Below are 286,217 nucleotides of genomic sequence, written 5' to 3'. Positions count from 1 at the left end.
ACTGGAAATTACTGTGAAATGGTGCCTAGGAGTGGCTATGTCAGTTTATGAAAGAAGCTGATGTGGATACTTAAAACCATCTAGCGTGTCATTTTAGGTGCTTGTTACAACCTGCAGAGTTGTTATAGCCAGGATGTATTAAAAATATGCATGGGACAAGGTTGGTGCACCCTGACAGTATCATTTCTTACTAGAATAATTAATACAGCTGAGAAAAGCACTACTTACCAGAGACTTTACCTGTGTCTTGCTGTAAGCCCATATTTATCTAAAAAGATCCAGCTTCATCTGCCTGGAAACCTTGCTTGTTACATAACAGAACTGCTTAAAATGGTTTATTTGAGCAAAAGTGTGTATGTTGGATGTATGCAATGATTATGTGTAATACACTGAAAAAAGGGTAACTTTTAAGTAAATCTCTGTCTGCTGACATAGATTTCTCCTGGCATTAGGAATCTTTACAGTTGAAAATAAAAATAATCTTACTTTTCCAGAGCGAGTTTGCCTTTTGAGGAGTTCGTGGTTTTATGAATTGTGCAGAGTGATGCTGTCTGTGCAATCTTATAATTGGTGTCATTGGGCAACTGAAGAGAGAAACACGGTTTGCCCAAAGAGCAAGGCTCATATTTTTTACTACAACAGGGCAGAAATTCATTGGTTTTAGTTCTTTTACTGTCCTTAAGGACTTCAGCCTTGGAAAGACAGACCTTGCAGGACTGGTAGCAAAGCAAGCTGTACTGCAGAATGTGGTCAGGCAAAGGGAAACAATTCTCAAGTTCATGAGCACTGCACCAACTGGCCCCACTGGGTTTTCTTTTTGAGGGAAGAAGATCAGTAAACTGGAACTCAATCTCTCTTTGTAGGTGAAGTCTGTGATAAATCTGCTGTTTGCTGCCTACACAGGGGATGTGTCTGCACTCCGGAGGTAAAAATCACTGGGGGTTTGGGACAGGAATTTGGGAGTGGGAATGCTGCTTGTTTGGTTCCTGCTGTTGTTGTTTAGTTAGGAACATGCACGTACACTGTGTCTGGGCATTGAGCTGCATGAGCTAGAGATTGATTATATTCATCCAATTTAGGAGCATGCACGTACACTGTGTCTGGGTTGGGGGCATTGAGCTGCATGAGCTAGAGATTGATTATATTCATCCAAAACCCAACCAAAAGACCCAAATCTAACCATGCAAAAAATACCCTCACACTATCCTGAATCCCACTGTGTTCCATTTCTTTGGATCAAAACAATTTCTTTAACCATTTTTTTATAGCAATGGCAGAAAATCCTGTCTATACTCTCACCTGCTTTAATATTCAATTCTGAAAGTGCCACACAAATTCAGGTTGGAAAATGTACATTGTTATTGGACAGGTTAGGACATTAGCTTTGCTTTTGAAATCTGGAGGAGAATCTGACAAAATTTAAAGTAATAGTGGTAGTAGGCTAAATAAGCATTAATTTGGCTAGAATGTATCTAAATATAATTAGTGGGTGGAAAAATATGTGGTGTATAGTTTAACTCTGCCGTCCCAGGGAATCATAGAGTGAAGCAAGAACCTTCCCAATCCCTTAATGCTGCTCAGGATTTTCAGATTTGGGAGATTTCCTGGGATTTTCTCACCTGGTATAAATTTACTTTGCCTTATGTGGCTTAGCTTGTCCATGGATGATTTTAAATCAGGCGTGTTGACTGTTATGTTTTCTGCAAAGATGTTTTATTTTTATTTATGGCAACTAAAGAGCAGAAAGGAAGTTAAGGCACTGAGCTGGTTTTCAAAGCCAAAGCCCCTTTCATTATCAGCAAAGATGTGCTCGTGGTGCTGCTTACATCCTCTCATGGCAGGGCGGTGTCCTGTAATGTGCTTTAAATTACCTGAGACTTGGCTCTGCAATCTCTTTTGTTGTATTTTATTTCGGTTTTAAGGTTTGCTCTGTCAGGAATGGACATGGAGCAAAGGGACTACGACTCACGGACAGCCCTGCATGTGGCAGCTGCAGAAGGTACTGTCTCCTCACACAGCATTTGCTGTCTGTCTGTCTGTCTGCCTGTGTACTTTAGCACATCCTTGCTGTCTCTGTGCATACCAGCTTTTGTCTGTGCATAAATAGATATGTACAAGTACGTGTGCTCACAAAGCTGCTCTTCCTGCAGGACACGTGGATGTTGTTAAGTTTCTGCTGGAAGCGTGCAAAGTGAATCCTTTTCCCAAAGACAGGTGAGTGTTTTTATTGCTGGTTTGGAGGAAAGATGCTCCAGTAACACTTCCCTACTCCCTGTGAGGAGAGGTGCCTGTCAAATAAGAGTGGAATGTATTGAGCCAGGCTACTGAAGCGGGGGAATGGGATCCTACTGGTTCTCTGTAGGTTCTGCAGACTGAGCAGGAATGAAAAATGAACCACTAAACCCATTATTCCAAAGGTCGTGCTCAGCTTAATGAAGTTCCAGTGAAGTTCCACAGTTACTGAACTGAGTGGGGTCTGTGTGCTGAGCCATTAGTGCAGTACATAAAGAACTGGATTTGTGGTGCTTTTTGGCTCTGTGCTTAACGTGCTGGTCTTAAAAATCCTGTGCTGCTTTTTGTAGGTGGAATAACACTCCTATGGATGAAGCTTTACATTTTGGACACCATGATGTTTTTAAAATTCTTCAGGAATATCAGACCCAATACACGCCATCCGAGGATAACAACGATGGGAAGGAGAACCGAACGGTTCATAAAAATCTGGATGGCTTGCTATAATCATCTTCAGCTAGATCCTAAGAATCAAATCACTTACCTATTTAATTGTGGTATGCATAAGTAATGAAGAGCGTGTGTGTTTCTATCTGATAGTGGTATATATTTTACAGAAGTCTCTGTTACTTCAGTGTTACGTTACAGGAGTTTCTATACGCACAGGACAAATCCAATCTCTTCAAAAGAAACAAAACCAACTAAGAATCTCCCTCCATAATGTGAGCAATATTACCTCATGCTGCATATAATTGATGTATAAAAATATTTAGCTGTTGTTGGCTTTACTGTGCACTACTTAATTTATTTTTGCGTTCTGTGTGAACTCTAGTCCGTGGTCAGGAACTTTTTTGCTGAATTTTTGTTTCTTTAGCCCTCTGTTTCCAGTATGGCCAGGATGAGCCAGAGTACTGTCAGGTATGAGCGTCAGTGAGGTTTTTTGGAAGCTGAGGATGCTGATGTAGATTTAGGCTGGGTGTGTTAAGTAAGGATCTGCACTTATCTTTGGGAAAAAATAGAAAAAAAAGAATTCCACACAACCTTGTTTACATAATATAAATATCACAGAGTATATAGGTGACACTTGTCAGTGGTCTAGGCTTGTTCTTAGAGATAGTCTTGTCAGGGAATGTGTTTTGAGGTTTGTTTGACCAAATGGCGTAGGGGAGTGTGCCGTGTAGCTCCGGTGTGCAGCGGGATTTTTGTCTTGGGAGCGTTTCTCTCCGTTCCCTCTGTCTTGCCTCCCTCCTCTCTCTCCATGTTCAGCTGCTAAAGTACTTCCCTGTGGCCGGGGAACGCGGGTGCTTCCGCTCCGTGCAGGTGTTCCTTGCAGGTGTATTTGCACTACCCCTGGGGGGCCTGCCAGCTGCTGCTCCTTCCTGCTGGCTGCACCAGGAGCCAGCCAGGGCAATGGAAGTGCTTGAAAGGCAAAGAACCAAACCAAATGCAGTCTGAGCTCGTTTAGGCTGTGGTAAGGAACACGGATGGAGCGAAACAGCTTTAAGGAGCATAGAGCCAATCACAACAGGAGCAGAGCAGGAGATAAGCCAGGTTTTGGGCTATGTTCTCTTCTTGCACTGCCATCAACCAGGGAGCAGGATAATGCATCACTGGGATTCCCCTGGTGTAGGACAGGAGTTCAGCACCAGGAACACGAGTGAGGAAATGCCTTTTGTGGTGAATGGTGGCATTCATTGTCTTGCCGCTGAAGCCAGCATGGCACGTGCCCTGTCATGGAAAATGTAGATGCAGGTATTTGTAGTTCACAGAAGTCCCATATTGCCACAGCTCCCTGTCCCATGTACAATTGCTTGTGCCAGTAGTGTGGCACAAAACCTCAGAAGTGAGCAGTCACTTCAGATACTCACAACACACTACAGTTGTTGGATGTAGGCAAGGATTTTAGCACAAGAGTTTTAGGCAGGAATCATTTAGCACATGGAAAAGGAGATTGTGCTTGAGAATTGTGTATATGGTGGTTTTTATCCTAGCATGTAGTGTACAAGTCATTAGTAGATCTCAGAGTTCAAATTTTCTGTGTTTTGGCACCAAAATCTCCTGAAATAATGCCCAAATTCTTCCTAGAATGCCCAAGCACTTTATAAAGATGATCTGAACCACATTACCCTCCTTTAGCAATGAGTACGCTAAGGCTTGGAGAGGAGGAACTTCTCCAGAGCGACCCAGCAGGTCAGTATAGTTGAGAATAAATCCTTTCAAGATCCTGTACAGTCTCTTGTCAAAATGCCATACTGCCTCCCTGCAGGGAGGACAAGCCACATGGAAAAGTGCTTGGTACTCATCACAAGCAGTGACTGTCTTCATCATGAAAGAGTCTGAAAGTCTAAAGCCCTCCAATAGCATCTCGAAGCTGGCTGGCATGGTTATCAAACACTTTTTCTTATGAATCCTCCTGTTCTTAAGCTGGTTTGGTTTGGTTTTTGTTTTTTGTTTTGTTTTTTGTTCTTCTGAAGATCAGCTATTTTTCTGAAGGCTTTTAACCCATTCTCTTCACATCCTGTGTGATGGCCACCCCCGTTGTAAACAAGAACTAAATTAAATGGCCTCTGGCTCTTGAGCTGCATCAGTCACTGGGTAGCACAAGGCAACAGATTTATGAGCTTCAGTGTAAAGGAATGTTTTCAGATGGATCCTAGTTTAAAATGATGGATTTCAGTGCTAATCTTCCCTATTTTGCCCCTATTACAACACATTCTGTAGCTTCTCAGAAAAATACCTGATTCAGCTTTATTTAACTGACATTGCATTGTTCAAACTGGCATTTTTAAACACAGGTATATTATATAGTAGACATGATATAAGCAAACCAAAACCAAAAGGATTGTAACTGAGCTAACAGTGAAGATCATAGCTGTTCCTAAACTTAATGCTTTCATACCGAGTGCTTTTAGCCAGTCCTAGCTTCAGTGCATTTTTGCTGGTTAGTTTTAGTATTTTCTCATTGTGAGGAGAATGGATTATTTTGTAATGTCCAATTCAGCGATGCAGCTACTTAGACATGGCGTTATTTATAAATATAAATATAAATATATGCAGTACATTGGTTTGGCTGTTTATCATTCATGACACTGACATGTAGATTTTACAGTAAATGGCTTTTGGTTATCTTATCCAGCGCTGACTTCCTTCTGCTCCAAAGAAGATTCCCCCCACTCCTTTGTTTTTATGTCATATATGTTTCTTCTGTATCACAACCTAAATTCGTTCAGCTAACTTAATGCTTTGTACTCAGAAATATTGTGGTAGTCTTAGCATTAATTAGCCTTTGTGAACAAACTGTATTGTACCAGATTTTTTTTTTTGCTTCAGAGCTGGACTATCCGTGACTATACTTACTGGCAGTGTGCTTCTGGTCATTGTAACTGACTGGGCTGATCTTGACTTTTAGATTCTGTATTGTGGGGACTAGACAGTGATGAATGTATTTCTAGCAGTTTCCCATGAATGAATCTAAACTTGAGCTGTACTGGTTCTGAAAATGAAAGTTATTTATTTTAAGAAATAAAATCCAGATAGTGTTGCTTTTTACAGCATAATAAATGGAAATATCAAGATGCTGGTGGTGCTGGTGGCTTTTGTTGGTTATCTGTGGGGCTGCCATTGAAATAAGTCTTCAGTGGTGGGAAGGCTGTCCTGGAAAACCTGCTCTGGTCATTTCCATTGTGCAAAGCATACAGGAAATCAGAATGAATTTCTGTAGTGTTTTTCTGATTTTTTTGGTGTTTATTTTGAAACCTACACTTCCAGAGCTGTGCCCTTTCACCGGTGGTTGCTTTTTGTTAATGCTGGAATTCTGGCCAGGTACTCTGAACAGGTCTGGCTTTCTCTTGACTTACTCTGCTATCCTTCCTCACACCAACAGTTCCCTTTGTTATTGCTCTGGCTGTCCAGTTCCTACAAAAGCCTGACAAGTGTGAGCTGAGAGATTTTGTCACTTACTGGCCCCAGAGAAAAGCAGCAGTGGTCCAGCCTGGTAACTCATAAAGATGAGCCATGGATCAGTTATCCTATTGAGGACTCCAATTAGAAATTCAAGTTCAGTTTATTGAAGGTTGTGTGGGGATGGAAACAAATGAATGAAGTGATACAAGCAGTAATTAAAAAAAGGTAATAGCCACCTTCTAAGAACTCCAGTGCAGACAGACCTGCAACAATACAGAGAATTAAAAGCATCAATACTGCCTCAGGCTTCAGAGCTGTAACGCTTTAGTTACACAAACAAGTTTAAAATGAGATACAGAGTAGTAAAATACTGTCTGGCACATGCACTTTATAACAGAAGTAGCCAAAACACGAGAGAGAGAACAAACGTGGCAACTGACAGTTCCTTTTATTTAAAATGTATAAAAGAATATTCCATTGAAGAAAAGTCACTGCTTCTAGAACTATTGGCTGTGGAAAGACCAAGTTGTGAATAAGGCCACTGCTTTAAGTCCCACAAAACTGAAGAATAAAATGACTTGTAGAACATGAATACAAAGCATAGCTCAAAAAACAACTTGATTTTTGCATTAGCAACAGATACACAGTAAGATAAAAGCATTAAGTCATTTCCTGTAGCACTGTTAATCTCAGTAACCCAGGACACCAAAAATAAGTCAGTTTGCAATGCTTTCACTTAAATACATGTGTTACATGCTCTAGGTCCTTTAATTTTTCTGTGCAGCTCTTTCAGGGGGCAATCAGATGTCTTGGCACAACACACCAAACTGAAGCAGTCCTTTTTTCCCCAGACAGCAGCTGATGGGTCTGGAGGGGCCTCTGGAGGTCTCCTTGTCCCACCCCCTGCTCAGGCAGGGCCCCTGCAGTGTTCCTGTGCCTGGACAGATGGGGTGCAGCACGAGGGCTCTGCTCAGCTCCCTGCTAATTAGCAGCCTGCACTAATAGGTACCCTCAGAGGAGAGCAGCTGCCTGAACAGCCTTGCCTCTTAACAACTTCTTCACTTTCCTGTGCCTAATTACAAAACCACTTCATTATCAAAACCTGTAAAGTATTTTAGCTATTCAAATTAACAGTTAAATAAATGCCCTGGTTCATAATGCATGAGAAAAGTGGATTCCATTCCACCTGTTACAACCTACATTATTCTGTATTATTGCAAAAGATAGGGGTGACCAGATCCTCACCTTGGCAGATTAGGCACAGTAAATAAAAACAGACCAATCCCTTTTGCAGTCTTCTAAGAGGAGGTTCTGATTTTGTCTGATGACTGCAGTCTGCAGAGGCTTTAGTCTTGATTATACACCTTGGGTTCCAAGCTCAGCATGTGCCAGTGCAGCTTGAAAGTGGTGTCCTACGAAATGCTTTTTTTGAGAAAGATTGTGCTAAACATCCTACACAAGATTATGCCTTGTGAAAATTGTGAAAATGAAATGCAGGTCAAGGCTTGGGCTTCTGCTCTCTCCATGGGCCATGCCCAGAAGAGCTAAAAGCCCAACAACCTTCAGCAGCACGTGGATTTGGTGTGGCATGGTGTCTGTGGAGTGCTTCCCTTTTGTGATGCAGACAAAAATTCAAGGTGTAAGCTTTCTGAACAGAACCTCTGCAAAAGAACCAGCTTTTCTTTGAAGCCTTCTACGTACAGTTAACTGTTTTAAACATTTAACTAATTCCTTCAAACAATGAATGCATGTTTCTGCCATCACTGTCGTTGAGGAGCTCACATTCTCACCTTCCTCTTCCTCCACTCTGGCGCGGTATCTTGCTAATTAAACAAAGATGTGCAGGGTATCTTGCTAATTAAACAAAGATATGCAGGTAAGGAGGCTGCTCAGGCTGCTGCTGTTGATATTCCCATCAGCTAAAACTGCTGCAGGACGTTCAGGCTGAGAACCCAAAGAAGTGAAGCGCTGTCACCAAGGCACTGGCTGCAGCACAGGAGGCGTGAAGCGGATCGGCCGTGCTAACGGCGCAGGGAAAGCGCAGCCAAAGCTCAGAGCTGGATATGTGTACACATCTGCAAGGAGAAAAGGAAACCTCCATTACACAGGCCCAGCCCTGCTTCTCAAGGCCTTGCTAACCACAGAGCATGACCATGCTCTGCCCCAGTCACACCAGGATTCAGCTGCTCGGGGTGGGGAGGTGGGGATCACTTTAATTTGTTTCTTTTTCTGAAGCACACCGTGCAGGACAGCACTGCTCTGTTAATGGCAGTACCTCGCCAGCCCTGGCAGGGCAGCACTTCCAAAGTGCACTCCTGCTGGGGCCCTCCCCACACAGAGCCCACCAGAGGCACTACAGGGATACTCCTTCCTCCCCTGCCATCTTTCCTCCACCTGCAAGGCACATGCAGGAAGCTTTGCTCTCGTGTTCTTCACCCTTCTTCCTGCAGACACGTTTGAAAAACAACTGCTGGCAATTCCAGTCTAACTCTGGATCCCCAGCTTTTCCTATGCTTGTGAAGAGACATGTTCTCAAGTGTTTGCTTAAGTATCTGAGGTATGTCTCAGATAAGGGGGTAAAAAAAGGGAAAGGCAAGTTGTGGCTGAACCCTCGGGCTCCAGGCTGGCTCCTGGTACGTACCACAGTATCGATCTCAGCGGGGTCCACCATCCGAGACACCTCATCGAACTCCTCGGGAGACATGGGCAGCAGGTTTTCTGGGGACTGCAGCCTGGAAGGGTGGCTGATGGAGAAGAGCAGGGATTAACTGTCACCAAAGAAATGAGGCACAGCTGGGCTACCCTGTCCAGCTCCAAGGCCTGAAGGGCCACTCACCAGGCCTCTTGTGAGGAAGAGCAGGCTTTGCAAAGCCAGCCTGGCTTTAAATGAAAACTCAGACTACTCAGGGGTGCACATCCTAACCAAAGAAGTCCAGCAAGTCTTTGAGAACGTGCTTTTCAAGAAATTATTTGCCTGTACAACTCCCTGCAAGTTTCTAGGGTTTTTTTGCCTAAAAATGGTGTTCTGAACACAGCAGCGCATTAATGTGTTGTGATCAGATTCTCAAAGAGGAAAGACTTCACAGGGGCACCTACAGCTTAAACAGTATGAAGAGACATGAACTACAACTAAAATCTTATGATCAGTTCTTAAAAATCCAGAATTTTTGTGAGAACTTACACTTCAGATACAGAGATTAACTCAGTCTTGATGTAGCCGGTTCCCTTGGGACCATCCAAATCCATTGGCTCTGGTGCTTCAAGGAGAGAAGAAAAGCTTGTGTTTTTTCTTTTTTTTCAGCAGGTTTAAGTCATATTTTCACCTTTATTGTACCAAAAATACAGCCTATGACCCAGATAACGTGCAAGTCTCTCTGTCATGCATTTTACAGCACTATGGTTAATTTATTCCATTTTTAGTTACTTTTCCTGTTCTCCTATAGAAAATGGCAAAGAAACCCCTCCCATAACCAGTCACTGTCGGGGCTGTTAGTGGGAGCCTACATTTCTGGAACAGCTCATGTGACAGAAGAGCTAGAGGGCCAGTGACAATCAGGGGTTTCAGTTTTTGGTCTCATGTTGTGCCTGTTTAAAAACAAACCCTTTCTTAACCTATAAACACGGGACGGGCTGCCAAGGCATTCAGGCCAACTGCTCCCTTTCTTTCCATGCCACGGAAATTGTGCAGTGCCCCAGCAGCTGAGGAGCAAGCAGACAAGCTCCAAGGCACGAGCCCCACACAGCACTCACCCTCCTTAGGCCTGGAGTAGTATTTGCCAAAGGCATTGTCCTTGGGGATGTTGGGGTACAGGAATCGCAGTGGGTTCTCAGGGATGTTCTCGGCTGCCATCACTTTGTAATTGCGGATGATGTCGGGGAAGGTCACGGCAGAGAGCTCCTTCTTGGTGTAGGGCTCTACCGAGTGGAACTGTGGCTCTGCAGAGGAGAGAAGCAGCAGTTCTTAAAGCTGGCTATAAAGGTTTTTTTCTGAAAGTGTCCAGAAAATCTGCAGCCACTTCCAACAAATTCAGAGTTCACGTGAGCAAAAGCCTTGCCTGGAGGACACCGACAGTGCTGCAGGAAGTATTTAATGGCTGCAAAGGGAGCACAATTGTTCTGTGGGGCAGGGAGGCATGGAGGGGAGCACACAGTGATGGCTCTTGGAGTGGTTTGTATTCACAATGACCGGTGTGACTTGTCCATGGAAATTAACTGCACTATTTCATTAAGTAATTTAGGTTGCGCTGCCTTTTTAACCTTCTTCCAAATTATGTAATTCAAACTCTGCTGCCTATTAGGGAGTTTGATCCAAATACACCACTTGAGGCTTTTATGAATCATCCGGAGAGACATAAAATCCTTCCTGAATGCTGCAAATACTGTCAACCTTCTTTTAACTTTTGGATGTCTCAGGTATGAAGGCAGCCAAGAGAAAGAAGTCACCCAAGTACTCAGCAGTTTCTCTTCCACCTGCTGCTGGTTTTGGGCTCATCAAAGTGAAGTGTCAACAGCTGCCCCACGCTGGCAGCTGGGGCTGTGTATTGAGTGTGATAAGGGGAGAGCTCTGCTGGGTACAAGGGAGGTTTTAACTTCCTGTAGCTGAGATGCCTTCAGGATTCCTTAAGGGAGGAGGATGAGAAACTAGTGCAGCTCACTGAAGAGGTAAGCTCTTCCTTGATCCTGATCCATTTGGACAAGGGGAGGAAGGAGAACTACTTGGAAAATGAAGTGAATATGTAATTTATCTAGGGGGCATGTGGGAAGGAACAAACCAAAGCTGCCTTTGGGCTTGGAAGGAGATGCAATTGTGTGTGTACTAAAGGCTGGGAGAGAGCCTAAGGAGGCAGGGAAGGCAGTCTGGGCAGTTTTTACTTTCCAACTTCCAGGACAGAAGCAGGACCTGTGAAGTGCTACTTGTCCTAGCTGAAACCTTGATCAACTGATTGTGTGGTTTGAGTTACCCCAAGTATGGTGTGTCCCTGCTACTCCTTGTGCCCTGCTGCTGCCAGGGGTGTTGTGCTGCTCCTCAGGGTGGAGGAGAAGGGCCCAAAGACTTCTTGTTCTGATGCAAGCAGATCAGCAAAGGTTCTCTGCTGCTGACTTACCATTCTGAGATTCCTCTACCCAGGTAAAGGTGATTGCTCCCTCCCTGCTGCTTTCACTGAACCTCAATAAAAATGTTCCTGGGCTCTGGTCCTTCAGCAGAGCACGTTCCTTCTCTTTGCTGATGAAGCCCATAATGCAGCTGTAATGTTGAAAAGAAAGAGCTGAATTACTCCCCAACATAAAAACCAAGCTGTGCTGTGCTAGCTAGGAGAACTAAAAAGCTTTCCTTCACTAAAAGAGCTGCAGTACTGGTGAAAGCCTCACAGAAGGCTTTGTCCTGTGAACAGCTGGCAGCAGGACTGCCTGGCTGCAGTCAGGTGGTGATTCACGCCTCGTGGCAGCTGTGAATCACCACAGCTTCCCGCAGCACTCTCACTTCGGCCTGGGGGCTTACACAAACATCTTTCTGAACTTGGAACAAAAATGATTGTCCATTTTGCTGCCAAAGCTGCGCTGTGGGAGCAGAAGTGATGTCACAGGTGTGTAACAGGGTCAGGTCCCAGCTAGCAGCCAGTCTTGGGTTCAAAAGTATGCTAAAGGATAATTGTTTCTCCTTTTTGGCTGATGAAACAAGCTTTGCTGGCTACCAGATTACGCTCTCACAGGTGTGGGGTTTGCTTTGGGCCTTGAGCCTGTTTTCTACAGGAACTGTTAAACTTTTGTGACTTATTCACTGTGCTCAGCAAATGTTATTGCATGGACAAGGAGGCTGGGTGGTAACTGTAAGAGACTGATTGATTGATCTGGACAGGGACTGGGGAGGGATTGTTCAAGTCAGCACCAGGGTATGACCCTGGCCAAGCCCCAGCTATTTGGTTTTGGTTGGTTTATTGCTTGGTATTTTGCCTTTCTTGGCTGGTTTTTCCCCCCCCAAAGGTTTTCCCTGTTTCTTATTCATCAAAATACTCCATCAATAATGATCTTTTGAGTACTATAACTGTCCTCAAGTGCATTAAGTTAGGGAAAGTGAGTTTTGCACATAAAACCCCTAAACAACCATAATTTTGCTTAGAGTTTCAGATGCAGTAAGTTGCCCTGTTTTATGGGGTTTGGGGGTTTGATTGGTGAGCGTTGTGTTTTGTTTGGTTTAAATGCCATGATTTAGGTAACAAATGTGTTCAGTAGTCAATATCCTGTGTGTAAGGGAAGTATTTTGCCTTCCTACTTCTCAAGTATGAAGAGAGGCAAGTGTTCCTGAGGTTGTATTATTTACTCTTTTGTATCCAAGGGGAGTCTCTGCTATCAAGTCTGTACCAAATCCACATGTAATCCCAATCCCAGAACTACCACTCTTCTTCAGTAATGGTTACAAATATTCCCACTGCACTGCAGCAAAGAAGGGGGGGGAGATTTGGGGAAGGGAAACAACAAGGCTTGTACTGCACAGGGCTTTGACAGAACTCTTCTGGAGCTGGGGGGTAAAAATGTGAAGCCCACTGCTGAATGCAGCAAGGCAAAGCAATCCTGCTGCTGTAGATCCTGCAGAAGTGTGAGATACCAGGATGCTCCACTGTGAGTGTGCTGTTTGATGAGGTTTCATAATGTGGCTAAAGCTAAAACACAGGATTGTGACTTTGGATAAGCCTAGTTTGGGCTGAATTACATCCGAAATCGGAAATCCCAGAATGAAAAGTTTACTAAACCAGTATTAAAGGGCAAATGGAGCTGTGTTCCCATCTGGCAGAGTCCTTCTACTCGGTAATACTCTTAAAAAATCAGTGAAGGCTGCCGGGTTCTGGGCACACGGGGCAGGCACAGGCATTCCGAGTCTGGCTGCTGCCACCTCCAGGCAGCTCACAGTAACTCTCTTCGGGCAGGGAGTTCGGGTTTTGGGTTTTTAAAATGGATATATCACATACTTCCTTGTGCTTCAGTTTTTCTTGGCTATGTTCTAGGACGTGGAAAGAACCGACTTACAGTGGGAGCAGAGGCAAAAAAAAAAAAATCTAACTTGACATTCAAAGCCCTGCTCTGTGACTTAAATGGGACAACCTGGTGTTCTTGTTTTTAGCAGTTACCTCATCAGAGGATTCCTCACTACTAGAATTCATTTGCTTCAGATTTTTCTGAAGATTTTCAAGATCCACCCTCTGTACCCTGAGGGTGCAATTGCCAGCCTAAAAGTGAAGTCTGAGGCAACGACCACATCTTTAAATTCACTAAGGTCTTACCCATCATTCCAGAGACACAGGAGATGTTTCTTAATAAGCTCCAGGATTCCCTCAATCCACAGCCAAAAGGGGAAATTTTTATCATTTATATTTTCCTGAAATTCAGAATATGGAAAGGCAGGGATGGGAGAGGGGAGAGAACAAGGACAGTGAGACATGAGTAAAAATGCCTGTCTGAGCCTCCAGTACTGACAAATATGTGATCCATCACCTCTCACATGCAACAACACTGGTCTAAGAGCAGATAGATAAAAGGCTTTTGTGCCAATAGGAATAGCCTGGTGCTATCCCTATTGGAGTTGTAGGACATTCTAACCCATGCCACGGGGGTTTTTAACTGGGCTGGCTAGCAGAAGACCTTAGAGACACTTTCTGTTGAGACCTGGATCTCAATGTCTCATGAGGGTTCTGTATCAATGAATTAGAGTGCTTGTAGGGCACTTGTAGCCTTGCTCTTCCCCTGGAGTCTACTCCTGGCTGTGATCTCCTACTTCTCTATACCAGCTTAGGGTCTAAAGCTGAAAAAAATGTGAAGAGTCCTCCTGTCTTTCTTCAGCTAGGGCTGTGAAATTCCATGATGTGGCTTTCTGTCATCATACTGACCCTCTTGGCCACCCTGAGTTAATCTTCACCCTGATCCAGTTTCCCATGGTCTGGGGAATGTCCTTCACTAAGATAGAGAAGAATTGTTCATCTTGCTGTTTTTTGTTTACATTTTCTGTAATAGTCAAAAGGAGAGCTATTCTATTAATAGCAGCTGCATTAATAATAATGGAGGTGCTGAGTTTGAAAGATAGATTTATTTTTTTTTTCCCCTATGGAGTTTACATGGATCAAAACCAGCCTCAAAATCTACTCCTTGCCATTGCAAGCTCTTTTTCTTCCTGCTGCTACTTTAACCTCACCACCAAAGCCTCCCATGACCATGTAAGGTCTAGAATAATAAGGGGATGCTACTAGAAAAGTAGGCACCTTGGGGGGGGGGAACAAACAAAAAAAGCCCAAACAAAACCCACAATAAAGTAAGATGAGATCCCTCTTCCATCACAGTTTTTAAAACTGTGTGCATACCTTGCAGAATCTTGTCCAAGGAATAAGGCCCTCCTGAGATCCTCCATTTGTTGGCCCTGAACACAATAAATTTGACTTCAGTCATGTTGCACGAGTTGCTTAGTAAGGCTGAAAGTACTTAGAAAACCAAGTTCTGAGTGTTTATTTGGAAGGCAGCTGTTGGACTAAGAAAGAAAAGGAAGGGCAGGCTGCTGTGCTTCCACAGCTACTGCAGAGGAGGTTGCCAAGTCCCCCTCTGGGAGGTTTTACAGTACCCCAAACGTGTGTGAGCAGCCCTTGTGTAATGGGAACCAATCCATCCTGACGCTTTCTATGCTGTGCTGCACCTAACACTTGCCAGCTTCAAAATGCTTCCAGGAAGGAAACTGAATCCTTGCACAGTTCTTGCCAGCACAGCAAGAAGACTGCAGCCTACAAGCTCCTCTGCAGGCTCAGCAGACCCTGCAGCATCTCTCTAAGATTAAGCACTTTCCTACCTTGATTCTGGTGATTTTCAGGCTGGTGCCCCAGAAACTCTTGACTCCTAAGTCTACCCCCAGCACAGACTCATCTTATTCCTGTTGCAATTGTCTCCCTCAGCCTTGTTTGTATGTCTACAGTGTTTCATAACCATCTTCAAGCCACAAAGAAAAGTCCTATGCTGGGTCTACAGTAGCTGGGAGCTTTGCAGACAATGACTGTAGTCAGAGCCAGATTCTTCCAATTAAAGATCATGCTATGGCTTCCCATAAATATGCTCTTCTCTGTCATTTTTCTATAAATAAATTGGGTCAGGGAGCTTGTTGCTGGTACTGCTGGTGTTAAGAGATCAAGATTCTGTCAACTTTCCATTGCAAAAGCAGCAGCCAGGTTGTGCCCTGGCACCCTGCTGGTTCTGCCTCCTTGCACTGAGGAATCCTGAATATAGTGTTCAGCAACGAGGACTTTTTTCAGCTGGATAATATTTTTATCTATAGAAATAAGATTTAAGTAGCAACCCTACCAGAGCTCAACAGAACCCCTGCAGTTCTGAAATGCAAGTCTGCCATATAAATATATCACTGGTCTCTTTATGTTGGTTAATTAAACAAAAAAAAAAATTTCCTTGTAGAAATTTGAAAAAGAATCTAATGAATTAACAGCTTTTTGTCAGATCTTATGTCTTGGGGTAATTAGAGAGTGGAATGCTGTACTTGCCACCTAGACACATGAATCTCAAATGCCTTTAAATATAATTTTTTCCCTGAAACTTAAGGTTGGTGAAATATACTGACTCAACAGTATTTTTCAGCTAAAGCCTACTGTGCAAAATCAGTAGCAGTGTCAAGTGCCCTGCCTATTCAGGCAAACTGCAGGGAGTTTGGAAGCAAAACCCATGGCTGATGAGGCTTTTATTAAGGACACTCATGTGGGAGATAATTCAGTTTGATATTCTTTAGCAGTTTCATAGTGTTTGCATGCTGATACTGCAACTGTGTTTATGCAGGATGAATCCCCTCTGTAGCTGGGGGCATGCATGAAGTTAAAATGAATGGAGGTGGATTTAAAAAAAACAAACAAGATGCCAAGAAACATCCACTTCACAGACTGACTAAACATGAGTGTTACTTCAAAAGGCAGAATTAGGCCCAATCTGTTTTGCTGTAATGCATAAAACTCCCAAGTTAGAACTGCATATTTTTTCATGACATGATCTCATTTACAAACCCTGCCATACTGAAAAGTGGAAAATGCTTCCTTGCTACAAAGTTACATTGTAGGAGGGTGAAAGCTGTTGAGAGGAAAGGAAAACTTCAAATGGATTGCAGGAAAAGGTGCAGAACTAGCTTCAATTCAGACAGGCCATCTGTGATGAAAGCAGACCTTACCAAGAAGCTTCTCCCCCAGCATGCTCAGCTGATCTGCATTCAGTCCTCTCTTTGTTACAGAAGAAAACTGCCAACTCAGAACGTCAGAAAGCTTAGACCACTTTGCATAAGGTGGATTCAGAAAGAAGGACAGGTTCTAGAACGGAAGAGAAAAATACAAGCTATAGCTAATAAATATTTATTTTGGAATGCCACTTGAATGTTTGTATTGCCCAAGCTCCAGGTTTAAGAATGGATGTCAGCTTGAGTCAGCTCTGCAGAAGCAGGCAGCTATTCTTCCAGGCACTCTTTACCAGCAAAAGCAATCTCTGGGGCCCTGGATAGGTCTTCTCCCAGCAGGCAGAACTGGTGGATTACTCAAGTGCACCATAACTGAGTTCTTGAATGTTCATTTGGCTCATCCCTGTGTGCTGCATATCCTGAATACATGTACACTGCCCTTATGTGGGTTCCAAATATTGCTCTGTTTAGGTCAGGGATGTCACTGCCCCCTTTACACCTGTAACTCATTGAGTCATCTGCAGAGCTAAAATGCAGCAGCCACTTGCAAACATTGCTTGAAAATCAGACATAGTACCTGATAAAACATCTTTTTGTCTTGCAAATACCTTGGGATCAGTAGACAGCATGTTGAACCACAAGATAGAAGCCCATCCACTGGGAAGCTGGCTCACATTTGAGATCACAACAATGGGAAGGGATGTGGTCTGAAAGGGGCACAAAAGGAAACATGTCCGGTTACCCTGCACTGTTGCCACAATCCTCCTTGAGATTATCCACACACCCATTGCTGTTTTAATTCCCTGCTTGCATAATCTTGACTTCTTCTATAGTTGTTTGTATGTAGGGGAGAAAGTATGATGAAATACTGGAAAGACTTGGGTAATTTTTGTCTAAAAAAGACATTCATTTAGGGTCAGTTATCACAGCACTGATAGTGACAGTAGAGTTCACAGCAGACTGCTTCTGAAATAATGTAAAACGATAACCAACCCTGTGGCTTAAGCCTTCTAGGTATCAGACATTTTGTAAAGCACATCTATTTGTATTTACCCAGAGATCTGACAGAATTCTCTCTCTGTGCCTATGCAGAGTTGTTGTGAAGTGTCATTCCCATAATTTGAAATAACTGAAAGTATGTGATATCCCAGGACTTAAAAAAAACCCAAAAAAACAAGAAAGAGAACAAAAAAAGAGAGAAAAAAGTTAAGATTGTCAGCACAAGTGACACACAGGAACTGAAGTCCATCTCTTTGATCTAAGACTTACCTCTAGGTCTATTACCAAACCAGGCTGGCACAGCTGTGTCTCAAAACTCAGAGAGTGAAGCTCTTCTGTTACAATCAGAGGACCCTTCAAAAAAAAAAAAAAAAAGATAACTTTTTGGGGACTGAAAATTCCTAGGGTGAAGTAATGGGGCTTTATCGTGAGCAAAACCTTTTTCTGCTCATGGTCACATGCTCTAGACCTCAGTAAGAGCTTACATGTCAAAGTCACTGTGACAGTGCTGACTTCTTAAAACTGCCTCTCCAGGCATGCTTTTTGGGGTTTTTTTTTTGGCTACTGTAAGCCATAGAAAAATCTGTGCTTGCCTGCCAGGAAACCCTGTTAAAGGCAGATGCCAGTGTGGGAGAGTCCCTCACTGCCATTCTGGCAGTAGCTCTCCTTGCAGACTCTTCCTAAAAGGATCACTGTGTAGAAACACTGAACTCCTCTCCCATGATCTCTCATCTCACCGTGTGTCTTCATGGGCCTGAGCAGAGAGCATTGTCTTAAATGAATGCCTTGTTAGTATTATGCTAAAACTTGACAAAGGAAAGGTTAGGGCTGCTTACCTCATTTGTTCTGCTCCCGGTGTTTTTCTGTTCTTTCAGTTGCTGCAAATGAACAAAAAACCTGTCACTTGTTTATGGTAGCCACAAATGGAAGTGGTAGAGTTCCACTTGCTCAACTGTATGTAAACATGCTGCACTGGTGTCTGATTCTATTTGGTTCTAAGGTGTGGGAGCCTAAGGAATAAACTGCTAGGTAACTACTACCCTTTTATAAACTGTTCATCTGTGACACAAGATATTGCAATGCCTTTATGCAAAAGGCCTTTTAAGAACAGAAGCAGTATGAAATCAGGATCAGGTGGAATATTGGTTTATCAAAGTACCCCTCTGAATTGGATGACGATCTCTAGACAGCCTCAGCTCTGGACAATGAAGGCAGAGTTCCATGTTCCCTAGTTCTGGACTTGCATTTTTCCTCTCTTGCTGTAGAGATGGAACCAAAGTGTTCCCTCACAATCTGCAGATCACAAGTCCCCATAGCATGCCAAATGCACTGACTCTCTTGCAGCTGTGCACTCCTTGACAAATTTCATCTTCCAGACTCAAAGCTCTTCAAACTCTTCCAGACTTCCCACCTATGGACCTTCCTCTGAAAGGCCCAAACCAGCCTTTCTAGTCTTTTTTAACTCCCTTCCCCCAAAAACCCATTGCAGCATAAGCTATATGGCAGCAAATACTCTTGTTTGCATTTCTGTCTCTTTTTCAGTGACAAGCAATCACATTTTGATTGATTCTGATTTTGAAACAGGCAAAAAATATTTTAAAAAGGACAGAACAAATAAAAAGGAGAGTCACAGTTGCTCTTTACATAAAAAATGAATAATTACTTCAGTAACAAAAGCAATTTGTTTCCTTCCTACCATGCTCTACTGAAAATTAAGTGGCTGTATCAGTAATAGAAAAAAACAACCCCATACCAAGTGCCTGAATTCTGCTGCAAGACTTCCATTAGTAGATTCTTCCATGTTCATTACTTTTGTGTTTGTTCCCAAAATATTAAATTTCCTGAACCTATACAAAGAGAGAGAAAATGTAATTAAATCTCTCATTCATTGAAAGAACCTAATGTTAATATATCAAACTCTGATGCCACATACCCTTTGACCGAGTTCTTCTCAGTTACATCTCTGTCAAGAAAAAAAAAAAGACAAAATAATCTAATTTTAAAGATTCTGCCAAAGACACAGAAAATGTGCATTAGTAGCTGAGTGCTGACTGAGAACTGGTAAAATGCTTTTGTGAAATTCTTGTGCAAAAGATGAGGCAATTGGTTAAAGCAGTCAAAATAAATATTGTGCAACACAGCCTTTGTTTTACTCAGGTTTGATATTGCTACAGGGGGTTTATAATCAAGAAAGTACTTTCTTTTACTATAAAGATTTTAACTCTTGCTCTGAGGAAAAAAATATAGTTCTGCCACTATAAATCTGCTTTTAAACTCATTGAAAAAATTGCTGCATCACTTGAATTGGTTTTCCCAGCACTTGGAATTTTAATGAGTTGCATTTTATCTAGTGCACTTTTCAAAGATGCACCTCCCACAGCCACATAAGAATTCCTTTTTACTTTTTTACTATTCTATGCAAGTTTCTGGACCCTAGAGCCATTTCAAGTGAACAAAATTACTTGGTTGGGAAGACAAAAACCCACTTGCTTTCTTGAAAGCACGGTCCCTGTCATTATTTTGGACAGCCTGTCACATTTCTTTCCCTGCCCTTGAAGTAAGTGCAAAACTCACCTGAACTCCTTACAAAATACAAAAGGTTGGTATTAATCTGTTTCAATTGCTGGTTTTTTTCTCTCTGATTGAGAACATGTCATATGTTACAGGTAGGCATATTATACCCCTTATTCAAAGGCATCTTGAGGATAACCATATTCCTTACTACCCAAAAAGGAAGGGATTCTAGAGATGACTGAATTATGTGGCTAGAAATGGTGGAGTCCAATTCCACACTGTCACCTCATGCTAATCCAGGTGAAACACCCCAGCAGAATGGCTGCTGCCCAGGTGCTGCCCCATGTCTGATTTAGCAGTAGTGAGCTCTCCTCTGTGGAGCTGATGGTGAGAAGCTGAGGCCATCTGCACTTTGTGACATGTCTCTGGTGGTAGAGAGAGATTTAGAGCAAGGGAATGGGTAAGGAAAAAGGAAGGATGTACCTTCTGCCATGGAGAACCAGCCTGCTGCTGGCCTGCTCAGCACTTCTAATGTGACTGCTCTTGGGCTTCTGAGTGTGGGAACTGTTTACCATTACACAAGAGAAATGAAATAAATGCAACATACTTATCAAATAAAACTTTCACTTTCAAGTTGTAGTTCAGTTCCTGCAGTTTCACCAGCAATCTGGAAAGAGAAGTATTTTAACATCAGCAATTGAAAAATAGGGGTTTTCTTCTGTTGTGTTGCTTACCACAGATATTTCAGCACACTCAGGGGCCACATGCAGGCTCCAAGCTTGCTTCTTACCAGACAGCATTTAGAGATAAAATTAAATGGGCAAATGAGCTATTCTTTGGCATGACAAATTGCTCTGCATGCGTCTTCTTGCTGTTTGGTTGTGTTTGTTACACACTCAGTACACCCCACTTCTGGGAAAGTGTAAAAGCTGAACGTGAGTTAAGTTCTGCCAGAAGAAAGCCCCTGCCCCTGGCACTTCCCTCCTCCTGCCTCAGCCCCTGGGCTGCAGGGCAGGCTGTGCAATCCTCTTGGCTGCAGGAAGCCAGTGACAGGAAAGCCTTACCACAAAAAAGGAACAGGGAAAGGGGAAAGCATACCTCAGCTTCACAGTGAACTGCACTCCTGTCTTCAGGACTAGTGGCCTCTGAGGATGCGTTGGCATGCAAGGCTGCCTCTCTACCACAAAGGAGCTATGGGAAGAACAGGTTAAAGGCACTATGATTTATCCGTACTGCTCTTAAATAAGAAACCATATAAAAGAGAACTTTAAAAGAATGCTGATTTACCAGAAATACTATACACTTTATTCACTCAGTTTCAATCTGCATAGAGGTGTGTGACTCAGTTCCTTTCAATTGTTACAATGGGGCTAGAAATAGTGATTTTGTAAGTGTTGGTTTTTCTGCAGTACATTGATGACTTGAGGAGGGAGATTGCTACAGGACACTTCTCTGAAATCAAACAGCAAGGAAACACTGTGCTGTAATTAACATGGTGCAAGTGAGAAGTGTTGCTCTGTGTGCCATTCCCAGGGCTTCCTGAATTCTTACAGTGAGTGCAGTGTAACAACACATGCCCAAGCCATGGATACACTAGCAGGGGATTTGATGAGGGCCAGCTAACCCAATGAAACAAACTTTTGGGGCTAACCTGTTTTGATACACCCCAAATTTGTATCTACTGTGTGTTTACAGAATAAGTCTCTGATCTTATGTGAGGCAACTACCAGCTACAGTAATTTGCATCAAAAAGGTGGTACAGAGGCAGGGCTGGCATCCCTGTGCTGGAGGCAAAGATGATGTGTCCAGGGACAAAGGATTGGAGAATCTGGCATCTATCTATCTTGGGCACAGCTTGGTGCAGATTGTTTCTTGCCTCTCTTCACCTGAACTTTGCAGGGCTGAAGGTTGGAGAAGTGGACTAACAGACTAAGAGTTTGACTCTGTAATCAATGTGTACTGCAGCAAAGCTCCTGCTAACTTAAAATAATGACTCAGCACAAACCCCTTCCATAGGCCTGACCTGTGGAAATCCTAGATGGGGTAAATCTCAAAACCAGTAATTCAGTTTAATGTTTGACAAACTTAGGAAAACCTTGGAAAATGACAAGATACTATGTAGGAAATATTGAGGGGATGGTAGGGAAGGTGCTCTTCATCTATTTATTCATAGTAACACCAGAAGATCCTTATGGTCTATTACCTTTGGATGAGCTGTTGAAAAAGCTTGTGTGTTAGGTCCTGCAGAAATTGTTTATTTTTTGTGATGGGATCAGGGTCATAGGTAAACTTCTGTTCCAGTTCCTCAAGCTTCTTGAGCTGCTGACGAACTTGCTGTAAGCTTTCAGCAACAATGGTGAACCTACAATTGACATGATCTTATTACTTTTAGCAGGTTTTTATTATATTTTATTACATTATTGTACTAATGCAGAGGCACCAGCCAGGTGACTGTCCCTGAGGACGTGGCAGTGCCTGGAGTACACTTTGTGCTCAATGGAAACGTGGTGAGGTAATAAAATGAATGCAGTTGTGCTAAGACAGAATGAAAAGGGATCATACAAATAATCAGTACATTTCCTAGATGTGGTGTTCCTCCACAACATGGTTTAAATGTGGTCTTACAAAGACTTACCAGTTCTGCAGCTGGTCGAGGCAGGCGTTGGGTGGCCCACCAATGCACGCCGTCTGCTGCCTGTGCTTCCACTCCACCAGCTCGTCGTTAATAAGGGCAGCCTGTGTGTGCTCTGTGCTCTGCAGCAGCTGCACTATCTTATTCACCACCTCCTACACAGAATATGAGATTACCCTGTTTATTAGAAATACTTCATACAGGAGAATTAAGTACTGTTTTAGCTAGTGCTCATCTGTTTTGCAAAACTCTGCAAATATCTCAGTTCAACTGACACATTAAAAAAACTTTCCTACTGCTAATTTATGTCAATTCTATGAAAATGAACATGTGCTTAAGATGAAGAGCTGCTGACTTCTGAAAGAAAACTTGAATGCTACCTTTCTCTTGTGGTCCAGTGATAAGAACATGTGCTGGAGATTCAGCTGCTCTTTCTTGTATTCCTCCTGAGACATATTATTGGACTCATGCTCTGTAAAATAAGTCCAAATTGTGAATGTGAGGCTGAAGGAGTGCTGAAGGATGGGTGGGGAGAATGCTGAGGCGAGAAGGGAACAAATACAAAAAGCAAGATGCTGACTTAGAGCTTCCCTTAGTACCTTCTGAACATGTCCGTTTTCTAAGGGACAGTCAGCTCTGCCAAGCTGTGTTAGAAACTAAAGCCTTTTCCAGAAAAAGAAGTCAACAACAGAGACAGAGCTGTATAATGAAACTAGTGTGGACTCTGTGTGTTGCCCTTGGTACACAAGAGCCTAAAAAACCTAAAGCTGGTTTGGCATTTGTGAAACATCACAAATTAAATGTATGGTTGAATAGTCACAGAGCCTACAGGGTTTGCTACTTCTAGTGGCAAAGGGATGTAGAGGGCAAAGGAATGCTGTGTTAACAAGGAGACTCTTTTACTTGGAACAAAAGACAGACGCAGAAATTTAGGTTTCAGTGTGAAGCAGAGTTAATCAACAAGGGACATTACCAGTAAATTTGGCTGTGTTACCATTAGGCTCAGTGCCCTGACATAAAGAGCAGTTTACTCTGACAAACTATATACAATAGGGGATTGTCCTTGAAAAATGACTCACCTCTGTTCTGCAGGGTTTTACATTTGAAGTCATATTCATCTTGCATATCCTCTAATGTCTTGATGTCCTGCTCCACATCCTGTAATGCACAAGTGAGGGTGGCAACAATTATTTAATATTTTCAAGTAATGCAAGACTTGATCTGATTAGGAACTGCCTGGTACCAGCCCTGACAGACATGAAGTCCAGTTTTGTAGCAATGCCTGTTCCTGCACTAACAGGAAATATTTCTACATTTAATCACCTTCTATTCACCCTTCCTCCTTCAAAACTAACTGAAATCTGTTAATTATAAAGTATGGAAATGCCCTTGTGGTCAAGCCATGTAAGTTCACAGAGTTTAGGAGAACCTAGGCTACAGTGGTAAAACTTGGAACAGCACAAAGCATTTTAAACTTTCATATTCTTACATACTATTTGGAGAAAAACTTTCTCTTGTGGCTGTATTTATTAAGACAAACATCTATATGCTAAAAAAAAGTACATCTTCTAGTTAGCAACAAACTGGTCAGTTATGATTTAAGAGGTTTTTGTCCCCTGAGTTGCTAGTATGTCAGATGGGTAAAATGCTTTTGTTGCTAAAGTTTAGGCACAAGGTACTTCCCATGCTCAGGAAATCCCTGGTTTATAGATTTGAAAACTCCACCTTACTTTTATTCGCCATTTTATCAAGTCTAATTTTCAGCATCTGTGAATCAACAAACACTACTGAGAAAAGTTGTATTATACTTACTGTAACACTGGTTTTTATAGCCCTAACTTTGGCATCAAGCTCCTTCTGCTTGTCTGGCATCCCAGTTGCAGTGTTCTGTACACTCCCTACTTCCATCTGAGGGAAGGAGCAGAATAAGTCAAAACAGAGTGACCCATAACTTTTTTCATTACTGTAAATGAGTGGCATTTGTTGACAAACAACCTGAGGAAGCATGGCTTGTTCTGATGAATCATACTAAAATTTTGTAGTATAAAAAAAAAATCAAATTCAGGTGAATTTGAAAGAAACAAAGTATTTACTTTAGTGAACTGCCAAAGGTCCCCCATCATGGATTTAAGTCAAGCTGGATTGGGCTTTGAGCAACCCAGTCTAGAGGAAGGTAGGTGATCTCTAAAGCCCCTCCCAATCCAAACCGTTCTGTAATTCCCTTTCCCTTTTTGATAACCCACATTTATTGCACACTGGAAAGGAGCAGCAAGTGCTTTATGTCACTTGCCAGGACCAAGCAGCTGTGCTGCAGCTACAGGGGCTCCCTCAGAGTCACACTCTCAGAGCAGCTGCTTTGTTGCAAAGGGCCCCTTGTTGAAAGCTGTGCCCAAGTGCTCTTCCCACGCTGCACATTCAAAGCCTTGCTATAAACGGAGGTATTTCCCTATTGGAAATTAACATGCTTGGTCAGGCACCACTTTATTTCTACATAAGTGGATTACAGCTGTCTATATATTTTGCATGCCTTTCCCAAGTGCGGAATTTTTATTGCAAAACAGTTCTTGCAAAGGAAAAAAAAAGGGTGAGAAGCTGGAGAACAAATGATGGAGAAGATATGGCTTTACCTATAATTCAGAAGAAAGAAAAGGGCTTCAGTAAAAAAACACCCCAAAACACCACCAAAATTAGAAAGAAATACTTGGAGACAACTGGGAAGGAGAATGATGCATCATTCTTCCAGAGATAGTCCAAAGAAGCATGCTCAGCTGAGAGAGTAATAAGAGAGTAAACTGGGGAGTAAAATACAGAAAAACAAACCAAAAATCTTACTGGATATACGAGTTAAGCACTAATTATTAAAACAAAATCCAATTGGCACATCAGGCTACATCGTACTACAGAAGCACTAAAACAACCAGCACAGCTTTTATGTCACTCAAGGAATAACAATTATTTCCTGGCCATTTATCCTCCAAATGCTTCATTCAGCAGAAAAGAGCCATGCTGTCCAGCTGGTACATATCAGTGCTCACTCTTCTCTTTTTTTTAAGGAACCCCTTATTAGGCAGAGAGAGGATAGCCTGTTTCCCCTGCCAGTCCTCATCCACTTCCCTTGTCCCAAACAATAGGCAAGGGAAGATACAACTGCAGCAGATATTTCAAGACTGTTACCTCATTGCACTCCTGGGCACAGTTCAGTATTTTCCTCTCCTCTTTCAGACAGTTGTGGATGATCATTGCCATGTGTATTGGGTCTTCTTGGAAGTTATCCTAGCATTAGACACATAGTCTATTGTTAAAGTCCATACACATAATTTCTTGTCTTTCAGTAATTTTCAGACTGACAAAAAAAATCAGGGTATGACCCTAGCGTGTGCCTCAGGGAACACACTGGGCATAGCCTGCTCCAGGATTACAAGGGTCAGAGACATTCCTAGGAGTTGTGGGATAGTATCCTACAGTCCTAGAGAGCTCATCTTTCAAGGGCCACCCCTGCACACCTTGTTATGGCTTCTGGTTTAACACACAGTCCAGGTTGGATGCAAATTCCACCTTATTGTTTTACCTGCACACAAAGCTGAAATGTGCTGTGATTGAGTACTGCCCTGCTCTGCTCAGGATGGTGCTACCCTGGGGGCTTTCTTTTTCCTAGAGTTCTCAAACTCTAACTGTGCTGATAATTAAACTGTAACTTTCTAACTGTAGCAAATCAAAACAAAAATGGAGCAACACTTGAATTCTGGCTTTTAAATCAGGATTCTCACACCTCCTCTGTGAAAATCCCTCACAGCAGGGTAGCTTAGAGGCAGCACCCAATTGCACTGAAGCAAATCAAGCACATGTGTAGATATATAGATAACACACAGATGTATAGATTGTACAGATAACCCAGGCGTACCTGAAGATTACGTTTGCTTTTCCTTATGTTGTGCTGCAGCAAAAAGTTGTTTTCTATCAAGAATCTACTGAATTGATCATCAAGCTGTGACAGCAGGTCATGGAATAACAGTGTAGCAAATGATACATTGTTGGCTGCATGTTCCCTGGAATCGTTTAAAGGATGCTTGGGTTAAACACACTTCCAACACAAGAGCCAAAAAAATATATATACAGGTGTACTTGATTTTTAATCCCCAACTCCAGTTGTAGAAGTTGCAAGCACTGAGAATTGCCTTCAAATGTAAGCCAGTTTCATTCTCTTAACTGAATTTACTTTCCTTGATACAAAAATGTTGTTTCTCTATTATTTTTGCCACATTCTGTTCAAATTCATTTACTCATTCCATGCACATCAGGAACCTCAAAGTGACCCTGATGTGTTGCATGTTGTACCATCCCTCAAAGAGAAGACATTCCACAGAAAGTCTGGCAGAAGTTCAGAGCCTTTGAAGAGTGAGAAACTGATGCTAACAAGGTAGTAATTGGTCATAAAACAGCCACTTTTGTTCCAGACCACTGAGAACATTATGAGCAAGGACACTTACTCCAGGTATCAGGCCCCTCCAGAAAGCCCTGAAGAGGGGCAGGAACACAGGCTGGAGCACCCACACAGCTACTGAAGCATCCTGCCAGCAAAGGATCACCCAGCAGCTTGCTTCCCCAGCATTCTGCCTGCAACTGCACTTCGGAGGGCACTGCTTATCACACAAAGCCTGATTAATTTCTGGGCTTACCAATCCTGGTTTTCCAGCCACTGTGCCAGGTACTGCCTGATCTCCATAGGAAAGCTGTCATCATATAGCTGGTGAACTTGCTCCAAAAACTTGGAATCAAGTTGCTGTAGTTGATACCACTGAGACATTCTGAGGAAGGAGTGAAAAAAAAGTCAGCATAAATGTTTAAGTAGTATTTGGACTGAAGAGGTCAAAAATAACTAACTTGAAGTTTTCACGAACATTGACAAATTTGGAGGACGTGCTGATTTATTTTGTTCACAGTAGCTAGTTTTGGATTTGTGCAGGAAACAGCGCTGGTAAGACAGGGATGTTTTTGTTACAGCTGAGCAGGGCTTACACAGCACCAAGGCCCTTTGTGCTCCTCACCCCACCAGTGAGGAGGCTGGGGGTGCACAAGGAGCTGGGAGGGGACACAGCTGGGAGCTGAGCCCAGCTGACCAAAGGCACATTCCAGACCATGTGGCATCAAGCTCATAGAGCTTGGGGAAGGAGGAGGAGGAAAGGGAGATATTTTGCATGATGGTGTTTGTCTCCCCAAGCCACTGTTAGGTGTGATGGAGCCTGGCTTTCAGGCCTTGCTGACCTCCTGCCTTTTGCTTTCTTGTGTACGTGGCTTTTGCTTCACCTGATAAACTGTATTTATCTCAGCCCATAATGTACCTCACTTTTGCCTTTCTGATTCTCTCCCCATCCCACCTTGCAGGGAGGAGAGAAAGTGAGTGAGTGGCTGTGTGGTGCTTTCTTTTTTTTCTTTTCCTCCCAACCCATTTTCGTGGCATTTAGGGTACTGCTAGTGCTACTGCTCTCTTGCTTAGCAGATATGGGAATGAGGACCTGTGTGTTTGATACCTATACTCTGCATAATTGAGAATTTGAACGTGGAGTATCACCTCTTGCTTGTGCAGATGTATTCCCCAGCACCGAGAGCGAGAGTGAAAAATTAGAGACCCCTCCAAGTGCCCATTTTCAGTTGCTACTTGTGTCTACACTTGCCTGCTGTGAGAATGGACTGCATCTCAAGTCACTTTAAATGGAGAAGTACAGGAAAAATTGTTTTTTCTATATGTTTTAGTTCTCATGATCATATTTTCAGTCTACATTCAAGTAACCTGTGCAGCAGATACAGGGTGCTTAAATGAACTAAGAATGCAGAATGGCTTCTCTCAGTCCTCACACTTTTGTGAGAGTGGCTTCAGCTCTGATGGATGGTCTCTAGAAGCACCTCAGCCTTCTAAGCTGCAGGTTATCAGCTTGTAGTGGAAATGGCATGTAAAAATACATCCAAGGAACAGCCCTGGCTGAGAATATGAGTAGTGACATGCAAATCCACTCACATCATTGATTTTTAATGGCTGCCTACAAGACCCGTCCATAAGAAAAGGGCAGAATCAGGGTGAAGGGCTATCTTCTATGCCCCTTCCTACCAAATCCTTTAGTTTTTATATGCCAGTGCCCTCAGCTGCTGAGCAGCATGTGCTAGGTGTGAGAAGCAAAGGAGTTAAAAATGTGATGTTCCAAGTCAGGGCTTGGAGGCTTTTGATGTGTCTGCTTTTCAGCTTACAGCTAACACAGCATTTGAGTGTGCTATAGCAGTCCCAAAGGAGATTCCACAACCTCCCTGGGTAACCTGTTGCAGGGCTCTGCCACCCTCAGTGTAAAGTTCTTCCTCATGTTGAGGTGGAACTTGTTGTGGTTTAGTTTGTGGCCACTGCTCCTCATCCTGTAGCTGGGCACCACTGAAAAGAGTCTGGCACCATCCTCTTGGCACCTGCCTTTGAGTTATTTATATGTAACGATGGGATCCCCTCTCAGTCTTCTCTACTCCAGACTAAACAGGTCAAGCTCCCGCAGTCTCTCTTTGTAAGAAAGTGCTCCAGATCCCTCATCATCTTTGTGACCCCTGCTGGACCCTCTCCGGTAGCTCCTCGTGTTTGGTACCGAGGAGCCCAGACCTGGACACAGCACTCCAGCTGTGCCTCGCTAGGGCTGAGCAGGGGCGGCTGATCGCCCCTCTCGACCTGCCGGCCACCCGATGCACCCCAGGACTCATTCCTGGCCCTCCTCTACCTCCTTTCCTGTAATCCCCGGGGGATCGCGGCCGGCCCAGGCGGCGGGCTTCGGGAGCAAAGGGCGCGGGCAGCCGTGCCAGCGCCGGGCCGGCTCAGCGCCGCCGCGGGAGCAGCGCACCTGTTCGGCAGAGGCTGCCCGGCGATGCCGTGCTGGGGACAGGGTCCGCTTCGAGCGCTCCCGGCAGGGCAGGTCTGGAGAGGGTGAGCTGTGGAGAGCGGTAGGACTCGACAGCGGATGCGGCAGAGGAGCAGGGGTGTCCCTGCCAGGAATGAAGAGCTCTAGCAGACACCTGTTTTCCCCAGGTGCAAGGACACCGAAGCGCAAAGCTCGGCGGGTGTCCCGGAGGCAGTCTGAGGAAGCGACAGCTTTAGTTACACCGGGCATCCACCCCGCCAGCCCCCGAGGCGCGGGCAGCGCCAGCATCATCCCCCGGCCCCTCACGCCCGCTCCCCTCACCTCGGCTCCGGCGCGGCGCTGTCACGGTGCCTGCTGCGCCCGGGGAGCCGCGCGCCCGAGTGCGCCTGCGCGGGGGCGGGCCGGGGGCGTTCCAGGGCCGGGGGCGCGTCACGTGACTTCTGGGAAAGGCGGCGAAGGCGAAAGCGAAACCAGCGCGGGGCCCTGAGGGCGGCGGGGCAGGGCCTGAGGGCCGGGGGGGCTGCGGCTGCTGGCCCGGCCACTGCAGCCCGGCGCCCATAAACTGCAGGCGGCTGAGCCGTGTCTCCCTTCCCATTCCATTTCTTGTAAGCCCTGCTCGCAGGGACGCTGTCGCTGCCTCTTGGTCCCGCGTAGCCTTTTTGGGTTTTGTCTTGGTGCTTGAAGCCATTGAAGGCCAGCCTTCGCAGCGGGTTCTCCGGCCTGGTCTGTGCCCCCTCCCTCCACAGATGGAGGAGGCAGGTCTTCACAAAAAAAAAAAAAAAAAAAAGAAATAGGTCTGTTTGGTAAATGTCGTGGTGTGAAATACTAAGGAGCAGGAGATCTATAAACATGGCTATGAATGAAAGCTGTGGAAGAAGGTGACTGGCAGTTCTTATGGTTTTTAATTAGGATTGTTACAGTGACAAGACAAAGCACAAAACAATCACATTTTTTTACTTTGCTGTTGCAAAACACAGCGAAAGCACAAGCACAGTTAGTAGAACTACTTAAAAGCAGATTTTTTTTTTTTCCTGGTAGTATCTTGGCACCCCTTTTTTTGTGTTTTTCCTCCACACCATCGTTTCACTGTGTGGAGAGCTGCGTTCTTACTCCTCGTGGCATAAAGACAAAAATTCTCACTTTTTTAATGGAAGGGGGTTTGGGCTATATGTATTCATCCTGCAGATAAATTACTTTAAATCGGTGAAATGATCTCAAGGCAGGTCTTAAGTCTTCCCTATGCAGAAATCTGTTCAGAAGCAATAGCAGGAACTGTCATGCCAAAACCCGACCCATGGTGCTGTTCAGAAACTCCAGTTATATTGAAGTTAATACTTGAGAACCTTGAAAACTTGCCTTGCATGGAGAGCAGGGAAGAAGAAAAGAAAAAAGGAGACTGGTTCTCCTGCCGTGTCTGATCTTGTCTTACAGTACTTCTTTAGATGGTCAAAAATGAAAGGTGTCCCCCATTTTGTTTGCATTAAGACTGTGAGTAGGTTAGAATGAAAAGGCATGCAAATAGCTGATGTCAGGGAGGTTATGTTTCCTGCTTCAGAATTCTGTTTTACTGTCAGTAGCTCAGTTTAAGGTCAACCAAAAGGCAGCAAGAGTGTTTTTGTTGTGCCTTGGAAAGAATCCACAGAGGTCCAGGTATGCAACTTGAAGCCAAAATCTGATTTTATTCATGCTGGTTATATAAATTACAGGTATTACCAAGCTATATACAGAATTGCTCTTGTTGTTTTTTGTTTTACACCTCATGCTTGCTGAACTTATATGCAGCTTGTTTTGAATCATTCAGTGTAATGAACAGAGATGCGTTTGTTTCTTTGAAATTTACTTCCATGTATCACAAAAATACCTCATTACTTTGTTTCCGCTCACTCACTTTCAACTAACCTAAATAGCATGGATGAAAGGAGAAATGAAAGTAAAATCTTACTGCTTCAAGGAGGTTAGGTTTTCATCACAGAATTCTCATTTATACCTGCTTGAGAAAGCTGTGAGGTGCAAGTGTTCAAGGGTTTGTGTTTTATGAGCTTTGCATGCATTAACCATGTGTTCTGTGGGCAAGGCTTGCATTTTGGTTAAACCTGCATTTGTGAAATACAGTGGCCTTGGAGTTGCCTGTTTATTATTTTATTAACAGAGATTTTAGGGATAACACTGGGGGAAATAAAACCAAAACCAACAAAACCAAACAACCCAAACTCAGCAGTAAACATGTCTGAAAGAAAGAAAGAAAAAAAAAGAGTATTTAAAGAGGGCAGTTTACTGTTTTTACAAAAACTAATTGTCCTGGTTATTAAGTGAGCCTGTGACACGCATGTAATATCCTGTCACGCAGAACAAGTTTCCAGGTGGTCAGCAAATGCTGCAGCTCTTCAGTGACTGTTTTTCTAAAACTGCTTCCCTGTTGCCATTGAGCATCCAAACTGTGTCAGATTGGTTTTTTTATTTGCAGACTTTCTGACAGTACTTGCTGGGGCATCTGAGTGCCTCCTGCCCAAACAGATTTACTTCTGCAACTATTTTGTGAGAGGGGAAGTTTTACTGAATCTCTCTTCCAGTGGAGAAATGGAGACAGCCTTTTTAACACCACAAGTTTTATGTCTGCTTCCTTTCTGGAACTCCCTTCTCTCCCCAGCCTTGCCTACCTGCCTTTCACAACTTCTGCTGTGGTGTCAGATAAAAATCTGTGTTGAAGGCAACTCATCTTTGGAGAAAAGCAATCCCCAGATACCTCTACAACATTCAAAGTCAGAGGAACAAAAATCTTTGCTTTGAAATAGTATCTGACTCAGTGGTGTATAAGATTATGGATGAGCAGAAAGTATTTAACATCATAAATCCTAATTTCTCCAAACACATTAATGTCTTTCGTTATCTTTATATGCTGTCTTCAGAAACAAAACACTTTGTTCTTATGCTCTCATATTTACAGCAATTCTATGGAAATTAGTCAAATTAGCAAGTAAAATTTATCTCTGCTGGGACCCCACTGAAGTCAAATGACTCCCAAGCCTGAGAGGATTTGGTCTTTTTTCAGTGACAACAGCAAATCTGACTTGCAAAAGGCTGTTTGAATCCCTAGAGAGAAAATTCCTTGTTTATGTGTTGTTGAAAGAGCCCTAAGAATAATGTAATGGTTTCCAGAAAAGCTGACTTTCGAGGTGACAGGAAAAAAAAATTATGACTTCTTTAACCCATCCAATGTTCACACAATTACTGATTTTTCCAGTATGTGCACTTCAGTCAGTTGAGTAAGGAGAACTCAGCTAGAAGAAAAGAAGGAAAAGATTAGTCTCATGGCACTCACAGCTGTTCATTTAAAAGAAAATGCAGATGAAACCTTTTCTGGCTCAAGGTAACTGCGGAGTCACTTTGATAATGTTGTACAAACTGATAAGGAAAATAATGTTTCTAGTTGCTTATAAAATAGAGGAATGCTCTTTAGAAGACACTGTGTAGGAAACTGTTGCAATAAGAATAAGCATGGCATTTATTTTTGTATGAACTTCTGTGGTTCTTGAAGCCTGTGGAAATGTATAGCAGGGTTCTTTCTTGTTCTTTGGGTGGGTAAGGGAAGCTGGACTGGGGGGGAATAGAAGGGAATTCAGCAAGACTGCAGAGAGTATATCTTGCTAAGACTGAGTTACTCAGTTATAGGATACTTGGCCTGCTGCAGATTTCACTCTTGTTTTCTGTATCTCACATGATGCTTTTTTTTGGCATTTCATGGAGAAAAAGTACTGCTTTAATAGTGCAGTTTGTCTGCTTGCTATACTCAGCCAGCTCTTCGGCAGGGTAGATTGTTGTGTGAATTTGATAGAGAAAAAAACCTCCATATTTTCCTCATTTCTATTTAGCAAGGTAAATCGAATGGAAAAGGGAAGGAAGGAATTCCTTAAAAATCTTCTAAAACTATTTTTTCTCATGCAATTTCTAGCAGATCTTGAAAACATTTCCAGGAAGAGCCTACAGAAATATCACTTACCATCTAGCAGCACTGAACCGCTCATCTTGGTACCTTTAAAATTGTATGTAACGCTTGCAATTTGCTACCAGGCACATTCTTTTTATCAGGTTATGACCTTGAACAATGGCCACAGCTTACTTTGAAGCCCTGAATAGAGCTGGTTTGAGATTTACTGAGCATGCAAGAAGAAACCAAAAATGTTTGGAGGCTGATGTTAACCGAAAGTGAATCCAACTATTCTTTACTCTGACGAAAGTTCAGGAAAGCAAATGCGTGCATTGTTCATAAGTGCAGTTGAGGAGGTCAGAACCATTTCCACGTTATAAACCAAAATAGAAATCAGTGGGGACATGTCCTGGATTGGGTGGGATAGGTTTTAATGCAGAATTTGAATTCAGGCTGGTTATTTCGTTTTCAGCTAAAGAACTAGTTTGTCACAAGTGCTATCAGAGAAAAAAAGTGAAGAATAAAAAAAGATATCTTGCTCTTGAGTGGATTTTCAGGTTGATGTACTAAAGAACTCATCCATTTCTATGTAAAGTTTAACTGTACTTCTAATCACTGACAATCAGGGTTCTGGTTTAGTTTTGTTCTGTTTGTGGGTAAGAAGAAGTGTTTACAGAGAAGCATTTGAAGGGGAATTGGCAGGCTTTTAAATACATAACCATTTTAAGATCATAAATCATTGAACATACACAAAGTTAAGGGCTAGTAATAAAAAAGGAGACGTTCTTCTAAAGCTGATAGAGCCAAACCACTGCTATGTTTTCTGAGAAAAGTCTGCTGGACAAATTCCCACCTGGCTAAACATCATTGCTCTAAGGACTCTGAGCCATGATTATTTAGAACATCATTCCTAGTCAATAAGGAAAAGAGGAATTTTTAAAAAAAATATGATGTTCATAGACTATTTTCCTAACCTTTCTATATACTAAGCTAATATTACTTTTCTTTGCTGAAAGTATTTTAGTTGACTTTTAATTTCACACTTTGAAAGCCTGTGTAAAATCTTGCCACATGAAAACGTTGTGCAAGTTTGCTGAATTGGAAACAATCAAATTCCTTGGGCAGCTCCCCTGAGCAAGTCCAGGCTTCGTGCTGTCCAGAGAATTAGTATAGGTGGCATGTATTTGTCAGTGTAAAGCCTTCATTTGTGCAAGAACTCTGGGATCTTTGTGTTCTGACATTCATGATTCATTGGCCAGCATGTCAGGCAATTCCAGTGCTTTCAAGATGCTTGCAGTATCCTGCACCATTTAGAACAGGAAATATCTGCACCATTGTTTCAGAATGTAATGGAGCAAGTGATGAAAGAGCTCTGATTCACAGTTGTACAAGCAGCCTTTTATCAACCACCATCTGTGCTGTATCCTGTTTCCTTAATATTTACTTAGGAATGGGAAAGTTTACAACTTACAGCAGTTTCAATGGCTGTGGGACTCAGGTGTTCTCTCAGCACAGCATAAACACTTGGAGACATTGGAAGAAGATCTGATGGAGAATGTGGTTCTGCAGAGTCATTTAAACTAAAAAGAAAAAAAGAAGAAAGCAAACAAAAATATGCAAAAATAATCTAAGAAAAAACTTGAATCCCTCTATGCATATCAGTGGAGTATGATGAATGTTTTTTAAATTTATTAACCCTGTTCTCAGGCTTGCTGGTGGCCCTGTAAGCTCATGCAACAACGTGGTATACACTTAAAAATGTAGGAGATTGAGTCAGGTTTGTCATCTTTCCTTGCCCCTAACATCAGCTACTGCGGAAAAAAAAAAAGGAGTCAGTGAAAGAAAAGTAGATCAGAGTACCATAAAATCTACATTCAGTTTTTACAAATGGTTTGCCCCGTTAATGGAAAAAGCAGTCTACAGGTGAAGTCCTTTACTTCCCTTTCTTGTCTTTAGCAGTCCTTGCCAAACTATTTTCAAATAGTTTGGGGAAAGGAGGCAGGGGAAACTCTGAAATGGGATATAAATGAAATAACAAGTAAAGTGTAACACACCTGTGAGGATACTTACATTTTGGAGACTGGGATAAATACAGAAGGAACGTAACCTTTCCCTCCTCCATCTGAGGGCTTTGAGACTAGAATAAATAGTAAAGAAATTAAATATTGTCTAGTCATTTTATTATCTATTTGACATTGATTATTTGCTTGAAATGCTGAAGACAATAATCCCTGGATAAATAAGTAGCCATGAAAGTGAGGAGAATTTCTGAGATTAGTCCTTGAGCTCAGATCTAAGTCACAGAATTGCCTGTGCTGCCTTGATGTGAATCACAATATAATACTGCAACTGATGAAAGAGATTTTGTTAGGCCTTCAAAGCAAATATACAATTCTTTAAGTTTGGTACTCTGAACCTGCAGATTTCAGTTCTGCAAATGCTTGGGGCTCTGTCTCTACAGATACAGCTTCAGCCATGTATTCTGAATTCCAATTCTTTTGCATGAAATTAAGCATATATGTAAGATGTTAGATGATTGGAGCATTAGGCAAAGTCCACAGAGTTAAAATGAAGAGGGAGAAAAATACTGTAGCCTCCAAATATTTTTGAGTTGTGTAGGAATTTGAGTTCAAATGGAATTATAACCTTTGATACTGAAAGTCTAGAAGAATGTGTTTTATCTACTTAAAAAATAAGGCTTTGAGGGCTTTCTTTAAGCAAGAATGAATTTGATCTAAAAATGAGTGGACTTGGACTAAAAAGAACGTGGGCCTGAACATATTTGGAGCCATCCTTGTTTAGCCTTTTTGCATTTTCCAGTGCAGTTGCCAGGGATTTTCAGAAACATTGTCTGCCATAATAACTTTGTACTTGTGCAGTATATTGGGAAAAGGTGGTGCAGATAAACAGCCTTTGTTTTAGGGTTCCATTGCATGAAATGAAACAAAGTAGGGCTTCCAAGCTGTTTGGGAAATACTGTTTTCTTGAAATTAAAGATACAGCATGCTACAGTGTAACACAACTATGAATCCAATAAGCAGGATGACTTTTCAGTTTCCTCTCCATTGAACACCCAAGACCTGAATTTTGCGAAGCATCAGACAGGAAAGAAAAATCCATTTCTTAGCTTCTTTTGACTATTGTCATCACCTCTACTGTTACCTCTAAGACCAGGGATGTATTTGCAAAATGAAGCTGTCTGAATGACAGACACATGTTAAAACAGTTCTCTTGAAGATGACTATTACAGGAGGCATCTTAATCTCTTTTCTCCCTCCTCTCCCTACAGTCCTCAAATTGCCTCATGGCTTTGCAGCTGCTGTGCAAGAAGGGTAGATAGAGAAGTGGAGCCTAACCTTCGTTTGGCTGACAGCTGTAGTGTTTGCCAAAGGCTTTATCTTTGGGGATATCTGGGTACAGGTACTTCAGGGGGTTTTCAGGAACGTTGTCTGCCATGATAACTTTGTAGTCGCGCAGTATGTCGGCAAAGGGCAGGGCAGATAAGCGGCCTTTGTTGTAGGGTTCCACCGAATGAAATGTTACGTCTCCTGCAAAAACACAAAGGCACCATAACCTGTAGGTGACAGCTGCAGCTGGAACACATTTTTGCATTTCTTTTGAGGTTTACACTTGTACAGGTTTTACCTGTTCTTAGCTACGGTTGTATCTTTCAATATTTAATTTCTGCATATTTGGAAACAAATCTAAAGCCTGCAGTTAGCAGGTGTACCTCACAGACAGCTTTGTTAATATAAAGGGCTCAGAGGTAGAATGTCAGAGTTTTGGTTTGTGTTTGAGAAATTATGATACTTGTATCTTGTCCAAAACCATACTATAACATGATACATGTGAATTTTACTTTCAAACCAAACAAAACTTGACTCCTGTTTTGCAGGTATATTGCAGAGTTTGGGTTAGTTTTGATCTAGTTATTGGCTTGGTTTTTTAAAAATTTTAATTATACTTACCATTTTCTAGCTGATCCACCCAAGTAAAGGTAATTCCACCCAGATTGCTCTCACTAAACCTTAATAAGAATGTTCCTGGTGTCTTGTCTTTCAGCAGAATTCGTTCCTTTTCTTTGCTTACAAATCCCATTATGTACCTGAGGTATAACAGGAAATCATGGGTTTACTTCTGGAAAAAAATACAGACTTTGATCTGTGCAATGTATAGAGTCATAGAAGGGCCTGGTTTGGACAGGGCCTTAAAGTTCACCTGGTTCCAAACCCCCTGCTGTGGACAGGGACATCTTTCACCAGACCAGGTTGCTCAGAACTATCCAGCCTGGCCTTGATCTGGCCAGACTTTATACAGGTGTTCAAAACCTGGTTACAAAGCTCTACGAGGCTTGGGGACTAAGACCAAAGCTTTGTGTGGAATATGGCATTGAGCTCAAAGTACTGTGAAGCCTGGGGAAATTTATCCCAGTACTTGACTGCATAGACAGAACTGAAGAAAAGTTCTAAACCTGCATTTCTAAGAGATCCCATGTTTTTCCCCTTTGACAGCAATTTCCAAAAGTTATGAATGGGAGAAGGGAGACAGATGTGTTAAACTCATTGCAAATACTACTCCTCTGCATGGCTAAAACTGAGATGAGTAAAGGACAGAGAAAATGTGGAGAGACATCAATATACAGCAGTTCCCTTGTTGCTCACCCATCAATCCAAAGAGGAAGAATGTGTTTTTTAATCAAGTCCAGGATTGCTTCAAGCCAAACCCAAAAGGTAAAGGACTTCCCAGGCAAATGTTCCTAACAGTTAAAAAACAACCACAAAACACAAACAAAACCAACACACACGAGAGGAGAATCATGAGAGTGATGTTACCCAGCGTTCACATGGCAGTTTATTCTCAGTTTCTTAAGAATAAGCTACTTTTCTCAAGTGTGAATCACAATTTGAGCTGTGGTTTTGAGTAACATCTCTCTTTCAACCTGACATAAAACCCTCTGATTTTTAAGATATGCATTGGAAGCACCTCATTTTTCAAGGAGAATAAAAATCACATCTGTGATTTCTTCCTAGTTATACATTTATATTTTGAGTGAAAAGAAGATGAGAAAGTTGAACTCCCTTCCAAGGTTCTGCATGTCTTTAAATAATGTAGTTAATATGAATTAAAGGAGCTTACCTTCCTTTATCAATACATTCTCTCTTCCTCATCAAAGTTATTGCATGTATTGACTGTCTTGAAATAATTTCCGTCAAAACTAAACACATGAAAAATCTTATCCTTTATGAAAAACGTATTGCATGCTTTGGTAAGGCTTTCAATTGATCATATACACAAATATATAAGGCACACTATAATATAAGCTTTATGCTTCTGGAAGTGTTTTTTCCCAGTTACATTTTTACAAGGGATGTGATTGTGCTGAGCTGAAAGTCCCACATATGGCCAGTGGGAATCTTATCAGCAGCATCAGAGAAACAAAGATAGGCATGGCTGTGGGTGTTAGGAGAAATAAGAGTTTAGTGTTACTTTTGGAACAGTACCTTGCAGAACTTTGCCCAGGACAGTTGATAATCATTGTAACTCACTTGCTGTCCTGAAAGAAGAAAAAAAAAAAAGCCCAAATGGTACATGTATTATTCTGAAGTTATGAAATAAAAATTGCTTGATATCTGTGTAGTTGGGTGGGGGGTGAGGGGAGGGAGGGATAGGGTCATGCTAAGGGACTGTAGATCTGTTTTTCTCTATTCTTTTGAAGCAGATGATAATAGTTTTGGAAATACTGGCCTAAAGTAGCCTGTGACTTGGTTTTTGCAACACTACATGCTCAGTTTCAGTTTTTAGCCTAAATGTTACTTGTCAGCTTTCCCCAGGGTCTCTCCCTTCTGGGGCACGCTTGGGTCTCAGAGTACTCAGAGTTCATCTTGCTGAGGTTACAGGGCCTCTTTGCTGTGCTGACACCAGTGAAGCATCTCTGGTGAGGCCCCAGAGATGAATAGACCCACAAAGACAGGTACTTAAAATGAAAAAAACTCCAAATCACATAAGTAAGCAGAAATACTTCCTTTTGATTTCAGATGTATGAGATAATTGTTAAGGAGGCAAAATAACATCACAGTTCAGTGTGACTTTGATGCCCTCTTCCTTCACTTGAGCAGCCTTGAAGTTCGAAAGTTGAATTATTTTGTGATAAGAATAAGCTGATGCCTGCTTTTCTTTAAAGAAAAAAATGTCATGGTGACATTTTTGACATCAGGTGTGGGAGTGGAGGTCATGCCATGCTGGTTTTGGCTGGGGTGGAGTTCATTTTCTTCACAGTAGCCAGTGTGTTTTGGACTTGTGCTGGAAACAGTGTTGGTAATACAGGGATGGTTTAGTTCTTGCCAAGCAGGGCTTACACAAAGTGAAGGTGTTTTCTGCCTCTCAGCCCTTCCATGAGCAAAGGGGCTGGGAGTGCTGGAAGCTGGGAGAGGACACAGCTAGGACAGCTGATCCAACTGGCCAAAAGGATATTCTTCCATAGGGTGACATGCTCAGCATGTAAACTTAGTGGTAAGAAGGAAGAAGGAGGGGATGTTTGGGGTGATGGCATCTGTCTTCCCAAGTAACTCCTTTGTGTGATGAATCCAGCCCGGATTTCCAGGCTGAACACTTGCCTGCAGATGGGAGGTAGTGAATGAATTCCTTGTTTGCCTTGTGTGCACGTGTGGCTTTATGTGTTAAACTGTCTTTAGCTTGACCCATGAGTTTTCTCACTTTACCCTTCCAATTCTCTCCCCATCTCACTCTGGGGGAGTGGGTGGCTGTGTGGGGCTTTGTTGCCAGGTGGTGCTAAACCACAGCGTGTGCCTAAAGCCCCTACCTGTAGCTACCAAATGTAAGAACCCCAAAGCAAATAAAATCTGTATATTTCTACACACTTACCCATAAGTTTCTCTGCCAGCATGTTGAGCTGTTCAGAATTGAGTCCACGACCAACATATGATGAAAATTGCCAGCTCAGTACTTCTAAGAGCTGGCTTAAAGTGGCAGCAGGGGGGTTGTTGAAGAAAGACAAATTCTGCAACAGAATGAATGCTTTGTTTAGATAGCAACCATGAATACATATCAGGCTGTAAGAGGAGACTGCAAGTACTTGAGCAGAATGTGGAAGTGTTGAAAGTGAACTCTGTGTGTGGGGAAGCACTGGGCAAATGTGTAGGCACCAAGCTAGGTCTGGTGGGGAGCCTGAGCAGGGCTGCAGGGCAAGACTCCTAGAGAGAGCTAAAGTCCCTGTGTGCATCTTGGATGTTAAAATACCTTGCTATGCCTCTGGTAGTGTCCTGTGTAAAGACAGCAAAAATATGCTTAAATCCTGTCCAAAAAAATCTAGATATTATCACTATATTTTAATGTTTAGTGCCTGGAAAATTTTAAACCATTACATGCTGATATGGTGACATGCTGTTGAATCATTTGGCTTATCTTAGTTTTTTCAGTTGTGTTTTTTTTTTTTTTTTTCTTTTGATTGCACACACAATGGACATACTGAAGACTGTGCAAAAACTCTTTGGAGTATCACAGAGTGATAATGCAGTCCAGCCTGCTGGTCAGCTGGCCTGCCAGCATGGCAGACTGTCTGCCCCTTTCCCTGCTCTGAGCATCTGTGTGACTGCACTAATCCCCAGCTGAAAGCCTGAGAGCCATTGACAGCCCTGTTCCACAGTCTGCAAATACAGTAACAGTGACTGAATCTAAAGTATGTGCTGAGACAGCTGGAGCCTTTGAAAGAATGCTCAGGGTTAGAGCCACTGGAACTTGCTACTTAACATTTATAATCTTCTCCACAGAAAGCACAAGTTCCTACAAAATCCATGGGGGAAAGCAGCACTTAAGTACATTACAGATTCACCTATGTGCCTGCTTTCCTGGTCTGGAGTTGTACTGGTAGAATTATTTTCTAACAGGTCCAGTTTTAGTCAGCCGCACCCAAGAAAGATAAATTAAAACTAGTGAAGTCAGAGAAGTTGTGGAGAATGCCTGTCACCTCTCCTTAGTTTAAGAACTACTACTTTAGGCTACAAAAAGCAAAGCTAAGGGTGCATGTGGTTTTATATCTGGGCAGGGAAAGAAAGATAAAGAGAACAACAATAAAGTGTGATGTTGATAACTGTGTACGTGACAAAAATAAGGCCAGTTCAAGAAGGAAATACATATTTTTTTATACTTAATGTATTTAGTAACCAAATAATACAAAGGTGAAAATGCAGAAAGTCAGTATTTGCTTACTGAGGACCTACCTGAGGATCGTTGGTTGACAGGTTGTACCAGATAATAGAGGCCCATGCGTTGGGCAGTTGGCTGACATTGGAAATCATCACCACAGGCAAAGAGCTGGTCTGGTGGAGAGAATGAATGCCCTGGGTAAATGCTGCTGAGGAAAGTATTAGTGCTGTGCTGTGCTTTGGGTTTTTAGCCTGTCGTTCTTCCCAAAGCACAGACTTCTTTTCCAGAAGCTCTGGAAATCTTGTGTCAACTTGTGGTTACTACTGGAGGCCTCACTGAGGGCAGGCAGCCCTGTGCTGTGGCCCTGCACAGTTGTACTTCTATAAACTGCTGGAAAACGCCTTTTTTTCCTGCCCCAGATAATCTGCCCTGAATACTCACTTCCAAGTTTATGGTCAATCCATACAGGCAGACCTGTGTCTCAAAGCTGATGGAGTGCAGCTCCTCGGTCACCATGTGAGGGCCCTGAGGGAATATTGAGGTTATGAAGCTGGGAGTACAGAGCTGGCATTTAACACTGTTTTAGTGATCCAGCTGCTGAGGTTACACTTGGAAAGAAAACTCATATCAAATATATAAGCAGAACAGGAAAAGAAGGAAGTGAAGGAAGCAATTTGTTTGTTCAACCCTGATATCAAATTAGTCCAGGAGTCTGGTATTTTTTCTGACGAATCTAAAAGAGCCCCTTAATATTGCTAAAGCAGTACTTATAAACTTTTATCTTTTTCTAATATGGTACTTTCAAACACAGATTTGCACACAAGAAGGTAACAGATAATTTTGTGTGTCCGATAAAGGTTGTCTCCAACTTTCTTTTTCCTAAAGTTTCCTTACTGATTGAAAATTCGACTTTAAACAGGGATGTTCAACTTCAAGGAGAAACAAACCGGAAACAAAGCAAATAGCCACAGCTTTAATGACAAATGGGCCTTCATCCAGGTTTGCTGTGGGTACTAGTTGAGGGACTAGAGGCCTAAATCATTAATCTGAAGTAAATCTGGTATTAAAACCTCAAGCTTTTATTGGATGGAAAAAAACTAAAATCTGCTTGTCATTGTTGATTAAAGTTTGTAGTATTAGCATTTGTTTTGATTACAAAGCAGCATAGCTCTGCAAAGATCCAAATCTCTGGCCCTTAGGAAACAGATTTCTTGAACTACATTTCCATCCCCAGAACTCAAAGTATAAAAATATATTTGCTCTTTTCCAGTGTTCTTTGTTGTTGGCCTTTCCCTCCCCATCGTGCATTTTTGTCAGACTTTTCTTTAAAAAAAATAATTAAAATTGCAAATCAAAATGCTCTCCCTTAGTGAAATATCTGTTTTCAATCAATGTAAAATAAAAGTATTTCTTGGTAGAGGACCTTGTGGCTTTATCTTTGCCACGGAGCACCTCCTCCAGGACATGTACAGGCCACTGCAACGAATGGTACTGAAGAAATGAGGAACTGGGACCACAGGAGGTCCTTAGGCATCTGAATAATAAATCTGCTTTGCAAAGGGAAAATCCAGCTTAGACCTGAAGGGTTTTACATGAAACAGCCATCAAATTAGCTCAAATGTTTTAATATAGGTTGGATCAATCCAGCTCAACCTGTACTTCTGACACAAAGTTGAAAAGGGTTGGTGAAACAACCCTTCTTCCCCCATTAAGATTTTGCAGAAGCAAATTTTTCTCATGGAAAAATCATCTAGGCAAAAAGATACATCTGCATGAAAGGAGAAATCTAAAATAGAGAACTTTCACTTTTTTCTTAATGAGGCCAGTTATATTTAACTACACTTTTAGCATACTGAACATCCTATAACAAACCAAGTTTTGGAAGCATTATCATTGCTGTTAACAAAGAAAATCCCAACTCTTCTTCTGCTAATAACCACTTTCACAGACTGACTTGACCAAGGAGAGGCTCTGTTTGAGGAAATCAGCAGTGAACCAGGTCACAGTTCACCTGTCCTAATTGTGGCCCTGTGACAGCTTTATATAGTTTTAAAGGCACAATGTGTACAAGTGGGAGGAAAGTGCTGCCAAAACTGGAGTGACAACATTTCTTAACCTACATTTTTGTATTTGCTTGTTGTGGTGTCAGTGATTTTGTAAGCAGCAAAGTAACTGGGAGGTGAGCCTTGAGTTTCAGTCTTGCTAATCGGGTGGTGAGTTGTTCTGTTCAGAAATGTGTGTGAAACAGGCACATGTATCTTCTGCTTTAGGTTTTGGTCAAATTCCTCATGCTGATCCCACCTTTTGCTTTATATTTAAAGAATACTTCAAATATCTCTTGTGCTTGTACAAAAACAGCTATTTGGGCTGTGATGTGATTTTATTTTTATATTTTTAAAAATATTTTTTTCAACTTGCTGATACAACTTTACTCAGTTATGCTGGTTTTAGTGCTATCATGCCGTACACAGAGTCACCACGAGAGGGGAACCTACGACCAGGCTGGGACAAGTGCAAGTAGATTAAACACATTTTTGGTCTTGGCTGAGGCAGCAAACCCCTGACTTCAGCAGTGAACCTGACCAGCAGAACATATATTTAAAGGACCTTTCCTGTAGGAAACAATTATTTCAACCCCAAAAACATCTTTAAGAGCTTATTTAGTTTTGGGTGTTGTTTTTTTTTTTTGTTTTGAGTTTTTTTGTTTTTTTTTTTTTTAAATGTAAATGACCAAAAAGGTAACCTTTGAGTGGAATGCACACATTTGAATTATTATTCTCTACCTTCTATTGGAACTTTTTCAATATACAGACTTCAGGCATGCAATTACAATTTGAGTCATTCCAAACAGTTCTCATTATACTAACATAATAATTGGATCCTGTGCTTTGTATATATTTCGAAATATAACAACTCTTTGATTTACATAAAATCGAATATGAAATACTTGTGAAAGTATGCAAAAACAACATGTAAAATAAATGCACAAACCTCATTTCCTTTGCTTCCAGCACTTGTTTTCATTTCTTTGGGTTGCTGTGTAAAGCAAAGCAATATTTATATGTCAGAGAAACTATAGACAGAAGTACATATAAATAACATAATTTATAACCACGATATTCTTAGTTATAATAAGATTTTATTTGCAGTATATAAATGAAGTCTAATGAAGACTCTGATACTGCACATTAAAAATTCTATTCGGTGAGGAGTCTTTTGATATTTTTAAAGACTTTTTAGGAAACTAAGTTAATGTAACAAAGCATTAATTAGAGTGCTTGCCAAGTGTATCCCACAAAAAAAAAAAAAAAAAAAAAAAAAAAAGAAGCTAAAAACCATTAATGTCAGTCTCCTTTTGCAAAACTACACTGATGCACTGCATCTGTGGTTAAGGCCCAAAATTACCACAGGCAAGAGAGTGTTAGTCAGAAAGCAGGACTCACTGGGCTCTCAGAGAAGTTCCACAAGCACTGCTCTAGTCTCTCACGAGGCTTTATCACAGGCATTAATTTCCGATAGATTTCAAGCATTCAATTCTATCTCCCCTAGAAATTGTGGTGTGGTTTTTTGTTTGTTTGTTCTGTGTGTTGGGTTTTTCTGCTTGGTTGGGTTTTTTTTTTTTTTTTTCTGTTTGGTTTGGTGTTTGGGGTTTTTTTAACCAAACTCAGTTTCTGTGAAGCTTTTTAATTCAGCATGATTACACTTTTCTTTTCTGGTGGTAATTAGGATTTGCTTTGTCATTTCTGTGAAAATATATAGTCTTATTTTATTGAATGGATGAAGTATGGAATGGCATAAAGAGGTTCTAGGAGTAATGTTTTTGTACAAATAGACAGAAAATTATTGTGGCCTTGACAGTAATACAATTCTCCCTTCAGAGTTTCTAAAGAATTTTTTATTTCTCTACGCACAACAGTAAAAAAGTGTCAAACCTACCAAATGTCGAAATTCTACTGACAAGCTCCCATTTGCAGACTCATCCATGTTCATGGCTTTCACATGTGTTCCACACAGAACAAATCTACGGTTACTGCAGAGGACATGACTGTTATCTACTCAAATACCAGTGTATTGGAAAAATTTAATAAATATGATATTTTATTGTCCTACCTTACAGTTGAAACATTCCTAAAAGAGAAGAGGGGTGGGGGAGAGGAAACAGATTGTGAATCAGTAAATGTGTAAGACAGAACTTGTACTGAGAAACGTATCTGAGATGGTAGACTTTGCCTGCTCAAAGTTGGTTTGTATTGACCCTACAACTACAATTTTTAAGCTGAAGAACTGAAATTCATACTGTCCACTTAGACTTTTGCATCTGGCCATATGTAGGTAGTGTGCTTTATCTTGCTCTTTATTATCAGACAGGACACAACTTCTGAGAGAAACAGCCCTGGCTTCTCTCTTGCTCCCTCCTCACTGGGTGTTTTCCCTCTTTCTTGTGGGCCCACATCTATGTCCATGGAGCCAAGGTGGTTTTTAGGGGCTTGCAGAAGCACAAGAAGCAGAAGGAGGGAGGTAGCTGGTACCTGGGGCTGGGGAGGTTGCATTGTGAGACCTCAGTGCTATTTCAAAATTAACTATCCCATAAATGCAATTCAGTTTGATTTCAAACTTTTGTGTAATGCTGCTGCATCAGTCTGATGACTTTTTTTCTAAGTATTGAGACAAGTTTTAAATGGACTTCTTGCCTCTAATTTGAAACCATCAGTTAGACTTAGCAGCTTTGTTTTTAAAAAAGAAGACTTCCACATAAAAAAGAAGTGTTACTCTGATCTTTTAACTGGTGGGTTTTTAAAGTTTTTCTTTTCCTTTTGTTTTAAAAGCAGTTTAAAAATCAGATAGGATAGCCACTGAAAAAACCTGTGTTGTCTCTGTAGGGAGTAAGAGAATATCTTCACTTTTAAGTTTCTTACTTGTCAATAGTTGCTTTCACTCTGATCTGGTAGTTCAGCTCTGGCAATTTAATTAGCAACCTTCAAAACAGAAAATGAGAGAGTGGGTATTAAAAAACGTCTCACCAGAAAACACTAGACTGGTTATTATGTTATAATTATTATAATCTGACAACAGATTAGGCATCTAGGATTACAACACAATTTACAGGGTTGAATTCTCAGAAAGAGGAGCTGGGTTGTTCCAGTGGTAGGTGCCCTACCCTCCAAGTGTGTGGAAAACAGCATGTGTTTGAGGGAGTGGCTGGAGTGACACAAAGTAATTAGGAAATGGATTTGTATAATCTCTGCATCACAGAAGTGTATGTGCTTTCCTTCATGTCCCTCTTCTCACCGCCCAGCCCGCCGTGAACTTCGTGCTGCAAGGTGGAAATGAAATGAGAGTTCCTCTCTAACCTTTGCTCTTTCCCAAAGTCAGGGAAGGAGCTTCTAGGAAAGAAATAATATGTCTGTGATTCACCCAAGACCCCCCAAATGCAGCAGTTTCTCTTTCCTCTGTGCAGAAATGGCTCTCAGTATTCAGACTTTGGCTTGTATGATAAGGATCATTATTTATGCAGTTTGTAAAGTCATTGCAACAAGAATTCAATGCATACAGAACTCTGGAGGTGATGCCTTTAGCCACAATGTGCTTTTCTTCCTTGTGTTTTACTCTTTATTGCCACTTGTTCTGCATGACAGATTCTGTGATAACACCATTCCAGAAAATTTCCCTGCAATTGAATGGATCCCTAACTCAGGTTGGCCTGCTTTGCTTTCTAGATTCTCCTAGGATAAAATACTGTACATGAATGAAGGAGTTTATATCAGATTTTTTCCTTTACCTTAATTTAACAGTGAACTGTATTAAAGTTTTGAGAACCATTGGCCTCTGGGGGTGTGTTGGCATGCAGGGCTGCCTTTCAACCACAAAGGAGCTGTGTGAAAAGAAATGAAACAAACAGATTTTTAGGAATATGTATGAACAAACAGATGGGGTTTTTTGAGGGGGAGGGAGGAAGGGAAAAGGGCTGGTATCTCTTAAAGACTTATTTCTCTGTAGATGCTGAAGTGGGAGCTGTGCATTCCAACTCTCAGTTCTCAAACTGGTCCAGTGGTCTAACTTTCCCTGAAATTGCTCCCATAAAAAACAGATATTTGAAAGACACTGAAAATGATACCAAATTCTATAGTTCTAAAATACAATGATGATAAAAGTCTTGGTCTTCCAACATTTTATCAGAGCCATAAAACAGAGTATGAAAATACACTGAGCATGGCTCCAATGAAATTAAATTATAATAATTAAACTGTCATTTTAATTTTTATATATAGAGAGAGCAAACAATTGAGCCCACTTTCCTTTCAGAGACTCACTTGTGGTATATCTCTAGTATAGTCTGTACAAAAGGCAAGAGAAATTATGCTAATATTTTATCTACTAATAGAAAAGTGAGTTGAGAGGGCAGCAGGTAGCATAGCTTGGGGGAGACAGAGGAAAGAAAAGGAACATTTACTTTAAAAAAGAAAGGCAAAATCATAAACACAAAACCTCACAACTTTTCTCAGCAGAATGTACATAACTCCTCCTAGAATAAGGGGATTTCTGGCATTCATTTGAGAGTCAGAACTTGATGACAAACCCTTAAATGCTACCCATGAGAAGCTGCCTGGAACCTACAGCTTCTATGATGACAGCTCTACATACTTCTTGTGTTAGGAACCGGGTCCGTAAAATCCTCAGACATTCAAACTTTTTTCCCCCCTTGTTCTTAACAGTGAGCTCTCATTGTTGTACCCGTTGAGGTGAAGTTCTGCACTTTGGCAGTGGCTTACGCACTTCCGGAAAAGGTTGTAGAGCAGAAAGTTGACTTTTTCCAGCAGCTGAGGTCTTTGCACAGGAATAGGGTCCCCATCATAAGTCAGCCTGGTCAGGAGTTCATCCAGCTTTTCTAGTTGCCTTCTGACTTGAAAGAGACTTTCTGCCAACAGTGTAAAGCTACAGCAAGAGAAAGGAATCAGTTTGCAATCTTTCTTGTAAACCGTTTCTTGGAACACAAGAACTACTGAAGTTCTTGCTTGGGGAAAATCAGAATCTCTATTGAATGGTTCTTTCCAGCTTTGCCCAAACTCACATCCATTCATCTTTTGTTTACAGGAGTATATAAATACCTGGGCAATCACCTTCCTTTATCTTCAAAGATAAATATTTTCACAACAGTGCAACACCATCTGTGATAATTTGGAAGAAATATATGTATGGTCCTGATGTTGTACATGCAGGGCACTTGTGCCAACATTAATTATTTCCTACAGCTCAGGAGTTTTGCAAAACTTTTGTACTTTTTAAAAGGATAATATTTATATAGAATGAGCAAGCTAACAAGACTAAAGAAATGTAAAAGCGATAAGGAGAAAGAAATCCAAACACACCTGATAACAGTTCAGTAGGGTATGTGCATATAAAATTAGATTTTAAAGCTATTTTTAGCATGTTCGTTGGGAAAAAAAAAAATACTCCATTAAAAAAAATAAACCTACACAGAAAAAAAAAGCAAAAAAGCCACTTTTTTTTTAGTTTTAAAATTTTCTTGATAATTTTACCTTTCTTTTTAATTCTTTCCTTTTACTTCACCTTTTCCATATGAGAGTTTTGATAGGAGAGTAATGACCATGATGTTGTATTGACATTGTCTGGCTATGCTGTCTTTTAAATATAAAGCTATTTTCTTTTTATTTGCAATCACTTCAGAGTTGCCACCACAGAGACTACTGCCATTCAATCCCTACACTGTGTGAAGTTTGGAGGAGTGAGTCAAAGCATAAAGCCTCTACCCAGCTCCTGCCTAGACACAACTCCCACAGCCTTCAATGACAAACTCAGTCAGCACCATTCTTACTCAAGCAAAACTCCCAAGAGGGTATGTCTCATTTATCTGCAGGATACAACCCCAAAAATTAGTGATTACCACGAGTCAGGCTAGTGTTCATTCTGAATAACGAATGTTGCTTTTAGTTAGCACCTTTTAGTTATTTACTCTCCTAGCTGCTGGTGAATTTGCTGCTGTTGCAGCTGATCTAAAGGAATGATCATTTCAAGTGCAGCAGACTTCCTGTGGTTTTCAGTGGAAGCATGAGGTCAGGGCAGGTTTACCAGTTCTGGAGCTGATCGAGCCCCCCGTGGAGGGGCCCCCCGATGCAGGCGATCTGCTGCCGTCTCTTCCAGTCCAGCAGCTCCTCGGTCAGCATGTTGCTCATCAGCATATCGATCTCATGGATCACACGCCCTATTTTACTGAGCACTTCCTGGAAAGTAGGAAAGGTCTCACTAAGTGACCACAGGCAACAGCTGCAGAATTCACCAACTATCATGAAGCGCTTACTACGTTTATTTTCAATTATTCTGAAAGTAACCATGTTTAGTTCCTATTGCTTCAGTGACAGGATTCATCACTCATTGTATATTAATCCTGAATCCCTGTGAACTCTTCAGTAATTTATTTTTTTTGGGATGGTAGGAGGGAAGAGTGTTGCATTCTTTGTGGGTATAATGTCTCCAAGGTTTTGACACTTGCAAGCTCTGTCAAGTTCAAAAAGTTCTGCTTTTGTTTTGCATCATATAAAATGTATTGTGTTTTTGTTTGCTTGATTTAATCATAACCGTGCCCTCATGAACTCAAATTGCTTCACTCTTAAGATGTGCAGAACCATATCCTTGACTGAGCTGTTACTTAATTGCCAATTTCTTAACTTCTAGTTAAAATCACCCAGACCCATCCAAACAATTTTGCAAATTTTTAACTCCTGTGAAATGAGTCTGTTCTTCTCAGATGAGAATTTAGAAGGCACACATACGCATTTGAGTATTTGGTGTGAGAATAAGGGGAGAAAGCGGATTAACCACAAATGACAAAACATTGTCACTAACCTTTCTCTTGTAGTCTAAAGTATTGAGCATCGCCTGCAACGCCAACATTTCCTGTTTAATGAGGGCACTGTTTTTGTCATTCTGCTCTACATGGGATAAAAAAGATCAGTATAAATACATGTGTGGGTGTGTATGCCTGTTCATAAGGGGAGAAGAGGAAAAAAAAACCTGCTACCAGACTGCAGCAAGAACTAGTGAAAAAATAAACTATAAACATCAGTAGATTATGTAACAGCATATTTAATTTGGAAGGATTAGCTTTAGTGAGAGTTTAACATAAGATTTTATGGATCATATCTGTAGATATGTGTGTGGGGCAGGAAAAGGCAGAAAACATAGATGATACCCAGAGAGTTGTCTAAATTTCTCATCCCTGTGTATTATGTACATCTGGCTTGGATCAGTGATTGATCTGTACACACAAACAGCTCGTGGTGTCAGCAGTTAGACTAAAGCTCTTTGGACTTGATGTGAATTAAAATGCCTGGCTGGGAGGCATTTGAAACAGAGATGAAGTGCTCATCACCAGGGGAATTTCAGCAGCCAGGAGCACTGATCACTGGGCATTTCCCCCCTCTGTCTAACGTTTGTCCTTCTCTGGATCAGGCACTACTTTCAGGAGTCCCCAGGCTCACCCATGCTCTTTCACATGCAGCTCTTTCCCACCCTCACTTTCCCCAACCTTTTGCATCTTTCATGCTACATCCCAAAAAGAAATTGGTGCCAACTGTGTGCCTGCTAAGCTCTGGATGGATGCCTTCCTATTGAGTTAGGGTAGAAGTTTCAGTAGAGGCAGATGAGTAACCAGCACCACCTCAGCCACAGCAATTGCTCCCACACACTCTAAGCTGGTTGTGCTGGAGCAGAGCAGTGAAATTTTAAGCCCTGAAAGTAATTTATTGTCAGCATGTTTTCTTTTGGAAGTGAGGGAGCTTTCAGGTATCTGTGTGGTCAGTAATCATTATTGACTTGATGATTAGAAACTTATTAAACTACGGCAACTCTTCTGATTGCTGGGTCATATCCAGCCTTCAACATTTAGGATTGATGTGCTTAAGGACTTGGATGTTTCAAGCCCAGTATCTTTGCATGTTCAAAGGAAGGTAATATAAAGATATCTGAGCAGACACAAGCAGACCCCAGTTTCTTTTCTGAAAGAGACCATGCAAGGACTGTTGCACATGCAGATCTCAGCCATCACAGGCTGGTCAAACATGCATTCAGAGTGCTTACCAGCTGGTTATCACCACTGTGGTCAAAAAAGAACAGAAAGCCAAGTTAAAGACGAGAAAAATCAGTTCTGCACGACTCTGGGAAATAAGAGTCTCTCCCAAATCCTCCCAAAGTAGGGCCATGTAAAAGGTGGGGATATTGAAAAATAGGTTCTTTAAATTAAGAAATGTACTACTTTATGTGCCATTGGGCAGCTTATCCATAGGAAATAACTATACTTTCTTAACATGATCCTCTTTACTCTCTTAACCCCAAAAGAGTCATTATGTTCCAGGACTAAAATTTTGTATAAACCAAAGATCCATTTTTATGTTTACATATATTAATCAAGTAATGCACAAAACCCCCTGATGCTGGAGTCTAGCTGCAGAATCAGCCATTTCCTAGGAAATCTAAAAATTAGTATAAAAACTCTTACCTAAGCTCTGTATTGTTTTATACCTGAAGTCAAATTCCTCTTGCAAGTCTTCCAAGTATTTCACATCTTGGTCAGTCATCTTTCCCAGGAAAGAAATTAACAAATGCATAATGTAGTATTTTCCTTTCTTACCATTTGAAAACCCCTGAACAGTTCTGGGAACCCTTGTTTACTGTCTTGTAAACTTTATAATGTATGATTGAATAATAAATTTATAGCTACAGACTTATTTTACTTGTTCAGAAGGTCAATTATCCTCTATCCTGCATTTGATAGTGGTTGATTCAGCTTTATCCCTTCTTGTTTACTAGTGCAATGACATAAAAGAAACTAGGAACAATTGTCTTAGCCTGAGCTAAACTGAAATTGTTATGCCAATAATGCTACATTCTTCTTGAAACTTTAAAGCAGGGCAAAGGGATAATTTTACATTTACTTAAATGGAAATTTAATTGGGGTGTGCAGAGCCAAAAAAGGTGGAATCAGACACAGGAGTAGAGCTCACAGAATTTATTTACAAAATGTCTTATGAATTTAGATAAAGAAATGAAACCTTTTTGCTGCTTTGGCATTTTGCAGCTTTCTTTTCATAAGTGCTATAAAAATATTAAAGATATTTTCTAGTAACCAATCAATGATAATTCAAAACACCCCATCAAAAGAAGGAAAATAAAACTGTAGGAAATTATCTGCTGTACTTTGAAGGTCTATTTCTGTGCTGTTTATAGGAAGCCTTGATTTTGCCAACAACTCATAAACAAGCTTTTTTGGTTTCCTAAGATGTGCACATTAAGAGTCTGTGAAAATACAGAAACTTGTTTGCTAAATGAGCCCACACACAATTAGCCGTTTTAGCTTACTCTTTATTTTGGAGACTAAAGTTTTAAATTATATGTGTAAAGTATGAAATTACATGCACGAGGAGCTGGCTAATTTCTGCGTTCAACTTAATTACCTGCTAAAAATCCCAACCCTGCTATCTAGAAAATGTTCTCATTTTCACTGGTCCTTCAGGGGTGGCTGTGCTTCTCCACACAGGCAGGAGGAGCAGATTGACAGGCTGCTGCTTTGCTCTGCAACTCTTATCTTACAACTTTATGTCTAGATAGAGACCTGGTATGACATTCTTCTGAAACTACTTTATCCTTCTAAGGGTTTGATCTCTCTAACCCTTCTTCTGTGTGAAAGGATACACTGATGAGAGAATGCTGCTAGGATCTCTTTCCAGTATACCAGAAGTGCTACTCTTGAACAACATATGGACAGGTATTTCAAATATAGTTTCTACCTTGAGACTGCTGCAAATCTGAAAGTGGGGCTGGGATAGCAAAAAAGCCATGGGTATTCTGATCCTTATCCTGCCTTGAACTGAATGGGCAGCTGTTCTCTGAGCTTTCAAGGTCTCTGGGACATAGCTACAGGTTTGGTTCAGCCCAGCTCTGGCCTGCAATGGCATGAGAAGCTCCTGGAGAGTGGTTACCATCAGCTGCCAGTGTTCTTGTCCCCTCATGACTCCAAACCATGTAATTAAGTCACGTAGCCTTCGGCTCGACAAAGGTCTCGGTACATGACTCAGAGGTTGTGAAGGTTTAGCTACTGCTGACCCAGCTGGAGGAGGTGAAATTGCAAAAATACATTTTCTGAGCCTCGCATCTTTTTAGAGACTGTAGCTATACTCTTACTGCACTCAGTGGTCTGCCTGCAACTTCCCTAGGGATGAGTGTGACAGCTTTAAAAGAGGGAGCTCTGACACTGAACCCTGACAGCTGCTAACACCTGAGAATCCAGGTGTGTCCTGAGCTGTCAGTCTGGGCAGATGTCCTTGGAATAATGGAAAATGGATAGTTGTGTCTGTTGGCAGAAGTCATTGTGCTACCCAGCTTAAAGATAGTTTAGGTGTGTCTGTATGAAAATCACATGGGCAGACAAAAAGGGTACCTGAGCGCTGTTCTTGATTGCTGATACTTTGTGTTCTACATTTCTTTGGCGTTCTGAAACCACAGAGCTCTGTAGAGACTTTTCCAGTGGCCCCTGGAACACATTGAACAGATAAATCGTGGGTGAGTGATATTAATAATAATAGGTGATAGAAAATGTACTGCAAGTTCCAGCACAGAGAGGGAATTCCAAAGCCAGTGTTCAACCATCTGGAGACTGCTGTAAACACACAGGCAAGTTTAGCTCTACACATTTGAAAAACATGCAGCTTTAACTTTGAGATCCAAGAGATTAAAAGGTGTGGGTGTACTACAGGCATTAAACATCTAGGAAATGAAATATAGATTATTAGATTTTTTTAAAAAGATCCATGGCATAAGTCTGATATAGGAATACATATTACATCCATAAGTGATTAAGAAGGACACATTTGTCTTAAAAATTCTCTCTGGGTTTTAATCATGTAACAATTTTCCCAAAATAAGTTTCATGTGTAATTTGAATTTTTTTTCTCCAAACACAAAAATCATCAATAACTCTATAAATCATCCAGCTCTATTGGATGGAATGTCTTCTGCATTCCATAGTTAATATGAATTAATGCATTGCATAATTTAAAATACACACATCTGTTTTGTAAAGAATAATCTCTTTAAAACCTTTCCTACAGATTAAAGTCTTTGAAGATTAGCTGTGACATGGAAGTCCCTCATAGCAATGTTTTCAGCAGAAGAGCCACTAATGAAGTTCAAATGTGAGTTTAAAGGGCAACATTTGGCAACCCTAGTGCACACAAATCACTTCACTGGAATGAGGGGCCAGGATTTGGTCTGAAAAGCACGTGAGCAGATTAACATGGAGCAGATTAATGAAATGTAATTCATTACCTGTACAGGCATGCTGGCTGCAGCCAATATTCTTCTTTCTTCTCTTAAGCAGTTTGAGATGATCACTGCTATATGCATGGGATTACCATGATATTTACCCTGCAAGCACAAGTAAATACAACTCAAAAAAATTCCAGAATTCAGGATGTCCCTCTGGAAATCACAAGCAACATGATGTATGAGTGTCTATAAGGTACAGATTAGTGTGGGTGGAAAAGGCTCCCCTTTTCATGTGCTGGTTCAGCCTTTCAGGGCAGCATCAGTTAGTGCCACCGTCATAAAATATTCTGAACAGTGTTCCACGGAGATTATAAAGATACAATTCCGAGATGTACATGATTTGTAGATCAAATTGCTCCCCTGCTAACACAGCTGTTTTGAAAGGGCTTTCCTGTCAGCCTATTCTGGGCACGATTTTATCACGTCTTCGATTTTCAATAGGATGTTGCTGCTTAGCATGTAGCACTTCTGCCAACAAAAAAGTTTGTAAGCATATCAATATGGTAATGATGCAAGCAGGAAAGCTTCCTCAGCATAAAGCAGAAGGCTTAAATTTTAATGTCTATGAACAATTTTTCTCTTTCAAAAAATAATGTGCCTGAGAAAAAGGAATAAGTAATTTTTGTCCCAAGGTAAAGAATGAAAAAAAAAATCTATATTTTTATACCACCATAAATAAAGTGCTGAATTGCTGATGTGTGACTGAGGACTGGGCACAATTTGAACTAATATTGGTTTATGCTGTATTTATAAAATTGAAATGATCCAGGACTCTCAAGCAGCTTCTTTATGGTGATATATTCATTCAGTGTTTCTCAGTATCCTTCAGCCTTTCATTCAGTATCATTCATTCAGATACCCTTCATTCAGTGCTTGTAGTGTTAGTCCATTCATCAGGGTTAATCTATTTAATTTCTTTTCCTGTACAGTTTTCAGTTCTGGACTTACTGTATTTTCTCCTCTTTATCATAGTCTTTATTTTCATCATATCTCCCTGCCACTCAGAACCTCTTTTATTCTAGCTGTCTCTGAATTTGGCACAATAAGTTCATACAAACTTTAATTAATGCCATATTTTCCTTTGATATCTCATACCAATTGTTATGTTAGACACAAGGGTGTGAATGCATCTGACAGAAATGTGAACACATTGCTTCTGTATGCAACAAGTACTGTGGCATTAAACATACCTTTCTAATGCTTTTCACTAAACATTTCCTGTGAGCTCATGCATGAAATGTGTAATTTGAAATATGTTTTGACTTCAATTGCAAAGTGAACAAATACCATATTAAAAATGTTAATTTTGATCATGGCAACTTGGTTTGAGTTGCTTGGTATTAAATACCATGTGTACTGTGGTTCCAGGTATGGACTAAGGTGAAAGATACAGGACTCTTAAAACTAAAAAAACAAGGTACCAAATGTTCCCTTCCAAGAAAGCTTTGACTGCCCTCTCATTGTTAGCAATGAAATGAAACTTTGTTTCTATGGTTTCTGAAATCTTTTCAGGACAGGAAAGGTACATGCCCCACAGTGCAACCACTACACACCCAGAGCAGCCCGAGTGCTGTGCCTCCTTTGATCTCCTTAAAAGCAGTTCAGGATGGTACTTTGCTCCAGCAACCATCTGTATCTGAGGAGCAGGAGTTATGAACCTGACTGGTTTTAGGAGCTTCTCTATAAACAAGAAATTATGAGTAATACTACCCAGGACACACTATGTCTCAGATGAAACACCAAGCACTCCCTCCCTGCTTGCTCCTTCCTGGGCAGTGGGAGGAGACTTGATTAAGGACACACTGCTGATTTCCTTGTCAAATAACAGTGCCAAAGATCTGTCACTACATATTTCTCTCTGGCAGCTCCATTACTGTAAGGACATTTCCTTCAACACCACTGCACTTCAGGTCCAGTAATATATTCACAGTCCCCTTTATTGGGCATATTTCCAAGCTCTCTCTCTCTGTAGTGTCAGGATGTAGCTTTGGGAAGGGAATAGAGCATGTGGGAAATGGCTGTGATCCTCCTGCAGAGGGTTGAGTGGGGTGTCATGTGGATCTGAGGTCCAACAGCAGCAGCCAGGGCAAATTAACTGCAGCAAAGAGGGGCTGTGCTCCTGGCTGTGCTCCAGCCCAGTGTCTGACACCTTAAGGATCCAATCCAGGCTGCTAACTGGGGTGGAAATGATTCCTGCTTTTTTTACTGACTGGGTTTTCTGCTCCTTGGTGGACTGAAACTGCTCAGCAAAGGATCAGTTTATTATTATGAAGGATGAGCACAGGTGAAGTTGGGAGAGGGGGGAACAGTCCTGCCTTGCTTCAGCTGTTATGGCTAAGCCTGCTCATCCATCTGTACCTTGATTAGAGAGGGAAAAGTCCTGTTACTAATAAGGTTTAGGATGAAAGCTGTGGGGAGAAATCTGCCACTGCTGTAAGTCCACTGATGGGCATATTAATTCCTCTGTTAATGTCTGCTTCTGGCTGTTACTTTTTGGTAGTAAAACAGGGTTTCGCCTTCCCTCTAGATGGCCAGTAAGTGTTCATGCCATGCATTGGTACCTGAAGCTACAGAGCCTGAGGCTTTGTAGCTTACCTTTGAGGCTGACCTTAGTCCTGGCTTACCACTGCCCAACAGAATTCCAGAACTGCAAGGGTGTAAAGGGGTCCAAAAAAAGCTATTTAACCAAGTCAAGAAGAAATAAATATCCTCTCTTGGAGCTGGAAAAATGCATTTATGTAGAAAAGTCTCTTAAAAAAAAAATTTGACAGTGGGATGTGTTAAAATTCCCCACAGAGGATGCCGGTTATTAGGGACTTCCCTAGCGTTTCTAGACACGATTCATATGCAAAACTTTCAAAAACACTTTCTTCCTCTCCTTTTCTTTGTTTCATTAAGAAAAAAACAGCTGAACCAAGAGATGCAGTGGAAATTCACTTTCCTCCCTCTCTTTCTTTCTTCTCTAATTCATAAATCTGTAGAAACAAGCTGGGTCCATAGTGATTCCCATATTTATGTCAGGCTGGTGCTTCTTCAACTTGATTCAGTTTGAGTAGATGCCAAGAAGGTCAACAGAGAGCTGCCACCTGTGCTCCTGGAGCAGCCCCTTTTGCAGTAAGAGAGCAGATGGATTGCAACTCATCAGTGATAAATGAATTGTAACACTAAATATCTCAATAATTGCAACTTATTGAATAACGATAGCTACTAAAAGTCACAATAACTGTGTTTTTGACTCTGGAAAAATAATAACATTAAAAAAATTCTGCCTGTGTTTTATACTTCTCAGCTGTAATTACACTTTGGAATGCACTATTGGTATTCCCTTATGATTCATCTACTTCCAGCTCTTGTTGCTCTGCACTTCCACTTTGTCTTTGGCTGAGGGCAGAAATTGCCCAACATGACCTTGATTTCTGAATGACTAATTGAAAACTATCTCCTATAAGCAAAGAGTAGTATAAATTGGAAAATTAAGGAACTTTAACCAAAAATGGCTTGAGATGGGAAAATCCTAACTCAGTGACATGAACACTAGCAGCCAGAAGAGGAAGAAGAGTGTGGATTCTTTAGATATGCAAAATTGTATTAATAAGTTTAAACATGTAAGGAGAAAATTTATATTTGTATTTTGACAAATACCAACACAGAGAAATTGAAGATTCACTTTTCTTCTTTCAAATCAAAATATCTGCTAATATTACTGTAATTTTGTTGTTCTTAGAAGTTTTCTTTCTCCTCTCTTCTGTTCCAGTGAGGTCTTTCCATGCCATGAGTTACAACAAACAACAAATTATCTTATTTGGACTGGACTCTTCTCAAGAACTACCAGCATGATGCTAAATTTAAGCAAACAGGGGGAACTTGAACTTTCATTCTGAACAGGTGACAATTTTCTGAGAATGCTGATGACATTTTCTTGGAGAAAACCTTCCTACTGCCACCCGGCATGCACTCTTTCCACTCCAGGGACATCTGTTGTGACAGTATCTTACTAGATCATGGAGAAAAACAGAGAGGTATTTCTGCAAAAACAGTTTGTACATTATAGCATGCAGAGTTTATGCCCTTTAGCCAAATTTTAAAACAGCTTGAACTCTTTGGAGTATGTTAAAGGTGCAGGAAACAGTGGCTGGGGAAATGCAAGGTTAGATTCTGTAAGCTGCAAGGTCATGGATAAACTTTAAAATACATATTATGGCATTTTAAAATACATGTACTTTCAAAAAGAACATCAAACAAATGTAAGTTTTAGTCTCTGCTTGCTCTAACAGAAAGGAAGAAATCTAGACCAGAGTCATTCTCTTACTCTTCTTTTCTTCCCATTTTTAAAATGTCAATATTTTAGCTGATTTTCCTGTGGGCAGCTCCATCATAAAGTGGATCCCCAGCCACACTAACACTGACTGCTGTCCTTCTGTCAATGGGCTCTGTACACTGTACACACCTATCAGTGAATACTGGATGTGCACTGCGTGAGCAACTGGCTCTGTTTTCAGTGGTGAAAGCAGGGGATTAGGTGTTAGTTGGTCTCAACTTGTAATGTAGAAGGATGGGCTATGAAACCCTTAGAAAGTCAGTCAGGGGTTTGCCTGATTATCTCTGTATTTTCAAGGTGACCTAAAAATGGACTCGAGTAGGTTTTGGTGCTTTCCAGTTCTGAAAATTGCTTCAGAATTTGGTCAGGTTTTTTCTTCTTTTCCCCTTTTTCTTTTCTTTATTTTTCTATTTTTTTTTTTTAACTCTGAAACCATCAGCTGTTTTTATTCTCATTTCTGCTAGTAAAAGCCCTTCTTGAGCTTCTTAATTGTATACAATAGGAGCTTTACTTGGAGGGGTGGAAGGGTTATTTAGTATGACCATTGAAGTGTTTGTTCATACTGAATGAATATTTAAAGAAGCTGATGGAAGGGAGGAGAAATAGGAAACAGCAAGACAAAGTCAAGCACAAATACATTTCCTTCCCTATTGCTTACTTCTGATATGATTATTTTACAAAGTTGGGTACTCAGCATCTTTCTGGATAAGCAAATATCTCATCTTTCATAAAATCAAAAACAGGGAGAAAAACCCCTTTTGTCTATCATTTTATTTTTTAAAAGAAAAAAAGATTTGGTTTAGCTGTGTATCTCGATTGTGTGGGTAGGAAGGCATAGCTGTACATACATATTTCCCATTTTCACCTTCAAATATGACAAATAACACTTCACCTTGGTTTGTTTTCTACCTCTGTTTATGCATCCAGGCAGAAAGTCTAATGAAGACAACAGCAGAATACAAAGAAAGAGTTGGTCCTTGTGTTAGCCTGATAAAGGTTAAGTGCTTGGGAGTTTTTTGAAAGCTTGTACTTAAACAGGCAGTATTCTCACTAAAAATATTCTACTAGAAAGATGCATCTGTTTTATCTAGGTCTTTCAGAGGAAGTACCTGTGACACTATTTAGACTGCTCTTGTACTTTTATTTTTAGATTTCTCCTTCCCCCTCTCAAAATATGTAAGAGAAAGGCAACCTCATTGTTTTAAAAAACTCCTATGAGATGTGTGGGAAATGTTAATACACAGCTTTGTAGTCTTGTAGTTTTCTCATAGCGTGTGATGCATAACTTCCAGATGATCATAATGTTTTCTGGGGGCATGTGCAACTAAATTGCAATAGGCAAATCTGTAAAAGCACAGTGAATGAGCTGTGAAGGGAGAGGTTTTTTTCTCCACCCCTCAAGTTCCGCTGCTGAGTCCCTCACAGCAGACACTAAAACCACTCCAGGAATAACCTACAGAAACAGCAGATTTCTGTGCAGGTAAGGTGAGATAAAGCTACAGAAAATACATTTCTGTGGAAATCATCATCAGACAGCAGAACTGTATAGACAGAGATGGGTGAAAAATGTAGTAATGCCTCTTATTTGATATTTATTTAAGAATAAATAACTTGTTTAAATGAGATTTATTTGAAAGTAAATAAAAATACGATGAAAAAGGGTAAAATAAATACCCCATGAAAAAGGGTAAAACATCAGAGGACAGAGAGGACTGATCTCCACATCCCCTTCTTCCTCTGGGCACAAAGACCTCAGTATTATTAACTAATCTCTCAGGCAGATGTTCAACTGCAACTGGGCTCTTAATACTTCAGAATGAACAAAACCCACAAAAGGTTATTTAGTTTGCTTGTATTTTTACTTCTGTATGCAAGTTAACTCTTTTTCATTCTACAAAACCAAACTGAAAGGTTTATAAACTTTTTTTGCTTTCTGTAAATAATGACTAGAAACCCCAACGTATTTTACATGTAACAAGTAACCTTTTTCAGCCTTGTACCAATAATTTTTAAAAACCTTTATTTGCGGCAGTCACCAGGCTGCAGTTGCTAGGAGCAGACACCTAGCTGCTTCAGCAAACAGACTTCTGTGCGGGGTTTCCCATTTGCACGCCAAAATCTTCTGTAAACAGCTTTAATGGTTGTACTGAAAAACTCACTGGGAGCAGTCTAATATAATCTGAATTGTGTTAGACAGCAGGACACGCTGGTTCAAAACATGTCCTCCTTTACTGTGTTGAGTTGTTGATCTGGCAGGCTACACGAGTGCTAAATACGTGTAAATAACATTTTGAAATGGATCTTCTGTGGTTTATTAGGAACTTTCCCTATTTTGTTCCATTCTCAGCCTTTTGTAAGCTTTAACAGGAAACTGCAACTAAAACATCAATGGCTGTTTCCACTCTTTGCAACTGTTTCTCAGCACAGGACTCATTAGAATTGTTTGTTGAGCACCGACTGGAATGTTCTGTTTCGGATCTAACGCTATTTTGTCCACTTTCTTTGATGTACTGAAATGAATAATCTTAGGATTGTTCCTTGCAACCCTCATGCATGTTCCTTTCTGGTACAGAGGCTTTTGTAAACTGTCACTTGAACAAAACAACCTTTATTTGTTCACTTAGTTCTCTCTGAAGAAGCACAGGGGTGCTCATCGAAGATGGAAACAAACTGGGCAGTATAACCAGGAACATGACACGGAATCAGGAATGCACTGCTGGGTTACTGTTTTAAGCAGCATCATGTAAAGATGTATTTGTAGAAAAACAAATGCCTTAATATATGTTGCTTCAGATGACAGAAGATACTTTCAGAACGATTCCAGACCTTTCCATAAAAACAGCCAGAGCTGTGTAGGATAAAGTAATGTAACTAAAGAACTATTTCCCAGCTACTTACTATAACTTCCAAAAGCTTGTTTTTATATAACTGGTTGGTGTGAATCAGCAGATCTGGTGCTTCTGCCTGACCTCTCCCTTTGTAAACAGACCCTAAGGTGTTAATGGTGTGTGTGCCCACAGATCTGCTCATTCAGGCATAATCCCATTACCCTCCCTCCCCTCATCTCAGGCTCTAGCAGGGCTGGGGAGTTGGTAAAGTTCACAAATACTGGAGAATCTGCTGTGAGAATTAAATGAATTTCATGAATATACATAATTTACAGCAAATTGTTCCCCAGAGCACACAGTATACTCATTAACTCGGGCTTCAATGGTAAATGAGCAGAGCAGCCCTTCTTATTCTAGAAATCTGTTATTTCACTTCTATAAAGGAAAATTTATGTAATCAGATTTCACCCTGAATACCATAAATAGAGAAGTGACACAGATGCATGTTGCCATTAATGAGAAGGGATTGCTTTCAGAAGTAATCTTGAGACTAGAGTATAAATAAGGGTTTCAGTTATGAGTAGGATGATTCTGGGAATTTCTGCTTTTTTCCTGATGGGGTTGTCCTGCACCTGTCACAGAGCACAGCACAGACACAGGCTCCTCCTGATTGCTTATCTGAACCCATATTTGGGCCAGGCTGCATTCCACGAAGCTACTTCTTGTCCAGCAAGAGGAGTGCTCCAGCTTGGAGTGTGTGTGGGAAAGGACATCCCAGAGCTGAACAGGCAGTTGCCACCAGCATCATTCCTAAATGGAGCGGTGGGACATGAGGGCACTGTGCACATCTCTGATTCCTGGGCTCCTCTGAGCCTCCCCTGCCCTTGGCTCCCTGGCTGCACTGCAGCCTGGCTGCTCTCTCCCAACCCAGGATTTTGGCATGTGAGTCAGGAATGTGGACAGTGCCTGTCTTCCATGAGGGTCTCTGAGCACTGGTGTGTGGAACAGGGGCTCACATCAGGGACAGGTGTCGCATATATGTGATGCTGTCACTTAGAAACGTTCCTTCTGAAAACTGGGATGTAATCATCCACAGGCCAAGGTCATGCAGACTCCTACATCTGCAATTTGGTTCCTAGAAGTGCTAGGCAGCTCTTCCAAGCTTAACATCTGCCCTTTACATTTTGTTGTCATAACAACAGCACAAATCATCTCCTTGTGACTAATCTGCTTTGCTTTCCTCCATCTAGATTTTAAGAAAGAGAAAGAACTATAAGCATAGTTTCCCCCACTGCCTCTGAACATTTTCTCCCTCTTCCCTTTCCAAGACTGCTGCTGGGGGGAGCAGGAGCTCTCTAGGAAGAGGGACAGAGAATTTAACCTTAGAAAGTGACTGTGCTGTTCTGCCTCCCACTGAAGAGCACAGAAACAAAAGGCTGCTCTGCTATAAAAATGAATCCAATTTACTGACTTGAGAAGTAATAATAATGTAGGAAGCAAATATGAAGGATTTTAACCTAAAATGCTGACCCTGATTTTAATAAAGTATGTGCATTCATACCAGATTAATGTCAGGAAGAAGGTATGTTTCAATGAGAGCAAGAAATAGAGAAGTGAATTACAGAGAGCTAGCAGTGACAACAACTGCTTAGCTAAGTTTCTTAACACTATTGTCAAGTGCTTATAACTTTTTCAAATTACATATTTCCTGAAGCACTATTCAGTGTTTCTTTTTGCCTGCAGATAATTTTGGAAATGTAAGCAGTCTAAGCAGGAATGCCACACTCCATAGTTATTTCTCTAATGGTGAGAGAATAGGGATGGTCCCTGTGTTCTAAAAGCAGGGGTGCCAGGCAGACCCATCTTCCTGCTTGGACTTCTGCTCTTTGCCCTTCACAACTGCCAAGGTTGCCCAAAACTCTGCATTGCAACTGAGGCAGGTAAATTCTTTTTTCCTTCACTATTTTCATTCTTATTTTCACAGAACAGCTAACATATTTATGTAGAGATGTTTCAGTAAACAGTCTGAATAGAAGATTTTCTCAATTTTATAACAAAAATCCCAGGGAAATTTTTTAGGTGAGGTGTGCTTGGCTGTGGTGCTGGAGACTCCTAGAAATAACACCCTCCAGACTCAGGAACAGCATTGGGAATCTTGATCCTAAGGAGTCCTTGTCTGTCTAGAAAACAGCTGCACAGGCCACTTAGGAAGTGTGCATTGCTTCCTCTTCTAAGGCTGCCTTTCACTAACCATCCACTTGTATTTCTGATTAAATGTTAGTCTCTCCATTTGTGTTTTGTCAAGAACTGCAGGTTGCTTTTGAATAGCTTTTGTGTGTTCTCTAATTGAATTTTTCTTTATTATTGCTATTGTCATTGCGTTGAGGAGCCTTTACCACAGCTCAACACACTATGCTGTGTATCTAGTGATAAGTGCTGGTTTCCAGCATCATCTATTTTGTCAAGTATTACTCAACAGGGTAACAAAATTTGGCTCAAAATAATGAACAAACATTGTACTCAGATCTTGTATTGTGGTTGGACAGCTTTGTGTGTGTGCACGATGCACACAGGTCTGTGCATCTGTGTGTGGTTCAGAGGGGAAGGAAGAGGAGGGAACTGTGAAATTTCAAAGAAGTGCTTGCACTAGAGAGCCAAGCAGAGATGAAGGTGGGCTCATGGTAACTAACCTTCAGAGAAAGTCAAACCAACACTGTTCAGAGAGTCATCAGATAGGAAAAGATGTTTACAAAAGCAGCTTCCTCCCCTGTTTGGGAACCCAGTCTTTCTTTCATCAGTCACTGAAAAACCTCATTAGTTTCACAGTGTAGCATTCCAGCCTCCCATTCCCTAGGTGGTGTGTTGGGACAAAAAGGACCATGGCATCCTGCTCTGTACATCAGTCACGTTTTTCTGGTGCTGTCTCACAAACCTGTCACAAACTAGCTCAAACTGCAGGAGTTAGGTATCTGCAAGGGCTTCCAGCTGTGGCTGGGAAGCCAAATGCCCCTTTCCAATCTTCTCACATATTCAGCAATAAAATGCAACCAGTGATGCATTAACAAAAGATTAGACCCATAATTAGATAATTTGTATACTCAAAGTTAGGAACATTACAGAACATACTGTCCATGCTATGTGTCACATTCAGTCCATTAATCACACTTGACAGTTGATGACAAGGATAGCTGTCAGCTGGTTTCAGCTACTATAGCATTTCTTTACTGATGTACTCACCTAATCAGTGAAAGAAATAATTTTAACAGCTGCAGCAGGAGACTACCTGTGCCGCTCTACAGAACATGCAGCCCATACTTTGGCTGAAAATGCATTTATCCTCCATGTCCTATACCTTATAAGTTGTAACATGGTGTTTTACACAAAAATCAAAATTCTGGTGTCACAGATTTCTTAAGACAGTATAAATTATTTTTCTTGTCCAATAATAGGTTGTTATCAAGCATTGCAAGAACCTAGAGCTACTCCAGCCTATTCTAATTATTTTGGAGATCAAAATATAGACTGTGGGTAGTAGTGTTCAAAATCAGGAAAAGCTCCAACAGTGAAAGTGCCATCCAGTTTTTGGTGGTTTACATGTGTATTTTGATAGCTTTTTGTGTAAATTAAGGTTAAGTGCTGTCTTGATGCAATGAAGAAAGGTCAACATTACTAGTGATAGGGAGAGTTGCTGTTTTGGTTTTTTTTCTCACCAAGAAACATTCTACTGCAATGCTCAAGATTCTGATCCTGTTTTATGAGCAGTATAAGTAATTCCAATATCACACATGTGCTCTGAAGGAGTTCATAACACTGCTCAGCTGTAATGGGGATGCCTGAGCATTTTGACTTGCTCTGGAATCATGACCCAGACCCTAGCACCTGAGAAACCATTTAATCACAAATCACTTGAAACTCCCCTCCTCTTGTCTTTCTGGAATAAGCCTCCTTTGCTTTGTGCTCTTCCTGAAGCACATAATGATATAATTTCCAAACATGACAGGAATTGAAAGAAAGGGTTTTCATTCAGGCCATTTTCACACTGATTATTACATGAAGTCAAATGAGTTCACCCAAGGCCTGATGGCTTGGCTCGGTGTGCCCAGTTTGGCAGAGCACACAGAGCTGATGCTTCAAATTTTGGTGAAAAATTTAGAATAAAATAAATGGGCAAAGAGCAGAAGGAACAACAATGAGAGACTTTAATTTTGTAGATCTTGTATGTAAATGTGTTCTAGTCCTTCTGCCTGTGCAGGTACAATCATAAATGCATTGTCTTTTAAGGCAGGAATACACCAGTGTAACTGCTTGGCCTGAAATGCTCTTTCCACACATCTTCTCCTGTGGAAGAATCTTTTACTGAGGTGATACAGCTTTGTGGTAAAATGTGCCAAGATCATTACATAGCAAAAAGGATTTCTGCAGCTGAGTAAATTTGGTGTTTGAAGAGTATTGAAATTATGAAAAGTGCTGCTCCAAAACCAGAAAATTACAGGAGGTTGCTTGCATAGCATAGGATGAAAAAGTGGCAGTGATGGAAACAATGTCATATTTTTAAGAGGCCACCATTAGGGATAAAGAGTAGAAAGATACAGCTATGAAGAGAACAAAGTAATTGATGAAGTCATGAAGATTTTCCAGGCCAGTGTGTGTGTATGTACATATGTCTCAAATAAAGAAAATGTTTGGCAAGCAATGTAATTATCATTTAAGTACTTATGGAAAACACCATCAAAGAAGAGAAAAACCCCCAAACTCCATGGCATATCTGCTTTATGCAGAAGACAGATAGATGTCAGGAAGTAGGTGACTAATGAAGTGGAACTCTGAGAATCCTTGCCTTAGATAAACAATTATTAGAGAAACATTCAGCCAATCAAAATAAATATCATTTTGCAGAAGCCTAACGGTAAATCCTTTAAGCAATTCATAACAAATAATCCCAGAAAAGCATAAAACAGCAAGCATGCTAATGATTTACAGAGGTTCCTTTTTCATGGTGCTGCCTTAAGCCCCAAGCATGTGTTTTATTCCATAGTTAAATATCTGTAGGTGTCTGAGAGGTGGTAATTACATTTGTAATAAACATGAGCATCTATAAGCACTGTACAGTCTTATTTGTAAGAGCTCAGTGAAACACAGATACGCACAGAGCTAAGAAGTCACAGCATTTGTATCCAAGCTGCGTGCATTGAAACAGGAATTACTGTTCCACAGAAAGACAGTGGAATTGTTATTTTGAATAATCTTGCTGGAGGCTCAGTTTTCCCAGAGCTGCTCAGAGTCTATGGCAATTGGGGCAGCTCTGAGCTGGGCATTGGAACAAACTGCACTCCACAGAGCTCGAGCACTGCCTCCAGAGACCAGTGAGAGTGTGCAGTGCACTTTGCCATTTGAAGTAATGACCCACCTGCAGCAGCTTCCTGACTCTTTTCAGGTTGTGGATCAAGAGCAGATTCTTCTCCTGTGACACCCGGTCCAGCTGTTCGTCCACCTGTATTATCAAATTCTGTAAGAGGATCATTGCCATTGCTTCATTGTTGGCTGCAGCCTCCCTAAAGAGTCAATGAACAACAACAACAATGCACATTTAAAATGCTGTATGATGTGTCAATCTAGCAGCACAGAAAATTATAATCTATTCAGAAATCTAGGCAGCAAAAAAAGACTTTAAGTATATGGTGACTTGCATATAGTTAGAGCTTGTGAATAATGATTTTTATGATTTTGTGGGGTTTATAAAAATAATTCCTACAGATATGCATAAAAGGAGGGTGAGGTATTTGCACAGACAGTAGAGTCAGCCAGAGGAGACAACCACAGTTTTCTAGTCTCTGGTCCAGTGAATATTTAAATACTTCCAGCTCACTTGTCAGAGGAAATGGGGCTTATGCAAACTGTCCGTCTCACTCAGTCACACAGATATAATTTCTGAATTTGCTGCCCAGTTTCAGACAAAGTTGGCAACAGGCTTGAAGTCCAAAAGATAAAATTCTTACAAATTTCATGGCAATCTGGCAGGTTGGTAGAAGAAAGGACTCCAAATTAGCACCTCCACTGAGGGAAACAGCAGCAATAACTTGCTCCAGGAGGCAACAGCCAGATGGTCAGGCAGAAGATACATCAGTTCACACCAGGAACCAGCTGAGCCTTCCCCCAGCCAAACTATTTGGGGATACAGGAGGACTCTGAGGCTACTGGTCAAGGGTATGTAGGGGACACAGGACACAGACACAGCCAGGCTTTACTGGTTCTGCTGTTCGTGGTACAGCTTGGTAAGCGCAGTGCAATGGCATTAGTGAGCAAAACTGAGGAGGAAAGTTTGGACAGCATGGCATCCTTGCCCTTGGGATAGCCTCTCTCCTTTCCTCACAAATAGCAGGTGCCTGTTTGTGATATGCCTGCTAACTCCACGACTGGCAAAAAGGAGATTTTAATGTTACCCATGTTGCCAGAACCCCATAAAGATGGAGCCATAAACCACAAAGAAAGATACTATTCCTTAGCAGTTTTTCCCCTGCACAATAGTCCTCCAATAGTCCTGTGGAGTTAGCTTGGAAAATTGAGATGTCTCTTTCTGGTATGACTAATAACTTTTTTTTCCTTTGCATTTAGTTTGGAATCTTCTTAAGGTTACTCTCAAGAGAATTGAAACAAAATTTGTGCATAAATGGACCTCCTAGAGAACACTTCCTGTAAACAGCTGGCTTGTTACCCAGAATTATCCAGCTTTAAGTGCAGTTTTGGACAAGAGAATAATTTTATGCTGCAAGAGGTAAATGTGTAACATTTCCATTAAAAATTAACTTGTATTTTTTTTTTAATCAATTTTTATTGGATTTTGTTTAGGAGTAAGTTCAAATGTGAAACTTCACCTCCCAATATTCCCAAAGTTTAAATAGCTAAATCCATAACTAGTGAAATAGTACTACTGGAGTGTAGATACCTGCACAGTTTGTAAATGAGCATCCTAAAGCCTGCCAGCAAACAAAAGAATTGTTGGTGATTGAAACAACAGGAGACAGAATGAATGAAATCCTACCAGTCCTGGCTTTCTATCCATTGTGCTAGCAGGTGCCGGATTTCCATGGGGAAGTTATCATCGTAGAACTGGTCCACCTGCTCCAAAAACTTTATTTCCAGTTGTTGAACTTGACTCCATTGGGACATACTACAAAAGAAAGGAATTAAACATGTTTGCAGCTGAAAAATGCATATGAATTACTAACCCAAACTGCATAAATCAGTTGTTTTCATTGCAGCTCTTATATACGTTGACATTTTATTCTGTCTTTCAGAACAGTTGGTACTTGAGTAAATTTAGTTAGTTAAAGGGAAGAGGGAAAAAAGTGAGCAAGGCCATTAAAGAAGTTTTGGGTCTTACACTTGAATGGGCATCTCTGTCAATTCCCTTCCTTTAGGTACATTTTTGGAGATACTTTATGATGCTTATAAAGTGGCAAAAGTGCATTTACACACCATCTCTCATCAAGGGAAGAAGTTTAGGATTGTACTCTTCAAACCCAGGTAGAACTATTCTTATTGAAGGGTAGTGGAAAGCAATGATTTTGCTCTCCTCTGGGTGAATTCATACCACTCAAATTTTTCCTAAAGTCATCATGGTTGTGTGTTACTGTGCTGTTCCTAAAGCCCCTAATTTTCTGTTAGGACAGTACTGCTTTACAACCTAAATCTAGTACATCTCTACTTTAAATTACCATAGAATTATATTTGATGTGCCCTGGGATCTCAGTCCTAGGGCTAAGATCAGTGGGCTCTGCCAACACCCTGATCCCACAGTAATCTTCCATTTCTTCTTAACAAAAGACACAAAATACATTCAGGGCTAAAGACTGAAGTGGGCCAACAAAATATGGATCTGTTGGAACATTTTTGATAGACACTTTTCCTGAAGAAAAAGACAAAATTTCATCAAAATGGACATTTTTGTAGAAAGCTGACCTTTTCATATGCAGCTTTTCTATTTCCAGTTCTGAACTGTAGTTTCAGAATGTCAACTGTTTCAAATAAAGATATCATATTTTAATGCTGTAGTCTTTCATGTTGCATTTTTAAAGTCAGAAGAAAGACTTTTGACTTTTAAAGTAAAAAAAAAAAAAAAAAAGTATCTGAAGGTTTAATGGAGTCCTGAGCACTTACTCATTCAAAAGTAAAAGTGACAGGTTTTAGTTTCTCAAGGAAAGCTGATAGGATGATTCTGTGTGTGGTATGAAGAAACTGTATATAACGTCAGTGGAAATGTGCCCAGTGACTTTTCCCTCCTCTCTGTTACTTCCATTCTGAAAGGAAAAAAGTATTGCCTGAATATTTACTTTGTTTCTTTAAATTGCTGAGGAGGAGTTAGGTACAGGAGTGTTTTGCTGTGTTGCTGTATTGACAGTTACAAAGAATCCCAAACCTTATTTCTAGTGATACATACAAGGAATGAAATCATAACGCATTAATAATTTATAGAATAAAATCAGAGAATTGTTAAAGTTTGGAAGGGACCTCCAGGATCACTGAATCTTAAACTTTTTTTTTTTTTTTCCTGAACTCACACTCAAAGAAAAAAAAAAACAAAAAAACAAAAAAACAAACAAACAAAAAAAAAAAAAAAACACCCAAAAAAACCCCTACCCAACCAAAAATGCTAGTGAGTCTGTTCACTTTCAGTGGGAGTTTTTATTGTAAATAAATGCTAGTGAATTCTGGTGATTTTGATATCCTAACAAGATTAGTGAGGAAATTTAATATTTTAATCCAAAGTTTAAAATTTAAAAAAAAGAAAATAAAGGCAAGATTTTGTCCAGTCTGCAGCCTCCTTAGGCCTGCCGTTAAGTTGAAGGGATGCTCACATGCATAAACTGTTGCAAAGCACACGGGTAGCGTTTGTCCCTAGGATTTTTGTGACGTGCTCGTACAACCCATGTTCCCTTTGCACAAAAGGTTTTGCGGGGACAGCTGAGAAGGTCGGGCACTTGTAGCTCATCGTGAATGCCCCTGAAGGGAACTGAAAGTTTTCAGGAGAGATGGGGCAACACTGTCTACAAGAGAGGACAGGGGGAATAGTCTCAAAATGAAAGAGAGTAGGTTGAGATTAGACATTTAAAAAATCCTTTACTGTGAGGGTGGGAGCAGGCTGCCCACAGATGTGGGCTCCCCATCCCTGGAGGTGCTCGTGGCCAGGCTGGATGGAGCTCTGAGCATCCTGGTCTCTAGTGCAAGCTGTCCTGTCCTAACCACTCTGTAAGGCGGCTGGCAAGGAGCGGGGATGGAGCCGTGTCCAGCCGCACTCCGGGCAGCGCAGACCAGCCCCGGGTTTGCCCTGGAGCCCGCTCGAGGATCGGTGCGCGCCCCGTCCATCCCGTCCCTTCCCATCCCGTCCCGTCCCTTCCCGTGCCGTCCCGTCCCGCTCGGAGCGCTGTCCCCGCGTCCCCGCCGCCTTGCCTGTGCCGGGTCGGGCCGATCTCCGCCGCCGCCGCCCCGCCGCCCTTCCCGCGGGCTTTAAGCGGCCGTGCCCGCCCCCGGCCCCGGCAGCAGCGCCTTCCTGTGCGTCAGCCCCGCGGCACGGCCCTGCCCGCTGCCTGTCGCAGGAGCCCCAGTCGCGACAGGCACCTGGGCAAAGCTCAGAGCCTGGAGGAAGTTGCTTGTCTTCAGGAAGCTGAAAAATACCGAAATCTTTCGCCTTCGTGCTGTCAGGGCACAGGGCTGGGTTCCGCCGCGCTGGGGGACCAATGGCATCCCTGGGGACTCAGGGTTGCGCTGCTCCCCCAAAAGCCGCGGTGGCATCGGTGTCCCCAGTGCCCGAGCTGTGCTCAGTGAAAAGGCAAAGGGCAGTTCTTGGACGAGTTGGGCCACGGAGAAACTCCCCAAACTCTTGTGACTTAGAATCACAGAGGTTGGACCACACCTCCAAGAACATCGAGTCTAAATTTGGCTAAACATCGCCATATCAACGTAAGACCCGCAGTCAATTGTTTTATTCAACACCTCCAGGAGCTCCACCACTTCCTCGGGCAGTTCATTCCAATGCTTAGCCACCCTTTCCATGAAAAAATTCTTCCTGATGTTCAAGCTGAACATCCCCTGGTGCAGTTTAAGACTAAGTCTCTGCTCAGACCTGCCCTCTGTCGTTTAGGGTTCAGCAAGCATAGGAGGCTGGTTAGCTTATGCGGACCACATCAGGGCAGCGAATTAGTAATTTGAGGACCACCCAGGAAATAACATTGATTAGTAATGTGATTTTGTGCTGTCGGTAGGGGGAACTATTGCACTGTATTTCTTTTAAATAAATATTGGTAACTATTTCATTTTACATTAAGCACTCATTTTCTAAGCATCCTTAAGCAACTGCTGTCTGTGATGATGAGAAGACAGGTAGTTCATACCATTGCAACAAAACAAGATAGTAACAGGTTTTCAATCCCCTTTTTGCTTGCTGTTTCTCTGCTTAACCTAGAAAATTATCTGAATGTTGGAGTGGTTGATATTAAGACAACACAACGTTTCCTGTTATCTGATGGAAGTATCTGTTCAGGCTTGCTTCAGGAGGCGATAACCCAGAAGTTCAGCTTGGTGATCTCAAAATCCAGGGTAATGAGAGGTCATTCTTCATCTGAGGTTTGGAGATCAGTTTCTAGGAAGAGAGTTGCTGTTCCCTTCTTCCCTCCTTTCTCCCCCCACTTCCTGGCAGGTAGGGCAGTGAAGGCAGGTCAGTGGCTGGGATGGAGGCCAGCTGTGGAGCCAGCTGTTGGGGGTGCAGGATGCTGGATGTGAGCCACAGCTGTGGAGGCAAGAGAACAGGGGCATGATCCTCACAGCAAGGACTGCAGGAAAATGGATGAAGTGATGTTACAGTGAGTCAGGGACCTCTGGGGCTTTGCAGAAGCTTGCTGGAGAAAGAGGAAGGGAAGGGCACTTTGTTTGGGGCAGAGGAATAAAGAGGATTGTGGTCCAAGGGCATTAGAGTTGGATTGTCAAAGGCATTGAGGTGTGGCTGGGTGTGAAAAGGCCTGAGGCTTGCAGAGACAGCCTGATGGGGGCTGTTTGAAGACCATGGGTGGGAGAAGAGGGTGTAGAGCAGCAGAGCTGTCAGGGTGGGGAGGGCTAAGGGTTCCCTTCTGAGCCTGAAGCATAGCTCAGCTCTGTGCTCTTGGACAAGGGTCAGGGGCATGTTAGCACACTGTGAAGGATGTGGTGGTGCTTGAAGGTGTGAGGGAAACTGCTGTGGAGCAGGAGAGAGGTAGGAAAGAGATGGTCTAGGTCAGTTCAGGTAAGCTCTGGAGGAGATCTGTGTGGATAGGATCCTGAAAGAGATGGCTCGAGGCATGTGGTGGATTCTGCTGGTCTAGCACTGGAGGAGACTGTGAAGGAGGCAATGCCTGGGCTGAAAGGAGAAGTTCAGGGGCAAGGAGTTGTGGCTCACAGTCATTGGAGGAGCTCAGTGAGTACAGATAGGTCAGGCCAGGAAAGGTTAAAACCACTGTTGGGTTTGATGGGTTGAAGTTAATCTTCACTGTGTAATGTTTCATTCCACTTCATCGATGCTTCAGCACTGGTCAGAGCAGAGAACAAGAAGAAAGTGTCTATATTGTATGGGCTGTTTAAGGGAAGAAAAGGTCTCAAGCGATGGAGAAGGAATTCAGGACATAGTAATCTTCTCATCAAAAGTTCATAAAGTTTTTTCTAGGAACACTGAGCCAATTTATTACTTTGATCTGTCTGACCAACCTGTAATCAAGATTACCATCTCTCATGTTTGGCCTCTAGTCATTATACTCCTTGACTAACCTTTAATTAGAGTATGTGTCATCTGTCTTTTACATAAAGGAGACATTCAGCTTGTACATGCTCTACATGTGTTATGTCTTGTATTTGAACTGTCCATAGATTTTTTTCCTGCATTCAGAACATGGACTTCTGGTCTCAGTGAGGCAAGTAAACACTGTAATTGTGAGAAGTTGTCCTGCTGACAGTGTAGCTCCTTCTAGTCAGCACAGCATAAATCAGTAGTTTTGTGTGCAGGTCACATCCCTTACTGTCCTCTGTTTGGAGAAAAAAAAAAAGGCAGGAACTGTTGTAGGCACACAGTTTGTGGTAATTGGGAGTGAGGCTGCAGCTGAGCCTCATCCCCAGTTCCACACCACCAGGGTACAGCTGTGCAGGACAGCTGAATGATATTGAAGGTAATGAGCCATGGAGTGCCCAGGGGCACTGAGCAACCACCAAAGGGAGCAGAGGCATGTAGGGGCAGTGCATCAACATGAGGGGATAAAAGGCTGGGCTAAAGAACAAGAAGGGCAGATGCTTGAAATCTTCTGGAGTAGTATGGTGTTGTTCTGTATGGGCAGATGTTTGATATTGGTCATACCTCTATTGTCATTCTAACAAGGAACAGCAGCATTGGCCTAAAGTTAAGTGTTATAATAATCTTTTTATGAATGCTGGAAAGAACTCTTATTTCTGTGTTTGTATGTGGCTAAACTAATGGACGTTATGCCTAGAAAAATATGGTTTTGGCTGTTTGGTTGTTCCTAATTGCTGAAATACTTACTGCTTTCCCCCTTCCAGTAATGAGTGAACTATGTGTGCAGATCTATATAAAGATACCTATCTTGCCCAAATTCAATGTGACATCAACTAGAAAAAAGTTGACTTGCTACATGGAGACTAATGAGAAATAAGGAATTACAGAAGCTTAAGTTTTCTCCTGCTAACTTGGGCTAAGGTTTCTGCTTTCAGGGCAATTTGACCTTTTGATACTGCAGTCTCTGTCCTTTTTTTTTTTTTTTTTGGTAGGTGCAGATAGAGTGACCACTTGGCAGTGCGTGAGCAGGGAAGAATGAGGTGACTATGAAAAAATTGAATGACTTGAAGGTAGAGGATTTCTGCCCTTTTTCTGTCCAGGCCCTAATGGAGGGTCCATGCCCATCCCTACCACTGGGAAGAGGATCTTCTACACCAGATCACAGCAGGTGAGAGATTCTATTGAGCTGGGACAGTAGGACTTTTCATCTTTTATTGTCTTTGAATAACAGGTCTGTTGTTTTGATGCCTTCCTTTATCACTTTACCTCTTGATGTCACATTTGCAATTTTGTACTGGGTGCTTCAATGTGTATCCTGGGAAGACTTGACGGTGTTTATTCTCAAAAGAAAAGGTTTGTATAGTTCTGGTGAGATTTTTTTTCTTCAAGAGAAAGAAGCCTGAGCATCCTGTGGAAGTTTAGGCCAATGCCACTTGGGGTCCTACAGTCACCATACAAACTTCTACACTGACAAAATTAAGGTAGGAAGAAATTGCATGAAAGGCCTCAATTCCACCAGAGTGGTAATCTGCCATTGTTTATGGAAAGGATGGGTGCAGAGAAATGAAGGAAGCATAGAAAAATGTGAGGGTAAAGACAGCAATTTAGAGGCAGGAGAAAGAGAGAACCTCTGGGGGGCCTTGTATTAATTACCTTGTAGTATAAATGAAATATTGCATATGCAGAATGTAAAATTTGCCTTGTATGTCTGCTCCAGTCATCATTTTTTCAGCAGTTTTCTTTCTTGAAATGTGTGATTGATTTAACCTGTCCACTTCCTGAATGATATAATGCAAATTTGAATTTTACTGTTCCTGAACTACTCTAGAGTCAGGTTTCCTTTTTTTGGTTGTGATTATGTAAATTGTTAGAAATGCTGGTAGTGTTACCTTAACAGGCTTTTTTTACTCAGTGTAGTCTGTGGGAGCTCAGGAAGCTTTTCTCTTATATAACAGCTTCCCTGACAATTGGTAATGATTACTTTTTGTTTGTGCAGATCTTGAAGACTTTAAGATGAGTGGTTTCCAAATTAGTGTGTGAGAAAGGAATACAAAATCAGTGTTAGCTGGTGAATGCTGTGAGGTTTTACATATGTACCTGTGAGGTAGAGCTTGCAGGGTAAAGTGAAGACCTTTGCTGCTAACTTGGTTAGTAAATAGGTCAGTGTTGGCTGGGCAAGAGAAGAGAATTTTTTCACAGTAAGATCACTTGGGATTTGTGCTGTCAATAGTTGCTGGAGTTCTTACTGCCTTCCTTGCCTGGGGTCAAGATGACCATGCATGATGGTGATTTCTGAGCATACTTAGGAATTTTTTTTTCATTTTGTAGTCCTCTTAGAGGAGACCTTGAGTTTTATTAAGCCTGCTAGTGTATGCTAATTGCAAAAACCAGTTTAATGCCAAACAATGACTTCCAAATGCAAAGATCAACAATTTCAGAATTAGTAGTGTATTGTGGACTGAGAAGACAACTTGGTTAATTAATTTAATAATGTATTTTCACAAAGGGAGCAATTAAACTGAAATCTGATCATCTCTGCTTGATAATACTTAAAATATTATGTACCCAAGTTACGGATTTTAACCCTGATGGTATCAAGAGGACTTATTGATTTATATTTTTCTCTGAAACTCCTTATTTTGGTGTTCTTTGTATAACAAAGCAAACATCTTCAGAAGTAATGTCAGCTTTTTCTTGGCTAGGCGATAAGACCAACAAATCTGAAACAGTTGTGCAGTTGGTCATAACTGTGTTGTCGGATATCACCAGCAGGGTGGCAATGCCACGCCTGTTATGGACTCAGTGTGTTCCTTCTGGGCTGCACAAGAAGTGGTATTTGATTGGATTCTTCTCTTCTTGTCCAGCCTCCTCTAAAAAACCCAGGTCAGATAAGATTTTATTTTATTTCTGTAAACCTGCTTCTTTTTCCCTGCATCTCAGCCTCTCAGCATGTCATAGATAAGGACCCTTGTGGTGGGAAATTTAGCTGCAAGCTGGCATATTCCCTGTTCAGTGCAATTCCTGTGGCAGCAGGGAAAGAGCAGCATTATGGATTATTGTAGCCATCCTTTATTTATTTTGAAAATGTCTGAATTTCCTAGTGGCTTTTTATAGGGTGTGTCAAAATTTTCAGGTGAAGCAATTTTTAGTCCAGTCAGTTCATACCAGAAACAAAAATGGGTTTGTTTTCACTGGGAGACAATTGGGATGACAAAAATAACTGAGACTGTATGTAGAAATTTAATGTTGCAAGTTGTTCTGTTGATGCAAGCAATACTCATATTGTTCCCTTGCCTTCACAAGGAGAAAGAAGAGTGATTTCTAGGGTTGGCTAACACGAGGTGAAATGCCAGTACATAAGAAAGCAGCTTGTGGCCACAAAAGCACATGAGTAAAACAGAAGCTCAATTATTTCATCAGTTTGTGGTTATCAAGTTCTTGACTTGCACTGTCCCTGAAACTGCTCTGGTCATGAGGCTCCTGTAGAGTGGAATGGGTGTTCTTCTATTTCTCCTGGAGAAACAGATTTGAGATTCAAGGAGACCATGTGCTTATTCACTGCTGCCTGGCCACTCAGACAGTCCAGCATCAGAATCCAAGGATTTTGTGCTTAACAGGAAGAAGTTATGATGTCTGATACAAGCAGAAGGAATGAAAGCCCAGTTATCTTCCTAGTAAAAGCTGAGGGCCTTTGTCTTTGGGCATAATGATGCTTTCATTCCTGGTCTGAGTGAAGTGGCAGAGCTTCAGCTGTGGGAGAAAGTGCATCCTCCCTCTGCAGTTTCAGGATTGCAGGAGTCTGCTGGGAGAGGAAAAGACAGAATATGTCTGGGTTCCTTCAGTCTGGCTGGGAAATGGAGTCCTGCTGAGTGCTTTAAATACTGACTTAATGATTTATTTGCAATGCAGTGTATGAATTTGAAGGGAAAGGTGACGTTTGCAGCAGGAAATCCTCCCTGAGACTGGAGTGTGTTGTGTTTGAGATGTGCTCTGGGTTAGAGCATGCTGAGACTCCCAAATTGGTGAGTCCCAAATCAGAACAGGGGTGGGATTGAAGTGGGCAGCAGGCTCTGAAAAAAGCTGGGTGTGGGTAGCACAACTTGAGTGGCATCACTTGGACACCCACAAGTTCTGGGTGTGTGAAATACTGCACAGAAATTCTGGGGATGTGCTCCTCAGCTCGGCTCCTAAATGCTACCCAGATTCCATTTTAAGTGCATTTAGGATCTTGTCTTGAATTAAAAATGAGGTTTGTGTTGCTGTGCTGCCTTGTGGTAGACAACCAGCTCCTGCCTTGCTGCTGCTCTGTGCCTGTGGCCGTGTTGGGTGGATGGGTCACAGGAAGGAACTGCAGGAGTGTTTCTGCATCTCTCTTTGTCAGGCCTTTGTGTGCAGGGGAGCATCCCAGCCAGCAGTCTGCTGTTGGATTCCCACTGGTAACAGGAATTAAACCAGGGCTTTTCCTCTTCCACCCTGTGTCTAGTAATGTAAATACAGCCAAAATATGAAAATGCTGGTACTGTGTTAAAATATAAACCATAAATCCCTTATTTCCTGATGTCCTTTGACTCTTGTATAATTTCTAATACTTAATGACATGTATTTATTACAACTCTCAATGCTTTAAACACAGACAAAATAATTCCTTTCTGTATCATTTTTATAATTGGTTCTAAAACCAACATGAGTAGAAATCTGTGATCTCAATTTTCCTCCTCTCTTCTAGTTCAGGGTCCCCAGCATCAACCTGGTGAGAATCTGCAAGTGACATTTTCAGACAGCCTTGGTGGTGAGGCCATCTAGACCAAGAGGTTTTTTTATGGCCTTCTAAACTTCTTGGAAAAAAATCTGAGAATTGCCTAACCTCTTTGGGGGAAAAATGAATCACAAATGCATTGTGGAGTGCTGCCACAGTAGTTACCATTTGCAATCAAAATAATGAGGCAAAGCTTTTGAATTATCATTTTCCCAGTCCTCCTTCTGTTTAGCTCTTTCCATACCATGGAAGGTACAGTTATCTTCTGAAAACATCTTACTCTGAGTAGATTTGCAAACTGCTGAGTGAAGGTTTATGACCTATTTGTGACCTGAGAAGTGCTGCACCAACAGTACAGGAGTGCTGCACCAACAGTACAGGAGTGCAGATAACTTGCACCACTAGAACTATCTTTTGTCAAAAAAGAAACCACTGGGTTCTCTGAACTCCTGAGAACTGAGCAAGAGGTTCTCAGTTAAACTCTTGTGGTATTTTTTTTTTTTTTAACTTTGTTTTACAAACCTTCTGCTGCTATTTTTTAAGGTGCTTTTTACTGAGAAGGAAATAACCTAATGCTGTATTTGCATGCGTGGTGCAGTCACAGTGCTGGGAGGTGCAGGGCACTGAGTGAGGCAAAAAGAAGAGATATTATTAAAGGTTGAAGTGTTTTCTAGTATTTTGCCCTAGAAATAAAACGGGCAGCTGAGGGGTTTTGCCCAGCCTGCTAGCCATTGCTGGGAGAGGTGGCTGCCCAGTGGCTCCGTGGCTGGCACAACTGTGGGGGCTGTGCCCTGGGGTGCCTTAGAAGGGAACTGCACAAACCCTCGAGGGAGGGAGGCACAGCTGGAGTCTGTGTGCTGCACGCTTTGAAGGCTACATCTTATAAAGTGCTGTTTCTTTTGTGTGCAGATGTTTTTTCTTTAAGTTGAGGTTGTTGAAGCCAGGAGTAAGTGCACTCCTGTGACAAGGGGACTGCCCTGCCTTGAGGAAGCCAGTGATCTCTGCCCCTTGGTGGCTTTGGTGTCACCAACCACAAGGACAAGCTGTACATATGAAAATAAAAATTACATTTCTTTGTATTTAATTACTGTTGCTAAATATTCTTTAATTATTCATGCAGACCTAAATGGCCATCCTCAGCTGTTGAGAAGGACAATCTTGATGCATACTGTTAAGTTTTGCATGCTTCTGCAGTTAGATTTGAATCTTCTGTCTCAAGCTCACTGCCAGTGTTGTGTAAATCGTACCATATGTTAGGCGTCTTCAAAAGGAAACTGAACAAACCACACAGTAATTAAAGTGGGTTTTTTGAAAAATCAGGCTTTTTTTGCTTATTTGAAGATCTGTTGTTTTGCAGTTCTGCTGAGAACAAGTATCTTTACATTGCTATATGGTCTGCATGCTTTTTTCTCAATAGGAGAATAATTCTTCTGAATAAATGCAGAATCTATGGTCTTTGTGCCATGCCCATTAGCATTAAGAGGGGAAACAACTCTGAAGGGAATTCCCAAATTCAGGATATTATAGCTAGGGGACAGCAAAGCCTGCTGCTGTCTCAAAACTTTTCCTGTTTCATCAGTCTGAAAAGATGTGTGTTGATAAGTTTAATGAGGCCCTCAAGTTACAGGAGGTTGTGTGCTGATGTGGGACTTGTGTGGTAACTCAGAGGGGGCAGCATTTTCATGAATGCATTGGTTTTCAAGCAGTGTGGTTATGTTGCTGAGTTCACCAAGATAAACAATGTGTTTTCCATGTGGCTTTCTTTACCAAAACCTAGTGTTGTGCAAGGTAACAAGTAATTAGCAAGGAGGGGGCTATAAAGAGTTATCCTGATATAATTACCAAAATTAAAAGAACTGTGTTGCCATTCAAAAAGATCCTGTTGAGAAAGACAGAGCCTAATTTTAGGTACTATCTCATAGTATGGAAAGGAAATAGTCAGATACTTAATCACAGAAGGATTTGGTTTGCAAGGGACATTAAAAAGCATCTAGCTCCAATACCCTGCCATAGGCAGGGGCAGCTTGCATGAGACCAGGTTACTCAAAGCTCCAGTCTTGAACAATGCCAGGGATGGGGCATCCACAGCTTCTCTGGGCAGCCTGATCCAGCATCTCACTGCCCTCTCAGTGAATAATTTCTTTTCACTGTCATCTATATCTGCCCTCTTTCAGTTTAAGACTATCCTATCACCACAGTCCCCAATAAAGAGTCCCTCCCCATCTCTTCTATGGGCCCCCATAAGTGCTAGCAGGCTGCTATAGGCTCTGCCTGGAGTCTTTTCTTCTCTAGGCTAAACAACCCCAACCCTCTCTGCCTGTCCTGATAGAAAAAATGCTCCAGCCCCCTGATCATCTTTGTGGCACTCCTCTGGACCTTTGTGACATAGCTTTTTTCCAAACCAGATTTTCCTTCCATACCTACTTTGACTTGCCTAAACATTGGCTTGGCTTGGCTTCATCCTCTGCCAGCTGGGTAGGACATGGAGCATCTCTTGAAATGAAGCCAAAGTAACGGGTGTTATGGGGTGTGTTTAATTCCAGCATTTTGTGATGCAAGTTGTCTTGCCCTGAGATTCAGACTATCCAAGGAGTTGTTGTCCATGAAAATATGAGCTCAGTATTCCTTCATCAGTTGCAAATAGCCTTTCTGAATATGGAAAATTGGTTAAAGAGAGTGCTGCTTGGAAAAGATGCTTCAAGCAGCCCAGGAGCAAAGGCAGGATTCAAATTGTAGAAGCCCATTTCTTTCATCAGCATTCAGGTTTCTCTATGTCACGGTATCTGCCAGATCACAGCAGTAAGCACTTCTCCACTGTTATGAAATATTTCAGTTTTTCTAGTGCTTGCTTTACTGTTTTGGTATTGTCTGAAGAGGGATTTTTCTAATTATGGTTCCTTTTGTGTGCTTTTTTAGCTTTTATATCTTGATCTCTAGTAGATACTCTTGTTTGACCTGGAGAAAAAAAGCATGTTCATAACAAAGGTGCTACAGAGTGGTGAGGTTGTGCATAAGTTTTGCAAAACAGAAGTATTAGATTAATATATATAATGAGCTTTATTTCAGTAAAATTTCCCTCTGGTACTCATTCTTTCCCATCCATGCTATAGCCAGCCTTGGGACTTGTTGCCACTCTGATCATGTGTGTGTAGTTATGATGCTTAGAGGCCCTGGCTGTATTTTGCTGAACACTGCATGCATGTTTCAACCCAAGGGTGCGCTGTTCAGAGGGTGTGCAGTTGAATAAACACTACAAATGCAGAAAGGGAGTGTAGAAGGTGGAAGCAGAGCAATGATCAGCATTTGAAGCAGTAGCCAAGTTGCTCAGCTGAATCTCTAACACAAACTTTGAGGCAAAGCCTCTACCCCCTTAGGGTAGAGCTCTTGGCTTTCAGTGACTCTATTTCCCTGTCTGTAAATTGCACGTAGCTATATCCATCTGGAAAGTGTTTCCTTGCAAAGTTCCTGGTGTTGCATAAGAATGCTATTATTTTTGTGAATAGGAGCTTATAGTATGATTAGAACTGTCTTACCCAACTTTTTTGTTTTTGAGGAGACTGTGTTATTAAAATCATCATAATATAAATAAATAAGGATATTTGGAGACAGCATAAATAATTTTAAGTGTCACCTCTGCCTTTATTGTTAACTTGTGTTTCCTTCTTTATTTTATTTGTATCCTTGTTACTCTTTTTGTTTTTTTTGGGGAGGTGTGCTGTGGCCCTGACGCATGGATCCCAAACAGCCCAGGATTTTATTGAAATTCACATTCTGGGACATGATATGTAACAAACAAAGGGAGTACTGGTGAGATGAAACCAACAAGTGACTATTGGTGTAATTTGGCAGGTTTAGTACTAGAAATGTTTACAGGCATCTTCTAAACTAGGTTATTTATTTTTGTGTGTGTTCACACTGTAGTTTCCACTTGCTGATTATTTCTCATGGATTCCAAGATTTTAAGCCTTAATGAACTAAGACATTCAAACAAGTTATGGATTTGAATCCTGCTAAAATTAGCATTGAAACAAACTATTTGTGCAGAGTTTTCTTAATCCTTCTGTGCCATTTTAACAATTCAGTTTTTCCTGCTTCCTCCCTATTGACCTTGACTATTTATAAAGCATCTTTGAAATATATGTTTAAAACAGGATTTAGAGTCAGGAGCAGACACCCACATATGCTATCATCTGGAATTCAGTGCTTTCATGACAAAACAGGGTGTAGCGTAAATCTGTTAGATATAGTACTTTAATTGAGCAAGAGCTGCTTGTAGGAACACTGGTCAGGTTTTGTTGGGCTTTTTTTAATAAGGGAAAAGATGATGCAAGTGCAAATTGTTGTAATGCTGAAATAGTGTAGGTGTAGTTTCAGTGGAGGAATAATACAGTCAGGGCTAATGTCTCTGATATCTCATCCTGCTGGTTATTTCAAGGTAGTGAAATACCATTTCATTGCACACGTTAAAACTTGCCACTATATTGTTTAACTACTATCAGATGAATATTTAATTTAAAGGAAATATTAAAAAACCCCAAAGGCTTATTTCTCAGAGCTTTGTCAAATTATGCTCACCTAGAAATTGTGCCTGAGTTCCCTTTAAATTGTCTTGGTGCTCAGTGAGAGACAGCTTGTCAGGATTTTGAGGCTTGCTGTGTATTTACACAGCTCAGCTCACAACTCTGGCTTGGAGGCATCCTGAAGTTCATTACCTATCTTTGTGCTGCTCCTCAGCAAGAAATGATCTAGCCTGGTACCCTGGCACAACTATGTTTTTCAGTACCGCACTCTAAGGCAGTAAAAAGGCTGTGCAAGCCTTTTTATGAGCAGGTAGTCTTATTTGCAGTAAAATGACTTTTTACAAAGCCGTGTAGTGAAATAACGATGAAGTGACAAATCTGCAGGTATGTCAAAATGAGAGCAGTGGATAGGACTGGACTGCTATAGAAGTGTTTGCAGTACAATATTGAGCTTCTCAGCAGGGACTCCTAAACTGGGAAAACCAACACATACAGTATGGTGTTTATAAATCCAGGCAATGTCAAAGTTCCTGTTGTGGAACGGAGAGTGTGGGATTTGCTAAATCACGTTATTGCTGTGAAGCCTGGTAATGGCTTTTTCTTGTTTCTTTTCTTTCATCACTACTCTAAATGCCCTGAGCTATCTGTATAATTATTTCAGGCAGCAATCCACATTGTTAGCTTATTTCCCCTGGGGTATGTTTGGTGCATTTTTGAAAGTAGATTTAAAAATTGCATGGATCCATTTGGAAGGAATACAGCAGTTTCCATTCAGTTTTGCCTTATGGGTGTCTCTAGCAGTCTGAATTACCAGAGGCACACAGCTTCTTGGAAGCCTACTGTGGAGTGGTAGAGCACAGCCCCACAGGAAAGGTGGTGTTAACACATCATGGCTCTGGTATTTGATGCTCCAGGTGAAGAATTGCAATACCGGGAAAAGGAAGTCATGTACAAGTAATACCTGCACTTAGTCACTGGGTCTGTATAGGCAGATACCACTGCTTCCACTTCATGCATCTTCAGGTGATTGAGCAAGGCAATGAGCACAGCCAGCCTTTGTCACATTTTCAGCTGTTAAGTTCACTGAAATTTTAGTTGACACTGAACCTTGGATTTTTCTTGCCATTGAATAAAAGTAACCAGAGTTTAGAAAGCTGGGTAAAAGCAAATTTACTAATTTGGTATTTTCCAATCCAGAGCCAGTTGAAGTGATCACCTCAAATCTGCAAAGGTCAAGGCTGCACAGTGTGCTGAGCTCTGTAAATGGCAACTCAATGGCAGTGGAAACTGGTGAGCACCCTCCTGGACCTCGCTGTTCCCTCAAGGTAGCTACCACTGGCTTGTGTCACAGCAGCACAGCTCCTTGGCCACATCTCACCCAAAGGCTTGGAGAGCAATTCACTAAATCCTGGGAGCACTTGTGTTCTGCCTTCCTGACTCTTACTACTGCTGAGCTGCTTCCCTCGCACCTACATTTCCTCCTTTCCCAGCTACAAGCTCTGAATCCAAAAATGTGGCATCATTAGAGGTGTTCCTATCAGAGCTACTGTCCCTTGAAGCTTTGCCATCTGTAAGGAAAAGTCCTGTGCTATTCTGGGTTCAGAGAAAGAAGTTCTCTGAACAGCTGCTGGCATCTTGCCAATCCTCAAACACTTCTCCCAGCATTAACTGCTTAGCCAAAAACCTTCCCCCATTGCTGTTGTGTGCATTTCCATTTCAGATTGCAGCTCCCTGGTGCTTGGTGCTTATGTCTCATGTCACACCTTGCTAGGGAACAGAACTGGTTTCTTTTTTTCCTCTCAATTACTCAGGTGCTTGTGTCTAAAGGCCGCCATGGTGACACCATTCAGATGCTCTCCTCTCCCTTAAATGTTGCTACAGCTGGTGGATGCATTGATCTGCATTTTCATATCAGGAATTCTAATGGATTTTTCATATCTCTTTCACCATGGCCTCAGCATTTAGCTTGGGTTTTACCCCTTACTAAAATCAGAAGAACTTTTTTTCATCTTCAACCAGGGAAAAGTGATTTAACATCAGGTTTTTAATTTGTTAAAGTTCTTCTTGTGATAGCTGTGGAAATACTGTTATGACTGAGCAGAAAACGTAGGTAAATAAGTTTGCAGTCCAGACATCTGTGCTCTGTTGTTCTACTCTTATTCTAGAAAACTTGTTCTGATTTTAATTAAACTCCTTGTTTAATTTTAGAAGAAAATGTTTTCCTGTGATCTAATTGTTTTAATACAAAATTGCCTCAATCAATAAGTAAGAGGAGGAATTCAGTGGCTCAGCCTACCATGTGTACTACGAAGTGCTAAATGCAAGAAATTGTCCTCTTTACTGGGTTTGCATTTCTTGCAGACACTTGAAGTGCAGACCACCACAACAGTTTATCCAGGGTAAAGCTGGAGTATTACTGCCTAGCCTGAGGAAAGCGATAACAAGACTGCGCTTTAAAAATATGTGATGATTACTTAATCTTACAAAAGAATATAAGCAAGCCTCCTGCTGGCCAAGAGTGAGGATCTCCCTAGAAATATTTGATTTGATTGTGTGTGTGGTGTAGATGTAATTGGCGTCCAGCTTTCTGCTGAGTTCCTACAAAAGTCTGATAAAAGCTGTGCAGGAATACACAGAGTGAGGGCTAGCAGACTGTACAATTGAGCACTTCTGCTGATTTATAGGATTCTAACTCTTGATCAAGATGCACAGCATCTCAGATAATGCCAGATGTCTTGCTGATTGGCTGTCAGATAAACACGGACTTCATGAGGATTATTTCTTTGTTTTTCATAGTACCTTGTGTGTTTGACAAACATCCAATCTGTGGACCTTGGGATGCTCTCGGAATTTGCCTCTCTAGTGGCTTGGGTTGACTTTGAACTTCAGAGAAACAAATTTTCCTTTGTGTGCTGGTGGTGGAAAGATTTTACTGTTTGGTCCACTCTCAGGCTTGTACATTTGGTAAAAAAAAAATGTAAAGTCTTCATATTTACAAAGGTATCTATTTTTAAAGCCACTTGTAGAATCAAGGAAAAATTTTTGGGGAATTTAATTTCATTGCATTGCCATGTTGAGGGTAGACTGACTCATGGGTGATAAAATTTTGGATGTGTTTGTAATTCAGCTAGAGTTGTAATCCAGGCTCTTATGATCCCATTGGGACAGAGGTGATGTGATTTCTTCTAGTAAATGAGACATCTGAATGGAGTCCACTTTTAAGGAATACATAGCACCAGAGGATACTGCAGGTGTGAAGCCACACACTCCTGCAGCTCATGCTAAGTAATGCTTCTTAAATGATACACAGGGGCACTATTTTATGTAACTTGCCATCAGATGACATAAATTCTCTGACAACTCCTAACTACACTGAAGCAAGCATTCTTGGAGTAGGCTGCAGTACTGGAGCCAAGCAGTTAATCAGGTGTAACATGAGGTTTTGAGTGATTTACTGCCTGCTGGTAGCTTGTACTGGGACTGTATTGTCCTTCTGTATGTTCTGTATAATAGTTTTAAGCTGTCCTTAGACAGGACCCTATTGTAAACATGCTGCCTGGCTTAACTGGGATGTCCTGTAAAAATATGTTAATAAAAACTAAAGTAATTTTAAGGGATCCTATTCCTACTATTTCTGTTTCCCAAACTATTCCCACCGGCAGAGTACAGGCCATACTCTTAACTCTTGCTGTGCTGATGCCTTGTTAATGCCTGCTAGAGTTGTAATTCTTGTTTAAAAGCTGATCAATCATTGTGTACCCTCTCATCTGGCTGCTGCTGTGCTGGAGTTCTCTTCTGCTTTGGCTTGCACAGTGCAGAAGCGATCAGAGAAATAGAGTTTGTGCTCAAGGGGGCCACATAAATTTATTAAGACTTAATTATTTCATGTCCCTTTTTGTCTTGGCTTACTCAGGTCTATGGAGTGAGTTCTGAGGTAATACTTTATTTAAGTTAAAGGAGTTTTTAAAACAAGGTAACTTGTGTTTGATATCTGTATTTGCCAGGTCCTTTTAACCTGGAGCTAGCAGGTCATGGTACAGCAGTAAACCTTTCATGGGGTGCAATTTTCAGAAGGATATGCTGAAAGCCATCATTCATTTGGACAACTTTCACTAGACCTGCTGCCTGGGGACAGATCCTGAAAATGTGAGTTCTTGAAGTGTTCCTTTAAACAGAAAGATGCACTCTGGTGGGCTTAGACATGCTGATTTTTTTTAAGGAAACAGATGCAGAGAGGTGCATACTGAGGAGCTTATCAGAGAAATCACTGCATTTTATAGGCAGGGTGAGACATTCAGGAGACACTCAGAGGAGACAGGACCTGCACAAAGGGCTCTTGTTTCCTGACCTGCCTGCAGTTCCTGCAGGACCAATGGCTCAGTTAAAGGGACTTGCAAACAGTAGCAGTAAGCAGAGAATGATGCTTTGGAGGGATTTCTGGTTCCTCTCTCTCTTCCTCTCACTCTGGAGCTCTGCAAAGTACAAATCCTGTAGAATATGATCACCAGGATTTTAGAAGGACCTCAAAAGGGACCTGCTGGCAGTGCCAGAGAAACATGTCAATCCCAGTTTAAAATAGCTGCCTCCCACCCCAGCTATTTATTTTTAAAGAGAAAATTGTGATGCCCTTCCTTTTGTGAATCAATGTGTAGTTTTGAATGTAAAGCAGGCATCAAATGTTTTTAGTAAGGATTTGAATTGCCCCCATGGTTGGAAACAATACTTGTATGTTGGGGAGGGAGGAGGGTTGTGTGTGTGCAGCTGTTGAGGGCCATTAAAAAGTGACCTGAGCCCCCCTGAGAGCAAGCCTGGCATTAACTGTAAATTGATATACTGGGTCTCAAACGCTAATTTCAGATTTCTGCATGGCAGGGTTTTGCTAAATGTTCTTATTCTAGGTATTCTGGTTACACCAATCTTTCATGTACTTTTAAAAATAGACTGCACAGCAAGTGATCAGCTGTTGGTACAACTTAATAATTGAAGAGTTAATCCTTCAAATCTGAAACAGAAGAATGAGTTCCTCTGATGTATTTCCAGCATAGTAGCGAATTTAAAATTTATTTTTAAAAAAAGGAGATAAAGACAGTTTTGGTTTTTATCTTACTAAAGAAAAAAATATTTTTCTTCATTGATTTTTAAATTAAGAAATTTATGTTGTCTTTGCTCTGGTAAGTGTCTATCACTGAATGCTACAAGACCTACTATTGTGATTGTGCTGCTTAAAGTTTTAGCAGAGTTTGGGGAAAAAAAAATTGGCAGACAAAAAGATGGTGGGTCCTGATTTAGATTTGAAAGAAGCTTGCAAGCAAATGTCCCATGACGCACACACTGCTTCCTTAGTTCTAGCATTTTTTTTTCCTTCCCCTTGATCTGACTAATTTAAAGTTGCTGCAGTGAACTTTAAAAGATGGGAGTGGTGGGTGTGTTCTAGGCATCAATAGCAAAACTGAAGTTACTTGATCAAGACAGGGGAGCTGGGCACCTGAGTTAAGGTGTTTGCAGGGAGACAATTCCCTGTAAAATCCCAGACATGGTGCCCCAGTGTTGCAGTGAGACAAAGCACAGACATTTACCTCCCCTATCTGGTGTGGTGCTTGTGTGGGGCTGAGGGGACAGTGGCAGACCCAGCACCAGAGCAATTCATCAGGAAAAAAATTAACAATTTTGAGGTGCAGAGAGCTGCAAGGAGCCAAATGCTTCAGACAGCCTGAAGATGGTGGCAGCTGTCTGGCTGGTAAGGCTGGCTCTGTAGTTTGCCTGTGTTTGCAGTTGCCTGAGTGCTGCCATGTGAAAAGGAGCTGCCAGAAAGATTTGGGAGATAAAAAGCCATATTCTTGTGTTCATGGAAGTGCTTAATGTTTTTTAAGGCCACAGTTATTATTTCTTTTGATTCCTGTGAGTAGGATAAGTTCCAATGGAGTTCCAATGGCTCTGGAAGGAGCTGTGCAGGACAGTGTGCACATCTTTTCAGTAGGAATATAGAGCTGATGAGTTAGTGTGTACTTTTTGTATCTGCTTATGAGATACTTATATTATTATTAATAATAATTTTTATTTTTTATGCTTTTTTTAGCTGTTAGCTTAATGAAAACACAAGGAACAGAACCTAATTTTTACCATTGAACTGTCTTCAAAGCAACAGCAAAAGCAATCATGTAATGATGCATGTGAATGAGCATCAATGAGCTTTGAGGTGAAATACAGATCAATTGCTTGTTTCCAGTAAAAAAGGCTCTTGCTCTCCCTTAACTCATTTTTATTTTTCAGCTCCTGTCTGCAGCAGTTTGAATGGGAGTTGCACAACTTATTTCCAGGAAGGTAATGCTGAATGTTTTCCTGTTCATGTAGAAAGGTGATGAACCGTGGCCCTCACAATAACATATATTCACTCAAATGTGTTGGTCACGGTAGTCATGTCTTGCAAAACTTTTTGCCCTAACTTGTCTCTAAATTTTTCATTGTTGCAGTTCAAATTCATCATTTGTTTCCCTCCCCAAGTCAGTGGGATTCAGGAAGGAGTCATTGCAGAAGGTTAAAACCTGTTGAATAACTCGGTATTTAAGCTGCGTGCCTTTTGTATACAGTAAAAGCATCAGGGATTAATGAAAGCATTTTAATGGATTTTTATGTTCCTGAATCATAGCAGAACCATGAGATCACTATGGATAGCCTGACTACCAGATTTTCAGGCTGGATTGTGGTCCTCTATATTTGAGTAGAGTTTTTCAATGCGTTTAAAAAATCAACTCAAGTAATGAATTGTGGTGTTAGGTTGACCTTTGTTTTTTTATACTGTATAAGATGCACGTTAAGGCTAATCAAAAGAACTTTGACAAATGCAGAATTAATCTTACATTTAGTTACAGATTTATGTGCTTTCTGTACTTTTTCTGAAAAAGTGAAGCCACTCTAAAATGTCATTTCACACCACCTGTACTCTCTGGAATCACATTCATTCCCAATTGATGATAAAAAAGGGCATATAAGCACATTCAAGAAACAACACCAAAGTAAAATAATAATTTGTTTATTTGAAGGTAAGGTCAGAAGACCAGTTACATCTGCCTGTGACATGTAGGTTTTCTCTTAGCCTGTGGAACAATTGCTCTGTGTGATGCCTGGAGCCAGACTGCTCAGTGCACTGAAAGGTGATGTAAAAAATGGCTGGAAGGGTAGGACAGAGCATGGTCTCAGCCATGAGCAGTTTGTGATGCCTCTGCAGCCACTGTGCTTCAGTAAAGCAATTTAAGCTGAATAGGAAATAAGTTAATATTTCTAGTCATCCTTTTAACAGCCTTAATATATTGACCTGATTTATGATCCCCATCAGATTTCTCTAAGGAGAAGCTGTAGGAAGCTTCCTTTACCACATATCTGGAGGAGTACAGGGACCATGTAGGCTGGACAAAGGGGCTTTCTTTTATCTTGCATCTTGTATGCCATGCCTGTATCCTATCCATGTGGCTTTACACAGCCTGATTATAAAAATGCTGCAGACTGAATTACCTTTATTCTGCCACCAAATTGCCAATGCTGAAGGCATGGAAGTCAAAGATTCTTACAACTTCCCTGCCACAAGTCCACTGTAGCATTTTGAGTACAGTGGGCATCAATTCTGAACACAAGACTAGAAAGCTGTTGCTTAGTGTTGCTAATAGATTTATTGATGAAATGTCACCATATGGATCGTCGTCATGCATGCAAAAAATAAAATCAGTATGTATGGCTTGTAGTTCTCTTTCCCTCTTCCTTCAAGTGCTAGGGGACCCCAACTTCTCCCTTGGTAATGACACTCCTTAACTTCATTTTGGCATTGTCCCTGGGCCTTAGGCTGAATTTCATATGGTTCCTTGAAAGTGCTGTGCACTGCTGGAGGGAGCCATAAGGAGTATTTAATGCAGATGTAAATCAGATGCAGCAGAACACAATAGCCCTCTTCATTGCTCTGTTTATAAAGTCATTAAAAAATGAGAAGAGTGACTTCAAAATAGCAGAATGAGCAGAACATGTCCAAACTCCATTAGAAACTGGACAGAAATTCACATTTTCTTATAGAGTGATAATTGTTTGTTATAGGGACCATATGGAGCTTGACAAGAATAGCTGAGATGAGACTAAAAGTTTTAGACATGAGCTTTCTTTAACCCATCATCAAACTGGTTAATGGCTTCCCCCCCCCCCCATAATCAAGATAAAGCAGCTGCAGTGAAACACTGCAGTGGATAATGCTATGAAAGACTTTCCATGTGGATGTAAGTTTGTCCATTTTGCAATGAAAGCAAAAAGTCCAACGCTGCTCTAAAGAAAAGGGCAACACCTGCCTTTAAGCAGACCTTGGTTAGTGGATGGCAATTCTTTGCTCAAACTCTGTGTGCAGAAATGCAGGCCTGGAGCATGCAGGATTTAATACATAGCACTGTTCCAAACAGTCTGTTTTAGGGAGCTGGGGAGAATTCACATCTAATTACTACTATGTGTGTCTTTTTTTCAATTTTCCTGATTTAGTTTCAAAGCATAGAAAACACCATTTTCCCTCTCCTTTGATTGCCCAAGTAATGTTGATTGTTAAAATACATTTTGTATAATTTCTCCACTTAGCCTTACAGTGCCCCCTTTGAGCATCTCTTTTAATTATACTGAATCAAGCTATGATTTTGCTGGCTTAAAATATCCAAGACTGAATGCCAGCAGCAATGTGTTTGGCTACTGCCTTACTCTAGTTCTGCCAAAGCAGAAACTCCCTGGGCTATTCACTCCTGATTTTTTAAAATGTTTTGGGGGGGGTATCAAACCTTAAAACAAGAGATGCATGATTCAGTGTTGGTTTGATTGACTTTCAGACTCATTTATCAACACATGTTTCTTCCTATGTGCAAAAATTGTACACAGGAGATGGAAAATAATAGAAAAAGAGAGTGCTTGCTTTAGCAGTGAGAAGAGAAGGGGTTGGAATTGGCTCAGCATGGAAATGTAATGGTGGTGAATAGTAAGCCTTGCAGATAGTGTTTACAGCTGTAGAGGATGTTTTCTTGTAATCTCATTCTTGCCTTTATAGTTATTGCACAGAATAACTTATTCTGTTTGCTCAGGAGACGTCTGTGTTTGGCATCCTGCAGAGTGGGAATACGTAATGCTTTCTTCATTTTCTAGGAAGTGTACACTGAAGGAAGAGAACAAGACAATGTTTAGCACATCCTTTGTGCCAATAAAATGAGCTACCATGCATTACTGTTGTGTTAGAAAGCAGCTATAGCTAAGAGATTAACAAGGGAAGGGGCAGGGGAAGGAAATGCTGCTCAAGATTTCTCTTTCAGAGAAAGAAGAGAACAAACAAGTGAGCAAGATTTTCTTTTTTTAAACACACTAAAAACCAAACAAACCTGTTTTTTGGTTTACTTTTTAAGTGCCCAAACTGAAAAAAATGTGATATCTAACATCGGTCCTCAGCCTTATTTAAAAAAAACAAATCAAAGATTAAGGCAAGACTGTAGGTATGTATGGTATCCCTAGTTAAAATTAGAAACTGTTGTAACATTAAATTAAATGGGTGATTATGTCTCAATACACCAACTCTATGGGAACACCTGCAGTGAGGACTAAAAGATGACTTCAGCTGGTGGTAGGAGTCGTTGTTGTGCTCCATTCCACCCTGACTGTGCTTTTGGCACTATCAAAGATGGTTCAAGAGTCAGTCTGGTGTTCCCAGCCAAAGTTTCAGCTGCTGTAGCTGGTATTCTCCTATGTTTACGGTTTAGCTGGCTTCTGGAAAAAGGGATCCTCTTCCTTTCTTTTTTTCAGCTTTATTTCTGTGAATACTTGTAGATAGAGTTCGTGGTGATGGGAGTGGGGCTGTCCCAGCCTCATCCCCAGTGGGTGCAGCTGTGAGCAGCAGGTGAGCAGCACTGACAGCAATGAGCCATGGAGTGCCCGGGGCACTGAGCAACCACCCAAGGGAGCAGAGGGCACACAGGGGCAGGGCATGTGGGATGAAGGGTATAAAAGAGGAGCAAGATGAAGAACCTTTGATACATTATTCAGTGTGTTGTTTCTGTCTCGACTGCAACAAATACTGTGGGAAAATACAAGCTGAGGGGAGCAGTTTTCTCAGCTGTGACATGGTCTTCTGCTAAAGAGGACAGAGGAGCTGTGTGCTAAAGGAAAAATTTGCTATTTGAGAGATAAGTGGGTGTTCTTTTGTTGGATAACAGTGGGGTGGTGAATTTAACCCTGTATGAAGCTGTGGCATGGTCCTGCACTGTGCTTGAGCTTCAGGAAATTGGCCCTGATATATGCTTTTTCTGAAGTACAAAGATAAAATAGTTCTAAACAGAATGCCCTGAAATGTGTGTCTGTTTTAAAATATCCATGTAATGTTGACAAGGGATGATTATGGTAACAATGACATTTCCATTACATCTTTCTGTAATTAGCTTGGTGTCTGAGCTTCGTCATGTGTTGTGTTTGGAGTGGTAGCAGATAAGAAGAGCATCAGAAAGAAACCCAGGCTTTCCTGAAGAAGTCTTAATGCAGCCACAGGATCAAGCTAAAAGGTGACATCCCTCATCCCCTCATACCTGCAAAGCTCCAGGGTAAGTGCATGATTTTTCAGAAAGCAATTTATTTGCTGGGTAGGAATTCTATCAAATTTCCTGGAAGTTTGTTTGGAGTGAGGACTGAATAAGCAAGAAGGATAACAGGCTGCAGAAGCTGCTTGAGAGTCACTGGCGAGTAAGGGTGCTCTTGACCCCTAATTAGTTGAATCTTTCTTGCAGAGGACAGGGTTGTGTTCCTGCAGATTGCTGGACGTATTAATTGCTATTTCACACCCCTTTCCACATACACTTTTCTGTTGCAGCCCTTTTTGAAAAGCTTCAAAGATTAAACTGCAGTATTACTGCAGAAGTGAATAATACAGATGCTGAGTGAGCCAGTGCAGTAAGAAAGGATTCTGCCCTGAGGGGAGCAGTGGGAAGCTCCAGTGTAACACATTGAATGTTTCAGCAGTGATATGTCCAGGATTAATATGTTCATGTGGGGCTGTTGTGTGTGTGGGCACTGAAAAGGCCAGTAGGTAAGCATTTGAAAAGCCTTCCTTTAGTAGACTGATAATTATGCAGGGCTATTATAATTTTGCAGGGGATATTTTACTGGTTCAGCTAAACCGATAGATATGAAAAGCATAAGTTCAAAAGGCTTCATAAAAATCTAATGCTTGTAGAAATAGTTTCATTATTAAAAAATTGCACAAAAGCCTTTTTATTTTAAATTAAACACCTGTGTGCTTTTTGTAAGAATATTGCAGCTGTAGACTCCTGGCATAATCAGAAGACAATAAAATAACCAATCAATGGATAAAAGGAGTCTGTATAAATTCACCTTATAAATGAGGTGAAGGGACTAGTTTTCTGAAGGGTTTGTTTTTAAAACCAATGTGATATTTGGTTTCTGGCTTTCAGTATGGCTTTTAATTTGGAATCCTCTCTCCTAGCATGAACAAGAAATAGCAAATCAGTACATCCAGTTGTGTTTGACTCGTTACCTTTGGCACAAAGCTTCAGCATCTCTTTTTAGCTCTTAGATACACAAGCCTTTTCGAGTGAGGATGTGCCTTTCTGCTTTTCTATCACACTCCAGGAAAGCTTCTTTTAGTCTCTGGGTTTACAATGACAGCCTGAAACGCAGCATAACTGTCTGAGGCAAAATTACATCAAATCCTGAACATTTTGCAATCTAAAGTCCAGAATTCAGCCACTCGGGATAAACTCATTCCTTCTGGCCTGATCAATGCTTAGCAAATAAAATCTGGCTGTTCAAAAGATTGAGGACATGATAAACTCAGACACTTGCCCATATCACAGTGTGGATGTTTAAATAAGACCGAGTTGTTCATTAACATTGATAGCTTTTAAAAGAAATCCTTCCTTGCATCTCAGCTTGATTAAGGCCTCTTGCCTCTCAAACTGCACTAAGGGTGAGCAACTGTAAAGTAATTGGGATTGATATCCTAGTTTCTGCCCTGGGGGGGGAAAAAAAGGCAATTTTCTTTATGGGCTTTGAAATCTCCAAGTGGCAGCAGTTGGTGAGTGTTTGTATGAAGTGTGCAGTGATCTCTGCAGTGCTCATCCATTCCTCTGAGCCCGTCGGCCGGAATTTCTCACATGGAGAACTTATCTGTTCTTTAAACAAGAAAATGTAAATTCATGTCTTTTGTAGGAAACGTGCTGAATAAGGATCTCCTACAGACCTAGTTCTGTATGTAGGCTGAGACAGTTCCTGGACTCGAGCCATGCATTTTTCTCCCTGCAGTCAAAAACATTCATTATAGCCTACGTAGCTTTACTGAAGTCTACCAGCTTTGTTTGCAGTAAAGATTCCAGCCTTTTGGAGACTTTGCTATCTTTTTTGCTATGCTATCTTGATATAGATAGCTACCCTAATTCTTCCAATGAGACAAATTGTGTTTTAGCCATTCTTTCACCAGATCACGGAATATCCCTTGCTAGATGTGGAACAGTACAGCAAGCATTTCGATCCATCTGGACTCTTATTATTTTTGCATTAAGTAAATGGGCTGGGTAAGAGGAGCAGGCGTTGTTTCCTCATCAGTGACTCTCACTGGAATGGGTGATGTGCAGGAGGAAAGGTTTGTTGTTTATCTCATTCCCTCAGGCCCCCCACTGCCTTTACTTTTTTGAGGCAAAAAAATTAATTCATCCCTTAAGCAGGCACTTCAGGGCTCATGGACAAATTATGCAGAAGAACAGGCAGCTTTAAGCTGGTTTCTCTCTCAGCTGTGCTTTCCTAAAGAGAATAATCATAGAAACCATAGGGTCGTGGTTGAGCCCTTTATAGTTGTGTGTGTTATATTAAAACAGTAAATCACTTTCATGAATGTGCTTTTTCTGTGTGGAAGCTGTTGGGTAATGTAGTCCAAAATCAGCTGAACATCTCTAGTTACTTCAGAGATAGCATGTCCTGCAGATGGTTTCAATTAATACTTGTTCAGGGCTGTCTAAAGAAAGTATCCAGTCTGATTGCTTAGTAAGTGACAGTTAGAAATATCTCTATATATGCTCATGAAATGTGACCTTCAGACCTGTTGTGGTCTGCTGGGTGATACCCCCAAAATGCCTTGGCATGGGGTTTTAATTTGTAATCTTCTCTCTTCACCTTTTTTACCCCATATTGGAAGTGGACACATTTTGTGGGATTGTCAGCCCCAAACCTGTGCATCTGTTTGAGGAAAAAAAAAAAAAAACAGTAATCTCTATTAAGCAGTAATTATGATTTTACAGAGTATTTTTTGTTCAAAGCCTAGCTCGGGCCAATTCTTCTGCTTCAAATTAGCATGTATTTAGGAATAGCACTTAAATGATTTAGGAACTTCACTGGCTGCAGCCTTCTGAGAATTAGCAGAAGGGCCTTTTTAGGTAAACCAGGATTGGAGGTAAATGTGGTTTATTACTTGCACGATAAAGATGTTTCTTAATAAGTGAAAGTGAAATAAAGTGAATGTTTTGAAGAAAAGGCAGGCTGTAAGCATTGAGATGATCTATGAAAGCAAATGTTTTGTAATATGTATGACAGGACATGCATAGGACCAAACACCGTAAATACATAGAATTTTATAATAATGTGAGAATGAGAATCTATATATTTCACTGAATAATAATCACAGAATAGTTAAATCATACACAATCAGTGAATCAATGGAAATGTTCCAATAAATTACACTTTACAGAAAGAGACTGTTTAATCTGGCGACATTTAATAAGTATATTCTTGGATTCAAGCAGGCAGTGGAACAGCTCTGTAGCAGCACTGATGAAGAAGCAGTTTCATCTCTGCTGCCTTGCTTCTTTCAGCAGAACTGCAGTTGGTTCCCAGTGGCCTGGCTGGGCTGGGTTCAAGATCCTTGCTTCAAGAAAGCTGTAAATATCTTCTCTTACAAGCACTGTGTTCACCTGTGATGGAAGCAGAAACACACCACATACATATGTTCTTAATTTGCTGTTTCTTGGCAAAAATTTGCACTCCCAAAGAGTTCACTGTGTTGTAATAAAGCTGGAGAACAAAGAAATTGCTCTTTGCCCACATATAAGACATGCATAATCCCCAGTGAGAAGTTAACATTTGGGGAACATAGGAAGAGCTCTGGTGCTGGCAACATCTGCCTGGCATGTGCAGTCACATCTTCACAGCTGGGTTACCTTTCATGGGCATTTCTTGCAATTAAGGTGAAAGAAATAATTGTTCTTATGTACCCTAGATAAATTGGTCTCTTTTCTTTAGCTGGCAGGCAAAGTGGAAGGCTCTTGGGTTTACAGCATTAGTAAGAAGGAACATCCAGAAACATCTAATTTTGAAGTTCTTTAGCCATTGATTTTTCCATGCTGTGATTCTTTCTTATTCCTACTGCTTCCATCCTAGCTGCCATTTATAGGCTGGTGCATAGCCAGCAAAGAGCCTGGCTGAATTTGTCTGCACTTCTGCTTTGACTCAAAAAGGGTTTGGATCCACAGCTTAAAACTTGCCTAGTCAGTTCCCTTTTAAACCCTTCTTTAGGGAAATCATACATTAAGAAAACACATACATCATAATTTCTTTGTCTGTAAACTGCCTGGACACTGTTCAGTATTAGTATTTAGGATAAGACCTCTTAAAAAATCATTCTCTTTTCAATTTCTGTAGGCTAAAGTGGTGCAACTGCTTTTCTACCACCACCTTCTGTCAATTACTTATGTAAGGACTGGGCATGCATTTAAAAATTTTTAGTGGAAATTGCAGACCACTTTTAAATAGTGTGAAAAATAATAATACAGCATAACTCCTCAATAGAGTTTGACATAATTTCACAATACCAGGGATGCAGGGATGGTCATTCCCTGATATTAGTAACTTGTTACACCTCAGAATGTGGCATGGGAGATATAGCATTAAAAATATACTTGGGTTTATTCTGAAAGTAAACTTGTATATACTTACAGTTCAATTTCAATGCCTTTGTGTTGGGTGATTTTGTTTGCAATAAGAAAGATTTCCCTGGTGCTGTGTGGATTCAAACTGAGGATTTTTCTCTTGCCGTTAAACGTGCTGAGTGATCTGGCATAAAGTTTTGGATCTCACAGGACACTGGACCTTTCCCTTTCCTAATTACAGTTTCTATTACTTGCTTGAGGGGATACTTGTGAAGGGATGCATGCAGCTATGTCTTAAAAATACTTCTTTTTCAGAGGGAGGAAAGATTAATTCGTTCTACTAGGAAAAATAGGACTTTCTCTTCTGTAACATCAGTGATAAAATCCTTTGGGAGAGTGGGGAAATATTACTGAGGAAGTCTGCAATTTCAAGACTTAGACTCTTCCTTGAACTCTTGAAATATGTTCCAAGTTTTCAGAATTCGCAAGATGACAGTTCAGAAGGTTCTTGCAGCTCTCATGTTTGTTGTTGTTGTTTTTTTTTTTTTTTTTGTGTGTGTTTTTCTTAGTTTTAATGGGTGTACTTACTCTTGAAGTGAAAAGTAGAATTGCTAAGTGAGCACTGCTTCTCAGATCCTGTGCTTAATCCTAACACATAAGGTAAAATCTCCCCTGGGGTGACCTCTTCCCTTCAATTCTGGGTCTAGACCTTCAAACTGTCCTATGCCGACTTTGCTAAAAGGAGAAAAATGCCATGCTAATTGGAGGCACATTGCTGCCTCTGGACAAAAAGCCAAAGTCCCTCCTTGGCAAAATAGAAATCTGAAGGTGTTTTGTCAGGTGGAAATACAAATCCTGTGTAAGCTCCATGTCGGGGAAGGCAGATCTGTCTCAGTACTGAATGAACTGATTTCCAAAGCACCAGAAGACAATTCCAGCCAGTGGCTGTTCAGAGCCACTGCTTGCTCTCCTAATTGTGTGCAGTTTCATTTGCCACAGGTGGGTGAAGGATGGATCAGCTGTGCTTTCTGAGTTTTTTGGTCTAAAACCAGGAATTCTCTGGACCACTGGCAGCTTGTTTGTTGAACCATTCACTTGTGTACAGCCAGAGCTCAAACCTGTAGCCATTTTCCATGGCAAAGAAGACAGAGACTCTTATTGCTAAATCTTCTGCTCAGTCTTAAAGTAACATCTTCTGTTATTTTACAAGTACTCATTTGTTTTTTTTTACCTGAAGTAGAAAAGTATTCTAACTACTGTAAAGTATATTCCCACAACTCGTGGTACACTTAGAACAGAGGTAGAGCTGCCACATTTTATGAACATGCAGAATTTTCTCACTCAGTATAGGAAAAATGGCTGAGCATGCTCTTGTGGCTAAGAAACATTGACATCTAAACTGTCTTCCACTCTGTCAAGGAAATGCTGCATTTATGGGGTTTTCTTTGGTTGACTTATTCTTGCTGACTCCATTTCTTCATTTATGAATAAGAAAAAAATTGATCTTGCCTGGTCAATCGTTCCACATATGAAAATTGTATCTCCAAAAAATATTAAATAATAAAAACATGGCAATCAGTAAATATCCTTCAGTATGAAAGATTAAGAAAAACAAGGGTTGATATATTTTTCTTTTTAGCTATTGCAAACGAATTAAGTTACAAATAATACCTGTCTTAAGTACTGATTTGTTCTGGTATTTAAATACATGGTTCAACCAACTCAATGCATTTGAGAAACCTCCCATCCAGTTTTAATTGATACCATCAGGTGTCTTTGTGTTTCTGGTGAGCTATCCTCATCCTGGCACCATGAACTGGGACTAGATTCCTCTCCTGCCTTGCTGCAAATCCTGACAGGCTGTGCAAATTGCAGCTCACAGTAGTTTTGCTCTCTGAAGTGGCTGGGTCAGCTGTTCTTTGCCTCTCTTCCTTGCAAGGTTGGCCAGGAGGTGCTTCCAGCCCCTGTCTAGTGCTCTTCTGATTGCCAGGGGCTGTCAGAGGCCACTCCAGGGGCTGTTGTGTGTTTGATTCATGATTTGTCAGGCTAAACCATACCCTAGATCTCCACAGTTTGGCCCTTTCAGTCTCAGTTTCACAGTGGGTTTTGTACCCAGCTTCTCACCTTGTGAAGCTGTAGACTTTAAGGCAGCAATCAGGAAACTGTAATTCATCCAGTGGAAACATCCAGGAAAAGAAAAAAAGTGAAATGTCATTTGTAAGTAAGCAGCTCTTAAACTGCTCTGATGTACGTGGATATCTGTCACAGCTTTTGGTAAATTGTGATGCAGGACCTGCAAACAAGGGATGTGGACACATTCCCATTTTCTTCTCTGAAACGGCTGTAGGCTGTTGGTGAACAGAGCCCCTGCCTCTGCCCCTTCCGGATGACATCTGTGTGCTAAAGAGAGCATATTTAATGATCCAAGAGTTGGAAATTCCCTTAAATATCCTCCAGGTTTGAGAGAGACCTGAATGTGTGCTGAATACTGATTATCCCTGATGTCTTATGTGGCCCAGGATATACTATTTGCCTTTAAGAAATGAGCCCTATTTTACAGAAAATAATTCTTGGTGTCTGACTGATCATCTGTGACCAGGCATGTCTTTTAGTATAATAACAATTATTTTTATTATTATTATTTACTGTAGATCATTTCAGTGGTAATTATGTGGTCCAGTAGATATTGTAAAATGAAAAATATTGAAAAATATTCTAGATTGAATTGGGTACTCTTTGCATCGCACTTACTTGCTTTAGGGGAAGAAGACAGGTTTTGGGACTAATGTTTTTTCCTGTGCTTGCTCTACAAAGCAAAGAATGTAAGATACAGTGACAGACTGCTAATTCAAATTTTATAGTGAAATTGGAAAATGGCCTGAGAATAGGGAAGGATAATAAGATAGCTTCTTTCACACAAACCTGAAACAAGGAAGGGAATAGAGTGCTGGAAGGCTTCAAAAAACCCTGGGTAATTTTTGTTTGTTTCCTGGAGGACAAGGCAACTTCATGAAGATGTATTATTATAATATAATAATTCTGTGTTATAAATACTACCAAATTGCAACAGTGATCATGGATGGAAGTTCTGTTTACAGGAATCTAAACATCAAATGGGCAGGAAGAGACACCTGAGAGGGAACCAGTGTTACTCTTTTTGAAGCACTGTGGTAGGACCACGGAAAGAAAGCTGCACTGCTTTATTCCCCTGTGATCCTTCTCTTTCAATCAAACAGAGAATTTTAACCTCAGAGGCAAAAAAAAAATTGTATTTCAATGCTATGACAATGGCTTATGATGATTTTAATGTGTTAAGTTGAAATATGTACTTTCTCAGTGAAATGCTTGTAGTCACTGTCTTGGGGTGTTTCTTTTTGTTCTGTGTGCGTTGTAGAAAATTAGTGTTGACTGGACAGTAGTTGCTTTCCTTACTGAGAGTTACATTTTGATTTGGAGTAAATTAATTTTGTAAAATATATTAATCTTGTTTCTCTTTGTTATTTGGGAAAGAATGCAATAACTATCTCCCAGAAAGTAAGTTGAGTCATGAGAAAAGCACTTACCTGAAGCAAGAAAAAGGTGAAAAGACAGGGTCATGGTGCTGCTCAGGAATAGTTCTTGCCTGTGCCTTTTTCCTAAAGAAAAAAAACAAGCTAAAAGCTAAATTATCCTCCTGAGAATACCTGCATCAATCTATCACTGTTTCCATACAACTGAGTTTTGATCAAGCCCTCAGTTCTTCAGCATGAAAAATATTTTGTTGAAGTAGTTTTTGAACACTTCTAATGAATGCAGTAATTAGTTTCACAGGTATAAAAAAAATAAGGGCTAATAAGAAAATCTTAGAAGTTAAGTATCTGTGCTGAAAATAACAAAGCAGTGATGAGTTTATGAATCAGCAGGCTTTCAATGCTCTAGCTCCTGGGATTCACCTGAGAGCTGCCTCCAACACTTCTACAGCTACAGATTTGAAAACTGTGTGAGAAAACATTCTCTTTCTATAAACAGAAGGACTTCCAAGAAGATGTGTATCTGAAAATGTAGTGTTGACTTTGAAATATCTGAAGTGTTTTAATGAGGAAGGGTTTTAGAATGCATTTTGCATCTTCACTGTGTGGTTCTGCTCCCATTGAATCTCGTGATACAAGCTGTACTTCTTCCACATCCTAAAGAGTTCTGGTTGTGTAGCTGCAGTTCAGGTCCTCCTCTCACTGTCATCTAGCAAATATAGGTTTAGCTTGGGGTTGAATGGAAGCTTATTGCTGTTTAAAAACAACCCAGCTTGGGAAAAGCCTGCTTGCAAACACGAGACGATAATAAAATGTGCTAATTGGTTTCTTAGGAAAAAAGCACCAGCAGTGAAACTTTTCACACGGGGTATTTCGCCAGGAAGTGTGTCAGTGTAACATACAGACCCACATTCTCCATCTCATCTGTGAATGGGGAGTTTTCACGGGGGTGGGGAGAAACCTCAGTCCCAGAAACACAGTATGAGCCCTTTAGGGCTTTTTCTTTCCCCTCCGTCTTTTCACACAATAGAGCAGTCGCCCTCCATTGTTGACGGCTCCTGCGCTTATCAGGGGCAGGATTGGGCAGATAAACTATGTTAAGTCAAAGCTTGCTGTAAATACTTTCGGGTGCTTACACTTAGCTGAGAAACCACTGAAAACACTACAGAAACCGAGTGAGAGACGTTGAGTTTCACACCAAACCAAGCCAATTTCTCTTTTCCCTTAGCTTTTGGCGGCTTAAGGTGAGGGTGAAAGAAATGAACTGGACAACTGCAGAGCGGGCGGGTCTGGAGCGCGGGAGACCAGGTGAGCAGGGCGGAGGGTCGCGGGGGTTCGGTGGAGCCCCGGGAGCGGGTGGAGCCCGCGGTTCGGTGGAGCCCCGGGAGCGGGTGCAGCCCGCGGTTCGGCGCAGCCCGGACCCCGCGCGGGGAGCGGCGCCCGCCGGGCCCGGCTGCTCGGCAGGGCAGCGTCCGCCGGCGGCTCGGGGCGGGAGGCGGCGGGCGGTCGCGGGACGGCGGGCAGCGCCCTTCGGCGGCAGAGGTACAGCTCCCCCCCGGGACTCCCCGGCCCGCACGGCTCCCTTTGTTCCGCGGCACCGGGGCTCCGGCAGCCCGCCGGGGGTGGGGACGGGGATGGGGAAGGGGTGGTGTGGCGGCTCGGCGCCGGCTCTCCTGTGAGGAGCGGGCGGCGGTGCTGGGTGCGGGTGCCGAGCACGGCAGCCCGTCCCCCGCGCAAAACTGCGGCTTCGGGACGCCCTGCGTGCGCTGTGGCCGGCGTGGAGCTCCGGTGGATGGCAGCGGGGCTGGGACAGCTTCATTCAGGCAGGAACGCGGTGCGCACACACGCAGGGACGGTCCGGGGCTCGCTCCCTCCAATATGAGAGACAGTGTGTGTGTGTGCGTGCTCCTTCTGGGAAGAGAGCGTGGCATCTGTTTCTTCTTGTCTAAAATAATTACCCTGTGTGCGCGGCTTTCCCGAATGCAAAAGAACGGGCTCAGCTGTGGGGCTCGGGGGAACCGTGGGAAGAGTGCTGGTAACTTGGAGCAGGATGATGGATTCTGCTGTCGGGTAACACTTGCGGAGGAGACTTGAGGAAGGGCTTTCCAGGGCAGGGTCATTGTCCCAGAGAACTTCCCTGAGGGGACGGGTTGGTGTACCCTACCAAGGAAGACCGGCTGTCTGCGCCCATGGAGGCTGTTGGGATTGGGTGTGGGACATCTGCTGCCGCTGTTTTGGGAAGGGCATCCCTTTGTTCCTCGGAGTGGCCAGACTCCCCGCTGGAAACAATGGCCTTCCTAACAGAGCCACGGGGAGCGGGGCTGGCCGGGCAGTCACCAAGTGGTCCAGTGCTCACTTGCCCATGGTAGCTCTGTGCTCACACGTGCTGTTTGCTTTTTCCAGTAATTTAAAGCTTTGAAATTTCAGACTGTGTCATTAAATCGGTTGCTATGTATTTAGTCAGGACCACTATTCTAAGGGACAAACGTAACAGTAACGAAATAAAAGCTAACTACTCTTAAAATTTATGTCAGAGAAACTATTTAAAATAGATCCAGATTGGAAATGGCCACTGGCATAAAGGTCAGGTAAAACTCCTGACTTGGCGATTTTTGTGTGGAATCATGAGCCTTCCATATCCGTCTGTCCTATTGTTAATTGTGAATTAAGGCTGGCAACAAGCTGCCCATCCTTCCCTGCATGAATCATCACTTTGTCCAAGCCCTGTGTCAAAAACAAGGCTTTCCCCAAAAGTGTGCAGTGTTAGAGAACAGAAATAGTCCAACCCATCTGTTAAAGTTAAGTTCAGTCCTTGGCTGCTTTTAAACATATGAAAGGTAAAGACATTTTTCTCATGTGCTTTTATTTCCAGCTGTCCTGGGCCTGAGTTTGAGAATGTCTTCAATTTAGTGCTCAAAGCTATGTGCTGCCTGTGGCTTAATTTTGTGTGAAGGTGTGAGGGTTGGAGCATTCCCATTCTTCCCAAAGTAACATAAAGTGGTCACTGCTTGTGTTGGCTTGTAGCAGTCAGTAGCATGTTAGGTTGCCACAAGTTCCTCCATATCCTTAGGATGTTTCTGAAACACCTTTGTGGTGTTGGATATCTAAAAGGCTTCTGGCTCCGTATGAGCACCACGGACAGATTGAGTACTCAGCAAAGGGAAGGTGAAAGGACTCATGAAAGCATCTTAAATCACAGAAGCTTGGGGTTTTTTTTACTGTTTTTGGGTTGTCTTTTTTTTTTTTTTTTTTCCCGGTAGGAGACCTTGTTAAATCACACCTGTGGGGAGGAACTCTGTGTGGAAATGCTGCCAGAGGCCGGCAGTTTAGCTCTGTTGTGTTAGCCCATTCAGGCATTGTGCAAGACTCGATGTAATTGCCTTTAGAAGGGCAAATGTACATTGCAAGCCTACTAGTGCTTCTGGGGGAAGGGGAAATAAAAGTCTGGCGAATGAGGAGAGGAAGTGGGAGAGAGCAATTGGAAACATAAGCAAAGTCATTAATTTTTCCCACTGTGCACTCTTAAGAAACTGCTGGCAACATATTGGAGATACTCTGCCTCATGGAAGTGTCAGGGACTTGCTTCACATGATTCTCTGAGATCATCTGGCTTCCCTGAGCTCTGTGGGAACAGAAATTCCTCATGTTGGGAGTCTGATCTCATCTTCCTTCGGCAGCAGTACTAGCAGCAGCTTGGGAATTGGAGAGGAAGGTGAAGAAAGTGCCAGTGGGATGGTTTGGAGAAAAGCTCAGTTCTGGTGTAGGCCAAGCTGGACACTGTTCCCTCCTTTCATTTGCCTTGTGTGGTCAGAGCTGGGACAAATGTTGACATACCCACCAAAGTTCAGTGCCCTTGCAGACTGCGGAGCTTATGTAGCACAGCTCGTGCACCAGACCGTCCCTTAAATCTCACCCTGTATTTTTTTCATTCTTCTTTTTTTACTGTACTAATGAACAGCAAACTGAAATGGAAAGTGGTGACTTGAGTGACTGTATGCATCAAGCTTGGGGAATTTCCTGAGTTTGAGGAAAGACAGAAATAAAGGGGTTTTCCCTTCCCTTATAGCTGTGTAGTTTGTTAAATTCTCAGAACCTTCTAAGTAGCCTCTTCTGTTTGTTGTGGGACTACTGGCAAAAATTTTAGGAAGACTGAAGTAGCAATGACCAGCCCTGGAGTCTGTAACTTGATCTACAGCTTTTTCTCTTCAACTGGGAAAGGAAGTAACAGCTCTTGTTACACCCTTATGTAACCTCTCCATTCATAACCTCCAAAAAAGAAGGAAACCAGAGCTTGATTTCTGGTGTATAAGCTAACATCAAGGCATGCTTTGTCATAAAGAAACAGTAAAGAATAACATTAATTTTCTTCTGTTTTGCAGTTTCCAGAATGGAAAAAAAGCCCCAAAATCCACAACCCTACCAAAAGTTAAACATTTTAATTTTGTGCTGATGGGATAGTGGAAATCTCTGCAACTCTTTGTCATATGCTGTGAAGTAGCTGTTAAAGAGAATGCTAAAACTACCAGAGTGTTTTTGTGGGTATTTTCTGGTGTCTTTGAGCATTAGTCTCAAAACATTCATCCTTTGTAGTTGTGCCCCAGTTTGCTTGTGGTTTGGGGAAGTTTTAGTCTTTTGGTGTTTATTACTCCAGATTTTGGTTCTGAACAGTGTGGAGACCAGGATCTCTTTTTCTTTTCGGTTCATTTTGTTTGGTTTGGTTTTTTGTTTCCTGATAGTGACATAGCTTTTAGAGTAAACGACAGAAAGTTAATCTTTTTGCCTCTCCCAACTCCATTTTACTGGGAAATTTCCCATTTGAGATCACCAAGGAAACTTGTATCCATTTCTTCAAATATATATTTTAAGTCTGATAGCAAAGTCACCGTGGTGATGAGAAAGTTTCAGTGAGAAAGACTAGTCCTTAAAAATACAGTTTCAGAAGCAAAGAAGAATTATCAAGTCCCCTTTCCAGATGCAAACTGGTTGGGGAATTCTTCTATGAAGACAGTAAAGCAGGAGTAATGGACTCCAGAGGCCAGAAAAACATCTTTTTTCCAGTGCTCCAGCTTTTAGGTGGAAAGCAACTGGGAGATGGTCTCCAGCCTGAGTGACCAGATTTAACATTTCAGCAAACGAGCTGAAGGCTCAAGAAAGGAATCCAGACTCCCAAGGAGTAAGGGCAGAGAAATGTTTACTGTCGCTAAGACTTTCTGTCATTTTCAGGGGTGGGGAGTGATAATTGCCCTATCTCTGGCTTTGTGAAGTGCTGCCTTGGAATTGCTTCTTCAGTGTGGATTTACTGGTTAACTTTTCCTTGGTCTCCCTTGGACAGGCAGAAACCCTTCCAAGGGTCTTGTATTGGCAGAAATGTTTATCTTGTTGGGCAGGAGGACCATGAGTGCAAAAGAAAGCAGGATGAAAGTAAGAGTCTATATCAAGGAGAAAAAGAGGAATAGGTGCTGAGTAACAGAAGGGTTGGTGGGTGTTGTACTATCAAAAGTGCTTCTTGTAGATTTCTTTCTTTTCTAAATGGAGGCAGCAAGGAAAGACTCATTTTTCCCTACTGTAAGCAAAAACCAGTTTTTAAAAGTGTGTGACCACAGCCTGGTCAGCAGTGGTACAAGTTTCCTGGGCTCACAAATATGCTTCGTATGTGAGCCCTCTTGCTGTTTGCTTTATGCTTCTTTTTCTGTAATATTCTATAATTTTCAAAGCTTGTACGCTCCAAAGTGCAACTGGGGTTACTTTGCATTACAATAAGAGTACAAATAGAAAATTACAAATGAGAATAATTAAACTGTAGGCTTTGCTACAATGGAAAAAAAAAACCCCAACAGGTAGTGAAGTTTCCACTCTTTCATATGCATTTTCTTTATGGAGTCTGTTCTCCTTTTGTCTACAAGAGTGTACTGACGTTTCAAGATCTTTGAAATCCAGGGCCTTAGGGTAACTACCAGTTTTTATGCACAATGGAGCATATGTGGTGTCCTGACCCTGTGCTGAAATCCTTGCTAGTAATCTTTGAGAACCTGCACCTCAGAAATTAGGAAACTGCTGGGTGATGAAGGGTTGAATTCTGTATCTTGTGAAAGCACAAGCAAAGGAAGCTACTCTTACTCTGTGTTTTAATGCCTTTGTGTTAAAACAATTTGAAGCACAATTAAGGGTATCCTTTTAGATAAGAGGTGTGCTTAAAGTCCTTACTGCATAAGGGCTCTGTGGATGGCACTGCAGTGAGAAGCCAGCCCTGTTTTCAGGAGAGCTTTTAAAGGGGGTGAATTTCTATTAATCCTCTCCACTGTTTCTCTATGGAAGCAAATAAACAACTTAACATAGAGACACTGGTGAAGAGATGAAGCGATGCCGTTTTTTCTGTTACTCTGAAAACCAGTTCACTATCCACTTAATAGCTTGGCTAGAGCTTCATGTTTGAGGGCTGAGAAGAAAGCTCCTTCTAGCTGAGCTTATGCTTATCTGATGTGAAAGAAGGGATATCTGGGATGTCTAACTTCCAGCAAAAATAACAGCTGCTCTCCCTTTTCATCAAGAGAGACTTGGAGACACGACAGCAGAAAGGTGGCAGAGGTTGAAAGGCAGATTATTTTTGGGAATAGTTAAGGCTACAAGATAAACACATGGTTGCTGGAGTGTCTGGAGAACCTTCCTAACTTTTACATGTGTGAGTAGGTCTGTGACTGATGGAGCACTTGAGGTTTGTTGTGCAGAGCAAGCTAGGGAAGTGCAAATTCCCTGTGAACCTTTGGAGAAGGAAAAAGCGTCGTGGAGGGGGTGAAAATGAATCCCTCTCTCTATGAAGGAATATTCCTGGTAGTGATGAGGAAATATTGCTGTACCAGGTGTTGTTGATGTACCAGGAATCCTCCGTACATCCTGCTCAGTCAAGATGGGCTCAAATAGGAGATGGAGCAGAAAAGAGTGATTGGGATGGAAAAGCCACTGAGAGGGAAATGGGCAATACTGGCTATGCATTATATGGAATTAAGTCCATTGAAATGAACCTCTGTCAATACTTCCCCGTGAGCGAGAAAACATATTTAAATTTAAAACCAAAACCAAACCCCAGCGCTGTTAGCAAAAGCAAGAAGTGGCTATTAGCTGATCAGGAATATGTTTAGTCTGTGAATAAGGCACACCATAAGGACTGTTTCTCGTGGAGAAGGCTGAAAACTGGCACTCTGGAGCAGTGCAGTGTAGTAGTCATGGCTGTAGGATGCAGTGGTCTGGAGCACACAGGACAGATAGAGCTTCAATTGCCATTGTGCAGCTCACAGGCTGTCAGAGTTAAAAGGGCTCTGGAGATCAACTCCAGTGATCAAAGTGAGCAGGGCTCTGTTGAAACAAAGTTCACTCCAGGAGAAACCCTGGAAAATCTTTTGGCAAGCAAGGGCGGAGCTGGAGCTCCTTGTGCCTTGTAACGTTTCTGGAACACAGGGAGCTTGCCTGTATCTCGTGTGAATAGAACTTTTTGCTTCCTAAAATCTGCCAGCTGATAGTTCTCACTGAAACCCAGCGAGGGGAAACTTAGTAGCTGTGAGTGTGCGCTGAGTTTGCCTGCCACGGGACCGGCTGTTTTCCATCTGTGGAAGGGAGTTGCTTTCCATTGATGTTTTAAGAAGGTGTCCCTCTCTAAATCTGTGAAGTGTTCTATTTTATTTGGAAAATCTTTGTTTATCGTGCTAGTTGTTAATAAAAACACTGTCTGCTGGCTTTTAACTTCGGGGACATCTGGGCAAGAGTGATTACCGTGTGGTGAAATGCAACTCCATGAACTGCTCCCATTGTCTGAAATATCTCTTGTACAATACACAGGAAGAGCTGGAGATGGCTGGATTTAGAAATTGATGACTTTTATCCTCTCATTCCAGGTGTCTATCTGAAAATTACTATTGAGGATGAAAACGACAAAATAGTGGATATAGGTCAACTGCTTGAGACGAGCAAACCTGCCTTAGTACATGTAATTTATTTAAGCTTTACCTTCCCTTAAATTTTTTTTTTTAATCTCAGGTTTGGAGAAATAATGTTTCCTCTTCCCTGCAACACGTGCATCCAAATTCTTTAATTCTCTGCCTTTATTAAAAAATAAGTGTCTTGCTGGACAGAAGTTGATGTGCAGAATAGACAGTGATGGCAAGTGGTGGGGTGAAACCTTGCACTACTGTTTTACCTTAGCAGCTACTCCTGGGAGAAATGGGACTGGTCGAGTCTGACTTCCTGCAGATTTTTCTCTTGTGATGTGATTGACTTGCAAAGAAGTAATAATTTCCACTTGAGTCTTTTTCTGCAGCTAGGGAATTTTACAGAGCAATTTTTCTGCTCTGTGGTACTTAATGAGGGGTTTGTTCTCCTCGAAGCCCATGTCTCTGACGAAATGCTTGTGCTCAGATCTCCTCTCCTGCCTGCTTTTGTGTGCAAAATCAGCTGTTCTCTTGTCCTTTACTCTGTCCTTTTGAATGAAATTCAACATTAGATGTGTCTGAGACAGTAGATGCATAGACTAAGAGATGTACAGCTGGTATGATTTGTCTTATTTTCATGAAATACTAGGCTAAAAACATTCCAAACCTTATTTACAAATATCTCAAGGACCCCATCAGTGAGGTTTTTAGGAGGGGAGATTGCATTGGGCTAGAATAAGACCTTTGGGGTGGTATTTGGGTGACTTCTTTTCCTCCTGTTTTAAATGGAAAAGGACAGGGAAATTTTTGCTTTACCCGGGCTTTTACTGCTTGGAAGACAAGATGGGTGCATGGAAACTGTGAAACCTGTGAGTGCCAACTGCTCTAGGGGTTAGGGTGTATCTCAGTTATTGTGGCTGATTGATGCTGGGTAGATCCAGGCACCAATGCCTCTTCTGGGATCTGGATCTCCTGGATCACCTGATTAGGTTTGTGTTCATCTGTGGCCGGTTTTAAGCCTGTTGTTCAGTGACTGTTGTGACTTTCTGTGGCTGCTTTTCCTTCTGCTGTTGGCAGCTGAGCGCAGCTGTGGTGTTACCTGGCCTGTTATTTCGTTTTCTGCATATCTTCAGGGCTTATCACCGACTGCTTAACAGGCAACCAAGCATTTGAGCAGAAGATTAGCGTGTACTCTGGTATTTTAACCCTGTAGTATTAGGACATCTCCTAGCACCTGCCTTACCAACGATGTAAATGTGTGTTTGCTCCAGTTGCTCCACCTTGAGCAGTTCTTTTGCTTGTGTCAGGGATGTGTGGTTCCCGTGCTGACTGCAGGAAAGCAAGGCTTGCTTTCTGCCCATGTGCTTGTGTGGAATAGAAAATAAAAATCCTATTTTGGTCGAATATCTTGATTGCAGATGATTGCTGGATTGCTCCCGAGGTGAAAGAAGTGATCTGATTTTGGGAGGGCTGATTGATTGTAACAGTGTTTTGTGGGGATTTGCTACTGAGAGCTGTTTTGAACCCAAGCTGTGGTGAGGTGGCAAGCTGCTGGTGTGTGACATACAGCAAACAAAGAAGATCCCCTAATGTAAATAAACACTACCTTGTTTATTGTGCCCCTGTTCTGCAAATGTAACCTTTGGATTGGGCAGGATCCCCCAAAATTGGCAGGAAACTTTTAAGTGGCAGCTTGAAAGATGCAGATAATCAGTTTAAAAGGGTACCCACTGCTTAGTGGAATTTGGCTGTCCAGTAGTAAAAGATTTTTTGGGTTTTTTTCTGAAAGAATGAGGGTGTTTTCTATGTGTCCATATCCCTTAGTGACAGTGTTTTCATAATTGTGTTGTCCAAACGCTGTCAGTCTGAAATCTAGTCCTTGGTTTAGGGGGAGAAGGCAGGACCTTTGACAACTTTTGGGTTTGCAGTCACATTTTGTTCCTTATTTTGAAAAAGATTCAAGGAAACCTTCTGGCACGTACACCTTAGCAAGGTGTATGTGCCAGAAATTGACCTCCTTTGGTACTGAATACTTTGTCCCTTTCTGTAGATGTGGACCTGGAATGATTATAAAACTCTGTGGCTGGGCAATGACTAAGAAAAGCCTAAATATAAGAAACCACCATGGATCCTGTTTCTGCTGAACTCAGTGGGAATTTAACCAGAATTTTGGACTGTAAATAGCCTTGGTAGTGAAGACCTATTTCTAGATGCATTGAAAACACTCAAGATGTTTTCCCCATTAAACTAATTAAAGAAAAAATGGACTCCAGAATAACCATTTACATAAAATGCCACTTCACACCTATAATCTTTGAAGCCTGTCAATATAATCCAGAAATGTAAAGGAACATTTTAAGGGTCCAAATGGAGTAGCAGACATATTTTGACTGTATTTTCACAGCTGCTAGAGAAGAGTGCCTTAGCAATGTTGAAAGACCCAAATGTTTTTCCCAAAACGTGGTCTGACTGTATGACTGACCCAGATGAGTTAAAGCAAGGCAGAAAGTTGACTTAGGAAATAGATCAGCCCCAGAGTGCGATTACTGGTGGCAGTTATTGTGTTGTGGTCGCAAAATAATTATCAGAAGTAATTTCAAGACATGTACTGCTGGGACTGTAAAGTAGGAATAATAGAATAGATACACCCCATGGTCTCATAGAGCAGGTAATATCCATGCTAATGTTATTCAAACCACTGGGAAAAAAATAACAGAAAGTAGCCCAAGAGAAATGCAAACACAGCCCCCTCAGGCTGCTGAATTAGTTGGTTTTGGTTTTTTTAAGGAAGAGAAAGAAGGCAAAGCTGTGTCTTCTGCATACATGGCTCATGTGATTTTGGTTTTGTGGTAAGGTACTGTGCACCTTTTTGGTGATACCACAGTTGTTCATAGTCTCATCATAACGTGAACAGAAGCATGAGAGAGGCATCTCTCTCACTTTAGGGGCAGATTACTGCTTAGTGTGGGCTGTAACCAAGCTGTAAATAAATGTAAAAATAAAGAACACCCCCACACCAAAACAAAAACTCTAAAACCCCCAACAAGCCCCAAAGAACTTCAGCAACAACTACACCTCTCACTTCTGCATTTATTAAGAACCTGAGTCCTGGTAATGAAGTTTCATCCACTGTTTATGTCAGGAGGAGGTGATGTCCCAGCAAACATTTTGTACGTGTCCTAATGCAGTCTAATCATCCCACTATCAGTTTGTTTCTAAACTGCAGTTAAGTCTCCATTGTTAAACTATTAAGAGATGATATTGCCTCAGTGGTTGCAGCTGTTTGTTCAACGGTACCTTAAGGGGCCTGATTCTTTCTTGAAAATTACCCAGTCTTTAGATAAATGCGTGGTGTTTGGTAGCAGAGGCCAGTGGAGCATTCGTTTCTCCTGTGGAATTCTCTGGTCAGATCTTCTGTCATCTAAATTGCAGTCACTGGTGCGAAACTGCCCTAATCTGATGTTGCTGAAGGGCTGTTCCCATTTAGCTGATGCTGAATGCAAACATTCCTGCGGTCCCAGTACAAATACACCCCGTAATGCCGCATTTTGCTTTTGTAATTCACCAGAGCTGGTGGTTAAGTGCTCAAGGAATCCAGTACACGTGTGTAATGTTCGGTGCCCACGGAAATTTAGGAGAGATTGCACAAGGCTTCGAATAACAGCTCTTGCTTGGTGGGTAAGATGTGAGAAACACTAGCTAATTCAAAAGCTCTGAATTCTAAACCTTTCCAGTCTGGAAAACTCTGATTTGTGCAGTAGGACTGTGAGGACGGAATTCAGAAGCTATTCAGACACTGACAAAATCAAAAGCAAAGATGGAGAGTCAGAGGAAGACTTTTAGTTCTTTGAGTGCTTTTACTGATGTTGTAATATCCATTAACATTCCTTCCTGAAATTCGTCTGTCACGTTCCTCAGGCCCATTTTCTTGCAGGAAAAACAGTGGGCTGAAACATCGAGCTGTTTTCTGCACTCTCTCTTCCACAGGACATGGTTGTGTCAGAGCAACAATTGAGAGCAGTCACAGCTGGCAAGGAGGGTGCAGGTGTTCCCGGCAGAGCAGATGGGAGGGATCTGGAGGGAAAGCAGGGGCTTCCTCTGGATGATATCAACGTTTTGTCACACATGCTGATGTCGGGAAATGCAGGTCTGAGCGAAAAGGGCATTGTAACAGTTCAGCTGCAGAGTCTGCCTCAGTTTGCCTGGTGAACCAGCACAGGGTGTTTCCAATGAACTTCCACCTTTGGGGCATCAGCCAGAGGCTGGTGAGACACAAGGTTTGCTGGCCAGCAGAACAGGATAAATTTAAATCCTGCGTCTTGCTAAATTGGTGCTTAGGCTTGTCATGAGCAGCAGCACGAGATGATGGTTGCAGCCCCTTTTGGTTTTGTTTTGTTCAGGTAATGACATTGTGTCCCTGGCTGCTTTTTGCAGCAGAGGCCTGTCAATGTCCCCACCTTGTGTGGGCTGATTGCTCCCTGACAGAAAACAGGGAAGGGGTGGGCAAACATAATTACAGCCTGACAGGGGCTCAGGATCAGACCTGGAACATGAAATCAGTTTGAACTGCACTATTGAATTACTGATGTTGCACATTGTCCCTGTTAAGACTTAGAGAAAGGGGGTTATCTTCTACAGCAAGCTGGTTGTAGTGAAACCAAAGGCTTGTGGTGTTTTGTTTTGTTTTTAAATAATCAGAGCTTGAAGCATATGTGAGTACATCTGTGTCGGTTTTGATGGTAGGGAAATTGTCCTCTTGCTACAATGCCTGGAAAGAGAAATAAAACCAAGGCACCTCTGCAGCCAGTGATAGTTCCAGTGCAGCAAACTCTTAAGTGTGAGCTAAGGACTGCACAGCTGTAGGAAGCTGCTGACAATTGTTGCTGTTCTGCTCTTGGAGGGTGATGTGGAAAACCTGGGACAATTCCATAAGGTGCTGTATGGCAATAACAGGGCATTACTTCATTTCCCCCATGGAGAATGTGTGCATTTAATTGTACAAGGCTTTGGCAGTTTTGCCTATTCTCTGCATTCTCTTCTATTTATAGCTGTCATTAGCTCTTTTTCCAGAATGGCCAATGATAGGGTTGCTGTGGGATGCTGTGATTTTTAATTTGCCATCCTTGTGGCCAAGAGGGGCAAGAAGGTTTTAGATTCAACTGAAAATCTAAATTTTATCCCAATCCCCAGGCACTGCGAGCAATGGATACAAGAGTCTGTGTTTTAAAAGGCTCTGTGTGGCGTGGGAGTGTGTGGATAAAAGCATTTTAAAGACACAGCCTGCCCAGCACTTCTTCTCCCAAGCATGTTGTCCAACATAACACAGATCAAACTGTGAAGGATTACTGAATTGACTTTTAAAATATTTTTCTGAGAATGGAAACATGTTGCAAATGTTCTCACTCCATTGAATTTAAGGCTTAGATATAAGACCGAGGGGAGGAAGAACAGATTTGATAACTGCCTACAGAAAAAAGAGATATTTTGGAATGCTGCTGATCTTTCCTTTAGGGACAAGAAGGGTAAATCTGGAAGAAGTCTCAAGTGGTAAGTGGGTATGGGTGAGACCTGAGAATGTTGAAGGAAGAATATGATCCTCCTGATCTCTCAGGCACTGGGAGCAGGTTCTGGTCCCATCCCTCTCTGGTTCTTGTAAATGGTTCTTTAGTAGCATTCATCTTTTTAAAGGTGCATGAATTCAAAAGTAGAAGCCACTTGCTTTTATGTTTGCCACTGCTTCCCAAACTGTGGTGAGCACGCTGTCAGCAGTGCTGATGGGAAATATTAACAGCTGCAAGGCGTCTTTGAGTGTATGGCAAATACTTGGACATGGATTTGGATTGCATTTCTGAGCTTTTTCTGAAGTTTAGCCATGTAATGTTGCAAGGGCTTGATTATTTTTTTTTTTCCTGTGTAGTGTGCTGACCTTTGACATTTTTATAAAGCTACTTCTAAAATTAGCATTTGGTATTTTGAAAGTGCTATATATTGATCTTCTACTACATTCTTCTAGTAGATTAATTTTGGTTATTAAGTCCTATTTAATTAATTAATATATGTTTAAACATTGTTGGTTTCTCTTAGCAGTGCTTTCCCCCCACCCCCCACTTTTTACCTCAGATAGACAACCAAATTATTCCACAGGCTGGATTTTCCTTTGTTAGCTAAACCAGAGCAGGGATTAAGATTGGATTCCACCAAAGCCAAGGCCAGCAACGCTGCTATGGCAGAATACTCTTGGATCATACATTAAGTTTTAATGAATTTTTGCAAAGGCTAGGCTATTGAAAATGGCTTTGAGCAATCAGTGTTAAATAAGTTGTTTCAGCCTGTTCAATTTTTTCATCATTTGGATTTCTAGTATTTTCTAGCTCGCAAGTTGATGAAAAATATTTTAGTCATAGAATACTCTAAATTATTGTGGAAAAAACCAAGCTGAAAATTAACCTTTGACCATAAAATGGAACTTTTCCAATATATTGATAAGTCAGTATCTGCATACAACATTTTGATCCAGCTTATAATAGTAGATAGTGTCTTCCTGCCCCTCTTCTGCAAAACATAGCGCTGAATTTGGGAATACATGGATGTTTTTGATGGGTTTGACTGCTCTTGCTCTTGAAATTCCCAAGCAGTGATGCATGAAGTGTGGTAGGTGGTATGTAATTTCACAATGGTAAATGAGGTATTGTACTTAGAACTTAAATTTTAGGTTTAAATTGCCCTTATTATGATTTTGTGTTGGCTTTTTTAATATATTTGGCCACAAACCCATTATTTAATAAGTTCCATACTTGAGAAGGGCTTTATTTTTTCAGCCTTCAAAAGTTACTTGAGCATTAGTTGATGTATGGGAAGCAATTAGGTCACTGAAACATGATTGGTAGTTTAAAGAATTTGTCTTAATGGGATGCAGAAGTTGCAATGATACCTCTGAAAAGATTCTATGAAAGTTTAAAATTTTTTTGGTGATTCAGAGAGGTGAACTTTTAAGAATAAAAGTATCTTTCGTTACAAAAATATTTGTCCAGTGTTTCTGTTTAAAATAAATGCTCTTTTGTTTGTTTAGCAGAGTTGACTCAGCTTTGGTTGGTTACCATAGTTCAGCACTGTTTTTGCATTTCCATGTGAATTTCTAGTAATTCCCAGGCTTGGTTCAGGTTTTGGGGATCTTTTAGTATCGTTTTGTTAGCTGCTTGTGGAGCTGTGCTTCTCTTCGTTGAATTTGGAAAAACATCAAGCAAGACTTAAGTCTTGATCTAAAATCCCTCAAATGTCACTTGCTGATGAAAAACATCAAATAACTTTTAGGGAAGTAGTGGCTGCACTAGAGGGAGAGATAAAAGACTTTGCTTGTTTTAGATTGGTGATCTCATGGCACTGGTTATATGAGGTAATAGCTGCTCAATGGCCTTTTGGGAAACAAGAAAAAATATTTAGAATTAAAATGTGCAGCAGTGGTAGAGGGACCAAGGACAGCCTGCTAGCATTCTGTAGCTGGGAGGTGACAGCTGACTGGTGAAGCTGAGCTGCTGCGTTGTGTGGCTGTAGCTGTGCAGTAGCTGGTCCTTGGTTTGTGTGGTCAGCAAAGCTGGTCTCTCACCGCTGGTTTTGAATCTGTCCATTTTTCAGTCTCCTTGTGGAAGCTGAAAGCTGTAACTGTGTGCCCAGAGTTCTTGAGGAGCTCACTAATCTCCAGCATTTGGATTGGAGGCGTAAAAGGCTGGGAGGATCAAATAAGTGCCAAGTTTTGGCCTGACCTTGACTTCTTTGTCTAAATGACTTCCTTTATCAGACTTGCTTACTTTGTTTTGTTTGATCCCGGTCCCCTGCTCAAACCCAGCTTCTGGCTTTTGCCACTCTGGTTATGTTGGTGCAGTGTCTTCACTTGTCAGCTGGATTGTTGCTGCCCCGTGAAAATCTTCTCTGCAGCAACAAAATTACCAGTAAACAAAGTAATTTGGTAGTAGCTTCATGTAGCCAATACCAGCACTGTACTGGAGTACAGGCACTTTAGGAATATAGGCACTTTAGAGCCCAGGGTTCATGAACTAAGAACAAATAGTGTGGGTTTTGTCTCTGAATAGGTTCACTGAGTTGACTTCCAGTGGAGTTGGAGAAATGCAAGTAAGGCTGAAAAAGAAAACTCAGGTTAGGGTTATTGACAAACTTAAACCCTAGTTTGGAGATCCTGATGAGGCTTTTGGTAAAACACAGACTTACATACACTTGAACATTGTGTTGAAGTCATCCAAATACTGTGGTTGTGATGCTCACTGGAATCTTCATTCCTGTTTCTAGGAGTTTCATGTTTAATGTAAAGTGGACCAGAAGGCATTGTTGACTATTAGAAATTAAATTTTGGAATCATGTGGACTACCTGGGTAGATGCAATGACTTTGAGAATGTTCCTTGGAAACATAATTTTAATGTAGTGTTCTTTTTTCCTGAAGTCGTGTTAGTAGATAATGCCAGTGAATAACTAAAATAACCTTGAGCTAACCTTTGCTGCTTGTTTTATTCTTGTTTCTTTTGTTTTTCCCAGGACAAAATGGCCAAAATGGAGGTCAAGACATCACTTTTAGATGACATGATTGGGGTGGGAGATATGGTTCTTTTAGAGCCACTTAATGAAGATTCCTTCATCAATAACCTGAAGAAGCGCTTTGATCACAATGAAGTTTATGTGAGTATATGTTAAGAAATAACATCCTATGTGGAGCTATGCTGTCATTCTGAACATATGTGTTTATTTATAAGGATACACACAGACTGAGTGCCTGAACATTATCCATTGTATTAGGGATGTTTTAAACCTTACTTGTGCTGTAGTCTTTCCTGTACTGCATTCTTTACATTTGATCTTCCCCATCTGGGATACTTTTTCTTTTTCTTTTTCCCCATTACACGACATGGGAGACCTCTGATTTTCATAAAGAACAGTTCCAGAACTGCTGCTGGCAGTAACTTTGATACTCCTGTTGTCAGAGGGCATTGCAGTTATAAATAATTCATTTATAGGGAAGGCACTTCCAGGGTGTTAGAGGGGGCTGAAGCAGAAACAATACAGGCTCAGAATATGCTAAGGATAACTTAAATATTGCCTGCTATCTTTGATTTGCAAAAAGGTTGTGTTTATTACAATGGTTGGTTTCAAACTAAATATAATGAGCTTGGATATATGTGGAAGTAATCAAAGTCTTGAGGCATATTAATCTCTGAGTGATGATCAACAGGAGAGATGTGAACTGGCAGCTGAAACACAGGCGGGGAATGAAGAGGCAAATGGTGATTCCAGTTAAGCCTTTCATTTCCTGCTTCATCTCTTTGTTCCACTTTTGCTAAAATGTGCACAGTATTGTATCTGTTTTTTTTCTTAGGGTGTGTGAACTTAATGGTTTGGAGAGACTTTCCGAAGCTGCTGGCGACTCTAAATATTTTAGCCAAAGTATATCTGTGATCAGCAAGCAATTGTGTCTACAGCTTACTCAAATCAAATAGGTGTTCTGTACCTAATTATAATTTAGCCTTCCCCCCGCTTTTTAATTTTTGGTGTGATTATATTCTTGCTGAGCATTTGAACCACGATGGTTTCGTTATACTGGAGATTGGAAAGGAGAAGGTATGGGAAGATCTGTGCATTTTTTGTTTGCTTCTTCTATCCCTTAGTTATAGTCTGTGCTTTTCTACCTCTGCTATTGATTGTCTGCCACATTTTTCTTCTCAAACAATTTTCTTGTTTATCCAGGCCTGCTCCCTTTTCTGGACACATTAGGTTGGTAATACACTGTTGCTCCAAACTGTTATTGTATCATCTCCACCAATGTGCTCCTTCAGGTTGTATTGACAATTTAAATTAAACAATAAAATTAGATTAAGAAAAGACTCTCAGTATCCATGAAAACTTTGTTGAAGAAGAAACCAAAATTATGTATATTTGTGGAAATGGTTTTTCCTCAATGGTTAAAGAAATTAACCTTTTTGTCTTTAAACTTCTGTTATACCTTTGAGAGTTACATTTGCAAAACTTTTTGTCTTGAATTTTCTTTGTTCCTTGAAGATGGGTTCTGTTCCCTATGGATAACCCTTGGATGTTGATACAGACAAATAGGCTTCTCTTGTCTGCTCTTTTATCTTGTTTCTGGCAAATCCTTCATTGTCAATAACTGCAGTGGCTGCCTCTTCTGGGATTCAGAGGGTTTTTTTCCAGTCAGTGGCTTGTGTGCTTAAGATATTCCACATCAGTTTAGGGTTAATACTCTATTCCTGGTGCCTATGGTACCAGGGGGTGATTCTGAATCATCCCATTTCATTTAACTCAAGAAAATATGAAGTAAAAGGAAAGGATAGAGAGCTGTTTGCCTGGAGATTAAAGGAGTCAGTAGCACCCAGCCCAATCTTTGGGTCATATTTTAAAGTTTTATTTAAAGCATTAAAGATGTAAACCTGTTCTGGGAAGGCACCCTGGACTATGCAATTTATTATAAAGGATTGCTATAAATCTTATGGTAGTGGATTTCTCAAGGAGGGTTTTGGTTTCTTTTTTATTTTTTTTTCCTGCCAACTACTATGGATTTTCCTGTCAACTACTATGGATTGCATTTAATTACATGTTTCTGCTTAATTCAGACTGGATAGTTTTTTCTTGAAAGAAATGGGATGTTTTTCTTGAAAGAAACTGAATGGAATACCCAGCAAATGGGTGTTGTGTTTTGTTATCATCTGCTGTCATGAGCTAGCTGGCAACGTGTGTTCAAACACACATTTCTTTGAGATGGTGATATTGAAGTATGTGCTTCCCCCAGTTTCTGATTCTGCTGCACCTGGCACTGATGTGCAATGTAATTATCTGTATTAAGTGCTTTGGTAGGTGATACCAGGTGCCACTTTTCCCTAGCAATGTAGGATCCTTTGGCTTGCAGGTGGGAAAGTCTGTTTTTTCAAGGTCTTACAAGCTCTGTGTGTGAATCCACAATATGAAGGCCAAATGTCACAGATCTTTGCAAATATTAAAACATTCACTACATACAGTAGTGGAAAAAAAGAGATGCTCATGCCTGTGCCACATGCTGCTACCAAGTATGCAAGTTACTTGGCTTGTGATGCTGCATGGTTTTATTTACCAAATCACTTGAGGAATATTGTTTCCTCTCAATATCAGCTGAGTTTTGCTGCCTTGCAAATTTTCGTGCCTCTGTTGCATATTTTAGGGAATTTGTAAAACAGTAACAGTTGGAATGGTGCTCACTGTAACGACAACCTTAATTTTCAAGTACAAGCTCTTCTCTACCTTCTCCTTGCTGCCACCACTCATGGCTACTACACTTTGCATTTCTGGTTTTAGACTCTGGTGGGGACAATGGAGCCTCTGTTACAACTAGAAATAGGGCTTGTTTTGCCATGTAAAATCTGTAGTTTGCATCCTGGGGAAACCAAATTGCACTGTTGAAGAGCTGCTGCTGGTGCTTAACCAAGACTGCAGATTTTTGCTCCTCCAACAAGCTGCATAGAGAAATTGACCTCTCAGGATCCTTTCAGAGGGCAGTAGGAATGGATTTGTTCTTTAATGGGTCAGCTGTGGGCTTAAGTTCAGCCCTCATGTCAGTATTCCACTGCAGGCACTGCCAGAAATTGTGCTCAAGTTTAAAGGATGCAGTCAAGCTGCAGAAAACCAGGCTTACCCAACATGGTTTTCTAAGCTGTTTCCTGTGGAGTGAAGGCTCTGTCTGTGCTACATATGTCAGTTTTAAAAGGGAGTTGCAGTTGTAGCCTTCAAAAGGATTTGTTGTGAGGAATGAGACCTGTAACATGGATAGCTTTTAAGATGCTGTGAGGTTGGCCAGATGCTGCATGATGGTGTTAGCCAATCTTGGTAGGTAAACTCACTAAGGGGACTTAGAGGAGAGATGGGCACAAGCTTTTAGTAAAGCCTGTTGTGACAGGATGAGGAATATTGGTTTTAAACTCAGAGGGTAGATTTAGACTAGATAACAAGCAAGAAGTTTTCTTTATTATATGGATAGTAAAACACTGTAACAGGCTATCCAGAGAGGTGGTAGTTGCCTCATCCCTGGAAACATTCAGGGTCACCATGGAGATGGATTCTGAGCAACTTGATCTGGTTGGAGATGTCCCTGCTCATAGCAGAGGGGATTGATTGGACTACGGACCTTTAAATATTCCTTCCAACCCAAACTCTTCTGTGATTCTGTGAAATGTGAGAGTCAGATCGAGCCATCAGTGAACAATGCCAAACCTCTCCCCTCCCCATAGCCAAGGATGACAAGATAGTTTGGCTCATTCCACTAGAAGATTTTTTTGCCTTTTCTAGTCTCTCTCACAGTTTTTATGTTTGATGCTGAATATTTGATGTTGGAGATCCTAGTGCCAGCTCCATCTGCCCCTTTGAAATTCTAGATCTTCTCCACAAGAGCTCCTTTTGCAAATGCATTTAGATCTGGATCCTCTGATGGTCCTTTTGTATCATCCCAGGCATGGTCACTGTTCACTTCAAGAGCATTGACAAAGTTTCATGCCATGGTGCAAACAGGGCAATGAGCTCCCTCCTAAGGGTGGGGGAGCAGACTGTGGCCGGATTACCTGTTGTTCAATTTTATGTGTATTTGGTGGAAAGTTTAATAGACTTGGGTGTTGTGTTACATACTAGAGCGCAATGCTGGAGGCTGTGCCTATAAAAATAAGCATGAAGGCTGGTGGAGCTGGAGTTAGGCCAAATATTCTACTAAAGACCATCAGATTCTGCAGTAATCTCATGCTGAGTGGCTTTGGGAGGGGGAGGTTTTGTTGGGTAACACGCATGTGTTAATTGGAAATGGGAATCTTAGAGTTTAGTCATGTCTGGAAATGTCTGAGGTATGTCTGACCAAGAAAAATCTCATTAGAAAGCTGTAATTGTCTATTATATTGTTTTTGCAACTCTTAAACTTTACATTGATAAAATTCGCATTGCTGTTCCACAAAAGCTCTTTTCTGTAACTGTTGGTAACAAAAGCCCGTGGGAGTCTTTCGTTAACTTTACGAAGTAAAATGTGGCTCATGGGCAATGCATTAGCAAGTAGGAAAGAATCCCACAATGTTGATTATTTGAAGGTTTCAGGGAGCAGTTTGTGTGGTTAAAATGGGTGACCTGCAGACCACATGGAAAACTTTAAATACATTCATAAAATTCAGTTTGTGTGTGATTGATGAATTTTTGACTTGTTCTGTTGAACTCCCTCTCTTAAGGTTTGTTTTTTTTCCCTAAGTTGGCTGAAATATGTTCACCCAATCCAATTCAGCAATTATTTTTCCTTTGCAGTTTGGGATGCTGACAAATGGGAGGGGGCATCTGTACACATATGCATTTACAGTGACTCATGAATGGTAGAGATTTTGGATAAAATGTAGTATTTGTATTGGTCTGAAACTTATTTTTATGCTGGGTTTGTTGCTTTGTGAGACATGTGGAAGTGTCAAGGGAGGTGTGAGGAGTCTGGAGGGGAGTGGAGCTGCGTAGGCTCACAGGAGTCAGCCTTTAGAGGTCAGATATGGCTTTATTCTGCTGCCCTGCACATTTTTCCCCACAGTTATGTTGTTTCTTGAAGTCTTCCCAAATTTGCAGAGGTCAACATTTTGTTCCTTACAAGAAAATGTTTGTTTGCTTTTTGTTCTTACAACAAAACAGAATCTTTCTCTGATGTCAGCGTTTAATTTGTATTTTCTGGTGTGTGGAGTTTGTGGGCTGCTTTGGGCAGCAGCAGTCTTATGTTACTGAACATTTGTTGTTTTATCACTGAAACATTAAATATTTGGCATTCCAGGGTAATAACTCTGTTTTATCTGTTTGAGGTACCATCCTTGTGGCTGCCTTCTTCTGGCATGGCTGTTGTCAGCTTGTTCCATAGGCTGAGCTGCTTCCTGTTGATCTTGATTGCTTTAATATTTTAGGGTTAGCCTTTTTGGTTTTGACTTGCCTTGACTCCACGGTGTCTGTCTATACTATTGATTCATCCCATTTTCAGCTACCTTAGATTATTTAGGACTTCACTGAATTGCTGTCAAGCGCAGTGGCTTCGTTCCTGCTGCACTCATACCTGGTATTCCAGATGCTACATTTGCAAGAACAGGAGAGAGAGAACAAGAATGAGACCAGTTGTCCTGGTCTGCATCAGCCTTGTGTAAACATCCCACTGGTGCTGTGAAGAAGAGTCTTGTGTTGGGAAACACAAATGCTGGGAAGATCTGTGTGGTAGTAGTAACTGAATGACTGCTGAAGTCCAGTTTTATTCTCAGTTTCATTACCTCCTGATGCCAGCATGATCATATTCACCTTTAAAATGTTGTTGTTGAGGCTGGGTGGGGTCCCTGGTTGGGTTTTGATGAGGGTTGTTGTCCCCTGTGGGTTTTGGGTAGGTCATAGCTGCCTGTGTGCTGGCTGGTGGCATGACTCTGCCTTGCTGCTCCTGCAGCAGCATGCATGAGAGTCTTTCTTCCTGCCAGATCTGACCCTGCTCTCTTGTACTTTCATGTGTTTACTTGTGTTTATCCAGCAAGTGTATCCTGGGCTGCTGGTCTCCCTTTGGGAGTTTGAGGAGTGGCAGGTGTGGTGGCTGTCCAGCTCCTTAAAGGCAGGATGGTTTGAGAGCTAGATCAGAGCAGCCATCCATCCGCCTGTGATGGGAGCCCAGGGGACCTGAGCTTCCTCCCATCGGGAATGCCTGTGTCAATTTGAGCAATTTTCCCATCAGTGCCTCAACAGTTTTGCCCTTTGAGGGAAGCAACTGAGTTGTAGTAATAATATTGTTGCAGCTGCCACAGGCTAGGACCTTGAAGCCTGCTGCTTCTTCAGATGTGAAGAAAAGCTTGTGTGCCCAAGGCACATCTTTTCTGTGATAGCTTGTGGCCTAAGAAGTATTCTGCCTCCCTGCAAATCTTTCTTTGCTTTATTATCTAGATAAAAATCCTGTGGGTCCTCTGGCCCCTCACATCAGCCTGCTCTGGCAAAACAAACTTTATAACTTGCCCAGAGTCAGGAGTAAAGATTTTTACAGCAGGTTGGCTGCTTTTTACCTTGAAGTGCTTTGTGGGAGGAGAGTTATTTATCTCAAGGCAGCACTTTGTTTCCTTTCCTTTTTGTGTGGCTCCCACGATTCAGAGCCTCGCGTTTGAGACACTGTTTGTAGGGCTCCATGCAGTATTTGCAAGAAGGAGTAAGAAAACACTAATAAGGATCAGAGAAAACTGAATGCATTTGGTGGGCTGTGTGTAGGGGTCTTCTCCTCCCCCACACACTCCTTCTTTTTTGCCTCTGATGTGATACTTTGAAAAAAGAGAGGAGCAAGTGTAGGAAATGCCTCCAGTTACAGTGTTAGCTTTGCCTCAAAATACTGTGTATTTCTTCACTAAGGTGATGATGACATCTGATGACATCTGGGACATTTATTGATGGTTTCAGTGCATGTTATATGAAACCAAAACACTAAAGGAAGATTAATGAAAGACTGACAAATGAAGAAATAGAAACAAAAGTGTCCAAGGGCTGTAAAAACATGACTTTCACCCTGAAGAGCAGAGGATAGCCTTGGCTGCAACAGGGCAGAAGGTTCCCCTTCTCTCCCCCCACCTTTCATTCATACAGAAATAATGGAACATTTTGGAATGAGTGCTCTCACTAATGTTTTCACCAGTGGTTTCTTGGCACGGACATATCCAATCTCCAGCTACTGTTTGCTTGTGAAAACAAGTCTTTCTCTTTTGAAAAGTGGGCAAGCACTGATGTTTGGAGGTGTTTAAACACTCTCTTGAAGATTCCTCATGTCACCTTTGAGTTGACTTCTTCATTGCTTATTTTCAGGTTTTGCCTGTATTCGTATTCTGTGTAGGGACTCTGTATAAATCATCTCAATGTAGCCAGAGAGGAGACCAGAAGAGAGGATTAGTCTCCTCATTAATAATGGCACTGGAGTCTGTCATGATGATATTGAGGTTAGCAGCAATGTTCACTGAGCAGGGCAGAGATTTCTGTGCCCTCAAGAATCTCCGAAGAGAAACCCGATCATCTGCGCTCATGCATCTACTTTGCGTACTCGCTCTGACTTGCAGTGTGGGTGTCTTTCCCTGGCAAATGATCTCTTACTTCAGGGCTTGGATCTCAAACAGCTTGCAGTGCAGTTAAGGGCTTGATCATGGCCAGTGCTGGCTGCCCACAGCTTGTCCAGGCTGCTGCTGCTTGCACAGTGGCTCGCAGGATCAAGCCCATAATGAAGAACGTTTTAGTAGTGTGGTTATCCTCTTTGACTTAGGTTGCCATTGTTTGCTCTGGGATGCAAATGTAGGCTTCTGCCTTTGTGTGACCTCTTTGAGCTGTGTTTCTTCAGTCATTATATCAGCCATTAATGTACTTTGTACAGACTATTATTTTGTCTCCTCACTTGCTTATTTTCCTTGACTGTTTTACCCTTCTCATCCCTTAAGGACCTCATCCACTGCTCTTCTGGGTAGGTTTTTTTACAGCCTTTACTGTCCCATGCGGGTTTTACAAGGCTGCTTGTCCTGGTTAATAACTGCATTAAGCACATAGAGTAATTTACCAGGATTGGGGTTTTTTTCTATTACAACATACAGACTTTGTCCACTATATTTCTGGGGCTAAAATGCTGTTTCTGGGAAGGTGGCCTTGAGCCAGAGGGTTTTCATCATCATGGAGAATGGTCTGTGTTTGTTCAGAAATCCAGTGATAGATCTCTCTGCTCAAGCTCCCAGTTCACTGAAGCACAAGCAGTGCTGGCCCAGCATTGCCTCAACCTGAAGTGCAGCTGCTCATCTTGGATCACAGGTGGAGTTTATTTTGTATGTGCTGCTGTGGAACGGTGCCGGCAAACCCTGGAGTGTTACGGAATGAAATCCACGTCTGTTTGTTTGTTTGTCTTTTTCAAGTACCCTGCCCATCCCTCTCCACCAAGCAATACAAACACCTCCATTGCCATACACAGGAACGGAGTAAATCAAAGCCCCAGAAACAGCAATGGGCTCAGGTGGTTTTGCTTTTAGTCTTGATGTTGCTCTCTTCCTTACTCTTTCCAAACATTGTCTATTGCAACTTTGTGCTTTTGTTGTGACCAACCACAATGTAAAACAAATTTGAGCTCACAACATGATTGTTCCAATAATAGGTGATATTTTAATGCAGTACTGATCTAGCTGGTAACGCTTATTAAAACGGGAGACTTCATTATAGAGTAAAGTTGTAGTTTTAAATTTGCCTGGCTCTGTTTGAGATTGAGACAGCTCAAAACACTTAGAACATGTAAGTACAGGCTTCCTCTGCCATCTCCTTGGCCTCAGCTGTTCTGAACATGCAGTGGCACACGTGCTTATGAGTTGGCAAGATCCAGGACTGCAATGGGTCAGGCAAATACAAAGGAAAATGAGTATTATATTAGAAAGATAATTTTCATGTGTCACATGAAAAAAAAAACCCAGAAAACCAAAACACAGCCCTCCCCAACCACAATGAAAACAGTGCTGGCCAAGCCTTGGTTTTGTATTAATTCCAATGAAACCTAGTCACACTTTTCTTTGATCCTACTTTGTCTCCGATTTCAGTGAATTGTTTTGGTGGCATGATCTGAAACTCTTCAAAGATCCAGGAACCAAATAATGATTTGAGCATAGCCATTACTATAGGAATGTGCATTATAGATATCTGGAGTATTAAAATTGCCCTGCATAAATGGAAGAATCGGAACTAGCAATCTTATTTTACTAAAATTTCTTTGTTTTCTATTTCTGTACTCCAAAATTGAACAAATTAAATAAATAGAGAGACTTGGTGGGAATTAGTGCACTTGCCAGGTACTTTTGCACTTGGGGCATTTTACAGCAGGATTTACTTGTGTGCAGCAGCAATTTCTGTGGCCAGTTACAGGCTGCAAGAGGTAAGAAGCAGAAAGTTTGTTTTTAGCAGAGCTGACAAAAAGGATGTAGGCTACAATTCCAAAAGGTTTGCAACAAATCTGTGTAGATGTTTAATGATTTTAATCTCTGCAGAAGGTTGCTTTGCAGAGATTGCCACAGATCCAGAAAAGCTTTTAAGGATACAGAGTAGGCTTTTACGACAGCCCCAGCTGGACACCTTCTGTGCTCCTGCCTCAACTGGTATGAGTAGTGTTCCCTGGCTTCTGCAGATGCAGTTGCCTCTCTTCTGGCCCTTGGGGCATTGCCAGTCTAGCTTTGACAGGAGGAAAAACAGCTTTATTAATATACTGTATCCCAGGGTGTGAAATATTCTCCCGTTAGTTGTACTAGTGCTCTTCTAAAGGATGCCCTTCTTGGGTTGGCCTGCACTGCCTCTGTCCTGTGTATCAGATTTCACTGTGCACCCTGGCAGCAGAGGTGTTTGGGGACCTTTCACTGGGCTCACTGAAAGGTTTCTGCAGCCTCTCAGCTGGAAAGGTCCAGTTTATAGCAATAACTTTCCCTAGCCCTTGGCTGGGAAGAGGCTGCTGCTTGTACATTTCTTACAACAGCAAGAGCCTTGTTGTCATCTTGCTATTTGAGCAAGCCAGTCTGCTTGGGGGAGAAAGACTCAGAAGGCTTTGCATGGTCCCTGTAAACTTGAAGTAGCACTAATATATTGCCCCAAGTGGTTGCATTGGCCTCCAATCCTAGGGAGAGAAAGTGGGACATCAGAGTCTTGGTGATTGCATCTGGACCAGTATTTAGAAGTGGTGTGTAACAAACATTAACAGCTTTTCCAGTTGAATTGGAATTTGGAATTTTCTTCCTGCTTGAGGTGTTAACCCCTTATCTGAACAGGAATGAGTTGTATGTGTTGTTTTGGTGGAGAATGCAGAGTGCATTGTCATTTAAGCTGACAGAAATTTGAATGCTCTGTTCTGAAGCAGTGTTACCATGCCATGTGAGAGATGCACTGAGTGAGGATCCTTTTGATTTGTGTTCTGAGCAAACACAGAATTCACCTCTGTGAGTTGCAATAAAGTAGAAGTTGGGAGGAAGGAGTATTATCAGGAGTCTAGTTAGCAAAACTTCCTCCTGACGGAGACAGCAGATCTCATCCAAATTTGCATGAGGATACCATGTCAAACCGAGAAAGAAATCAAATCTCCTGACTGTATTCTGTGCATCCATCGTCATGAGGCCACTCTTCTTTCATTTTTGTCCTTACACAGGGAAATTCAAGAATCTCTGTCGTCCCTGGGGTGCTGTGGTATGGTCTCCCACTACTCTTGGGCGTTCTGCTTTCAGCGCTGGAATGTTTCTGTGCCTGTCGCTCGCTCAAGGATTTAAGCCATTTATTTTGTTTGTTTATAATAGAGTTCTGGTGGGAAGACAGATGTTATGTGGGAAAGCTATTTTCCGGATCTGCTTATCCCTGTTATGTGGAATCTCACAGACCACCAGTAGCAAGTAGCTATTAGGCATCAGCTTTGAGAGATTGGCATTTTCAGAAGAGGAAATGTATTAGTTCTTGTAAGCAGCTTTGCAACAAACCCAATGACTTCTTGGCACACTTCCGCTTGGTGTTTAAAATGGATTGGAGTATGTCTTTGTTTCAATATAGCCATCTGACCTTTTGAAATATTAGTATTTTAGGAAATGGCCCATATTTGTTCATATCTGGCAGTAAAGAGCTGACTTGAATTCCCAAAATACATTGTCTAAGCAGCACTTAGCTGTGAAGACATGGTTCTAAATAAATCTCATTTAAATGCCTGTATTCAAAATTAAAAATCAAGGTTTTCACTTGCAGTAATCTTTCTTTATCTTGAAGTCCCAGGGTACTTCAAGGAACTTAGCAATTAAATTGTATGCTATTATGATAGCAGAACAGGGACAAGTCTTTGTGTTCCAAAGAGTTCATGTTTCAAAATATAATGTTCGAGATTTGGCCTTCATCTCTTTTCTGCTGATACTTTACAACACTGGTTTCACAACAGGCTGAGCTCACAAATTCTTAAGATTTAGGAGGAAACAATTTATTATTGTTTTATCAGAGAAGAGTCCTAACTGGGCTATCTGTGCACTTGGGAAGACTAGAAAGCTTCTTGCTCTTGGGCATCTGTTAGTCTTGTCAGGAATCTGTAGCCTTCCAAATTGCCAAGGCCACATGTGTTGAGAGAGAGCAAAGTAAACACTGTAGAAAGGCAATTTTAGCATTTCCATCTTGTTCAGCCAAAGAGATTAGACGTAGTTGGAAAATTATTTCCTCAGTAGGGGGAGGATGACCACAAAACTAGAACAATTTTTTCTTTATTTGAAGAACATTTACATAAGCACACACTGTGGTGTGTGCTCAAAAGAAGAAAAACTCTTAATTTTTTGGCTGCTTCTGATCCATCTCAGGAGTAGGAAACACTACAGGGATGAGCTGTGAGAGTCTCTGGAGGCCTCATGCCACTCGTTTTATCACTGTGGTCTGGTTTATTCTACTCAGTTTGGGACAGAAGATGCCATGTGAGCTCACAGCTTGCCTTTGCATATGTGGCAATGGAAAATGGGAAATATTCTTCTCCTTGCTTTCTGCTTAGGACCAGATTTAGTAGCATTTAGCAGGAAATTGCTTTAGGCATGGAAGTTAGATCTGGAAGGGTTGCAACAATTAATATTTTTCATTTCTTATTTCAGCCCTGGCCATAATTTGGTGCTCTACTGAACATGTTGGTCAGTTGCTTGAGCTCCTCATGCTTCTCCTCCCATTTCAAAGTGCAAATTACAGTCTTTTTTTCTGAGAAATATTGTGGGGAAAAATCCAAGTACTGATTGTCAGGTGCTGAGCAAAAGCCCGTTAGAATCATAGCACATTTAAAAAAATATTTTTTTTTCTTCTATAGTTACTGTAAATGTAATCCAAGTAATGGGAACCTGTGGCTTTTATGTAGAGCAGATCCATCTCCCAGGGAGCACTGGTTACTGGAAAACCATGTTTCGTGAGGTGTTATTTATTTGTTTCACAGTTGTTGACAGAGATACCAAACACTTGGGCTTTTTATTAGTCTTTGGTCAGTATCTGCAGGCAGGATGGAATGGGGTTTTGGCATTTTTTGCCACTCAGTGTGTTTGATTGCAGCCCTTGGAGCTGTGGCATATCTGACAGTAGGCTTAAGGATTCAAGTTAATGGTGTACAGAATTGGTCTTCCTTGAGGCCAGCTGTGCATGGGATCTAACAGAGTGAAACAAGACATTTCTCCCTTTGCTTCCCAAGGGTGGTGGTGAGTATGTTTAGAATCTGGAAATAAAAATTGCACTTCACATCTGCTGAGGAACCATGGCAGGACTTTGTCTGGCTTGAACCCTGACAGTAAATCTCTCCTTTGACAGAAACCTGTCCTAGGCTGTTCCCCTTCAGGTTTCTTCTGTGCCTGAGGCTTTGACAAGGTGACATGAAGTTCCTCCTTGGGAAGAGGGGCACAGTCCAACGCCAGCCTTGCCTTTTGGGGATTGGTGTGAGTGGCGAGGGACTGAAGCAAAGCTCATGTGACTTTTGCCATGCAGATGGAGTCAGTTCTTTGTGAACATCTGTGTCCTTCTGCCTTTTCCTCCCCCAGCTGAATTAGTCACAGAAATATAGTACCATTGGGCTTTCTTTTAGAAAATGTTCATAAGAGGTTTTCAGTTATGCAGAAACAGCTACCTGGTACCCAACAGAGAGTATCTAAAAGGTGTTTTGCAAAGTATGAACATATTAATTGCTACAATTAGGCCTTTTTTTTTGTTTGTTTGTTTCCACAAAAGTATTAAATGGGCAAGTAATATATAAGCAGTAAAAGTATATTAAAAAAAACCCCAACCCTGCAATAATTTTCTCTTTTCCTTCAACAGACTTACATTGGCAGTGTGGTGATATCAATAAACCCCTACAGATCTCTACCCATTTATACTCCAGAGAAAGTGGAAGAATACAGAAACCGAAACTTTTATGAACTCAGTCCTCACATGTAAGTACAGCAAAGAAATTTTAGTTTTCATTCTGTCCAGGAACAGATGGTACCAGCTGTCTCTCTCCTCAAAAGATCTGTTGATTAAAGCAACCAAAATGAAAATCACACCACCACTCCCCCAAAATGAATTTTTATTAGCTCAGCCATATTTTACAGTGAAGTTAAAATGAGTTACTCTTTTTCTTTCATGCACTTAGGCCCTGGTATGTGTATTTCAGAACATTCCTCCCTAACTGTTAGCAGTAGCCAGTATTACAGCACTGGGAAGTAAGCAGTCTGTTTTCAAGGAAATCTGTTTCTTTCTAAGTCCAGATGCCTCCTGGAAGTCTTGAGGTGTTAAATATGTTTGAATCATATAGTGTTACTTTTGATATTTGAAACTACTAATTTATCTTTATGCAATGCAGAAAAAAACCCCTCTCATGATGAATGCAGAAACGTGTTGGATATGTCTAAATGGTAACTGTGGGAAAATTAAAGCTTGGTCTTCTCTGTGCTGGCTGGAAATGAGCTCATTCACAGAGGACAGCCAGAGCACCCTAAATGTATAATGCTAACTTTAAGACTGAAATTAGGATGAATAATAGGGCAAGGTGCTGTTTGCACCTTGTGGGGTGGCTGACAGTAAAGGTATGTGGTCTTCAAGGTCTGCATATTGCAGTAATCATTTTATCTTGCCAGTTTTAGAGGTGAGGCTGGAGCCAGCTGTTCCTTCCCCCCTCAGTGTGACACTGGGAAGAACTGTTTCCAGCTGGTTGTAAGGTTGCACCTGACTCTTCAGCCACAAATTCAGGAGACTGACTTGGTCAATCAGCGGTCAGATAAATGTCTAAACAGGGCCATACATTTATGCATCTTCCTTCAGTGTTAACTTTTAGGTTAAATGAAAATTATGTGTACAAAGTGTCCTGGAAATTATTTAGTTAACTGATTAATTTTTTGCCTTAACTGTTCATCTGTCACTCTCCCCGAAGCATAGTCTGAAATGCAAACAGCCCAATAATCAGATCAAATAGGCTTCTGGTAGTTCTTGGACCTCTTGGTTCTGAACTCTGGCTAAATTCAGATTTTCTTTGCTGTTTTGTTTAGCCCAATTGCTTGCTAAATTGACACAGTTCCTTGCTAAAAGAACTTTCTGCTCTGCTAATTTTGTTCAGCTGCATGAAATTTGCTGTCAAATGATGGAGTATTTTAAAAATAAAACCTGTGAATTAAAGTTTGTCTGACATTCTGAAAGTCAGTGTATGTACTTGGTTACACCTTGAATCAAGTACATAGTAATATATTGATCTCCACATTTTTCTGTCTCTCTTGAGAGATGGTTTTTCAGAACAGAAATGGTCAAGAGTCATTCTTGTGTGTATTATGAGAGTCTGAACTTGGTAGAAAAGTATTTCATAAACGTCATTCATCACTAATGACAATAATTGTATGGTCAGGTTCCCACCTCACAGCAAGGACTTCTGGAGCCCAAACACTAGAAATCTACTTAAAGAGCAGGAGACTGAAGTGAGAAAATATTGACTTGTAATTTTTGTAATGAGATCTCAATTGCTTGATAGTAATAGATTTTTCCTTGCAAGTTTGGATAGAGTCCCTGTTCAAGAAAAGTGTAAGCCTAATTTGTTTTGGACAGATATGTTCTCTTCACAAATTTTCTTTATTTTATATTGCTTCTGTGTGAGAGTTTTTTCTTCTGACACCTGCTAAGTGGACAAAATATCTTTAAAAATAAAGGCTTAGGAAATAATCTTTGTTATGGTTTCTATTACTGATACATCATTTCCTAACTGCAGAAATATAAGATGATCTTACTTTGTGGTGACCTTGCTTCCCTCACCACCTGTCTCTAGATGCTTATGGGAGCTGCAGAATCAGGAGAGTCACTTTTGGCTCTGCTAAAATTGGTTTTGTGTATGGTCGCTGCAGGAAACACACTTTAGGGGGTGAAAAATCTGTTCAGGTGTTTTCTTAGCCCTAATCTGAAAGAGGAGGGAGGGAACACCTCGTCCTCTGTTCTGTGTTTCCTCAAGAGCGTCTGTGAGAGTGACTGATGCTTTCAGTGACGCCAGTTAACACTTAATTGCAGGGCTTGGACAGGGTTTGTTTTTCTGGTTTTTTTTTTTTTTTTTTTTTTTTTTTAAATAATCTCTGGAAACTAGAGTAGGGCCACAGTCACACTTTGAATGGGCTGCCAAACTGAATTGCTGAGAGAAAGTTTCTGGTCAGGTGATTTTGGATAGCATCCTAGCTGATAAAATTTGATCCAAGAGGTTTTTATTTTAATAGTTCATTCCTTCCTGAGTGCATTACTGTGCTACTGTTGTTGTGGCACCATGTAATAAAAGTGTTATTTTTCTAGGTCTCCTGGAATGCTTGATTTCATAGTCTGTGGCTATTTGCATAGGTGTAATAGGAAGTTTACCAAGCTCTTTAATTGCTGGCTTGTTGTTTTTGTTTTAATGTTGTTAATCTTGCTGGTTTTGTCTTTATCTTCAAGGCAGGATCAAACTTGTCTCTGGCTTGGCAGGGCAGAGTATGACATTTCAGTGTTCAAACAGTTTGCTTCTTGATTTGTGCAGCTCTTACACTTCTGTTCTGCTCTCTCAGTTGATGTAATTACTCTTTCAGTTGATGCAATTGCTCCTTTGCTTACCTTGTGGCTGAGCTAGTCATGAGAGCAAACCAAGCTGTCTATCTTGCTATTTTACATTGATTTTCACTGGTGACAATGGCAGCTGCTGGCGTCTTTGAAGTGAATGCAATGGGAAATCAAATAGATTATCATCCCACATATTTATAACCATCATGTGTATTGCTTCCCTACCAGTAACAGATTTGCACTGAGGGGTTGGAGAGTAGGTGCTTTCTTGAATTTCTCTTTTTTAACCTTGTCTCCTGGCTACTAGCAGCTCTCTGTCCCTGGCAGGGAAGGTGTCACTTGGCTTTTTGCTCCCCTTTATGGTCTGAGATGCCCTACCTGCTTGCTCTAAAAGAATTACAGATCATTTTAAGTTGAGGGACAAAATAAAAGTAGCAACTGTATTGTTAATGGCCAGCTACAGTCAAATAAGAGTTCAGTCCCCGTGCATGTTTCTTAGCTATGCACTGAAGTATTTAGGGTGACATTAGAAATCTGGAGGTGGCATTTATCACACACTTAATGAATTCCACTTAGGCAATTTGCAGTACTTTCTTTTTTTTAGTTATTATTGATTTTTTGAAATCGACATTTCTGACGTTTTCTGAATAGTTTTACAAATAAAGCTTTCAAATTTAGACTTAAATTTACCCAGGCAGCTCCAGAAAACCAGCTTGCCTTAGTATGGGATATGAGCACAAATATACCAATGGGATACCTGTTAAAAGGCAGTAATGAGGAACTTATTAATGTTCCTCATTTCAGTTATTGTCATGTAGATAATTATTGGGATAAATCATTATCCTGTGGATATCTGCAGTTACTCTGACAATGGATACAATTTGCTGTTTCCTTTTCAACTTTTGAGCCAATGTAAATGCTGAATATTGAAGTTAGATTTTTGCTTCTGGCTCTTTTTCTTTTTTGCTGGTGTTAAAGGATCGGATGTCTTCAGGAACACCAAAGTTTCAGTAACTCTTTACCCTCTATGATGTAAAAAAACCATTTTGTTTCTGGAGGGTGTGATAAAGCTCCAGCTGTGAAGGATAATTTTTACCTGTATGTAAAAGTAAGCTTTTACCCTTAGGTAGCAGAGTGGTAAGATGCATAGTAGCAGTCTTTGTGGAAGAAGGTGATGGTGGAATGAGAGCCTGTGACATACTTAAGTGACCTTCATTGCCCCAGAATGTTTATTTTAACATTTCCGTTTCAGTTTGTAGTTTCCTAATCTTTGTTTTCTTTCTTTTTCTTTTTTTCTCTTTTTTAACCACCCCACCATGGTTTTCTTCACCTTGCAGTATCTGATTTTACAGACAATTTGTTCTTATTCCTAATAATTCCTGACTTCTCCAGAGACTTGGTCTTTGAACTCGTTCATGTGGCTCAGCAGAATTCTGCTTTCAGGAGAGATCTATGGCTGAGGGAAAATGCTCACTTCAGAGGTTAGTTGGCATAATTGACCACTGGGCAGGGAGGGAACATCTGTGACTGGTGGAAATCATAAATAGCAGTTAGAGAAGACTGTGAGTACCTAGTTGTTAAACCCATGCTTGCAGTGAATTGAAAGAAGAAGAGGGGGGTGGAGTCCTACAGAGAACCTTGAAATCTTTTTTTGGTAGGGCTGAGACTTAGGATTCTCTTAACCTCTGTAGAGAGGCAGAGCTGGACGTGGTGTGCCCATGAATGTAAGTCCCTCAAGCATAGAGGTGAAAAGGGGATGAGACACCACACTTGCTTCAAGGGCCAGAAGGATTTATGACTGAGAAGAGCCTCTTCTATTGCAGTGTTCTCTCACACCAATCATGGCATGCACAGTTTTCTACATTTTGCACTTGGTTGAGACATCATAAGTCCTTCTGAGGAAACAAGAGTTTTGAGGAAGGCAGTTGTGATGTGGCCATACTGAAGTGAATGACCTCTGAAGAGGCATTTTGCCAGTTTGAGGGCTTAGGGTATAAAACAGGGTTTCTTCCACATACAACAACTAATTTAGCTTTTCCTGAAATTTGAGCAGGGCTCTTTTAGTGGGTTTGGATAGCACATATTGCAGCCATCTCGCCCCAGTGCTCCAAAATTGCATATAGTCTTGTTCACAAAAACAGTATTTTCTTGTTTGCTGCTGGTTTTAGATTGCATGAAATTTTCTAATAATGCAGAATAATACAGGAACTGATTTATAGCAGGATGTGTGGTTGTAAGAAGCTCCAGAAATGCACCCAACACCCAAGAAGTATAAACAGCCTGAAAAAGCAGCATATATATGAATGTCATGCTCTATTTCAATTTTCAGAATATTCTGGAGCGACATTTAGACTGGATTCCAAAGTTTGGTGGAACAAGCCTTTCTGTTGGCCCTCTAAGTAGCTCAGTCTAAATTAAGAACTGAAAAGGCCCTTTAAATTCTTTTTTGCCGGGCCCTGGTGCTGTCATTGTTCTGTTGGTGCCCAGGACACGGGATGTCCAGGACGGGAGCAGACAATGCCGTGTAGCAGCAGAGCTTCGTGCAGGTGGGCTGGGGCTGGCAGGGCTGCTTGCACACAGCCTGCCTGGAGCCAGGCTGCATTTCTGTGCTCTTGTGGCATTTAAACACTTCCTAGCCTAGGAAGGAGTATATATAGAGACCTCAGGGGTTATAAAAAGCATCAAGGCAAAACTGCCTCCCAAAATACTCCAGAAGATGGAGAGTGCTGGCTGCCTCTGGTCCCACCCTCCCTCATCTCCCGGTCTCTCAGAAGCTGCAGCAGTGTATTGTGCCGTGACAAAAGCATTCAGAAGCACCGGTTCTGCTGGCTCACAGACCCTTTGAGTGTCCCCAGCCACAACAGCTGGCAGTGCTGTCAGTCCCAGCTCCTGAGGTGCCACTGCCAGAGGCCCCCTCTCTGGGCAGGACCCACCTGGCTCCAGGAGAGCCTGCTCGTCCACCAGTGTCTCCTTTGGAGAGCTGTGTGTGGTCCTAGCCAGCCCTCATGTGCCCAGTGGGCTTCTTGAGGAAGAGGAATGCAAGAATTTGGGTACCTTTAAAACACTGTGAGTTTCTAAGGGAAACACTTGAGATCTGTTCCAGATGCTTCTGTAACTCTATAATTGTTGTCATGGTTTACAAAGGAAAATAATCTTGGAGCATCCCTCATGAATTAACTGCTGGCTTAGAGCCTTAACAAAATAATTTTGTTTTCAGAACTGTTTTCAAATATTTACTCATACTCCTGTACACAACATACTTCACATTTGACTTCAGTCATGTTGGGGATGGAGAGTCAAATGTTTTTGGTTATCTGTGACAATCTCTCCCTCTTCCTTTTTCCACCCCCCCTTGCATGTGAACGTATTTGTTATAGTCTGTGTTTATTTGTAAGGATAGAAAAGTTTGGAACTTGGTTAAATTATTAGACTGAAGATAATTTAAAAAAAAAAGTGCCAGAATATATGTTGGGGATGTGTGTAAATGGTTCAGCAGTCTAAACTAATGGTAACTTTTTTGCCAGATCCCATTTCTGTCATTTTCCTGGAACTGGATTGTTCTGTCTAGAATTTATATTATGACATTGATATTTTTAGGTCCTAAAATACCGAGATTTTTTAAAGCTAATTCACATTGTCACATGAAGTAGAATGTTCAATAGCTTCATTTTTTTCTTTCATTAGAATTTTGAGACTTTTTGCACACTGAAAATAATGAGTTGTACTTAAAAAGGAGAAACTACTGTGTTTCCTTTCTTAAATGTAGTCTGAAAAGTGAGGACAGGTAGAAGCCCTGTCAAAAAGGAGACAAATCCCATTTTATGCACTGTATATACATAGACTAGAATTTTCATTATGCCTTTCCTGCACTGGCAGCCTGGTACTCTCTTTAAGGTCTGGGATTTCAAATTGCATGTAAGAACAGCTGTTGTTCTTTCATTGGAAGTGTCTCATTGTGTTTAATGGTTGTCTTTTTTTCTTCTTTTTTTTTTTTTTTCCTTTAAGCAATTTAGAGCCCACTAGAAAATGCCCATCTGCTCTGCTAGGAGCCTTTGTTGTGATTTTCGATCTAGCATCAACAAGGTTGATGTTTAAAGCCCTAAAGAAACACTAGTGAAATTTCAGATACAGTACCACTGTTAACAGCAGATAATTTCCCATTCAATCTCTTTTTACCAGCACCTTTATGCAAAAGACTCGTTTTATTCAGCTCTGGGTACAGCATGGTTAATGTAGTTTGGATTAAGGATAAACTTTTTCATGTTAGGAATCAGGAAATACAGTCTTAATATTTACAGTCTAGCACACTGAATAATCTTGTAGTTATGTTTTGAATAGATAACAGAGCTGGGACTCGGGTTTACAAACAAAGGTCTGAACTACAAAGACAGTTTAATTGTGGTCATTTCAGTAAATTAGTTTGAATCTGCATTTTTTCTTCCATACAGCTTCCATTTTACATACTGCAGAAATGATTTTTAGTTGCTAAACCTTGTGGAGTTCAAGCTGCAACTGGTCTTAATTACTCCAAGATGATTCTTAGTGAGGATGTAGTGAGGATGAGAACAAATATGTGCAGTTGACATCCTCCTTGAGCATCAGCATTCCAAGCAAGGACGTAGATGCAGTAAATTGTTACTGGAAATAGTCCACATGGGCTGAATTGGAGCCTCATGTTTGAGCAGCCTGAAGGAGGCTTTTCATTTCTTGCTTTGACCATTCGTAGAAATATAATTTTGGACACATGTCCACAAATCCCATTCACAAACTTGAGGAAATGGCATTTAATAGACTAGATAGACACGTTAGCTCAATGTTGTACCTGAGCTAACAAGCTCTCCAGAAGCTCAGATAAGCTTCAGAGCCTACTTTGCCCAGGGGTTCATGGCAGGGACTTTATTTGGAAAAGAGAGCTGGGAGGCAGAAATTAAGTTGTGTAAGTTAACTTCTTAACAAACTACTTGGATTGTTAAGAGAACTTAAGAGTTACTTGCAAAATCAAAAAGGATTCAGTAACACCTCTGAGCAGAGTAGCAGCATAACTATGTAATTACATAGTGTTGACATTGCCTTTCAGATGTTTTCCAGATAAGTGAATTACTTTTATTTGCAGCTCTGTCACTGCTGTCTCCGATAAACGTGTGGGCAGCTGCATTCTAGCCTTTGTTACAGAGCCTGGATTTCAAATCTGGTGATTGGCAGCTGAGTTTGGCTTACAAATAGCTCTGAGGATGTGAGAATACTCCTACTGCCCCTCTGTCCTGCTCTGTGAGACCCCCCTGCAGGGCTGCTCCCAGCACAGGAAGGACAGGGACCTGTTGGAGGGACTCCAGATGATCAGAGGGATGATCAAACCTCTCCTGTGAGGAAAGGCTGAGAGATAGGGGATTGTTCAGCCTGGAGAAGAGAAGGCTTTGGGGTGACATAATTACAGCCTTTCTGAAGGGAGCCCACAACAAAGGGGGACAGAGGGACTTTGGACAAGAGCATGAGGTGACAGTTCAAGGGGAGCTGGCTTCAGGCTGAGAGTAGGTTTGGCTTGGATATCAGGGAGAAATTCTTTGCTGAGAGACTGGAACAGTTGCCCAGAGAAGCTGTGGCTGTCCCATCGCTGGAGATGTTCAGGACCAGGCTGGATGGGGTTTGGAGCAACCTGGTGTAGCTAAGGTGTCCCTGCCCATGGCAGAGAGGTTGGAACAAGATGACGTTCAAGTCCTATGATTCTCTGATTGTATTTCTCCAGTACCAGGATATGAATTTGGTGGAATGCTTGGCATTTTTTTCTGCTGGTTTTTGAGATTTTGTAGCTCTCAGGTATGTGCTGCATGCTGGAGTATAATTGTGCTGGATTATTTCTTTGTGAGGTGAGACCTTTTAAAACACGTCCCTTTCTGTGCAGTGAGTATGTGAAACTGTGCACCTCTCTTTGCTGTTTTTCTCTCCCTGAGTACATGTTCTCCTGGAACATGTTTCTTTACTTTAGAATAAAAGAATAAATTTATTTTTCTCTCTCGAGTTAGCAAAGTAGAACAAATTTGTTTGGAAAGCGCTGATAGTTCTGCAATAAAATTATTTGAAGTGAGAGAAGACCCTGCATGCACACGTGGTATCAATAAACCCTGCATGGTTCCAAAACTTGACTTGCTGTATCTCTGCTGTCACTGGATCAGGAGGAAATTACTTATTTCTGCCTTCTCACTTCAGGATGCTTCTTAGGGTTGCAGGAGAAAAAGCAGGGTTTTCTATTTGCTAAGCAGGAGAGAATGTTTTTTTGAGGCAGAGACAGGGAACACTATTTGCTAAACATTTTTACATGTGAAACCATAAGAGCAACGCTCTGCCCTTCAGTGCCCCAGGAAAACCCCACAACCAGCACAGCCCTGTTGTGGTTTCCTTTGCAAGATGAAGAAGTCACTGGAGTTTTTGAACAGAGCAAATCAGTGCTCTGCCACTGTCTGGGAACAGCACACACTGTAAGTCCCCAAAATACATGCTATTTCTAAATTAAAAAGAAAGGAGAAAAGTAATTGGTTGTATATTCCTGTCTGTATAGGACTAAAAAAGTTGTGATGATTGTTCCCCTAACAGGATTATGGAGTCTTGTCTTCTAAATATCCACCTTAACCTGTCTTGTTATTTCGGAAATAGCTGTGAATAATTTTAAGGACCCCTTTTTAACCACTATCTGTGTTTTAAAAATGAGGAATAATTGGTTTGCATTGTTTCATTTTGATGGAAAACGTATTCTTTGTAGTCAGCTAAGACAAGATGAATTACAGTTTTTTGGGGGGTGTTTACTGATAGCATGCTATTGTCATGGTGTGGCAGCATAATGAAGGGATTTCTTGCTCTGCAGAAAAAGATTTTATTTATGTAAAGGTTGGTGAAAGCTGAACTGAACATGTGTGTTTGGTAAGTGAATTTCCCTGTGTTTCAGGCACATTCTGTATTAGGTACAGAAACGAGTTCATTTTTCTGTAAAAATATTGAGAGTCTCTATATTTCAATGCAGAAAGGGAATGACTGTTTTCTCCTGCTCCCTTTTTCCTCCCTATCCCAGCAGCCCTTTATTTCCACACATATGCAAACGCTCAGAGGTGCAATTCAAATATGCTTCTGAATAGATGAAACAGTGAACTGGGATTTTAAACAATTTTGTGCCCTCTAGTTAAACTCTGACAGAAGCCAGGCATGGCAAATCAGTTTGCTCCTGTCTTCCCTTTCTGTTCAGCTGTCTGACCCCTTGCTGCTCCATTTGAACCAGGGAAGTGGAATAAATCCTAAATTTTACAAGTCCAGCCTCAGGGACTGGGAAGCTTCAGAAAGTATGTGGAGAAAAACGAGGAGCTTGCCATCAGCATTTCTGCTGTGCTGTGGAGCTGCTTCTCTTCTTGTGTCTGCAGGCTCCTCCAGTGTGTTTGGGATGGCAGTTCAGGGAAAAACCTGCAGCTTCTGATGCAGAATATGGCTACCAGGAAGCTTCAGCCAAGTGTTTTTGCAGTATGAACACAGAGTGTAAGGACTTGGCTGGTTTAGGCAGTCATTAAATCAAGCATGCAATTGCTGATTCATCCTAGCAAATAAACATCTAATTAAATCTGATTTTTGATGAAACAATAGAAAACACTTCCTGTACTTCCCTTCAAAGATATCATAGCCCAACAAAATTATGGATTTTGTGAACAAAAAAGCCTTTTTCCTCAAGAAACTTGAAACCTTTGCAGTGCAGGTGGCAGCGGACTGACTTGGGGTAGGTGTGTGGGAGGCCTGTCCATGTCCTCCTGTGTGACCATGTAGGAGCTGGTGCCTGCCTTGGATAACACAGCCTGGTGTTTGGGTCAGAGAGTGTTTGGGGTGACAGGCTCATCTGGTTAGTGCTGTGGGACTGGGACCTACTGGTCCATGCTGGACTGAACCCACAGAGTGTTGGAATGGGTGAGGAGGTGATGGTTGTGTGCTATCCAGCTGGCTGATGTAATTTCAAGGAAATGGGACTAATCAAAAAGGGAATCCAAGCCAAGCTGGAAAGCAATGAGATACTTGCTTCCCAGCCCCACCTCGATTTATATGTGTCTTCACTTCAATGGCATGAACCTGCTCCAAACAGGAGTTTGCTATTTTAGGTCCCTTCTTTAGGCAAAGCCACGAGCCCTGTTTGTGTGCACTGCAGGTGTTTGTGGTGGGCACAGCTGGCACTGGCCCACGTCAGCTCACTTTGGTGTACCCTGGAGTGCCCAGCTCAGCCTGGTGCTCCATGGAAAATGTGTCAGGGGGTCAGGGGATGGGCTGTGGGCTTGGTTATCTGCAGCACCAGGGTTCTGCCTGCTGCTCCCTGCATTCCTTGGAGGACCCAGCGTCGGTGCCATGCCCAGGCCACTCTCCCCACACTCTCCTGGGTGTGTTTCACTGCCAGCTGACAGCACTGAGCTCTGGGATGGGATGTGGCCATGCTTGTTAGGCTTGCTAAAACTCAGAGCGCGACTTTATTTTGTAGTCTGGATTGGCAAGTGGCATGGTCGTCCTCAGCTGCAGAGATCCTGTTTTGCACTGGTTGAAAGAAAATAAGGCAACAGCTGGGTCGCAGGCTCCCGGTAAAAGGCACTTCTTGTTTTCCATCACATTAATGGCAGCTCTAACAAGATGTCTTGGATGTTGTTGAAACAGGCAGAAAATCAATTGCTGCATTTTTGGCTTTTCTGTATAGTGCTGGGGAAAGATCACTGTTGGCTTAAAAAATCTTTTTTTTTTTTTTCCTTACAGTAAGAGCAAGTGATCAAAACTGATAAGGCCTCCCTTAGAATGGAAATGTGTTCCATCCTGTGAGAGGGAAAAGGACCAGGTTTTGGTGAGCTGGGAGGTTGTGCAGGCACAGTATTTTGGAAGAAGTATTGTCTGAGCCTCTCCATAGGGAGGTTTTGGAGTTGAAGTTCATTGAACACACCTTAGATCTGCCTCAGTCTCAGAAAGACAAGATTTTCAGCAAGAACTTTTTTCTTTTTGTCCAGACCTCAGAATATTGGTCTGAGACAAGTCTTCTGCTAAACCTGCAGTGTATATATGAGCATCAGAGGTTATATTATATTCCCAGTCTATCAGAAAATAAATCTCTCTGGCTTAATATTAGCCTGTGTACTGAAGTGTTCTACTCATGAAAATTGAGTGGCTTTGTCCTGTTCCCCTTCCCTTGTGTAAATTATTACTGCTTCTTACAAATCCAATGGGCTGATTTGCACAGCTTTGGGCTTTATTCTGCATCTAATAATGTCACAGTGGCTCAATAACAAAAGTGAATAACCAAGTGGGGAGGCCTGTGCAGGAGGTACCCTTCTGCTGAGTGTATTTCCACACAGCGTTGTTGATAAAACAGGTTTCTGTGCTCACCAGGAAAATAAAAATGGAGGATATGAATAGGAGCAAAGGCTTTCCATCTGTCTTAGTACACCTCTTTATCCTGGTGTTTAAATTTGTTTTATTTTCTTTCCCTGACTGGTATGTTTGAAAGAGCAGCTGCTTGCCTGTGAAGGTCCATCCTAGCTGATGCTCCGTCCATTCAGCTGTTGCTTTATTCTCTCCAGTGGCAGGCTAATCAACCTTTTCTTTTCAAGTGTGTCAAAGAGCTGAGCATGAGACAGTTTGTAATTATGGAAAATGGGAGTACACTTTTTATCCTTAGGGCAATTAAATGATTCTGCACTATGAGCTAATACTATAAATAATCTCTTACAGTTGTTTTTCCTGAATGGTGAATTTTCCACTGAGCTTCAATGGGTGGGAAAATATATATAGCAAATAGTGATGATTTACAATGTAAAGCCTCAAAGCACTTATAAAATCTGCTTCAACTCTTCCTAGCTCAGGTTGTTAGGATTTTAATACTGAAACAAAATGTAATTCTGATGTTTTCCCACTGCATGTCATGAGAGAAAGAAATAATTTCTTTGCTGTTACCCTGCTATTGAGCATTTCTGTGCATTCAGAAAGAGAAGAAAGGAAATTAAATGATGCTCTTAAGTAAACTTGAAGTAATTAAATTACATTTAATGTAAAATTTATATTACAAGTGCATGCACGATTTATGTATTACTGCTATTCTTTTTAGTCTAGCATGGTATATAGTTTTTGATAAGCACTGGCCTTTAGCATCCTGCCAGTGTGTTTAGACATGTTTGGGCAGAAATGAACCCTGGTACCAGGACTCTGCTTCATGAGGAATTGGAACAGTCAAAAAAAGAGGTTTTCCTCATTTCCTTAGAAAGTGGCGAACAAGTTGTCAGCCAATAGCCAAGATTAAGCAATAGATGTTCTGAAATAGGGACCCAGGGTCTCTGAATCAAAGCAACAGCTGGTGCATAAGTGAATTGACTCTACTAGTGCATGAGAAGAGCAATTGGAGAGAATTTAAAAGAGTGCTAATGAGTTACTTTTAATTGAGAATGCTAAGGAAAGTGAAAGGAAGCATGAAAATGTTATCACAAATAAGTACCAGTATCTGGCAAATACTGATCCTGGTGAGTTTGGCTTGAAGGAAAAAGGTGGTAGAAAAGCTGCTCCTGTGAAGTGAATTTCTGACTTATAAGAAGGAGATTTTTATGGCTATTGTAATTATGGGTGCAGTCTGGAGTGTTCAGCTGCTGCACTGGCTGCTTGTTTCAGGGGGAGCGGGTGGGAACCTGGTTCTTGGCTCTTCCTGACCCCAGAGTACTGCTTAACACAGAGATGCTGTTCAGATGCTGAAAATTGCCAGAGCCCCTTGGAAGTTCCTCTTGGAGGGCAGTGCTGTTTCCCTTTGTTAAGTTTTTGGGTTAGGACTTTGTGAAGGATCGGGCCATCTGGAGCTTGTGGCTGAAGAGGCCGTGCTAGAAAGAAGCAGAGCCCTCTTACTGAGCTAGGTGTGGGTGGCATTTCAATTTCAAATTGCTTCTATACTTAAGACTTAGCTAAAAGAGAGCTCCAGTAAATATTTCTGTGTTTGTTGTGGTAAGAGGATGTCATCTTCCTCCAGGAAAACCTAAAAATCAAAGGAGAGCTTATTATAAGGTATGGTAAGTGACACTGCTGAGGCACTCATCAGCTAATTTGAAACACATGGTTTATAACTGCTTTTTAAACTATTCTGAAATTTTACTTAGGCTCTGTAATTGGGAGGTGGCTCAAAGAGTGGTATGTGGTTTAAATCCATGGTTGCAAATGTGGCTTCACAGAGCCATGTCTCTTCATGCTGCTAAAAGGAAAAGACCAGGATTCTTTGTGGTCTCTGGACCATTAATATGTGTTAAACTTAAATGACCTCAATGAAATTATTTTTTAAACAAATAAGTAATAGCATGGAATTATATTTTTTTAATCAGAGTTTGAACCAAGACTCAAAGTTTGTTTGGGTTTTCTGTTACTGTAAAGATTATTATAGATGTTGATAATAGATAGGAAGGACTGTGAGTATAGTGTTGTCATGAAAGTCAACATGACATCTGAATAGATGTATCTTTTTCTTTGAGATAAAGATCTTTGTTCAGACTGCCAGAAATGTGCCATTGCTCTTTTGCAGTGCCAGAAAGACAGATCTTAGTTGTTTAAAAAGACTCTTGGTTATTCCTTCTCCAATTGGATTGTTGGAACAATGGCTGAAACATCAGTGATAGATTTTACGACACTTCTACTGGGTCACTTTTGATAAGTACTTATGCAAAACTTCTTTTGAAATGTGTTGACTTATTTTTTCTTTTGTCCGCAGTAGATAATATTTGATACCCTGATGTAGGGTATTATTAAGCTTTGTGGTTTGTGTAGATTCGAGAAAACAGCAGGAAATCTGTGACTAGATTGGATTAAACCAGAACTGGATAAAATCCCCCTCTCTCCTCTCACTTCAGAAACCTCATTGCAGTATTAGGCTCTCAGTTTTTCTGTGGAGGAAGGAGAAAAAGGATGATTTGGTGTCTTTAACTATGCAGTGCGAGCAGAGTTAATAAATTCAACAAGCAGTAAAATACATTTTGACAGGGGCTGTTGAGAAACTTAAAATCAGTGTATTATTGAAAAGATGAATGGGCACTAAGCTGATTAACTCGTAACTCAGTATATCAACAGAGAATACTTCCTCTGTGCTTGATGCTGATTTCATTTTCCAGGGTGAAACTACTGCCAAGAAAATAGTTTCAAAAGTGAAAAACTAGTTGATGGCCAAGATTGTTTGAAGGACAAGAGGCACAGAATGAGCCATCCAGTCTGTAAATTTGAAAAGCGTCTCAGGGTTTTATGTCCTTGCTGACAGACAGTTTCCCTCAGTCAAACCTGTGGAAATCGCAGCATTATTGTTAAAGTTAGTCTCATGTGGCCCATGAATGTTCAGGGAAGTTTATTTCTTTCATCTTCATCCTGTTGCTTTTAATTTTTTCTTTGCAAAAAGGAAGGTAATCTGTGCTGGAATAAGCTTTTCTGAGTGCTGTTGTGCTTTTGAAATTGTGAGTATATATGCAGCAACATTCAACAAATATTATTAATTTCCTAAATATGTCCTGTAACAGAGTCTGGTAAAGTGTTACTGCTACTGTAGTTTGGATTCCAAACAGTAAAATGGGTGCCAGAAATTGTGTCATGGTCTCTCAGCAGCAGCAGACTATTTTATATTTTTTTTGCTAGTTCTCCAGCATGTTGGCCACATCACAATGTGACTTTGTTGTAATGCTAAAAACATTACAGCCTGCTACTCTCTTGTAAACACATTTTCACCTCCAGCTGAACTACTGAGTTCAAATGCTTCAATCAGCAGAGCAGTATTAAGGTTTGAGAGATCAGCCCTGCTCGGGGTTGGATGGGATGTGTATCAAAAGGAGTTAATGACCTTTGATCGCGGGTGTTAAGTGGATGCTCCAGCCATCTGTGCAGAGAGGAGAATTGTAATTTACTGCCTTGGACAAAACGGGCTGGAGAAAAGCAGGGAGAGAGGTGGAGCCCTGGGCGGGTCACAGAGCTGGGCAGGCAGATGTGCTGCTGGAGAGGAGATGGGAGGGACACAGAGAGGGGGGAAAGGATGGCCTGAGCATCCTTGGCAGGCCCTGGAGAAGGGAGGGGAGGGTGTTAGTGCTTAGGAGCAAAGGAGCTGCGAGGTGTTTCATTTCCCCATTTTCCAATTCGTTCAGGATGCCCTTGCTTGGTTGCCTGGTTCTCTTGCTGGGCTGGTAACATGAGGTGATCATAAAGCCAAACAGGCAAACAAAACCAAAACCCAAAAAAGCAAATGAGAGGTGGGTCTAATACAGGTGAGGGATGAGGAAGGTACAGAAACAGTGTTGCACATGCACCTGATGATAAATTGGAGACACCATGCCATGCTCTTCACTTCTTTTTTGGGGAGAGAAACCTGAAGCTAAGGGACTGTGGTAGCAATAAGTATGGACTGATTTTAGTAGAGGTAGGTTTAATATTTGAAGCTATCAAACTGCAGCAGTAGGAGCCTCTAGACGAGGCTCCGAGTGGCTCTCACTGCCTGCATTGTGTTGTTCCTGCTTCCCATCACTGGTGTCATGACAAAGAGCTTGCTCTTCTATAGAGGAGCCTGTGAAAAAAACACCATATAGCTGTGTTGTCCAAAACAAATGCTTGATCTGTTTGCTGTCATCAGCTGAATGCAAAGCTCCTAACTGTTGTAGGATAAAAAAAAATCAAGTTTCTAAAAAGTGCATTGAACCTGCAGTGATTCTGCATCTTATGTTGGCCTGAGAGTTAATTTCTGTTTTTCATACAGGGTTTGTTTGCTGTAAATAATAAACAATATCCACTTTTGGATATATATAAACACTAAATATTTTACTAGATGCAGTAATCTAACAAAGGTCTTGGTCTGTTCAACAGCTGTTTATCTCATGTAAAAATATGCTGTGTTTGGATATCATATTTTTTCTTTACTTGGGTTATGCATTTGTGCCGTTCTATTTGGATTTTGCCTTTATGTCCTTTTTCAGATACTATTTGTTTTAGTTTTTCCAAGGGGAAAATGCTTAGTTTACGGAGTACTTCATTCCATTAATTGAAAAATGCAGTTAAAGAAAATCTTTGTTCTGTCTCAAAATTACTACTGAAGAAAACTAAATATAAGTAAACCATCTGCACTTCTCCAAAGTATATATTGCTGCATGGCAGCAGAGCACATCTGGATTCAAATTGCAGCCCAGGCGTTTCAGGCTCATGATATTCTGAGCTCCAGGAAAAGACATTTTTGGTACAGGAAATCTGTTGGTTCTTATTATATTCTTTAGATTCCCTGTATGACATTGCACTTATTGGGTTAAGAACACAGTTAGTGGGAAATAATTCTGCATATTCATGCACAAGTCCAGCTATACCCAAAGGCTTAGAATGCTCAGTGTTTTATAAAGTTGTGAGATTTCTTCTTACTGAGTAGAAATTGTGGCTTATGGTATAATTATTGCTCAGGGTTCTCCTCTTTCCTTTATTTTAGGGTCATCTTCAGACAAACCATGCCCTGATGTTGCATTGACTTTTTTTTCAGTGGAGAATGTGACATTTTGTTCAATGAAGAAAGATAGCTAGACTTCCCTAAAATTCTGTTACTTTGTTTTAACTTTGCTATCTTTAGGAAACCTTCAAGATTATCTTTGCTTGTTCCTGAAGGAGGTCTAAGTAAGCCTCTGAGAAAAAGTACCCATTTTGCTTCTGTGGGTCTTTGTGTTCTGAAAAGTGAATGCTTCACCACTTATGGAACATTAGAACTTGGAGAGTTGTGGTGTTTGTTGGTTTTCTTTTCTTCCTGGGTGTGCGGAGGACAGATTGTAATTATTGGCAGTATTTGGTAGTTTGTTGGGGTTTTTTTTTTTTCTAATTTTTGATTGGCTCTTTGTTTCTTTGCAGCTTTGCTCTGTCTGATGAAGCTTACAGGTCTTTAAGGGACCAGGACAAAGACCAATGCATCCTTATCACAGGAGAGAGTGGAGCTGGGAAAACAGGTAAGGAGCAGTTAGGATCTGATTAAAAAACATTCAGGGTCGTTCAGAGCCTTGCAAAGGGAAGATGGAGTTGTTAAGAGTTGAGAGATGTCAGTAATTCTGTGTGTCTGGCCATTGCAGAAAGTGAGTGCTGCCTCACTTGTTGCTGCAGCAGTAAACTCACATAAAATAGTGGTTTTTGACACTGTCACCACGTTGAAATCCCATGTCACGTTAGAGCAGTGTCCTCATCAGTATCCAGAGCTGTACCAAGTCATGCTGACTGGTCCACAGAGTGTTGCAAGGGCCAGAAAATGTTTAGGCTGTCCTGGTGGGAAACTTGAAGACATGGAAACCTGAATGCTCTGAGTTTTCTAGACTTGTCTCTCAATAAATACGTGCCTTTAAAAACTGGATTATGCTTTTTATCTAAGGAAAAGAAATAACTGTAGCTGATTACTTTGGAAAATTTATCAGCTTTTTGCACACTGTGCTCAGCTACAGTGCTCAGATTGGCTTGTGTGCCAGAACACTGAGTTTCTTAGGCAAAGCTGACATTTCCTTGAAAATGACTGCTGGTTTTTAAACTGGGAGTTTAGAAGCCAAGAGAGGATTGCATAACTACAGTACATTTTAGGGAGACCTTAAAAAAGAAAGAAACCAGTTATTTTCAAAGATAGCAATTTAAAACAGAGGTGATTTGCAAAAGAGACAGCAGATAGGAAGGCATACATCTGTTTCCAAGTAATTTGAGAGATTTTTCCTTTGCATCTGAGAATATGTGGGGCTTTGTGTGCTTATTCTGAGCAAGACTCAAAGTAGGTAACAAGAAATTGCTTTCCAAGACTTTTGTGTACATATAAAGTGTAGGCATCATCTTTGGTGCTCTTTGATTGGTGGCCCCCAACTGAGAGGTCTTGAAGCCTTGTAATATAATCCTTATTTACAGTTCAATGACAGGAAAATGTGTTCAGTAGAAGTGTAGTTTAAAAATCCCAAGTTCTTACTAATATGACTTTTTGAGGTTCTGTCTAGAAGCTCAGACTTTAGCAAAGAGTCCTGGACTGGTGGTATTTAATGTCTTGATTTCCTCTCCTTGGTTTCCTTTCCACAAATTGTGAATTATCAAGCACCTCATACAACTGAGGCACACATATTATTGATTTATTACTTTGAAAGGTGAATCAGAGGTTGAGTTGTTGAACTTCTCTGTATGTAAATAGTAGATTTAGATTTTTATAGAGATTTTGCAGGTTCTGTAATTTTTATAGCCATATGGGAAATAATATGAATTATTCTTTTTTTGTAAAGGTAAGTACAAAATAGGGGATGGAGAGGGTAGGAAGCTACTGGAGTTAAGGAAGCAAACTTCTTACTACAGACACACTATATATAACTGTGTTTTAAATTTTTGGTAGCCAGAATATTTGACATTTTTGCCCTGGAAGAACTGAAACTGAGCTGTCATCATCTGAGTCTTTTTACTTACTTCCAATTTTGTTCTTGTTTCTCTGCATGTTTTTAATGTTAACTGATAGTTACATTGGGCAAGAAAACATGGTGCATTACCAGAATAAGGGGTGTATTTAAATTTTTAAAAAATGTTGGGGTGAAAACTCCCTTCCAGATGTCTTTCTTGGGCCAAACAGAGTTCCTAATGAGAAAGAGGGCCTTTATTTTCTTTTGCTGATATTCAAAGCCTGTATTGAAGTCATTGTGTGTAAACTATTATAATAGCTTTTTTGCTGCTTCAGTGCATGTTTCTCTCAGTGATTGCATGCTTGTGCTTAAAGATGTTGACTGTTTTAGGAAATATTTCAAATTAAATAATTGAGTAGTTCCAAGCTCTGAAGAGAGCAGAGTCAAAAATGAGAGCTGGCTTTGAGGCACAAATAAAGATGATGGGAGCCTTCTGAAAAAACCTAAAGTTTTCGCTCCCTGCTTGCTTCCTGTGTGGCAGGCTTGCTCATTTTCCTCTCCTCATGGGATAGTAATATAATGCTAACAAACAAATTTGGTTAAATAGGAAAAATCAAAATCCAAGGGATAACATCTCATCTGTCAGTTCTTTCCTGAAACGAGACACTTAAATTTGTGAAAGATCTCTGAAGATCTGTTACAAATGTAATGATTTTTATTTTTTTTTTTCTGACCACAGTCTGGAATTGATTGGGTTTCCAGCTGTTAGTAATTACATTCTATATCAGCCTATATTGCCTGAAATTTCACTATCTTGCATCGTAGTAACCATCGCAGACTCTGTTTATAAACCAGACTCTTTTAATTTTGCAGCTGCTTTTTCCTGACCAGCAATAACAGAAGGGCTGGATGGATTATCTAATCATTGTTTCTGTCATGGGTGATTGACCCATATGAACCCAGCTTTGAGAATTCAAAAATTGTTCCAAATTTTCTTAAAAGCAACTCCGAACTAGTTTTATTCTTTAAATGAATGCTTCAGTTTTTCTGTTGGTTTTACTTTCGAAGAGACTGCAGCACGTTAGGTGATGTTGCAGTTACTCAGTTGCTTGTAGATTAGAGTTGTAATTACATGTGTATAAGTGTTGTATTTTGCACTTGTTGTGTATCTGCTGATATAAACTGATTGAATTTTGTGTCTTGAAACTGCCTGGGCCTGTTTATTTTCAGGCTAGATTAAAACACTTCCAGTGTGTCAGCAGGGGATAATGTTCTTTCCTTGGAAAGTGCCTTTTACTGAGGCTAAATGAAAAAGGAGCAGGTTATGTGCTCTATCCAGTGGTGCCTTTTTTTTAGCTTGGGTAGAGGCTCTAGGTGTTTAGATCAAGAGAATGGCATGGGTCTCAGAGTAGGGTATGCTCCTTCTGCATTTCCAGATGGTGCAGGAGAAAACTGAAATGAATGTGCTCACAGTTCCTGTCTGCCATTGAGAAAATGTGATGGAGATTTAGTCTGTAAAATCACCTTACAGCCTTTTTGCCAATGCTTATCACTGTTTTATTTGGCTCTCCCCCACAGAGGCAAGCAAACTTGTCATGTCGTATGTAGCTGCTGTGTGTGGAAAAGGGGCAGAGGTTAATCAAGTAAAAGAACAACTTTTGCAGTCAAATCCAGTCCTTGAAGGTAAGAATCTCACCAAATATGTGCCAGCATATTACCTGTGTGTGCACTGGTGTTCCAGCTGAGCTGCTTTGGAAAACGGTGTCTGATGATGTTTCATTGTTGTTTGGTGTCCAAAACCATAGGAGATGATTTATGTGAATACATCTGCAGGACTTTCTTCAGCTGTGTTTAGGCTTTCTTGAGAAGAAAATGGTTTCCCTCATGAAGGAAGAGCTCAGGAAGTTAGGTCATGCTTCCCAGCCTCCTCCTGCTGCTCTCACAGGGGCTTACCCTTTCTTAACCCTGCCTTGATGATGGTTGTCTGTATCAAAAGACTTCAGTTCAGTCCCTCTGATTCATTTCCTTCCAAATCATATTATTATAGTCTCTAGTAAACAAACAAGCTCTGTATGGCATTATTTCTCTTTTAGGGGGGGAAAAAAAAAGGGTGAAGACATGGATCTTAGAAAAAACTAAGCCAATCCATATGCATGCCTGTTGTTCCCTGAGACTTATTGTTTCTTGGGTCTGGTGACTGTTGGCCTACTCTTCCTGACAACTGCCATTCCTGATCTCCCATGACAGACTTTTATTTTTTTAATTAGTGATTTTAATTTAAAGATGTTGGCTGCCAGAAATAGTTGGTGTTTTTTTTTGGTTTTTTTTTTTTTTTTTTTTTTTTTTTTTTTTTTTTTTATATCGTGGAGATAGATTATATGATTCTCAAAGCTTGCAGTTTTGTCCCATTGTCTAATAATTGCCTTCAGAAGTTGCTTGGTTGGCAGTGACTTATTTAGATCTATTGTGTTGTTTTTTTGTTTTTTTTTTTTTTAAATCGTGGAGATAGATTATATGATTCTCAAAGCTTGCGGTTTTGTCCCATTGTCTAATAATTGCCTTCAGAAGTTGCTTGGTTGGCAGTGACTTATTTAGATCTATTGTGTTGATTCCTGGCTCAGTCTTACCCAGAATTTTCAAAGCTGTTCTGGTGCTGAGACAAAGTCAGTTGTCAAAAGACAATTTTGCATTATGGCCAGATCATATGTGGTATTTGTAAAGACTGTTGAGTGTCAACATTATGTTTATTGCCTTGCTTATATGTGATGGATTGGAACCTATAGGGGGCAAGGACTCTGCAAGTGAAAACAGAGGGAATAGTAAAAAAAAAATAGTAAAAAAAAAAAAAAGGGAATGCAAGAAATTGGGCAGAGAGCAGTGGGGAAGTGGATGGTTAAAACATGGTCTGTGTACACAAACCAGTAAGCAAAGACTTGTAAAGAAGGGACGAAATGTTGGCATTTAAGAATAATAGATGTGCTGGATAAGCCTTTTTTTGATGGTCAGCTGTGTTCCCCTTAAAGCTGAATGGGGGGATTGCAACCCTGCATTGTTTTGGGTTCACAGAGAAGAGCTGTGTTGTTTTATCACTGTTCTGGAAGCAGATTTCAGATCCAGACAGAAATGGCGTGGTGGGTACTGAGGGTTTTCTTGCCAAAGCTAGATTGTTTCCCAGGGACTGCCAAATGAGTTTGATTTCTTGTTGGTTTTAATGCAAGAGAAGTCAGCCAAGCTTACTGAAGACTGCCTTATCATTTTATGATGATAAATGATGATTATCTTATCATTTCAAGGTAGTATTTGTTCTACTTGATGTGCTGGTAATGCCTGTTTAGCCAGTGTCCAACCTTCCAAAAAAGCTTATTCCATAAGGATTAAAAACTGAGTAAGCCTGGCTGCTTATATAGGTTTTAGAAAGAAATTAAGCATTTGTGGTTAGGTTTATTTTTCTTTGGTTATGTAGTTCTGTTTCAGTCAAACTGCAGTGCAAGAAAATGACATAAATGTTACATATGCATAATTTATCTTATGGGATTATTTTTATTAAACTACAGTTGCTACTGTAAATTAACTTTTAGAAACAATGAACTTTAGGGAAAACCAAGCAATGTGCCTCATGCTTTATAATGGAGCATTTGTGCTTGACTCCATGCAGTATAAATGACTTTACTGTTCAGCACAGTGTTTAAGAAAATGCAGCTCAGAGATTTGGTTGTTGAAAAGATGATTTATTGCGGGGCATAAAGATTTAAAAACAATTCTTTCACTTATCCTGGCCTTTAGGATCAACAAACTTTTCATTTTGGCTCTAGTTCTTTGGTCAAGAATAAGTCTACTCATGCAAGTTTGTGGAAGCCTTAAGGCATGTATTTATTTCTGTCCAAAAACCATTGACTTGACTTGGTCTTCGAGAATATATATACGCTATGTAAATAAATACTGGGATAAATAAAGTCTCTTGTTGGAAGTAGGAGTGCTGTACCTAATGATGGAGGGGACACTCCTGTTTGACTCCGTGTGCTTGGACAATGTGGGAGTTTTAGAGCTTGAATTGTCCTCCTGTCTGAGTTCTTGTCCTGCCCAAGCTCTAAGATGGTGGCTGTCCATCTGAATGTCACCTTGGGAAGTCCTTTCTCAGAGAATTTTCATTGTCATGAAACTTGAGCTAAAGAAATTTAAACCACGCTATTTAGAAAGCTAGTTTGGATCAACCTGAAGAAAAACTTTCATTGTAAATCTGACTGATTTCAGCTGAATAATATTCAGCTTGAGGTAGGATTAATGAGTTGAAATGGCGTAAATAAATCCATTTCAAAGCATTGATTAAACTGTCCTATGCAAACAATTTTTAAGTGTCATTCTGTTATTTCCCCATGTCTGGCCTCCAGCCTTTAATGTATTCTGGGAACTAGGATTCATTTCTTTCTCTGAAATGAAGAGAAATAAGTATTTCCTGTATTTAAAGTTATTTGGGTAATAAAGTTATTAATTTGTTGATTCAAACCGCAAAGATATATGCTTAATATGGATGCAGTATTGTTTTGAAACCATTTCCTCTTGTATATTTTTCTTTAGATTTTTTAAACAAGGAAAGTGTTGAGACAAAACCTCTTTGGACTTCTATAGGTTTTTGGAATTTGTGATCATGTCTCTCACACTCTGTCCCCAGGGACTGATGCCCATACAATGAACAGGGCATTGTTTAAAGAAGTCTGTAAATCATTCAAATATTCAAGCAGACCTAGATATTTTAGCATTTAAATATTTTTTTTTTACTGATAGATTTGCTTGTTGTATTTGTTTTTCTCTTTCTTCAGCTTTTGGAAATGCCAAAACTGTGCGGAATGACAACTCCTCTAGATTTGTAAGTATTTCCTTCAGTCCTTTTCGAGGAGCATGCTGTGCTGTTGGCTATTTCTCTTTTGTCATGTATCAACCATCAAAGCATCCACAAAGAGGGAAGGAATAATTTGGGGAACTTTCTTGTAGCTGTCTGAGGACTGTGGTATTTGAAGGAGGTGAACACCTACAGCAACAATCAATATTTAATTTTGTACACAGGAGCATGTTCTCTTCCCCGGTGTGTTGGCAGGGCACTGTTAGTGACACCTCTTCAAAGATGTTTCACCTCTTTGCCAGAAATCTTGTTGGTTTCTGATATGGGCATGGAGTTCAATTGAATATCAAAGCAGAGGCTAAAAAAGAAAAACAAAATTAGGATGTGGCAGCCTGTGACCAGATGAAAACATAATTACAGTGCAGCTGGATTCTTTAATTTTCTGGCACTGGTGGCTTTAGTGTCAGAGACCATGTGTCCAGCAACTGGTCTGCTTAGCAAGTAGATCTTTCCATATGATCTTGTTTTTTATTCATGTGTATATTTTTTGGAGTTAAAATTACTACTTTAGGTTCCCATTTACTTTCTATAGCATTTCAAAATGTGTTTGCAACTTTAGTTTTTAATATGAACATTTGTAATGTTGGGTTTTTTTTCTAAAATTCTTTATAATCAACTGGTTGAATTCAAGCTTTTTTGGGCATGGAACTGAATGAAAATTTATCAGAACTGAGTTGAAAAAACAGAAGAGTTGATGCTAGATTTGAGAGGTTCCGAAGTGTGGGTACTTACCATAGCCGCTCCTGTTAAAGTCCGAAAGCTGACTTACAACTCTGCCACTTGCTCACTTGTGTCCAGAAAAGCAATATTGTGGGATGTGTGAAGTTGACAAGAGTAGGAAAATGGATACACTGGGAGAATGGTGTGTTGCGAGTTAAAACAAATGGATAGAAGTTCTGGACATTGTGAGATTGGAGAGCAGCTTTTTCTTTCCACTTGGGAGATTTCCTCCCCTTCCCTTCTAATTCTCAAGAGCTGATGATGTTCCACATGTCTGTGAATGCTCCTTCTGCAGCTCATTGCCTCTGATTGTGAACAGAGCAAGGGGTCTTCATCACAAGGCCAGGAACAAAATTTGGGGCACCTGTAGAGATTTTTAATTTTTTTTTTAAATAGAAAGGCTAGGAAGACTGCAATTATGAGACATGACACTGCAGAAATGATGAGCAGACAGCCCAGAAGTCTCTCCAGGACAAAGTGGAACTAACAACTATTTTGCCTTTCAAGTTCTCTCTTATAAACACTGAGCTAAAAATAGTTTTGGAAGCACCCAGCTGTCCCAGTCTTTGGGAATGAAAATTTAATTATCTGATTTAAATTTTTTCTCTCTGAAATTTCAATCAGCTCAGAATTAACCTTGAACAATACAGTATAGGAAAGAAAATAAAGTTTAAGTAGAGTCAAGTCAATTTTGACAAAATACCCAGTAAATTAGTAAGTTTCTTTGAGCGAGTCAGTGTAAAGTGCTTGGTTTTTTATGTTCTGTAATAAAAAGTAAAATAGAAAAATAAACAAAACCCAATCTCTTCCTGAATGCAGTGAATAAGGAAATATAAGCACAAGGCTTTTCAATGGATTGTTTTTGTCCAGAATCTTAGGTTTGGGTTGGTAGGGACCTTCAAGACCATCTCATTCCAACCCCCTGCCATGGGCAGGGACATCTTCCACTGGACCAGGCTACTTAGAGCCCTGTCCAGCCTGGCCTGCTTCTCTGGGCAGCCCATTTCAGTGTGTCACGCTCCTCACAGTGAGCAGTGTCCTCTGTTAAGCGTGTGCCAGAGGGTGGAATTTGGCTGAATTACCACCAGCAGCTTTTATCTTTCTGAACTCCCTTGCCAAGGCGAGCAGCACTGCTGTTGCCTTTTCTGCACAGTCTGTCCGTTTTGTCACTGTTAAATGTAGCTGTTACTACATTAAGCACTTGTCAAATAAATTAAAACGATCCAAAGAATGGAGCGATCTTCTGCGATGTGGAAAAGTCAAGCAGAAGTCAAGGAAATGCACTGCGTCAGCGCGGCGGGATTGAAATCGCTTGTGCGGTGACAGCCCGTTAATTGTTGCCTCTGGTCTCCTGAGCTCCAAGGGAAAGAGTTCAGCGGGAAAAATCCATCACTTTTACAAGGCAGGCACACGCTCGGGGACAGGCGTCCCGCGATCGCCAGCAGCGCTCGCTGCCAGCCGCTGCCTGGGGCCAGACTCAGCGGCTCTCCTTCAGCTGCCTTGCTTCACGCTCCCACAGCTCCCAGGGAGAAAAGAAGATCATTTCTTCCTGCTAGATAATTTCTTTTTGCACCCTTCAGTAAATAAGTGTGGCCCTACCTCAATGGCTGCAGGGATTGTTTGGTGTTCTTGGCACTCCAGTGGAAGTTTGAAGAAAATGCACATTGTACATAGAACCTTAGAAACCCAGTAAGTTACTGGGTTGCTTTACAGACCCAATTAAAGCTGTTTCCATATACATCCCTGGCTGTGATAATGTCTTAGAAGATTTGGATAATTTTCTCTTTTGCAGAAATCTGACAGGTGATTGTCAGATAGCTCTTCCAACCTTTCAACAAACTAACTTAATGTCTTGAGCAGTTTTTCTTATGCAGAAATTATAATCTTAAAATCTGTTGCTTTCACAGGGAAAATACATGGATATCGAGTTTGATTTCAAGGGTGACCCACTTGGGGGAGTTATAAGCAACTGTGAGTATTACTTTTGGTATCAGCATATTCACAGATTAAAATGTTTTCTGTAGAAAGGAAGATGGTTAAATTATTGAAAAGATCACCTGTGTTAGTCTAATAGAATTGCTCTCCATCATGTGATAAATTCTGCTTTTTCATTTTATTGCTGTTATGCTGCTGAATAATGTGCCTTAGAGTAAGTGAAAACAGACTTGAAGAGGTAAGCCACATGAATATTGAATTTACTGCATTGTTTCAAAGGCACTGAGTGATGCATGTGAGTTTATATTGTCTCTGAAGCTGGTAGCAGATGCATATGGATATCTGAGGGCCTTTTTTATTCTTGAATTCCTGGAGTCAGATGTGTTACTAGGTTTGATGGGTCATGTATTTATGGCGGATGCTGTCCTGTAATTTGCAAGGGTGACAGAGAGTGTGCTGGAGATCACCATGAGATGATTATGTTCACTTGGAACCAAAGTTATCTGTACAAATTTATACACCTCAAACTTAAGGAAAAGGTTTGTAATGAGAGAGGATGAACAGTTGAGTTTAGGGAGGCAAAGGTGGCCTTGGAGCTTGTTTTATGACACCTGTAGCAATTCAGAAATTCTGACCAGCTCTCTGTTGGGAAGGAAAAGGTTGGGAACTGAATGGCAGCCGAGAATGCTTTGACTTGCTTTTCTTTTGAGGGTTTTAAGTGCAGCTTTTAAAATAAATTCCTCCTCCATGCTATATAAAGTCATATTTGTTTGGTTTTCTTATTTTTAAAAGGGGAGGAAAAGGGCAGTGAGTGACTATACTAGGTGTCACTGACCCAGCCTTGACCTCTCATTCCACTCAGCCAAATTCATTGTTCCTTCTAAAGATGTGACTTTTGACACCACTGGCATTTTACTGGTTGTGAAATAATGAGACTCACCCAAGGTGAACTGTACTCTCCATATATAACATAAACATTTTAAAAACACTATGAGGAATTTTGCACATAAATGTAGGTTATGGCTTTTTTTCAGAGGGCAGACATTTTTTCTCAACCAGATCACCTTTTGGAACTGTGCCTGAAGAGCCTAATTTTGTGACAGAGTAGATCTTGAAACTCAAATTAGTCACTATATAAGTGTTTATGGCTATCTATTAGCTTTGACATTTGGCAGTTAACAAAATTAGAGGCCAACCATAATATATTCATAATAATTAAATATGAACAAGAAGGTTCTAAAAGGCTGTTATTAGTTTCTTTTTATTTCACATTCAAAATATATCCATAAAAATGAGCCCTCCTTTGTAAGAGTGGACATTTAACAGTCTGTCTTTGAAAGTACTGCACTGAGTCATGTAATTAAAATATTGTGTCATATCAAAAGGCCATCCAAATAGTTGCTCTGTAGTTTATCTGCCCCATAAATCTCTGCATGGTGTAATTATAATATTACATGTAATTGTAGTGATGTGATGACATATGTATCAAAGGGCAGACATATTTTTGGATCCATCTAAAATGTGCCTGTTTTAGGCATTCTTTCTGTCTTGTCACATGTAATAAATATCTAATAACAAGGAGATTAATTTCAATGTAAGAATAAAGACCTGATGTGTGAGCAAGCCCTGCTGAGGAAAAGATGTTACTTGTTGAAATATGAAATGCCTCATCCATGGCAGGGCATGTCACAGGCAAATACTGGGTTCCTGTAGCTGCACGTTAGTACATCTCATCTTTGTTTGCAAAATTTGCTAGTCCATCCATCTCTCTTTCAAAGAGATCTTAAATTCTCTGCATTTTCAAAGCAAATGAAAATTTGCTGTGAAAAAATTTTTTGGTTGTGCTGCCTTAAATCTTTTCCACGCATCTGTAGCATTGCATTGCAACACGAACATTTCTTTTTCTGTGAGGCATCATCATTCTGAAGACATTGGGCGCCTAAATTCTTTTACACCCCTCAGAATTTACTCTGGTTTAAGTCAAAATCAGGATTTGTCTTCATAATTCATCAAGCATGAAGTCAAGTAGTGCTGAAGTTTCCTATCCTTAAAAGGGAAAGTATGATTATGAAAATATTAATAAATATTCTTTGAATTGTCTGTTGGTTTGGTATTAATATGATGTGAAGATGACATCATAATGCTTTAGTTAAACTTTAAGAGTTGTTTCTGGCCAGCCTAATTTCCAAACATCAGTTAATCTAGTGGGGTTTTTGTGGCACAGCCTGAAGATGTATTTCACAGTGTGAGTGGCTTGGAGCAGACACAGTGAACATCTAGGTTGTTTTGGTGGCAAGGATGGTAACCAAGATAAGCTACTAATTTTATAAGATAAGTGGATAAGCAGAGACCCATTAGGCTGAAAGATCTCTCTTGGCATGGCCTGTTCTGCCCTGCTCTGGAATGCTGTGAAGCTCTGTGGAAGGCTGGTCTCTGTCTGTGTGACCCTTCAAGGCGTGGCTGAAGCTGCTGTGACCTGCCCTGAGGCCATTCTCCTGGTGCCTTTCAGTGAGCTCCTGCTTCTTAATGAGAGGGTTAACCTGGGAGAAACCTTTCTCAGGTGGAGTTGGAGGGTGCAATTATCATGCCAGAGCACACTGCTGGTCTGCCCTCTCTCCAGTTTGCAGCCAGTGGGAATGTCCAGCTGACAGATCCAAAGCATTTAATGTGCCATAAACAGAAGGGTAAACCTTCTGAGTGAAATCAGAATGGAAATGATGAAATGGAAGGGATTTGTGGCATCTCTAAATTCAGGACTGGTATGTACCCAAAGTGAAGATAATGTTGTGTAAAATCTGTGCAGTCTCATTTCATGTATGGCAGCTCAGATCTTCCAACCGTGCTGGTTTCCAAGGAAATTGATATACTGTTACATCATCATGAAAGAAAAGAAATTGGGAGTGGAAAATTTGAAATTAATGTGATTTATGCCAACTTTAAGTATTTTACTTCAGTCAGGAATTGTTTCCCCCTTACTACAAGGCAGCAAGTATTGCATTTGTTTGATCCACCACCAGTGGGTGAGTAGGAGGGTGAAGAAGGCTGACTGAGGTGTGCTGTAAGCCTGAATTGTTAGTCTTGCCTTTTAGTTAGCTTTCTGTGAAGATCCCAGCTCGTTTTCCTAATGGGTGGGAGGGGCTAAAGCCCATGGAAGGCGCTCAGTCCTGGTGCCAGCTGCCATCCATTCACAGGTGATCTGTTTCACGTGCATGGGGTTAGGAAATCCAGACTGCTCCTGCAGGCATTGCTAAACACAAAACCCTTGCTGTGTTGCCACCTGGGACTGTAGGCATCCCATCACTGTTCAGTAGCAAACATCAGTCCCTGCTTAAAGGTGTGTTGCTGCTTTAAATGGTACCTGCAAACAGGTAAATGGCATTTTAAAACATTTTCTCTATCTGAGGTGTATCTGCTCTTTCTGCTCTCCTGCAGGGTGTTTACAATTGCTGCTGTTGCAGTGGACAGTCTTGTCAGCACTTATCCACTCAGAGGGCTTTTTTTCCAGAGTACTTACGAGTAAAGGCAGTGTTGGAGTGTTGCTTTCAGCTGGGTGTAATATTGTGGAAATAAATTACAGAAAAGTTCAATATTGTTCTTAATTTTTCTTTTATTATAACTATTTTATTAGGGAGGATGAGAGAGAGGAGAATGGTAGTTTCTTTTCCACCTGCAATTACACAATAAGACATTTTATATAAAAATAGGTGTTTGGTTTTGAAGTAATATGTATTGCAATAGCTTTTTCAGCTCTGAAGTATGACTCTGTCCACAGATGCTGCATCTGTTTTCTACTTAAGGCAGTATTTGTGTGCACACTTGGTTCCTTAGTTTTGTGACTGGTTTTGTGTACGCTAAATCTGATGGCTGAAGGGGTTTTGCACTGTACAGCTCAAAATGTTTCACTTTCACAATAGTTTAGACCTTTTGAAAAGCATGGATTTTACAATATCTTTCCCAGAGTTTTTGCAAGTCTTAAACTTTCATGTTTCACCTGGAATTCCCTGCTGAAAAATTGCTGGCTTTTAGCATTCGGTGATCTTTCCTAATCTGCCCAAGCACTTCAGTGATGTAATGATTAACTAGGAGGCAACATTGGTGCAGGCTGGGAAGTAAAGGATATGCAATGCCTGATCTGGAAAAGCCATTTTTAACCAGCAAAATGTCTTTAGAGTCCGAATAACAAGAGATTAAGAAAGGGCCCTGTTTAGCCATCTTTTCCATAGATGAAAGAAATCTATGATGTTTATTTAAGGCAACAATTTGTATTTTTTGAAGTTAGCAAAGTGATAACTTTGCAGCTTATTATTTTTTACTTGTTTGTTCTTTTTAAAAGTCAGAAGTAATTGCCCACTTACTGAGCAATCTAGAACCTGAGCTGTGATTGCTGTTGGAAATCTTCTTTGCTTAGGGAAATATTGCAGAAACTGAACAATTAGACATTGTGGTAAGAGATAGCCATTCTTGTTGATTTTATTTTTGTTTTTGTTTTAAATCTTCACTTTTTGCAACATTTCCCTTGTTGTTCCTCTTAGCACATTTGCCACTATTTAGGCAACGGTTTTGCCTAACTAGGAATAGTTTGAGAAAACAAGCTACAAACTATATTAAACATTTTGATTAGCTCATTTTTAAACAGCATTCATCACTTGAGCAAGGAGGATTTAACACTTAAAATGATGCAGTCATTGTCAATGAATGTGCTGCCCATTTAGTAGTTTTTGACTGACAAATTATGGATCAGTTTATCCAAGAGAACATTACTATGACATTGGTGGGAATAATAGGGAAAAGTTCATGAGAAACTTTTTAATCAGTGACTTTTTATGATGAAAGGTAGATAATCAAGATAGGAAAAGAAAAAATAATGTGGCTGTAGAAATAAGCTGCTGTGACTAGAACATGTTCTGTAACTTCAGTTGAGCAGCTAAAAGGTTCCTTGTCCTGGCCAGCTGAAGAGATTATGACTAAAATAAACTTCTGGATGATTTAGAATGTACCAAGGTAGTGTCATTTTTTGGTTTTAGGGTTTACTTGCTCCTTTCTTGAATGTTGATTTCTAGTATATTTAGAGAAATACAAATATCCTAAATTTTTCTACATCACTTGAGTTCATGGGTCAAGTAACAAAAAAAAAAACCAAACCCCCCCCCCCCCCCAAAAAAAATAAAAGAAAGAAAAAAGATTCCGAATACTTTTGCAAACTCTAATGCACAACTTTATACTTAAGTCAAGTTGTTTAGTGGGGTGCTTACACGGATCCCTTGCATTTAAACAGTGATATCTAGGAATAACAAAAAAATCTTCAGAACCTGAGGCCTGTAGCTGGATTTTGAGTTATCAGAATTGATGGGTATTCAGACAGAAATGTTTCCAAGATTGAACTTTTCCAAGGCAAATTAATTTTTTAAATTTTAATTTTTTTTTTTTTTTTTTTTTTTTTTTTTTTTTTTTTTTTGCTTTGGTGCATGCAGCAAGTTAAATGTTTCAGTGGAAGCAGAAGCACTAGTAGATAATGCATAAATAACCCATAAACACACCATATGTAGTTCTGTATGTGCTCTCCTGATAATTCTGCATAGTCCCTACACATAATTCACATAGAACATGTAACAAAATGTAATGTAGAGAGAGTTTGGGGGGGTTTTGCTTCTGTGGATTTTCACATAGATGAGCACCATCTGTCCACACACTCCACTGTCAGCACCATCACCGTGGGGCCACGTGCAGCAGTCTGAGGTGCAGCTTTGTCTTTTCTCTTTGGAGTGTTTGATCCACAGAGCTGGCAATTGGGTGGGAGTTCACACAAAAGTTACTGGCAGTGCAGTGGTTGCATCAGGAAAAATATATCTGGTTGATTTATTAAAATGCTAATTAGGGCAAACAGAGGGAAGAAGTTTTCTGAAGAAGTGGGCAGATGGTCTGGATCTGTCCTACAAGTCTGATTTCAGTCTGCGTGTGAACAGAAAGGAAAGGGGGGAAAAACCCCAATGAACACTGATTTGAAAAAGAATTGGCAGCAGCTGCTTTGTTAAGGAAAATACCTGATTTTCTGACAGTGACTGCTTTTTTCCTCAGTTATGAACCCAATGAACACAGATTTGAAAAAGAATTGGCAGCTGCTTTGTTAAGGAAAATACCTGATTTTCTGACAGTGACTGCTTTTTTCCTCAGTTATGAAGGCTGACAGAATATGGAATGTTAGGACTTTTGAAAACTGATTGTGAATTGGTTAACTTTGTTGCGTCTAAAAATATATAAAGAAGATAAACTGGTGAAAAAACCAATTAAACTCCTAAACATAACTAATTTTAAATACATTCAGGAGCCTGTTCTTTAAATCTGCTGAAGGCATGCATGTAATTAGAAGGCTTGCATACAATATTTTACCAGGATGTGTAGCTGGGCTTTTATGACAGCATTGGAGAAAATTTATGGGTAGAATATTTTTAAACCCAAATAAGCCAAACCACATTGCTTCAATATCCTTTGAGAATATAGCCATTTCCTGAAGTGTGTGTAGCCACTGTGGGAGCTGAAGTTGTTTATTTTTTTGAGATTAAATTTGGCTGCGATCTGTTCCAACACTTGCCTGGAGAACCTTCACAGCCAGCACAGCTCTGAACTGCCTGCTGCTCACCTTGCCTTTCCCAGCCCAAGTGTTAACATTTGGATGGGGGATCAGCCTCTCTCAGCCTGTAAATACTTGACATTTGACCTACTATTAGGCAATCAGAAGATTAATAATTACTGTCTGAATTTTGTCATCGTTGTCACTGGCTAATTATGGGAGCAGAAAGCAATTTTTGAACCTGACTTGCTGTAGTTTAGCAGGAGCAGGGGCTCCAAAGACTTATGTAATTTTGTGGGTTGAAGTTACTTTAGACCCTTCAGAAGGGTCTTTATTTCCTATTCCACGAGCAGGGAGGTAAATAGGTAATTACAGTGGGCAGCACAGGCACCATGCACTGCCTGCAGCCAGCATAAATAGAAATACACCTATTGCAGTCCTCTGTTCATGGAGGGAGCCCTGGGACAGATCCACCCACCTCAGACTGAGCCCTGATGTGCCAGGGGCTCCCCAGTTGCTCCTCCATGGTGGGACTGGGGTGAGGGGTTTGCAGCACAAAGGTTGCTGGCCACAGTGCCCCCTCTAATTTCCCAGGTTGCTGAAATGGGACAGGCCCAGTTTCAGCAGGAATGGGAATCTGAGAAAAGGTGTGGTAGAATACACCTCCGATATGCCAGAAAGGGAAAGGGTTTAACAGCCCCATGTAATGACTTGGTGTTTCCTGTGTCCTACTTTTGGGAAACCTCATCTCCCTTTGTGGATGTTCTGAAGAGTGACAGTTCCCTTTGGGGGTTTTCTTCTTGCACAGGCTTAGAGAGAACTTATCCCCCAGTCACAGGAGATGTGGGGGTGTGCTCTGGTAGGTGCAGGGGGAACTCCTTTGCTGTCTGCTTGGAATGAGGCATTCAATATCTCTGTCTCATATCACTGAATGTAAGAGAAACACATGGGAATTTTGTGTTTGCTCTCTGGAAAAATGTAGTGAGAAAAGAGGAAAAAAACAGATGTTTTGTACCAAACCAGCAGGTCACACTGATACCTGTCCAGATGTTCACTTACTGCATCCCTCTTCCTTCTCCTGGAGTGCTGTGAACCACAGCCTTCCAGTGCAGTGCAGGCTGAACAACCTTTGAATTGTCACCTCCGTGGCAAATATGGATGTTGAGTCTGAAGTGGTTGCAAGGTGTTACAAGTCAGTCTGCTTATGCTGCCTGCCCTGATTCCTGCCTTCGTGGGCAAGGCTTAGAAATGTGTCTGTCACTGAGAGCAGTCTTCCTGTCAAGCTACTCCATCAGTGCAGTGATGCCTCTCAAAGTGCTGCTTTTCCATTTCACTTTGAGTATATGAGGATGGAGCCTCTGTCAGCCCCACTGGGAATTATTTCATAGTCTGATACACCTGAGGATCACAAAGTGCTGCATGATTACTCGGTTTAAATGCTTTCTTTATTTGGTCTCTCCTTTTCCTTTACCCATCTTTCATGCACTTAGCCTGGTAACATTTTGCCTCTTCAAACTTTCAACCACAGAGTCATCCTCACCAAATCCTAATTTTATGATGGCACTGTAATCAGTTAACATCTTTTGAGCACATTGTCTCCCTGACCTGAATTCTCTTTGCAGCTCATAGACTGCAGCTTTTACCAGAGCGCTGGGCTTGCCCCTAGCTCAAAGAAATATTTGAGATACATGATATACTAAGATAAGGTTCATACCCACCCTCTTCTGGTTTCCTCATGGTGATATAAAACAATGAAGTAGAAAATGATGGAGGGTTATATTCATTTTTAAGGGTTTTGCTCCAACAGTCTGTCCCTGACCTGTGAGAATTCTGTTGGTTTGTTTGTTTAGATCTGCTGGAGAAATCTCGTGTTGTTAAGCAGCCGAGGGGTGAAAGAAACTTCCACATTTTCTATCAGATCCTGTCTGGTGCATCAGAAGAGTTTCTCTGTAAGTATTGCCCTTGTGCCTTGTTCACATATGAGTTTTCTTTCTATTTAATGTGCTATTTATTTCATGCATATCATATTTTGTGGGAAATGTGATATTGATTCATTTTTCAAATCAGTGGTGGTAGTATCATTGGTAATATGTGAAGTCCACATATGCTTTGGTATTATCCAGATATCTGAGTCAGAATTGGCTTAGCAATGTATTAAAAACAAATTTGAAAACATGTTCTTATTCAGAAGGCTAATAATTAAAAGATCCTTGATGAAAATCCAATAATAACTACTTATTCCTGACAATGCTGATTCTGGGATAAAATTGCTATTAACAAGAAAGCCATTACTAATGATACTTTTATTTGATTTATTAGGCAAACTCAAGCTGGAGAGAGACTTCAGCAGATACAACTACCTGGGCCTTGATTCTGCCAGAGTGAATGGAGTGGATGATGCTTCAAACTTCAGAACAGTCAGGGTAAGAAGGAGCAGGGGCTGGCTGTGCACTCAACACCAGTTCAGGTTCTTTCTTGTGGCCCTTGGTCTGTCTGTTCCTGCAGGGCTGGGCTGGGAGGGCCACCTTTTCTGGGTGCTGGGATAGAGCATATTTGCACAGGGAAACATAGATACAACGAGGAAATAGGATCAAGCTTCTGGAGTATTCTTACGGGAACACAAAAAGGACCAAAACAAAACCCCAAAGAAGAATTAAAAAAACCAAAAAACAACCAAACAAAACTCTCCACACCAGAAAGAAACCAGCAAAAAGAAAACAAAAAAGGGGAGGAAGAAAGCCCAGATGCCTTGGTCAGGTCCTGGGAAAAGTTGTATTTTGTAGTGGCTTAGGGACAGCAGTGACTGAGCCTCAGGGCTCAGTCCAAGTTGAAAGGGCTCGGGGCTGACCAAGTTGAAAGAAAAGGAGAACTGGGATGATTCTCAAGATGATTTGCTGTCCTGTTTTTGCGTGCTTCTACTCAGGGGCAAGATGAATACAAGACCTTGTTACCCAGTGTGTGCAAATAGGTATTCTAAAAGTGACTGGTCTGAGAAGACAGGAGGGCCTGTTCATTTGACTGGGAAAAATTGGGTTGGGTTGCAAACTTAAATTAAGTGGCTAAAAAAAGTACAGTGTTTCAGAAACCCAAATTTTGAATGAGTCCTAGAAGTGGACTGGACTGAATGCCAGCTCCATTTTCACACCTCCCGTGTATTATAAAACTTATTTACCTTAGCATAGGGAATTATAGGTACTTTTAGTAGCAGAAGTGTTCATAAACCATTTGTAATTTTGCAGATAAATGGTGGATTTTTCAAGAATGATCTGTTTAAATGTAGATGCTTTTATCTCCTAATTTTATTTGTCCCCTTTCCAGAATGCAATGCAGATTGTTGGCTTTATGGATCATGAAACACAGTCGGTTTTTGAAGTAGTGGCAGCCGTTCTGAAATTGGGAAATATTGAATTTAAGCCTGAATCTCGTGCAAATGGCCTAGATGAAAGTAAAATCAAAGATAAAAATGGTAAGATGAGATTAGTGATGGGAAGAAAGCCACTAATTTGTCTGAAGTCATTATTAATTTTGTCATTTCTGCAGACATACAATATCCTTACATATGAATTAGATTGTTTCCAGAGCTCACCCTCAGGCAACTATGGGCTGCATTCTGTGCAATTTCAATCGTTCTGTTTGAAATTCTAAAAATTATTATTTTCTGCTTTTCTCTCACTTTATTAGCACTTTGTTCTAAAATGTTAAATGGTTCTGTGCCTTTATGTAGCTCCTTGCTTTTTCTGCAGTGGAGGATGTTTGTTCTTTTGCAGTATCTCTGCCTTTAGTGTCAGATTCATTTGGCGATATTTTTGCAGCTGATGCATTTTGCAAGTTCATTTTCATTTGAAAGTTTTTCATTATGTAAAGTAGTCTGCTATAAATGGAGGGAAAGTTTCTTCTCAAAAATAAGTGGATAGGAAGTGCTTTCAAAACCAGTAGCTCTGTTTCCTTGTGCTGTGCATGTTTTTAAAAACTTCGCTTGGCAGGGTGATGGGGAAGAGAGTGTGAATGGGGAACACTTCTGTTGAAGAGCATTTTGGGAAAATACCACACTTCTGAAATGCTGGTAGTTTTGGGGAAGAAAAAGCAGTAATAAGGAAGGATTGATTGTATTTACACTTTGCTTTTGCTTGCTAGAACTCAAGGAAATCTGCGAGTTGACAGGTATAGACCAGTCTGTATTGGAGAGAGCTTTCAGCTTCCGGACGGTTGAGGCCAAACAGGAGAAAGTTTCAACAACACTAAACGTGGCTCAGGTAAAAAGAGGTCCTGATTTAAAAGGCAAGATCTTTTTAAATGGCAGTTTTATTCTGCATGATTAAATCATAACTACCCCAATAAAAACTACAACTTGAATCAATCACAAGCACAGGGGGTGTTTTTTGCTCAGTGGTTTCTAAATGTTAAGAGATACCGGATGCTTTGGTTTGGTGTGTGAATTACCTCCAAAAGATGAGGGATAGGCAAATGTTGCACAGAATCTAAAAACAAGCAGTCCTGCACACAGCACATGCTGCAAGTGTTGAGGCAGACTGTTTTCATTTAGGGCAACTGCTGTAATTCCATGTGAGTTCCATGTGGGCCTCAGGGCTGCTAGAAAACCTTTGCTGCCAGTGTGAATTCATCTCCCTGCAATGCTGCAGAGCCAGGGTGGCTGCCACCTGTGTCTCATCAGCTCAGGCCATCAGGAATGTGGCTTCTCCAGCTGCAGCTGCTCGAGTCCCCTTGCCTAGGATTAGGATGGGGGATGTGAGTGTTCAGGGGGCAGCTGGAAGAGCAGGAAGGGAGCTGGGGTGCCCTTGTTGTGGCTGATGTTCCGGCCAGCCCGAGGCCAGCAGGACAGAGCTCCTGTGCCCACTTAGGCAAAGCCAGTGCTCCCTGTGCTGGTTTTACTCAGTTCCTAGCACCTTTAGGACACCTCAGCAACAGGAGAATGTTTGGTTTAGCCCAGCATTTATAACATTTTTCTTCTTTCTTCTCTTTAGGCTTATTATGCCCGGGATGCTCTGGCTAAGAATTTGTACAGTCGCCTGTTCTCCTGGCTTGTTACCAGGATCAATGAGAGCATTAAGGTATTGTTGCTTTGTGTTTGTAAAAAGAAAAAAAATCAATAGAAATCCTTCAAATTAAAGTGGACAGTAAAACTGTATTTGCCAATTTCATTTCTCCTGGCTGTACACTGTTACACACAAATAGCCTTATCACAGCTCAACAAATTGCTCTCTGCTCTGTTCTTGAGCTTGTAAAAATATTCACCTTAAGTGTATTTTTGGGAAGGCATATGTAACATTTTAGTTTTACAGTTTTTGACAGCCTGCTTATGAGATGCATTCATTTTCTTGAGTCCCAAATATGCAATGTACAGATGACTGACTCAGTGTTTATTTTTCTTTAAGGCACAAACAAAAGTTAGAAAGAAGGTAATGGGGGTGCTGGACATCTATGGCTTTGAAATTTTTGAGGTAAGACCTTTATAATGGTAACCATTTGGTGAGAGAGCTGTTACTAAAGCTTAACAGAGTTGTTCATTAATTGATAATCAGAATATATGTAATTTGACTCAAGTGTGTCATGCCTGACAAAAAAAAAGCCCACTAGAAAGGTAAGCCAAAGAAAGATGTCTTAACATGTCTGGCAATTGAAACAAAAACTTATGGAAGTCAAACTTGTGTTTTTACACTGTAGGTAAATAAACATTTATGATGGATAAACGAAATATATTTTGTTGTGACATACATTCTGAGCATAGGAAAAACTCTGGCACTGTCATTTCTGCCCTGAGGCATTTTGTTGATGTCTTTGAACAAGCTGTGTATCCTGAGAGGGGGGAAAAAACCAAGCAACAACCACCCAACAAAAACTATACCTTTTTTTCCTGTCAAAATTAAACAAGCACTTATATTGCATTTCATCTCAATTCACTTAGGTGAATATTCTGTACCTACTCCTAGCTAAAGATCTGTGGCTCACTGCTGTTTGTTTACAATAGTATTTTTAGACTGATGGTATTTTGAAACAAAACAATCAATGAGGAGTTTTTAATTGGGTTAGAGAGCACCAGGGACAGGGCATTTTCCATAAATCTTGTTCTGACAGTTTTTGTTAAGAGATTTATAGACCTTGGTTGGAATCTGTGTGTGTTTAAGCTAGAAACTCATCTGAGGAGAAACAAAATCAGTAGAAAAATCCTGGCCCACTTCCCTATATCCCTCTTAGAAATCTGGGGAGGATGTTTAAGCTATGTGGAAAATAGGAATAATTGTTCATGTGAGGGTGGTGTAAGCTTCATTTCAGAAGCAAAACATCTGACTATGTGCAAATCAGAGTACCTCTGAAGAGGAAAAGCAAAGCTGAGAGCTGCCTCGAGGGCTTGCTGAGCGAGGCTGTGCTGTTTGCATTAGACACAAGAACATATTTATGAAAATATCGTGCCGGAGGTCAGGTGGCTGAACAGGGATCTGGGTGCCAGATCTCTTGGGAGCTGGTCCTTGAGTAGCTTTTAGGAAGCTGGCACTGGAATGGTGCTGCTGGCATCCTCAGGCAGGACTTGTTTGTTCTAGCTCCCCTGTGTGTGGTTAGGTTGGACACGCACAGGGAGGTGGGAGACAGAAGGGTGACGTGAACCAGCAGAAGGATTGTGTTTGTGGGATGGTGTTCCAGAGATGAGGCTGTTTCTCACATGTAATTTTCATCTTTTCTACATTCAGCATCTTAGAAGGTCATAAGTGGCTGAGTGCAGGAGAAAAATGAAAAAAAACCCCAAAAAACCAGAGCTCTTTTCACTTACCCGTCATGCTGAACTACAGTGTAGCTTTCTCAAAAGCTGCAAACTCAAAAGCTTTAAAACAATGGAGGTAGTTATTGCTCACTCCTTTAAATGCCAAGTGTTGGTTTTCCTGGAAAAGCTGGGGAAGGTTTTGCCTTGTGACTTGAGGACCAAATTCATCAGTACATTCACACAAAGTGTGACTCTCTCATGGGTTAAGACCTATGGTGAGAAGAGCAGCCAAGCAGCTTGGTTCAGCATCACAGAAATAACTGAGGTATCGTTTAAATTTAATTGTATTAAAGCAACTAATCAATAAATAAAATTTTGACACTATGCAGCCACATAAGTCAAGGAAAATTTAATGATGTCTTAAGATTTCTAGCAGAACAAATACAGTGGAATTTGGAGTGTTTTGATGCGTGGTACATTTGTAAACAGTGTAGCCAAACATTCAAAATAGTAGCTGAGGTGTAGTTAATGACAGTCACATATCCATGTAATTATAAATCAGTTAAAACCTATGACTAAAAATGTGCAGTTGCCTCTTGAACCTAATTCTTAAGTCATATTTTGATTTTGACATCTTTTCCTGAAACTTAGAACTAATGTCAGCTCTACAAAGAATGTTTGTTGGCAAAAATGCACTTGAAAGGCTTCATCTCTAAATCTATGCCTTTTAAATGTGCAAGCTGTTTGATGTGCTGAGGGTAGAAAGGCTTACATTAATCATGTTTCTACTGAGGAATCAGGTAAGTTTATCATTGGTGGTCTTTGACCTGAAGTGGCCTTGTGCCCTGGAGACAGAACATATCAAAACCCACAGGAGGTGTAGCAGGAGTGTTTTATATACATGCAAAATGTTTACACAGGAAGCTCAGTACCACTGGAATAAGCAGCAAGGAATGTGTTTACTGAAGGCTGATTTTTGCATTTTAATTTTTTTCCTGTGTTTTTGTTTTGTTTCCTAGTGGGCAGGGCACAATGTTTCTCAGGCATTTTTCTGTTCAGGATGATTCTTTGGATCATCCTAGATTTCCTTGTGTAAGAAGAGTGAATAAAGAAATCCAGATTTACCATTCTGAAAGATATAAAACCATACTTCACCTTCTTGATGACAATACCAGTCTTGTTCTATTATATGCAAATTGAAGCTTTTAAATGAGATTTTTTTCAATCTATTTTTGAAATATTGATTTAGTTACTGTTCACTGTGGTTTCTGCAATTTTCTGTAATTTAAGCTGAAGTTAATTTACAAGGGTAACTTGTGGTTTCTTGGAAATTAACAGAGAAAAGATACTCGGAGTATTGATACTGCTGGCATATTCTCTTTGGGATTTGGGTTTTGTTAGTATATTTGTCAAACACAAACCCCATTCTTCAGACAAACACAAAAGCCATCCAAGAAAGTAGATATAAGGACTTGGCTGTCTGAAAATTCAGCTTAGGGAATTTAAATCTATCAATAATCCTCAGCCTCTGTGGGTTTGGCAGATGTCAGCAGCAAGCTTGGCTACACAACCCACAAAATAGGTGCTGTAAAGCTGTGTTTATTTTTGAATCCTGCCATGCCTTTTGTGGGAAGCCAAACGCTGGGACTGAATGTTTGCGAAGCGCAATGCTGAAATTTTGGGTGGCTCTGCGTGAATTGTCTGTGGGCAAGGATTTAGGGACTAGAATTAGCGTGGAAGTGCAGGCTGGAGGGCTGGGCTGGTTGTGTAACTGTGCTGCTGGAGCTTGGGCAGTGGCCTGAAGCCTGACACGAATTGCTCCAGGTGTGTTTATCCACATTTCCGAGCGGCCGCTTGTGTAGCTGGCGTGCAGTCTAGACTGAGGTTTGAGATGTGCTAGGGGTGATGGCTGATGGCACTGGGAGTTCTAGAATCAGCTTGATTCCAGGCCTCCAGGGGTAGGCTTGGGGCTGTTCCCATTTTATTCCATGTTTGATTGGGTGTTTTTGGGCAGAAAGCGGTGTCTCTGCAGAATGTTGGGGCGGGGTGGTGGAAGGGTGGGGTTTGTGTTGGAGGAGAGAAGGCTGTAGGAGGCAGATGGTGAGGGTTCAGCAGAGATGAGCAGAAGGCTCTCTCCATTTGCTTTGGGTGTTGAGTTTCCTGTTGTGTACGTTTCCTGTGGAGACAAGAAGGAGGGTAGTAAAAATGAATGTCATGGACCAAGAGTGAGTATTTCATCCTTCCCAGCCCTTCAGAGAAAGAGCTGTCTGTGCTGCTTGGCTTAAAGGCTTTATTCTGAATATTCAGGCCCCACTCTGCAGCTGGTCCATATGATGAAGTTAATGATTTGGAGTGCAGTTTTATGGGAGGTAATGCTGCCAAACAAGGCTTATTGTTGAAATTTGCCAGGCCTTGAGAAGAGAGTTTGAGAGTGTGAGCTCTTTCTGCTCAATCCCTTGGTGGAGCAGTTTGTTCCACATATTTTAGCCTGACAAGATGCACTGGTGATAGAGTTGCAGAGAGGGACTGGTTCCATTTGTTTGACCAGGGGTGATATGACTGCCTTGCCTTTGGGGACTGCATCTGACCAACCCCTTTTGCTCCAGGTAGGCAAGAACATGCAAAGACATGGCAAAACCCCCACCACTAAATAAAAATATCATAGGTAAATCAGCCAAACAAGCCACCCAGCAGTAAAACCAGGTCCATTTCTCACAGTCTGTGATGAACTTTGATAGCACTTCTTTTTATTTAAGGCAATTTGCTTGTTTCTTGTGCATGGAAGTCCCTTGAGGTAACAGAAAGAAGCCTGGTCCTGCTGCAAGTACTGTGTCAGCTGTCATCTGGACAACGATAAAATGACAGTATCTCTGTTGAGGGAATATGTTAGAAATGTGAAGAATGCATTTGCTTCCTATTAACAAGTTCATAGTTGTGTTAATTGCCTGTTTTTAGAAGGCAGTAACTAAATAAGGAGCAGTAATCGTGGAAAATGTCTTTCTGAGGTGTTTAAGGCATGAAAGAATAGGGGAGCTATTTCCACCTTCACCATAAACCTGTGCAACATCTTGGTCCAGTTGCTGCCTGGTTGCTTTGCCTTTATCCTGTTGATTACATGAAGGATGTTTTAGAGTTTCAGAGCATCCTGAACTCTGACAAATTGCTCCTGGATCAGAGTCTTGCCCCACACCACAAAGGATTATTTTACAGGAGAAGGGTCTAGTTATTTGCTAGCAGGATGACATATTAGACAAAAAAAAAAAAAAAATCTGAGGAGGAAATTGACTTATCGGGATCTTATTTTATCTTTCTTTTTTTTTTTTTTTCTTTTTTCTTTTCTTTTTTTTTTTTTTTTTAGGAATTGGGGAACACTTTCTTCGTGTCTTGACTTTGGCTTTAACTCATCCATGGATATCTGTTTTGTTCATTGCCCTAATCTCCAGACCATAATTTCCAGCTGCTTTTTCTAGGTTGTCTAGCTTGCAACAGATTTCCTTTCTGAAATTGTTCAACCCTTTGCTGATGCCCAGAAGTCTATCATATGCTGGCAAGCAGCAGTGCCAAAATGTGTGTACCCAGCCCTCTGCTTCTTCTGGCAAACCCCAGGCTAGTGGGAAAGATGAGAACCAAATTTTTAATCTAGAATTGATCAACTTCCTTTGCTGGCAAGAGTGGAGCTTTACAGAGAAGGGACCCTTGGTTGGACTCTGAGGTGCCAGGGAGTTTTAAAAATACTGTTAAAGCAATAATTTCCTTAAGTGATGGGATGCTGAAAACAGAGGTGCATCCCATGAATATAAGCACCATTGAATTAATTGTATTACAACGTAAGTATTTAGAGAGGCTTATTTTGCAATGTGCAGTTTTAGCAGTAAATCCCATTGGCTGGCTGTTTGCAGCAGAGGAAATACTTGAAATGCTGGAGCAAAAATACTCAAATGTTCTCCTTCAGGTTCGGAGAATGTTTTGCCCTCCAGCAGCTCTTTCTCTCTTAGCAGAGGAGTGGTTCTGATAATACAGTAGGATCTTGCCTGGTTGTAATTCCTGTTGTTCCAGGACTGTAATTATCAGGTTGAGTTTGTTGAAGTGATGGTACCTGGGTTTTCTCATGGATCAGACTGGATTCACTACAGTTTCTCACCTTTTTAAGTCTGACTTTGGTTCAGACCTGTGCCTGGACAGCACAGCTGGGAGCAAGATGGACTTCAGACTGCCTGGTTCTCTGCCTGGCACACAAAGAGGGCTGAATTTGGTTGAGCTACACGAGTGTGGTAAATGGATAATCACTCAAGCTTTGCACAGATCTTTCCTGCTTCCCTGAGGTACACTGAGACATGGCTTGGTTGTGTATAGTGGAATATTTATGATTAAAAGATGTGCCTCTCTGGTTCTTTGCATTTACAGATATTTACACAAAAGCCCAGTGCAGTCTAGTTTACAAGAAATGAACTTGATTGCTCAAATGTTTGTACATGTTAACAGAAAGGAAAGGGATTTATCCCTTTCTATTGATAACATGTCTTTACTGAATTTGCAAAAAATTTTGAAAAATTCTTAGAACTGAGTCATATTGCAACTGGGTCATTTCTTTCTGAGATTAAAATAGTATATTTTTCATTTTCTGTAAATGCAGTTTTCCCATTTTGCTGATTTTAACTTCCTAGCATTTATATTCCTTATTTTCATCTCATAAACTTGTATGCTTGTGTGGTCATACATAAAACCCCTTTTCCCCAGACACCACAGTAGCACATAAATTGAATTTGCTGGTTGGTTTCACTCTTCATTCCACCATTCATCTCAGTGAAGTGAGTTTGTTGGTCTTTTATCATCATTACTTTTGCCATCTGGCTTTTTCTCTAGGGGCCTGATGGAACTACTTGGGGTCACCTGCTTACGTAAGGGGGCAGTCAGAGACTTCTGATGCCTGGAGCTGTGTTGATATTTAAAAAAAAAAAAAAACCCACCAGTTTCTGGGGGTATTTGTGATACAGCAGAAGTATCAGTCTCTGTATGTCATTTTCCCTTCTCAAAATTGATGTGAAAGTTCATTTTAATGACATCAGTCCTGTTGATTTCAACAGTCTCATGACTTGAAATGTTTAGGGTTTTCTTTTAAAAGATTCTTTTCTTTTAAATACATCTCATGTATTATTTTGGCTGTATGTGTTCACATAATGTATTTGAAAAAATGTTGCTGGGCACTTTTTTGTCAGTGTGGCTGCAGACTGAACAATGTGTAGATTTTTGAGTTGCCTCTGCACAAGAATGGTGTGATGAAAGATTAAGGAGGAAGAGGAGACCTTGAGAAACACCTACCAAGGTGTGACACTGAGCTGTGATGTACCTGAGTCCATAGGTTTGGATCCACATCATCTGCTTAATTTGGGAAAACAGTGGGGAGGACACAAAAAACACAACCCTTAAAATTAGACTTTATTAGGCAGGAGGAAGTTAAGAATTGATTCCTGCCCAATGGAAAGGTACCCAGCTTTCAGTTTTAAGCAGGTGTCTTAGTTGTCTTATCATCTTTGGAAATTGTTGGAAACTGGGTACTCAAAAGTGAATTTGAATTCTGTATGGGGAGAGAAGGTTATAAAGTATCTAATGCTGATAGGAAAACGCCCTGTTTTAGATATTTTCTGTTCCTAAATATAATGGAGATCTCTCTGCCTAACACCAGTAAGAGTTTTAGCCTTCTCTTTGGTCAGAAATATTTTTGTCTGTTTCACATTGGTATTTTACTGGTATAAAAGTGTATAAAGTCAGCAACAAACCATATATGGTTTTTTCAGATGATTCCATGGTACACAAGTGGAGTCTTTTGAAGAAGTTAGGTAAAATACTAAGGGCAAAAGAATATTTTATGTAGGACTTTCAAGCACCAGTATGTAATAGCTGTGGCTCACAGATAGAACTTCATAGCTAGTTTATATAATCACTTTATTTTTGCATGGAGAAGAATTTTTTTAGAGTACAAAACCTGCTATTCATGAAATACCAATCATGAAGTTTTATAAAGAATGAAGCTGTATGACACCATTATTTGTGAAGTGAGAACCGTGGTGAAGTAGGCTTTGATTTTTGTCAGTGAGTTTTTCTAGTTCCCTAAATTTAGCGTTGCATCTGATAAAAGATTCAGAGGATAAGCTGAGGGTGGTTGGTTGAGCTGTATCTATAAATTCAACATGACTTTAAGCCTATCTCAGGTGACATTCTGTTTTCCCAGCACCTTTATTTAATTTGAGAGACTGTGTGGTTTTACATTCCCTGAAGGTTTATTTTGTATTCCACACTGCTGTCAAAGGCATAGTCAGAAAGGTGCTATTAAAATGCAGGGATTGAAGTGATGCCCTCGACATTGAAAGCAGCAGAATTACATCCTGGAAGAGAACCTGACACCTTGAGGAAGATATGGTCTTAATTTTTGGGTTTTTTTCCCCCTTTAAAATTTCCTAAGAATATTTGATAGCTCTTCCTCTAATTTTGGGTCTGACTGCACTGCTTCTGTGTTGGTCAAACCTCTTTGTGTCACCTAATACAAGTGGTCAGCATAAGGAGCAAAAAGTCTCTGATGGGTGGATCCCTCCAGCCCCTGCCTCCTGAGTGGGTTTAGTGATGTGCTATCACTGATGGTGGGTTATTCTTTCCTGCCTTCTAAAAAAAAAGTCAGAAGTCCTTTAAATCCCTTCTAATTCTGTTGTATCCATTTCTGTAACACCTTCATTAAAATATTGGAGGGGACAACTAATTTGTGAATGTTTGTATATGCTTTGTGGAACCCTCACATAATTAAAAATCAGAGATATTAATTAAGGGAGAATAAATGCACAGTCTCTGTTGCCTTCCTTAGAATTGCTTAGAGACAAATACTAATTGGGGTTTTTTGGGCATGGTTTCTTAAAACCTTTTCTAAAGTGTATTTCATTTACCAAATGTCTTCTGGTCTGCTCTGTTTTGAAAATTTCAGTAATTTCAAACATTTTCCCCCATTTTCTTTGCCATAATTAACTGTTTTAGCCTTTTGCTCTGTATTATTCATAAAGAACAACATTGCTGCTTCTGTTCAATAACTTTTTTCCTGGAATAGCAATTTTCAGTGGCTTGGCAATGTCAAATAGAATTTCATAGCTCAAAGTGAGTGATTTGTGGAGAACTCTGTGGATTTTGGTTTGCTTTTTTTTTTTTTTTTTTGGGCAAGCCATAAATATCACAGCTACACAGCAAATCAGGAAAACATCTAGCAATTACTTTAATGTATTGTTAATGACCTTTCAGTTAGATGGTTTATCTGGATTTTCTGTTCAGTTTCCATCCTCTGTTGATGACCAAGCCTGTGTAATTTGTGAGTGAATAGTCCTGCAGCCCTTTTAATCAGAATAACCTGGTCTTTTGGAGAAGCAGTCTCTCTGAGTTGGGTGGCATGTGCGTGGCAGGAGGATGCAGAGTGTGTTTTACCCTTTCTCTTTGTCTGGGTGATGTGGCAGTTTGGGGTCCTTTTACTTCAAACTCAATATATCTGAAGTGATGGCCTTATCTGAATGTGTCAAGTAAACTTATACTCATTCTTCATCCAGCATTCTCTATTTCCTTTCACATTGTCCTCTTCTGTCTGCCCTGGGTTATGAAAATGGCTTTTAGAGGCAAACATTACCTGGTGATTTAGAGACAGGGCAATGCAAGAATGCTGTTGTGTGTTACGCTCTGATATGTCTCAACCTCTTGGTTTATTTGGTAATATTTAGACAGTGCCTAAAGATAGACTCACCTACAAAGATGTAATGCATAACATTTATGTAGTACTTTGCATTTTCAGTGATACAAAGATTGATCTACTTGGTATGCTAAATAAATGCTAATAGATCTATTCTGTGTTGTTATGGAAGTAGAAGAAGTACTGACTGCAGTTTATGTAATTTCTTTTTCAACAGAATGCAGTAAGTATGGCTTGTTTGCAGTGCTGATTTTGCTGCATGCCAACTTTTAACTCTCTCATCTAGAGCTATGCAAGTTTTGCAATCTCTGAGTGATAATTGCAGTTGGTGAGAGGGGCAGCATTTGTGGCTGAGGAATTTTTGGTGATCAGCTATGATTTTGCTTCATTTAAAACTAAAATGATAAAAGTAATCTGTGCTACCTCAATATTTTCTAATCTGCTTGTGTGTTCTTAATCTCATTTAGCAACCAGATCCTTAATTCAAACATTCAAATGATTGATCACTTCAGTGATAAAAATTCTGTCAGCATAATTTAAGCTTCACAGGTACTGTACAGCAGATTATTTGGGAGTTTAAAAAGGTAGAGAGTCACGTCACAGCCTGTGACACTGCCTCCTTCCTGTGCCCACCCCTCCTGCTGGGGTCTGCTCCACTCCCTGGTCCCTTCTGCCAAGGGTCACACATCTGCTTGCTCCCTAACCCAGTTCTAGATTAATTAGCCTGCTAGAGGAGTTTTAGTCAATGAAGCTCTTTTGTTTCCCACCATTTCAAGGGGCAGTTTGTTGGCAGGAAGGAGCTGGGTTGACCTCTGGGGCCAATAATCTCTTAACCCAGGCTCAGCTGCAACTGGAAAAGCAGCTTGAGCCTTGTTCTGTAGGGAAATGGGATGCTTTATTGGCTGCTGAGTGGAAAAGAGCTAGTGCTACTGTCATGATTTTATTTATCAGACCCTGCAGGAGCCTACATTTTACATATGGAGACAGATCAGTGCAGGCAAAACTTTGGTTGTTTATTCCCTGACACCACAAGTGTCCTTATGACTTGTTAAAAGGAATCAGTGTGGAGGCATCAGGAATAAAACCTGCAGAGGCTTTTGTCCCTCCCAACAGACAAAGCCTCAGGGAAGGATTTGGTCTAAAATTTCTGAACTAATCGTGATCTCAATCAAATATTACTCCAACCATCACCTCACAAAACTGGAGGGAGCAGTTATTACAGTGGCTTGTTGACCTGCAGCTGCTGCAGTAACTCACTCCAGCTGGGCTCCTGGCTGTTTACACAAAGCAAACTCAAACATGTTTCATCTGACAGGACAACAGCTTTGAGCAATTCATTATCAACTACTGTAATGAGAAGCTGCAGCAGATCTTCATTGAACTTACCCTCAAAGAAGAGCAGGAGGAATACATCCGAGAGGTAATACTTGAATGGATCTTTCCTTACCCTCCTCCCATTGTCCCTGTAAAGATGCACAGGCAGGCAGGCAGGAACCATTTTTCAGGCAACAGAGGCACTTTTTGACCACAGGGCTGACATGGAGCATGTTTGTGTGGGGCTGTGTGGTAGTCACATTAAGCAAAAAATGTTGGTTTGGCATTTGTTTCACATTATGAGTTCTCCAGGTAAAACCAGACCCAGCTCTGATTCATTCGTTGGCAACCACGACTGGCACTTCTGAGCAAGGGCTAATTGATTTATGAGAACACTAATATCACTTTCTGGTATTAGCACCATTACCCTGCAGCCTGCGTTTTGGATTTTACAGTGATGTCTGGGATGCACCCAAAAGCAGCCACAGCCAGTCCTTCAGCTGGGTGGCTAAAATAATAGCACACAACGTGAAAGAAACTGCAAATAGAGTTTGGGTCTAGTGTTCTTTCAGGTATGTGAGCTTTATGGATAAATTTGAGATGTCCTGTGGAGCCCAGCCTCTGCTGTTTGATGTTACTCTGTGAGTGAACATCAAGATAAAGTTTTAATAGGTTTTAGCAGTGCTCCACATGATACACAGAGCTCAGACAAAATACCAGCTCCCAGCTGTAAAAACTGGCACACACTGTCTGTACTCAAACTGGATAATACCATTTTGCTATATAAACATTTTTTTAAATGATATAAAGTTCCTGCCTTACAATCCTGAGGATAACATGAAATTTCAGCATCTCTCTTTAATTTTGCATTTAGTGGTGAACCATCATTACTGCAATTTGGTTCTTGAATGATATTTCAAATGCTCTGAGAAAAGTAAAGTGTAAGAAGTACCGCAGAGTGCAAATTGGGAATGAAATTAATCTTTTCCTTCTTTCAGTCCTTTGCCCTACCAGTGCTACCTCGTGATGCATTGGCATCTCATCCTGGAAATTTTATCACTGATGTTTGAAAAAGAATTGAGATACTAAGAACATCTGAACAACTGTCATACTCTGGATTTTTCAAATGGTCTTATCTAAATTTAGCCCTCTTTCTTCCTCTTATGAAAAAAAAAAATCCCAACAACGAAAAACTTAGCAATTTTGCTCTCAGGAGCTTGCAGTGACATGGGCTGATTTCCTTCTGGCCAGTGGGAGCGTGGGCAGCACGGGAGGAGCCTGGCCTGGCGCCAGGGAGTGCATGGGAAGCTGACATGGGTGGGGGAAAGGAATGGAGAGTGACTGGCAGCCACTCAAGGACACTCATTTTGTGCAGATAATGTTAGTAGTAGATGATTGCATTTTTTTTTTCCCCTCTAATAAATGAATTGTTGGTAAGCACGAGGAATTAAATTTGAATGCAGTACCATGGTTAACTGGAATATCATTCTAATTGCTTAGAGGAAAAGCTCCCTCCATTGTTTTCCTGTTCATACATTTATTTATATTTTCTTGTAGGGGATTGAATGGACTCATATTGAATATTTCAACAATGCTATCATTTGTGACCTAATAGAAAATGTAAGTTGTATTCAAGAACCTCTCTGGATAATTTTTAATGCATGGATTTAATTTAAGTGTAACGTCTGTATGCATCCTCATGCACTAAATTTTGTGAAACATGCCACTTGTATTATGCATTTTATTATTATTTGCATTAGGTATTATGCATAGGGTTTTTTTATGAGCTACAAAATTACTTTTGTAGAAACATTCAGCAGTACCTACACCAAAAAACACCCCAAACCCAGAACAAATCAAACAGCTCTTAAATGTTTACATTTAGGGCTATTTTCAATAGCACATGCTACACTGTAATTAACATTTCTTTTCATATGGAGCTAGAAAACTCAATTACATGTTACTGACTGTTTGAGGCACTCACAGTACTTGTATATACTGAGAAGATTTCCAATGCAAGAAAGATAAAATTCCTTAACAATCACAAAAGAACAGTTTTTAACCATTAACATAAAATATATTGTGGTTTTATCATAAATCAGATACCTTCAGTTGAGTTGGAGTTGCTGCAGTCTGAGTAAATGACACGAGGTTTCAGTGTGAATTTTGGGATTCAGATCTCATAAAAAGGCTTTCAAAAATGCAAGTGCTAAAAATCAGTTGGAAATGGTCATGAGGTAAAAAAAGCCAAACTTTGAGATGGCTCTAAGAATGTTTTCCTGGGTAGCAGAAGTTGAAAAAGTGAATTATCTCCTTTTTGTGCTGTGATGGAAACAAATACTAAAGCTCTTGCTTTGAAACTTCAGAACCAAACTGGAATCCTGGCCATGCTGGATGAAGAATGCCTGAGACCAGGGACAGTTACTGATGACACCTTTTTAGAAAAACTGAACCAGGTCTGTGCCACTCACCAGCATTTCGAGAGCAGGATGAGCAAGTGCTCCCGGTTCCTCAATGACACCTCCCTGCCTCACAGCTGCTTCAGGATTCAGCACTATGCTGGCAAGGTACCTGCTGAAGGGAGCACCTGGGGTGTGGGGGGCTGCTGTAGCCGGTTGAAAAATCCAGACCTGGCTTAGTCTTTTCTGCCTTAAGCCTTGAATCTGTGATTTGGGCTGGAAGGCTTGAAGAGATCTTGGAATGGTTTTGGTTGAAATGAACTTAAATGTCACTTAGTTCCAAACCCTGCTATGAGCAGAGACACCTTTCACTAGAGCCCCATCCAGCCTGGTCTTGGACACTTCCAGGGATGAGGCAGCCACAGCTTCTGTGGCAGCCTGTGCCAGAGTCTTACCACCCTGACAGGGAAGGATTTCTTCCTGCTACCTGACCTAAACCTGCCCTCTGTCAGTCTGAAGCGCCTGCCCCTTGTCCTGCCACTACATGCCCTTGCTGCTCTGGCTGAAATCAAAGCAGTTCTCCTTTCATCAAAGGAGAAAGGTGCCGCATGTGCTTTGATGCTGCATTAGGTCTCTGGAAATAAATCATTGCTCACAGTGACAAAAATTCACACACATTTGTTGGCAACATGTTTTGGAAAACATGCCCTTTGTCACTGAGCTAGCTGCAGTTCTTAGTCAGATGGTTGAGAAAATGCAGTTTTTGTACATTTGAAGGAACTGAGTTTGATACTCTGTGTTTAAACAGATGGCAGAGAAAGCTATACAGAGGGCTTGCAAACATTTGCATTTTACAAATGTTTGTATTTGCATTTTTCAACGTAAGCAGTATGAATAAATGCAAGTCTGACAGCTTTCAGTGTGTAATCCACTATGACTTTTTATTAATGAAAATCAAAATAATTAAATTTGTAGACTGAAGACAATCTATTTTTTTAAAAATTGAAAGTAAATGTAGGGTTGAAATTATATCTCTTGTCTGAATCTACTGAATTGATAATACTGCACAGTAAAGAATATTTGGAAGGTGTTTCATTTCCCTAGCACTGCTTGATGCTTTTTGAAATTTTCTCAGTCTTACGATTTTGAATGGCTCAATAGTTTTTTCATTCAAAATAGTCCTGGAAATATCAGCCTTTGAACCTTTCAGGCTTTCATTCACGTTAGTTGTCAAGAAGAGTTTGTAGCTGCATATAATCTATCAGGGGTTAATAACTAGGTACTTCTTTGGTTGTCAGAAATCTAAGTGAATTGAAAATACCCCAGTGCTGTGAGAAGGGCTGTGCACAGATTGTGTCTTAGCAGGCAGTGAGGGTCTTTGATTGTTACAGGCATTCACTTACCCAGCAGAGTGAATTCCTCCTATTTTGGGAGGAATGTTGTTTTTCCATCCTCAGCTGAGAACATTTTGATCTTGTCACTGGTCAACAAAAGCTTGACCCTCCTTTAAGAAATATAAGTAATTTCATGTGAACAGTTTGGGTTTTATTTTTTTTTTTCAGTGGTGGCATTTACTGCACCTGTCAGAGCCAGAAACATGTCTTTCAAAGCAAAATGCTGCCTTCTGAGTTCCCAGTAACTTGCTGTTGTGTAACATACGTGTCAATACTATTTTCATTCAGTATTGTGTACTTAGCACATACCTATGCAGAACTGAGAAATCATGAGTCTGAAGAAGAATCTGTATTACCAGCCAGATGACTTGTCACAATTAATCAAATATGTTTCCTACCCTCAAAAATTAAAGAAGCCAGTAGCAATCTTTGGTCTGCATGAAGTTCCTCAGGCTGCCTCCTGGGTACCCAGCTGCAGGTCAGAGCTTTGTACTCATGCTTGTTGTTATTGGACTGCTTTCCTGGTAAAAGTCCTTTAAAATAACAGTCCCCCGGGGGCTGCACAGCTTGCTGCTTGCACTCTGATAGCAAGAGGTGATATTCCATATCTTGTTTTAGTTAAGCAAATAATGTAAGCATTAGTACTTTGAAAGGAAAGGGTATTTTTGTTGTTTTGGTTCAAAAGAGAAGGAGAAAAACCTCGTCAGACAGGAAAAAAGATAGATTGTTTTGGAGTCTTGGCAGGTGGTGCTGTGTCAGAGTTATCATGGAAAAAGGGTTTCTTCCACTTCAGGAACCAGAATTGATTGACACAGGGAACTGTTGGCAGCATGAGAAAATGCATCTTTCCCAGGTAGCACGTTCACAGACATGTTATCCAACAAAAAGCTGTTCAAATGTCAGATTTAAAATGAAAGCTGAAATATCCTTTGGTTCTTTTGGACAGCGTGTAAGGAGGAGAAATCAATTTCTTGGGTCAGTTTTGAACTGTAGTTCAAAACAGTCAGTTTTGAACTGATCTATGCTGTAGTTCAAAATCTGTGCTGATGAGACTCTTCTCTGTTGTTCAGGTGATGTACCAAGTGGAAGGATTTGTTGACAAAAATAATGATCTGCTGTACCGTGACCTCTCCCAGGCCATGTGGAAGGCCAACCACTCCCTTATCAAAGCATTGTTCCCAGAAGGAAACCCTGCTAAGATCAATCTGAAGAGACCACCAACAGCAGGTTCACAGTTCAAGGCTTCAGTTGCTACCCTGATGAAAAATCTCCAGACAAAAAATCCAAACTACATCAGGTAAATTCCCCAGTGACAAAGATTTGGTCAATTTGTTTGACGAGGTTATAAAAAACAAGCAAAAAAAAAACCTTGGTGTCCAGGGATAGACTGTTGAAATGTATGGTTTAAATTCACCATAATAGCTGTTGGCATGTACAGTGCAAAGAGACGTCCCTTTTGGTTCTCCTGTGCAGGTGCATCAAGCCCAATGACAAAAAGGCTGCGCACATTTTCAACGAAGCCTTAGTGTGCCACCAGATCCGCTACCTGGGGCTCCTGGAGAACGTGCGGGTCCGGCGGGTGGGCTACGCCTTCCGGCAGCCCTACGAGCCCTGTCTGGAGAGGTACAAGATGCTCTGCAAGCAGACCTGGCCCCACTGGAGAGGGCCAGCCAGGTAGGCAAACAGCAGTATTCCTACCTGTCCCGAGGGAAATTCCCATCTTCCACATGTCCTGAGCTTTGAGTTGTCGTGCATACGTTGTGAAAGGAATACAGTGCGGGCATTACTGATTTGGGTCTGAGAGATGCTGCAGTGTTTTCAAAGTAACTGGGAGGGCTGCAATGATTAGGAGGGCTCTTATCTTTAATGACCAACTTTCAAAGTGTAAGGACACTCATTTTGTTGAAGACAGCCATACAATCTTCCTCCGCCCTTTCAGGAATAACTTTACATAATGATTGGGGAAGATTATCAGATAATGCCTCTTACAAATCAATTATATTAAAGATATACTTTTAAATTGCATAGTATTCACATTTTCTCCACATTTTATTTTTTGCAAATAATACCTGGGATGGACAAATAAGTTTCTATTACTTCTTTTTACATGTGGCCACTAAAAGCAATATTTAAATATCTTTCATAATTGATTAACATCTTTTAGCTACAATATAAGTCTTTAGGTTATCAAGACAATGGTGGCAGTGCAGTGTTGGTAACAATAGCATTGCAATAGTCATCACGAAGATCTGCACAGTTCCACTTCCCTTTTTTCTGTTGGTGTTCATAAAATGCATTTGATGAGAATGGAATGGTGGCATTTGTCAAACTCGTCAGTCTTTGTTTCACATTCTGACATTAGTGTCAGCCCTTGCTTTTTCCTTTCTTCTGTTTTTAAGTAAAATAATTATAGGTGTAAGAGTAAAAAATAGGCCGTTGCTGATGCTGTAAAATAAAATTTGCTCCTTTTTTCATCAAATTATTCTGAATCTTTACAGTGATTATTCTTGCCTTTAGCAGAATAAACCACTGAGTAAATGAGTTAGGTTTTCAATCTTCTTATGTCAAGCACTATTTAAGAGTTTAAAATATGCTTTCATATACCTTCCATAAATTAAGCTGTGAATATGTAAACTAAGGTGTTTTAGAGCTGGGGGTCATGTTTGTTAAGCTCATTTACTTCTTCTTAGGGCTGGAGTAGAGGTGCTGTTTAATGAACTGGGAATCCCTGAAGAGGAATTTTCATTCGGTAGATCAAAGATATTCATCCGCAACCCAAGAACAGTAAGTGCAAAATGCCTCCTGCAAAATCAAGCCCTCTCTCATGAGGACAGCATCATTCACTACCTGGTTCCTAGATATTTTTCTCCATGCAGTTCTTTGATGTATTGCTATGACCGTAGCATAAAAAAAAAGCGATTTTTAATGTTAGGCCCATTAAAATCAACATGAATCAAGATTCTACAATAGCTGTCAGCCTTAATTTAATATAACTTTTGAGCAGTGACTTGCGACATTGTATCTGCCACAGATCTTGTTGGGGAACCTGCCTGTAGCTCTGGAGATGAATAAAACAACGTGTGGCTGAGTGGGGACTTCAGTAAAGAGATTTCTTACAAGAGCTGTGCTTATGGGTTTTTTTGCTTGTCTCTCCTCTCCTGCTGTTTTTCTTCCAATGTCTAACAAAACCCTGAAAACCCCCACACCCAGCTCTTCAAACTAGAAGACCTGAGAAAGCAGCGTCTGGAGGACTTGGCTACTTTGATTGAGAAGATTTACAGAGGTTGGAAGTGCCGCACTCACTTCTTGTTAATGAAGAAATGCCAGATTGTGATCGCTGCCTGGTTCAGGAGATACTCAGTAAGATGCCATCCTTACTACATGGGGGATCCTCTTCATTGTTTAATGCATGTAACCTTCATGGATAACCTTTCCTCAATATGTACAGAGAGCTGTTGAAAGAATTCAATTTTATGTTAATACTTATGTACCAATAGGGGGAATAAAGAAAATTTAGTTTGTGTAGACTACTGTTAAGTGCTTACACTGTGGTCGTTTTTAAAAAATTTAAAAGCTCACCAGAATCCTTTCACTCTGGGAGAGCAGGATTCTCTGGCTCAGCTGGGAAGAGTCTTTTTCATTCAGCTAAAATGCTGTGCTTCCCAACACTTACAGCACTTTCAAAACATATGGTTAATGTGTAAAAAATGTTCAGTAATATACATGTGCAGTTCTGTGGAATTCAGTCATTCCTAAGCCTTTTTGTGGTTTTGCCTTATTTGGAACACTTGCCTTAGACTCAAAAATGCTGCCTGTAGGGGTTTATTTTAATTGTAACTCCTAAGACTCGTAATTTGGTATCATTATTGATACAGTTCATCCTAAAGCAGTTTCAGTTCTGAGTGTGGACTGAGTGTTCTGTGCCACAAACTTAACAGCACTAATACACGACTCTTCCATGTTTTCTTGGCAGTTAGTAAATAATACTGACTTACTGACTGATAAAAAAGATTTATTTGTTTTTAAAGCCACTCTTGAACTTCTCAGCTGCATTTTGCTGTTGCTGGAGAACAGCACAAACATATCAGAAATGTTGATGAAACACTGAAAGAAAATCTTCTTAAACTGCAAGTGGCAGAGTTGACAAATCCCCATTTTTCAGTTGACAAGCACTTCTGTTTGTCCTCTTGAAAGCCATCAGTGTTTGGTTCACTTCTCTTGGGTAATTAGAGGGAAGTATAGATCATTTGGAAAAAGTGGCATAGCTGAAGCATGCTTCTTGACTGTAAAAGTTCTTCTCTCTGATTTTTTGTGACTGAAAGCCCCGTTCCTACAAACAGCATCATTACAGAATTGCATTGTGCCCATGTGGCTTCACTATAATCTCATGCAATCTTAATTAATTTAAAATGGACTTACCGCAGCTAGATTGGCACAGCTTTAAATATAAATAAATGGAAACAAATACATGACCAAGAACTGCTGATTTCTTCACTGTAAGCCATTATTGGGTCACTGCTGAAGCATGGCAGCAGTTGTTTTATTGGTGATGATAGAGGCCAAAAAAATAAAGTTTTCTCAGCCCCTTCATGTGGATGGAAGCACCGCTCTCCTAACCCAACATGACTGGTAGGCACTGTGCCTTGAAGGTTTGATGGGAAATCCCTGGAATGAATAAAGCTTTTTTGAGTAACTTGAGGATCTGCCGGCACTTGTCTGTCTTTTGCCTTGCAGGGCATGACAGACAGACAGCAGCTGTGGCATGAGGGTGGCCCAGAGGGACCCTCTCCAGCTTGCTCACAGATTTTCACTCTCACTGAGAGGACTGAATTTCAAGTCTAAAAGCCCTGCTGCAAATTCTGTCAATTTAGTATTATACTAAACACTGGGCTACTGGAGAACTGAACTTTTTAGAAGGAAAACACTCAGCTGTCCAGGAAATTTATTGTTCAGCCTGGCACATTTAAATAGTATTCCAGCATCTCATTCAGAAATCCGTGCTTTTGGTTTTTTTGCTCTTCCTAAGTTATTCATCAGCCATAATAAAGGCACTGTGGGTAATAGGAACAGCACATGTCTTATGAAAAGGTGGTAAAAAGCTTAGCCTACAAACCTGAGTATGTGTGACAGTTTGTGTGCTACTCTGGTGGTGGGAAAGACAAATAAAGCTCTTACTGTTAGCATTTAATGTGCAATTGTGCTGCTGACCATGAACTTAGTGTTTCTGTAAACAGAGTGACATTGTCCATGCAGCATTGTTGATGTGCTTTGTTCACCCTCGAGTTGAACACAGAATCTACGCTCTGATCTGCTCAGTCAGAAATTGTTCACTTTTTACATTTAGTGCTTGTCTCCTCAAGCATATTGCCAAATGTTAGTAATGAAGGGTTTATTATGCAGTGTTTGACAGACATAATATTCTGTTCTAAACATCACATACTTGTTTCCAACACAGCAACAAAAAAAATACCAGAAGATGAAGAGTTCGGCTATCACAGTACAGTCGTACATCAGAGGGTGGAAGGTGAGTTTCCTGTTACTGCAGCTGTCTCTGTTTGGAAAGGTGAAGAGCAGGTCAGAAAGCACTTTCCAAGTGCACTGAGCCTCCTGCCTGTCACACCTTCTCTCCTTGGAGCTGTGGCTGCACCACGGCCATTGCTAAACACTCGTGTTTGCTGTGGAAGAGGTGAGTTCAGGATACCTGCATGTGCTGCCTGGGCTATAAATCCCTGCAAACGGTGCAGGTGGAATGCTGGGACCACACTAAACCACTGGGTTATCCTTGCGGCATCTTCTGCCAAGGAATTGAGAAGGCCAGCAGCTCCAGAGAAGGATGCTCTGGGGCTTTGCCACTAGCCTTAGGAAAATGATAGCGCTGAACTGACTTGGAAGAAACAAGTTGTGGTTTTCAGTTATTTTATGCTGAATGGGATTCTCAAAGAATGAATGAGATTGAAAGCAGGATTAAAATAAAGAGTTTGGGTTGCCTGGGCAATTTGTGACCTGGGTTAAATCTTCAGTTCTCCTCTGTCTGCTAAGCAGGGAAGTGAAACTGTACTTGTGTTGAGAAAGTAGTTTATTGCTGTGGGCTTGTATTCTGCCTCAGTTTGCCACAACTTCACTTCTTCTCTGAGAGGTTTGTACTTTGTGAAGGGATAATCATTCATTCTAGTAGATATTTAAGGAATGATGCTTTAATAGGAGGTAAAAATGAGATTAACAGCTCACAGGAAAGCAGCTGTGATGCTCAAAGCAACTACTGCTACCCATCTTCAGAAAAAGCAACCCTGGGCTCCTCTATTTTCTTATTAACTTTTCTTCTCCCTGCTAAAGGTGGCTTTCCCCTCTAGTTAGAGAAGAGAGATCTGCTTTTAGTTCTGGAGTCAGTTCCCTTTCTGTCAGGCAGGGAAGGAAGGGGCTGCAGTTAGTAGCTATTGGTGTAAATAGTCTCTCCTGCCCAGAAGGCTTTAAAGTTTGCCAGCAATAAGATGATGTGATTTGATTTTGCTGTTTCTCTGGATTTTTACTTTGTCTTTATGATTTTGTTTAAATGAGTTAAAAATATCCTTTCAGTCTGACTATTGATGTGCTGTCTTTTCCCATGAGCATTATTTGAAGAAAACTGGGTTAAAAGCATCATCTCAAGTTATGGTTTTCTGTTTGCCATTGGAGAACAAGCTCTTTTGCAGTAGCATTGTGCATGAAAGCCTGGTATGACAGCAGCCTTTAGTGTGACCTAAAGCCAGGCAATTTACTTGTCATTTATTCTTTATTGCACTCTAAATGAGTTAGACATTTACTGTATGGAGAAAAAATATTGTTGCCATTGTGCAAACAGACATATAAATATCTCAGGTAATGCAGCAAATCTGGGAGAAACTGAGTACTGAGCTAAGATCCCCTAACCTGCCAGTCCCAGTCTTGCAGCACAGAGCCCTCCCTGGAGCAGCATTTGTGAATGTATTTGCTTGGGGATTTGGACAGTAGGTTTTTTTGGTTTTGCCTGGATTTACAAGTGCCCTACTTCAAAAATATGAAATGTTGGTTAGTCAAAAAGATCACTTTTAATTGTTTGCAGGCTCGGAAACTTCTTCGGGAGCTGAAGCACCTGAAGCGTTGTAACGAGGCTGCCACAGTAATTGCTGCTTACTGGCACGGTACCCAGGTAAGAAAACGGCAACAAACCGTGCAACTCTGTGTCCCTACATGGAATGAAGAAGGATGTCCCTCAGGATAGTTGTCTGGGAATACTCTCAGTGCCTTAAACCACTTTGACTGCTTAAACTGGTGTTTTTTGGTTTCTCTTTGCTGCTAACATGTTGTAGCTGGTGCAATATGGGAAGCTGGGACACGCTTTAATTTTTGCTGTTTGTAGTGACTGGTTACTTGCTTTCTTTCTTGCACCAACGGGAACTTGCAGTAACCTTTTCTTTCCTAAGCTTTTCTGTATCCCCTTTTCAAATGCATCACAGGCACGAAGGGAACTGAGACGACTGAAAGACGAGGCTAGAAATAAACATGCTATTGCTGTTATTTGGGCTTTCTGGCTTGGATATAAGGTACTTCGTGCACATATCACATCACTCAACTTCATTACTCAACAACATCAGCATTTAATCACTATTTCATAGTGAGAATTAATGACTAATACAATTCACTCTTTAATAATAGAGCATGATCATTGATTCCTTCCATCTCCATTCATGCCACCCCTAATAAATCTGATAGCATTGTGTATGCCAGTTTTTTTGTAGAGTAGGAAATACTTTGCATGGCAACCAAGTACAGATTTGCACTAACAAGCCATTAGACTAGATTAAAAATTACTGGACTGCAGTCATCTCAAATTAGGAAATGCATTAAACTACATGTAAATATGCAAAGTGTGGTTTGTGGGGGGAGAGAAGGTTGGGGGTTTTTGGTGTGTTCCTCCCCATGCCCCCAACAAGTGCTTTCATTGACACTGTGTTAGTGATTCAGTTGAGATTTTTACCACATATTATAATCTGTACCCTGGACAGTTTCCATCTACAAATTCAAACCAACATTATTAAGTTTCATTAAATTCTAGTTATGATTGGTTTAATTGATTATCTGGCTGTGATTTGAACCAGTAAAGAAAATTCAATAACTACAAGTAAAGCAAAATTTTATGAGCTGATCTTTTAGCAGAAAATGATGTTAGTTTGCAATTCTAAACTTACAGCTCTAGAAAAATCCCAGGAATTTCAGCATCAGCTGTTTGTTTTCAGAAGCAAAGTCCCACTGAAAGATTCTTGCTAATCCCCAGCCTGTAGTTGTGGGTTATGTGAACATTTGAAACGCTGTTCACTAGAGGTCAAAAATATATTGGCTTCAATTAATAAATTCCTAATTTAGTTGAAAACCATAAATACATTAGATTTAAAACATTTTTCAGTTGTTATTTATGTTGTGGGTGTGTTGTTAGAACACCTTGCCAAAAGGATAGAGAAATGTGCTCAAATTACATCTGGAGTATAATGTTGTTTGACCTTTGCTATTTTGGTATAAATCTATTAGATTTTCAGCAAAATGGCAGCCCTGGGAATCCAAACAAACATGTACAGAATTTCCTTCGTACTAGGGAGTCTTTGGAACTTTTCAGTTCTAGCTTGCTATTTAGATAATGGTATAATTTGACAGACACACAGTTTCCTCTACATTTGATTAAGCACAATACATTGAGAATTTTTGTTTTTAACCAGAGTTCCTTTCACCAAAATATTGCTCAGTACTGCAGAAGAGATTTTTTTTCATAGTTTTAAAATATTTCTTTGTATTATAAAATGCATCCAGTGAGTGCAATAGTGTTAACCATGTTAAAGTTCCTCATTTAAATGTTTAGTAGATTTGGATAACTTTTAACATGGTTTAATAGTTATTTGTATCAACTGGCTCACAGGAATTTAGTAAAAAATTGTCTCTTTATTCCTTAAATAGGAATAATCTAAATATAATAATATATGTGAATATAAAGATAATAATCTAAATTGAATTAAGATTAGAAAAATAATTACAATCTCTGATAAGAGAGACAACTTTTTATTTATGTGATTTTTATCTTTTCCTGGGTGACTACTTAGAACAAAAATGTTTAAAAGTTATCAGAAATCTTGCTTTACCAAAAAACCAAACAAACAAAAATAAAACAAGAGTGAGCCTCAAGTACTCAGTTTCCTTCCTTTGCACAAGATAGACAAATACTTAGCTTTGCATAGCTCTTGCTTTTACATTGCTGTGCAGTAGGAGCTTTTCTGCCAAGCAGATGAGTGAAAACATAATCTCAGAGTCTACATCTACTGCACATTAACCTTTCCAGCTGCACCAGAAGAGCATTACTGGCACAGGCTGGAGCTGCTGCTGCACAGGCCTGATAACTTACAGCTTGACAAGTGCAGATAGAGGGCTAGAGCTGCTCTGACTGAGCCTGTAATACTGGAACTCTTCCTTGAGTGTTTTCATCAGATAACTGAACAAAAAATGTGCTGGTATCTCCTAAAATGCAACATTCTGTTAAGTTGCCCACACATGCCTCAAATTGCTTTCCTAAAATGGAATGATTGATGAAAGGTAGGAAGGTGCCTATCTCTTTGTACATGAGGAATGTGCTAGGTTTGATGGCTTTACCTCTTAATCCCGCAGACAGACGTCATTTTAACAGGCTGGAGAATTGTTTTTTTCTTAAATACATAAAGATCAAAATAAAAAATAACATCCAGAACAAAAGCCCTCATTACAATGCTGAAAAGTCACCATGACACATAGTTTCAGAGCTGACTCTGTCCTGCCCAGGCGCTTGCCAGTGGAAGAAGTGGCTAGATAGTGAGATTGTAGTAAGTCTTGATTTTTGTATGCATCATTTTAATCATGGAACAGCAGGCACAGCCCTCCTATCAGAACCAACTTATGGGAGGTGTGCACAGAAGAGGAGGAGGAAGGGCTGACAGAGAATAACAGGGCTGAATGACAGAATTCCCACCTGTGCATGCCACGTCAGCAGCAGTGGGGGCTTTTTGGAGCTTCTCCGCGGCCTCGCAGCAGCTCAGGCGGCGCAGGCCGAGCGCTGCTCCTCCATCCCTTTCCCTGCTGGTGGTGGGAGCGGCGTTTCGCGCTGTCTGCTCCGGGCTGTCTCCTTTGCTCACTCTCTGAACCTTTCAGGCTCGGAGGGAGTTGAAACGCTTGAAGGAGGAGGCTAGGCGTAAGCATGCTGTCGCAGTCATTTGGGCTTACTGGCTTGGACTGAAGGTACTTTCTCCGACACTCCCGTCTGTCAACGTGAACTCAACTAAGCGTGGCGCACCTTACTAACACTTAACAAACAAGCAGTTGTGTGGGCTCACTAGAAGGGGTGGTTTTTTTACAAGTTCTTTAACTTGGTCATGGACTTGGCTGAAAAAGTAGTGAGCTGAAATTGCCTCACTTACAGCAGCGTTGAGGCATTGGGGTTTTTTTTGTCTTATCAGGAATCGCAGGAAGACAAAAATCAGATTAAAGGGACTCTATTACAGTTGTTGACTTTAAAAACTGACCTACCTTGGCAAAGGTCCTATGTGGAAAGATTACAAGGATGTATTTTCTTGTTGTGACCTCTGCTTGTTAGAATGGGAAGTAGGGTGGAAGTGTCTGACTCTCACTGCTGCTCACAGTAGAGCCCTCATCCCAGTGTTGAGGAGGGCAGGGTGTAAAGCCAGTGGTCATGTCCTGTTGCATCCAGCAGCCTTTTTAGGGCCTGGCATTGCACACAGCTACCTGTGGCTTGTGACAGCCATGGGTTCCTAGAAAAATTGAGATGCACAAAAGTGTTTTGTTTTCCGTCCCTTGCTTTCAAGGACTGGTTGGCAAAAGAAAACACATCTGTAATCTGGAAAAATGTAGTTCTGCTCTGTAAATAGACTATGAAAATGGCATCTTCAGATGTTTCAGGTCTGTGCCCAAATGATTTACATAACAGTGTTTTACAGATGCAGTCCTGAAGAACTGCAGAAATCTGAATCTGTTTGGTTTGGCTGGGAGTGACTTCTGCTAATAGGGATATTGTAGACTACAGAGGTATGAAAGGAGCAATTCACTTGACAATGCAGAGTAAAGTTCAGGTCTCATATTCTTGTACTTGCCCTGACAGTGATGAAATGGGAAAAATAGTTAGAAAACATATAATTATGTATAATACGTGTTCATTTATATTTAAAAAAAAAATCCATTGCAATACATACATGGAAAACAGAGCTGGAAAATACAAAGGAGCCATTTTAAGAAGTCATTCTGCAGATCAGAATCACACTTTAGGTACTGCTGCCAAAGTAGGTCTGTTTTTATGATTTTAAAACAAGGATATGTCCCTCCTGAGGACTCAGAGGCAGTTTTATATCAAACAGCGGCATTTAAGTGCAAGCTGATGACTCCAAAACCTTTAAGGCACATTACAGCAGGAATACATTTCTGCAGTCTGTGGTTTTCAGTGAGTTTGTTAAATAGTGTAAGCCACATTTCTAATTTCCCTCTCACCTGAAATACACAGATTTTTCTGAATAAGACTGTAATCTGTCATTCCAATCTATCACTGTTACCACAGGTAGTTTGAAGGCAAAGTGTTTTCACCCATGACATGTGAGGCTGGAGAATTAAAGTTGATAAAAACAATGAAGATTAAACCAATAAGTTGTGAGGATTTTGTTTAGTTTTTGTTGGTGTTTTTTTTTTTTAGTTGTATGCCAAGTAGATTTTAATAGCATTTGTGGTACTTTCCAAATTCAGGCTTTTCTGGAGCAGCTTGCATTTCTCAGTGCTTGCTTTGCAGCTTCCCTGCAGCACCAATAGGATGAGTGGGTGTCTGTTAGTCCCTTTCTTCCAAATTAATTGGCACACCTTGCAGCTCGCAAAGAATAATATAAAGCAAGATCATTAAGGAGAATCAATGGTGAGATTTGGGATGATTGTGGTTGGAGTGGCTTTGAGTGTGTTAATTACCATCCCTGAATAATTGATAAAGGATGTACTCTTAATTGTAGAGCACTAAGCCTTGCAGAAAATGAGAGAATAAGAACTCTGATTTTTTTTTCTTATAAAGTGATAAGGAAAAAAATAGGCACTGAATTTGCATGGAACAACGACAGCTGACAGTTTTGTTGGTGCATCTTAATGTGTAATTAAGCAAAATCTGTTCACCTGTGGGGTGTATTTGCCCACAAATGGTGACAGATTCTTGCTTTCCAAATGCTGGTTCATCTTAAAATGCATGAATTACTATGAGGCAGAAAGGGGTTGAAGGGGATTTTATGCTATGGGTTTCCCTTTGTATTCTGGTTACAGGGAAGCCAGCAACATTTAGTGAGTTAACTAAAACCACTAAAAAAATTTTGCTCGGGGGTAAATTATGCAAATCCAGGATGTTTTCCCTGGGTTTTGCCCAAAACCCATAACAGGTGTTGCAGGCTGTGCCAGAGTTTGCAAAAAAATTTGAGGGATGTTTCAGCTGACTTGAGGTGAGCCTGGGTGTCACATAAAACTGCAGACCAGTTGGGCTCTCCCTAATTGGCTTTTCTGTATTTTGGTCTATGCTAATTAGCACTGATAGAAATGCAAAAGGCAAAACAAGTACTCTAAAGCTTGCGCTTCCAAGTATGTATTAAAAAATTAATATCGCCTGCAAAAATTGTTATGATGATTACTTTTTTGAGGGTTTTTAAAAATTTTATTGGTTTTCAAATAAATTTTGGGAGCAAATATCAACCTTGCTGACATTAAGCAACCTTTGTGTTGATTCTCTGCTCTTACCGAGCACCAAAATCTTATTTTTCTTTTGGAATGAAGACTGCTTGTGTGAAAAGAATTTTTTCATGCAGAAGTCTGCTCTGAAAAAAAATCCAAACCCTTTTTATCATAGCAAACTCTGTGTATTAAGAATTTTAAAGGAGAAAAATCTGAAAATGTCACCAGTTAACTCTGTAATTAACATCAAGTAAGTGTCACTTCAGACACAAGAAAATTGTATAATCACTGGTGATGCCTCACTTTTTCCAGTCCAGCTTTATGCAAAAGCCTATTGAAAATGGATTCATGCTGTGAATTCGACAATATTTGAAAAATTTGCCTTTTTGGAGGGAAGCATTTCAAATTCCTTGATAAGTTTGCAAATAATTGCATTCAGGTCAGCCGAGGTATCTTTCAGACATTGTGGTCCATGGTCTGCTTCCCATAATTTAAGCGTGACCAGGTGATGTTCCTATTTCAGGGAACCCTTTGCATGTACATCTGCTTGTTTTAATGTCTTCTACCACAGAGCTTGTTGAAAAAGTACCTGTGCAAACAAGTGCGTTCTTTATGTTCATTTTGAGGGTTTGTTTAACTTTCCAGGTCCGTAGAGAATACAGGAAATTCTTCAGAGCCAATGCTGGAAGAAAAATTTATGAATTTACCCTTCAGAGACTTGTATGTATATATCTGTACAAAGTACATGTACACTTCCTGTGTTTTAAGTTTTTATTTTCTATCAATGTCACAGTTGTGTTATGATAGTGTTTGTAAGGAAATGTCCAAGCACGTGGAAAAGTGACAAATTAACATTCTGATATTGTAAAGAAAGGATAGTGATAATGTTTGGAAGTACAGGAATGGTACTAAGTATTTTCCACATTTCTTTGATACCTAAATCTGTGTTTCTCAATATACCTGGCTTTAAAAATCCATATTTTGGTTTATGAGAGCTGAGAGTTGCAGTTTGGTAACTGTGCTTTTTAATCACAGAGCATCTGCTTTTCCTTGCCTACTTCAATAACTCTGATATTTGAACGTTAATAAAACATCTTGCTTCAATTTTGTCACAGATGCAAAAATACTTCTTGGAAATGAAGAATAAGATGCCTTCTTTATCACCAATAGATAAAAACTGGCCAGCGAGGCCTTACCTTTTCTTGGATTCAACTCACAAGGAACTAAAGAGGATTTTCCATTTGTGGAGGGTAGGACACATTCTGGTCCAATCTGTGCAGAACTTCTTCCCATGATTTTAAACAGTATTGTTCACAGAGGGTCTATTTTTAGGATGTGTTTCCTTCGATTCCAGCCAGGATAATTTTATTTCTTTGGAAGGAGTAGGCTTTTTGATCATTGCCTTTGGCCTGCAAGGGATATAACTATCGTGGCCACTCCTTTCTGGGGCTAGGGAGAGAGCTTTGCTTCCTGCCATCAGCCCGTTAATTAATAGCTTGTAATTTTTGTGTCCATGGCCAGCACTTAGACCAATGTTAGAAGTGCTGGGTGGAATTTTTTACTTATGAGCTGTGGTTAGCCGAAATTTGTTTTGGATCTTTGGACGGAGAGAATGGCGAGAATCTGTACAAGTGCTGATGGGATGTTTTACTGATCTTGTGGGCTGTGTTTTCTGTGAATTGTCAAGGAACAGTTTTTCTTTCTGAGCCTGCAAAACTCACCCTCTCAGCTGTGTCTTTTTTTCTTCTCTGCCTACATAAACTTCCAAAATTGTGGAGCTGTATTTATATTTTTTGTGAATCTTTTTAGCACACTCTTCCAATGAATGGTGTCTCAGATTAAGCTCATGTTCATGCTTACAGGAGATGTTTTATATATTGTTTCTGGTGTAATTCAAAAGTATCTAGAACGGGTAAGGAGAAAAACACCTCTCCTGTTTGTTATCAGTGGCACGTAGGATGGAGCTGAATCACTTCGGAAGCATACAAAGAATGTGCATCTTGAGCAATGAGCAAACATTAGTCTGTGGTGCTGTGAGATTGGGAAAGATAATTTTATGGTTTGTTTAATATATCCTGTTTTGTAGTGTAAAAAGTACAGAGATCAGTTCACAGATCAGCAAAAGCTTATATATGAAGAAAAACTGGAAGCAAGTGAACTTTTCAAGGACAAGAAGGCTTTATATCCAGCCAGGTAATGCCTGATTCTACTGCTTTTAATGTACAAGAAATTCAATATCCTTACATAGATTTGGGAAACTAAGCAAGATTTTGCTTTACATCCTAAGCAGGAAAGTGCATTTTCCTTGTTTGACAACATCTCTCAATAATTTGCCTTTACCATCACGAAAATTGACCTCAGTTAGAAGCAAACTTAGATGTTGTTACAGCCACCAGTCCTGTGATAGCAAGAACTTCTATCCAAAATCCATGGTGGTTTGTTGTTCTAACCCTCCCTGACCCACTTATGCCTTACAAGTTTGGGGAACTTCCAGGTGGGAACAGTTTTACCCTTTCCCCTCATTCCCATCAGGCTGTTTCCTGCCATAATAAAGGTAGAGTGAGCTGGAAGGCTCTAAGTGACAATGTCACTAACTCCCAGGTGAGCTGTCCTGGGGAGCTCTCCTGTGTTCAGACTTAAGGTGAAGACTGGGTAATTTAAGAGTTACACTGGTGCATATGTGTTTTTGCAAAGATACTTAAAAGAAATTTCTATTTCCATTTTAGAATTTTTTTTTCTTTTAATAATATGGAATCTCTGCAAATGTGTTTTTTGGTTTCTCAGATTGAGTTCTTTAAAACTGACAGATTCTTGTCATTGCTGTTTACAGAGCCAGCATTATTCAAGAAAGTGCAGTAGTACCTAATTTTATTTAAGGAATACACTTCTTTTGGTATGCAGTAAAACTGACAAAAGAGAGATATGATGCCCTTGATATAAGTTGGCTTACACTTTTTAAGTGAATACAAGCTTATAAATTGTCTTTTTTTCTTGAAAACAACTATCTTGTCCATCTCAAGAGAGTTTTCTCTTAGAAGCTGTAGTTTGAGCTGAGCAGGAACAAATAGAATGAGAAGCAAGGTTCAGCAGAGGGAGGAACAGGAATCTGCAAGAGTTTATGGGAACAGTTCCATGCTCTGCTTGTTGTTTGTGTGTTTCCTTGGTTTGGTGTCATTTTTTTATTGAGACATTTCCTGTTTTTCTGTAATGGGCTCAGTGTACATTTCTCTTTTTTTCCCCCTCAGTAGATCACTCACTTAATGGCTATATATGCTAGCTTGTGGTTTGTCCCTTATTTGCTTTGGGATGTCTTTTTATGCTTCTGGGAAAAGAGAAAGATGGTGCCTTTGGACTTTCCTATGAGCAAGCAGGTTTTTTTAGGTTTTGGTCAGTATGAATCTGCTTAGCATAGAGCTCCTTGGAAAGGAAGGAATTCTATTTATACCCCTGGTTTGGTACTTTTTACACCAAGGCTGAACAATGAAATAACCTACAGCAAAATATACACACACTCACGTATATATTTTTTAAAATTTATATACATGTATATTTATATATATGTGTATATATATATATATGAGAGTAATTTTTATCCAAGACATTCTTAAGTGGTATTTGTGATAAGGGAACTGTTGACTCATTTCAATTTTAGCTATGACATGTCATCATTTGATCAGGGATGAAGTCCACATGGAATCTACTGTTTTGCTGACTATGGTTTCATACTGCTAATTAATAAAAACCAAAAAACCTCAAAGCTCCAACATGGTGGAAAGTTGGAATGCTTTCCCTACCCTGCATTCATTTAGAAACATTTCCATCTCTTTTTGTCTGGTGTTCAGAGCTGATTAGCTCCTACTGTTGTTTTGTTGTATTTTTTTAAATCGGCCTAAGGGTAGAGAAAATTACTGTATAAAGTTTCTGATTATTTAGTATGATAATGGTTCATAGGATGTGGCTAATTTTCTGTCTGTAGTATAATTATTTAAGGAGAAAGAGGGACTTGTGGGTACTAAAATTCCAGTACCCTTCCTCTTCTTTCCCATCCCTCTGTGTGCCAGAGATGCAATGGCAAAGGCACTGCTGTTCCACGCAGGGCATTGGTTCCTCCTGGGCTCCAGTTTTTGCAATAATGCTTTAACTGAGGCTAAGTCACCATTTTAAAAGTGACTTCCAAACAAAGCAAGCAGCGACAATTCATCATTTCTTGGTCTGTAGTGAAGCCCTTGTTTGAACACCCTGAGGTGTGTAAAGATGGGGGAATTTGCAAGAGCAGCAGATGCTGACAAGGAGCTGCTGCACGTTTCACAAACAACAGCAGGTCTTGAAGGCAAGGTCATGTCTGTCACTGAAGTCCTGACTGTAGGCATCAACAGTGTGTCAGTCCTACTGGGGTTTTATTTTCTGCTTTCACAGACTCTCACTGGGTGATTTTAAATCGCAGATGACTGCATTTGCAAGGATGTTCATGTGTCTGATATCCAAAGCAATTGGGCCCATTTAATTGGAAAATGCTTCCAGAGCAAGGAAAAACCCCATCCTGTTCTTTGGTGATAACTTTCTCTTCACTTGACCACATTGAAAATGATACTTGGTGCATCTCCTCATGAAGGCTGTGCTGGTGTCAGGTTTGCTTCATGCCTGAGGTTCATGTAGAACTCGTGTTTCCTTTGCAGTGTTGGGCAGCCCTTCCAAGGGGCTTACCTGGAGATCAGCGAGAACCCCAAGTACAAAAAGCTCAAGGATGCTGTGGATGAAAAGATCATTATTGCAGAAGTTGTCAATAAGATCAATAGAGCCAATGGGAAGGTAATCACATGGATTTGATTTATCAAGAAGGGTAGATCAGTTTTGTTACAAATACATTGAAAGTGTAATACTCTGAGGATTTTTTAAATAATGTATGTTTTTAAGGGCAAGACTGGAAATGTTGGTTTTATGTAACTTGGTGATTTTAGACACCTCTTTTAAATGTACATAAAAATTACTAAAATCTTGTTTTGTAGTTTCCAGGGACTTTCCAAACAAAAAAGGTATCTCATCAACTGGTAACAGACTGTATTGTGTCACAACTAAATGTAGTGTCAGTACTCAGCTAAGATCTTCTATTTGCCAATTAAAGAAAATAAACATGTAGTGGATATCTTACTCAAGTATTTAGAAAACTTAACTTTTCAAAGTCCATGCTGTCAATCAAGCTCTGATTATCACATTTTGTTATCTTTTAAAATTATGAGTGGCATACTCTTCTAGCTTAACCTGTCTTCCAAAGCTCTTTGGAAGGAAGAGGCAAGTTTCTTGTATCGTTTGAATAAAGTTGTTAAATATGGTGGGTACCTTTTTATTCTGCTAACATAGAACACATTTTACATTTAAATTATACTTATTAAAACAGGAAGTATTATTCTGGCTTAGTAAACTTAATTGCTTTCACCATATCTGTCTAAATATTAGAAGTAGTAGGTCTCAACTTCTCAGCTGTAGATGCCATTTATGCATTTGTAGGAGTGAAATTAGTTTGCCCATTGTTGATGCCAAGTTAATTTTCTGGTTTAGAAGAAACTAATTAAATGAAGACAATATCTTTCCTGTACTTTCATAGGCTACAGCTCTCAAGATTTAAAAAAAAAAATTAATGAACTATGGTTCTACGTGCTTAAGGCAGCTACTTCTTAATTTTAATACAGATTTTATTCTTTAAAATTTTACAGGAGAAAAATGTGTATGTGGATTAAGTTCTCATTTCTCTTTCTTACTATTTTTTAAGACAAATATAAGAACACACATTTTATGCTTTAAAAATATTTGTCTTTTGAAAATATGAATGCTTATCCTCCTAAAGGATAATTCCAAGAGATAAAGGGAGGAGAACATAACTCTGAAAAGTACTTATGTGATTTGTGTTGCTCTGCATTATAGTTTTGGTGAATAATGCTCAATATAGAGACTTAGTGTGTGATGATTTTCCTAGAGATTTAAAGAGCATGAGAAATGAGGTTATCCTGATTTGCATAGTTTCAGAGTTTGACTTTCTGGATTTTACAGCTGTAAGCCAGTAATTAAAGGAACTGTTTATACCTAAGCATATGTGCCAAAATGAGCTAAGCTTCTCAGTCTATAATTAGACACATAAATAAATTTGACCTGATTTTGACTGATCTGCAGCTTTTACTGAACATCAAATGTTCACATTTGCTAATGTGGGCCAGGCTTTTTAACTCTGTGAACTCTTTGGAGTCTTAGTAGGTGCTCAATGAAAACTAGCTCTCCCCTCATGTGGACAATGATCTGCATTTTTGCATTTTCACAGGCTGCATCCAGGATTTTCTTATTAACCAAAAACAACGTCCTTCTTGCGGATCAAAAATCTGGGACTATCAAGTCGGAGGTTCCACTGGGAGATGTTACCAAAGTGTCCATGAGCTCCCAAAATGATGGATTCTTTGCAGTGCACCTCAAGGAGGTTAATATGTTTTACACACATTGATGTCAAACCTGTTTGTTAATTATCTTGTAGCATTAAACCAGAGGGGTTTAAGCTTGTATGCTTGGAAATTGATTTAACTTTGCCATAGCTGAAAAAAGCTTTGATTTAAAGCTACTGAAGCCAAATGAGAACAGTTTATTACATTATGAACGATCATTTAACTGTGAAAATCAGACTTTGTGTTTCACTGCAGTCTCTTCAGGATCAGAGTTTTCCACTTGTAATATGGTTCAGGTACCTTGTGCCAGTGCTTTCCTTACATATACTGGCAGAATATTTCTCTCTTCTTTATGGGATGCCAAGAAGTCGACGTTGAGGCACAGCTAATTTGTAACTCAGTTCTAAGGAGCTTAGCTCAGTGCTATATTTGCCTCACTGCACTGTAACCATTGCTCTGCTAAATTCATTAAGCTGGCATCTGTATTCTAGCCTAAATGAATTTGAAGACTGTTACATACAGTGTCTTTTCATCTCACTGCCATCATCCTGATCCTGGTGTTGGAAATTTGCTTTTGTTCCTTTCTGCAAGTATTGGAAGCTTGCTGTGGTGTATCCTGACAAGGGACACAGAAACACTACAGTTTTGTAGGAAAAGGAAGATGACCCTCCTTTAGGGCCAGAAGGGGTATTTTCTTTCACCTTTTCTCACCTGATTTGTAGATTATTTGGGTGCAGATGGCATTTTGATCCTATACACTGCACTGCATCCCTATTTAATTTACAAGACAAAAGATTGTTGTTTCCTTAAACTGGGAAGAGAAGACTCCTTGCAAACCCTCCTGCTTGGCTGCCATTTAATCATACTCAAGGTTTTGGTAGTCCTAACTGCTTCCCTTCCTGTTTCAGGGTTCAGAAGCTGCCAGCAAAGGAGATTTCTTGCTCAGCAGCGATCACCTTATTGAAATGGCCACTAAACTTTACCGCACTACCCTCAGCCAAACCAAACAGAAGCTCAACATTGAGATATCTGATGAGTATGTTTCTTGTTTGCTTAAGAGTACATTTCTTCAGTGCAGCATGCTAAAAAGTCAAGTATCTGGTGTCAGAATAACAAAACACTGTTGTGTAGCTAATAGTTCTTTTCTCTTGACAGAATACTTGTAAAGAAGGATCCAGTTTTCAGTGTGTACTCATTTATAGTATTAATTTTGGCTTTTATGTCCCTGAAAGTCATTACAGAAAATGGGCTTTTGTTGAAGTAGTTTCAAATGGGCTGTGAAGCAGAATTGCTGCTGTAGAAATAATCAAGAGTTACTACATTTAAGAGAACAATTTTGCATGTGACTGAAAAGTTCAGATTATTCTGAGATATTTATAGATTAGAGTGGACACTAGTTGCCAAGTTCTTCTGAAAACAACCCAAAAAGAATACAAAGCTGTCCCTAATCCAGTGTAGGTTTATGAAGCTCTATCTTCTCTCTTGTGAAGGTGTAACCACCTATTGTTTGGGGGTTTCTGGTTGTTCAAAAGCTTTGTTTGATGAAAAGTTTGCATCTCAAAATAATATTTATTTCTGATTGGTACAGTTTCATATTTTGGTCTTAAATAAGGACTGCCCTTGTGGTTTTTTAGCTATGGAATAAAGGTGCTTGTGTGTGAACTCCTTAAGTTTGCTGAGTAAGAGTCTCCCACTTAGTCCACCATTGCCACTCTTTTCAGTAACGTTGATTAGGTGGATTTATTCACTTTGAAAAAAGAGGAAAAATTTGAACCCTTTAACAATGGCGAAGTAAATTTCCTGTAGGTAAAAATGGAACCATTTTATCTGGCTGCACCATGCTATGTGTGTTCTAGAGTCATGGTAGTGGGTACAGTTTGTGTCTGTTCAGATTCGAGGATTTATTAAAAGGCTAATTTTGCTCTTTCCTTGAAAATAAAATCTGCCATTTTCCTTTGTTCTGTTACCAGATGTCATTTAATTTCCTCAAGAGTATGTGGTTTTTTGTGTCTAAAAGAGTGTGGCTATCCCCAGTAAGTTTCTAGTTTAAGGGGGGCTACAAAGGCATAAACTACTAAAGCTGAGTTTAAGCAAACATTGCACTAGTCTGGACAGCCTGCTTGCCTTAGGTCTGGAAAACAGCCTGCTTTCAGGGAGTCTTGCTTTTTGGGATGTGGTTTTTGTTTCTTCTCTTGCAGATTAAAAACATTCATGTGTGTACCGCTATTGAGTTTATCCAGACTAAATAATTTTAAGCTGTTCGCAGTCCCATCTGTGTTGATGGTGAAGCAGGAGTCTTCTCCCTGCTAGAGTTTAGACACAAGCACAGCTAGGGATTGAGGAGAAAATGTGGCCTTATTTTGAATATGCGTTTTGGGAAGAGAGCTGATGTAAGAATGCTGTTGATGCAGGGCTCTGTTTAGGAGGGGACACACCATTCACTGCATAATATCCTTCAGTGGGTGTAGGAAAATGCAGCGTTGGTGGCGAGACAGTGGCTGTAAGAGCTGCACACATTTTTGGGGTGTAGCTCTTAATACTGCACCCCAAAAATGCAGTGCTGAACAAGCTCTGAGTGCCTGGGCTGTGCAGCAGGAAAGCAGGACCCAAGGGCAGCTTCACTCAGCAGAGGCCACTTCCTCCCCTGAGCTCTGCCGTCAGCTTGATTTGTGGTTTCCGGCTGCAGAGCAAATTCTTTGAAGTTTTTGGCCTCTGCTGGAGGACTTTTTAAGGATGCTAAAAGGGAAAATCGGCTGTATTACAAAGGACTTTTTAGGTCAGCAAGCACTGCATGTGAGCCAAGAGGCAGCACTGCCTTGCCTATTGCTTTTAATCTCACCATCCAGATCCATGAGAGTTTTGAGGCTCCACAGGAGCACGTTGGGTTTTTGTGGTGTTGTTTTGGTTTTTTTTAAAGCAATTCTCCACATTCAGTGAAATCTCCCTTCCAGTAAAAAGTGAAGAGTCAAATCCAGATTAATTTACCCTGAACTGTAGAAAATGTCTAAATTTGGAGATTGCTGGGCAGGAAGTGAATTTTCCCAGTTGTCGAGCAGGGGGCTATAAAGGTTAACTAAGGATTAAACATATGAGAGCTGCTGAAATACCAGATGTACTAAATGAAGCATAAATCAGAAGGAGAGAACTCCTGATGTTGCTACATAAGTGTTGAGCTTCCATGAAAACAGAGAAGTCCCTTTGGCCAACAGTGAACTAATTGGAAATTGTCTTTGCTGCATTTCTGTTAATAGAGAAAATCTGTTTCAAACTGCTTTTTTTCTGAAGGAGTAGCAAACTAACTTGTAAAATGTCCACAGTTATAGGCAAATAGCAGTCATTAAGTGGTACAGCCTGAAGGAGATCCTAGCCATACCATAACCTGTGGCTTTTTTATTTACTTCCCAACTCTTTATTATTACTACAGAGCTGAAAATGACATCTTTTGGAGTGATGCTTAGAACCAGCAGGAAAAGACTTCTGCTCCCTCATGTGTCTTTTTATTTCTCTCCACACTTAACTAAAGTTTTTACCATCCCCTCTCTTAGGTTCCTGGTCCAGTTCAAGCAAGACAAAGTGTGTGTGAAGTTCATACAAGGCAGCCAGAAAAATGGCAACATCCCAACTTGCAAGCGAAAAAACAATCGGCTTCTCGAAGTGGCTGTCCCTTAACTGCAGCTGGTGACTCTCCCTTTCATGGACTTGTTTCTTTGTAATAGTGCAATTTTAGTGGTTTGGTTTTGCTATTTTTATCCTTTTCTGGAGCTGTTGATGGCTAATAGCTTTAGAAACCATTGGCAAAACATTTGATTGATCGACTTTGAAATCTTTTTGTTCATGCCAGAGTTTTAACCCTCAAAACGCAGATTTTTATCCAGTGAGGCATTTTTACCAGCTGGCACATATCTGTCATACAACCAATCATTCTCTTTGTTTAGCAGCCATATTTTAGTGCAGCATATCATAAACCCACATATTAATGGTTACTTACTCGTATTCCTTAGTCTAGAGATCTGCTTAATGGGAATTATACATGGCCTCGATGCTGGGTGGCCATTTGTGCTCGGTGTCCTTTAATCCCAAGCTGTCCAGGTGTCTGTCAGGCTCCTCAAGTCCTGCCCCTGTGCAGACCAGCAGAGCAGAGGCTGATAAAACAACTCCTGTAGCTCACACTAGGACCTGTGTAACTCAACCCTCCGGTCAGTGCAGCACAGAGACATCTAATTCTGCTAAATAGAAGGAATAGATGATTGCACAAGCAGCTACGTGCATAATTTTATAGTAAAACATGCAGAAATTTTGAAACAGCATTTTTAATTAGGTCAGATGTTTTTGATGACTTTATAAAGTAGAGATCAGCAGAATTAAATAAGCTTTTTCTTTTTTTTCACAAAAGCTATAAAGTTCAAGGCATATTTTCTGTTCTGCTATTCTTCTTTTAAATTATGAGTTAAGATTAGAGCCTGAAAAATGCAATAATATTCATAACACAAGTAAATGCTAGTTATTTAAACAGTTAGTTATCAAGTGAAAGGTTTGAGCCTTTCTTTTAAATATTGGCATGTACAATGTGCAATAAAACATACGTGACATTTTGTGAGATTATTTATAATACACTTTTGTGTGGAAGAGAGAGGATTGGTGCAGACTGCATAGACAATGTAGGGGTTAAAATAGATCTGTGTTGTTAATTTGCAGTTTATAGAGTGTACACTACAGTTGTCAATTTGGGAAGAATACGTAGAATTAAAAAAAGAAAAAATCGTTAATTTGGGGGTCTGTATATAAATTGGTATTATGGTAATAAAACTGTTCTAATTCTGTGCTGTTTGGTACTCCTATGTTATAACCATATTTTTGTACTCCAAACTATTTTATATAACTCGTGTGCCTGATGTAAATGCGTGCACAGAAAATACAATCAAGGGCCGCATTGTAAACCTTCAGTCTAACTGATTGCACTTAATCTTTTCTAAGCCAGAAGCATTAGCTGAAATCCTTGAGAGGAGAGATGCTTTTCCAGAGGGAAGGAACTGCTCACGTGAAGGGTTGGTGGGATGTGACTCTGTGATTTGTGGAGAAAGCGCCTTGTGTTTTTGCAGTCTGATATAGGACAGATTAAGACCCTGGCTATCTGATGTGCAGTGCTGGAAGTCCAAGCATAAATAAAAGAAAGAGAAAGAAAAGTTCAGAGTCTCCTTCCTCTCCCGGTGGGGATGTGATGTAGCACTCACGGTGGTGATGTGATGGAGGCTCCTCTGGGGAGTTCAAGGTTAAAACAGTGTTTACTGCAATTGGTGTTCAAGTGTTAATGGTTATTAGTCTGAAAAATACAACTGGTTTGGGTTACGCCACCCCCTGCTTTGGGATTAAATGGTTTTCCTGTGATTTGGAAACAAAGCAGTTGTTTTAACAGGATGCTTCAATGTTGCTGTTAAAAGTCCATACATGTGACCTTGAAATGTGGGAATAATCAAAAGATGTATTTCCCAAACTGACAAAAAGCTGTCTCTTCCTCGAAATTGTAGTTCAAACCCTCCTTCTAATAAATGAGTCAGGTTAATAGTTTAATAAAATTTAAATAATTTTACATGTATTGCAATTATAGATGCTTGCAAAGGAGATTTTAGAATTGATTTGTGATGCAAAATTATGGTACTTGAAAGGAATTATTCCATTGCCTTAAGAAGACAGCACATAAAAATGACAATGTGACATTTAAAACTCTTATTAGAATTCCTGCTTGGGGTAGATTGGAGATTTGGTAAAACTGTTCACTCGCTTGGAAACCTTACAGTAAGAGCTGCATGAAGAAAATTTTAAAAATTAATTAAAAAATAAGGAAAACAAACATTTGAAATCTGATGTAATTCTGTAGTTGCTTGCAGGTAAGAAATGGGAGAGTGTGGATTAAGAACATCTGGATATTTGGCCCATGAAACTAGGGTATTACAGGATAATAGGATTTTTGTCCTATCCCAGCCAGCTCCAGTACACATCCCTTCTGTTTCTTTGACCTTTGCAGCAAATCCTAATAGCCATACCTGCAAAAGACTGGAAGAGAGACAAACTCCTCACATTGGTTTCTCTTGTTTCCTTTCTTTTTCTGGACTCCAACAATTTCTACCTTGCACATTAGCTGGTACTTTGTGACAATTATCTTTTGACTCCTGAACACTTCTCAATGTACAGAGCAAGTTTTGCTGAACATTAATTATTAGGTATTGCTCAGAGAGCCATGGTATCTTGATGTTTAGATTTAATTATTTTGGATGTTGAAAATAAAAATGCAAGGTCACCTAAATACCTTTTTTTTTTTTTGGTCTCTTTCTTCTGTTTTTTTTTATCACTGTCTGTCAAATGGAGTTGTAAAAAGAAGAGTATTCCTCCTATGGTGCTAACCTTACTTTTGCATCCTTTTACTTTGTAAATGCTATTCTTTCATCTCAAAGCTGGGCAAGGATCATTAAGAAAAAAATTTGATGCATGATGCTTTCTAGAATCAAATAAAATTCTGTTCTTAGACCTATATTTTCTCTATATCTGTATCTTTCTTACTGCGAAAACAGCAGGTGACTGGGTTTTAGATTAATTATACACAACACTGGTGTGTGACTTGAAGAAAGAAGAAATTTTTATTTTGAATGTGATTCCTTAAGGGGCAGCATCAGTGATTCACAGTAACATTTTTCAGTCCTTTCTTCATCACAATTTTTGCTGAAAATTCTACCAACTCAACTTTTCTAACATTAGGTTTTAGGACAATTGCCTGAGAACAATATTATAGCCAGTTAACATGTTTTTTAAAAAACGGCTTTGTGCCCCAAACCTATCATATTCCATGTGTTATGTCTTGTGATCTGTTTCTCTCCTTTTGTGCTAACAATTCTATCCTGATTTTTTTAATATTTTTGTTCACCATAGAAATTATGGAAGAAAAGAAACTAAAATGTAAAATCAGGAAAAGCATATTCAGTTTTAACTTGTGTTTCTTTTCTTTGCCAAAATGAAGGCCTTTTTCTATACATTTCTGGGGGGGAAAAAGGAAGACTGAATTCAAAATTTTTATGTGAAAGGAGAAAATTTTCCCCCAGTCTGTGAAAATGTCACTGTTAATTCTTAAGCTTTTAGATCCTTAATATTGAAGGGCACAACATATTTTCCATATTCTGTAGGAAATGGTAGTGAGTATTTTTAAAGGATTGCTCTGCAGTGTGGTGGTGATGGGAGATGCACACACCTGTGCTGCTTTGGGCATTAGAAGTTCCCAACAAATGTTTCAAAGACAGGACTCTGGGAATGCTGACAACTTATACCAATGCAGAGCAGTGTGAATTTGAGGGAATCTCTAGTATGACCAACAAATGAGTTCTGACTCTCCTCCTGTCTAACTTCCCTCCTTACTGCAGTGGTTTTTAGCCTACACAAACATATGACTGTAAGTGGGAGGGACAATTGTTTGCAATATTTGTAAAACCCCTCAAAGTGACCAGAATTTCCTGGATACTGCTTTTACTCAAGTGCTTGGTATGTCACTGTCCCACGACTTTCCAGATGAAATGCAGCTAAAGGTTGGTGTCATGTGTGTCATGTAGCCAATATCTTGTAGCCATTCCAGCCCAGGATTTGGGGGTTTGCCCTGCAGACCTGTCTGTCTGTCTGTCTGCAGTTGTGTGATCTGCTCAGGAGTTTCAGGAGACTTAACTGAGGCTGTGGCATTCTCCTCAGTGATGACAACATTCACGTGTCAGTCCCGCTTACAGCGAGACTTTCCATGTTCTGACTCGCTGGAGTGCTTCCTTCTGGACTTGAAGGTAAAGGGAGGTTTAGAGCATGGAAAAAAAAAAAAAAAAAGTTAATTGGCAGAGCAGACCTTGCTGCTGCTGAAGTATTGAGCAGTGGCTGCTTTAAGCACAGACTGTTCAGACAGTGCCCAGAACTGCCACGTCCTGTCTCACAGGGTGACTGACCACAGCACTCCCTCAGCAGCACCACATCTCTCCCTTTCCCTGCACTTCTGAAGCAGAGTGGAGCGAGGATTGTGGAGGATTTACAGTTGCTGTCAGTAATTGTTGTGGAAATGTGTTTTTATGTAGGTTGGGGCAGATTTGAATTAGGCAGGAAAAATTAGCTGGAATGGAAAGAGGAAAAAAGTACTCCTATGTGTTTGTTGGTTTTAAATGCATCACTGTTTTATATCTGGCTGTGTTTGTCTACAGTAAACTACTGCTACTTAAAGAATTGGGATTCTGATATCAACTTAATCACATTATCAGCTAGGACCAGTTCTGCTCCTGTTCCCTTCCACCCATGGATGAATTGAGTACTCAGACTTCAACTCAAAATGGGAGTGAGGACAGTCTGAGACCATGGAGTTAACTTTGCTTATAAGCAATTGATGAAACTGAGTCCTAAAACTGTTAAGAAGAAGTTTGGCTCTCTCCTTCATTCTAAACCTTTGAACCATTGACATCTGGCTGTGGAGTGGTTAGGCAAAATTATGAAGGATGAGGTACAAAAGACTTTATATGTGAATGAAAAGAAAATTCAAATAATCTGGACCTCTTTTCTTAACAATTCAGCTGGTTTTCAAGGCTGCTCCCTGCACTCAGCCCAAGGTAATGATCTCTTTGTGTCATGTTTACTATTTATGGTATCCAATTATTGAAAAAAACAAAAAAAAAAAAAAAAAACAAAAAAAACCACAGAAAGAAAACACCCAAACAACTTAATATTCTTGTGGCCAGGGAATCTTCTTTGGAAACAAGGCAAAGTGCTGGGGATCTGCAGGGAATCCTGGAGGAGCCTGGGACTTCACTGCCCACTTTCACCTTTACCCTCTGAAATACTGAATGCCTTTTAGCTCTTCTCTGAAAGTGGGACACGGTGGGTTTTGCCACAACGAACGGGGATTTTTACTGGCCTGGCAATGTCTTTCTGCACATTTTGAATTCTTTCCCCACCAGTGTCTTGATACTGGGTGGTCTTAGAGATGCTGGATGGTGTTTCCTGCTCTGGCTCCCATCAAGTTCTGATTTCCTCCCGCCCTGTTCCCTCCTGCCTTTGACGTTCCCTGAAGCAATAAAGGGAGGCAAATATCTCCAGGATACAGCAACAATGTATTCTTTTAGGTTATTCCATTATCTTCCACTGCATCTTGGCACCTTGGTTGCAGCTGAACTCACAGGAAATGTTTTATTTCCCTTCCAAGAGCTGTTGTTAACGAGAGATGCTTTGTTCCCTCTCAAGTTACCTTGTTAGCTGTATGGTATCACCAGTATTTCCCAAAACTCTGACAAGAAGCAAACCTGAAGCCTGAAACATGAAAAGCTGCTGTTGCTATGTGCTCTGTCTCTTCCTGTTAGAGGAGAGATCTCCTCCAAGTGATGCTGTGATGAGTCTCTGCTGGTTTAATTCACTGCACGAAGCCTTCGAGGTTGCTGTGCGTGCTTCTCCTAGCTGGAAAAATGAATCCATCAGAATATCAAACAGGCAGTTTCAAACTGTGATGCCAAAAGGAGGGAACTCATTTTTGACTGATGCAAAGGTGCGTTAAATAGCTGTGAATACACTCTTTACTTGCTAGTATGCTGTATAGCTATGGGAAGGGATCTTGGCATAAATTTAAACATGGAGACTCAAATTGGAGGTGTTCAAAGCAATTCTGTCTGATTTATTTCCCCATAAGCTATTGATTAAAAAATATTATTATTATTAAAAATAAGGTCCAAAAGTTATGGCTGAGATTGCAGCGGAAGATCCTAAATTTTCATTACATCAAAAACTTGTTAATATCATATGAGGATTGTGGCCTTGTGATGGCAGGTTCCTGAGTTTTCATGAACTGCTCTGGGGATGATTTAAAAAAAGAAAAGTCAGCTATTTGTGATAAAGAAAAAGAGCATTTGCCATGGTTTAGTTGAGGTATCAGGAAACAGTTTGACTCAATGATCTTGAAGGTCTTTTCCACCCTTGTGATTCTGTAAGCAAAAAGCAAACCTACAGCAACACAAATGTGCAGTCAGCCCATTGCTGGCACAAGAGGTGTTCTCCTTGACCCTTTATTTGAGCACTTTTTAGAAATGTTGTGTTGATATAGCCTGCTGTCCTGCATGGGACTGGCTCTGGGGATGTGGGGTTTGATCCTGCCTCTGTGGTTTTCTTCCTGCTGGTGAGGAGGCAGGATTTCTCAGGGTAAAACAAACAAAACAGGAGAACAAACTGGGAAAGGAAAATGGGGACTGTGAGCCATTCCAAGCTTCAAGATTCAGTCCTGCAGAATCATGGAACAGTCCAAGTGGCAAGGACCATTGAAGCTCTCCAGTCCAATCCCTGCTTTGGTGAGCAGGACTTCAACTACATGAGATTGCTCAGGGCCCTGTACATTTTCAGGTTTTTCTGTACAAAGAGGGTGAGGAAAACCTTTTCAAAGAGAGGAGAGCATCCTTTCCAGCTGTCAGACCCTGGGGTGCTACATCCAGCCAGGGTGGAGCAAAACTAGATTTGATCTATTTTTGGTTACTGTGCTAGTCCTGATCTATGCTGTTATTTGGAGGCTTCCCTTGTCTTTGTGGCTTTCTGCTCATGTTTTGTACTCCCAGATATTCCCTTCCCTCACATTGCCCCAGTGTGCTCAAGAGGTCTGCCTGTTCCTCCAGGGTCTTGGTCATACTTGCACAGAATTTTCTAGAATCTGATGCAAGGAGGGGCATGAAATTCTCTCAGAAAGAAAAGCAAATCCAAAGCAGGATATGGGTAAGAGGCACTTGGAAAAGGTGCACGAGCTGCCAGGCATCTGGAGCTTTCAGTGACTGCTGAACTGCAGCCACCAGGGTTTAGCTGCTTTGGCTCTTCAGTCTCGAAGACCTGGGCTCCAAAACCCACATATCAGGACTGGTGCCTCACAGGGAGCTCGTGAGGTCTGGACGGTGTCACTGCTCAGTTCAATGCCAACAGCAACCGGAATGAGTGGGAAATGTGTTTGGTGGCAGTACAGCACTGAGGAAACGCTGTCCCTGCTTTTGGTGTCCTCAGCTGGAGTGTTCACGTGAATGTACATGCTTCAAAAAATTAAATTGGGCAGGGAACGTGGGTATCTTCCACTTGGCACATCCACTGGATGCCACTTCTCACCATCTTCAGGATGTTGTCACATTGTTCCTTGAGGATTGTGCCTTGGCTCTTGTGGAGACCAAACTTCAAGTCAAGTTTCTTTGTTCTTCTTTTCTTGGATTGTTGCACTTGCAATATGGCATAAAGGTCACTGTGGCTTTAAGGATGCATCTTTTTTCTCGTGGAGAAAAGGTAAGTTTACACATTTTTATTTCTTTTGTGAGTGAACTCGCTACTAATGAAGTTGAAAACCATTCTCAGTCTTTGGGAAAAAATGGATCCTAGCAACTGGAAGTAAGACTTGTATTTATAGCTATTTCTTTCCTAGAAATGGCTGGAAAAGTAAGACTGAGGCTGTGGTTTCACATTTCAGCATGAGCTGAACCACCACATTCCCTGTTACTGCAGCACCATGGTCTGGCCCTTCCTGGACTTTTCAGTGAGCTAGGACCATGGGCTGCAAGGGCTGAGAAGTCATCCTGTGACAGGAGCTCCCTGGGGAACACAGGTCCCTGTGCAGGGTGGGACAGGGGAGAGGACATGGGATCTGTGACTGGCTGGGCGTGATGCACTGGGATAGCAGTTGTGCTTTCTGCAGCTGTGGCAGGTGTCAGGGACTTCATAAGCTCTCTTAGAAGACACTGAGTGTCAAAATCCCAGATTTTCTGACTTAAGACAGACACACACGCCAGAATTTTTCCAGCTGTTCTTTGCAAACAGAAAGGAGAGGAAGCGGTGGACACAGATCCCACTGCAATGCCACCATCTCAAGGCACGGTTCAAAGTCTCTCTGTGCCCTGCTGCTGACTTTGTTACAAACCAGACCCGGGTTTGTACGGCACTGGCTGGGGAGTGCTGGGAGCAGCAGGGCACATGTGCTGATGAGCCCAGCGCTTGGCAGCCACGCAGGAAGGCAGATGTGCAAGGCAGCGTGAATGCCGCTACTGTGTCACTGCACCACATCCGCGTGGGTCACTCAGGGAAATGAGGGGTGAACACGAAATTAGCGGCTGTGTGAAACCTTCCCCCTCCCAGATGATGACAAAATTCTCATCGGCTTTGCAGGGGCCAGAACCTCTCCCCGTTCTCATGTAGGTTTGCTGTGCGGACACCGAGCAGCTCATTGCACAGCTTCCAGCTGGGATCATAATGTCATTTCCTCTGCTATTTGCCTGGATTCCTTTTTCATATGTTCCCATTCCCTCCTCAGGCTTGCTGAAGAACTGCTTTGCTAATTTACAATTTACCTGCCAGATAGCTCTGGTGGAAACGCTGCTCTGGGTTTCCCAGGAAATTATTGCGCTAATCAGAGAGCTGGTGCGTACGGCTGGCACGGAGCAAAGCACGCGCCTCCTCTTCGGCTCTGTGGATGCAACATCCAGTGTGCAAGCTTTGGCAGGAGTCCTCAGGCTGGCCCGCCTCCAGGCCAAGGATCACATCTCCTGTCCCTAGGGAACGTGGAGTTTAAATCAAAGCAGCTCAGCGATGCGGGGAATGTGCCACCAGCGGTCCCTGACTGTGCCCTTCTTCAAAGCAGGCGGTGCCCGCTCTCCCCACGTGCTCGTGGCAAACACAGCAGTGCTGCACCATCAGGGCTCCACGCTTGGCTCCTCCAGCCCGCTTTCTACGCACAGCCTGACGATGGTGTGAAGATGGGAGGAAGGAGAAGAAATGTGGAGAGGCAGCGCAGTGCTGGCACGCTTTGAAAGCCGTCTCCTTCGTTCCAGATGTTCTAAATCACATGTGGAGAAGTGTTTGTGGTCAGATGCTGCTTGAAACTGATTGTTGATAGTCTCCTGAGACAGCCTGTGACAAATTGAATAATAAAAATGCTGAAAATAGCATAGTTATTCCCTGGAAAAGCAAAGTTCCCACAATCCAATGAGCTGGGAAAGTTGTTGAACTTTCTTTGGACACAATGTGCTCTTTTTCTGTGTGTGCATGTTCTTCAGCTTTCCGTGGGTTTTTGGGCTTTTTCCTTATGACCCTTCCTCTTCTTACGAGCTCCAGGCAGCCACGCTTCCAGCCTCCCTAGCAGCAGCTGAACTGATCACCAGCCTCCACCCTGAAGAGCAGGGTGGTTCACTCCATGAACTCCATGGATGAGGTTCCCTCCATGAACCTCATAATTTGCTCCCTTGTGTCGTGCCTTGTGGCAGGTTTGTCTTTGTAGGACATTTTTCTTAAACTGCTGGGAGAGCTGGCTCACAGGACACCTATTGCTGAAATCTTCACCACAACAGCCCATCCTGGCCAGCAGTAGTCCTCTCCTGGCCTGTGCCATCATTGAGTCCTTTCCCATTAGTCCACTTGTGGCACCACAAGGCGCAATCCCGACCTTCCATCCTCAGTGCATGGGCAACCAGGGGCAGCCACCATGCCAGGGCTTGGTGCTCTGTGTATTCTCCCTGAAGCAGGAGGCTTGAGGTCAGTGAGTGTCCCAGGAGTGCTTGGTGAGGGCAGGTCCTTCTTGAGAACTCTGTAGTTTAATGAGTGGAAATGGGATTTTTGGTGGTGAGAGGAGATTTGCTACAGGCTGCTTATACTGCAGTAGTGAATTGCATTTCTGGTGGCAGAGGTGATAAAAGCCATGGCTAATGACAAGATGTGGAAGTGTTTGGTGTGCCTAGAGTGAGACTGTGTGTGCTTTGCTAGCCACCAACAGCCCTTATCATTTGGTGGATGCTAAATACATACAAGTGGCTCGAGTCTGTCTACTACTGGAAAAATGTCACCAATACAAAAATACCAGTCTACTACTGGAAAAATGAGTGCCCTTCTGTGTGCTGATTTCTATATTTCTTTGATACTGAATTAGCTATAGATCCTGTCCTGTTCTGGCATGAATTGCAGATCTGCAGGGACATATAGTTAAAAGTTTTGTGCCAATAGATTTAGGGGAACGTCTTGCAAATATGTGCTCCCTGAAGTGATGTCTTGTGATGATCTTTTTGTGGGTGACGATTTTGACCACAGCTCAACATAGTAATTTGTTTTATCTGACCATTCATTCTGGAGGCTGGCAATGTTTGGACTTCCAGCAGAGCTCATAACTGAGGTCATCAGCATTTTAACACATGCACTCGGTTAAAGTCCTGACCCTATGTGCCAAAGTCTTCTCTGACGCTTTTTGTTCAGTGGAATATTCCACTCACCCATCAACCTGCTCACCCAGACCTCTGCTGCTCCCCTGCTGCCAGGCAGGTCACCAGCTGATGCCCATTTTTGTGTCATCCCTGACTGCAGTGGGGCTGCGGAGCTTTGTAAGTGAAGCATCTGCAGTGCAACCATTCCTCCCCCACATAAAAATCTGAGGCGTGCAGAAAATTCAGGGGTAGAGTAAAACCGAAGAAATGGAGCAGGGTGCAATGAAAAACACAAATGTTTTAGGAGTGTTATAGCCAAAATATGAAAGGCTCCAGTTTCGCAATGAAATTAAGTTTGTGCTGAGCTGTTGGTCTCAAGTTTAGATCCTGCATGATGTGTTGAGAATAGCATTTGCAAAAGATTTAATCTGCTGACAGACTGGTGCTCTGTCCCAAAACCACCAGCACAGTTCTCTCCATGACTGTCTCTTACCAGGCATGGCCTGAAATAGTCTAACAAAAGACAGAAAACTGGCTGTGCTTTTTCTGCCACGAAGATGAAATGCAGAAGATGATGGCTGCAGGAAAGGCTACACTCTCCACTGTAGTTTTCTCCTGGATAATTACCTGCCCTGAGTAATGTCTTGCACTCACATCTTCATGGTTAATTGTGCTGCTGAGTCAGAAATTATTGTGTGATCAGCTCAAGAAGTACCTAAGTGACTGTGCTGCTCACCCAGGCTGGCTGAGCCCTGTGTTCCCCTGTGCCCCACTGCTGTCCCACCAGCTGCCCATCATCCCCCATCCTCCCTTCCTGGGCTCAGGAACTCTGTCCCTGCCTGGGTCTGGGCCACCCCGGGTGCTTCCTTCACCAGCAGTAGTTTTATTCTACATGGACACAGTGGTTTGTGGATCTGTTGTTTGTTGGGACTCACTTTTGACATTTCTCCTCCTATTTATGTGAACACGTGTGTTTACTTGAAGACTGGTGTGTTTTTATGTGAAGCTTGCTAGTAGGTGCAACCCTCCTGTGGCTCCTTCTTCCAGCAATTCCCTGGCTCCACCAATAGTAAGTAAATTGAGCTCTCGATATTGGAAAAGATAATTGTGTAATGTGTAATGCACAGAAAGCAAAATTGCTTTCCTCAGGATGTAATAATCAATTACAGCTTGCCCCAGATGGTGCAGCTTGAACCATTTTCTGGACAGGGAGAAATATGTGGAATGGAAGAGAAGCTGTTTTTGTAATAAATGACTGGGTGCATATGTGCATGACTGCATGGTTTAGCACTTCCATAATAGGTATCCTATTAACATGCTAATGAACATGCAAACAAGAAGCCAAGGATTATCATTATTTTTGAGACAATAATGTGGTTTTTGGGGTTTTTTGCCTGTAATTAATGAGAATGTTGTCTGGTCTGCTGGTGTCCCCTGGGCTGGTTGCTGCTCAGCCAGGGGAGTAGCAGCCCATGTGCTGCACAGATCCTGCCTCTCCTCTTGGCAAACTCCAGTTTGCCCCCACCCACCAAATCCTGCCAGGTGCTTGTGGAGGAACTCCAACATCTCACCAGCCTCCAGGCTGGCATGCCGAGGTCTGAGGTAGCACCAAAGCCAAGCCAGCTGCAGTGAAGGCTCCATAGGTATTTTTAATGAAGGTTTTAATGGAAATGCCGTGTTTCTCCAGAGAATGTAATGACAGCACAGTGCTGTGCAGAGTGTTCTGACAAAATGATGCTGCCAGTTACAGTTCCAGAGGGTTGCTGCAGTATGTGGAGAGTAAGCAAAGTGACCACACGGAGGAGGAATGGTCAGAGATTTCTGAAGGGCTTGCCTGGAGGGGCTCAGTTCCCTCAGCTACCATTTACTTTAAAATAGTTTAGTGGGACTTGAGAGCTCTCAGCACTTGGTGAGATCCCGCTTCTCTGTAAATATATTCCTGTGAGGGTACAAGGTGGTCTGTGACCCAGGTGACTCTGCTGACACTGTGGCTATTGGCCTTGTCACATTGTTGGTGTTAAATGGGTCTGCTAAGAGGCATTTAATTAGTTTCCTTTTATTTTTTTCTGTTTTCCCCTCAAGAATCACTTGTGTTGTAAAGCACACGGAGCTGTGCTGCTCAGAAATGCTTCTCTGATTCTCGGTAATGCATGAGGCAAACATTCCTGTGGTGTCTCGCTCTCTGCTCCTTGTGAGGACACCCACAGATGGCACAGTCCAAGAGAAGGTTCCCTCCTGTGACCAAGGTGCCTCTCATTTATGAAGTGAGATCTTCTGAGGAAGACATGATCAATAAAAAGATGACAACTGTACACAGTGTCTGTCCCAATAGGGCTCCTGTGACATTTAAGTGCTACCTGAATGTAATGAACATCTGCCAGCTGAGAGGAAGAAATAACTCCACAAATGTCTTTCAGGGAATCTGCTGTGGCTGATAATGACGTGAGAAGGAAGGAAGGAGCACAGACAGCCCACCCACCCTTGTGTGGCTCTTTACCTTCAAAGAGAAACACCTAACAGCCACGCTCAGGTCCCTGTGTCATGCTGCCTCCTGTAAGAGCAATAATCTCCAAAATGTAATTAGCAGATGGAGGCACTGCTCGCTGTCCCACTTTTTAATGGGTCTAGAAAATACAGTTATTTATCACCCTTGCAGTCAAACTCGCGGAGAAGTGCGTGTCTCTCTGAAACAAAGAATAGCTGTCACCTTGTAGCACAAAAAATTGTGTGTTTGTGGGATCACAGGGAATTCCTGCAGGAGGGCAGGCTGGAGATCTCCAATGTGAGGGCTAACTCTGAGACCAGACCAGGGACTTTGCCCCGTTCCAGGCCCTTGGAAACCTCCAGGGACTGAGATGCCCCAGCTGGGGGCCACTGTGCTTGTGTTATATCCTGTGGTGTGAGTGCCTCCTTGGCTCTTCAGAAGGGCTGCTAACTGCAGTTAGGAAATTTGGATCCCTTATTCAGGACGTGGGAAAGAAGCTCCACCCATCTGTGTTTGTAGTCTGTTTCCTTTCATTCATTTACAACATAAAATGAAGTTGATCTGGAAGCAGTTTTGGAGAGGAAAATCATATGTCTTTCCAGACCACCAAATATTGTTGAATTTATTATTGCTTGAAGACAGAGTCATGATCTGGCCAGAGGGAAGTTTTGAACTGTAATGTGAAATGAAATCCCTTTGGCCTGAGGTAAGCCCCTTAGCCTGTGCACTGCAACATAGGGAGAATAATATCTACCACTTGGTGCAAGAGCAAGGATTAATGTGTGCTAGGTGCTGTGAAATTAAATTATTATTCATGGAAAGCTTCTTGTTTGCAAGGAAAGTTATGTGTGCAAAGACCCCGTGGATCCTGTTCTTTGGTGAGAACCTCTTGTTGGCTTTTTTTTTATTATGCTTAATATAACCAAAAGGCTCAAGACAGGAAATTCTCCCCCCATATCTGTTCTGGCAGACAACTAAGTGTAGAGACCTGCAGAGATGATGAAAGGAGAGGATGAGGAGATTTTCAGCTGAAGAAGGGTAGACACAAAGTCATGGGGACCCATAACTTGGTGCAGCAGGCTCCAGAACAGAGCCAGGAGGATTCCAGGCCGCTGGAGAAAAGGCTGCTGGCACTGGAGGCGGCAATCATGGGAAGGTTAATGCATTCAGGCAGGGCTGGGCTGGCTCCACTGCCCCTTGGAAGCTTTGCCTCTGCAGGGAGGCTGGGTCACGCAGGCACAGCTCCTGCCCGACCTGCCACGGCTGCCTGGGCCCGGGATGGCCGGAGCAGGTCACTGGGAGCCAGGTTTGGCTGCAGGCACGGATGGAGAGCCCTGGGAGAGCCAGCCCTGGGAGAGCCAGCCCTGTGCTGCTGCAGCAATACCTGAGGTGTTCGATTACCCGGCAGTGTTTTCCCACAATTCATGAATGTACTTATCTCCAGAGTTGGGTAATGGGTAGACTTTCAAGTAGCTGAGTCCTGAGGCTTATCAGACACATCAGCCATGGCCTAAAATCTTGAAAGCAAATTTTGCTTAGCTGAAAAGAGAGCTTTAATGTCAGCATGCAGTGAATTACCTCCCTTCCTTTCACTTGCCTGAAATAAAAGCTGTATTTCAGGCAAAGTGATGCAGAATATGGACAAAAGAGCAGGGGGAGGAGAGTTATACTAAAGGTCTGGAACATGTCTTTGAAATTTGTAATGCTCTTTTAAGATTAAATGGGGTAAAATTGCTTCAAGATGATCTCAAGGAAACAATAAACACTCTATTCTGCTGAATGTCCTTTTAAGAGTCCCTCTAATTGATTTCAAGACACATGTCTAAAAATCTGGCAGATCTTCCAGTGAGCCTGTCAGTGACCCAGGGCAGCACGACAGCCAGCAGGAGGGCTGTGGATGGGGAAATGCTCACACCATGCAAGGGGCCAGGTGCTGGCACAGCACACAGCTGCCTCATACAGGTCCTGAACACTTACCTCCTTAACCTCGGAGAAGGATTACACAGCACATAGTTATTTGTGTGGATTGCCTGGTGGTCAGGTTCCCGAATGCAAAGTTATTTATTTGGTGCTGGTATGACACAGGACCTTTCATTTCCAGGTTCCACACAGCCTGGGCAGCACAGAGTCACACTGCAGGACGAGTCTGGTGGGGCTGGTCATGTCATTGGTAAGCCAATGTGCTCAGAACGTGCTTGTCCTGAGTCCAAGGGCTGTCCCATCAACACAGGGCACTGTGCTCCGTGGCCAGGACAGTGGGGCTCGGCTGCCAGCAGTCAGGAAAGGGGCACTTCCACCAACTGTGCACCTCCCAGGAAGGTTAAAAAAGTTAAAGGTTAAAAATTTCTATCCTCCTGAGGAGGAAATAAGCTTAGGGAAGCACCAGGCTGAGCACATGCAGAGGTCTCTGGAGGGGAGGGGTGCTCGCAGAGCCCTGAGCCTCTGCCTCATGCTGCTCAAAGCCTCTGCTCCTGCCCTCCTTCAAAACTGATATCCCACTGGTGCAAATTAGACAAGAATCGGCTCAGGGCCTTTAATTGTGATTTTTATTTGTAATTTACATAATTAGACGTGTAATGGGCTATTTTTGCAGCCTGGGGACTGCTCTGAGGTCGTTAGTGCTGGCCCTGGGAGATCACCATCTGTCTGCAGAGGGCGAGGGCTGGGGCAGCCTGAGGAGCCTCCTGTGCCTCCTCCTTCAAACCCCTCCCCACTTGGACCCCAGCTGCTTTCCCAAGCCACCCAAGGGGGGACAGCCTCACAAAACATTAGTCATGTGTCCCGGCTGGTGTCCTCAACAGATGCAACCGTTTAGGGGAACGTGGTGCTGAGGGGAGATTGATAGGGTCTGGGTTTTAGAATGACTCCCACTGCGTTAGCTCTGTCTTTAAGGAAAGAAGATTGGGATAGAGAAAAAGGAGAGGCAAGGCAGCAGCACCAGGATTGTGCTTCCCAGGTTGTGGGGAGGTACCTGGAGGCAAGCAAGGCTGGAGGGAGGCAGTAGATGGAGGTGGACTGGTACTTGGAGGTCCTGGGGCATGGATTGGGATAAGACAGACAGGGTGGCTGTAAGGAGAGTAGAAAAAGAAGAATTGAGCCTTGCTGAAAATTTCATTACCCTGAACTCCACCTCCTTGCTTCCCATGTTATTTTGACACCTCCCCTTCTTTTCTATCCCCTTCCTGATCCTTCCCAAGCCTGTTTCCACAGCCCTGGATGGCCACAAGACACCCTTTGTATCCCATTACTCTGTCTACCTTAGACTTGGCTGCTGCAAGTTCTATTTTACAGCTGCGAGAAGAACAAAATAAATCTTCATTCTGGGGGTGGCAAAATTCCCTGTAGTCTGCATGCTGAAAAGCCTTGGTCTGGCCCTGCTGCCACATCTTGTTCTACTTAAACTGCTACTTTTAATAGACCCAAAATGTTCGCCTTGGGAAAGGTGTTTCCAGCTCCTCCAGCAGAGCCACGTGCACTGGTTTGTGCATGTCAGACCTGGCCTGGCCCCAGGCCGTGCTGCCAGGGCTGTGCTGGGTCAGCTCACGGGGCACCATCACCATCAAACCACCCAACTGGACATTTCCTCTTAGACTTCAGTCCAATGGAAGCTGGAGATTGTTTAGAGTGGGTTGAATGTCTCATGAAAGCACATTTCAGATGCCAGCTCCTACCTTTAATTAACCCTTTACATGGGACTTGCCCATAAGGATCCATAGAAGATTTTGGGGGTTGCATTAAGAGTAATTGGTAATTTTTAGCCTTGAAGTTGGACAGCAGGAGTTAACAAAGTGGTTCTCCTTTATGCTTTTATCACTTTTCCTTTACAAGTTCTCCATGGCCAGTGGCATTTCTCACCAAGTATCTTTTGGCAGACATTTCAAGTATTGCTGGGAATAAATATCTGAAAGATGTTCCATGCAAGGTGTGGATCTCAAAGCCACACCAAAACTTTTGGCTGAGTAATGCTGTCCAGCTGCCTGCAAAAATCCTAATGTGATTTTGGGCTGTGAGTGTCACTGTGAGCTTAAAATAGTGGCAGACAAAAAATGCAATATTCCCCTTCCACCTGCTTAAATAGAGTTTGGTGGTGAACAAGGCTGAGAAGAAGTCAAGGCCCCTGTGAGAGCAGCTCTCCTCCCACAGTCCCTGTTCACTGAGGAGCAGATTGGGCTGGCTGTGCCAGAGTTTTGGTGTTCTGGGGAGCGGGCACCACGATGGGCTGTGCTGCAGCACCTCACCACCCTGCCCTGGCAGCTCTGCATGGCTGTTGTGTCTCAAAACCCAGCCTGCAGCGGGCTGCCACTGCTGTTTTTGGGATCTGACCACCTCCGGAGAGCACACGGCCTTGCTGGTGCCTGCAGCTCCGTCAGCTCCACACACAGGCACCCCGGGCCTCACAATAATCGACAAACCACAGAAATGCTCTTTCACGGCTGTATTTATTGCACCAAAGTGCTCTTCCAGAATCTTCAGGAAGGGCTGTATCCTTCAGATGTCCCCGTTCAGCCAGCGGTTCTTGGCTATCTGCCCCACGCCGGGCCGGGCCGATGGGGTGTACTGCAGCAGCTGGGTGATGAGGGCTTGGCAGGGCTCCGGCAGCGGGGGCAGCCCCTCCGGGTACATCACCCCCTTCTTCTGCAGCTCGGGCATGCTCTGGACGTTGGTATCATCAAAGGGAACGTTGCCGACCACCATCATGTAGAGCATCACCCCCAAGCTCCATATGTCGTATTTCTTGGCGTCGTAGGGGATGCCCATGAGCACCTCGGGGGAGGCGAAGGCCGCCGTCCCGCAGAAGGTGGTGCTCAGGTCCGGGTACCCTTTGAGCTCCTTGCTGAAGCCGAAGTCGCTGATCTTGGCGCGGCGGCCGTCGGAGGAGAGCAGCACGTTCTCGCACTTGAGGTCCCGGTGCACCAGGTTGCGGTCGTGCAGGTAGCGCACGGCCCTCACCACCTGCACGAAGATGTCACGGGCGTTGGGGGCGCAGGGCAGCTTTCCCAGGTTATCCAACAGCTGCAGCAGGGTAGAGTCCATGGCCTCCATCACGATGTAGAGCTTCCTGTTACAGACCTCGATGAGGTCGAAGACACGCACGATGTTGGGGTGCTGGATCCTACGGACGATGGAGAGCTCCCGGGGCAGAAACTTGAAGACGACGGCTTGGGACGCTCGCCGCCGGTCCACCACCTTGATGGCCAGGGGCCCCTTGTGTTTGCTGGAGGTGGCCGCTTTCACCTTGGAGAAGCTGCCCTCCCCTATCGTCTGACCCAGCCTGTAGCCCAGCTCATTGAGTATCCTCTCTCCTCCATCCGACTTTAGCATGGCCTGCGGTGCCGGCGGGCTTTGTTGGACCTGCTCTTCTTCCCCGGCACGGGGAGGCTGTAATGTCTGCTGCATGGCAGCTGCTCACCTTCACAACAGCAGGCACGGCAAGCAGCCCTCGCTTCCGCGCCCCACCCGGGTATTGTGATGGGCGGAATGTTGTGTGTGACAGGTTCTCTGGGAGGTGACGTGGGCGTCTGGGGGTTCCCTCTGCTCGGGGGTGCCCCTGGCATGCCTGCACAGGGACACAGTGACAACTCTGCTGGGGCTGGATGCTTTAGAGCTTTCACCCTTTCAGCCTCTTCACTTCACAGCATAGGGCTGTGTGGATGGAAGTTCAAATGTCAGCTTTCTGGGGTCGGGGACCCATCTGGGGACCTACACCAGTTTTGTGCAGGGCATTGGTCGCATTAAAATCCAAAATACACAGAGTGGTACAAAGGAGTGACTTCTGCTGGCACTAACTGTGAACCACCTTGGCTGGCTATAAATTTTGACTTCTTTGGTGATGGTGCACAGAGCTATTACATTACTAGGGAGGCTTTCTGACCTTTTGTGGGGTGGACAGGGAACTTTAAATGCATCTTTCAGAAAAAATCAGCTTTTTGGTTTCTGAAGCTTGCAATTTCTCTTTATCTGTTTTTATCAAAATGACATTTTAGAGACTTACAGAGAAGTGAGATTTGAGATCCTTCTCAGACCTTCTGTAACTTGGACTTTAAAAGGTTTTAGTCAGTTTTAGTTGCCATAATGTGGCAGTCAAATTGAGCAGAAGGCAGCTGGGCTGGGTCAGAACACCCACTCCAGAGCAAGGCATCCCTCCCATCACACTCTGTCTCTCATGCCAGTGTCAGCTCCTTCTTCCAGGTGTTGCAACCATCCCTGGCTTTCACAAACACTTGTTTCTGGTTTGTGCTGTGTTTTTCAAGCTGCTTGAGTATCCTGTCCTCCCTGTGGAGCACATATTTGCTTTCCAGCTGTATAAAGAAGTCTAGGACCACAAAATCCCATCTTCCAAAACACCAACCCAAATGCTATTTTTAGTTTTTGAATATATGTTTCATTTTGCAAGTCAGTTATAAAGAGGAATGGTGATCAGCTGAAGATGAAGGAAAATCTCTCTTGTGAGTCCATCTTGCCAGTATTCTGAAGTCACTTGGAGGAAATGAAAATGGCTCAAAGCTGCAAACATGGGTCTGTATGTGCTGCAGGGGAGCTGTACTCTGAACTAACAGCAAGTAAAGCAGTCACCATGTTGAGTTTTATCTGCTCAGGGGTTGTGGGTCCAAACCAAACCACTTTCCCATTTCAGATGTTATTTCTACAGGCCAGTTGGAAGTATAGGAATTCAACATGCCATGGAAATGTGGTTGCCAGGCATATACCACCAGGAATTCCTTCAGGCTGTACCAGCAGGCATGTTTGGGTCTTCAAACAAATGCCCCCAGATTTCTTATTTCTGAAGTGGATCAGCAAGAAGCCATTTCCAGAAGTCCCTGTTCAGAAACTGATGTTACTAAACACAAAAAAATCCCACCTAGCAATCAGCAGGCAGATGCAGAAACCCATTTTGCTGGATATGCACGATTTCCTGACAAGTTTAGCCCTTGAGTCATAACCACAGTGACTTCAGCAGAGGTCTGAGCTGGACTTTTCAGAGGAGCTGGGAACTTTGGGATGGCTAAACACAACTGAAGCAACGTGGGCATTTTTATGAGGGAGAAGTGCTTAGGCCAGGCTTCCCTTCCCCATTTACTACCAAAGCACCTCTGGAAAACACCACTGCTGCTCCTGGGAATAGAAGGACATGTGCAGACAATCTACAGGGTTGATGCTCAGAATGGATTTTAAAATAGGAGTGGGCAGTGACATCCTAAAACCCACAGGTAAATCCTCACTTATGGGAAGCCCCTTTGAAGACCCTACAATCGCATAACCAGAAGAGGGAGTGTCCACACTGATGTGGAAAAACCACAGTGGCAGCTACAAATCAGGCTGCAATGGTAAGGAGCAATGTAGAGGAGTCCTGTGCTGCTGGTAATTCTTCATCTGCTCGAGGGAGCAGCTCACTTTGGGAAAGTTTTCTGCAAACTTGGCTGGATTGGGCAGTTTCAGTCTCAGTAAGCCCTCCTGGGAGCCCAAAAAAAGCCCTGTGCAGTGAGATGCTGCTGGAGCATCCTGGGGGTGGGGAGGCTTGAAGGAGCTGGGGAAGCCAGCCCTGGTTTCCCAGGCAGGAAGCAGCTATCGAAGCAAACACTCCCCCTCCTGTATGCTGCAGGCTGCAGCTCTGCGAGCTGCCGTGGCTGCAGGCATCGCTGCTGTGCATCCCTGAGCTCCTGCCCTCAGCCAGCAGCGTGGCCTGGACTGCTGCAGACAGCCCCAAAGGCAGGCAGCAAGAGGCTGGGATGAGAGGGTTTGGTTTGGCAGGGCACTGCCAGGCCGAGGAGGAGGAATGACAGCTGAGCTCAGCTTTCTGTGCTGTCCTTAGACCGCAGAGAAACAGATTTTTTGCTTGCTTGGCTGCTGGCTCAACATTTATTGGTATAAAAATGCACCCAAAAATCTCTTTCGCTTTCAATCCCTGCACCTCAAGTACTGCTACCTGTGGTATAAATATTTAGGCCACATTGATATACTTTAGTATTGTACTCACTATGAACATATATTAAAACTTGTTGAGCTTCTGAGCTTTCTAGAGCATTTTTAGCATCAAAGCTGTGTTTGTAGAACTCATTTTTTCCATTGCTCTTGTTAATGAGAGCAATCAGAAATCAGGCAGCAATTACTGTTTTGTTAAGTGTGGCATGTGAGCAGGAGGAGCTGGTCTGCAGAGGTATAAATTACTGGAGCTCACTGTCAAGGATTTTGTTATGGGATGTTTCTGACTCTGGTGGCACGGTTGTGCACCAGCCTGGCATGCAGTTGGTCCTTCTGGCAAGGGGCTGATGAGCTCCTGAAGGACCATCCCTCTTCCTGATCAGTTCCTGAAGGACCACCAGGTAAGTCAGCCTTGCTGGAAGCTAATGCAGCTGGGGGGCTCTGGCCTCAGGCACCTTGGATCGACTGGACAAGAACACACAAGCCATGACTTCTAACAGAGGAGGGACTTTTTTCTTTCTCATCACCCATATAGATATTTTTGCAATGATAACTAAGATAGCTATCAGTGCCTGTGTGGTGCCTTTTGGTGGGGGCTGCTCTCCTGCTGAATGCCATTGAGGGGGCACTGCCTCGGTGCAATTGCTGAGATCCAGATGAGATGCACATGGCAAACCAGGCAGCTAACGGGCCAGTAGATCATGCATGCTTTGGGAACTTCCTCTCTCCCTGTGAGCCCACTGCCCCGAGCCCTGGGGGCAGGCTTGTCAGAGTCTCACATGCCTGCCATTGATCTGATGACAGACTGACCCCTCCGGGGCAGGGATTTCACTTCTGACTGGACACTGTTGAGCTTAGCATGGGTCCTAAGTGCAGCAAAGCACAGCTCCTGTGAATGCAGATGTCCAAGAAGCCGTAACATACCAAATTTTTATACCTTGTGCCGTGGGGCTGTAAGTTACAACGTGTAGCATGACCTCTGCGCTTGCACAGGGCCCTTGAGATTTCTTTAAATACCTCTCTTTCCATACAAGCAGAAATATTTTGCCCAAGGACTGCAATGTTCAAGACCTGTCAGGGGATTCCTAGGTGTCCAATTTGTGGCAAGTCCATGAGCAGACATTATTTCTTGGCACTCTGTGAATATGGGAATGGGCAAACTTCTGCACGAGAAGTAAAAACATTGTTAACATTTTTGCTTTACTAAGTCATTATAGATAGCACAAAGGGTAACCACAGTTCTTCCCAGCAGATGCTGAAGTTACCAAGACCTTCTTGCCAGCAATGGACAAAGAAAAGTTTCCTGGTTTATCCTGTATTTGATTTCATTACTTTTAAAAGTATGTTTGTTGTACTTTCAGAGAGACTGCTGCCCTGAAAAGAAGCACGCTGCTCACAGCACTATTTTCCATCTACCTGGGTACTGCAGGTACAGAAGGCTGGTGAAAATTCTGCACATAATTCCTCTGTAGTCCCACGGAGCTGTGCTACAACCTCCAGGTATGAGTACCAAAGGGAACAAGCCAAGCTGAGACCAACTTGTAAGAGGCACAGCCAGTGAAGAAAATGACACTGGGCAAAAACTCCCATTTCAAAAGTGATGTTATTTGCCCCTTTATTGCCAAGAACCCTTCAGTGTGGCAACTGATCACTGGTGTGTGTGATATCTGAGCAGCTGAAAAGTGGGGCAGATCCCATGAACAGCATACTGAATCCAAGCTGCCTGGGGAGCTGAATTGCTGTCATTGCCCTAGATCCTTTCCTGCAAAATCAAGATGTCTGGGCAGTTATTTTAGACACTGGTGTTGAACAGACCTGGGAAGTCAAAGGTACAGCCTTGTCTATGAACATTTGAAGTTGTGTGGCTGCACAATGGCACCCTAAATTTGGCCAGGGTGCTGTGGCTCCTCCCTGGCAGCAGCAGCAGTGCAGACCAGGGGGAAAACCAGAGTCACAGTAGTCAGAAAGCTGTGCTGGGCGATGTGCTGGTTTTGCTGCTTCTGTCTTCCCTCTCATGTTTCAAGGATTGGTGTCTGTTTTTATCCCTTTGGCAGATAAGGAGTTTTGGGACCTCACACTTCTGGTGTTCAGAAGTGGCTGTGACCCTCACAGCTGTTGGCCATCACATCTTGCCCTTAGCCTCTTTTCAAACAGAATAAACTAGTGAAGCTGGGTGTGGGACTAGCACAGTCTCCCAGAAATTCAGCAGGATGAGAAGAACAACACCACACAGCAAACTCAGTGGATATCCACTTGATTAACCAAGGTTGTTCAGACACTGAAGAGAAACCTGAGGCCAGCACTCATGTGCCAGAAACATCTTTTCATGAAATTAGAATTTAAACTGTGTGAGGGACATTAAATGGGTTTGTAAGCCATCAGAGGGAACAGATTCATGGCAACAGGCCATACTACCACCTCTTGGAACAGCCTGTGAGTGCCTCAGTATGTGCCAAAGGAGAAGAAAGATAGAAGGGCTAATGGGCTGCTCTGCAAAGAGGATTTTGCAGCTGGCACCATCAGGCCACACCTGCCAGGAGTCTCAAACCTGAAGGCAAAAAACTCGAGTGGAGAGGGAGACAAAAGGGGCTAAGCAGGTAGTGACAAGTGAGTTGCTGGAGGAGCAGGAAGACTCTCCTGGCAGGTCTGTCTCTGAGAGGCTTTGTACCAAAATTCTTATGGAAAGAGGAAGCAAAGTGAGATCATATGCCTCCATCCTTGCAGTAAGTGGAAAGTCATGCCTGGCTTGTCAGAGCAAAGGAAAACCAGCTGCACGGGGAAGCAAGCTTTCCTTTCCAGGGCTGGAATGCCTGCTGAAGGGGTAGGCATGGCTGCAGAGAGAGGGGAGCAGATGGGCCCTCAGCCTCAGAGCTCACCACACCCTTTCCTGGCTGGAGGTGTTGATCTCCCTGTTGTCTGTCCAGAGGGCTCCTTCCCACCGCCTCCCTTCTGAAAGCTGGGAAGCTGCTCCTCTCCTGGCCTGTGCTGCAGAGCTTGGCTCGGCCTTCAAGTGGCTGATTCCTGAGTGCTTCCCAGGGAGAGCCTCCAAAGGGCAGGGCTGTGCAGCACCCAGAGCCTGCTGGGCCAAGGGAAGCACTAAGCCTGCTCTTCCTGCCCCTCCTCAAGGCTGGAGAGAGCCCAGGCTGCCTGCTGAGGTCCCCTTGGCCGTGGGTGGGAACTGGGGCTCCATGCTGCACACACCTGAAAGCCAGGAACGTGTCCCTGCTCTTCTTGTTGCTTCGGCATCCACGAAAAACCTCGTTTGTAGCTGAAAGATGAAATGCCTCCCAGATCTGGCGACTTGCTTATCAGTGTTTGTGTGCCTGCTGTCTGTCCCCAGGCAGGGCTGGCTGCTTCTCCCTCACGGCTGGCAGGCCAACAGGAGGGACAGGGCTTCAGGCAAGGAAATCTTTCAAAAAAGCTTTCAAAAGCCACAGCAAGGGCCTCTTGGGTTAGTGGAAATGCAGCTGGAAGTGGGTGGCAATGAGGGCTGAGAGGAAAGCTTCTAAACTCCCAACTTTTCTCACCGCATCAAGTTGTGTCTGTTAAATCCAAATATAATCTAGAAAAACAGGTAAGCATTTTGTGTGAAACTATCCCAAGTTTCCTCCCTTTCCTCCTTACTCTGAGTTTTACTTACCTGCCTGTGGAGAGCACGATGTGTTAGAAAGAGATTTAGTTGTCTGGCACCTATTGTAAGTAATTTGTGGCCAATTAGGGACTGCAGAATTTGATCTATAATTAGGCTACAACCGCCTATGGTTGGAAAATCAATGGCAAAGTTTTAGAGCTCCGATGTTTGAATGCTTTTATGTGGTATGGATGTTATCAGCGGCTGATTTCATGAGGTGCTGTGGAGTCGTGAGGTAAATCCTTTCCAGAAGGTGCTCCACAAAGGCCTGAAGTGGCTTCTCCCACAGGTCTGGTGAGCCCTGGATGAGCCGGTCGGGGAGGACTGAAGGAGGGGACGGGCTAGACATGCAAACCTTCAGGGAGAGAGCTCCAGAGCTGCCAGGAGGGATGAGAGAGTTCAGACTGAGATTTGGAGATAGCAAGGCCCGATTCCAAAGGTGCATTCTAAGTGGCAGAAGGAGGTGATGTGGGACCAGACAGTTGGAGTGCGCACATCAAAGGGACAGGGAGACAGGCAGGCACTTTGGGAGCAAGGCTGGAGGCGGCTGAAAGGGTCTGGGGCCTGTTTGCTGAGCAGACACCATCTGTTTGCGGCAGCCAGCACCTCACTGCACAGGACTTTGTGGTATTTCAAGCTGAAACTGCCTGAGAAATCAAGCAAGAAACTATCCGTGACTCTGGGAGGGAAACTGCCAAGGAAACGTAGACTTATCACACCCAGCTGCCACGGGATGGGTTCTTTGGGTGGGCAGCGAGTACAGCCCTGCTCACACCAGCAGCAGATCTTGTGTTACATTGGCTGCTTTGCTTTCCAGCAAACTGGGCTTTTTGCTGCTTTCCTGCTTGTGGATTTCCCTAAAAGGGAAGTGAATCCATCCAAGGAAGAAGCCAGGTGTTCCCCTTGCCTGCTGGCAGCGGCTGTGGGGCCAGGCTGGGCTGGAGGGATGGAATTCCTTCACTCCACTGTGTGGGCAGGGGGTGCTCCCATGGCATATTATTTATATTTATTAATTATATGCTATATTATGTATTTATAATCTCCCAGTGGCCGAGCCAGGAGGAATTCACAATATCACAGTGCCCTCTTGGGGGCAGGTGTTCCTTGGAAATAGACCTTTGTGATTGTGTGCTGAGGAACTCATTGCATGCCACTCTTTATTCTAGCAGCTCCTGCTGCTTGGCTAAATCATGGAATTTCCCACTGAAAACACCCCTCCTGGAGAAGAGCTCAGAGTTTGGCCTTGGTTTTTTATTTTATTGCGGTTTCTCTGCTACTGATCTGCACTTTGAATCTGAAGTGACTGGGGTGAGGAGTTCCTGAGTGAAGATGGCAGTCTGCCCTCAGAAATGAAACCTGTCTTGTTTAAACCCTGTCAGATCACTGGGTCCCAGCGAGAAACAAATTGTTTTAACAATAGATTTAATTAGCTGGTGTTTGTATTCCTTCACAGAGTGCTCCAGTCCTGCTGCTAGACCTGTCTGCAAGCCGTGGCATCTCGTGTACAGGAGTGTGAAGAACGAGTGGAGCGTTAAATAAGGACGTGGATAAGTGTGGCAATTCCCTGCTGACTGCCGGAACAGCCTGCAGAACGGACACTGAGGCCAGCCTCTTTTCCCCTCCACATTTTGCAGTGCCATCCTTTGTCAAACATGAAAAAGAATGAAAATGTGAATAAAAGCACGACTTCCAGCAAATATTTGGGATGATTGGAACTGTAGCTATATCACAGCTGCTCGATGTCCTCCTGTTGCCCTTAATGCTCTGAATGTAGGATTCTTAAATCCAAATCCTTTGCCTGTATAGTGGCCACTCTTGACTCACACAAATTGGGCTCTTCCTGGAGCTGGTGACAGGACAAGGGGAAAGCTCAGCCTCAAGCTGCACCATGGGGTTTCAGGCTGGATATTAGCAAGAATTTCTTCACTGCAAGAGTAGTTAGGTATTGGAACAGGCTCCCCTGGGAAGTGGCAGAGTCACCACCCCTGGCAGTGTTCAAACACTGAGCAGATGTGGCCACTTCACAATGTGGTTTAGTGGGCATGGGGGTATTTGGTCAAAGTTTGGAACTGGTGCTCTTGGAGGTCTTTTCCAACCTTAATGATTCTATGGAACAAACGTTTTGGTTTTTTTTTGTTTTTTTGGTTTTTTTTTGTAATGCAGACCTATAATTTCCCTGATTCCTTATATTTGTGGGGTTATGAAAGAGCCTCTGTTTTAAGGAAGATTTGAAATAACAAGCCTTTGCATCTGTGACAGTTTCTCCTGTGTGAGTGGTTTTGGGGGTTGGTTTTGTTTTCTTTTGTTTGACTTTTTTTTGAACAAATTCAGCTAAAAGTCTGTCTGTGGTGAGGATTCAGTTGAAAAAGATGTGCTACCTGGCAGATGAGTTCATGACCCTAAAAGCTGATTTTTCTGCACAGCCAGACTCCAAGACTGATGCTGAGTGCTTCCCTAGCTTTTGTTTTTTCCTTTCTAGACTAGGTTGCTTCACATCAGAAACAGAGTTTTCCTAAATGCCAGGCCTAAAATCATGTTCTGGGCTCCGCAAGTCAGTCTTTCATGTTGCTCCTTCTCCCCTTCCCTTTTCTCATGTCATTGTAAAAGATTGCTTCACAGGGCAGCCCTTGGACATCATCCAGCTACACCAGACAACATGGTCAGTTGGAAAAGATGGAGCATGGGGCAAAAAAATCGTGGTGTGAGCAATGTTTGTCCCACTAGGTGCAGTTGGGAAATGCTGGGACAGCTCTCCTTCTGTTTTCCTGGGTCAGCACCCTTTTTTAGCTGGGATGGAGGAGAAAACCTTGTGTTTCTGAGCACACCTTGCTCTGTGTGTGGAAGCCTTTTAGCTTGCAAAAACAACAACCGGCCTCCCCAAATCCCTGCTTCCTTTCTAAGCTCTGGCAAGGTAGGACACAGCATTTCTCCTGTGCTGCCTTTGTTTCCTTGGCTCTTGCTTGGCGTCAGCCTCTATAAAGGCTTTGCCTGCTTTCGTTGTGCTGCTCAGCAGCTCTGTTTTAAGGGGACGAGTAGTTTGATTGCCACTGACTGGATCCTGCTCCCAGACTGTTGTAAATTCAGCAAGATTGAACTGCGTGGCCTGAGAAGGCTTGTGCCAGGCAGAACTACAGCTGAATATTTTAGAAAAGCATCTCTATTTTACGAAAGAAGCAGTGCTTTTGTGGACAAGGGAAGAGAATAGAGGAGCCTATTTTTTTGAGAGGCTGTGATGGTCCTGCAGGGCAAGGCCTTGGCACCTGGAGGAAGGATAGCTGCTGCCAGGGACATGCTTAAATCTGCTTGGTTCTGGCCAGCCTGTGATCTTTGAAAGTGCATGGGGAGCAAAGCTGAGCCATGCCCTGCAGGCAGTGGGTCTGGGCACAGGAACTGGGGTGAGCATGGCAGGGTCTTCTCCTGCAGCTGCTGCCAGGGCACTTGGAGAGAAAAGCAGCATTGCCTTTGCCTCCAGCATGCAGGCTCTGCCTCAGGAGCAGGCTTTGAATTTTGAGCAGAGAAAAGCCTCTCTTATGCAACTATCTTCCCACCTCCCAGTGGGTTTCTTAATACAGATTTCAGAGAAAACCACTGATTTTTTTCAAATTTTTTTTTTTTGAGAAGGAAATGTATTCAACACCCCCTGCCCCCCTTTTTGCTGTCCTACCAAGCCCATATCAGCAGGCTGCAATAGTAGCAAGCTAAGCAGAAGTGCAAAGATGACACCTCTGGGTTCTTAGGCACTGCTGGAATTCTGGCAGTGGTGGGAATCAGGCACAGCCTGTTTGTCAAGACAGAAAATGTTTTATTTCTCCCAGATATCTGTCTGGCAGGTAGGTGTGATGGAGAGAGGCAGCTGTGTGATCATTAAGGTGGCATTGTCTCCTGTGTGCTCTTCCTTCTCCAAGTCACTCCAGTGTCCTGAATGCACAGCAGGAGTGATGAGGGAGGCTTTCATCAGTAACTGTCAGAGGCAGAAATAAATAACTTCCAGTCATATCACTTCACTCAATTTCTATCTGCTTGTGCTGGCCATACCTTATAGTTACATGGTACCACCAGAAACTATTTTTAAATGTTAAAATTTAAATGAGCGCATGGTCCTGCAGGCTAAATCTGTTACCAGTGATAACATTTCCACTGCAGTTTGTTTTGTAGTGCCTCAAGAAAAGCAACTGATTGGAGTGATTTATTTCCAATCCTAAGGAAAAAAAATAGCCTTGGAGCCTTTGTCAGCACCAGAGGAAAAGCAACCACAGTGCTGGGCAGGCAGTGTCTGCAGTCACGGAAACGACTGATAACAACTTTCTCATCTTATCACTTCACAGATTTTTTTTTTTTTTCTGCTATAGGATGCAGACATGAAAGAGTCTCTAGGGTCCTCCTGCCCTACATGGGAACTGCAGCAACTGTCCTGGCACAGCTTGAAAAACTGGTTGTCTTAGTCACTGTGTAAGACATGGCTGATGGATGAGGCTGTAGAGAGGAACGGGGGTGGAGGGAGAGTTGCCTGGGGTGCTGTGTGGGGTAACTTACATCCACAGCAGGAAGGGTTCCCCAGCACCTGTAGGGACACAGTTTGTGGTGATTGGGAGTGGGGCTGGCCCAGCCTCATCCCCAGTGGGTGCAGCTGTGAGCAGCACTGACAGCAATGAGCCATGGAGTGCCCGGGGCACTGAGCAACCACCAAAGGGAGCAGAGGGCACACAGGGGCAGGGCATCAACATGAAGGGATAAAAGGCTGGGCTAAAGAACAAGAAGGGCAGATGCTTGCAGCCTTCTGAAGTGGTAAGGTGTTACTCTGTATGGGTTGAAGCTTTCTGAAATCGTGTGGTGATACTCTGTGCGTTGTGGCCATCTCAACTGTGACATGTGCTGTGACAGGCACCCCTGTGTTTCATCTCACCCAGGGAACTGAGAAATTAATTATTACCCTGTGCACATCTGGGCACAGCCACTTCTGGGTCTGATTGTGCTCCCGGGCTGGCTGGTCCCAAAGGAGATAAGGCAGTAGTCATCCAGAGATGCTTCAGGTCTTTGGCATTTACCAGTTCCTCGAGTGGCTTCCCTTGCATGCTGCACAGCAGCAATGACAAGATTAGACTGCTGTCACAGACAGATTACTTTCCTGTGAGAAATTGGTGTGGAACCAGCTGAGAAAGCCCCTGAGGGCCAGTGAGCAAGGAAGCACCACCACTGACTAAAACCTCACCAAATTATGTGGTCAGGTTGGGATTATGTGCAACCATCAGAGAGGCAACTGGTGGTGGCTCTCTTTTCTTCTAGCATCCACCTTGGTAGGTTTTTTGCATTCCTCAAAGAAATGCAGCATCCCACTAGAGATTTTACAGCCTCAGTTTCTGAGAAGCAATATTTGAAGGAGAGTTTCTGGGTCTCAATTGCTGAGGGAAAAAAAGTCTGTTTAGGCGATGAGGACTTCTCCCACTAGGAAAATACTCTTTATACTTTTATAATGAGGGGAATTTCCCACCTAGCTGCCTTGTTTTCAGTTTGGATGTTCTTTTGCCTTCTTACTGGCAGACACAGCCTCTGGCAAGGGAGAAACTGCTGTTTCTCCAGCCCCTCTGAAATTCCTCCTCACCTCTCAGAATACCAAACATATCTGATAGCTCAGGCTTGATTGCAAGATGCTGATCAAGTAGTTTGTCCTTAGGCATGGGAAAAGGCCCTGGATTATGAAATCTTCAATTATTCTGCTGACAGGGTTTGTGGATTCTCCCTGTGCTGCTGTGACCCCCAGCTGGGAGATGTCCTCCTGGCAGTGGTCAGGAGAGCACAGCAAGTCACTGCTGGTGCTTTCCAGGCAGGGCATTTGCTCTCTGTAGCCCCTTTCCCCACTGTCATTTAGGAGTATCTGATTTTTAGGCACTCTTGCTGCATCTTCCTAACTCCAAAAATAGGTGTCTCTGTTTAATTAATTATGCTTACTTATTCTGGGTGCATAATTGCAGGAGCCAGGTGAGAGTGCAGTGTTTTGCTTCCTCATCTCTCACCCAGGACTTCATTAACGGCAGCTGATTGTCCTGTCCCCACATCCCTTGGCATGCATGATTTACAGCCTCTTTCATCACAAATTACTCAGCTTTTTCCTGCTTCTTTCAAGCCTTCTTGTGTTAACCACGGGCAGATGATGGTGGCTGGGCTGGGGTTCCCGAGGCAGAGTGTGAACAGAAGCAGGGCATCCTGCAGCTCCCTCTCCTGTGCCTGCCTGAGACACCCCCTCCCCTGCATCTGCTAAGCCAGAAGGCCATTTCACAAGTTTTCTTGTAGCTGTGAACCCCAGATTTTCTTCTTGGAGCAGCCTCAAAGGGCATTTCACTTCCATGCTTCCGGGCACAGGGCACATTGTGGGCACACTGGCATTTCCAGCCCTCTGCCGTAAGTGTTGGAGGGAGGCTTCAGTTCCTCAAACCCTCAGGTCAAGTGTTCTGGGGAAACTTTGCTGCGTGCTTTCCCAGTTTGTGAGACACATGATGTGATTTTTGGGGTTGTTCTGTGGAGAGCCAGGAGTTGCGCTTAATGAATCCCTTGGGTCCCTTTCAACTCGGGATATTCTGTGATTCCAGGGAAGGACACTGGAAAAATCTCTTGCCCAGCCTGTCTACTCTTGTGTTCATGTTGTGCTGAAAAAAAATCAGCTTCTGGGTGTTGTCATGGTGTTGCCTCCTGCTTTGCATTTCACGTTGCTCTGCACAGGCAGATGTCACCTGTTTAATTTCTAAGGTGACTGCTGCCAGTGCTGTGATCCCAGCTCAAGCCCGAGACCCCAGTGGTCACACCTGATGTAAAAGCAATCCCCTGCAGCACTGCCCCTGCCTGGGAAACCACACCTTAGACAGCCTCTGCTGTGCTGCCTCTGACCATCACAAACCCAAGTATTCGAAGTCAGAGCCTTTGATTTAAACGTGCCAGGAATGATGTCTGCTCCCTGCTGCCTGCCTGAGCCCTCCTGGAGAGCTGCATCCAGCCTGGATGTGGCTCTGCAGAGGGCTAGGCACCCACCTGCTTGCTGTGCAGCATTTCTCCCTGCACAGGGTCTCCTGCTGGGCAACACAGCTGCTGCAGCAGATTTCCATTTGATTGCCTGTCCAGGGGCTCGGGAGCAGCTTTTCTCTGGTTAGCAATGAGCAGCTTTCCAGTGGAGGACATCCCAGCTACTGTGTGATGGGCAGAGGGAGGACTCATCCCCCTTGGCCACAGAGAGAAAAGATGGCTGGGCTGGGGTGGCTGTTGAGAAAGGATGTTTGTGGCCATGCTTCATGCTGGCAGCCTGTGTGGAGGGTTATAATTTATCACCTGTCTTTCAGAGCCTGCTCTATACCCTTCCTTTGGGGAGTAAGGGTCACTTTGTAATTCACAGGGTTTGGCATTTATAAGCTTTATTTTTCTACCAAACTCTTGTAGGAAGGGGGAATCTGGGCCAGGTAGGTAGCTTTAGGGAGCATCAACCTCTTGAACTGAAAACAAGTTCCCTTTATCTCCTGTTCTAAATCTCTCTAACTTCTCCAGTGACTTCTCTGACATATCCCCAGGAAGCAAAATAAACACGGGGTTTGGGCTGGTTAATTCTGCAGAACAACTACTTGCAAAATCAATGGTGGCTTGTTTTTCTTCTCCTTTGCTGAAGCCAGAAATAGGTCAAGCAGCAAACCAGCGTTTCTGAGGCAGCCAGGAGTGACTGATGTACGTAGGTGTTTCAGAGGTGGCCTCTCTCCGGGGTTACTGCTCTGCCTAAAATCCCCCTTGTGCTAGAAGGAGGAGGAAGTGCTTGCAGCAGAGAAATGAAACCACTTAAGGTTTCCTCGAACAAAGAGGGTGGGTTTTTCAATAGAAAATACATCTTATATGTCCTCCTCCAAGGCTGTGTGTCCCTGTGCCCTCCGCTCAGCCCCTCTCTCATGAACACTGCACCTCGCCTGCAGCCAGGCTGGGTGAGGCAGGAAATCTCCTTCATGCAAGTGAATAAAAGTGTCTTGCATTGTATGAAGCTATTCTGGATCGCATATGAGGTTGTCAGGTCTATTCAAAGTCATGTTTAAGTTAATATGGTCACAGCAAGATGGCAATATTCACAGTAATTTAGGTCTGCTCTTCAGTGAGGTTGTCCCACTTAATATCCCTTGGAAAAATCCTAGTCCTGGTGATTGGCTTTATTTTCTGCAGATCTTTTGGATGTTTGCTTGTCTCTTTTGGATGTCTGGCAGCATTGTCACTGACAGAGGCTGTAACAAGCTGCTGCATGGGCTTTCACAAGCAGTCAGTCACTGCCTTGGAAAAAAATAGGGGTCTTTGTTTCCCCATGTGTCCCCCTGAGTGTGAAATCAACCCTTCAGAACACACAGTCGGGGCATCAGGGTGACAGCCCACGGATTGTTTAGCAATGCTCTTTATTGCTGGGGCAGCAGAGGAACAGTAATTAGACACGTGCAATGTTCTATTTCCTACCTATACTGTGCGTTTTTTTATATCATACTGGATTGCTTGAAAGGCAGAGTTCCTGGGCCTGAAGCCCTCGAGTCATGGGGCTCTGCCACTGAACTGATGTGCATGGGCTGAGAACTGCCAGCAGGTCCTCTTATGAGTGCTCACTTCAAATAGCAGAAGTAGTGTGAGGGCTCTCTCCAGCCAAGGTCATAGGAAAGAATTTCATAAAAGCAAACAAACCATTAGCCTGTTGTGGAAAATGCAAATGAGAAACCTGCTTTATCACGGCATCTGAATGGGAGCTGCTTGCAGAGGAAAGCAAAGAAAGCCAGGGATGGGAAACGACCTTCCAGAGCTTTCACCCGGCTGCCACGTGGCTCTGTCACCAGGGACTACTTCCTAGCACAGCCACTGTGACAGCCCCTCAGAGTCCTTTCCTTGCCAGCTTCCTTACCAGCTCTTCAGAAGAGATCAGAATAGCCCTGCTCAGATAACACCCAGCTTGTGCTGGTGCTTCCTTCCATATGCAGGTCTCTTTTAACATCTCCTGTGTTGGCTGCTGCCGCCTCTTGCACCTGAGTATGCAAATAGCTCCCTCCAGTCCAGGAAATACACAGCAAAGTTAGGTTTGACCTACAGTGTGACCTTGTAATTTCTCCCCTCTTTTGAATTTCTGCATGGTCCAGGTCATGATCAAATACAATGTAAGAGAGAAGCTAATTTCTTAGCTCCATGTTTGGTAGGGTCAGTGTAACATCACTTCCTTTTTACGGAATACGTAGGCTGGCTACATGCAAAGAAAAGGCTTTTACCCACTCTTGTTGTTAATGATGATCATTATGGAAGGCAGAAGGAACAGGCAACAAGACTGAGCTCCCATTGTGATGCACAGTGCATGAACACCAAGTGTTACACTGGCCCTGCTTTGTATTAGAGTCTAATTGCAGCCTGTCACAGTCAACAAACCATTTTTTCCATAATGGAAACCACACTCACTCTGTATTACACAGTATGCTAAAAGATATTGTGAGAGCTGGAGAAAAGAGCCCCTCACTTTTCAGTTATGATGATTTTTTGTTAGTATGTATAATTTATCTATTCAATAAAGAGTAGTTATTCCCCTATTGACCTACAGGATTTTAATAAAGAGTAACTGTGTGGCCTGACAACCTTCTTTAAGCACCTACTTAAAAGTAACAGATGTTAGGCTAGCATGAATAATACTCTGTGAACAGGGGTTTTTTTTCATTTTGTGTACCTCTTTAGCCCACCCCAGCAGTGGAGGAGAGCCTCCACTGACATAATTATTAAAATTTGGATGATGGAAGTCCTTGCCCTGCCCAGCCTGTGTCCCAATGCTGTGTGACTGCTTTGCTATTCTCTGCCCTCGATGTACAGCTGAGAGTCAGAGTGCTCAGGGACTGGAAAAACAGGGACAGCTAACAAGCCTGGGGAGCTGTGGGTGGTGAGAAACACACGGTGGTGTTTTGTCCCTGGGCTTTCCCATGAAAACTTCCATAATAAGGGTTTTGCTCCTGTTTGTTGTTGCTAATTTGATATTTTGTATCAGCACTGCAGTTTGTCCTTTATATCTTGGTATTCTATGGGGGCAACAAGAAAGGATGCTGCTTGTTTGTGAGCCTAAAGCCTAAGGAAAGAATGTGACAAGAAAGCTTTGATAGCAGTGAAGTGGCTGGGGACAGAGGAAAGGAAATGGGCAAATATTAGCAAGGATACAGATGAGCATGGGAATGCTCTGAAATGCCAAGAATTTGTGTGAGTTTGGAATTTGTTTGTTAACTGAATTAAGTGACTCTGAAGCACAAACACTTGGGCAAAAGCAGATCAGCAAAGCCGCCTCTGCGTAACAGCCGCTTCCAGCAAAATCCAAACAGCAAAAACCCTGGAGACCCAGACCTCATGCTCACCTTTCCTGTAGCATCTGAAGCATCAGGGGACACACTTGTAACTTCATGCACCAAAGAGATTTGTGCTACAGTTCCCTTTCTCAGCCTGTGCTGCACATCAACCTGCTCTTCCTTTGGGACTTCATCGCCCTGAAGTCAGGGAGTCTCTGCATTGCCATCAGCTTCACAGACTTTGGAGCAGGCACTGAAGTTTGTCCTCAGCCAGCTGAACCCCATTCAAGTTCTGAAGCATAATATTTCATGTAGGTTTCTTGTTTCCTGAGGCTGTGGACAGTCTTACATGAAAGAAAGAGCTCAGGTACTGGAGGCTGAGCCTGCTCCCTGAAGAGTGTGGAGGCTCAGAGCACAGCAGGGCTGCAGGAATAGCAGGGCTGCAGGAATGGCAGGGCTGGCTCCAGACATTCCTGCCTGCCCCTCAGCCTGCACCGGAGCCCTGTGAGGGAGCTGTAAATGGGATCCTGTGAAGCTGAGTGGCCTGGCAGCAGAAGTAGGAGTTAATCATCCCTGTCTCCTCAGGAGTCAGCCCACAATGGGTGAGGGGATGATGCTGCTGGGCTGGATTGGGTGCAGTGAGGGTGTGTGAGTGGTGCCCAGCCCTACAGCTGCCCCTGTCCTCCCCTAGTTCCAGGTGAGCATTCCCTCCTCTCCCTGCTGGGGAATTGCTGTTAGGCTTTTACCTGTGCCTGAATTGGCTTTTAATTCATGTCTTGTGAGAGAGAAAAGAGGATGATGATGTATCACTCCTAAGCGCTGTTTGCTGCTGGTTTTGTACAATTATTTTTAAGGCAATAATCATTTCATACAGTGCTAAATCCAGTCAATCAATGTTAAAAGGAAGACAGTATTTAATGCAAAAGCACAACCTCAGCAGAAAAGGGAGTAGGTTTAGCTTAGCTATCAGAAATTCTTCCCTGTGAGGGTGCTGAGGCTCTGGCACAGGTTGCCCAGAGAAGCTGTGGATGCCCCATAGCTGGAAGTCCTCAAGACCAGGTTGGCTGGGGGTTGGAGCGCACTGGGATGGTGGAAGGTGTCCTGCCCATAACAGGGAGGTTGGAACTAGGTGATGTTTAAGGCCCTTTCAACCCAAGCCATGCTATGGTTCCGTCAAAACAAAGAGTGCAATGCAAAAGACAGACAAGGGTTGCTCTAGATCAGCTTCTTTCTGCTCTGGCCCTAGTGTCAGTCTGCATGCACAGGATGTTCCCTGGCAATAGCCATGTGAAATCCAGCTGATGGAGGATGATATGTGAATTTGAGCATGTAGTGAGAATGATTTCACCTCTTTGGAGAGGCAGTGTGAAATGGAAGCTGAGGAGTGTGTGGCTCTCACAACCACAGCATTGCTCTCAGCATATGTGTTAGTGGTTTGGGTGCCAATTAGTCTTCCACCTCGGCAAAGAAAAGGAGATGATTGTTCTGGGTGGCCTTTAAAAGGAATGGCAGGACTGTTAGGAAGCTAATAGTCATCTCTCTAAGTCACATCTGATTCAGCTTTGCTGTCACTTGGAAGGAATGCCAGAGAAGAGCATTTCCTCTCCGAGGAAAGCTTGAAAGTTTGAGAGAGCCACTTAGGGAGTCTGAAATATGGAGCACCTCTCCAATGAGGACAGGGTAAGAGAGCTGGGATTGTTCAGCATGGAGAAGACAATACTCTGGGGAGACCTTGTTGCAGCCTTCCAGTATGTAAACGGAGCCTGTAAGAAGAGTGAGAACAGAAATTTTAGCCAGGCCTGTTGTGACAAGATAAGGGGTTATGGCTCTAAACTAAAAGAGGGCAGATTGAGCCCCCCACACCCACCCCACAACCTTGCCCCAGGTTTTGATGGCAATGAAATCTTTATTCCATCTGCAGCTTCTGCTTTTTTTCAGGTTGCTCTGGTGCCTGCTCCCCATGCCAGACAGGTGAAGACATGCCCAGTGTGTTTAGCCCTAGCTTGATGCATTCTTTGCAGCTGCCTGCGGAGCATATTTGCCTCTGGTGGGTGTATTTACATCAGTGGTACAGCACTTCTGGAAATGGGTATGGTATTTGCTGTTGGATGTAAAATACAAGAGCTACTGACCAGATTCTACCTTTCTGTGCTTTACAGTTGCTGTAATATTTATGTTATTTCAGGTACCTTTGAAAGCATAGTATTCTGGTACGGTTCACGTTGCAAGATTAATCCATCACTGGAAAACTCCAGCACACACTGCAGCCCGAGAGAATCTTTGTGTGGATCTGCTTTGGCTCCCTGGCTCTGCATGAAACCAACTCCCGACAGGCAAGTCCCTTCTCTGCAGCCCCGGGCTGCCAGGAGAGGGCAGGCAGCTGCCAGCAGCCCGCTGGAGGATGAGAAACCCTTCACACTGAACTAAGAAACCCACAGATAAAAACAGATAAAATCAGAAAAGCAGAATATCAAGTGACATCGCAGCGCCTCTAACACCTGTTCATTGAAGTTACAGGAGCAGAAAAGTAACAGAAATTTGCTGCATTTCCAGGTGTGGACATGAACTAACAATCAATACCCAAATACCTGCCATGCTTGAGGATTTTTTAAAAAATTAATCCAGCATCACAGCCTCAGCCTCTCTTTAATTGTTTCTAAGTAATATTTATTTTCTGGCTCCTGGAGATGACCTATAGGCTCTCTAGTGTGCACAGGCATCCAAAGACTGATGAGGATAATCAGGTGGAGAGTGGTTTTTTTTTGTTTTTGTTTTTTGTTTTTTGTTTTTTTTTTTCCCTGACTTCACAGATGAACACAGGCAGGTGAGCTGGTACTTCTTGCAGGTGGCTGAGCAGACTGGGGGTTGGGTTCTGCAGCCCTGGTATTGTTCCCTACAATCAGTCATATTTCCCTTGCCCAGGTGCAGCCTGCCAGGAAGTCTGCTGCAGCAGAGGTTTGGGAAAGAGCCAGGGAGTCCTTCATGTCCCTCCTCAAGTTAAGGCTGTGGGGAGCAGCAGGCTCAGTCCGCCCAGCATGAGTTTTAAGGTATTTTCCAGATTTTTTGCACTCAGACTTGAGGCATGTCCATATTAGGCTGATTTTTTAAGCTGCCTGAAGATGCTCTCAAAGTCTGGGATGAGCAGGCTGGGAATGCTGAGCCCCAAACCCAGCCCAGATGTGCTGCAGGTCCCTTTGCTGTGCCTCTGCAGTGAACCCCTGTGGCCGTCTGCCTGCCCCCGTATGTCTGCGCTAGCAGGGATCTGCTGATGGCAGCCTGACATTTATATTCAGGGGAAGACAGCTTTTGTCAAAACCCATCAGTGAATCTCTTTCGAGGAACTAATACAGCAAATCCTACAAACCCTGTGTTTTCTGCTATTTCTGACATTCCATAGTTCAGTGGCTTATAATTACAGACAGTACGCTGCTACAGGGTCCTCTGCTGCACAGAGGGTGGCTGCTAATAGGGCTTCAGCACTTCCCCTGGCATGCCTGGGCATTCAATTAGAGATAAAGCTACACCTTACATTTGGTTAAAAGCGTAGACCTCCCCACTCGTAGTTACACAGTTTGTGGTGATTGGGAGTGGGGCTGGCCCAGCCTCATCCCCAGTGGCACAGCTGTGAGCAGCAGGTGAGCAGCACTGACAGCAATGAGCCATGGAGTGCCCAGGGCACTGAGCAACCACCAAAGGGAGCAGAGGGCACACAGGGGCAGGGCATCAACAGGAGGGGATAAAAGGCTGGGCTAAAGAACAAGAAGGGCAGAGCTTGAAGCCTTCTGAAACTGTATGATGATACTCTGTGTATCGTGGCCATCTCAGCTGTGACATGTGCTGTGGCACATGGTGACCCTGATGTGATTTGGGGCCGGGCTGTAGGTGAGTGAGGTATGGCTGGAGATGGAGCCCAGTGTAGCATTGAGAGCTGCAGGAGAAGCTGCCTGGTCTGGGCCAGAATGATTTTGACACCTGGGGAACATGTGAGCTGCTGGGGACATAATGGGAAATAATAAGTGAAGAACAGACTGTATTTGTCCCCATGGAAAGCTTTGTTAAAAAGAGAAGGCATTAAGGCTACTGATTATGTCCTTGGTAGTGTTTTACTATGGAAAAAGTTGTAAGATTTTAAGACTGATGCAAGTACTGCTTTTAGTGTTTGGAAAGAAGTTAGGGAAAGACTATGGGAAGTGGAAGAAGAATCAGAGTAAGAAATTGAAATTAACAGGGAACTGAGGGAGGCAGGCACTTGCAGCCTTCTGAAGGGACATGATGTTACTCTATATGGGTGGATGCTTGAAGCTTTCTGATATGGTGTGGTGTTACTCTGTTTGGGCTGAAGCTTCCTGAAATTATATGGTGATATTCTGTGTATTGTGGCCGTCTCGACTGTGACATTTGCTGTGAAACCCACCTGCTGCAAGGCAATGACAGTCACCTGGGTGACTCATGTCTTGCTGTGCCTGTGGTCAGGTTGAGAGTCTGAGCTTCCAGTGGGCTTGCAGTGACCTCACGTTGGTCCTTCACAACCGAGCTTTGTGTACTCTGCTGCAGCCTGAGGTGAGCTTGCTGTGTGGTGAAAGAGTTCATTTCCCCAATCTGCTGTCTCAGGACTGGTGTCATATCTTGGCAGAGCAGAGTGAGTCCCCTGGATCTGCCTGCCAAAGATAATGTGGAAGCAGTGTTGAAGGCAGACACGTCACAGGAGATTGGGCTCCTCAGTCTTACATCCCCCTTCTTGTGGGAATTTGTAGACCTGAAAGCAGCGGGTGCAGCCTGCCACGAGCTGGGAAGGACAGCAGATGTGGCTATTGGCCACAGGGCACAGAAAGGGCTTTGAGAGGTCCCAGAGCTGCGGTTGTGCTGAACTGCTCTGCTGCCCTACAGGTGGGCACAGCAAGCCCAAACCTGAACGAGTCAGCAAATACCCTGCTGATGAGCACAGGGCAGGAGGCAGAAGAAATTAGCAGGGGTTTAGGATGCAGCAGGCCATTTTAGGTTGTGCCATTAGATGGTGGCTTTTTTAGGAGCAACATTGGAAACAGAGGATCTAGCAGAGAGAGTGAACAGGAGTGTAGTGCAAATCAATAATAAAAAATAATAATACTAAGACATCGTTTCGGTGCTTTGTGATAGAAAAAAATAATTATCTTACTGCACAAACAAATGGAAGAGCACGGATGATTAAAATTATAATTAAAGCAAAAGAATGACACTGGCACCACAGACATCTCTGCAGACTATTTGAACAGTATGTTAAACAAAGTCAATCATTTCTTCATAATAATGGTATTTACAGTAACACAATGGGAATGCAAGGCATTTCACTGCAGGCAGCCTGGTGTTTAAAAATATACTTAGAGCACTGATATCCAGAAAGAATAGGTATGGTGTGTGCTGAAAAAATGGTTAATGCTGCAGTTCAGTTTTCAGATGCCAGGCTTTAGCATAATAAGTAGCAGCAAAGGAAATTAAAATGAGGGAGAACATTGAACAAGGGCTTTAAAAAGAGGATTTGATATAGAGAGTTTAGAGCAGGATGATTTTGATTATATTACTGTATGAGATAAAATGAAGCTGGAGGGATTCATAATTATTAGCATCTCTAATCCACAAAAAAGAATTTAAAGATAAGATAATAGAATATTATTAGCAACTTCAGGCAAAGCTTTTCTATTTGTGGTCATTATTAATTGCCTTTTTTGGATATAATTTAAAAAAATTCAACAAGACAGTTCTGGATGATTTTTTCCTTTGAAGGAGGCTTCAAAATTTGTCTGCAAATGTGTTAGCAGCCCTGTAAAACTTTAACAGATACTAGAAGAGAATAAGGAGTGCTATCATGTGCCATGCCATGCACTGTGATATTGTAAGGAGATAATCAGGTGCTCCATGTCCCTTCTCTCTTTTGCAGATAAACAGGAGACAGTGATAGATTCAAAAACCTAGAAGGGTTAAACCAATCAAAGGAATACTTAGAATTAATTTGTGTAAATCCTTGCCAATAAATTCTACTTAATGTAAGAGGTTGGTATGGTGCAGGAGAGATCATAATGCAAAGTTCTTAGTCATTGCCCTTGAGTTGTACCAGCCCCATGTGTGTCTGCCTCTAATACATTTAAGAATTGCCTTTTCTGTTTGGTATTTTTCTGGAAGAACCTGTTCCCTTTCTGTTTTGCTTTTTGCTACTGCTTACTTGCACTCTTGAGTTGTTAGCCTGCTCTGTGATGTGAGATCCCATACTCCAGTTACCTGGCTGAAAAAACAAACACCATCCAACAGATTAAATTTGTACATCTTTTCATCTGCTTTTCATTCGCAGGTACAGATCCAACTGATAGTGGGGCTGAGCTAGCAAAGCTTCATTGTTTGTCTGGAAAAACCTTGTCTCTGCTGTCCCAATCTGCTTGGGGCTCCCTGAGAGCTGAGAGACTGCAGGGCAGAGGTCTGGAATCAGCAGCACCTTCTGCCTTGCATGCCAAGTTATCAGAAAAATACTGGGCAAGAACAAGGACAAGGGATCTTAAGGAGGTTCCTTACTGCCTATAAATGTTTTGCTTGTGCCTTCAGAAGGCAGGCCTTCCCTGGGGAAAAGGAAAAACTCATCTCAGAATCCAGCTGGTTTTGGTACCCTTGAAATCTTTTGCTTGGAGTTTTTTAAAGGCTAAAGTGATGGCAAAAAGTAGGAATGGTGGTGTACACAGAAGGTGGGGAAGACAGCATAAACGTGCTGTTTGGAGAGTGTTGCTCTCTGTAGAATAGCAGTGGAAGGAATTATAGGCAGGAGGAATCTTCAATTAAGATAGTATAAGGAAGCAAATATTTGAGGAACCGGTAAATCAACTAGATAAGGGCAGAATAAATGTAATTCAAAGACCAATTTCTTGTTGTAGGATGTTGCAAACATCAGAGCGCAGCACTGCATTTCATGATGGACTGTACAGCACAAAGTTGGAAAAGAGGCTGTAGCTCTCTCTAAAGCTCACTGAAAGATAAATAAATCACAAAGGTTATTGTATCATACTGTCAGTGAGGTTTTTAATAAGTAGGTACAATTATTTTAGGCATGAAGAAAATATAAGAACTATGCCCCCAAGGGCTGTTGTTCTCGCAACAAATGTGCTGGCAGAGAAAGTCAAGGAAAGGCATAAATATAATAGGATGGGAAACTATGTGCTGGAGAAAAGGGACTCTGATCCTGTTATATGTGCCCAGCACTAAGAAGCACATTCCTGTGGAAGACTTGCACAGAGGGGGCGAGGGGGAAATCCTCAAGTTTTACATAGAGCAATGAAAATGTGATACAAGGTCTAAAACCAGGCATCAATAAATTAATAAAAACTTCAGACTTACTTGGCAGTAGAAATGTCCTTGGGATGATCTCTGCAGTTGATAAGCACTGGGATGGGAAGTGTGAGTCCCACTTGGATAGTAAGGGCCAGTTTAGAAAGCCTTTGCTCTTACTGGTGTGCATTTAATGCTCATCTGGGGTGAATAAATTCTCCATCAGGTCAATTTCAGGCCAAGTCTCATGATTCAAAATGAATTTTTCCCAAGTAATGATTCCCCAAATAAGGACTGGAGGATTAGGACCATTAGAGACTATCCCTGTCAGTAATTTGAGTACCAATAGAGGGCTTGTAGGTTACCAAAGGAAGAATAACATTTATTTCTCTGTTACAGAAAGCAAATGTAAAGCAATGGAACAGTGTTTAAAGCAGATAAGGATAAATGTGTCAGATCAAGCTCTCACACTTAGATTCAAAGGGTAGGGTAAGTGGGAAAGTTAGTTTCACCTGCAGGTTGAATTGTAAAGCAGTCCCAGTGATTTAGGAACATGCCACCTCCACTCAGTCTGATGTACACTGCAGAGGGCAGTCCATGGCTCTGACTTACAGGGTGCACAGCAGGTCCCAGTCCCACACCAAGCTTGTTCCCTGCCTGCCAAGGAGAACCCTTAATGCTCCTGGTTATTTATCCTGGTTCTCTGTCTCTGTAGGCTTTAATTTGCTATTTTTAAAACCTGGAGGTTTAAAAATCTGGAGGACAGAGATTTGTGGGGGCATTTTTAAAAAATATTTTTCCCCCCCAAAGTTCTTGTGAGAGCAGTGCTCAGCTCTGTAGCTCTGCACTGAGGATGCCACCAGTGCCCACACGAGGACCAAACTTTGCTGTCACTGTCTGGTTCAGGGCTGGTCTGCAGAGCCTGGCAGCATCAGGCTTCCACACATGTGAGTTGAGCATTCTTACAGTTTGAGTGAAAAACCTCCCCAGTCTCTCCCCTGGAAAAGAAACCCACCGTGGTTACTGCAGTAACCGTGATCTCACCTGCCAGCAGACACAGGCTGCTGGACAGCCCGTGCTGCGCTGGGGAGGGTGGCACATGCGTGACTCTAGCAAACAGGGCTTGGACAGCATTCTCTAAGTCATTCAGGCTGCCCTTTTGCCCCAGGGCAGGACTGGCTTGCCTTCACCAGGCAGGTTCTTGTCTAACTCTGTGTTTTAAATCTCCAGTGATGAGGAGGGGAATGTTTTTCCTTGTCACAGCTGTTGCTGTTTCATAGCCTGCAGGGTGAAAAGGATGGCATTTCCATACAGTTTTTCTATTCACTGGTGTAATTGTAGTTCTTGTCTCTGGTTGTTTGATAGATTGAACTAATGACCAGCCATTTGTGTAGTGATCTTTTTTGCCTCCCTTATAATGTTCTGGGAGTTGGAATATGACTTGGGAAGAGCAGAGCTGTGCTGAAAGTCCTGTGACTTTCTGTGGCTGGAGAGCACATAGGCAGACTCAGAATCAGCCTTTTCCTCTCTATTTTCTTGGACTGTGTTCCTGATTTATAGAATTTACTCTCTCCCAAGCCTGTAGGTAGTATCAAATTGCTCTTCTTTCTGACTCAGTTCCTTCTTTTTGGATTTTAAATATGCTGTTACCAGTAAATAGTAAATCTATGATAACACTGGGTTCTGAGAATTTCTAGGTCTTGAGGAAGAAAGAAATGGCCATGTAAGTAATTGGTGGCCAGAAGGTGTAACATGTTTGTCAGATGAAACAAATCAGAGGCCACAATGTCTGAAGGAGAAAAGTAGATGGTTGTTTTAATGGAGTTGATACTGGCAGCATGAGCAGCAGAAACATAATTTCAGTGTCCTGTGGGAAGGTTTTTTTCCTCTGTTATTTATCAGTTTGAGCTTGTGTCCTCCTTTCACACCCCCTCTGGACAGTGCCTCAGTCCATTGCTCCAAGGAGGCTGGATGCAGATGCCACCCAATCTCATCCTGCAGCAGTACAGAGAGAAGGAGATTATTTAGCAGCCTCACAGTACATTTCTATCTCATACTTTGCTCCTTTCAGGTGGCTACAAGTGGTTTTGCAGACTTTGAACTTGTATTAATAAAAAGTATAGAGAGTGAACTTTTAAATTTCTTTAGCTCTTAAAGTGTTTTGGTTTTGCCAGTTTCCAGTCAGGTTTTTCCCAAGTAAGCTCTGTGTTTACTTTACCTGGGCTCTGCTTTCATTTCTTGAAGCACAGCTTTAGAATCGAAAGTGATCTTTGCCACTTGGTCATAAGGTCATAAGGCTTGACTCTCCCCTGCCTCCTGCTCCTCTTCCTCTGCTCTAGGTTCTGGATAGAAATGAGATCAGCTTCAAGGCTTGGTACAACTTCTTGTGTAGCCTCCATGCTGAGTTTAAGGTCTTTAATGGTTTTATGGGTTCCATTAAGAACCCTCATCCCCAGAAACACTGCTGCTTCTCCCACCCTATTTCTCCAGTCCTTATTGAAATTTTGTGTCAGAGGCTAAGCTAATTCTTTCTTGAAGGTGTGGAATTCAACAAGGGTAACTGGGTTTCCTCATGGACCCACTTCCATCAGCCAAACCAGAAACAGAAGGTAAGGCCCAAGTCAGGCCCCACAGTCCAAAACCAGCAGCCTGGACAAGGAAATCCAGAACCAGTCAAGACATTTGAGTCCAAAGCCCTTCAGCCTCTCATGGAGCGACTGCTCCCACAGACAGCCCAGCAGGGAAGGAAGGTGGCCAGGGAAACAGAAGCCTTGGCCAGCTGCAGCCTCTGCTCATGCTGTGTGGGCCCTTTGCAAGAGGAGATCCCACCTGTGGCTCTGACTGCCTTGGTTGTTTGGCTACATGACACAATAGCCAAGCTTAATTTAATTTTTGACTGGCCAAGATTAAGCTGATTTGATCAGTATGATTCTCCAGAGACAAAAAAGAAAAAGCTATTATTCCCACTTCCTGCTATATGTGACTTTGATAAAACAACAGATGAGTTATCACTGAGGTAAAGGCATCAGCTGACCAGTTTTCAGCGGGAGCATTGTGCATTTAAATGATAATGGGGCTATGTGAGCACAAACACCTTTTTGTTAAAGGTGCCTCCTACTTAATGAAGTGTTAGATGAAAACTAAATTGTCCCCAGGTAGTTTTAGACTGGAGTACTTGGGTAACACACAGAGCAACAGCTTATTAAAATGGAAGAAGCAAACAAAAATAACAATGATGAAAGGGATCCTTGATTCAAAATGATATTGTGTGTCTCAGAGCATTGACATTTGTGTCAATATCGTATTAGCAGTAATCAAATTTCTCATTGTCTGCTGCAATGTAACCAACTCCTCGAGTGTAAAAGTCCATTAATCATGGAGGCGTGCTCTCTGTGCCTGTGTTGGTGGGAAGATAAATTAGGTGGCACTTTGCAGATCTGCTGAGAGAGAGGAGGACATGCATTGGGTATAGATGGAGTAGGATAAGCTAAATCTACTCCTAGATCTTTTTCCTTGACATTTTCCCTGTGCCAAGCCAAATAATGGTTCAGATTGTACTTTTACTAACTATTATGCATAGTTCTGTATCACAGTTTTCATTTTAGACCAAATGAAAGTGCATTTCTGTGCAAGGGGCTGTGAGGGGTGAGTTTCTGTAACTGCAGACTGTACAGGCATTTTCACCCTCTTAAAATGGAGGTAACTACATTTCATAGTTATCTTGGTCCTGACAGAAACTGCAGTGCTTTCAGCAGGCTCTGGAGACCCAAGTCTGCCATAGCTCTGCCACAGACCTCCTGCATGATGCTGGCAGATCATTTTGCTCTACCTTGTTTCCCCTACTCTTTCTGCAGGCAACAGTACCCCTGCATCCAGAAGGCACTGCTTTAATAACACCCAGTTCTGTTCATGAGATAGAACACACTGGGTGTGTTTTCTTCATTCCTGAAACTGTGTGAGGATGGGCTGCACAAGGCAGATGCCAGCTGGATGGATGGAGGCGGGGGGTTCTTAGAGGCTCTGCACCCTGTTGCCTCCTCGTCATGGCTCTGTGAACAGCCCTTGCTGTGTGTGCAGCCATGCAAGAGGAGTCCTGTCACACCTCTGTTTGGCTGGGAAGGACACTCCTCTTCCCAGGGGAATGGGTGGCCAGGGAAACACAAGCCTTGGTGCATGCTGTGGCAGGCCCTTTGCAAAGGAGAGTCCCACCTGCAGGTCATGTGTGCAGTCAGCTCAGACCTGCAATTTCTGCAGCCAGGATTACATGCATGGGGAAACCTGACTCCATGGACCTTTCCCCCCTTAATTCCCCTGTCATCCTCCAGAACATGCTCTTATTCCAGTGACTTGCTTCCACACCGTTTGCCCCTGTAGTTGTGTGGGCTGTCTGAAGGGGCTGCATGTTTGAGGAGGTGATTTCAGGTATTAGAGCATTTAAATGGGTGGGGGTTACCTGAGGGATTGGTTTCACCTCACAGTGATCAGACCCTCTGCATCTTCAGTTGAAAAGTGGTGACAGTATTCCTTACTTTCCAACATGGAGCTCTTGGAGACAGCAATGCAAAGTGTTACTGCAGTGTACAGAGTGCTGGGGCTCTGCAGTTTAGAAATCTTTGGTTGTCCATAGCAACCTGCAGGCACTGAAATATCAGCTTGCACGTATGTGGGGGTTTGAAACGCTGCTGTTGCTGGAGGCTCCTAGGAAAAGGCTCTCAGCTCTGTCCCTGTGTGGACCCTTTCCCCATTGCCCCTCCTCATCCCACTCAGGTTGTGGCTTCTGCCAGCACAGCAGTCTTTAGCAGGCTGCAGGTCCTCCCTAGGAGCATTGTGCATGGCCAGAGAGAAACCAGGACCGAGGCAACGCGTGCAAGACATCCTACCCAGAGGTAGCCCCCATCCAGCACAGACATCAGGGCTCTCATGTCCACCACTACACAGAAGACCAGAGTTTACTGGTGACTGATGCATTGTAAAAGGCAGACTTGCTTGTAGTTGAAATTAGGAAAGAAGCAAAGGAAGAGATCAGAGCCACTCTATCTCACACTCCCAGACCATATCTGGGCAAAATTCCCTGTGCAGGAGGCAGGGCAGCATCCCAGACTGTAGCCAAGTCAGTATCTGGGCAAAATTCCCTGTGCCCCTGCTAACAAGCAGGAGGCAGGGCAGCATCCCAGACTGTAGCCAAGTCATTGGGCCAAAGCAGTGGCTGTGTGACATGACTCAACATGGCAGTGTTCCCCCCTGCTGCAAATGTCTCAGATTAACATTCTGGGTCACGCTGCACCTGTTTGTGACCTCGTCTCCCTTGTGTTTTGGAGGACCCTTCTGTCAGCCAGCTAGTGCACACTCCATTCTGATGCAGGGTGTTGTGACAGCCCTGAAAGGGTCACTGCCACCTGTGCTTTGTCACTGCCTCACCACTTAATACTCCCCTCTGTGGGGAGCCAGAGCCTGGACCGACTGCTCAGCTTCAGCGAGCCACTTTTGCAATATTACAGTATGAAGACTTTTTGAGCACCTCCTGTGCTTTTGGCAGCCCTCAGTCCCTACTGTAATTAGGCCTGGGTGTCCTCCAAAATGACAAAAACTTTAAAAGCCCCAAGCATAACCCTGGGTGAATGTAGGTGGGGCTGTGATCTCCAGGAAACATCATCCTGGGAGTCTTTCAGCTCCGGTGGCCAGTTTACATAATCAAGACCTGACACAGCAAAAGAAAGGCTTACAGTCTGGTGGCTTCAGTCTTTTAATCCTGATTTCTACCAGTAATCCTTTCTCTGCAAGTAGGCCCTACTTGTCCAAGTAGTTCTCTTGCTTCAGCAGAGTGTCTTTGGCCTGCCTGTACTTAATGTAAACTAAGATTACTTTTGGCATCTGTGGAATCCTAAAAAACTAAAACAGCAGAGTAAGATTGAGGGCAACAGGCTTTACAGACCCAGGAGGTCACACTGGAGTTTACATTTGCTGCTGGCAGTTTCAAGGGCTTGCTACAACAGCCACAGCAGATGAATCTCCTTTCTAACTGCACACTAAACACTGCATGTGGGGAGGAAAGGAAAGGAAAGGAAAGGAAAGGAAAGGAAAGGAAAGGAAAGGAAAGGAAAGGAAAGGAAAGGAAAGGAAAGGCCTTTTGTCAAATATAAAGGATGTCTGTTTACCTCTAGCAGACACTGCTTATTGGAGTGTTTTGCAAGTCGAGAGATAAAGCCTTAAATGGGGACAGCCAATGCACAAAGATGAGTGCTCTTCCAGCTTTTCAAGTTTTGGGTAATTGTGGTCATGGCTAATTTTCATACCATGATGGCTTAACAGTTATGTGCCTGTGATTGTGCAGCCCAACTCACATGGGAAATCTTTTTGGAGCCTAATAAGCACTGAGGTGCACATCCTGCGTGCTGCCATGGCAACAGCAGGATGCAGGAGAGCTGGGAGGGCTGGCTGCCAGGAGCTGCTGCACTTTGGCAAGAGACCTGCCCTTTGGATGTCCAAATCAGTTTAATTACCAGCTGTGGAAACTACCTGGTGTCTAGTGACTGATTCTTCAAACAAGTGATACCCCTGTGAGCAGAATGAACCCCTTGGTTGCTGGGCCAGCACAGCTGTGTAGTGGGGGGACAGGCAGTCCTGGGAACACTGCCATGCAGTGCACAGGCTGGCAGTGTTTGTGCAAAACTGTCAGGGCTGATAAGGAAGCCCAGGAAAGCTCCACTGATGGTTTTCTGGCATTCAAGGTCAGATTGTGTTAGGGGGTTTTGTTTTTACCTTGCTTTCCTGGTCGTTGCTGATGCGTGTCCCTTTTGCTGCTGACAGGGCACGTGCAGGTCAGCCTTCACTCCCTGCTGACCTCCTCTGGACAGGGCTGAGTGGGTTTTTGGCAGGAGAGCTGGTAACAACAAATTTTGTCCCATGGAGAACTGTGGTGTTTTGACACTTATTTTCCCCCAGGTGAGGTGTTTTCCTTGCTGAAAAAGATCACAGCTCTGCAATGCTGGGGCTGTGTTTGCCAGGTCAGCCAGGAAGAGAAATCCCCTGCCTGAGCAGCAGCAGTGTCCATGGGAACTGGTGGCTTGGATACCTTGTGTTCTCAGTTTTCCTCTGTGGCTGAGACTTCCAGCAGGGCAGCGACTCCTGGGCTGTGTTGCAGCCAAGGAAACCACATGAGGCCCTGTTGCTGGTGAGGGAAGGCAGTGGGATGGGAAATTAAATGGGAGAACATGGTCCATGTAGGAGAACAGGGACAGCAAATAATTTAAATGTAGTTCCTATGAAGTACTCTGCCAGCTTGGGTAGGTACCTGATAATATCAAGCTGAACCAAAATCAACTTTTTTGGGGAGTTTTTTTATTCCATTTGACAAACTGAAGGAATATGATTAAATTACCATCGACCTGAAACAGCTTTGTTTTGACATATCTCTGCTCAAGCTGTGGTAAAAGTTAGTATTTCCCACTCCTGGGTCTTGACATGAAAGAAAGCAAGTGTTTTGCATCAGCCACCACTGCTGATTTCAGTTGCAGGATGCACCCTTAGCCGTGGGTTTCCTGCCAATGTTTTGAGTATTGCTACAGGGTTCAGGGGAGTGATGGTTGGTACAAAGCCTGAGTTTTCTGATATGGCCCTTCACCTGGGCTGCAAATCACAGACCAGGTACCTCCATGCCCATGAAATTAGAGGGTGGCCATCAAAAGGATGCTCTGAGTGTCTCTCACCTCTCTGCTGAGGTGTTGGGTAACCTGGTGAGCTCTCCCAGGAAGAGCCTGCATGGTCGTAATGCCAGCACGGAGTGGCTTGTGTGACATATGCTCCACGTGAATTCCCTGCACCCTCCACAGGTGCATTATTTGGCTGAAAACAGACAACACTCATGGCTAATTATGTGTTGCTCTTCTACCTGCTAATTAAGGAAGGCTGCAAAGCTGAGATCTCTGGGGTAGTGACCACCTGACACAGTGAGTGCAGAGATGAAGGATAAAAACTTGGGAGAGAAACCTGGAATGGGCGATACAATAGTAGTCAGTTGAGTTTTTTTAACCTTCTTCAGGATTTACTGACATTCCTGTTCAGAAATACGGCAACATGACTGGGATAAAGGGAAGCAAACACATTGCAGTAGGAAAAGCCACTTCTTATCTGGCTGGAAAAGAAACCCAGTTGTGTTGGCACAGAAGCATTTTGGAAAATTAAACAGCGGGAAGGGAAATGACGCCGTGGTTCCACAGGTGTGCAGGGAGGCCATCAGAAGGGAGCTCCCTTGCCCTGCAGGCTTCAGAGAAGGCTGAGGGGAACTGCAGGGGTGGCTCCCACTGCTGGGAATTCAGCTGGGTTTCCTGGGGCTGAGCACCCACAGCAGAGGCAGAGCTGAGAAGGTCTCTGACAGACTAAAGAATCTCTGACCAGCAATGAGATATTGGTATTGCTCCATGGCCCCTGTGCATTGCAGATGTACAGATGCACACCTCTGGCCATGACTTCACCTTGGTACCTAGAATGACAAATGCCATGGGGAGGTTTCTTAATGTAACATATACATTGAAGTCTCATTATAGCTCCAACATAGGGCTCGATTTCATAACCAGAATGGTGCCATCAAGCTTCTGAAATTAACATCTGGTTAAAGCCTGGCTTATAGGAACTTTAAAAAAACCTCTTGCTATAACACAAGATAAAAATGAGCCTGAATATGGAAAAGCTGTACAAAAATATTCTTCATGTGTTTCACTATGTATCTTCTTTTACATGGCATCTGACATGAATCAGGATATAACTTAGGGGGTTACTGAACTGTGTTATCAAGGTGTTGATGTCTCTCAATTCTGCATCACAGCAGCTGAAGCTCTGTTGTAAGGGATGGATGACTAAATGACAATGCACAGATGATGTGCCTCCTGTGGAAGCATCTATGGAAGATGCTAAATGGGTATAAGATACCATTCATTTTATCAGTAATGAAATATCTGCAATACAAAATAACTTCCTTGTGTGCAAAGATTTCAGTATTGTCTGGCTTGCCTGGAGAACATAATGAAACTATGGCACCAACAGATAATACAACTGCAAGCTGAATTAACTGCAGGTTTTGATCCTCTGGCTATATAAGACTTTATTTGTGTTTTCTTGTTAAGCTAAATTGCAATAATTAATTATTCTTTTGCAGAAAAATATATTCTAATACCCCTCTGCAGCAAAGATGAGACTTTTAGAAAGGCTTTAAATGTAATCTCATCAAGAAGTATTCTGGGCAGTATCAACATCTTAATGGTCAAAACCACACAAAAAATTAGTCCATACAAGAACTGAATCTTTAGCTCTCATTTGTGCATATCTAATAGTAACAGGAAGGGAATGGAGTGACTTGCAATATGAAGACATTACCTTGTATTTTACTATTACTAAAGCCTTTTATTGGTCAAGGAGACCCAGCAGAACAGAAACAATAATTATTTCCTGTAGTACTAGTTTTACAACAGTGGAAATGCACCCGGTTGGCAAACCCCTTTAAATGAAAGCAGTGAAGGCATCTGATGGCTTGGGATTAACCATTTCCCCAGCAGCGCCAGTGAGGAATCACACTCCTCTTTCCTAAAGTGAACCTGCAGTCACTCAGAAAATGGATACAGACTGATTTGCGTGGGTAAAATCCCCTTTCAGTACCTGGTGCCTGCTCCACTGGCACTGTTTTCTTGTAGGATTTCCTGGAGACCTAAAATGAGGCCTCTAAAGGTTAACCTGTGGGCAGGTGTAGGATGCCAGGAGGGAATGTTCACCCAGCTGGTCTGAGGCTGATGACGTGCACAGGTAACCCAAGAGCCTGTTGCACAGCTTTTGTGCCTGGGGTTGCTGTGGGATCATACAGAGCTGGCTGGTTCTATCGCTGTATGTGCCATGCTTATGATGGCTCTGTCCCTGTGTGTGCCATGCCCACGCTGGCTGTGTCCCTGGTGTGCCATGCCCACATCACTGGGCTGTGCTGCCCCTCCTGAGCACATGCCTTGTTTGTGTTTGAATTCAATGTGCAGTGCCTGTTGCCCAGTAACTCACTGCCTGCACGATCCTATTCTGCACTGCCCTGTCTGGATTATTCAGGAATATCTAGGAACCTGTGTGCCTGAACTGTTTGTTATCAGCAAGCCCAAGAGCTGGGAAGCCCTAGGAAGATTTTTACTGTACTGTGTTTATTTTTCCATTCCCTCCCACACCTCACACAACATGGGGCAACAACACAGGATGCAGTCAAATGGTGACCTACACACATCACTGTGAGTAAGGTTTTTAAATTCCTCTTTTAAAAGATCCCAAACTACAATTTTGTTTCAAACACTACCTTCCCAGGGGTGCTAATTCCAAAGGACCACTTGGAGTACCCATTTTACTTCACATATATTCATGGCTTTCAGACGGAACAATTTCCTTTGTTATCCCACCTGGACAGGAATGTTGTTGTTATATATAGTCAGAAAATAGAAGTGAAAATACAAAAGCTGTGGTACAAAACCTCTTCTTGTTGCCAGTGGTGCTTGAAATGTGCTGCATCATCAGGTTTGATGTTCTGAAAGAACCTTTTTTTACTTTTTTGGCCCAGGTTGATGATTCTTAGGGCTTTTCCTAATGTCTTTAATAGCAGTAATGATATGCAGCTTATAGAATTCTGCAGCAATTGTTGCTCATTAGTCACTGACACAAAGCTTTGCACAGCAGAATCTATCTACAGGTGCCACAGGGAGAAGACAAGAAAGAAAAATATGTCATACTCTGAGGTAAACAGCTTTATTCCCTATTAGTCTGCCAGAGGCTGAATTAGTAATTGATGAAGCACTTTGCCACGATGAGATTTGTTTAGTCCACTTAGGATTTGTTTTTTGCTGTTAACACAGAGCTAAACAAACGAGGCTGTGTCTACATGCTCTTCTGCAGATAGGAGCTTGCTCCGTGCCTGGTGCCTGTCAGCTGTGAGCCACATCCCCGGCAGCACGGCTGCCTTGTTTGCACAGCACCGAGGGGAGGGCTAATATTCCCACAGTTACTCATCCCAGCACCGCACCCCCTTCCTCCACCAGGTGTTGGAGCTGCCTGTGCCTTGCTAGGCAGGGCAGGCACGCTGTCTGCCGCACAGGAATGCAGCTGTCACACACACAGCGCTGCTGGCGGGCCGGGGGAGGGCTGCTGACAGCCTTGGGCAGGGTGGGGGTCTTGGCACCTTCAGCCAGATCTGTGGCAGTGTGAACAAAGTGGTTCCTCTGCCTAGGGAACACACAGGTTGGGGCTTTTTAAATCTTTAACACACCCTAATGCTTATTAAGATTTGAGAAAGGTAGAAGCCCATATTGTTAAGATCACCACCAAATTTTCAGAAAGAAGCTGACACTGCTACTGGGAAAAAAAAAAAAAAAAAGGAAACAAGAACATGGAAAAGAAACATAAATCCCTATCTCAAAAAGTAAATCCAAACGAAATTAAATTTTCAAAGCCTCCTTCCTGGACACAAATCCCCTATTTTTCTTTTGAAGGTCAGCAATAGATGATGCAAGAACAAGGCTGAACTTCCAGCCCATTAGGCTCTGCGGAGCCAGGCGGCAGACAGGGTGATGTGGTGTGTCTGCATACCTCCCCCAGGCACTGGAGAAGAGGTAAGATGCAAAACCCTTCCTGCAGTGTGAGTAGTTATAAGATCCTTCTCATCTTCAAGGGAACACACTGGTGCCACAGGGGTGCCATGGGACAAGCCCATGGACTGCAGGAATCACTCCTGGGAGAGACTGGGCTGGCAAAAGGAGAAGGTATTTGCAAAGCCTTCTGGAATGCTGCCCCCCTGGCTAAAACTGATAGGGCTCACCTTGAAGGCACCTGAAGGGCTTCTGAGCCACTCCAGACAACTCCCCAGTGCTGACCGTCCTGTGTGAAACAAGGAACTCGGCTCAGTTGGGAAAGCAGAGGTTTGTCAGAGCCCGGTGTCCCACTGGAACTGCCCTCATCCTCCAGCTTGAAGTGCTTGTCTCTCCTATCAGCCTTGGCAGTGGGGCAGTTTAAGGGATCACTCCACACTTCTGTTGGCATAAAGCTGGTATCTATTTTCCCTATGTAAGCAGCAGTTATTGAACTGGTTTAGGTGACTGTGACTGGAGTCCCTGTGAACGGAGTGTGAGTTATTCTGGCACGGCTACAGTGGGAAAGTGCTAATCTGCACTTGTTAAACCTTTTAATTAAAGATCACTTTGATGAAGGTGCAAGGCTGAGAGGTCAGGGGTTTGCTACAGCACTCACCAGAGACCCAAGAAACAGCAGCTGTGAGTGGTAGTGAGCTTTGAGACTTGTCCTTTGGAGCTCTAGTGGAAAAGATGAAGAGGCAACAGCACCTATGCTCTCCATCTGTATGGGGCAAAGTTAGACCCAAATTCCTCCAGGTCAAGCTGATTCACAGCTGAGCAGGAAAGGTGACGTAGAACTGCCCCACATCAGTGATTTCATGTAAGTCATCTGACTGATGTGTGAGGGATTCATCAAAAGAGGGAAATGAATAACTTCCAAAAACACCTTGGAGGACTGGGTTCTCAGATGAAAACATGTGCTAAAAATGTGAGGAACCCAGGAAGAAAAGGCTACATTAGTGCAGCCGCATAGGCATGTGGCTCCTCTGGAAAGAATAAGAATGCTGTGAATTCTGATTGTTTGCTTGACCTTTTTTTTTTTTTTTTAATCCTGTGGTATTTACAGTGCCATGGTAGTCATTCAGCTCTCCTAGCTAACAGCTAGGGAGGTAGATGGAGCTGCCGGGAATCCTGGCATCAGACACTTGGCAGGCACCCTCCTGCTTGAGGCATCCTGCAGGAGGCAGGAGGGCAGCAGACAGCTTGGATGTGTTCCTGTTGGGGAACAGGACCCCAGCAGAGTGAGGATTCCCCCATGCACCTGCCCCACTGACTTCTGGAAGAAGTTCCTCTCAAACATGTGTGGCATTCCCAGGCATCACTCCTATTTCTCTGGGGAAATACTGACCTTGATGGCAGAATGTGGTGTGTTTGAGATGCCGAAGACACCAAACTACTGTTTGCTGGGGTCTCCAGACTGCCAGACTGGCTGCCAGCTTGTTAAACACACACCGATGTGCCATTAGGGAGCTCAAGTGTCATCAGTGTTATAAACCTGAACCTGCAGCTTAATTTAGGGGCTTGTCAGACATATGGTAATGGGCTGGTAAGGCTTGGTGAAAGGTGGCGTTTGCAGACATCTGTACCTTTTAAATCTCTGTATACAATAAAATATTACACATTAGCTTTTGCTCTTGCTGGCAGATTTCTTGTGGGAAGATCTACTTTGGGACTTCAGTAGCACTGAATACTGAGCAAGTGACAGAAATAGGGAGTTTGGAGCAATGTCTCTGCTGGCATAACTCCATTGCAGCCAGAGGGTGAAATCCCAGGCCCTGCTGAGATGCACGGGACTTGTGCCAGGCTTCAGCTGCTGAGAACTCTTTTAGCAACTCATCCTTGATTTTGCTTTGGACTGAAACCTCCCTGTGGATCTTAGCCTAGAGAAACACTTGCATCTTTCACACAGAAGAAAAATGTTCTGCAGCAAGCAAGTGAGCTTGGAAATGATTTAAACTTCATCAGTGGAACCTTTGCTGTAGACATTCTCTGCGGGCTAAATTTGGTTTGTATGGTAGACACAGAGTGGCTCAGAGACACCTCGGTGATGGAAGGGCTCATGCTTTGGCTGCAGTCACAGTTTATTGGACGTGCTCCCTGTTACTCCTGTGAACGGCTGGAGCAAAGTTTTGGTGCTCTCAGTGTACCTCATTCATGCAGTCAGGGCTCATCAACATTTTCTTAAGACCAGGAACCCTAGATATTGACAATGTAGCTTTCTCTTCTTTTTACAATGTATATTGCTGTCCTGGCATCCCGGCTCGTTTTCCAGGCCTATCCATTGTTCCAGGGTATTTTCTGGAAGCTCTTGAGGACGCAGACACACCTGCATCAAAGTCCCCGTGTGCCTGTTTGTGTGAGACTTACAGCCCCAGAAAGGTCAGAGAGCTGCTGCTTCCATTACCCATGGCTGTGACTTGATAACCTTATGGTTCTGAGGTCAAAAATTAAGCAGGAAAAGAGGTGCTAGAAAACCAAAATAAGTTAATAATAATTCTGGTTTCTTTATACATTATAAAGAAGCAGGATGGGGAAAACTCTTTGCTTTGCCGGTCACCTTCACAGCAAACAGGAATCATTCAGTCACTGCTGGATAATACCAAGGGCACTCTCAGTGGCTGGCAATTGGACTGATTAAAAAAATATGAGCAAGATTTTAAGTGTCTCTTTGAGAAACAAACAGAGCAAAATTGTTCATCAGTGGTGGAACAGACACTGTAAACAATGTAGTTAATGAATCTGGAAGGATCTTGTAAGGGAGCAGATGACCAGCTCTGTCTTTCCAGCACAGTCCCAGTCCCTTACAGAAGGAGTTTGTGACCTTGCCTTCCTATCCCACACATCAAGCTTTCTGCAGCTGTGTCTCTTTTTGCATTTGAGAAAACAGGAAATATTTCACCGAATCACAGAATCGATGAAATTGGCTGGTGATCTAGCACAGGTTGCCAAGGTGTGTTCAGTTGGGTTTTGAGTATCCCCATAGAGTGAGATTCCACCACCTTTCTGCACAACTGACTCATTTTTGGGCATCCTCACACTAAAAAAAAAAAAAAAAAAAAAAAAAAAAAAAGTTTTTTTTGTGTTCAGGTGGAATCTGGTGTTTCAGTTCGTGTCTCTCACCCTGTCAGTGAGCACTACTGAGAACAGTCTGCCTCCCTCTTGTCCTCTGTGCTGGGGATGGACCTTGTCAGGTGATCTTGGAAAGCCAGGCAGCTTTTCTGGATGCTGCAATTTCCAGCACCATGCCACGAGCAGATCCCTGAAGAGCCCAAAGTCTCCTCTTCAAAATCAGAGTTGTGGTCTTGCCTATTGTGCTGCTGTCCCCTCTCAGGATCCTGAACTGCACTGTCTCACAGGCACTGGACCACATGCTGATCCACCTTCATGTTTCCAAGCAGTTCTTCCTTGATTCTGAGATCCAGCAGAGCACCCTTATATTAGTTCCTTGATCAGCCACACCAGGGAGTTGCCAGTGTGCTCCTGAACTTGCCTAGATTGCTTGGGCCCCTCCCTGTGCTGTCATTTCTAGTTCAAACCTCTTCCTACCAGCTTCAAAAGAAACCTTGGTAAAAAATAAATCCTCCATCCTGCTGCTGGTCCCTGTGCTCCCTGCTGCAACCCTGGGGCAGCATTTCCAGCTGTGCTGGCTGTGAGGTGCTTTGAGCCCACATCTGGTGTCCTCTGCACCTCTCCAGCTGCTCTGGAGCACCAGCATCTGCCTTCCTGGACAGATGTTCACCTGAAACCATCTCACCAGAGACACGCCACACAAGTGTTCCTGGTGAAGTGTTTTAGTGTTTTCTGCTTTTCAGCTAACCACACTTGTGACCTCCTTTCTGCTCAAGGCTTCTCATAATGTGAATAAACTTTCTTAACTGGTGGTTTTGTTGGGTTTTTTTTGTTTGTTTTTGTTTTTTTTTCTTGAAAAATTGAAGGGTTCTCCTCAAATCTATTGTGCTTGGGGCTGACAACACAGGATACAAAATTATTCTTTCCAAGGGCTCTAAATAGATGTGGCAGACAAAATGAAGACATGAAGGCAGAAAAACCACCTATGTATGAAAAAATGTTACCAGTTCTAAATCAAGATAAAAGTATTTTTGTCCAACCTTTGCCAGATACACTGTCATTCCTAGAGTTTGGTTTGAAATCCTTCCCAAGTGACTAAATTAAAGCCATTCATGTACTGAAATACAGCTGGTGACTCTGAAAGTTTTAGTGCTACCGTGTTATAGATCCCAGCAGGAGATAGGCCCCTGAGGGAGTCTGTCACTTCCCTCATCGGCACTCATTGAAGGATTCAGTACAGAAGTGGATTAAGCTCTTGGGGGCCTTTAAGCAAACTCTCAGATTCCTGCAGTATATTTCATTCTGAGCCCTGAGAGGCACCCAGCAAGGCTGCTCTGCTGCCTACACACAAATATTGCTCAAAATTCCTTGGGCTGGAGCTCTTGTGTGGCCAGGCATTTCACAACTGCTGTCATCTATGGATTTCTGCTCACACAAATAGAAAGCCCAGCTAGCTGGGTTTGGCTCTGACAAGGAGCAGCAGTGCACATACACTGCTCCGCGACCCTTTCTAAAGGGGAAAGCTGAATTACAGCTGTTTGGGCTGTTCTGTGGCACAGAGCTATTCCCTTGGGACCTGCCAGCCAAAGATGTCACAATGCCTGTGGGGGCTTGTCCACCACCTCGATGGCTTCCTGCCTGGACAAGCTCCCTTCCCTCGTATTTTACACCCTGCCTGCAGCCAAACTCAAGGGAGTAATGCCTCTTCTCAAGAAGCTGCTGGCAGAATTCAGGTGCTTTGAAGCCTTTTTGGTGTTCATCAGGATTTAGACTCAAATTTTAAGCACAGGAAAGCTTAAAGCAGGCTACTGCACAACACCTGGCTTTCCCTACATGCCTGGAGCACTCGGTCCCAGGGTCAGAATGATGTGGTGCAGCCCTGCCAAACCCTGAGGTCACCACAGCCCCAACAGCCTTTTCTGCTTGTTGGAAACCAACATCAAATCTCTTCCGGAAACCAAAAAAACTAACGCACAAATATTTTTTTCTTTTTTTTTCCAGTGAAGGAAGGGCAGAACTGCGGGGAAATCGCCCTCCGGGAAACCTGTCACAACGCTCCTCTCAGCGTTACAGCCGGGGCTTAAAATGGCGCGGAAGGGCAGCGAACCGCTCCCTTACTCCGCTGTGCCGCACCAGCTGCCCTCGGGGCGCCGCGGGGCTGTTGCCCGGGGCGAAGTCAGTCGGTGGGCGATGGGGTGAGGGGAGGCAGAGCGACCGGACGAAGCACACCCGACTCGACAAGCCCGACCCGGCAGCGGCAGCGCCCCGAGAAGGAGAAGATGGCGGCAGCAGCGTTGGCCAATCGCCGCGCGGCGCCGGCTCGCGCCCGCCCGTTACCCAGTCCCGGCGCTCCGCGTGCCCCGGACGGTTCCATTCGCCGCAATCGCCCCCTCCCGGCACCCGGGTTGGTGGCGCCCGGCTGGTATAAAGCGGAGCGCGGCGCACGTGCGCTTCTCAGTGCCGGCGGGAGAGGGAGGCGGGGTGGGAGCTGTGCGGGTGGTGTCGGTGTGGAGAGGGAGCGGTGGGGGTCGGGCGTGCCGCACAGTCACCGCACAGCCCCTCGGTGCTCGTGTCCCCGTCCCCTGTGAGGGTCGCCGGTGCCCCCCTGCCCGGCGCCGCGCTGCTTCTGCTCCCCCGCGGGATGCGGGCTCGGCCCGCCCCGCTAGCCCTGACCCCCGCGCCGGCCGCAGCATGAGCGCGGCGAGCGACACGTATTTCCTTATAAAAGACATAAAACCCGGACTGAAAAACTTAAATGTCATCTTTATTGTGCTGGAGATCGGTAAGTGGCGCCCGGCACGCCCCACCCCCGGGCCGCCCACGCGTGTCACGGCGGGCGGGGTGGGGGGGCCGGCGGCGCCGTGCCCCCCTGAGCCGCGCTTCTCCCCGCAGGGCGAGTCACCAAGACGAAGGACGGGCACGAGGTGAGGTCCTGCAAGGTGGCGGACAAGACGGGCAGCATCACCATCTGCGTGTGGGACGAGATCGGCGGCCTCATCCAGCCGGGGGACATCATCCGCCTGACCAAAGGGTGCGTACGGGGCCGGGCCGCGCTGCCCTTTGTCACCCGCGGGGCCCCTCCAGGGCCGCGGGGGACACGGCCGCCGCCTCCCACCCGCTCCCTGTAACCCAGCCAGCGCCCTGAGGTCACTTGCCAAATTAAAGCCACCTTTCCCAGGCCAGAACATGCCTAGCGTGAGCGTACAGGCTAGGAGGGGCTTGGGTTTGTAACACGGAGGTGGTGGTGGTGAAGAGATTTGTGTTGGCTTTAAAAAGCTCCCGAGGAAAATACTTCTGAGGCAGGGGGGAATGCAACAGTCAGTCCTGGCCTGTAAATCAAGCAGGGGAAGTCCAAAGCATGTTCTTATTTTCACAGCTAATTCTTTACTCTGGCAGTCGGCTCCTTAATGAAAGGTGAGGATGATTACATATCACTCAGAAAAGTTGCTTTTCGTTGGAATGATGTAACAAAAGTGACTGGCAGAGGAGACCCTTTTGAGTTTCACTATAAAAATGCATTCTAGGGCTACACTGTAGAATGTGTTAATTTGTTTCAGTGCAAATAGTTCCTCAGAGGTCATTGATCAAAAAAAGAAACAAACCCAACCTCCAAACTTGTTGTGGGAATGTTAAGAGTCAATCTGAAAATCATTTTCTGTGTTACTTAAATTGTCACTAGCAAAGTCATAGTGAGTTTCATTTGAGTTCTTCATGCCAGTTAGGTTGCACTTTTAGAAATCCATGACACTGATCCTTTGGCCTGTGGCACTCTGGGATCTGCAGTGTGTATAAGGTCCTCTTAATTTGTTTTTATCAAAAAGTAGGTGAAAGGCAACTCGGACTGCTAACTGAGCTGCTCTTAAGTTGTTCAGATGAGTGTAATTCTCAGTTCTGGACTGAAATTGCATGACCCTTGCCACCAAAACTACAGCTGCTTCCTCCTATGCAAATGTCCTTTTACATGAAATGGGCTGACTCCTCAGCAGAGGTGGTTCTGGGGAAGGCTGCTTGCGTGGAGAGCACGTGGAGCTCAGGGATGGGTGGAACTAAACCAGAGCTCTGGGCCAGCACAAAGCCCCGTGTGTAGATGACATTGAAACAAATTAAGAGTGATACTGTTCAGCTGCATTACTGTACTCCCTTCTGTGGCTGCCTTACTGTAACTGCTCTGGTGCTCCTGTGCAACGAGTCATGGCATCCTTTAATCTAAAAAACTGAGCTTGGCTTGTGTGTATTAAATTTATGAGCTGACATCACTGTTTCTGGTGGGTGGCAAAGTCATGCCTTCATTTACATGAATTGCATGCTGCCTTAGGACTGCGGAGGGAGTGAAATGGCAAAAGCTAAATCCATTCTGGTTTGGCTCTCATCTTCAGAAGAATGTCCTCAGGCTGGCATACAGGGCTCTCCAAACACAATTTTATATTTAAATACAATTGAGTGTTGATGTTGCCATTTGCAAGGCAGGTACATTTCAGCTCTGTAGGCTAATCTGGCCTCATAGTGCAGGATGCCCTCTGATACAAGCAGAAAAGCTTACACGGGCTCCACGAGTAAACATGCCTTTTTTCTGCCCCTTGCTGAATTTTCAAGCTGCAGATGCATTCCTCTGCAAAAGCAGACACTGTTGCTTACTTTTGTAATTTGGTGAACCCATTTACAGGACACTGATGCACTTAATATTTCTAAATTTGAAATTAGTGCTGGAGTTTAGTGTTTTATGGCCAGCTCTTTTTGACATAAAAACCAGTCCTTGCACATGTGGAATAACTTTGTGCTGGAGGTTGTTAGTCACATGGTTTGCAGGGTCTTTTCCCAGTAAATGCATGTTTGACTTACATTTATTGTTTGGTAGCTCTTTTCCTTTATTTTCTGCCACAAGACTGCCTGACTAGCTGGTTATTAAAGGTTAAGCAGTGAGGGAATCTTTAAAGTGAATCTAGGAAGTGAAGAGCACTAATCCTTGTTCTGGATGGAAAGCTCCCAAGATAGTATCTGCAGTTTCAGTGCCTGTGCTTTCCTGCTGAAGTACAGAGAGGGTTATCACTGCACTGGCAGTGCTGTCCTCTCCTGCCAGCCTGACTCCTCCCTGGTGCCTCTTCAGGGCCCTGCGTGTGGCCGGATGTCTCCCAGCCTCAGCAGATAAGGCAAAGGGCAAGAGGCAGGTTTGTTCTCTGTTCCAGAGATACACCCGGAGCATAAGGAAGTGGTGACTTGTCCAGAGTGGTGACTCCTGTGAGTGCAGTTGCTGAGGCTCCCTGTTCCTGGGCGAGAAGACACGCCCATTCTTTTTAACTCCCTTGCACTGTGCCTGTGTTTCTGGTCTGTGCTTTACTCGTTCTCTACACATGCGTGATGCCCCTCACTGAAGGGAACAATTACACAGAAGGTTTTGTATGGCTCAGATTTCAGTGCTTCAAGTCAAGTGCCACCATAAAGAATAGAGTGCACTCACCCTGTCTTTGTGAGGGAACATTCCTGCAATCAGAAACCGATTTCAGCATGTTTCTATACATCACTTGGAGTTTGATGGCCAAACTTGTGCCTTTAAAAAACCCAGTCTGGTTTCCTATATCAGGAATGGAAGCACTTTTGATCATACTGCTACATTTAGTAGCAGTAGCTGTTCTCCAGCAAGCAGTGGTGATTCTTCATGGCTCCTGCTGAAAGCAGAACTGAGAGTTGTCACCAAGTATAACGCAGATACTGCTTTTGGCAAAATGCCTTTTCGCTGCAGGACAAGTCATAAGGGTTGCTCCAGTCTACAAAAGAGCATCCAATCTCAAAATAATTGGCTGCTTTCCTGGAATTGTCAAAGGAGTCTGCTGAGCTTCCGGTACCTTTTGCTAGAAGTAGTACATGGGGATCTATAAACAATTGGTGTTGGTGACTTTGGGGTCCCTGGGAATTTTTTTGGTCCATGCTTGTGTGTAATACTTGTTAGCTTCCTGGAAGATAGTATCCCTCCACTTCCTCTGTCAGCTCATTCACTAAGAAACTGCTTCACTTCTCCTTTCTGTGGCCAGGTACGCCTCTCTGTGGAAAGGATGCCTGACACTTTACACGGGACGAGGAGGGGAGCTGCATAAAATTGGGGAGTAAGTATTGTGTGCTCATACCTCTCAGCAGAGTGCCACGGTAAGTATGAGACCTGGTAGCTCTTAGGAAACGGCATTCAGGGAGCAAAAGTGTGTTCTCAGTCGTGGATGTAATGAGCTCTGACCCTGTCTGAGCTGTAGGTGCTTTGAGGACAATCAGCCTGCATCATTGGCACAGGTCTAGGAGGAGGAAATGTGTAAATGACAACCTGCTTTGGTTACCTAGGCCTTATCTTGATTAACCGCTTCATTTTGGTGGAAGCCTTTTGTATGTGTGTCATCCTTGAGGGACAGGCAATGCAGAGAAGGAAGAGCAAGGTCACTGCAGTGAATCATATCCAAGCAGAAACAAGCCTCATTAAACCTGCTTTAAACTGCCCACGGACTGGGGCAACAGCTCCTGCCTGAGAACAAACATGAGTAACATACTTGAGCAATAGAAAAAATAGCAACCTTTTCTAACCAGAGGAGTACTTCCACTGTTGCACAGTGCTGTGGGAAACCTTGCAGTCATCAGGGAAGTGGGGCTCTGGGGTTGCTACATATCCTCCTGTATGGTTCAGAATGCCCAGTGTTCAGATGGATTTACACAAAAAAAATCTACAGATTGTCTTGTACAAAATCCATTACCTCAGAAGTGTTACCCAGCTGACTTCTCTCCAACAGGCTGGAGTGATGAGAGTCCTTATCTGAGTTGTACCTCTCAGCAGCAGGTGGGAGCTCCACTTGTGTTTAACCATTCCAAGCAGTGTAATGATCCAGCTCTTTCTTCCTTTCTGCCATAATTTCCATGTTGTGATTTGATGGGCCTATTCTGCCATAGTCCCCTCGAGTGGAAAAGGATGGAAGCATCCTTTTCATTCCAATTTCATTGCCTGTGTTGGGCTCCTCTCTGCTATTATTGTTAATGGGGCACTGCATAGTATGGGAGCGTGTGGGAGTGAGTTTTCTCTAGAGGTGTAATGCAGTCCCTGTCTGGGAGCAGGCTGGGTGACTCAGTGCCTCAGGTGACCTTGTGAGTGGGTGCTGGACAAGATTATGCAGCTGGAAGAGAGACAAAGGGAGCCCTTTCATCACCTTTTGTTTTATTTAGGCCAGTTTACCTTCTTGATTAAATGAGTGCTTGCCTCTGCTTGATTGAAATGTCCTCACCAGGAAGATGTGGCAGCCTCACCACAAGCCTATAAAGGGATCAAAGAGCCTTTTAATACCTACAGATATTTTCTAAACAGTGGGGTCTGCATAAATTACTTCTAGACGATGGGATGTCAAGAATATATGCTCTGTGAATTGTGGAGTTGAGAACTCTGTTAAAAAAATGGCTTTAGAACTTCCTAATAATTCTAATTTCTTCCCAGGTTCTGCATGGTGTACTCAGAAGTGCCAAACTACAGCGAACCCAACTCAGAACACGTTGGGCAGAACAAACTGGTATGTTAAACTTGTCTGGGGCTTCTGGCCTAAAGTGCTCTTTGTTCTGAATATTTCACACTAGGTTGTGATCAGATGTGACTCTTCTTGAAAAAGGGACTGAGTGATATATACCTAGAAATTAGCCAATAATTGAAGTAGGAGATAAATTACATGTGTAGCCACTGTAAAAACACAGAGGGGAAAAAAATCAGCCCCTTTCTGTAAAAGTGTGAATTTTCCTACTCTGATCTGTGTCTTTTTTTTTTTTTTTTTTTTTTTTTACACCTTTCTCTAAAGGCACAGGGTGAACAGAATAGTATTTCTGCATCAAGTGGTATGGGTACTTGTACTTTTGGGCCATTGGGTAAGTTTTTTTTCAGTTTGTAGAAGTGAAAAAATGAGAAACACTTAATGGGAATAGAAATTTATTTCAAGGGTTCTCCATTCTTGGGATGAAAAAGTGTACTAGGCTCTAAAAAGTCATTCAGGCTGGGGCCAGAACCTCAAGCATGTAAGCATGAACATCTCCTGAAAATGTTTTTAGGATTTCTCCTGTAGGAGAGAGGAGGAGATTAGAATATTTGTGGTGCCTGTATCACATAAGGGGTCTTGACTAATCTTAAATTGTTGTGATGCTTTTGCAAAGTTTTTGCTGCACTTGAAATTCTGCTTTTTTTCAACTTCCTGGGACATGGGCTTTAAAAATTACTTCAAGTCTTGCTAGACACCATGGCTTTCCTGCCTGGTTAGCTCACAAAAATGGATGTGGTGGTAATCTGAATTCCAGTATTTTACTTATTCAGATCATTTTGTGCTGTATTTAAACATAGAATCTTAAATATGAAAATGCTTCAAGGCTTTGAGTAGGTGTAAACTGAGGGAACCTTGGTTCTGGCCTGCCTACACGATGCCCATACTCAGTAGCTGGTGTTATACAGCTGTTATTGTGAGCCTTCTTGCTTTAGTTGAGAAAGGGATGGAGGGAAGGTAGTTTGGGAGGGGAAAGGTAAGCTGTGATTTGGGGTCTTGCACTGCCAGAGAGGCTTTTCCTTCTGGTCTTCAGGGTTTGGTGTTTACTGCAAATCCATGTATTCCCTGTGGATAAACTTATGTAAGGAATCGGTGATTTCAAGCCATGGAACTCGTGATAACGGTTTTTCTGTCTTTTTAGGAAATGGTTTACAAACTGGACCTGAAGCAAGTGGATTTCCATTCACGTATAACCACGGCCACATTTATGCAGGTAGTGGGAGAGGCAATGGACGAGGACCTGTAAACCCAGCACCAGCTAATAGTGTTCAGCCTCTTCCCCCTGCCGTCAGTAACGGGAGGGACCCACGCAGGGCCTTTAAAAGATGACTATGCCAAATGTGGTTGTACAGCTTGCTTAAACTCTACACTCTACTTGAACACTTACTGCACTTTTATTTATAGTTAACTGTGAACCAGTTTGTCCTTTGGTTTGTTTATTTTTTTACCTTTTTGGTGTATGGAGCAAACTTGATGTGATCTATTTCTTGTTTTGCATCAGGGAAGCACAGTGAGTCTTCCCCGTACATAAAGGGGGTAGGGGGAGAAGGTGGATACGAGGAAGTAAGGGTCAGAGGTGAAAATGTCTCAATTAAAACTCAGTGCCCTTTGCTGAACAGAAGAAAATTTCAGTTACATACATGTATTTCTGTTGGTCAGCCATGTAGCCTTAATAGGTCTACTCTGTCCTGTGCACGCATGTGTTGACTTCCGTTAGGGATAATGGGAGCTCTTCGTATGGGAAGAGAAATGAAGGGAAGAGCAAAAGCGCTCTGGTGAGCTAGGTGTCCTGGGAATGAATATGGCTTGTCAAGCAATAAGTGTAAGGAAATGGTGGTGCCAGACCTAGTGGTGTCTCTGGAATCGGGGAATGGATAGCTTGGATCAAAGCTGAAGATGTGGTGAGTGTCACGAAGCTTGACTGTGATTCCAGAAAGGTGTACACGACTTGAAAAATTCCCTCTAAATACCATTATCACTGTCAAGGAAAGTGACACTGATTTTTGCTTTGGATAGAAGCTTGGATATTCGTTCTTGCTTTGCATGAGATAGCAGAATAGGAAGATCTAAATTCAGACAGTGTTGGGGAATATGCTTTTTGTAGCCTTTCTTCGTGTAAAAGCCCAAGGTTACTTTGCAGGAGCCTGAATTTCCAGGAGTGGACTGTTCTCAAATGCTGCATTACCCATCTCTTCAATGAGTCTGCCTACTCCTCCTTCCTTCATTCACTTTTCCAAATAAATTATGTATTAGATGAAGCTGTATTTGTGGATTGCAGAGGTACTGGCCAAGCACACAGCTGCACTTGTGATGCCGTTAAGCTTTCCTTCCTCTGTTTTATATGAAACATGAATTATCCCTTGAAGAGCCCTCTCCATATCCTGGGGGCCAAATAGCTGGTTTTATTTCTGAGATCACAAATGCCTTGACTCTAGATGAGAGTCCAGTGCCATATTTCAGATCAGGTTCAAAAGCAGCTCGGAAACTGAGGTGTCATACTGGATTCATCTGTTTAACTCTTCTTAACTGACCTCTCAAATAAAAAAATTGCACTAACCACATCAAAAACAAATCTAACTTTCTTTCTGTCAAGCCATAAAGACTTCATGACAAAAGGCTGTTTCTGGATTGCGAGTTGTCTCTGTGATCATTCATGTTCTTTGAATCTACCGATGTGTTACTAATGTTTACAAGTTGTTTACATTTGATACTTCTTGCTTTTGGTACTCTATCATGATCTGTTGAAAATTGCTTCTAATTGGTGCAAGTTCCCTGCCTGGTGTGAAATGAATTGAACTTTGTTTGAAAAGCAAGCATCAGCAACAACAGAGTGCTGAAGGGAGGTTGAGAGAGACCTGTGTGCCCAGACACCTGAGGGTTGTTTGTCTCTACTCTGGTAAAGTGCTTTCCTGGTACTTCCAGGTGGAACTAGTGAAACTTGTTTTGGACACAAGAGGGTGGCATGCCTCAGGAGATGCCCTCTGCATGCTGCTGTGGAAGAATACTGCTCAGTGGTGAAGCAAAAGCAGGCATTTCTGGGGAAATGGTGTAAGGAGGCGATGTGTAACTCAGGGACTTTAAATTGCATACTTGTTTAAATAAATGTGATGTATAGTCTAGATGCATGGACAACCTTCTTCTGCGGTGTTGCTCTAAGACATTTGATATGTGAGGAGGAAGCCAAGAGGACTTCTAAACCCAGGAAGTATCTGTGACGTGTTCCAGAGGTACATAAGGTGTAAGTATGGTGTGAGAGCCATGCTGCCCAGTCAGTAGTAACAGTGCAGGTGATGGCATGGTGGGGTCTTGGTGTTCATTGGAGTGAGTATCTCCAGTGTGGATCTCAAGTTCTGGTGGTCTTAACTTCTCTGTGGCATAAAGAAGTTAAAATCAAGGGCAGCCCTGTGTTAGTGTGTGCTGAGGTGCCTGATGTTTGTAGCTCTGCATCTGAGCTTTTATTAAGCTAATAAACAGAATACTTGTTCACAAATTCCAAGTAAAAAGTGATATGGTTAATGCTAATAAGAGGCATGAGAGTAAAACCCTTCAGTCAAGTGGATGATTGATGTGCAGTTGGGAGGAAAAAAGCAAGAGACTGGTCTTCACATTCTCAAGGTTAGTAGCATTCCTGCTTTCCTGTTTCTTACATAAAACTATTGCAGTTTATTAATAAATTTTTACTTCTTTGCAGGGGAAATCTGTGCCCTGAAATGGACATGGACTTAAATATAATTTATCAAGGTCCTCTGATCTTCCACTGAACCTGTGACAAAGTTGTTTCCCTCAGAGGTATCAGTGTCAAGATAGTGAGCTCTCAGCTTGCAGAGGAATCTGGGAGCCTTACAGCTGTTGGGATCATACCACCTCGGTTCACAGAGACACACACACACATCTCTGTGCAAACAAGCAGTTGTGAATTCTAAGGCAGTTCCTCAGTGCTCAGTGATGAGGTCAGGGAGTCTCTTCACAGAGAAGAGACCTGTTAAGGGTTAGGCTGCACTTAAGGTAGTCTCATTCTGGATAACACAGATTTCCAAACGACAAAAGACACTGGAAGGTGTTCATGTACCCAGACACAAACTGCACAGTGCTGAAGTGCTGCTGAGTAGTCCCCATACACTTTAATCACAAGATGCCCTGTTCTCATCACCTGACAACAGCTCCCCCTCTCCTGCCTGCCCCAGCACAAGGACTGATGGCAGAGTGGAAAGAGTTCTGCTGTGTTTCTGCTGCCATCTGTTTTTTCTGTCCATCCTCTGCATGAATCACCTTGATCTGAAAGTGGCAAAGCAGCCCTGTACTGTAAAATACTTCATAGATTTGGATGCAGGGGAAAGTCATACACCCCATGCCCACAGTGAAAATTGGGAAGGTTCTATAAGAACAAATAGAAACGCAGAACCTGAAATCCAATCTGCCTTCACAACTTGTTTATTTGGCTTTGGCCTTAACTTGAAACTGGCATGGTGCAGTCCTGTGCTCTCCAAATAATGCTGCTCTTTAGCATCACAAATCCCAGGAAGGGTGTCTGCAGTGAGTGCTGCTTCTGCAAAGCCGTGATGGGTGGTACAAAACGCCTTTTCTACCTCAGTGCAGTGTCTGCACAGCCAACCCCCTTAGCAGCACTGCAGGGCTGCCCACCGTGTTCCCTGGACAGGAGAGTGCTCAGGAGAGCGGTGCCGTTCCCTGAAACCCCTTTTGTTTTTCATTGAGCCCTGTGTTTTGTAATTGACCTGGCTGCAATAGCCATCTTCTGTAGCTCATGTACGTACTCCTAAAACTAGGGATCTTTGCCCCACTATAAGGCAGTTTTCTTCAGAAGCTCCTGAAGTGCTTTTATAGGACTAGGAATTAGTAGAAGCAATGGCGTTTGGAGTGTTTCTGGGGAAGTCTCCTGGGCTCCTTCATGGCCCATGTGTTTTCACCTGCCAGGTTGTTCCCTTAATTCTCTAATGCTTGTAGGTGTGCCCAGTCAAACATGCTCTTTGTCCTCAAGCCCTGAGCCAAGCAGTTGTTTGCACTGCATGGTGGTGTCCAGCGGTGCTTTCCCACGGCATCCCGGGAGGTGCCTTGCTGTCTCCCTGCAGCCCTTGCTGCCAGCTGGCTCAGGAACTGCAGTCAGGGAATTTGGGGAATTGCATGCACCTGTGCATGCTCCTGGGGAGGCTGCAGGGCTGTGACTGCCCAGCCCGGACCTGCTGAGCTGTGTTAATGACTGCAGTGGAGCTTCCCCCAGCCAGGTCTGCCCCTGACTGCAGTGCTGCTGGGTGAGCCTGGCCCTGCTGCTGAGCAGCACAGGGGCCCCAGTGTCCCAGGAATTCATTGAGATGCTCTTTCTGTCTTCAGCCTTTGTCCTACTGAGGCCTTTATTCTTGCTTCCCGAGTATGTGAAATTGTTATGGCTCTTTATGGGGATTCTGCCTTCTAATTTATCCTGTGATGAATATGTGTGTGTGTGTGTGTGACTGGGATGATAAGATTAATCCTAAACAAGCTGTTGATTAAACTGGTGGAGTTCAAAGGGATTAGGAAAAAGTTTGGAAGTGACTAAGAGGAACTCTTAAGGACTTCATTCTTCATTTAGGTTTTTAATTTCTCTAAATTGCTGGTTTTTTGGTTTTTTTTTTTTTTTTGGTTTTTGTTTTGGTTTTTTTTGTTTGTTTGTTTGTTTGTTTTTCTCATAAAGAAAACAATGCACTTGTAATAGCTTCATCTAAAACTGCCCTCCCATACCCCCTGCTGATAAAGACTGGATTTTTACATGTCCTAGCAAGTAAGATTAGGGAAGGAAGAAAACATCAGGATGTAGCTCAGAGAAGAAAACTCTTGTACTCTAAACGTAGCTTCAGAGTTAAATGTTTCCTTATACAAGTTGAAATGGGATGGTTTTGGCTGGGTAGAGTGGATTGTACGGCTGACTGGCTGCTCCATGTTTAATAAATTTGCATATAAAAGACAAAATTGGCTTAATACACCATCAGCTGTGACTCCATGGAAGTGTAGTTGCATGTTGGTGGTAGTGTGTCAGCAGAGCCCTCTACCAAGCTTCTTTGGGTTTGTGTCCAGAGGATGGAATGGCTTTGCAAACTGCTGGACAGCTATTTGGGAAATATGGAACCATGCTTGTCCACCCCGTGTCCCATGGGGCTCACTGGGAGATTGCACTGACTTCAAGGACAATTTGGAACAGGTCCTATGCAGGCAGTAGTTTCTCAGTTGTAAAACTGGGATAAAGTTGTGCAGATCTGTCAGATGCTAAATTTGTAATTTATGGTGTGGAGAAGCTGAAAGCCCCAGCCAATATGCAGAGTTCTTTCTAAATCAGGACACTTTTACAAATATATATTTCTAAGCCTGGATCCTCTGTAATTAGGTAACTGGACTTGCCCGTTTGGGTTTGCGCTGCCTTTTTTTTTTTTTTTTTTTTTTCCCCCCAGGCCTGCCAAGTGCTGCATTTCTGTGCCCAAAACTGCAAGTGACCTGTCAGTGCAGCTGGGAGGAGCTGCTTTCCTGGGCCCTGCCAGCTGGGGCAGGGGTGGGGGAGCCCCCAAATCAGGATGGCTGGGGGATGCCAAGGCAAGGCCTGCAGCAGAAGGGCTGGTGGGGCCCTGCAGGGCTCTGGTGGCTTCTGGTACCTGTGTTGTGGGGAAATTTTTGAAAGGGCTGGACAGTAACTGTCAGAGTGGCTTGGGAAGGGGGGCAGTTGGTTCTGGTGTGGGACAAGATGAAGATGCATGAAATGATCTCTAGCTGGCTCCACCATTCTTTTCGATGATTTATACATTAGGTTAATTTTTGTAATTTTCTTCTTCCTAGCTTGATTAATACTAAATTTAATTTTCTATAATCAACTTGAGCATGTAACTTGGAGAGATGAGGTTTAGGCTGATTGCAGTAAAAATCTACCTATCCAGCCTAGCCTGAATAAAGCAAAACTATTTTTATCTCTAAATTATGCAATATTTTCATGGAGCTCTGCAGCTTACTTATTTAACCTTTGAAAGGAGTGCTCTATTTTTTCAGATCACCTAATGCAAACTTTGCAGATGGGTTTTTTAATTATGAGAGACCCACCTGCATGCCATCAACCAAATTATTAGTGAGGCAGAGAAGGATAACCAATAGTGCTGCCAGACTTAAGGTGAATATGAAAAATGTTTAAATGCCGAGAACAGAAGTTGCCAAGAAATAAGTTTAAACACCAGGTGCTGAAGGAACAAATTAATATTACTTACTTTATTTTTAGAAATAGTGAGTTGAGGCCTGATGGAAATAGATATTTCTATGTGCAGCAGCAGTTCTTGGCTATGGAATAGGACCAACAAAATCAACACAACTTTCTTTTAGAATAAAATAAAATATCTATTTTAGTTTAAGAAAGCCTTAGGTAGGGAGAGAAAGAGAACTTCATAAACTCTCTACTATTTTTAAGTCTCTGGTGAGCTGTTGTGCTGTTGCTTATCAGAGCTGTCTGTCATGTGGGTTGGGATGACCTTGAAGCAAGAAACTTCTGTGAAAAAGCCATTCTTGCAAGTGTTTCCCTGGAATGCCCAGTCTGGTTTCATTTTGGCTGTGCGTTACTGATGGCAGGGCCCATTGCTAGGGACAGTGAGTCTAAATGTTATTGCTAAGCTTATTTTCCCCAGTAGTATGGGGAATCAGAGGTAATTTCTAGAGGAAGTGGGACCCAAAACATCACTAAGTCAGTATCACGAAGCCAATTAGAAGGATATGTCAGCTCAGGAAAACTGCTGCAATTTGCTTCCTGTAGTCTTTTTTGCCAGGTGGATTTGCAGAAGCTCACTGTGCAACTTCATCAGTGCTGGACCTGAAGGCATGAGTTGCAAAATTCTGGGTTTTTCTAGTAGATGTAAATGTCTGGAAGCCACACTAGAAAAAAAGGTGCATTGATCATGGTTGTTCTCTTGGATGTCTGGTGACTGGGAAACAAGAACTGATAGTAGGTCTGTAATTACCTTGTGGTTTTGGGGATGTGCTTCAGCGGCCTGTTGTCACTGGGCTAGTTGTGATTTAGTTTGGGTGCTGTGAACAAATGGCTCCTTCTATGGCTGTGGCTGCTTTGGTGGCCGAAGCTGGTGAGGCTTCTTCTTCAGTCCGGGCACACAGGTGGCCCCTGAGGAATTAGCTTAAGGGATTAGCTTCAGGTGCTGTGTGCAGGCTGTGATCAGAACTAACAGCCTGTCAGAGGGTCCAGCTGTCAGCGGGGTGATGCACAGGAGGAGGTCTCCACAGGACAGTATTTTTAGCTACCATGGGTTACCTCATCTCCCAGAAATATTTGGTTCGCTCAGGATACAAGGCCTTTGGGGTTTTTTTGTTTGTTTGTTTCTTGTAAACTTGAGAGCTGCTTGCTGTGCAGCTGTGTGGTTTCTTTGACTGTCTTCTCTTTTACCTGTCCTGAGAAAACCTTCTCAGTGGAAGCACTCCCCTGCTGTCCTGCCGAGCCTTCCCCTGCCTGTTGTTACCTTGCCCTGTGAGCACTTGCACTGCTGCTCCTGCTGGTGCTCGACCTCTCCTCGTTTGTCCCTTAGTGTGTTACTACTCCTTGGGTGTTTGGCAGGTCTGTCTCATTATTTCTACTTGTTCCAGCTTCTTTCTGTATTACCAAAGTAATTTGCAGCCCTGCCCAATTAGAGCCCCTGTTTCCCTCCCCAGCCGGGTGTGATATTGCCTGCTCTCAAGAATAACCATGATCTTCCTGCAGTCCCATTGATGGAATCCACTGGGGCTGGAGAAGGCATTTCATGCATCACTGTAACAAGTTGTTCACAGCTCCCCATGTGCTCGGCTTCAAATGCAGCCTTTCAAAAGACTTTGATAAAGAAGAAAGGACCGTTTTTTTTCCCTGACTGCTGCAAATGAAAAAGCTTCTCACTTGGGAGTCGTGGGTCATATTTATGGAAATGGGAAGAGCAGTTGCAATATTTATGGCAGTTACAGAAGCACTTGAATCTATATTTTATTGATATGTATTTACGTGCCCACAGAAATCTTATTGCACGCTAGTTGAGAGAACTTTATTTAGATTTAGTATTTTGAAGTCATTTTTTAGTGCTTCTTTATTATCCATGGAGTGCGAGGTCCAATATTTCAAGTAGGACTGTCACCAAACAGCCGGAGGTTTTTAAAAGATTTTTATTTTACATAAAGATAAATGTTGAAGCCACATTTTTCAGAGGCACCATCTGTTCTGTGTTGACCTTAATTTTCTGGATGAGTGCTTTTCTTCAAACAGTTTAAGTCTTGTCTACATTTCATTTGGTTGGGAGTGTTTAGGTTATTTGTTGAACAGGAAATCAGATATTCAGAATGCAAACACACCATTACGTTGCAAATTATTCCCTTTGTATAATTTAGCAAACTGCTTCTTAAATACTCTGCAGACTTGCTGGGGTAGCTCTGTGTCTCTGGCATCTGGTGGGTTGGCCCTGTGTGGAGCTGGATTTCTTTGGAATGTCACCATCATGCCTTGCACTGGGCAATGAGGTGCACAACACCGAGGGAGAACGGCTGAGTAGCTTTTTAATAGATAATTTCTGGGAGTGAGGGTTGGGTAAGGATTTGTTGGTTGGCTTTGTGGCCTTGGAAGGATTTGCTGTCCAACAGACAACAATATTTGCTCCTACTAAAAGGCAGCACTAAAATAGCTGTTTGACTACATATGCATCGTTCCCACAGGGCAACACTCCCCTTTCTCTCTTCAAATTCTTCCTGCTTCCATGTCTTCAGCTGAAATAGGTTTATAATTTTTTTTTGCCTTCCTTTACCTCCAGCCTTGCTCTGTGCCTTGTCTGAACTCCTGTGGCTCCAGCGGTTCAGCTGTTTATTACTCTGCCACTTTCAAGGGCTTTCAGGACCCTGCCTGTCTGTTCCTTCTCTTCTGTATCAGCTCCCTGCCCTGCCCTACCCAAAGCTTGTCCATTGTCGTAAAACTTCTTGTCACTGCCTGTCACTGTCCCTTGCAGGGGGCTGCAGCCCTAGCCTGTCCAGCTGGATGTCAGGTGTTCACTATTGATATGTGCTAGATCTGGGCTAACTCTGGCCTGCAGTAGCAACTATTTTAGAGACAGAATGTACTCTTGGCAGAGGTACTAATGTCTTTGTGGCTTTGGATGGGAGGTGAGACCATAATCCTGCTCTTACGTGGTTTTTTAGTTTTAATTTAGCATCTCCTTTTTCCCCTGCAAAATGCAGAGAGATGGTGAGACTTTTTTTCCCCTCAGAGTATGGATTTGGAAGTAAAACTCCTGATGTGGTAGAAAAAGTGTTACAATATAAATTTTTTGTCTGTGTGTGCTTCAAGAAATCCCCAGAGGGGAAAGCTGTAAGGACTGCACTCTTTTAAATTAACCAGCTGGTTTCTTTACAACTCTGCTATGTAAGTGCCTAGTAAAGCTCATTTCAAGGAGGTGCAAAGATATGGGAGGAAAGAGCTGAACAAACAACACAATATCAGCTTAAACCAAGGCTGAGCTGAACACCAAAGCCTGGAGTCTGTCTCACCAGGCTGGCTGCTTTTTGGAAATACCTGTTCTTACACCAATTTTTGAGGCAAGTGATGAAGAGGGAGGCAGAAGGAGTGGCTGCTGGGCTGTGGCTTGTGCTAGTGGCTGTTTGGCATCCCAAAAACCACATAGTGCTCTGGTGCTGGAACTTAGAAGGTTTTAAATGTTCATGTGGTACGTGAGGCCCTTTGGAGAAAGGCAGCGTGTAGCCAGGTTGTTGCCGACAATTGTTGTCTTATTGCAAAGGTTTCATATCTTCTTGGTGATTTCTCATGGGCAGCTCCTCACAGCACTGACTCCATCTTCTCCTCCTCCTCTACACAGCCAACAACCTCCATCTTACATCTCAACCAGCCAACCTACTCTTTTACAATACCCATCCTAATTGGATCCAGCTGTGGCCTATTAAGGGCAGGCTTGTTCTTAATTCTTGATAATTAGCACAGCTGTAACTCCTTAGGGGTGAGATTACCTTCACCACTATCTCTATTCTCCTACATTCTGTCTATCCACACAGGTCACCTGCTGTTCTTCCTTCTCACCTTGCCCAGGGCGCCAGGCATCTCTGCTGGGAAGTGGGGATGCCAGTCTTGTTTCAACTCCAGGATCTTTTCCTAATCTGTGCTATAAAAGAATTAAATCTAGAATGGGTAGGTTTTGCCTCTTGTGGCTATCACTAGCATCTAGATTTATATTTTTGTTTGCAAGGACAGAGGTCATTAATACTAGAGAAAACAAAGTCTGCTCTCCCTTGACCATGGAAATAAATGTTTTTCTACTTCTCAAAAAGCACTGAGTCCTGAAAATTGAAAATGAGAGTCGTTTGGGTTGTTTTGAGGCTGTGATTTATGAGCAAATTGCACATCTCTAAACAGGTGAAGAGTAACTTTTCCTGAAGAGCTACAGCATCATGCTGCACCTGTGAGATGGGCCCTTAGGAAGGCAAGGTATCTGGCTTAACTGCCAGAAGGTCAGCTCTTAATTATTACTGTAATTAATCTCAGGTGATCTTTTTTATCTACTCAGCAGAAGGAGCTGTAGCAGAAACTCATTAAAAGCATGACTCTTCAGCAGGCAGCAGAGTAGGGAGCTGTTCCTGGGCTCTCTCAGGAGTGGGGGAGACCTCAGAAATAGCACATTGGGCTGGCAGCAGCATTTCGGCCCTCAAATGCTACTCTAGGGTACCTTGGAGCATCTGAGCTGTCCAAAAATTGGACTGTGCATGTGATGTGGGAGTTTTGGGCAATCTAGTGGCATTCCAGCTTGCTGCTAACTGCCCTGGCAGCAGTACCCCCTTCAAGGGGCTTCCCGCTCAAGGGTCGCAATCAAAATCTGAACGTTCCAAGACAGAGTCTGCATTTGCAGCTGCTGGAGACTATGGCAGAAGTAGGGTAAGTGAATGAGCCACAGCTGTGTTGTTTTCATAACATATCTACATTAAAAAACATTATTTCTGTCTCTCCAACAGAAAAATGTTTAATTTTACAAGACAAAGAGCTGGGTTGTTTTTTTTTCCACACATCTGACTTTCTACAATTGCTTAAGAAAATGCCTAACTTTGGTTATGTTGTGGCAGAATAAATTGTTTGGTGCATGTTCATAATGTTTCTTTTGGTAGTTTCATAGCATGAAGTTTGTGAAGGTTTGAACAAATAATTGTTTTGAGCTAAAAAACCCGAACTTTCATGTGACTTAAGGAAGGTATTCTGCAAATGCTGCTTTTGCTTTGATTTGGTCTATGGTCATGCCTGGACCTCTTGAGTGAGTGTATTAGGGATGCCCAAAAGCTCTCCGACCTGCTGGGCAGCAAATTAAATACGAAGTCACTGTAAAACTATTTGGAAGACTACAACTTTGTTTCTTGGGTTGAAACTTTAGTTATCTATGAGAACATCAGAACTATGACCACCATGTGATTTTTGATATAAAAAAAATAAGTATTTTGAATCTAGGGGTCAGTATGCCCTTCACTGTCACAAAAGGATAGGTTGTTATTTCAAATAACAAAGGCAACTCCATCCACTTCAAATGTGGCCTCACACTCCCCAAAATCTGTTCTTGCTTTTCACTGGTGGTACTTTTATATTTTGTGGTGAAATCCAAAGCCTTGCTGCCTGTTTAATTTTTGAAGGAGGCTGCTGTGCAGCCTTTCTCACAGGGTGAAACTGATGCTGAAAAATCTACCAGAAAACTGGCAGGGGAAGCAGTTACTGATGTTGCTTTTGTTTGTCAGGGTGAAACAAGGTGTTCAATAATGAGAGATTTTGTGTATTGCTTGAATTTTGTGTGTATGACTGGGCTCACCTCAACGTGCAGATCAGGAAAATGAACTGACAGGCGAGGAACAGCTGAAGGTTGTCAGTGGGAGGTTCACAGGGAGGTTATTGAGGGCTGCAAAGAAGGCAAACACAAGCTAATGGGTTTTGAGTCTTCTAGTCTGCAGCAAGAAAAGGAACCTCCACCCAGTCATAGCCCTGCTGCTTGGTTGCAGCAGCCTTGATGAGAAAATGAACCCACAATTTGCTGCCCAGGTCTCACCTGTGTGCTATTAAGGCTCTGCCTCAGCAGGTGCTCTGGTCCCTCTCCTGGCTGGGATGGGGCAGCACAGAACTTCTGGGGCTCCCACTACCCAAAAAAACCCCCAAAAAACTTCAGGATGACTAATTGATGTTTGGAAGAAACAGCAAGGTTGCTTTCCTGGGCTTCTGAGAAATGCTTTTCTATTCACTTCTCACAGTAAACAATTAAAATTGCTACTTTGTTTGTATCCATAGTTTTTAATAAAGCAGGCTCCTCTTTAAGGAAATTGCCACAAACCCAAATGTTCATAAGCCAAGTGTTGTTTTTCCTTGATGCTATTATCCCATGTAATCTCTGAATTATAACTAATGAATATAGCTGCACCTAATTACAAAGCTAGCTACAGGTGAGAAGTTTATTTTTAATGAGATTTTTGTTTGATGGGAATGAGTGGATTCTCCAAATGGCATATCCTTACATACAGAATTTTTATCTGAGAACTGGGTATTCTAGGGATGTAGGTTGTGGCTTGTTTTGTTGTTTTTTGTTGTTTTTTTTTTTCTCCAAATATAATGCAAAATGTAATATGTTGTAACATAGCTAACTGCTCAGGAGTAAAGAATGCTGTTTGAGAAGAGGCTTTCAGTGTTTTACCAGGATTCCCAAAGGTAAGAAACTTGCAGTGCAGACACTAGTGTAGAGATATTGATGCTTTGATAGCAGTGACGTGGCAATAAAGGCACTGCTTGGAAGCTGGGCATGTGGAAGAGACACAGTGTCTCTCTAGTGCGTCAGAAACCCCCAGAATGGTGTACAGGTGCAGCTTGTAGGCAGCCCCAAACGGTGTTAATTCCCTGCACAAGTGATTCTGATCTAAAGCAGGCTGGTCCTGCTGGGCCATAAACCATTTTCTCCCTGGCCTAGCTGGCACTGGTGCTTGGAATACTCCAGTCAAAATCTGGGAGAGAAAAGGATGCCCCTTTTGCTGGTCTCAGTGAGACAGAAGAGCAGTACATCCTCGCTATAAAATTGGTGTCACAATTTGGAGCCAAATTTAGTCCTAGATGTTTTTTATGGGTTCATCCAAATGCAGGCAAATAGTTTTCCCACTATTATGAAAATAATTTGTTTACTTACCATCTGGTTATTATACATGATTTTCTTTCTTTTTTTTTTCCCAAGATAAAATGAAGATCTTTTGATTAGTGACTACAGTAAAATGTGTCTGATTTATTTGTGAGAGTTGCTGTTTGCCAAGTACATTGCTGCAGCACAAGTACTGTTTGTTATGACATTGTACTGAGTCACTTGTTGATGCTATTTGAGGGAGAAAATTTAGTTAAAGAAACTGGAACAGGATGTCCATTTTATTTCAGTACTTGTAATCCTGAGTCATCTCAGATACTTGATGAAATACAGCACCTCACATTTTAGACAGGGCTTCTCTTAACATAATTTGGGGATGCTTTAATTTGATAGGGGGTGGAAAAATACACAGAGCTGAATTTATGCAGCAAGGTTTATTTTAGTTTTCACTCTCTGTTGAAGAACTCTTAAACCTTTTACACATCTGTGGCAATTTACCAGGTGATCTCTTTTTCTTCCTCTCTTTATCTCTCGTCTCTTTCATCTTTCCCTCTTCCCTTTCACCTTCTCTCTTTATCCAAACCCCACTGCTGTGTACCTACAGAGAAGCTCAGGGACTATTGTAGCAATTTCCATGCCAAGTGAGTAATTTGCTAATAAAACTTCGTAAGCTTTTGCTGACCTTCTGATTTTTGTCATTCTTCTCAACCACAAGGATCTGTGAATCTTGGCTGCTGCCTTCCCCTTAAGGGTGGTACATCACAGTAGTGCAATTAATATTTTGGGAACCAAGGTGACAATCTGGTTGCAAAAGCAAAATGATACCACCCCTCATGCCGTGCAGTTTTTGTTTTCCTTCTTGGGATCCTGTGGATCTACAAGAGCCATGTGTGATCTGGCACTGGCAGGGCAGTGTGCCTGTCCA

General features: G+C 42.3%; 6 protein-coding genes across 10 annotated transcripts in view; 3 read left to right on the top strand and 3 right to left on the bottom strand.

Moving 5' to 3' along the window:
* Positions 1 to 5,807, top strand: part of GLS (glutaminase) — a 61,768-nt gene extending 55,961 nt beyond the window's left edge. For both annotated transcript variants that reach the window (XM_041403801.1, XM_041403802.1), the window contains exons 15-18: positions 864 to 925; positions 1,923 to 1,999; positions 2,151 to 2,214; positions 2,583 to 5,807. In XM_041403801.1, the coding sequence (XP_041259735.1) occupies positions 864 to 925; positions 1,923 to 1,999; positions 2,151 to 2,214; positions 2,583 to 2,739 (360 nt within the window). In that variant the 3' untranslated portion in view covers positions 2,740 to 5,807. The remainder of the gene's footprint in view (positions 1 to 863; positions 926 to 1,922; positions 2,000 to 2,150; positions 2,215 to 2,582) is intronic.
* Positions 5,808 to 6,276: 469 nt separating this feature from the next.
* Positions 6,277 to 29,743, bottom strand: STAT1 (signal transducer and activator of transcription 1). 3 transcript variants are annotated; one of them, XR_005952563.1, is made up of 26 exons: positions 29,681 to 29,743; positions 29,342 to 29,574; positions 27,152 to 27,280; positions 26,377 to 26,521; positions 25,650 to 25,748; positions 24,288 to 24,383; positions 23,555 to 23,633; positions 22,856 to 22,947; positions 22,479 to 22,630; positions 22,047 to 22,205; positions 20,942 to 21,034; positions 20,451 to 20,510; positions 19,263 to 19,292; positions 19,083 to 19,176; positions 18,166 to 18,207; positions 17,600 to 17,683; positions 16,939 to 17,037; positions 16,331 to 16,466; positions 14,484 to 14,539; positions 13,413 to 13,507; positions 11,241 to 11,380; positions 9,886 to 10,071; positions 9,317 to 9,392; positions 8,777 to 8,879; positions 8,006 to 8,210; positions 6,277 to 7,974 (listed from the first exon to the last, which is right to left on the bottom strand). XR_005952563.1 is itself a non-coding variant. In XM_041403450.1 (25 exons), exons 3-25 carry the CDS (start codon positions 27,277 to 27,279, stop codon positions 8,187 to 8,189), a joined length of 2,268 nt encoding a protein of 755 aa, XP_041259384.1. In that variant the 5' UTR covers position 27,280; positions 29,342 to 29,574; positions 29,681 to 29,743; the 3' UTR covers positions 6,277 to 8,186. The 3 variants fall into 3 exon arrangements, 2 of the variants coding, with proteins under 2 accessions (XP_041259384.1, XP_041259385.1); XM_041403450.1 differs by having other exon boundaries at positions 6,277 to 8,210; XM_041403451.1 differs by lacking the exon at positions 29,342 to 29,574 and having other exon boundaries at positions 6,277 to 8,210; positions 29,681 to 29,726.
* A 2,355-nt stretch (positions 29,744 to 32,098) lies between these two features.
* On the bottom strand, positions 32,099 to 69,101 carry STAT4 (signal transducer and activator of transcription 4). The gene is made up of 23 exons (XM_041403317.1): positions 68,971 to 69,101; positions 67,339 to 67,483; positions 54,786 to 54,884; positions 53,899 to 53,991; positions 51,961 to 52,039; positions 50,310 to 50,395; positions 49,536 to 49,687; positions 48,222 to 48,380; positions 47,227 to 47,319; positions 46,364 to 46,423; positions 45,558 to 45,575; positions 45,384 to 45,477; positions 44,439 to 44,483; positions 41,889 to 41,972; positions 41,522 to 41,620; positions 40,167 to 40,302; positions 38,786 to 38,838; positions 37,946 to 38,040; positions 37,253 to 37,389; positions 36,641 to 36,832; positions 35,355 to 35,421; positions 34,756 to 34,864; positions 32,099 to 32,637 (listed from the first exon to the last, which is right to left on the bottom strand). The coding sequence occupies exons 1-23, from the start codon at positions 69,096 to 69,098 to the stop codon at positions 32,611 to 32,613; spliced, it is 2,250 nt and encodes a 749-aa protein (XP_041259251.1). The 5' UTR covers positions 69,099 to 69,101; the 3' UTR covers positions 32,099 to 32,610.
* A 33,828-nt stretch (positions 69,102 to 102,929) lies between these two features.
* On the top strand, positions 102,930 to 208,278 carry MYO1B (myosin IB). Its single transcript, XM_041403567.1, has 31 exons — positions 102,930 to 102,985; positions 117,908 to 118,048; positions 131,204 to 131,319; positions 148,793 to 148,887; positions 151,864 to 151,968; positions 155,103 to 155,149; positions 157,810 to 157,873; positions 166,256 to 166,354; positions 166,725 to 166,828; positions 167,724 to 167,871; positions 168,540 to 168,658; positions 169,388 to 169,474; positions 169,799 to 169,864; positions 180,150 to 180,254; positions 181,706 to 181,768; positions 182,515 to 182,715; positions 185,012 to 185,238; positions 185,415 to 185,615; positions 186,632 to 186,725; positions 187,152 to 187,301; positions 189,397 to 189,465; positions 191,020 to 191,106; positions 191,414 to 191,500; positions 194,121 to 194,207; positions 197,316 to 197,390; positions 197,786 to 197,920; positions 198,757 to 198,863; positions 201,347 to 201,479; positions 202,981 to 203,133; positions 204,004 to 204,131; positions 206,641 to 208,278. The coding sequence occupies exons 2-31, from the start codon at positions 117,914 to 117,916 to the stop codon at positions 206,762 to 206,764; spliced, it is 3,411 nt and encodes a 1,136-aa protein (XP_041259501.1). The 5' UTR covers positions 102,930 to 102,985; positions 117,908 to 117,913; the 3' UTR covers positions 206,765 to 208,278.
* A 15,985-nt stretch (positions 208,279 to 224,263) lies between these two features.
* On the bottom strand, positions 224,264 to 225,172 carry TSSK6 (testis specific serine kinase 6). The gene has a single exon (XM_041403687.1). The coding sequence runs from the start codon at positions 225,170 to 225,172 to the stop codon at positions 224,264 to 224,266; it is 909 nt and encodes a 302-aa protein (XP_041259621.1).
* A 40,916-nt stretch (positions 225,173 to 266,088) lies between these two features.
* On the top strand, positions 266,089 to 274,646 carry NABP1 (nucleic acid binding protein 1). 2 transcript variants are annotated; one of them, XM_041403428.1, is made up of 6 exons: positions 266,089 to 266,401; positions 266,512 to 266,650; positions 269,646 to 269,717; positions 271,076 to 271,148; positions 271,434 to 271,494; positions 272,302 to 274,646. In XM_041403428.1, the coding sequence occupies exons 1-6, from the start codon at positions 266,311 to 266,313 to the stop codon at positions 272,487 to 272,489; spliced, it is 624 nt and encodes a 207-aa protein (XP_041259362.1). In that variant the 5' UTR covers positions 266,089 to 266,310; the 3' UTR covers positions 272,490 to 274,646. The 2 variants fall into 2 exon arrangements, with proteins under 2 accessions (XP_041259362.1, XP_041259360.1); XM_041403426.1 differs by having other exon boundaries at positions 271,428 to 271,494.
* The last annotated feature ends 11,571 nt before the right edge of the window (positions 274,647 to 286,217 follow it).

This window comes from Onychostruthus taczanowskii, unplaced genomic scaffold (assembly GCF_017590055.1).
Source record: "Onychostruthus taczanowskii isolate IOZ18803 unplaced genomic scaffold, ASM1759005v1 scaffold20, whole genome shotgun sequence".
Lineage (NCBI taxonomy): Eukaryota > Metazoa > Chordata > Aves > Passeriformes > Passeridae > Onychostruthus > Onychostruthus taczanowskii.
The sequence above is the reverse complement of the archived record's forward strand: the minus strand, read 5'-3'. Positions and strand labels throughout refer to the sequence as shown.

What these genes read in the sequence shown, in the direction of transcription:
- STAT1 (XM_041403450.1), bottom strand. Translation starts at nt 27,279, where the DNA reads ATGTCTCAGTGGTATCAACTACAGCAACTTGATTCCAAGTTTTTGGAG. An exon ending in TGGCTGGAAAACCAGGATTG is followed by an intron (nt 26,522 to 27,151) that starts GTAAGCCCAGAA and finishes AAACGATTCCAG; the next exon opens with GGAACATGCAGCCAACAATG. An exon ending in CTCGACCAGCTGCAGAACTG is followed by an intron (nt 22,206 to 22,478) that starts GTAAGTCTTTGT and finishes TGTCAATTGTAG; the next exon opens with GTTCACCATTGTTGCTGAAA.
- STAT4 (XM_041403317.1), bottom strand. Translation starts at nt 69,098, where the DNA reads ATGTCCCAATGGAGTCAAGTTCAACAACTGGAAATAAAGTTTTTGGAG. An exon ending in GATTGACCATAAACTTGGAA is followed by an intron (nt 41,621 to 41,888) that starts GTGAGTATTCAG and finishes TCTCTCCACCAG; the next exon opens with ACCAGCTCTTTGCCTGTGGT. An exon ending in CCACAGCCATTGAAACTGCT is followed by an intron (nt 32,638 to 34,755) that starts GTAAGTTGTAAA and finishes CTTTTCTTCTAG; the next exon opens with CTGAGTTCTCCTTACTCAAC.
- MYO1B (XM_041403567.1), top strand. Translation starts at nt 117,914, where the DNA reads ATGGCCAAAATGGAGGTCAAGACATCACTTTTAGATGACATGATTGGG. An exon ending in TTTGTGACCTAATAGAAAAT is followed by an intron (nt 181,769 to 182,514) that starts GTAAGTTGTATT and finishes TTGAAACTTCAG; the next exon opens with AACCAAACTGGAATCCTGGC. An exon ending in CTTACTGGCTTGGACTGAAG is followed by an intron (nt 194,208 to 197,315) that starts GTACTTTCTCCG and finishes TTAACTTTCCAG; the next exon opens with GTCCGTAGAGAATACAGGAA.
- TSSK6 (XM_041403687.1), bottom strand. Translation starts at nt 225,172, where the DNA reads ATGCAGCAGACATTACAGCCTCCCCGTGCCGGGGAAGAAGAGCAGGTC.
- NABP1 (XM_041403426.1), top strand. Translation starts at nt 266,311, where the DNA reads ATGAGCGCGGCGAGCGACACGTATTTCCTTATAAAAGACATAAAACCC. An exon ending in CTTTATTGTGCTGGAGATCG is followed by an intron (nt 266,402 to 266,511) that starts GTAAGTGGCGCC and finishes TTCTCCCCGCAG; the next exon opens with GGCGAGTCACCAAGACGAAG. An exon ending in ACGTTGGGCAGAACAAACTG is followed by an intron (nt 271,149 to 271,427) that starts GTATGTTAAACT and finishes CTTTCTCTAAAG; the next exon opens with GCACAGGGTGAACAGAATAG.